General features: G+C 36.2%; 1 protein-coding gene across 1 annotated transcript; it reads left to right on the top strand.

Moving 5' to 3' along the window:
- Positions 1-45,009: 45,009 nt before the first annotated feature.
- On the top strand, positions 45,010-285,952 carry GPR158 (G protein-coupled receptor 158; the record flags this gene model as incomplete). Its single annotated transcript, XM_084254000.1, has 11 exons — positions 45,010-45,914; positions 67,793-67,898; positions 173,831-173,933; positions 185,835-186,058; positions 209,331-209,399; positions 254,205-254,314; positions 262,594-262,832; positions 274,901-275,039; positions 279,817-279,922; positions 283,599-283,745; positions 284,555-285,952. 11 exons carry the CDS (start codon positions 45,010-45,012, stop codon positions 285,950-285,952), a joined length of 3,546 nt encoding a protein of 1,181 aa, XP_084110126.1.
- Between the last annotated feature and the right edge of the window lie 2,406 nt (positions 285,953-288,358).

Raw genomic sequence — 288,358 nt, 5'->3', positions numbered from 1 at the left:
GTTTCGCCTATATTTCCTTCTATATATTTTATGGTTTCAGGTCTTATGTCTAGTTCTTTAATCCATTTTGAGTTGATTTTTGTGTATGGTGTGAGGTGGTGGTCAAGCTTCATTCTTTTGCATGTAGCGACCCAGTTTTCCCAGCACCATTTATTGAACAAACTTTCTTTGCTCCAATGCATAGTCTTTGCTCCTTTGTCAAAGATTAGTTGACCATAAACCTGTGGGTTTATTTCTGGATTTTCTATTCGATTCCATTGGTCTGTATGTCTGTTCTTGTTCCAATACCATGCAGTTTTGATGATTATGGCTTTGTAGTATAGTTTGAAGTCTGGGAGTCTGATGCCTCCATTCCCTTCTTTTTTTTTCAGGAGAGCTTTGGCTATTCGGGGTTTTTTGTGATTCCATATGAATTTCATCAATAATTGTTCTATTTCTTTGAAGAATGACATTGAAATTTTGATTGGAATAGCATTGAATCTGTATATTGCTTTTGGAAGGATGGCCATTTTAATAATGTTTATTCTTCCAATCCATGAGCAGGGGATGTCTCTCCATTTCTTTGTGTCTTCTTCTATTTCTTTTAACAGTGTTTTATAGTTTTCTTTGTATAGGTCCTTTACCTCTTTTGTTAGATTTATTCCCAAATATTTGATTTTTTTTGTTTCAATAACAAAAGGGATGGTCTTTTTGATTTCTTCTTCAGATTTATTGTTTGTGTATAGGAAGGCTACTGACTTTTGCGTGTTGATTTTGTATCCTGCCACTTTACTGAACTGATTGATGAGTTGAATTAGCTTTTCTGTGGAGTTTTTGGGGTTCTCTATGTATAATATCATATCGTCTGCAAATAGTGATAGTTTGACTTCTTCTTTTCCTATTTGGATTCCTTGGATGTCTTTCTCTTGTCTTATTGCCCTGGCTAGGACTTCCAGTATTATATTGAAAAGCAATGGTGAGAGTGGACATCCTTGTCTTGCTCCAGATCTTAATGGAATTGCTTTCAGCTTTTCACCATTGAGAATGATACTGGCTGTTGGCTTGTCATAGATGGCCTTTATGATGTTGAGGTATGTTCCTTGTATCCCAAGAATTTCAAGGGCTTTTATCATGAATGGGTGTTGCACTTTGTCGAAAGCTTTCTCAGCATCTATTGATATTATCATATGGTTTTTATATTTCTTTTTGTTGATGTGTTGGATAACGTTGATTGATTTTCGGATGTTAAACCATCCTTGTGCCCCTGGAATGAATCCAACTTGGTCGTGGTGAATTATCTTATGGATACATTGTTGGATTCTGATGGCTAAAATTTTATTGAGGATTTTTGCATCAGTGTTCATTAGGGAGATTGGCCTGTAGTTTTCCTTTTTTGTGTTGTCCTTGTTCGGTTTTGGTATTAGTGTAATGTTGGCTTCATAAAACGTGTTTGGTATTGTCCCTTCCTTCTCAATTTTTTGGAAGAGTTTGTGAAGGATAGGCACTAATTCGTCTCTGAATGTTTGGTAGAATTCATTTGTAAATCCATCAGGTCCTGGGCTTTTGTTTTTGGGGAGGTTTTTTATTACCATTTCAATTTCGCTAATTGTAATTGGTCTGTTTAGGTGTTCTATTTCTTCTTTATCTAGCTTTGGGTGATTGTAGAGTTGTAGGAATTTGTCCATCTCCTCTAGATTGTTAAACTTGTTTCCATATAACTGTTCATAGTAGTTACTGATTATTCTTTTGATTTCTGCTGTGTCCGTTGTGATTTCTCCTCTTTCATTGATGATCCTGTTTATAAATAAATCTTTAAACACACACACACACACACAAACAAACTAACAAAATTAGGGTTATTGCCAGAAATAACCTTTCTATTAGAAAATCCTATCTCTATGGCGCAGGGCAAATGTCTTGATACAGAGCATCTGTTCTTTGTCCATATAAATCACCATCTCTTCATCAAAGGTGTCCCCTTCCAGGTCCTCCCTTGTGGTGCAAGGGGTTAGGTCTCAGCACTATGAATCTATCTGCAGTCACATGGCACGAGTTTGATTCCTGGCCAGGGAGATTCCCACATGGTGCAACAGACCTCTCCTGTCTTGCCCGCTGCTCCATTCAGCAGTGTATTTCAGTACATCTGCCTGTTCTGATCCCCACTCTGTCTCTGGTGACACCTCTTACCCCCTGCATCTCTGGCCTACACTCCAGCTCTTGTATGCATAAATTAAATAAATCTTTAAAAAAGATAATCCCCCCAAATTTTTTTAAAAAAAATGTGTCCCCCTCCTCTCTCAATGAAGTCCCAGGTTCACACCCCTTCTGTCAGCTCAGGATCTATATGCCCATTTTGACCTGCTGCTTTGGACTCCTCATTTCTATGCAGATTCACCTTACATGTGTAATTACATTTGTTTTTATCCAGCAAGCTGCCTGAGGTTAATTTGATTACTTGACCAGTTGAGAAGAACCCAGAGAGGCCAGGGAAATTTCTTCACCTCCCCACTCTGATGAATAGATAGAAATTGCAAGGGTCGCCACATCAATGCTCTTCCTCCCAACCCCACATACCTGTTTACAGGAACAGCCCTCCTCTCCCCACCCCTGCAGTGCAGTCAGCATCATCTCACTAAGGGCTCCCTTGACTCACTCAATCTAGCCCAGGTCAAAAGACCCCACTGTAGGGAGTTCTGCTGAGTTTCACTGGGGCAGAACTAGGTACTGAAATGTCATACCCCAAAGTTGCTCCTCCCTCAGGGCATCTGCTTCATTCTGCTCTTTTTCCATAGCCCACGTTCTCTGCTGCCTGCCTACTAAGGTGCATGTGGTAGGAATGGCCATCCCAGACCCTTGTCTCTCATCTCTCAGCCACAGTGCCTGGGATTGCTGTCTTGGGGTTGTAATTTTAATTCTTTTTTTTTTTAAAGATTTATTTATTCATACAAGAACTGGGGTACAGACGAGATGCACAGGAGGGTGAGAAGACTCACCAGAGACAGAGCGGGGAACAGAACAGGCAGACTGACAAAATACACTGCTGAGGGGAGCAGCGGGCGAGACAGGAGAGGTCTGCCGTGCCATGGGGGACTCTCGCCGGCCAGCCGGGATCCAACCTGCAGCGCTGCAGAGGCCACAGACAACCCCACAGCACTGGGCTCAATGGCCTGCACCACCAGGGAGGCCCTGTGATTCTAACTCTTAAGACAAAGACTCTCTTACCTTTTCATGAGACCCTTATCTGGCTCAGTTCCCAGCTGGGACCAGAGAACATCCTGCCCCTCCCTCAAGAGCTGTGAGGAATGGCCTAGCTTTCAGAGAAAGGAGTGTGCACAGAGCCTTTCTCCAAGAAATCTCTACTCGCTTCCTACATCTCTCAGAGTGGGGCTTATTTTCTTGATGCTCATAGGCAGAGTAGTCTCCTTCTCTGTTAAACTTTGTTAATGGCTTGCTGAGGCCAAGAGCCAGGTCTATAGTTGTTTTCTATACCTCCAGAGCTTAGGATCAGGCCTGGAACACCAGATATAGGAATTGGAGCTTTTCAATAAACCTCTGTAGGCAAAAGCAGTCAATGAATAGTTAATATGTTAGTGCACGACCAGGGAGCACCCCAAACTTGCATATTCTACACAGGGTTCAACTATCAGTGCACACGAAGACAAAGGGTCTCAGAGTGAATGAATTTTAATGTTTTTTAAAGATTTATTTATTTATGCATAAAAGAGCTGGGGTACAGGCCAGAGATGCGGGGGGTGAGAGGATTTACTGGAGACAGAGCGGGGAACAGAACAGGCAGATTGACCGAAGTACACTGCTGAGGGGAGTCAGGAGAAGTCTGAGGCGCTATGTGGGCTGCTCGCTGGCCGGTTGGGGATGGAACTCGTGCTGCAGAGGCTGTGGATTACTTCATAGTGTGGTGCTTAACCCCTTGCGCCACCAGGGAGGCCCCAAATTTTAATGTTTAATAGTTACTATGCATAGGGAAGAAGAGAAAGGATATTAGCATCCCAATCAATAAAACACCCAAAGTTACCCTTGTGGGTAAATGTCTAGACAAACAGAGTTGGCCCAAAGTAGGGCTGCTGAGGCTTAAAAACTTGCCCCAAGTCTAAGGCACCTTCTGCAAGGGAACCATAGAAAAGTGGTGAAAGGGGCCAGGCAATGTGTCCAGGACAAAAGGAGCAAAATCAAAGTACAAATCAAGATGATGGCTGCCATCGTCAGCCTCCCGATAGGTCTCTCCTTCACTCCTCCAAGTTCCCCAGACTCCAGTGCAAGTCCAAAGATGAGAAGCAAGTGCTTCTCCTTGAGCCCACCTGCCTTCCCTGTACTGTAGCTTCACCTGGCCGCTCAGCTTTGCCCTCGTTAAGTGGGAGCAGGGAGCATGGTGCCTCCCCTAATAACTCCAGAGTCATCAACCGATGAAGAAGGCAGGATGCCAGCACAAGAGAGTGGTATGTGGGTCTGGACTTTATTCCTAATGCTCTGTTCCCCCACCCAGCCCTATGGAAAACCCGACTCTACTGGCTTTAGAGCAGAATGGCATTTGCTGTGTGATACTCATTTTCTTCACACATATTTCTTTTTAATTGACACAATTCTTCCTCACCACATAAATTAGTGAGGCTCTGCAGAATATGAGCACCTTGAATATCTGCCCAGCTGTCCATCTTGTGCCTACTTGGTGTGCTTGGCACGTGAGCTCTGGTCATCTGGCCCTTCTGCCAAAAAGATGAACTTGGCTTCTGCTTTGACAGGATTCTTTCTACTTTTGCTGTTCTTTCTGCATCATGGAGTTTACTGTTGGCTTTTCCCAAAGTTCAGGACCAGTTTGCTGTCATAAATGATTTAGTTATATGAGGAAGGGGTTATCTTTTGAAGCAGGGGCCTGTCACAACAGCTTCAGCATGGCAGTTGGGGAGGAAGGTTAACAGTTAGTTATTTAATAGTCACACTAAAGGTGGGGAGGTCCCCACCTTTGTTGTCTTTATAACAGACATTGAAATCACCACAGGCTAGCCTGGGTACCTTGTGCAGGGGTCCAGGAGAAACATTCCCTGACCCCTCTAGGTTCTTTTTGGGCTGGTCAAGTAATCAAAACAGTTGGTCAAAAAAATCACACAGGTTGGCTAGAGAAAAAGATCAATTTAAAAACATACATAAAGGGGAATTTATATAGATTATGAGGATTCCATTTTCAGTCAGGGAGAAGAGAGCTTATATGTTAAACTAAGGAATGTGGTAAAGGCCTAGGTTGTCAAGGAGACAGGAGGGGGCTTCACATGATCAGAAAAGGTGACTCATGTTTACCCTGCAATATAAGTGGGATTCTCAGACATAGAGGTCATTTCTGGAGTTAATCCTACATTTGGATGATACTCCCAGTTTTTATTCTTCTAGGTGACTAACAGAATAGAAATTGCTTCCCAAGAGGGGGAGGGACAAGGGCCTCCCGTTAATCTCCAGGGCCTCCAATGGTCTTAGCTCCCAGTGAGTGGCCTGCCAAAGAGGTTTGTTCTGAGCTGGCCAGTTCTGAGCACTTTCACTTGATTGTTCTCTTTTAGCCTTTCTGCGGAGTTGTTCTCAACAATTCTGTTACTTGAGAACTTGTTATCTTAAGCACAATGCTATAGTTTACGTGATTAAAGCTTGGGTAACATTTAGGGGCTGGGGCTTGATCCAAAGTTCTCCTTTTAAAAGTCAAACACTGTTTTCACTTTCATTTATTTTGAAATATAACATGCTGAGAAGCATTTACCCAGGACATACTGCTCATCCTGTACAAAGTTTTGGTCTGGGGAATTTAAGGGAGATGAGGTCATGGTCAAGGGCTGAGATTCACACAGGACGGCTAGCAGCAATATCCTGTGACTCTCAAGTATATTTCACTCTCACCGCAAATGCATTTTAAAACTTTTTAGAAAGCACAACTTTTCACACATATATTCAATCTCTCAAGATTACTAAATACAATAGTGCTATTTTGGATGTGTGTATTCTTTACAAATTGTCAGAATTCTCATCATTGACTGTAAAAATCTGCACAGACATGTGTTTTTTATTAGGACATAACCTCACACACCATCCATTCATAACACACTACTGGCCCCGTGTCCTCTATTAGCAGCTGGAAAAAAAGAAATGGAAAGTTGGACTGAGAATGAACTTATATGTTAACTTGGATAATTAGCTACTGAAACAATGTCCCCAATTCTTAATGGGTGCTCCACTGGATAGATATGGCAGATGCCTGAGATGAGGTGACAGCTCAAAAAAAGCACCTGGCTAGGCCTCCCCAGTGGCGCAGCGGTTGAGCGCTGGGTTGCGAAGCTGCCTGCAGCCTCTGCAGCGCTGGTTCAATCCTCAGCTGCTCCCTGGCCACTGGAGGAGGGTCCCACATGGTGCACAGACCTTTCCTGCCACCCGCTGCTCCCCTCAGCAGTGTACTTCGGTCCTTCTGCCTGCTCTGCTCCCTGCTCTGGCTCTGGTGAATTCTCTCACCCTCCCGTGCTTCTGACTGTACCCAGTGCTTGTATCAATAAGTAAAAATAAATCTTAAAAAAAAAAAAAGGCACCTGGCTTATGATAATGTTTGTCAAAAACGTGACAGGAAAAAGCAGGTTGGAATGTTCTCTCTGCCAACAAACTAGATGCTGCCAAGCCTAGAGGCAGTTGACTGACAGCCTGTTTAAACTGAGGCTGCTTACATAATACTAGGACCGTTTTGTATTCTTGATAATGCTAATATATGCAAATTTAACTGTAATCCATTCTCTCAGTCGGCCGTGGATTCCAGAGCTGACTGAAGCAGACAACCCTGGAAGGGATTCCAAAGCTGTCCAAGGGACTATGGGATACTCATGTCAGGGCTCAGGAGGAAGTTTTCCCACCCCATCTGGGTTCTTCTAAGGCTAACAGAGGAATAAATTAACATCAGACAGATTAGTAGGTGAAATAGCCAAAATTTTATAACATACATATGGTGAATTTACATGGTTGTAAATTCTAAAGAGTAATGAGTTAGACGAGGCGTGCTTCCCCTGTGCTTAGGGAACTGGGGTGGCAAGGAAGGACCGGGAGGGGTGTACATGACAGACAAGAGGGGATTACCTCATCCTTACTAGAGTAAAGATAAGATTCTCAGAGAGGACAGGTTCATTGATAAAACTACAACTGAAAGAGCCCGCCCAGAACTGAATGAGACCCCCAAACTCTATTCTTATGGGCATTAAAGGGCATAGGGTCAGGAATGGACACAGTGCAGGTTTTCTGATCCAGCAGACCGGGTAAAGGAGGAGTCAGAGTCCTCAGTGGCTTTGCAGGTTTTTTATTGGGGTTTACCCAGTACACAGCAGGCAGGGGTGCTGGGGGGCCAGGAGGCTGGCAGGCCTCCCAGCCCCCAGCAAATCCTCACTCTATCTGGGCTCTCCGGTGATCTCTGCTTCTGCTTCTTTGCTTCTCTCTCGGCTTCTCTTTCAGCTTCTCTTTGGTTTCTGCTGCTGCTGGCGTCCCCGTGACGCCGCCCTTGAAAGTCCAGTCTCTCAGCACAGGTGTACCCACTTCAGGTGCCCGCCATCAGGCATACATTCAGGATCACAGGGTTTCCTCATCTATCCTGATGGCGGGAGGGCAGAAAAGCCTGATACCTTTTACCTTACCCTACAAAGGGGGAGCTGTGACTCCTCTGATTAGGAAAAGGGCAGCGTAGGACTTGATTTCTAATTCAGTTGTGGAAAGGTTAAGGACTTCCACTGGAACAGAAGCTTCTCCTCAGCCTCATGGGATTTTGTAGCTAGCACCGGGCATTTTGAGGAGGTCAGGGACCCATGTTCTGCTTTCTGTTCCAGTCATCAGCATGACCACTAATAACTTTCTGAAGTTGCCTTTAGTTTGCAAAATTGAAGATCTCATTTAATGAGAATAGTTGTAGACATTTCTGGCCTCTTGAATTCTCTCTGAGGCTGATTCGGAGTGCCTTCATTTTCTCTTCTCAGATCCTCTGAAGTTCATTTTTCTAAGTAAGAATCATTTACCTTCCCAAGGAGGAGTATGTTGAAGGTAGATGTTGTTGGGGAGCAAATATATGTCATCCCAAAACATGTCTTTTTGGCAAAAGACTGATTTGATGGGAGGGGCTCTAAAGGCTGCACCCTAACTGACCTTCCTTTTTACCTCCTCCAAACCCTTTTGGTTTTAGCTATTTAAGATGGTGTCTGAAGCCACATGAGCTAGTTACTCAGTCACGCTGCAAGAGGCATGTGTCTTGTGACTTCTGAACGAAGACAGCTGGGGGAATCTTAATCAGGCCATGAATCCCATGAGTCTAGCTGCTCCATCCCCATGGCTTCCTGATTAAGGACAGATGGACCTGAGAGGTGGCTCAGGGCTGATGGGTGGACATTAAAAAATGGACTAGGTGAGCCAAGTGGGGATTTTATGCCAGATTCTGTGTGGGCCTCCCACGCTCCCCCTGGTGAGTGGGGATATCTCCTACATCTGCTGCCCTTTCTTTGGGGCAACTTGCTTGGCACTTCTGCCATTTGGGGGACTCCTTTGGCTGCTTCCCCCTGCTGCCTGCAGCTCTCTTTTGCAGCTTTGCTGGTTTGTCACACCAATTAAATACCACCTTTGAGCATATCATTGGTTATTTGGCATATATGTGCACAGATGTCACAGACCCTTAGAATAGGTAACTTGGGTTTTCCCCCTTATCAGTTTGGGGTCTCTGGGAATACCTTGGGTTTTGCTTGGAATCAATTTTTGTTTCTAACTGGGAATGAGTCTCCTGGTATCAATGGTGGTTCTCACCCTTGTTTATAGGAGGTGTTACAGGAAAACCCTAGAGGAAAAAGGTGACTTGGGATGTTAGTCCTCACCTATTTGCTTAAGATCATAGGACAAGACCCAAAAGCACATACACAGAGAGAAACAAAAAAATAGGTTTACAAGGGGAGTAAAAAGAAGTAAAGGAAGAGAGGGATTTTGGGGAGGAGGGACAGAGAGAGGAGTAGGAGAAGAAAAAGAAGCGTAATTGTTAATTGACTGGCATGTGGACAATGCCCTACCAGCCATGTCATTTGAGCTGAGACCAGGGTAGGAGCTGAAGCTGGAAAAGCAAGTGAGGCTTGTGTTCAGTCTTTTAAGGTCAACATGGTGGCCCCGCTTACCATTCACAGCAGTCTGTTCAGGAAGTCAGGGGGTGGAACCCAGAAAGCTTCACCTTTCACCATCAAACTGACTATGAGCGCCACCCACTGGCCTGAAGGTATAACACATGTTTATTTGTGTTACTGAACATTTTTTGGTGTTTTCTATTAACAATCTGATGCTTATTTGATTTGCCAACCTAGAGAGCCAGAGGGGGTACATTTTAATCCATTTGCACCTTGAAATTATTCCCATTTTGTAGAGGGAAACTGAGAGGATATAGAGAAGTTGTGACCTCCACCCAGTTGGTATTGCAACCATAGGTAGAATTTGTTTCAATACACATTTTATACACATTTTATAGTTAATACACATTTAGTTAATACACATTTTATAGCTCCATCTCTAGGTCATTACTTAGCAATGCCTGACAAGTGTCTAATTAGGCCAGAAGGATGCTGGGAATACAGGTGGATTCATGCCTTGAATAGAAAAGTGATATAGACATCTACTGCAGATGTGGCCAGCGAAGGGCTGACTTCAGCTCAAGAGCTACACCTTGCAGAGTTGTCTGCTCCTTTTCTTCTGATTTTTCCTTTGTCAATCACCAGACAACAGTATTTGCTAAATTCCTGATGAGAGCTTTATCCTTTCCAGCCTGTTGCTGCTCTTTGAACACAAAAGAGTGCTAGAGATGGCAGTTACCTCAGAGAACTGTCAGCTCAATTTTTTCAATTTGTGGAAACTTTATGAGGAATTAGACCCAGAGGGTTTAAACAATTAGCCCTGTCAGGCTGCAAGTCTCATATCTAAGTAGCAGCTACTACACACATCTTGATTGTTTGTCTTTCTTTGTTTTCTAGAGATAGTTACCATCAAGGCTGTTTTTGGTTGAGAACCAACAATTGTGTCAAGCACTACACGTGCATTTACTTCCTGCTGCAATCCTCAAATGGGTCACATTAGCCTCATTTTGCAAGTGAAAGAGCAAATCAGTGAGGTTAAGTAACTTGTTCCACACAGCTGGTAAAGGAAAGATGAGAGACTTCAGTTTACAGAGCTCTCGCTCAAAAGCCCTTGACTTTCCTACTTATTTTTTCTGTCACATTTCACTCCCATTCTGAAAGGAATTATATTGTCACTCACTATGAGGATGGCCTAGAAGTCTTATCAAGTATTTGCCATCAATTTATAGAGGAATATTTTTTAACAATCATTTCTTTGGGGAAAAAACCCCGAAGCTCAGGCCCCTCCTGGGAGGTTTTCAAAAGATCTCCAGGAAATTCTAATGCTCAGCTAGGGTTGAGAGCTATCAGAGGATATTAAAACGAGAAACCTCATCGTCAACAAAAACGGTGGAATATTAGCCGATCATGAATTCCTAAGCGTGGCTTCACCGTTACCATCCCATATGCTATCAATCATACTCATACCATGCATCACACACAGGTCAAGAAAGTGGTCAGCTCTTTCCTGGTGCTTCACACACTCACCACGATTGACCCTTTTACCTTTACGATGGAGTTTTGTAGAGTTGCGGGGGTCCTTGGTTTCACTCTGGGAAAGGTTTTGCCAGAGCTCCCGTTTTGGCGGCACACGGTGAGTTTCTCCACAAGGCAGAGATGGTAGTGATTTTTAAAGGGCAGGTTTATTAGAAAAGGGATAGGACAGTAAAAGACACTTGCATAGACACAAGCGGGCAGGAAGAGCTGCCCCTTAGTGGGGGCAGCGTGAGATTTTATCCTCTTCTTTTGGTGGGAAGGGGCTCATGTTTGCGAGTGGTCGGATTGTTAGATTTTTGCCAATTTTGGACAACTATGCAAAACCAGGAAGGGACCAGAGATTCCAGGATGGGGAGTGGAGATTTCCGGGTGGGCCATGGAGATTCCAGGGTGGGCCCAATCTCTCTATCTTTACCCTCAAGTCTATGCTCCACTCCCTATAGCAGTCTGATCCTTGGGCCTTGGGCCTTATGCCTTGTGATAAGGTGCTGGTGCCTAAGGGTCACGACCTCTAAGGTTAGGTTAATGGAGATGTTATTTTCCTCTACCCCCACCTCATTGTGAGTCAGGTTCTGGTCTTGGGGCACCTTCTTTCCAGTCTTTCTATTCTTGTCTTCCATCACTTATACTTACCTTTACTGTGAATTTTCACTTTGTGGAGAAATGTGATGATGCCTGAATCTGTCGCTTTCCCTGATCACTCAGAATGTGATGGGGTATGCTAACTCAGGCTGTGTAGATGACTAGTTTGCCCTATGCATCTCTGTGTTCCTGTGATTGCTTATACAAAGCTCCCAGTGCTGAATTCATGTTTAGCACAACTTGCAGTGTGAACTTTGACAAGATACTTGACATCTTTCTGCCTCAGTTTCCTCACATGTGAAATATAGATAACAGGATTGTGGAGGAGATTGAAGAAGGTTGTGCATGTAGTACTTGGTGGTAATAGATGATAATAATAATAATTTTCATGTAATTAGTGTAAGTAGTGTAATACAACAGTAGTGATATTTAATACACAGCTGTTATGTGTCAACTTCTACCCTAGGGGCTTTACATATGTTAACTTGTTTAACATTCTGGTTAACTCTACCGGGTAGTTAGAGAAGCACAGAGAAGTAAAGTAATTTTCCCAAGGTAAGTTATAAAGATATTTGTTTCTGATAGTGTGGTGCCAGAGCCCATGCATTGGGCCACCACGAACTTCCTCAAGTAATCAGTATAAATATGAGTAAAATCTATGATTTCATCTCAGCCCAGAAACCAAGGATCTATAGGTCAGTCCACATGGAAGCCTGCAAGGCTCAGCCTTAAAGATCTAAGTCAGTCCTGAATATTCCCTTTGCTCCCCTTACTAACATGGGGACCAGGAGAAAGGAAAAGGAAGCTTTATTGCACCTTCAGAGAGGTTCCAGATTGTTCTGAACAGGAAGAGGAAAGAAATAAGAACCTCAGCATCTGCTGAGATTATGTCTATTACCCTGACCGAGAAACTGCTTAAGGAGAAGGTGTGACAAAGGAGAAAGCAAGCAGAAGATTCTTTGTGGTCTGTTTTGCCTGGCAAACATCTCAGCCTTCCCCCACTTTGTCCAGCAAGAATGAGACAACATGGACTTTGCTACAGAAAGCTTTTGTCATACCCACTTGCACTGGGGTGGGGAGAAGGCACATTTCTGCAGCTTGTAGGCTCTCACCTCCCAGGTGGCTAGAATGCTCCCTTTACAGCCCTGGAAGAAACCACTAGGGGGTGCGAGACATTTCAGATAGCTCTCAGGCCATTGGCAGCATTGGCAGTATGAGCAGCATTGGCAGTATGAGCAGCATTCTTTGATAAAATGCATTTCTGGTCATAAACTTGAAGTTATGGTTATAGCTATTCTAAGCATAAACATGGGGAAAATGCATCTACAGAGATAAGTGAGGTCAGCTCTATCCATTAAAAGAGACTCCAGTAGCCAATGTTGCTTCCCTGCTGCCAACCTAGCAGTCACCTCCAATGCCAACCCCTCCAGACTCATTCTTACATGGACAGTTGTCTCATCAGGGCACAAAATAGGTGAATTGAGGGGTCCTCAACCCAGGCCCTACTTATGGACTGGATCACTGGTAGGGGTAGTAGTGTTGTGGGTGGGCATCTGTCTTGGGATGTCTTGCTACATGTAGTTTTGTAGAATGTTTGGTGAATAGCTAGTTGGCTAATAAATTTTCTTTATTTCTCTCACCTATTTGCCCATATCCTATCCTGCTCCATCAAAAATGATGATGGGTAAACCCAAGGGATTGGTGTCTTCTTAAAAGGAAACCAGTAGGAAAGTTAAGGAGAGCCAGGGGGAGGCAAGAGATGTAAATGGGTAGTATTGTGCTTGTATAGTGTCAGAGCAAAGCCTCCTTTCATTTTGTGACCCAAGTAACCCTCTTCCTTTCCCCAGAATTGTCAATGTGGGAGGTACCCAGGTGCCCTGAAAAAACAGCCAGCTGTTTGTTTCTGCTATTCTTTTAACCCTCACTCCACTTCTCTCTACCCCTACCCTCCTAAACCTAAACCTTTTCTTGCTCTTTCCTGCTAAAGTATTGATTGGCAAGGATTGATGGGGACTTCCTACTCAGGAGTCTCTAGAATGAAAGATGCTAAAATTGTTTAGTGCATACGATGCACCAGACCATTTTCTAGATGCTTAATGAATATTGGCTCACTAATTCTTTCAACAACATTGTGATGAAGGCATCTATTTTATTGGTAGGTAACTGAGGCACAGAGAAGTGAAGATACTTGCTCAAGGTTACACAGTTAGTGGATTGCAGAGCTCCAATTTGAATCCTGCTGGTTCTCACCCCAGCACCTGTCTGCTTAGACATTACACCTTGTTTGAGATACCAGAAAGTCTCAGAAATGCTCAAAACTACTGCACATGGGTTTTCAGGAAACAATGAAGAGCTATGGTTTAATGTTTTCATAATTAAGAAATCCCCAAATCACAAGTGATGGTTACTTGGCAGACTGGCTGTAGCTAAGAGTTGTTGCTTTTGATTTACATTTGAACAGATTCTGTTCTTTTAAATAGATGGTTTGGCATCCTTAATAATGGTTTATTACAGGGCCTCCCTGGTGGTGCAGGGGATTAAGCACCACACTATAAAGCAATCCACAGCCTCTGCAGCATGAGTTCGATCCCCAGCCGGCCAGGGAGAAACCCACATGGCAAGGCGGACCTTTCCTGTCTCACCTGCTGCTCCCCTCAGCAGTGTGTTTTAGTCAATCTGCCTGTTCTGTTCCCCACTCTGTTTCTGGTGGATCCTCTCACCCCCCACATCTCTGGCCTGTACCCCAGCTCTTGTATGCATAAAAATAAATCTTTGAAAAAAGTAATGGTTTATTACAATGCTAAAGACTGAATTTATTTATGTATTTTTCTTCTTCTGACTTGATTCCCACTAAATGGTTGTGAACTCCAGAAGGGAGGAGTTTTCATCTTTTTCACCTTTATAGTTCACAATCTATAGTCTTTCTTGGACCTAATAGGTACTCATTAAATTTTGGCCCATTGGGATTAATTGCCTTCAGTTTATATTAGCCACCTTGAGTTATGGGTCATGATAAAGCTGCCCTTCTGTGACAACCGTAAACCCTTTCTTGCCTGATATTAACATTTTCCTTCTCTTTTCTCCATCTGTGTACAGGGGTAGAATTTTTAATTTATGTAGATTTAATGTATGGGGATTTCTTATCTTTGCTCTATGTGCTATAAAACATGTCATGTATTATTTTATTATTTTACATCTTTGGATGTATGTGAACAAAGGATCAGAAAATCTACCCTTCATTCCTAATTGCTTGCTGTCAATTTAAAAAATAAACTAAATCCTATTACTCTATATCAATCTATTATATCTATCATTTCAGATGCTTCTCTCTGCCTTGTGCTTCCTGTCTTCTTCTGGTGTCCCTTTTATGGATATTGCAGACCATTCATTTTTATTCTTCAAACTCTGATCCCTAGCATTTTGACAAACCGAGTCCTTGTCCAATATGAATTTTCAGATGGAGTCTCATTGACCTAATGCTTTAATCCCAGGCATCCCAAAGAACAGTAGTTTCTTTTGAATGATTGTATCATTGAGAGACTTGGGGTTTCTAGAATAGGGTAGACTTTGCATCAAAAAGGAAGTTTGGTCTTACTCAGAACAATCTGAGACCTCTTATTCTAATTCAGAGCAGTTGAGGGTCTCAAAACTAGTACTGACTGAGCAGATCTGTTCCCTTACATCCCTGAGGATGAAATGCACTTGCTGCTACTTGCGGTCATTTCAGCCCAAGCTGGTAATAGACAGCCAGTGTCTTCTTCTCTCTCCACCAGTATGTTTCCAACACATTCAAAATAAAATTCCTAAAGTTATTCCCTCCACATAGCCATAACTGATCAACCCGAAAGATCTCTGAGTCTTTCTTTATTCTACATCTCATCATCATTTAAATCCCAAGATTGAATTAAGGACAAACCCAACCTCTTCTGAAGAACTGGAGTATTTTCCAAAATAAATGGTTTTCTGAAGATCTGGAAATCATATATAAGTTTTCCTACAGTTGTGGATTTAAAATGAAATTTTCAGGCACCCTGATATGGCGCAGTGTTTGAGTGCTGGGTTGCGAAGCTTCCTGCAGCCTCTGCAGCGCCGGTTCGATCCCCGGCTGCCGGGTGTGGGTCCCACATGGCACGCAGACCTTTCCTGCCGCCCGCTGCTCCCCTCAGAAGTATACTTCATCCATCTGCCTGTTCTGCTCCCTATTCTGGCTCTGGTGAATTCTTTCCCCCTCCCGCGCTTCTGACTGTAGCCAGTGCTTGTATAAATAAATAAATAAATCTAATAAAATAAAATAAAATAAAATTTTCTATTCTATTGATACCTGCCAATCTGTTGTTTAATAAAAGCCCAGGCCTCCTAGAATCCCCCATCTGCATAGCGCTATGCTCAGGTCAGCTGTGATGTTCAGCAACATGGTCAGGATGGGAATCTCTCCAAAATGTACCCCAGGAATTTATCGACATCTTAAAATTCTCCATTAGGATTCATATTTCCCTTATTGGATAAGGAGCTATTTCTGCTACTTAGTAAAGGCCTGTTTCCCAGTCTTAATTTTGGGGGTACAGAACCAGAAATTCTTTGTTTGCCATACTTATGTCATTTTGTTGTTGTTGTTGTGCACCTGCTTTGCAGCCTGTGCAACCTCCCTTTACCTGCACTGCAATATCAGAATTTTCCACTAAGTCCTTTTACAGGCCTTTTTCACTGGCTGGCAGATTATACAGGCCTAACTTTTTCACCCTGCTTCCCCTGTTTCCTAGAGGTTTTGCTTGTGGTGGTGCTCCACAAATGTTTCCACAGAGTGAATCGAATCTGGCTAACATGAATGTTGGAGGGATGATTAAATGCATGGAAGAATTTCATAAACACTGCAATAGAAAATAATAATTTTTCTGATCATCTCATGACAATGATTAACTTCTTTAAGTGCTTCTTTATGCCTGTGAATAGATTATCAAAATGAATTGTGTACTTTTTTTTAACATTAGTTTTTATTAATATTGGCAAAACAGCTACTTTTAGTTTGTAATAGAAATAATCCCAGGGCCTCCTCTGGTGGCGCAGGCAGTTGAGCACAGTGCTGTAAGCTGTCTGCAGCCTCTGCAGCACCGGTTCGATTCCGGCTGGCAGGCAAGGGTCCCACATGGTCCAGCAGACCTCTCCTGTCTCGCCCGCTGCTCCCCTCAGCAGTGTATTTCAGTCAGTCTGCCTGTTCTGTTCCCTGCTCTGTCTCTCGTGAATCCTCTCACCCTCCCGCGCATCTGGCCTGTATCCCCGTTCTTGTATAAATAAATAAATAAATAAATCTTAAAAAAAAAAAGAGAGATCCCAGTTGGGAAAGGTATCATTTAAACAAAGCAACAATCAAAACATAATCAATTGGAAAATAATTTTGATGAATGTTTTTACTTTTCTTCTGAGCTCTTAGAAACCAATTGGAAAGGGAATGTGAGAAGCCCACTCATTACCAAAAAAAAAAAAAAAAATCAAAGAACTTTGCTAGTTTCTATTTCAGGAAGGTTTACATGGACATGGTTAATACAGACAAATGAAGGAAAAGGAAACATAGCTCATGTTGGTATTTTTTTGGGGAGAGGTTGATTGACAATATTTTCATGAATTGAGATAATCAAGGGCAGAGCAATGTCACAGGCTATGACTTACTCCTCATGATGGTGGGGGATGCAGTTGACATATGGGTGTCTATTTTCTCTCTTTTGTGTAGCCCATCTGTGATGTCCTTCCCACACAATGTTCTTGATTTTTCTTCCTCTGACCCTTTCACATGACTTTGCCTCTTTGTTGGTAGGGCCAGGCCCTTTCCAACTTTCTTTTGCTGATATCTAGGGCTAGGACAGGGCTAGAGATAGGGCCTTTAGGGTATGACACAGCCTTCCTCCTTTGAAGGGGTAATGACCTTACTTAAGACAACTTTTATCACATTGTATTCTATACAATTCACCAATAATCTTCCTTTTACAGGGCAAAATTCTATGCCACTGAGCCCAGGTGGAAATATATTACATTTCACACAATAATGGAGGCATTAACTTGGATGGTGCTTCCTTGCTGCAGTCAACCTCATTTATGTGGATGAGATGAGGTAGGAAGTCAGGCAGTGAATTGTTGGATCCAGGAGCATTCATTATTTTATTTTGTTTTTTAAAAAATAGTTTTTTTCTAACTGTAAAAGTGGTGATTCTGACAGTAGAAAGTACATGTGAAACGTAAACCAAAAATTTAAAATTTCACAAAATACCACTGCTATTAAATTTTGGTGTCTCTCCCTCCATGTCTGATTTACTGAAAACAAAAAATATAAATACTTGGCTCACATATATTTATTTATGTATAGTTTCTGTTTTAAGAACAGAAATCATAATCTGCATGATCATATATATAATTTTGTGTCCTGCTTGCTTTCACTTAGCATCATAAAGTAACTGATGAATTTAAATATGTCTCAGAAGCATAATTTTAATTTGCTTTGTGACTGAATCAAGATTTAACTGGTTTCCTATTGATCAACATTTCAGTTGTTTTGGTAGTTTTTGCTATTATGAAACGGTGATAGTTTGAGAAATCCGATGTTCTCAGTTTTACTTCTAAGGGTAGATTACTTGAAGTGTAACCACTAGGTCAAGTGGTAGGAACACTTCTGGATAGATAGATCTTCCTAGACTTAAAAAGGGGTTATGTCCCAATAACCCATCATAAGTTGAACATACAGTAAGTAGAAAATACATGTAATAAACCTCACCTACTAAACATCATATCTTAGACTGGTTTACCTTAAATGTGCTCAGACTTTCATCAGCCAACAATTGGGCAAAATCATCTACCAACAAAGCCTACCTTATAATAAAGTGTTGAACATCTTATTTAATTTATTGAAAACTATTGAAAGTGAAAAACAGAATATCCTAATTCAAAATTCCAAGTACGGTTCCTATGGAATGCATAGTACTTTCACACCATTGTAAAGTTGAAAAATCGCAGTTGAACTGTGGTAAGCCAGGGTGTATATCTTACACAATTTCACTTGAGAAAGACTGTTTCAATTTAAACATCCTACTTGTGGCATATGAGAGGTTCAGCCCTGCTGCAACCTCATTAGTACTGCTTGTGTGTGTATACATCTGCATGCATGTAAATATACCTCCACAAATAGATAAGCAGAGATGGTATCAGATTTTTTAAAAATTAAGAAAAATTTCCTAGCTTTATTGAGATATACTGGATGGTGTTTGATTTTAATGATTCTAACTAGTGACATTCCGTACTTTTACATCAATATTTGGATAGATCAAATGATCAGCTATTGACTTGTATTAATTTTCACAGCAGATTTCTCAGGATGTTAAAAACAAGATTTGTATTTTTTGTTGTCTTCATGTTCCTTCTTATAGAAACAGCTGATATGAAACTAGCTTTGCTCATTCAGGAGTAGATACTTCGTATGTACATTGAGATGAAATGTAAATCACAGAATGATTGCGCTAAATAAGAATTAACTAATAAGACCTTATAAGCACATCTCATAGCAGCAGCAGGAGAATGGAAGGAGGAAGGGCCTGAAACTGGTTAGGAAGCAGTGGTATTGTTGGAGGACCTGAGCGTAAATGACAAATATGAGGAGTATAATACTTCCTTCCTCAATTTCATTCTTATTATCTTATTCCAAGGACTCCACATGCCATCAGGAGGTAAGCAGTTTCAAGACACAAAACCACTTGGGAAGTTTAGAGCACAGTGGTTATTAAAGCACCAGCTTTGAATCTAGGCCTGACGGTGGTCTAGGCATTTTCTACTTATTTCCCCAATGATCTTCACTAATGATTATTTTTTTAAAGATTTATTTATTATGTATCCCAAGAAACTGGGGTACAGGCCAGAGGTGTGGGGAGTGAGAGGATTCACCAGAGACAGAGTGGGAAACAGAACAGACAGAATGACTGAAATACATTGCTGAGGGGAGCAGCGGCCAAGACAGGAGAGGTCTGCTATGCCATGTGAGTTTCTCCTTGACCAAGGATCGAACTTTTGCTGCAGTGGCTGTGGATAGCTTCATAGGTTGTGTCTTAACCCCTTGCATTACCAGGGAGGCCCTTCACTAATGATTATTTAACCTCTCCTATTCTCCATTCCATCAATTGAAATATGGGGATAACAATACTTACTTCACTGTGTTGCCGCTAAGGATTACAAGGCAGAATCTATATAAGCCATTAACACTGAGCCTGATACACAATAGGAAACTGATAAACGATAGTTGTAACTATGAGCCCATAGGAGCATAAAATGTCAACTGCCAGCATTGTATAATAAAGTCACTGTGCTCTGTCTCTGTGTCATTCTTGCACAAAGATGGTAATATACCTCTAATTCCTTCTTATCATGCAAGTTTAGCCATGTGGCCTGTTAGCTGGTTTAATTCACCACCCACCCCAATCATGTTTCAAGTGATGTTTTTCTGAACCAGAAAGCAAATGACTCACCTAGAGGAAAATCAACACATAAAAAGAATTACACAAAGATAGTCCCATTCTCTTAATGGAGTGACTAAAATTGAAGAAGACTGACTTTACCAAGTGCTGGAGAGGATGTGGAGAGTGGAGCTGAATACACCTCTGATTGGAGTGTAAAATTGTACAGTCACTTTGAAAAACAATTTAACCATTTCTCAAAAAATGAATATGATCTGGCCATTCTGCTTCTAGATTTTACCAAAGAAATAAAGGAAATGTATATCCACACAAAGACTTGTACACAAGTGTTCATAGCAGCTTTGTTGGTAACAGACCCAAACTACAGACAGCCCAACTCTCTATTAACAGATGAGTGGATAAACCACAATGCATCCCTACAATAGGATGCACTCAGCAATAAAAAGGAATAAACTATTTGTATGCAGAACAACATAGATGAATGTCAAGATGATTATACTGAGTGAAAGAAACTAGACCAAAAAACAGTACATATTGTGTGATTACATTTACATAAAAATTTAGAAAATGTAAGTGGATCTGTACTCACAGGAAGCAAACCAGAGGTTGCTTATGTGTGAGAATCAGGAAAGAATGTGGGAGGTAATTTCACAGGAGTGTGAGGAGACTTGAGGATGATGGATCTATTCACTTGATTGCATAGATGGTTCTTATACATCTCTCATGCGAGGTGGTATACATCAGTCAAAACTTATCAAATGATATGCTTTAAATAAGCATTTATTGTATGTCAACTATATCTGAATAAAGCTACCTTTAAAAAAGACCAATGAATTATATACCAGGGTATCTTATTCATCCTTCACTCGTATTAGTTTCTGGAATTAACTAGTAGATATTGTAATGGACAGAGATGCAGACCCAGTGACTTCAAAGGATGTGCTTTAATTGAATCACATATTTCTTATTTGATGGACAATGTTGGGACTCTTCAACTCTGCCATTTTGACCTCTAGAACATTTCTATTTCTATTATCTTACATTTCCTTCATTTGTTAGACTAAAATTTAATCATAGAAATCACACACACTAGCATTACTTCAATATTAAAATCTGAGTGTCTTAGAACCTGTACGAGAGACTTTTCTCCTACAACTACTCCCAGCTCACCTTGCTACTCCTTTTGCCCCCAAGTGGCAAAACTCACCTATTTGAATAGTAGATATGTTACTATTACGTGATTTACCTTATGGAACTCAAGAACAAAGACAGTAATAAGAAAATGTATGTAGGACATGTGATAATTCAAATGCTTTCAATGACAGTCACAGTTGATATTGACAGCAACCATTCACTGGTTTTCTTTAACCGTTCCCTTTGCTGGAGAAGAGCTACTACCCAGTCGGTTTCTCCAGATAACACAGGAAGGGACTGAGCTCCCAAAGGTGCCTTGAAGCTCCCCACAGAACCCAGAGTGGGAGGCAGTGTGTCCTTGGCGATTTCTTTGCTGTGGTGGAGGAGGTGGGGAACCACTTCCTCCAGGGATCTCCCCCAGCACAAGGATGGCATAAATGCATAAATGGGCCCGGGAGCTGCGTTGCCATGGCAGCAATTCCTCTAGCTCTTCCATTTGAAGAAAGTCTGGCTCAAGGGATCTGCCTGAAGCTCCCGATGGCAAAGTCAGCAAGGAACTGCATTATCTTAATGGTTTCCATGAGGTTTTTCCAAGAGAGAAGTTGGCTTTTTGGAGTGGCTGCAGGGGGATGGGCTGAAGAGGTCTGTTCCCAGGGACTTCACTGCCATGGTAATATCGCTAGTGGCAAGGACTGGGCAGGTGTCTCGCCAGCAAAGCCCCAATGCTGCTTTCAAGTCTGTTCTTCTATACTCCCTTTTTTTCTTCTTTTTTTCAAAGCCTCAGGGATTCTACTGGCTTTCCACCTAACTCTTGAGAGCATTGTGATTTCACCTTTCCCCTACACAAAACTGCTTTTAAGGAATTATGCTGTCTCTGCGTATGCTCACCTTTCCAACTGTCCACCAGATTTCCACAAAAAATTTCCCCTTTGAGAAAAGGAAGATTTTGTACACGAGATAATGGGGACAGAAGGGAACTGCAAGAATCATCATCACAGGACAGTCCAACTAATTCTGCAAGCTGTGACTGTGTTCATCCATGTGAGGGCATCCCTTCCCTTCAGTGCTCAGACTGTCTTCCTATTTGGGACCTGGAATCCTTGGTGGGGAAAAAAGGAGAATTTGGTAGTTGAACACCTGGTTTGAATCTTGTTTCAATCTACTCCTAGTAGCGTAGAAATCACGGGTGAGTCATAAACTCTATCTTGGTGTCCATTTTCTAAATGAAAAGACATCAAAAGAGAAAATATGATATCTTCCTTGCATAATTGTGAAAATCAAGAGATATGTGAAAGTCAATATATATGCGTTTTACAAAGCTTAATGATTTTGGTAATAATCAGTCTCATGAAGTGACTGAATTATGGAGCTCATCCTAACACTTCCTTTCAGGTAGGTTACACAACCTCCAGGAGGCTCATTCTTACTTGTCCAGTTGAATAACCACAGTCTCTAAGTATGGTCTTGAAAAGTAAATGAGGTATTGACTATAAATGTATACAACAGTGCCATGTGGAGAACATGCTCACTTAACACGTAATTATTGTTATAAATTATCCACTCTATACTCTTTTTTTAAAGATTTATTTATTTAATCATACAAGAACAGGGGTACAGGCCAGAGGTGTGGGGGGGTGGTGAGAGGATTCACCAGAGACAGAGTGGGGAGCAGAACAGGCAGAGTGACTGAAATACATTGCAGAGGGGAGCAGCGGGTGAGACAGGAGAGGTCTGCTGTGCCATGTGGGTAACCTCCCTGGCTGGGGATCGAACTCATGCTGCAGTGGCTGTGGATAGCTTCATAGTGCTGCGCCTTAATCCCTTGAGCCACCGGGGAGGCCTCTACTCTATACTTTTGTAGGTTACTTCTTGGAAGTTTTGAGTTATGCGTCCATGTTTCAGATCTTCCTTATTAGCTTCTCTTGTGTTTTTAAATGCTGAAAATTAGTCAAGAGGATAGAGATCCTCAAATACCCCCCTGCAGATACAGACAGTGTCTGAGGCCCAGGGATTATTTGAAAGCACCAATGGGACATGAATACTTCTCTATCTCTTTTACACTCAATAGAGGGTCAGCATATTTGGCTTTGACTCTGTCACAGGCTCAGATGTCTTTGGGGTTGTGTCTTGATGGTTGTGCCTTCTTCCCTTCTTTGAGAGTCTCTGTCCACATCAACTAAGGGTAAATATCCTCTTGCTGACACCCCCAAGACTCTCACCCAGGCCTGCCCTTCCTTAAGTGGTACCACTGACTCTCTGACTTTCTCAGGGTCCTCCCTTCTTCCACGCTCACCTGACCTCACCATAGGCAATTTCTTTCAAGTACAACTCAGTGCTCAGCAGTCTAATCAATAATTTATAGGTAAGACATGAAAAAGTAATGAACACTTAAAACACTGGCCCTCTCAGAAAATATTTTTGCAGTTCAACTGGGGTTTTCAAAGGCTTCACACCTAACCCCTTTGTAAAAGCTTTCATTTCAACATTAGCCTGTGGTGACTGAGCCTTCCCCTCCCTGAACTACCACTAAACTTAGAGCATTTTAGATTTAATTGTGCTTTAATTATTTCCTGTGCTAGTCTGTTCTCCCCAGTGAGGCTGTAAATTTCTTGAGGGCAGGAATTTTTTTTATACTTCTTGATATTTCCTACCCTGATTAGCAGTGTTGGGCATAGAATAGATTCTCAGTAAATAAAATTGATAATCGATTTATAATAGCAAGAATTTTCTCTGCCAGATAAATATTGCCTGACATGGGGTTCCATTTGGAAAGCTAAATTCTCCTAAATGCCTGATTCTAAAAACACTTATTTTGAAGGTTCTGTTTCTATATCTTTTTCCTTGAACAAGCACACTAGGATGATTCTATTTCAATGAGGATGCCATTTAAAGTGGGGTAACTTTAAGAGAGCTCTTAAAATGGCTCTGTGTAAATGTATAGCCACAGAACCTGTAGTGGACCTACAAATATATTTCACTCAAACTGTCTAAGTATTTCTGATAAACCACTGGATATCTTAGTTCCAGGAAGTCCAAGTTTAAAATAGGACCCATTAAAGGAAGTGATGCTTAATGGAATTGCATCTTCCTTATTGATTAGTTATTTTTAAGATGTGCCTTTTGCTCAAAACCAAAGGACATATATATATAAAAGAAGCATACACTAAAATAGTCAAATCAGAAAAATAAGGGGTAAAGAAAAAAGTGTTAAAATTAATTATATTTCAATTTGTAAAGAATTTTTTTTCTCCCTCTCTGCAATGAAAGGAGGTAGTTCCTCATACATAGGACCCCCTCCAGGAAAAGCCTGCTGTGCTCTAGTTCTCCCAGGTGTGAATTAGGGAAATGTTAATAACCTCACACAAGGTAGTAACAGCTATCACAAAGATATAGAAGAGTAGAGCTGTTCTCAAAGGTAATATTCAGTGTGTCAAATTCTTTTTTTTCTGGAGGAGAAATTAAAATGCCCTTTAAAAGGCAGGTGTGTTAGCTCACAAGGATCAAAGTGGCAGCCTCTGTAATGGCAAGTAGCCTGGCTTTCCTCTAAACATTGTGTGCATAACTGAGTGTAGGGCTTCAGCTACAAGTTTGCCCAGAGGTTCCTCAGTTTTGATGGCGGCAGAGGAGAAAGCAGTTCACGAAGCCCATGTGTGGGGAGCAGGAACAGTCCTTTATTATGAGGCAGCAGGAGATATGCAGGTAGCACTAGCAGCAGCATCCAGCAGTGGCAGCCCCCTGGGCTTAGGCCATAGCAGGGACCCGTGCCTGGAAGGCAGGGGATGTGGAAATAGAACATGTAGTGGGGACCATGGTCTGCTACCCACATTCCTAAATCCCCATTAAGGACTGAGGCATTCAGTCCTTGGGTTCTGCCGTTGAAACTTTTCTACTAAGTTCTTCCCAGACAACTGTCAACAGCTTAAAAGAACTGCCCTGCTCAAGGGCAGACTTTCTCTGGGGGTTGCTGCATCCAATGCCATGTTGATAAAAAACCAGGCCCCTTGCCTCAATTCCAACTCGAGGCTGATCACAACTGAGGTCTGTATTAAGACCTTACTGTTGTAAGGTCAACTGCCCTTCTCCAGGTTCTAGCTCTTTCTCTCCCTCATGAGGAGTAATGCCAAGAGCACTTCCCAGAAAGTTCCCCACACAAATCTCCATCTCAGACTGTTTCCTGGGGAACTAAAACTAAAGTAGAATATCTTTTTAATTTTGAACTAGAATTGCAACTCTTTTACCAGGGAAGTTTACATTGGGTAATAAAAACTGAGGATCTTAAAGCGTGTGATGGTGATATGAGCTAATTTACAACCCAGAAGCTGAGACACATACAGATTGAAGGACTGAGGTCACACAGCAGACACCACAGCCTGGGTCCTGGCTGCAATGACTCCCAAACTGGGGCTCTTTCCACACATCATGTGGCTGCTCTGACGTCTCTATGGGAAGAGGCAGCAGCTGATCAGCAGGTGGCAACTGCCTTACTTCCTTCAGAGAAGGAAGCTATGAGAGCCACTGACCCAATGAAGGGTCTGCCCCACTCCTGGAACAGTGTTTCAATCCACGTTGAGAAGGGGCTATTAGGAGGTGTATTGGTTTCATAGCTGCGGACCTTCCTCCAGTTTTTTTTTTTAATCTTGGGGGGCTATGTTATGAAAAAGGTAATAACTGTCTCAGAGATGAATGAGCAGCCAAAGAATCCTCTAGGCTTCTGAAGCTCAGCTGGTCCCGTAATAACATTCTTGGCAAGGAAGGCTGCTACCAAAGTAACGGCAATAAAATAATCCTGAGCTCAGACAATCTACAGTGAGTATGTGTACAAAGCATTCCAATGATTACGCTCTTATTATTTAGTGAATCATCCTTATAAAATGCTTTGTAGGCACTGATTCATTTTCCCAGATATGATTATCATATTATTGCCTTCTTTTCATGGGTGAGTGTATCTTTCCAGTTTTGGAGGGTCTACCTGTGGTGTACATTGCTTCTTTCTTTTCTGGCAACCTCTTTCCACCCTGCTCTTCTTTGCTAGAACAGCATTTGTTGGAGGTCCTGACCTACACCAATCAGCATAATCTTATCCCTCTTGTCATGGGGACTAGCTTAGAAATTTCTAACTTGAAGATAGCCAGCCCCAATGCTGCCTTAGTCTCAGCAGTTACCAGTGGCATGAGAACTAAGTTGGATCAATTTGAAAGAATTTTAGTAGTTGGAGAAACAAAAGCTCCCTCTCTGAAATGGTATGATGTAGAAATTATAAGCAGGGACTGATGCATTCATCTATTCAGCTGGCTTTGAAGGAGTCTAGCCCGAGCATGAGCTAATACCTAAAGGAAGTTGGAGCTGACACAACTCAAGACTGTGCTAGCCTCTGACATGTTTTTGTTCTCTTGTCTTAACTTAGTCTATAAAGTCTTACCAACACAGAAACTATTCTATCTTCTCATGCCTCTTTCTGGAATCTTTCAAATACTCTTTTGAGTAAAATCAATTCTTCTTTTTTTTTTTTCATTTTAGAAAGTTTCTTGTTAGCTATTTCTCCTGACTGGCATTGTTTAAAAAGCTGGGACTAGACCATCTCTTAGTCCTGAAAAGACATAGGAGAGCTTGAGGGCCCAAGAGAACCAGATCTACTCTCTACTTATGACATTTTTTTTTTTTCCTTCTCCTGTTCAATGAAAGTTCCTAGTTGAAATTTTCCTGGGGAGTCTCTTTCTTTAATTTTCATATTTCTCCTAGCTTTTCTGGGATCATACATTACTTATGTATCCCCACCCCCACAACTCTGCATCTCTTTCTCCCTCATTTTGCTTCTGACCATCAGGGCTATGAGCAATGACTCACGTCATCCCCGGCCCCTCACGCCACCCTTGGCCTCTGATGCATCACTTCAATGACACTGCTGACACCTACACAGTTCCCCTAAAATTCCTCCATTAGTCATTCCTTTGGTCAAGGTTCTTAAGGTCCTTTTAAAATTCATAAATACTTTTAGGGAAGGAGGTACATCCAGTCACATTTCAGCTTAGTTTTCTTATCAACTAAATTCAGAGAATAGGGCCATGATGTTATTTTAAATAACTGGACTGGGGAAGCAGAAAGAAATGTCTTAGAAGAGATGTTTCAGCAAGGATCAAGCAGCCCTGCAGTGGTTCCAAAAGGAACTAAGAGACACTGATGAAAAGCACTGCCTAACATATTGATGGAGAAAGTGGGGGACAATCATTCTGTTGTGGCCCCTCTTCAGACTGACTTCTTTTGGCAAGGTGGTTTCTAGGAGACCACATATCTTACTGCCTAAACTAGGACACTTTGGATAATGAAACAGGAAAAGTCTTGAAAATTATACAATTTTGTTATTATGGAAAGCAATATGTAGATTCCTCAAAAGCTTAAATATAGAACCTTTGAAAGCTAGCTATAGAAATGAAGCATCCAAAGTGGGGGAGGGTGTGGGAAGGGGCAAGAACAAAGAGGGAAGGAGCACTATGGGTAATTTGGTGGTGGGTGCACTAAGGTGTCAGTTCCTGAGGGGAGGGTCCTATACATCCAAAATACCAGCAATAATGTAAGCCAATGTTACCTCAGTTAAAAATAGAAATTCTAAATAATACTAAGTAATGCAAAGTGATACATGCAACTCCATGTTCATTATATACAGTAACCAAAAAATATCAACAAGAAACCAGTAGATAAAGAAGACATCACACACACAATGGGATACCACTCATTTATATATAAAAAGACGATATCCTGGCATCTGCAGTAACATGGCTGGACCTCGAGAATGTTACGCTTAGCGAAATAACTCAGATTGAGAAAGACAGACACTATGATTTCATTCCTATGTAGCATATAAAGAAACCAAGCAAATGTATGAACTATAATAATAATAATGACAAAATTAACTTTTAGACTGAAGATCAACTGAAGATTATGAGAAGGAAAAGGAGATAAGGATGGGTAAATTGGATCAAAGGGGTCAATTATTTGGTGAAGGACAGAATTCAACTCTAGTGGTGAACTTAATGTAGTACATACCGATACTGAAACTTGAATAGTTATAATGCAATGTTACTTCAATAAAAAGTATTTAAAAATTTATACAACCTCAATCGCAGTGAGCAAGGATTTGTCCTGGGGAAATAAGGACACAGGATCCCTTTATTGCTGAGGTACTGGTGAGGAATTGCTGTGCAAGTCTGTAGAAAGAATTTTGCATTTTCCCCTGGAAGTCAAATTAAAAACAAACAAACCTGAATCTTCCTCCCAGGTATACACAGAATTATAAATAATTATTCATTTGAATGTTTACAATCATTGATTCATACGCCTATATTCTTTTTTTTTCCTACATTCTTTTTTTTAAAGATTTATTTATTTATGCATGCAAGAACTGGGGGTACAGGCCAGATGTATGTGTGTGTGGGGGAGTTGAGAGGATTCACCAGAGACAGAGTAGGGAACAGAAACAGGCAGATTGACTGAAATACACTGCTGAGGGGAGCAGCCAGTGATTCAGGAGAAGTCTGCTGTGCCATGTGGGCAGCTCCCTGGCCAGGATCGAACTCGTGCTGCAGAGGCTGCAGATAGCTTCATAGGTTGTGTCTTAACCCCTTGCACCACGAGGAAGGCCCCCATACTCCCATATTCTTGATTCAAAAACGAAAGATGAAATAGAAAGACAGACTTCAAACCAAGAGGTAGGTTGGGGGTAGGTTGTGAAAGGTCTTGAATGCAATGCAGAGGAATAGCAACTTAATCCCCTCCGTACAAAGCAACCACTAGGGGATGCAAAGTGACCTAGGTTTACAAACATGGTCCTGAGACTGCCGAGAGTGTGTGGGAGCAGAATACACTCTGGAGCTTTAGAGGTTAAAGCTGAGGTTTCAGTTCATAGAATGTTTTAATCTGTTGATAACTCAAAGAATGAAAGAATCCTGAAGAAACTGAAGTGTCAGGGGACACTCGAGATGAGACAAGCCTGCTCAGCAGAGAGCCAGATGTCAGAGCAGACTTAAAAGCACAGCAGGGTTCTAGAACTTGGCACAGAAACATAACTCTTGCAAAAAGATAGTCTTCAGTTTGGTCCCTGAACAGACACAGAAGACTGGGAGAGAATTATGTGTTTCAGACAACGAGCTTCTCTCTTTATCAGCTATAAAAATTAATAGGCATTTCGATGATTCTAATTTTTGGTTTTTATGAATAATACTGCTATGAACATTGATGTGCAAGGGTTTTTGTACACACACATACACGCACACACACACATTTCTGGTGTAGATATTCCTAAAAGGGACAACCATGTTTATGTTCAATTTTATTATGTTGACCAAATTTATGACAAACATGTTTATGATCAATTTTCATTATGTCAGCTGAGTTTCTGAAAACTGTGCTGAGAATTCCAGGTGACTTACATTCTCACCAACACGGGGTACTATCAATCTCTTGCTGTTCCATCGGCTGTAAGGTGACATTTTATTATGGTCTGCATTTCCCTAAGTACTACTAAGTCTGACTTCCCTTCTGTATGTTTACTGGCCATTTTGATATCTTCATTTCTGGGGGTGGGGGTGGAGTGTAGGGGAAATGCCTTTCATCTCTTGCCCTTTTTTTTTCTATTGGACTGTTTATGTTATTTTTTTGTCCTTTATATATTTATAGATGATAGGTATAGTGTATACCTACTCCAATTCTATGATTTACCTGCTTACTCTTAATGGTATCCCTGGTAAACAGGTGTTAATATGTTTATTATCAATCTTTTTCTATATAGTTAGTGCCTTCATGTCCTGTTTAAAAAATCTTTCTCAGCTCCAAAATAGTAGAGGCTTTGTGATGTTAGAAGCTCTCTTAGAAATTTTGTGTTTACCACTCACATTAAGATATATTTTCACCTGGAATTGATTGTGTGCAAGGAATGAGATAGGGTCAAAGTTAATTTTTTCCAATGTGTCCCAGGTCAAAATTTCTGAGAAACAGTATCTGTGGTGTTGACATTTGCATGGGGGAGTTTTATTGCAGTACAACTGTCAGGTACAACTTGAAAAGGAGTAGAGGAAGCAGAATTAGGTGGAGGGAGATAATAAGCTGTCCTTAATATAGTTTCATTCATGACCTAAGCTATTCCCAAAGGGAGCTCTTGAGGTGGAATCATCCTTTAAAGAACAATCAAAGCAATGGACAGGATTTGGGTCCATGCAAGGATGGGACCTAAATGTGGGATACCCTCAAGAAGAAAGTATAATCCTGGTCTAAAAATTTTCTTTGGATAAGGGAAATGCCCAGAGAGATGCAGCTGTGAGTCATTAGCAGCCAGCTTTCCCAGCAACTGAGTGTGAAAGTCCAGAAGGTGGATGTGAGTAAACCAGTTGACTCAGCAACATTTATTGACTCAGCAACAGCCTCACTGTTTGTCAGTACCATCTGTGTCATAGATCAAGTAGCTGTCTGTGTGGGTCTGACTTTGAACTCTATTCTATTCCATTGCTCTCTTGTCAACCCCTTAGCCAGTACCACAGGGTCTTAGTTATACTGCAGATTTAGCATTGATATCTGGATATTCTAGTTTTCAAGATTCAGTTGGCTAATCTCAACTGTTTGCATTTCTATTTAACTCCTAAAACAGTTTGTCAGTTATCCTACATACTAAATATCTGTGGGATTTTTGATGGGCTTACATTGAATATACACACTTATTGAGAGAAGTGACAAGTTTTAAAATATCAGCCTTGTAATTCTAAAATTGATGTATCTCTTCTTTTTGGTCTTTTTTTATTTTACTGAATAATATTCTACATCTTTCTCTCCTTTTCTTGATGTTGCTGTAGTTAAAAGATATATTTCATTTTCAAACTTTTTGAACTATTTGTATAAAATACAACTGGAAAACTTGTTAATATTATTAAGTCAAATAATGAGTCTATATGGTTTCTTTCAGATTTTTTTATGTGCATAATTATGTAGTCATTGAAAAAATGGTAGTTTTATATTTTCTTTTCCAGTCCTTATATCTTAATTTTCTTAGTTTGGGAATGTTGATATAAAGATGAATAAAATACCAGGTTTAATAGCTATAGTGGGTAATCTATTTATTCAAACTATTGGATTAAAGGATACCTAAACTAGTATTCTTTTCATAAATAAAGCTACAATGAGCATCTTTTAAAATATATATGACAAACAACTTTTTACATTGTGTGTATTCATCTCATTCATTCCTTTGAGTGTTTTTCTGTATTTTTTACAATAACCCAGTCAACCATAAGATTAAATACATACAAATTAAATTAAAAATGTTTTTGAAACAAGCATCTGTAGTTGTTAGAAGCAATGCATTTTCTTAGAAACTTCTCTTTTCATCTTTTCAGTAATGAAGAAATTGCACTTTTTTTAAAAAATTTTGTGCCACATCTTTTTTTTTTTTAAGATTTATTTATTTATTTATACAAGCACTGGGTACAGTCAGAAGCACGGGAGGGTGAGAGAATTCACCAGAGCCAGAGCGGGGAACAAAACAGGCAGACTGACAAGGTACACTGCTGAGGGGAGCAGCGGGCCGCAGGAAAGGTCTGCATGCCATGTGGGACCCTCGCCCGGCGGCCGGGGATCGAACCGGCGCTGCAAAGGCTGCGGGCAGCTTTGCAACCCAGCGCTCCACCGCTGCGCCACCGGGGAGGCCCAGAAATTGCACTGTTATGGAAAAGAGACTGGGATCTTGAATGTAAATCCACAAAAAAGATTTTTGTGAGATATTAAGTCATTTCTTTTGTATTTCTGCTCTGGGATTATTACATCCTTATTGTATTTTTATAAATCTCCTTCACAGGGTAAGAATCACCCAATCTCTTGACCTAAATAAAAATGCATTTCCCAACATTTTCTTTTTTCTTATTGCAATAAGACAGCAGAGAGAAAGGGAGAAGAGCTATTGGGAGAGAGAGAACCAAAGGGGAAAAGAAGTGTAGATAAACAATATGAGACCTTAATTTGCTCCTCTCTGGTTTCAAGGTAGTGGATTGCAATTTATTGCTTCAGGGCAGGTATGTTGTAGGTGGGAAGCAGGACCATCTACAGGATGTTCCCGGCTTTATTTCCAAAACTTTACTTTTATTTATTTTTTAAATAAACATTTGTGCTTTATTTATTTATTTGTTTGTTTGTTTATTTATTTATTTATTTATTTAAATTTATACAAGCACTGGGTACAGTCAGAAGCACGGGAGGGTGAGAGAATTCACCAGAGCCAGAGCGGGGAGCAGAGCAGGCAGAGTAACGAAGTACACTGCTGAGGGGAGCAGCGGGCGGCAGGAGAGGTCTGCGCGCCATGCGGGACCCTCCTCCGGTGGCCGGGGAGCAGCCGGGGATCGAACCGGTGCTGCAGAGGCTGCGGACAGCTTCGCAACCCAGCGCTCAACTAATGCGCCACCGGGAAGGCCCTATTTCCAAAACTTTAATCCCGATGAGAACAATAATTTCCCAGAGAAAAGTCCCCTGCTCTAGTCTTTAAAGTTCCTACTCCTGCAGCAGCAACGGTTCACGTCCTGTATTGGCAGCAACATCTCAGAGAAGAATATTGGCATAGGGATCACAGTAGAGTTGTCAGCTAAAATATGGGCTATCCAGGTAAATTTGAAATTCACATCAACATTGAATTTTTTTTTTTAGTATAAGCCCACCTACTTTCTGTATTATATAGTTTCACCTTGCTGCCCCGTTTTTCCCCCACCATTCCTGGTAGCCAGTGCAAGGCAGCAGCATGCAAGTGGGGTCAGGGATGTGACATCTCTCCTTAATGGAGGTGAGTCCACCTTAACCTCCTGGTGAGTTCAATGGACCATTAGTAGTTGCAAAGACTTTTTTTGTCTCCATGATGTGTATCCTGAAGGTAACCAAGTTCTCCTCTTGGCTCATACCCTAAACTTGATCTATAATGCCTTTACCACTCCTTTCATAAGGAAGGGAGGGAGGGGAGAGAAGAAAATACACCCCCGCACCGCCCAAATCAAACCCACTCAGGAAAAAATAGCTTACAAGAGATAGAAGGATCTGGAGTGACCAGGCTGACTTGCCTACATAATGCAGCCTTTCCCTCTGTGGATACCTGGTTTCCTCTCGTTCTTTGTTTGAAAGGTATTTTTATTGATTTACTTTGGTGAGGATGATGGCTAGAAAGAGTCGCTCTTCTCACTAAGAGGGAGATATGGGCCTCTTATTTTCACTTTGGGTGCTCAAGTGACAAGTTCAAATAAGGAAAAAGGATCCAAAAAAGGAATTCAGGTGGGTATATTACACAGAGACAAAAGGATTTTTTTATTTTTATCTTCGCACTCTTCATGTTTAAAAATCTACTCCCAAGCATCGTGGAGGTAAAAAACAACTATAATTTGCAGGAAGCTCTGTCTTGGTTTTTAGAAATTCACTGATTCAGAAGTCATTTGGCAATATAGACATCAATTCCTGGGCACTATCCCCCTGGTAATTATTCTTTCCCTGAGCCCAGGTCAATTTTAGAAATGAAGATATTGATGATCAAGTATCTGTTGTATGAAGTCTAAAATTCTTCAGCTGACCTACAAGAGGTATTCTGATCTTTCTCACTTGAATATCTAATTTACTTGGGATGAGTTAAGCCACAAAAAGTTTAGTAGTAACAAAACACGTAGACTAAATTTTATTGTTATTTTAATGATCTGAAAGTATGGTTATTTTTCCAGCTTGCTTACATCAGCTGTCCTCCACCCCCTCTCATAGAACAGCAACTTGCTTTTATAATTCTTGATGTTTAAAATTGTTTTCCACTGGGTCGCTACATGCAAAAGAATGAAGCTTGACCACTACCTCACACCATACACAAAAATCAACTCAAAATGGATTAAAGAACTAGACATAAGACCTGAAACCATAAAATATATAGAAGGAAATATAGGCGAAACACTACGTGATTTGCACATCAAAGACATCTTTACAGACACATCACCCAAAGCAGTGATAGTGAAGGCGAAGATAAACAGCTGGGACTACATCAAATTAAAGAGCTTCTGCACAGCAAAAGAGACAATAACAAAAACAAAGAGAAACCCCACCAACTGGGAGAACATTTTTGCATCCAACACTAATGATAAAGGACTGATCACAAAAATCTGCAAAGAGCTGATGAGACTCAACAACAACAAAGAAAATAATCCAGTCAAAAAATGGGCAGAAGAGCTAAAAAGAAACTTCTCTGAAGAGGAAATGCAAATGGCCAACAGGCATATGAAAAAATGTTCAACATCACTTGTCATCAGGGAAATGCAAATCAAAACTACCATGAGATACCATCTTACACCAGTGAGAATGGCACATATTAAAAAAACTAGCAACAACAAATGTTGGCGAGGTTGTGGAGAAAAAGGAACTCTTCTGCACTGTTGGTGGGAGTGCAAACTGGTTCAACCACTGTGGAAAGCTGTGTGGAGATTTCTGGACCTACTAAACATAGAGCTTCCATATGATCCAGCAATTCCACTCCTAGGTATTTACCCAAAGGACACAGAAACATCAATTCCAAAGAACACCTGCACCTCTATGTTTATAGCAGCACTGTTTACAATAGCTAAGCTTTGGAAACAACCCAAATGCCCAAAAATAGATGACTGGATCAAGAAGATGTGGTACATATATACCATGGAATATTACTCAGCATTCAAAAAAGATAAACACATGCAATTTGCAGCAACATGGATGGCGCTGGAAGGGATCATGCTCAGCGAAATAAGCCAAAAAGAAAAAGAAAAATACCGGATGGTCTCACTCATAGCAGGAATCTAGAAAACTTAAATAAGGGACCAGGAAAATGAATAACTATAAGAAAGTGAAAATCAAAATCAACAAAAAACTATGAACCAGAGACACTTTTAGGGGGGCAGGGGCGGGAGGGGAGGGATTGGGGTCAGAATGGGGGGGCTGCAATTGTATGGGGAATATAACAATAAAATTTATTATCTAATAAAAAAATTGTTTTCCAGGGGTCTGACCAGATACCATTGAGTTCTAGATGAACAATGAAATCAGCCTCCCTAGGGCCTCCCCAGTGGCGCAGCGGTTGAGCGCTGGGCTGCGAAGCTCTCCACAGCCTCTGCAGTGCCAGTTCGATCCTCAGCCACCAAGTGAGGGTCCCCACATGGCGCACAGAACTCTCCTGCCGCCCACTGCTCCCCTCAGCAGTGTACTTTGTCAGTCTGCCTGTTCTGCTCCCTGCTCTGGCTCTGGTGGATTCTCTCACCCTCCTGCGCTTCTGACTGTACCCAGTGCTTGTATAAATAAATAAATAAATCTTTAAAAAAAAAAAAAAGAAATGAGCCTTCCTGGAGTACCTAGCTATTTTCAATTTCTGAGGACTTATGGAAGTTACTCCCAGCCCAGGTACTGTGGGAGTCAGTCTTCCTCCCTACCTTACACCTTGAATCCTTCTGAGGGAAGAAGGACTGAACAGTGCTCTGTGCCCTTCTAGCAGGGGAGAAGCTAACAAACAGAATTTTTTCTCTTTCCCATCTTTTGTCTGAGGGAATCCCAGAAGTAGCTATTATTGTCAAATATGTGAATGGCTTACTATTTATATTATCTTCTTATTATCATAATACATAATATTTTATGTCAGATGAAATTTGTGGTATATCTTATCTCAATTCAATATTACTGTTTGTGTTTAAAAATCCAGGATAATTTCATCTGGAACCAGGCTGTTCTGTCATTGATCAAAACCAGCTTTCTAGAGAATTATGTTGTGCCTCTGTGATCTTGCTGGGTACCCCATGCTGGAAGCTTAGCTCCCCTCCCAGTGGGCACACAGCTTCTCATTTCCTCAGCCTTCTGCTCACGATACATAGATCAGATAGTGGATGATGTTGGCTCCATCTGGAAATTGGGCCAGCCAGTCTTTGAGGAGACACAGTGGAGGCCTAGAAATAGTGCTCTGAGATGTAGACACCATAAATTTAAAGACTTCATACATTTCGATAGGGAAGGGAAGAAAGACCTTGACCCTCAGGAAGTGAAATCTAATTGCAAAATGTAGTGAACTGCCATCAAAGATGAAGTCTCAGGGCCTCCCCTGGTGGTGCAGCGGTTGAGCGCTGGGCTGCGAGGCTGACTGAAGCCTCTGCAGTGCCGGGTTTGTTCTCCGGCCACCCGCGAGGGTCCCCGCCCCCCCAAAAAAAGTTGAAGGCTCACATGAGTGGCATATTGTGAAGAACAGCTGTTACTAACATGAAAACCTAGTGAAAACCCTTCCTGATCTCAAATACCTCTCCCAGAGGCCTCTCTGGGCATTGAAACTTTCCATGAGAAGATTGCTGGGCTAAGGTCAATCAGAAAAACTGACTGTTACACAGGAGGAACAATATGTTGGCATCTATTGGAACATTTATACCACTGGTTTGTAAGATTTGTCAGTCCAATGAACTGCAAAAGATGAGAGGGTTCTTATAGCCCATGAGGATCATTCATTTCAGGACAAGGCCATCGAAGCAATGACAATTGATAAAGATTTCTTTTCTTCCCTTTACTACCAGTCTCTATATTCCTTCCTATTCTACTTTATTTTTCCTCAGCGTACATATTACATCTTAAAATTATGTTCTTTTCATTTATTGTTCGTCTCCTCTGTCACGATGGCAGAAATTTGACTGTTTTACTGCTGTATTACTTTTATCTAGAATAGTATCTAGCACATAGTGAACTACCAATAGGTATTTATTTGCTAAATAAATTAAATTATAAATAATATTGATGAAGAAGTCATGCAAAACTTCTATGGTCTACATATGTTTACAGAGTATCAAATCATCAAAAGAAATCATATACACAAAATGTGTTCATAAGAACTTAAATGATTCTAGAAAAAGTCAAAGAATGATTCTAGAAAATTAAATGACCCGTGAAGAATACCTCCTTTGATAAACCCACAAACTTTATTGAAGTTTATTTTATATATCACTCATTTCAAGTGTACAATTCAATAATTTCAAGTTAATTTACTGGTGGATACAAATATCACCCTTGATTAGTTTTAGAACATTTTCACCTCGTTTCCAGCCCCAGGCAACCACAGGTCTATTTTCTGTCTCTATAAATTTACCTGTTCTGGAAATTTCATATAAATACAATATGTGGTTTCCCTATCTTTAACTTCTTTCATTTAGCATAACATATTTGAACTTTATCCACAATATAGTATGTGTCAATTGTTTATTTTTATGGCAGATAGTTTTGTGTTATATGGCTGTACCACATTGTGTGCGTGTGTGTGTGTGTGTGTGTATCCATTCACTAGTTGATGGCTGTGTAGGTTGTTTCTTCTTCTTATATTTATGAATAATGCTGCTATGAACATTCATGTGCATGTCTCTGTGTGGATACATATTTTCATTACTCTTTGGCGAAGAATGTAGGAATGAAATTGTTAGGTCATATGGTAATTTATGTTGAACTTTTAGGAGAAACTGCTAATCAGTTTTCTAAAGTGATGCTGTCACTTTATATTCCCACCAGCAGTGCACAAATGCTCATGTTTTTCCACATCCTCACCAACATTTGGTATTATCTGTCTTATTTATTAGAGCCTTTCCAGTGGGCATGTAATGTTATTTTGTGGTTTTAATTTTTTTTCCTTAAAGCTTACCAGTGTTGAGCATCTTTTCATGCACTTACTCACCATTTGTATATCTTTGGAGAAATGTCTATTTAGAAAGTAGTTTTTAAAGATTTTCAAGAAGGGGAAACATAGGAGTTTGTGGGAGTTTTCTCAATATACAGAATCAGTGTCAATAGAAGCAGACATAGGAGTGGAATATGCAATGGAAGAGTGAAAACAACCCAACTTTAATAGAATTGAAGCTCTCCAAAGGGTCATAGAGGGCTAATTAGGGTTAGTTAGTAAATGGTCTTGAATATCAGGTTGGGCTATGTAGCATGAAAGGCATAGTAGTAAAGGGAAATTGGATTTTGGTTGCCAAAATTAAATATTTGTGTTTAATATAATAATTTTCCTGTTTGTGTGGCCATAATGTAATACATCCCTCAGTCTATCTTAGAACTGTAGGAAAGGCATATCTGTTCCTTTGATGACCATGTGGTTCATCTCTCTATCCAGGCATAATTAAATAGAACTCATTTCTGACACATGGATATAGTTTCTGTTGGAGACCACAAATTATTCCTCTAGGAAAGAGATTTTCCTTATTTTTTGGTTTATCTCTTTCAACTACAAGCAAACAACATAGAGAAAAGTTATTACTCTTATCTTTCATTTAATTAATTTTTATTTAAAATATCTAATTTTAGCTATAAAAACAACCATTGAAAAAGTTACTTTTAGTCACATTTGGTACTCATGATACTGCAAAATTCTTGCAAATTATTTCTCTTTTTAGCCTTCTGTTCTTTAGCCTGCATTTTCTATGCAACATATAAGAACTTTTTCCAGAGTACTCATGAAGAACCTATTCTTATCCCAATATTGTGAGAAGTGACAGCCACATATACTTCAAGTTAACCCCATTATTGAGGAACATTCGTTGACACAGTGAACAACAGGAGCTGAAGACTTCTTGTGCCAAAACTGCTCTAAAATTCTCCTGTATCTGCATAGAGAGCTGTTGGTAAAGACCAGGCAAACATTTTCCCGGGAACTATGTATTCCAGAGGGTATACCAAAATGACAAGTAGAAATAGTTCATATATGCCACAGGATCCAGGCTTCTGCATCAGATTACTTAACTGCTAGAACTAAAAGCAATCAAAAGGAGACAGTTAATTAAGTAAACTTCAACAATTACCTCACGATATGGAAGTTCTCTCTTCCATTTCCTTGGGGAAAATTCAGACATAGAGCTGATTTGTCATCTAGCACTGATTTCTGTTGAAGTAGGAGGAGGAATAGGGAAAGAGACAAACTGACCAGTGCTGACATAAGAAATTAAAGTAAATTTCTTTGCCCTCATTTTTGGCCCTTTATGGATATCATTGTCTAGAGAAAACTTTCTAGAAACTAGGCATCATCATATTGCTGTCAAAATAGAATCACAGATCTGCAAAACTGTTATATACTTGAACTCAGATTTGTCATTTTATTAGCTTGAAGATATTTCCATCAGAACATGTGCAGTGATTTTCTTCTTTCATTACACTTGGTTGGAACATATTTTCACTTTTTTTGTTTTATTTTTCTATACAATCCTGTTTAGTGTATCTGTAATTACAATGATATCAATATTACTGGGTTAATGGCCCTCAAGTTTCTTAAAATAATAAAAATTTTCAAGCAAGTTAATTTTATTCTTAACTCGATCTTTATATGGTTGTCTGGATTTGCAAGTATCTGCTCTGCATCAATGAGGAATTGTTACTAATTAGTGTGTGCTATGGTGGTGAACCAAGTTCTAAATTGATCTTGAAGTAAATCCCCATGATGCCCACGGCAATATGCTGATGAAAATACCATTGTGAACCATAACAACATTTGGATCCATATGGCATGAGGAATTCTCTTCAGCAAGGAAAGCAGTCAAAATTGAACAAAGGCAAAATCATCTATTTCCCACCTCTTCCTATCAATATGGTCTTTTCCAATCAATTTTGTTTCAGTTTTTTTGGTTGTCCTTATTTCTTGAAAGGAAAGGGAACCAATCCTTGGATAGAGTTGGAGTTGAATTATTTGGTGTAATTTTTTTTTTTTTTTTTTTGGTAAATGCCATCCATGTTGGTCCTTTCTTGAACTGCTATCACATCTGAGTCATGGAAAGTCATTTAGGGAAATACTTTGCCTTAGCACACTCAGGATTTTCTTACATAAGCATAAGTGACCTTTTCTGGTATTTTCTTCCATCATTGTCCAGAAGTTCTTTGGGTTTGTAGAATCATTTTATGTATGTGGTGGTGGGAAGATGTTTAGATTAAACTAGCAATTTGGGTCAAAGCCCTAGTAACTATGTAGCTGATGCTTAGTATTTAGTAGTATTTAGTAGTACTTACAAAAACATTTTGTTAGGAATGAAAGAACAGCCTAAGTCATGACTGAAAGCAAAGGAGACAACTCTGGAAAGAGAAGGAGTGTTGTTAGAAGTGATGCTGACAGGGAGTAAAGTTTTAAGGGTAAACTGGAGGCAGATGAAATGAAACTGTTAAGTAAAGACATAAACATCTTGGGCAAGCTAAGTTGGAAATAGGAAACTAGATTTTTTTTTCTCAGCAGATTTTAGGCATCTTTTTATCCATTAAAACTGACTTTCTCCTTTTCCCAAGGAAATACACAGGAAAGTATAAGCATAGGGAGGTGACAGATTATAATGGTGAAAACGCAGCATAGAACAGTGCTTCTTAAAGTGTGGTCCTTGGACCAGTATCATCTGGGGATTTGTTACTAATGCAAATTCTCTAACCCAATTCCCAGACTTACTTAACTGGCAATTTTGGGGGTGGGGCCGCTACTTTGTGTTTTGAAATGCTCTCTGTGTGGATCTAATATAAATTGATGTTTGAGAACCACTGGTACAGTGATTAAGGGTGTAACATCTAAAGCTAGATACTTGCTTAGGGCAAACCTTCTTGTTTGTTTGCTTATTTTCCTTTGTAAAAGGGGAACAGGACCAAACTCAGAGTGTGGGAATGAAGACTTAAAGAACTAAAGTGTAAAATTCTTAGAACATATCTGGTCATTGTAAGTGCTATATAAATGTTTAGTTAACTAATAATAATACTAGGCTTTATAGGTGTTATTCTCATCTCTCCCATCTCCCCTCAGGCTACCTTTCACCATTTATAGCAAAGCTTTGTGTTTACCAGGAGATCTTTTCTCCTAATGTCTTAGAGTTATTTTCCATGGCTCAAGGCAGTATTTCTCAGCATGTGCTTCATGGATCATTTGCATCAAAATCACCTGTGGTGCTTATTAAAATGCAGATTCTCAACTTCCACCTGGACCCATAGTGATGATCAGAATTCTCTAATGATACTTCTGTATACTGAAATTTCAAAACACTGCTTTGGGATAACAAAGAATGTGATCTTCATTTTTCAAATGGGTACAAGAGGCACAGGGATAGCGTATGCTTAGGGAAATCCAGAATCTTAGTAACACCAGGAATGAGAACTGGATTTTTTATTTTGTGTCATATTGACAGACTATGTTCTTTCTTTGTAGTTTTATTGGCTTAATTGGAAATTCAATTTGTGTCCTGTCATTTGATTTACGGAGATCTAGCATTGTTTAATTTAAAATTACATTTACCTTTATAAATCTAGAATTATCAAGAATAATGAGTTACTGGAAAATATAACTGAACCATTATCCATCACTCAGTTGTCATTGTTCCATTGTGGATGTCAAGTACGTCACAATTATGTTACAGATAAAGTAATAATTATGATACTTACTCTCTACAAGAGTAAAGCTGGGTCTAATTTAGTATCCTCTCACCCTATCATACTGTCCTAATCCTTATGATTTATAAGATTTAAAGTAGCACTTAAATTTTTAAAATAAATTTTCCTGTATTAGTCTCAGTACTTTTTGACCTCCTTTAATTTCTTTTATAAAGATAAGCTATCATCAAATCTTTTTTTATAACAGTGACAAATCAATCACATAACAACAACGAATAACTCATAGCTTCATTGTATATTGCTTTTTCATAGTGCAAATCTGACTGTTCTAAAGCAATTAGATTGACTTTTCAGGCTTTGATGAAAGAGCCCTTAGCGTTTTCAAACAGGCCCTACAGGTCATGTATGCACTATTTATTACAGTCAAGCTCATATAAAGGATCAATGTGCATTTAGACCACTTAGTTGTTAATTTTGAGGCCACAGAGGGATACTGATCTACACCTATAAGTTCTGTTCAAATTTCATACCAATTATGTAGTGGTGTTAGAGGGTTCTATACATGTCAGGATCACTGAATCAATTTATAAAATGATTTGTCTCAATTATTTGTGCTTTTTATATTACAGATGAACTTCAGCTTACTACAGTTACCTTCCATTCCTCTTTCCCGCTAAGAATGAAATATTTGTTATATTAGTGCACTCATGTACTATTCCCTCTACCTAAAATAAATTTCTTTCCATCTTGTGTTTAGCTGGTTCACTGCTATCTACTATCTAGTTTACTGCTTCTCATTCTTTAGGTATCAGTTCAATAGTTACCTCCTTAAAGAAGTCTTCCTTTCTTTTATATCTTTACAAGAAGTTCCTTGAACCCTGTACCCTGCATCATTTATTCCTTTACAGTGTTTATTTCCTCAGGGCACTTATTGCAATGTATTATTTCATTTGTTTGTTTTTAATTATGTGTAAATAGTACAATATGTAATACACATTATATGTATACAAATACACACATACATTTCACGGTAAGGTTCAGGCATCTTTTGAGCAAAAGATGTGACTTCTTTTGCCCCAGTTCCAAGCACAATGCCTGCTATGTAGTTTTATGTATGTTGGAGTGGAATTTTATGGTCTTCCTAGAAGGATATGAGTATATATTAAATCTTATTTCCTTATAAAAACATCTCCAACATTTATGGACATGAACACAGACATAGGATTGTCTGCCTACTCAGTTACTTGACTCCAGACCTATTAAAAGGCCATGTGTTCTAAGTGTAAAATACAGATTGACTTTGGAAGATTTTTGGATATATTGGGTTAAATATATTATTTAAATTAATTTCACTTTTTTCTTTTTTAAAATGTGCTACCAGAACATTTAAGATTGTATATTGATCATACTTGTGCCTTACATTATATTTCTATTGGGCTGTGTTCTTATAGTCTTAACTAGTTCACCTCAAGTAGACTGAAGATGATCCATTGAAAGGATGCTAAAAATGCAAGTCTCTCATTGTTTGATCCTTCTTGTGGGTTATGCACTAGGGGGAGGAATGGCATCCTGGAGAGTAGCTTAGATGCCATTTCAGTGCTCCTTCAACATGGAATCATGAATCCCAGATACAGTTTGTGTCCTAAAAAACAGAAACTAGATGTCCTGCCACTGGTCACATATCTTGCTTAAAACAATGCTAGGACCAGAATCCAGGCCTTCCAATGATGCTGAATCACTGCACATGCACTATACTATACTATACTTCTGAGACCATGTACTGTAGTTTGGAAAACCAGTTTCTATGTCTTATCCAAAAACCCTCTTTACTGGCATATGAGGCCAACTTCTTTTCTTAGGTAAGGAAATGTATTTTTAAATAATTAATCATCATGATCTTCTAGTTCCTTCATTAATTTAGCAAATATTTAGTGAGAATCTACTATGTGCTAGGCATTTTTATGTGTTCTAGATTTTTAAGATACTGTAGTGACCAATGCAGACAAACTTTTGCTTTTTGGAACTTAGATTTTGGTGCTTTGGCATTTTCTCAATAGGGAGCGTGAAATGAAATGGTAAAGTAAACCTAAGCAGTATTATCTTAGAATGCCATGAATGACACTTTTTTAAAGTTGTAATTTACATGAATTTGGGGTTTTCTATTTGCATCTTTCTGGAGAATTTGAAAATGGAGGTGCATTAAACACCACATATATCCAGTACTAACTAATATTTTCAGAATATCAGAAGATACTTTTATACTTCATAATAAGCTTGATATAAAACAATTAAAATGTTAAAGGATTTTCCAATGATTTGGAAGGTGCCACGCACTTATTCAGTTCTCCTTTCTTCTACTGGAATATCCTGACCTATAGTTAACCAGGTATCTTAGTTCTAATATCCATCAATTCTAGGAACTTCTCACTCAACCCAGATTCATTCATTCTCATTCTCTTGCAGTCCCTGTCTGCCCCTTGCACATGTTTGCTACCTTCCATATAAAGGTTCCCTTTACCCAAGCAGAGGTTCTTTAAAATGGCATTTCCCCCACTTAAAGACCAGCCAGTAGATGTCTCTATTACTCCCTCATAACTAAGACCTCCAAAAGTAGGTTTTAATCATTTTTTTTAAACTGATGACAAGAAGGATGATTTGATAATTTGTCTAAAATGAGCAGATGCTGAAGAGGACACGTCTCCATCCTATGTCCCTCCCCTCCTGTTTAAGTAAAAAAATGAAAACTCCATTCTAGCTCCTTTCCAAGCAAAAGAAAATGCTTGATTTAACTAAGCATCTAAGACGCCAACACCCTCCTCAGTACGACCAAGTTTCCTTTGCTCTCAGTCATAAAAGCTGTTTCTCCCCCTCACTCCTACCCATCCTACTCCCATCCCCCAGGTTTCCGAGTCATCAGGGAACACGAGTGGGTGAAACGACTCTTCCCTTGCTGCATCCCGCGCCCGCCTCCTCCTGCGCCTCCTCCGTGTGCTGCCTCTGGTTCAGCACTGGACAGCTCCCGCCCCAGCCCAACAAATGGCAGGCGGTTGATTGACAGAGGAGCCGACCAAACACAGAACGAGACGACTCGAAGCCGCCCTATACCAGGGTTTGGTTGCGGCCAAGCTGTCTCTTTAAACCAGCTTTCCTTCTGATAGCACTGAGAGGCAGAAGTGTGGTTTGTGGTCAAACCTAAAAGCTCCAATTAACCAGCTGCCCGGTGCTCTCGACCCAGATAGGCAAATGCCTTGAAAGAAATCTTCGTTCTTTGGAACTTGCTATTGAGCTCGCTGTGGGTTCTGTATGCGCGCGCGCTCGGAGCCTCAGGGTGAAGCGAGCAAGGAGGAGCCAGAACCTGGAGGCGGGAACGACCTGCCACTGTTGAGATGATGGAGCAGCGTCTTCAGCGGTTGGGGCGGCAGCAGCAGCCACAGCAGCAGCAGCAGCCACAGCAGCAGCAGCCACAGCAGCAGCAGCAGCTCTTGAACACACCTCAATGAAACCAGCGGTGGAAGCGGCTGAGCAGAAAGACGTAAGCAGGCTAACTATAGTTGCAGGGAACCAGAGGGGATGTAAGCTGTTGGGCTCAAGGCATCGAGGTGCGTAATCCAGAGACGACCCATTGTGAAGCGGGTGCAGCCAGCATTGCCACAGGTGATCTGATTTCCTGCGCCGGTAGTTTAGCCAGCGGGCCAATTTCGAGGAATTCTCATTTTAAAGTCCTTTTGGACTGAGTGCCATCTGGAGAAGGGGGAAGGCCCCTAGTAAAAGTCATTCTGTTGATAAATCGACGACCAAAATTTAAAAAGTGACTCCTCCCGATACCTCCTCTCCTCACTGCGAGGCGGATGGGAGCCATGGCTTATCAGTTACTCGTTGGCCTCCTGCTCGTTCATCTGGGATTAGGAGCTGTTGGCGACAGCCGCGATCCTTCGGGAGGGCTGGATTCTCCTCGAGAGAAGACCCTAAAGGGGAAGCAGCACGCCCAGCAGTTGTCTCGAGCCTCTGCCTCGGACCCCTCAGCTCCCTGGAGCCGCTCCACAGACGGCACCATCTTGGCGCAGAAACTCGCCGAGGAGGTGCCCATGGACGTGGCCTCTTACCTGTACACTGGGGACTCCCACCAGCTGAAGCGAGCCAATTGCTCTGGCCGCTACGAGTTGGCGGGCTTGCCTGGGAAGTCGCCCGCTCTAGCCAGTTCCCACCCCTCTTTACACGGGGCGTTGGACACACTGACACACGCTACCAACTTCCTCAACATGATGCTGCAGAGCAATAAGTCGCGGGAGCAGAACTTGCAGGACGACCTGGAGTGGTACCAGGCTCTGGTGCGGAGCCTCTTGGAGGGCGAGCCCAGCATTTCCCGGGCGGCCATCACCTTCAGCACCGAGTCTCTGTCCGCGCCGACCCCGCAAGTCTTCCTCCAGGCCACGCGTGAGGAGAGTCGCATTCTGCTCCAGGACCTATCCTCAAGCGCACACCATCTAGCCAACGCTACGCTGGAGACGGAGTGGTTCCACGGCCTCCGGCGCAAGTGGAGGACCCACTTACACCGCCGCGGCTCCCATCAGGGACCCCGGGGCCTGGGCCATAATAGCTGGCGGCGCAGAGACGGGCTTGGCGGGGATAAGAGTCACGTCAAGTGGTCTCCGCCTTATCTGGAGTGCGAGAACGGGAGTTACAAGCCTGGGTGGCTGGTCACTCTCTCGGCTGCTTTCTATGGGTTGCAGCCTAACCTGGTACCGGAATTCAGGTAGGGAGGGGGGAAAAGGCGAAAGCAAAGCCTTCCTTCCGGTTTAGCCGATGGGTGATCGTGCAGGGAAGGAACGCTGAGTTGTGACACTCACCCCTCCTACCCTCACGGCGGAGACCCAGGCTGGGAGAAACCTCACCCAGCGCGTGTGCTTAGGGGCCAGGCGCGCCACGCGTCAGTGAGTTCCAGACCCTCAGCGAAAGCCTTTCCGTGGGATCAGTTCTCTGTAAGGGACTGGAGAACAGCTTGGTTGAGCTCTGATACTCGATGCTTCTTTCCTACCCTTGGGAGAACAGGGAGAGGAGTTCCTTTTCTTGGGGTGGTGGGAAGAAAACCTTGAGAACTCCAGGTGTGCCCCCAGGCGCAGAGTGGCAAGCAACGCCTGAGGCAGGAGAAAAGGGAGCAGGAGGAAAGAGTGTTCATTATTTCTGCCTCTTCGGTGTAGCCTCTGCTTGCTTCCTACGTGTGTAGTTTGCGCACCAGTCTGTTGTTAATCAGTTACCAGAGTGTATAATTAAAAGAGTGCAATCCCCTGGGCAGTTTTGTCCCTTAGGCAGTGAGTCAGTCTCAGCAGCATAGCTGTCTCCAGGATCCAAACTTTGCAATTTGGCCACTGCCCTCCTTCTACTGGTCTCATTGCTCCCCCTAATCCATCTCCTTCCTTGGTCCTCTCTCTCTCTCCTGTTCCACGTTAGGCAATACCTAATGTGGGCTTGCCAGGCTTCACACTTGATAAAATAAATCTGGTTTAAACTATCTTGGGGAGGGGGCATTAGTTCTGGCAGAATTCATTCAGGGAGCCTGGAGAAAACTTAAGAGCAGTTTTGTATTTCCTGTCTCAAGGTTTAGTATTTGTAGGAAGGTCAGAAGTTTCAAATTCGCAGTGGAACCTTTTGCCCTAGGAAGTGCCTGATCTTTCAGGTGAGGAACTTCTAGAAGTAACCCTTAAAAGTGGATGTGAGAAGGAACAGAAAGAGTAGGAACTTCAAAGAGAGACTGGGAGGGGACCACATACTGATTGGGATCTCCCCCCAATTCCCATGATGGGAAGCTCTAAAAAGAAGGCGTTGGGAGTTTGAGATGGCTTTTGTATCTTTTTTGGAAGCTGGACTAATGTGGCAAGTGTGTGCTTTGTGTATGTGTCTATGTCTTCATGCTGTTTGGCATAACAAGGGCCAGATGCTGACTGGTGAAAGAGATCAGAACTGAAGTCTGGGTTGACAAATGGGGCAGTCAGAAAGCTTGTTTGTCTTGGTACTGTCATTTATTGCTGAATACCTCAAGCAAGTTTCTTAACCTCCCTGGGCCTCAGCTACTTATCTATCAAGTGAGTGAGTTGAACTAGATGGTCTCTAGGGAGCTATCCAGTTATAAAATTCTGTAGCTTTTAATGCTGGCAATACTTCAAAAGGCATCAATGAAAAACAATCTCTTTCCTCTGATTCTGTATGACCGTATTAAATGTGTGTGTATGTATGTGTGTTTTTCTATCTCCTTTAAAGATCTTGTCTTAAAATAGAGTAACCCCACCTTTCAGGATAATCTCATTTCCTGCTGATTTCTGCAGGATCCTGTTAATAAAAGCTGAACCCAGCTTTGAGTCTTGGCTCTATTGTTTGTTCAGAAGAGGAAAGATCAGCAGATGCCATTCATTGCCAGCAAATTGTTTGTGGCCTTAGACAAGGCCTTTCAGGGAGTTCCAGATCTCAGGATCCATTGATTTGTTGATTGATTGATCAATCTGACATTTATGTTATATCAGGTTCTGAGTTGCCTGCTTTCCATGCATTATTTTAATTAATCCTCACAATAATGCTCTGAGTTAGTTTAATTAGTTCCCCTATTTTACAGAAATATAACACAGAGGAGTTAAAGCACAGAGGAGTTAAGCTTCTTCCCCGAGATCACACAACATCAGTAGAGCCAGTATACAAGCCTATTTCTTATCTTTTACCATATGTTAAACTCTCTTTTATGAAGTTGTCTTAAGAGTACAGTATATAATGTAACTGTTGCATAAAATGTATTTTCATGGCTCGGAAATGGGACTGGGGATGAAAACCATTTACTTTCAGAATTATTTGTTACTGTTCAGAGAGCACAGGTCATTTAAAGGAACGCTGTACATTCTACCAGTAAAGATGAAATATGAGGACTTGTGGGGTCTGAGGATATGAGGACTCACACACTATTTTTTGGATTACAGAAAATAGTTTATTTCTTCTGACTGACTATCTTTAAATGCTTTTCACAACCATTTAGCTAAGATACTAAGATAGGCCATTTAGTATCTAGTTTTCTACAGAAGTTGACTTATCCTGGCAGCATGCTGGAAGAGCAAAGTAAGTACTCTCCTGAAAATGTTTTTGTTCCATGTCCTGTGCCCCTCAAATGCTGTTTTAGGGATTTGCACAGATATTAATTATAGGAATTGAAAAAATCTTAAGGGGATCAGATGTTTCCTCCTGTTGTTTCATAAACTGGACAAGTGAAGTGACTTGTCAAAAAATCACATATGAAGTTTATAGCTACAACAGAAATAGGATCTGGGACTTCTGCTTCTAGTTTCACATTATGCTTGATTATATATACACCTGGTATATATTTCTGAGGCTCCCTGGACCTCTGCACACAACCTAGGTTGAGGACATACTTTTTTTCCCTATCATCTTTTAGGACAAAAAGTTAACCAATAGAATATACCTATTCATTTTTTTTAAAAAAGACTGTATTCAACACATTTGAGATAATATTCAAATGGGTCTTTTCTAGGTCTTCCTACTCATAAAAGCAAAGGTTTTGTTTGTTGTTAATGCTTTATTATCTAAAATCCTATACCATAGACAAATAACAGTGTACATGTACTTTAACATGGTAAGCCTCAAATGAATTTTTGGAAAACCATGACTTGGCTTCTATTCATGATTTAAAATATATTCATTTACCAAAAGTCTTAATTGTAATAAGAAGAAAATCCGGGGGGTTGGGGTCAAAATAAGGGGGTTGCAATTGTGTGGGGAATATAAAAATAAAATTAAAAAAAAAAGAAAATCCATTGATGACAGCTTCCCTACAGAAGAGAAAAGGAAGAAAAATGTTATAGCGAAAATTTTCATTTACATACAGAACAATACACTTCCATTATTTGATTTTTATCATGGTCCTGTATTATTCATAGAACATGAGTTAAATATATACTAATGGAAATGAGAACTCTATTTCAAAATAGGAAAAAGCATGATCTGAGTTTCCAGATCTTGAAAAATTCTCTGATATTTGCTTAATGTCATGAAGTTAGCTGTTTCACAGATTCCTTAAAGCAAGGATTTTGATATACTTGTGTAATTCCCCTCAAGATAATTAATGTTTAGGCATTCTGAAGCTTCTTACTTGCTCTTAAAAGCAACCTGTTTTCAATTTGCTTCTGCAGTTGACTTTCAAATTGCAAAAATGGCTATTTATTGTGGTGCAGCAGTGGCATAGCATTAACTTGCTATTTTCTAGAATATGCAGCTGGAAATAGATACATACAGGGTTCCCAAGACTGCTAAGCAAATTACAAGAGGATATGTCTACCCTCTGTTAGAGAGAACTGGTACCCTCACTAGCCTGATTTTAGAGCCCCAAAATGCAGGATAAGTCAAATTTTACTTTCATCTTCAGAAATGCAAGAGTTTGTGTTTTCCCGTTCAGGGTTTTAAGGCTACTGTTTTCTAACATGCACTGTTTTGTGATTATATTGTTATATTGGGATGCCAAGAACTATGTTGTTGATGTTATTTTGAACTTGCCTGGTAGAGAAGCATTAAGGCCCAACTTGTTTTCTTTCTTCAGTTATGGATTGGTATTCACAGGGTTATTGAAGCAGAATTACTCAAGTAGTACATCGGGATTTTGATAATTTTTGGTAGCTTGGTGGCCACTATTTGCAAACAGGCAATTCACTGGTACTGGGGCTATGCTTGAGAGATTTTGCAGTCAGTGGTATTATTAAACTCTTGTTCAGCAAAGCTATGGTATATGCATTGGTGGGGCTTGTTTTGCGGGTCTTTTAGCCTTATTTGCTTTTCAGCTTTGAGTGCAAAAACATTTCTATGTATGATTTCTACGTTGGTTGGGCATTTATTCACCCAACAAGTCTTTCTTGGAAAAAATGACCTACAAAAATATTTACGTGGGCAGGTTATTCTATGAAATACTTTTTTCAGTTTAGGAAAGGATTAATCCTCTTGGCTAAAAGTCAAGTCTCCCCTCCCCCATCCTTCCACAATGCCAAACTTAGTATAGGAATCATGACTGACTTTCTTACTGAATGAAAATTTAATAACTCAACTCAATCACAGGATACATCTAGCTTCATTAATTTCATTATAGATAGAATTTATAGGAAACAGATTAATTTGACTGTGATCTGACTCCAAGGTCATTTCCCCCCAAAATTCAGTTACCTGCCTTTTTGTCAAAGATGTCATTTTCTTTCTCTCTTTGAGTAGCTGATACTTCAAATTGAGATCCAGTTAACTTTTATTCACTATAATATCTGTTAAAAATTTCCTCTATTTAGAAACTATAAATAGAACAAGAGAGTATAAGTTTTCAAAATTTCCTGTCTAGTTAGCAAAGTATTTAGTGTACCTATAGCCTAAAAAGAAACTTAGAATTATATATGATTTTAGTTTATTCTTTTAACCTTGTTTTCTTACCATTTATGTTTTTTGTCCAATGTGTATGCTTTGTTACATTATCAAGGAATGACTTCTCTAGCACATGACATATGGTTTTCATCTGAGAAAGAAAAGGTATTATAGTATGGAATAATGTGTTTAATCAATTTTAAGATGTAGTTTTTCTACATTTTGATGCTCTTAAATAGAGATGTGTCTTATGATTGAGAGTATGTCATTTTTAATTGACATGCATTTTCTTTTAGTGGTACACAATATAATAGTGCATCTTATGATTAGTGACATCTTATAATTGATGAATTATGACATTAGGAAGTGGGAAAATAAATTCCAAGTTCTTTCCAACTATAAACTTGTATAGTCACCTAAATTTATCAAGATGTAGTAAAATAAGCATATATGGAGACATAAAATCTAGAAATTATCGCTACATATAAGATTTATATTTGTCTTATAACAATTTTATTAAAAAAGACAAGTTATACTAAAACATGTAATGACACTTTCTTGTAAATATATGTGAAAAACCCAAAATACTGGGTCAGAAGTGGCAGAAACTTTTCTTTTCAGAATAGCTAAGTTAGGGATTTTTAAAATCTTTCCCACACCATCTGGCAAGCACTTCCCTCACTCTGTGGGAAAATGCCTAGGACAGTAAGAATAAAAGACCACTATGGAATACATCTTTCTATCCTTTCTAAAATGCTTAGAAGTTTCAAGGTAGAAATAAAAACTTCGTATGGTATAGCCATGTATTTAATTAATGAGATCTAAATGGAATTGTGGTGTGACTGTTTCTTTTTTCTTTCTCTTCTCCAAGTTAGTGGCTTGAAATGGATCAAAATGTGATTTCTCCCTTATTTGATGTCTCAGATCACTGTGGAGAGTAGGGTTTCTCAACTTTGGCATTATTGCCATTTGGAATATGATAATCCTTTATTGTGGGGCTGTCTTGTTCATTGTAAGATGTTGAGTAGCTCCCCTAGCCTCAGTAGCAGTCTCCTGTCTAGTGCAACAGTAAAATGTCTGCAAACATTGTCAAATATCCCCTTGCAGGGTAAAAATGCCTCTGGTGGAAAGTCAGTGGTATTGGAGGAATATATATAAATATGCAATTCTGGTGCTATCCTTATTTCAAGGATTCTGTGTGTGCAGCTAAATGCTCTACCCCTGCGCAATACCCCTTCAAGGATTCTGTATCTGTATGTGTGCATGAGTTTGTTAGACCATGTTTCTAGTTATTTGTCTGTTGGTTGACTTGGGACATACATAGGTCATTACATGTAGAGACTCTGACATGAGTGAGACCAGAAAAAATTATTCGATCAATGGAACACTAATTAACTTTTGTAGGTGGTCATGGCTCAGAAAGAATATCCGAGCATGTTGCTAAGGATCTACTATTAAGTATGACTTTATTACTTAAAGGGTCAAATATTTCACATTTGCAATTTCCCATTAAAGTATACATTTTGAAAAGAAAATGTGCGTTTGTGTGTGTGTGCGTGTGTGTGTGTGTGTATCGGTGTGTCCATGACTCTCAGGAGGAACAGAGAGAGGAGAAAGGGAAAGTGGGAAGGAGAGAGGGAAGAGGTCAGGGGAGATGAACTAATGAAAAAGCAATTAGTTAGCTATGATGCTGTAGAACATGATTTAACTTTTTCCTGAGGCTCTGTTTACCATTGAGCACTTTTATAGTTCCCATGAAAGTAAATTATTGTTCCTTAGTAGGAAGTGAGGAATCAAGTTCCTGAAGATTTAATCACATGAAGATAGGCCATGCTTGCATTTCAGAACTTTGTTTCAGGACTTTGTATCAGCCTAATGCAGAGCTTATCCCATTAAAATAATATGAATACAATATATATTTTTAAGTGCTCTGTCACTTTATATTGATTCAACTATAATTTGTACAGAATTTAAACTTATTATAAATGAGATTTCCTAGAAGAAATAATTATGCAGCCATTAAAGGTTTTAATAAACGATGTTTAAAGATGAGTTTTTAATTACTATGTCTAGAATCCTGTTAAACCAGAAGAGTGCTTAAAAAATACCAATGACGGCATAATGGACAAGAATGTAAGTTGCATTAGCACAAGCTGATGCAGATTGCTACTTTCTGTGCTAGCCATAAACATGGAACATACATGAGTTGCAGTGACAAGAGAACTAGAAGCATTCTGTTGTATATTGTGTTAATTATAGAGAAATGAGAGGCAATATTGTGAATGTTAGGAAATGAATTCAAAGCTCATGAAAGACAAATGTGATTCTTCTGGATAAGGCAAATGTTTGAAAAAGCTGTTTCAGGTATTGACTTAATAAATAAATAATACAGTCCTCTGAAATTTATTTAGCAGTATATCTATCTTTCCACTTTTATGAGAAAGAGACAAATAATAACAGTTGGCATTCTTTAAAGAAGCAGTGTTTAAGTATATCCTGGGAAAGCTCTTTTTAGATGAATTAGAATTTTAAAGTAAACATCATTTTAGAGATAATGTGATCCAATTTATTTCTGCTTTTGTATATGAGGAAATTGAAGTGGTGACCATCATTTGTACTAGTGATGGCCATGGTCAACTTACAGTTTAATAAGAGGCACAAATAAAAAAATCCTGTGTCATCAAGTAAAGGTTAACTTATGTTCATTATTTACTGACCCCACACCTGGCTGGGCATAGGAGCATCTGAGCACCCTGATAATCAGTTGCCAGACCATCGCCAGACACTATGGGGATAATCTAAGAAAGGTTCAGAAATCTCTATTAAAAAAAAGTCATTGTCATTCAGAAGCAGCTGGTCCTTAAACACAAAGTTGGGGAAAAGTAAACAGTATCTGATAATATTGAAACACATATAATTCATTTTATAAGCTCTTAAGGATAAAAATTGTAAATGCTTAGCAACTTTAGCTTTAGTCATCCAAAAAAAATCTGTCGACAGGCTATTCTGGATATCTGAAGAACTGCAACACTGTGAATGATGCTATCAGTAGGGGTGGAATGATGAGCTGGTTCTTTATGAAGGCAGGTACTGAGGCTTGGGATGGTCGGCCACTGAGCTGCGTGCTGTTACTCCTTTTATTGGGGGGTTTTCTTTGTTTTCTCACCTTTAAAATAGAGATGATCATGAAAGCAGTTTTCCCCTGTTATTATTATTTGTCCCTTCATGGAAACATCCTATTTCCCTAGCCAGTTCTATAGCCCTTCACATAAAGGGTCATATTTTATAACATTTCACATTAGTGACTCTTTAAAATGCTATGTATATTTTAAGGGAAACCGTACAGAATACTTTCTGTGGAGAAGGAGTTTTGGGAATTCAAATCTAGATTTAAATTCATGAGCTTCCACTTCTGCTTACTGCATATCACTGGACAAGTTATTTAATAATATCTATGGCTCAATTTCCTCATCTGCAAAGGTTGTCAATCTATCTATCATTGCTGTAAAAAGTAAACAATCTTAAATAATTCTTAATAATTCTTAAATGCCATAAAGACATAAACAGGACAAAATGGTTAATAGCTGAGAGGTGGTAATAAATATGGTGGGAAAGGAAAGAGCTCAATTGAAGAGATTACTCTGAGTTAAGACTCCATAGGTCTTAAGACTCCATAGGTCTTACTCCATAGGTTAAGACTCCATAGGTCTCACTCTGGGAAGACTCCATAGGTGAAACAGAGGTAATTCTGTTCCAATAGGGGCCAGCAAGAACAAAGACATTGAGACAGAATGAGCTTCAAAGGCTCTAAAAACAGCAAGTCAGTGTTGCTATTATATAGTGAGAAGTGGGTAAAGAGAGATCATGAGAGTAAGGTATGCAGAAGGGGCCCAATAGATAGTTAAAATGTTAAATACTAAATATAGAAACATGTTAAATGATTTAAAAAATTCTACCTCTGCAGTGATATGTACATCATGGATGTATTTTTATTTTTTTCCTTTGGATGGTTTTACAGCGGTGTTCTTGTTTTAGTTTGGCTGCAGATTTCTTGTTCCTCCTTTCAGTCTTGGCCTTAGGGTTCATTGTCTCTCTTAATTCTGGGAGCTTGGGTTTTCCAGCTTTTATGATGAGATTTCAGTTAAAAAATCAGCTATTTCTAATTGCTCCACTCTGTCATGTAATGAATAAATTGGGATACTTGAGAGGCTAGGGAGAGGTAGAGATGGAAAAATCCAGATTTTTTTTTTTTTTTTTCAAAAACCAGCTGGATGCCTTCCTTGCTCTTTGGCTGAAACCTGTGAAGTGAAACTCTTTTTCCAGACACGGATGCAGGAGAATAACAGCTGGCAAGCTCATGGGCAAAGCACATTCCTTCCCCAGCATTCCTGGGAAGTCATTCCTGAGGTTCTTGATCTTCCTCAAGTAAGCAGCCGGCAGGTCTTGTCCTTTGCCATTTCCTGGGGAGTACTTTGTTACCTTTTACAGTGAGGTCTAAGATGGCAAAGTTGAGTGCCACCTGAAAAATTGCCAGTAAGAGGTACAAGACACAGATGTGAGATTGGGAGAAGCAGAAGAGAGACTACAAGGAACACTTGGGCATGGATCTGGAGGAGGCAGATCTTGCATGAAAGGGAGTGTAGGCAGAAATGTATAGCCAATGGAGAGTATTAATAATGGAAATTGAGATTACAGGTTTTAGGAGATAAAATCACTATTAAGACAAATGGGTAATTTGGTTTCTTTATATTTCATTTTTCCCCTTCTCTACTCTCTCCATTATTTAACTATTTTTAATTTTTCTAACAACTACCATAATTTTTGCATCTATAAATTTTAAGTCATATCTTCTTCACTTTTCTTTCTTCATCTTCCTATTCCTGTGGCATATGTCATTGTTTTCAGAAAATTAAAGATGGTAACACTTTAGTTGGCTCTGAGAATTGAAACTAGAATAATTGAATCTATACAATTTTCAGAATATTTCACAAGCTCCAATATCTTTTTAAAAATGTTTTAGATTAATTGCCAAAAACCACACTACCCTTAGTACCTTTGTTTGTGCATTTGTGCATCTAGATATTTCACATATTTTCTCCACTTGCCAACTGCCTTTGTTTTGCTTGTTAAAGATATAAAAAGGAATCATGTTTTACTTATCTCTAAGATCATCGAATTTCTTAACTAATTCTTATTGATTGAAGAAAGTGGACATTTTTTGTTGAAGACATTCTTCTTAGAGTTCATTTTGTACAGATTGCTTTAGATTTTCTGTAGAACTTTCATGGAAATCTCAGATTATTGAAATTTTGGATTCAATTGTGTTTGGACACAGATCTATTTCTAGAATACTTTTTTTTTTTTTTAAATTTTAACCCCTTGGAGCACAGTTTGAAATACCTTTTCAGAAAGGAGCTGTAGAATGAAATATGTTTAACTTTTTCCATGTCTGAAAACAACTTTGTGTTCATGAATGGTTGTTAGAAGATAGAATTCTAGGTTCAAAGTCATATTTTCTTTGGAACCTTAAGTACATTCTTATATTTTTTCAGTATTCATTGTTGCTGGTGAAAAATTTGATGTTAACCTGATTTATTATACTTTTGTAGATAGTCTTTTCTCCTAGTAGAAACTTTTAAAGTTATTTTGTTATTTCCTTGGAGTTCTGAATATATGATTGTCTTTTAATTAATTTCATTATTTAATTGGCCCTTTTAGACTTTTCCACTAAGAAAATTTCTTTTATGGTTAACGTAAAGTTATTTTCCCTATCCATTTTGGAATTCCTATAGTAAGATATTTAACTTTCTGGACTAATCTCTAGATTCCTTAATTTTCTTCTCATTTTCCATTTAATTTTCTTTTTACATTACCTTCTAGGAAATTTTCTTAATTTTTTTATTCCTTTTTAAAAATTAGTTTTCATTTGGCAATGTCTTTTAATTTCCTTGAACTCTTTCTTGCTTAGGATTCTTTTTTCTGAAATAATTTTGTGTTCCTTTCCTTAAATTTCTTTGAGAATACTGATGAAAATCCCTTAAAGTCTCTTATGTTCTCTGAATTTGTTTGTTCTAGGTTCAATTATTTTGCTTGTTCATACTGGGTCTTCTTTATGCTACCAGTTCTCCACTGTGATCCTTGGGCATAGATTTTGTGATTGAAAGGTTAGGTTTCTTTATATAGGGAGGTGGCATGAATTCTTGTGACAGATATGTAGTCCTGATTCCTGAGTTGCTCTCTCTCCATTGACTGCTAGGGTTCATTCACCCTCGGAAACTTAAGAAGGAAGTTGGCAGTCTCTGGTCCATCCGAGACATTTACTCTGGGAAAACTAATAACAATTTAGGAATTTTAGCTCTTTCCAGGCATTTCTTTCAGTTCCTTACAGAATAGTTCTTGGTTATTAGCTTGTAAATAAATACTGTCATTATATGCACGGGGGAGATGTGCCAACTAATGTAACTGTTTAAAAGGAAGTCCTTCAATCCAGTCCCTGGGTGTCTCATTTTCCACTTTCACTCTGGATATCTACTGACTTTGAACTTCAAATCTTTCTGGAAACTACTGGAAGAACAGTTTCTATCTTTGCTGCAGTCTTTTCCTGAGCATGTCCCAGGCTTGTCAACTATTACTCTGGCTTATCAACAGTATGATTCTAGAGAATTGTGTGGAATCTCTGGTCATCTGGTTTCTCATTCCCCCTTATATGTACCCACTGCCATTAAATACATACAAGATGTGGATGTGGATGTATGAGGCAGAAAAATATATGCTCAGTTGATCAACTTGAATGAAAACTTGAGCTTAGGTCTTCTGACCAGGCTTTTACTCTTATACATAAGACATAAATATCATATTCAGCTATTTTATGTATTAACTAAATTTCCTTTGCTAGCTATTTCACTTCTTTGTGTCCAAAGTTTCATAACTATTATTTAGGGGGAATAATATTGACCATAAATAGTTGTAATATGAATTAGGGAAAATAATATCCAAAACATAAAGTTTCAGTAAGGATATTTTAAGCATATTAGCATAATATCTGACACATATTGAGCACCCAATAAATAATTATTTAAAACACAAGGTTCAAATCCTACATTTAGTTTGCATTCTTGGCATCTAACCAAAGTTCCTTATTTTAAATTCCAGTGGAATCTTTTTTATTTATTTCATGGATTTATTTACTATTGTTATTTCTGTATTATAAGTATTCATTAATACAGTCTATATATCTTTTCCTGAAAATTACTATGAACAGCTGATTCATTTTTAATTGTATAAAATATTAGGATCTAGAAAAGTAATTTAGAATAAAAAACAACTATGCAGGCTATCAGCTGGGTATTTTGACCTAAAGAGCTGTAAGAATTAGAGTCAACATAATGAGAAATTTAGTAATTTAAGAAGTGATTAAAAAGATATATTTCCACATAAAAACTATAATCAAAACCTAAAATAAATGTCACATTTAATTAAATCACCAGGAGCTCAAAGAATGAAATCATTATTATACATTTTAAGATATTATGGTGTTCACATTAGACATTTGTTTTCTTTGACAGAATATATTTGTCTTATTATTTCTTCTGGGGTAATTTAAAAAGTATGATTTTGAATACATTATAGAACTTGTTTGAACCTCATTTCCTGATGTATAAATTGAGAAAAGTACTTCCTCTTTTAAGAATTATTATTAGAAAAAAATGAGTCAATATATATGATTTCTTTGTACTGGCTTCCCCTAACAACATACTGTCCCACTGCATTCAGAAATGCTCATATGCAAAGAGGTGATATAAGGAATGCTGTGGGTATTGTCTTTGATAAAATAGTCTTCTTGTTATACAAAATTGAAATAAAATGTAGCTCAAAATTATCCCAGTGAAGGCAAACCACAATCATCTATTATCTCAGTCTAAACCCTAGCAATTTTAAGAGATGTGCTACACCCAACTTTGATAAGTATCACCTTCAGAAGCCCCCAAATACTGATTGTGGATGGAGAATAGATATACCTTCTCAGTGATCTTACTTCATTTTATATTTCTCTCTTTTTGTCAAATTTGAGTTATTTTTTTTCCTGCAAAATGTGCAGATCTTCTCAAAGAAGGTGTGACCTGATTGCCAAAAAACCTTCCAAGGACAAGAAGCCAGACAGATGGAAGACATTTGTCACTATGCAAAGTTTTGGCAAACTAGTCTGCTGCAAAGTAGTGTGGGGGAGGAGAACATTTTCTTGTTTTAAGACCGACTGTTGTCAAATTCTTCTAGATGTTCTAGAGGGGATCAGACTGTGTTCTTGGTTTTCTCCTTGTAGTAACAGACTTGAGCAAAACTACAGAGATGCTGGGTGTTTTTGTGAGCAATGTTTGCCAGTGATGAAAGGCTGAGAGTGGGGAAGTTACCCAAAGACGTAAGTTTCTGAATGGTGAATTTAGAATCTTCCAGCATTAGACGTTAACAGAAAAGAAATTGCTGTTCTTCTCCTTAAAAAAAAAACAACAAAAAAAAACACCTCTTCCTTGGTTCCACCCTATATACAACTAACCTGTGTAGTGTATTCTTTTGCTCATGTTATTTGTGTGCAAAGAACTTTAATTAGTCGCTATGTGTCTCATTTTTCTTATTTTTTTATTCACACAACTCTGTTTTAAAAAATGTCTTTATGTTGCTACATTCACAACCAGCCCATTTCTCTATTGCTACATAGTATTCTACTGCCGCATAGTGTAGAGAATCTGACCAGTCACAGACCTGGGCGCCCAGACTGTCCTCAATTCCTTGCCAGTGCAATAACATGATGGTAAACTTAAATGCTTCTATCAACTTGAGTGGGAATTTCTTTGAAAGATAAATCTAAGAGCAGGTTTTCTAGGTCATAGGGAAAGGTAAATTTAATTTTACAAAAGACCAAAAGATGGTAGGATTGCTTTCTAGACAGACTACATCAGTCAACATACTCAATGGCAGGGTATAAAGGCTCCTTTACTCTCACATTCCTGCCAACACTTGGCACTATACAGCTTTCTAATTTTTTGCCAGTTTAATAAGTGTAAAGTGATATCTCACTATTTTTTTAATTTGTATTTCTTTGATTGTGATACTAATCAACATGGGTTACTTTTCATGTGCTTTCAGGCATTTTGAGTGTATTTTTCTGTAAACTGCTTATTTATATTATTTTCCCATTTCCTGTTATGATTTATACATTTTTGTTCAGCTGCAGGAGATCCTGGCATGTTCTAGACATTAATTCCTTGACAATTTTAGACATTGCAGTATCACCCAAACTGACATTTTTAAGTTAACGTTATCCAAATGTTTTCTCTTGAACAGAATTTTGAAATATTTCTGATATTATTTAATCAAAATTTTGCCTTATGCTTTATGCTTTTGGGTTTCATTTAAGAAGTCTTTCAATACCACATGACAAAAATATTCTAACTTAAAAGTTTTATCTTTCACAGTTTATTCTGTAACAGCTGGAACCCACCTTTCTACACTTATGAAGTAGGGATGTATTTGTTGTTTTATCCATTTAGCAATTGAGGTTGCCAATACTATCATTTTTTATCACACAGGTAAGTGTCTTTTATGCATATGTATGTCTCTGAGTCTCTAGTCTGTTCCATTGCTTCTGATGTATGTTTTCCTGTCAGTACTGTAGTGTTTTATTGCCATGATTGGTTACTATGTGTTACTATTGATTTGGACAAGGCCTACTTATTTTCCTTTCTCACAGTTGACTGTGAGTCTACTTTTAAGTGAACTATCAAGCGTCTTAAAAATCCATATAGAATTTTTATTTGTTCTACACTTGATGAGAATTGATGTTTCAAGTAATTCCCTTTCAGAGCATGGGCTGATTCTTCATTTATTCACATGATATATTTTGTCCTTCATTAGTTTTACAATTTCTCCATAGAGGTTTAGTGTATTTTTGACTAAGCTAACTACTAGAAAATTTGTAGGTTCTGTTGCTATTTTAAAATGGCTTCTTTTATGTGGTATATATACACAATGAAATACTACTCCGCTATTAAAAAGAAATGAAGTCTTGGCATTTATGAGTGTCCTCTTGAGAAGAAGTGTCAACCTTACTAGTACTTTTCCCTTCTAGCACTTTTAATTCTGTAATCATAGTTCCAGGGTTTGTTTTGGTTTAGTTTTGTCTGTTCCTTTGTTCTGTATCTTTATATTCCACATAGGAATGAAATCATCCTGTATTTGTCTTTCTTTTTCTGACTTATTTAACTTAGATAGTCCCCTTCAGTTCTATCCATGTTGTCACAAATGCCAAGATTTCATCTCTTTTTAATAGTGGAGTAGTATTATCTTTTTTTTTTCCAATTATATATTTTATTTTATTTTTATTTTTTTAAATAATAAATTTTATTTTTATATTCCCCATACAATTGCAGCCCCCCCATTCTGACCCCAATCCCTCCCCTCCCGCCCCTGCCCCCCTAAAAGTGTCTCTGGTTCATCGTTTTTTGTTGATTTTGATTTTCACTTTCTTATAGTTATTCATTTTCCTGGTCCCTTATTTAAGTTTTCTAGATTCCTGCTATGAGTGAGACCATCCGGTATTTTTCTTTTTCTTTTTGGCTTATTTCGCTGAGCATGATCCCTTCCAGCGCCATCCATGTTGCTGCAAATTGCATGTGTTTATCTTTTTTGAATGCTGAGTAATATTCCATGGTGTATATGTACCACATCTTCTTGATCCAGTCATCTATTTTTGGGCATTTGGGTTGTTTCCAAAGCTTAGCTATTGTAAACAGTGCTGCTATAAACATAGGGGTGCAGGTGCTCTTTGGAATTGATGTTTCTGTGTCCTTTGGGTAGATACCTAGGAGTGGAATTGCTGGATCATATGGGAGCTCTATGTTTAGTAGGTCCAGAAATCTCCACACAGCTCTCCACAGTGGTTGGACCAGTTTGCACTCCCACCAACAGTGCAGAAGAGTTCCTTTTTCTCCATACCCTCGCCAACATTTGTTGTTGCTAGTTTTTTTAATATGTGCCATTCTCACTGGTGTAAGATGGTATCTCATGGTAGTTTTGATTTGCATTTCCCTGATGACAAGTGATGTTGAACATTTTTTCATATGCCTGTTGGCCATTTGCATTTCCTCTTCAGAGAAGTTTCTTTTTAGCTCTTCTGCCCATTTTTTGACTGGATTATTTTCTTTGTTGTTGTTGAGTCTCATCAGCTCTTTGCAGATTTTTGTGATCAGTCCTTTATCATTAGTGTTGGGTGCAAAAATGTTCTCCCAGTTGGTGGGGTTTCTCTTTGTTTTATTTTGTATTATCTTAAAGACAGGGTTTAGCTACCTGAAATAAGTTCAGATTCAGCATAAGTCATGGTGTGTATGGTTCCTCAAGGAATAGGTAAGTGATTTGTAAATCAGACTTGGAGTTAAGGAAGGCTTTAGAAAGGAGTCAGGTGAGGTTATAACTGATAAACCATGATTTAAGCAAATGGTTAAATGGTTTTGTGAAATAGAAAATAGGTTTGTGAAATAGAAAAGACCTAAATTCTGAGTTGTTTGGCACTAAGAATGTATGCAGGAGAGTGGTTGGTGGTGTTGGCAGTTGGGAGGAACTTGAATTTAATGTTATACCAAAGAACTTTGGTTTTATTCTTTAGGAGAGTGGGAAATATTGATTTTGAGCAGGGAGTTATCAGGATCACATTTACATGTTTTAAAGATTACAGATAGCAGTGTGTGATGTTTAACTTCTAGGGCCCCTTGCTGGTGTAGGGACCTTTTTAAAGTCCTGGCATGGGCATCAGCAATCAGTTTGTGGTTGACTTTTTTTTTTTTTTTTGGTAAAATGATCAAAAGGAAAATATTTTTACTGTAATTATCTTTTTCTACTATAACTTGCTTCCATTACACTTTCCCCAGGCTGTGGACATTTTTGGAAGTTAGCCAAAGGGAAGTTCAGGATTATTTAGTCTTAGTTTAGTAATGTATATTTAAGTAGTTTGTAGTCACTTCTGTGCATAGCTAAATTATTGCCAGCCATCTGGTAATACTCTTACCCCACTCATCCAGCAGTAGGGCCAAAGGAAAAAGGTCATATTGCGACATACATGTGTATTCGTGACTTTGTATGTTTCCTAAAGAAGACCCTAACCATATAAACTTTAACACCAACAAACCAGGATCTTTACCACACTTTTTTGGCACTGACAGAGATAAAGGCCTAAACCAATGCAATGGTTTAGGAAACCATTTTGGTTTAGGAAACCAGAAATGGAAAAGAAGAATCAAGATACAAGAAACATTTAGGGAACTGTAGAGGCAGGACAGGACACAGTGCAGGTTTTCTGATCCAGCAGCCAGGGTAAAGAAGGAGTCCTAGAGAGTCCTTGGTGGGTTTTCAGGCTTTTATTGGGATTACCAGGTACAGAGCAGGCAGGGGTGCTGGGGGGCTGGGGGGCTGAGAGGCTGTCAGGCCTCACTCTATCTGACACTCTATCTGGGCTCACTGGTGTTCTCTTACTCTATCTGGGCTCTCTCTGCTTCTCTTCTTCTCTTGGCTTCCATTCATTCTTGGCTTCTGCTGGTGTCCCCATGACGCCACCCTTATAAACTCAGTCTCAGCCCAGGTGTACCCACTTCAGGTGCCTGCCCTCAGGCATGCATTCAGGACCACAAGATTCCCTCATCTATCCTAATGGCAGGAGGGCAGAAAAGCCTGATACTTTTACCTTACCCTACAGGAACTTAACAATTCTTTTGACTTGGGCAATAAGCTTCAAGACACACAGGTATTTGACTTAGAAGGATGGAGGTCCATTCTGGGAGCAAGGCTGATGCAAGTTTGGTGGGCGAAGTCCCACTTAGGTTTGATGCTTTTCAGGTGTCTGAGGCACAACTAGAGAGAAATGCTGGTCTGTGACTCAGTTAAGCTGCTGGTATTTGGGGGTGGGGGGGCTTCCTATTTACGATACTTCTCCCTCACGGGAGGCCACTTATCGGGCTTTTTTGGCCCTCATTTTCATCCTCAAGCCACGAAACCGCAGCCACTTCCGGGCCAGCAGCTTCTCAGTGGCGCCTGCTCACCGGATGTGGGAGCAGCACTTCCGCCCCAGAGGCTCGCGCTCTGGGGACCACGGCAGCAGGTGCTGTCTGGGGCCTGGCAAGTCCAGCCTGTGGCCGCCAGGTCTCGGGGAATGCTGGCGTTTCAGTCGCTGCTGCGTCCCTTTCGGCTGGTTACTCTTCCCGACCTGGAGAGCGTTTTCTTCTCACTACACCCTCACACATCCACATCCTTCGCAGGAAGTCTACGGTCCTTCCCGGAGGGTTTGCAGGTCTCCAGGCTCGGAGGCAGAGGCCCTAATGAAGATGAGTCAGCTCCTGTTTCCCAGCTGGTAAATGCGGGGCTCATTACCTTTAGTGGTTTTGCATAAAGCCCGGAGAGCTTTGTGAGCTGAGTGTAAAGAGTGTGGCGGCTTTTTGGTTTCTAAATGTGAACCTGGAATGGAGGGAAAACTCAGCGATCAAGATACTCACGTTTTGAATTGTGTTTTCTCCAGGAACGAGACCAGAGTTAATTGCCCCCTCCTGGAATTCCAGATTAGCCCAGGCCCACTATTGAGCGGGAAGATTGCGAGGTTTTTGTTCTCAGCAACTAAACTGTCAGTGTAACTGGATAGTTGAGGAATTTTTGACCTCACTGTTACTATCAATTGTGGAATAGAAATTATGTTTTCAGTAATTTACTACTTACAAATACATTCTAATTAAGACTCTTCAAGGAAGAATACCAAATGTATTGGGCAAAAGCTGTACAGTAGGAAATTTTATGTCACTTAAAATAACTGATAATTTAGAATGTGATTATTATTTAGTTGCAATTTGAATCGGAAGTTGAGTTAAACACCTCACTTCAGTGAGATTTATTCTTGCCTAGTCTGAAAAAATAAAGGGGGAACTGCGGCAGCCTCTGCCGCTGAACGCCAGTGAACTTACTAGAAAGAAGGAGGCTTTCACTCAGACACATCCGAGTGAGTAAGACCCCCTTCCCCTGTGTGCTGGACTGGACAGTCAATAACGGGTAAGATCGGGGACAGACTAAAGAAGGCACTGGCTAGCCTCATGTCTGTGACTCCTGACGACCTAAGACAGACACAGTCCCCAAGGGGCTTCATCATGATAAACTTTGGCGTTCAGATCAAATAAGACCTACAAGCCTATAAGCCTATTTTAGACAACAAGCCCATAGTAAATAACCCCTCCTTTGATGGAAACAAGGCTGCTAAGAAGGTCACTTACAAACAAGCCTGATAAAATTACCTACAAAGCAGTTTAACCATTAACCAAATAGTCATTGTTTCAAAAATAACAACAACTTAGCAACCTGCCTATAATCATACTACTTTTTCGCTTACTTTGCTTTTTCTTTATATGTATACAATCAGTTTCAGGAAATACATAATAAAGAAAATAGTGTGTGGCAATAATAGTTTTATAATAATCATAATACTTCTCACATAAGACAACACCATAAAAATCAAAATGCTTACGTAGAGAATATATTGCTCGTGATCACTAAAAGTAGAAGGTGCCAGTAGGTAAATATCATTGCTTTTTGATCATTGTAGTTTTGGAATACGAATCAAAAAAAGCTAGCTTAAAGAATACTGTTCTGTATAAACAAAACTGATTGTATAGATTCAATACCTTAAAATTGTTTGATGTGCCATGCCATAAAACATTGATCACATAAACATAAATAACAAAATAAATGTCTTATGCCTTACAAAATATTTTATGCTAAAAAAATTAAATTATATAAAATCATCTATTGTTAAAAAAGATATAAAAGTCTATAATGATTTTAAACACATTACATTCAGATCTTCACTCTTAAAGTGTATCTATCTGTCATTTATGCGCCGATTCCTTAAACATCCTCACAGTTCCTCAATCCTGAGACAGTCCTGCTAGTCTACCACTACACTAGTCCACAACATTTGTCCTATTCCCATCCTCTTTACCCAGTTGGTTCCACCCCTCCACTCCCATGGCACTTTTTACTTTGCAAAATGAAAAATAATTATTAATGTTGTCACATTACTTGTCTCACACTGGAGTTAAGCTCCATGAAGGTATAATTCCCCCCACTCCAATTAATGTATTTCAAAGCCAAAGAACAATTTTGGTCCCATAGTAGACATTCAATAAGTATTTTACTAAGTATTTATTGAATGAATGAATGAAAGAATAAATGTTTTCTACCCTCAAAGAACATAGAGGAGAGCTACAAGGGACTTGCATGACTGACATGGCATATGTGAACCGGAGTTCTATTGAAACATCTCATAGTGAAGCCAATCAAGTCAACAAATGTTTATAGAATCCCTACTATACCCCAAATGACAGCTCTCCAAAGTTCTCTCTTTTGTTAAGTATTCTGCTGATACTTTTAGAAACACACCTTTTGTGTTCCTTGGAGGCAGAGCCTATGTAGTTTACCCCCATAGCATCATTTACAGTGATATGCACATACAGTAATTATTTGCTGAAAGATCAAGTAAGTGGAATTGGGTTAAAATATTAGATTACCTGGAAATCTTGTTGTTTCTCACATGAACAACACTTGTTTTGTGCAGTTATGGCCTATGATAGTAATATTTCGCAAACAGGTCCATTTCTCTGAAAGATTTTCAAGTATTTTAAATAATATTTGGCTTTTCATTTTAGTGATTATCTGGAAGATTAATTTACACATATTCTAGGTTGTTTGGATTACCAGATACTGACAGGAAGTTTTTGTGTCCCTGTTTGTTTTGTAACTGTTTTGAATGCAATAGCACTATATAGTGTAGTACTTTGTCACAAGTTCCTAAGAACAGATGCAGCCTAAAAATGTCAGTGATTTATTCACCCCAAATGAATCCTTGATGATATCAAGCTGCTCTGTTGGGAGATTTCACAGTAGTTTAAAAGAAGAAAAGTGATGAGAGAAATGAGTCATAATGGGGTAAAATGGACTCGTTAAGCTAGTAGTCAGCACCATATTCTGTTCTGAGAGGTTATTTTGTTTTGCAAAGTACAATCATTTGTTTTTAAGTCAATATTTTTAACTTAAATTTTCCTGATGTTATAGTTTTAGTTGCATTTATTTTGTAATTTTTTTGTATTTATGAGAGCTATACTATAAGGAATTTGAGCCTACCTTTATGTGTTTGTATGTATTTAATAACATCATAATAAAGATAGTCTAAATTGGGAATGTGAGATCTTCAAAATGTGTTTTTACTTTTAGTACATTTTAGTGATGTGTTTAAATTTTACTTAAGTGAAACAACTCAAGTAAAAAAAATGACCACACAGCTTCAGACTTCTAGGCCCAGCACACAGAACAGTTATTTCAGTAAAGTCCAGGTGAAACAGTTGTGTGCAGGACAAATATTTCTGCTGCTTCTTTGGCTAGTGGTGCTGATGGCAGTGAAAAATAGAAAGGGAGGATCTTAGGAAAATGGTTGGAGATGGTTGGAGAAAATAGGAATTATAAAGTTGGAGCTTTCATTGCAATTTCGTTTTTGGCTCAGAATTTGTGAGTTCTCTTTCTTAGTGACTTTTTTCAAATGGCTAAGTGAAATGCAGTGTTTTGTTTCTAGATTAAAAAAAAATGCTTAGCAGCATTTCTGTAGGAGATGTAAAACTCTGTGGGGTGTGGAGCACTTGGGAGACCTAAAAAAAGCTATTTAAGGTCATTATGATGAGAGATCAGAGGAAAAAGAAACTTTCTGATGTAGTTTTCTCTCACTCTCCTTCCCTCCCTGGCCCTACTGTGGGAAATAGGAGTAGGAAGAAATGAGATGAGGTCTTAGTTTCAGTTTACTTTTAATAGAATGGGTCCTGGAATCAGCTGTTATTTCAGTCAACTTTGCTACCATGTCCAGAAAAATACTGTCTGGATTCAGTCAGTTAAATATTTATTGAGCACCTACTATATGCTAGTCATTACATGGGAAGATGAAGACAGTGAGCAATACAGAGGCCAGACTTTGGCACTTAATGTAAAACTAATATCTGTTGATTCTGTTCTATGTGTTATTATCTTCACTTAGTCCATTTTAGGTGAAAATAATTGGGCAACTTGAATTTTTAGTGTATTCTTTATGCTGATTTGTCTGATTTCCAGTATGAAACATAGTTTTAGAACTTGTAAAGGCTTAGATTAATTTGTTCTTTTTATCTTTCTCTCTTTTTAAAGGGGTGTTATGAAAGTTGACATAAATCTTCAGAAAGTGGACATAGACCAATGTTCAAGTGATGGCTGGTTTTCAGGAACTCACAAATGTCACCTTAATAATTCAGAGGTAAGAACATAAAAATAAAATCCTCTGATAGCAGCTCAGAAATGTGTTACTTTAGAATATATTGTATCTGTGTGGATAAGTGAATAAGAGTCATTTTACTGGGGTGGGGAAATCTTATGCATGTCTGAGTGTTGCCAAATGAAAGTACAAAATGAAAGTTGTATAGAATGATTGTTCATTGGGGTATTGAAAGAAGGCTGGAAATAAAATTATGTCTGCAGTTTGGTTTTAGTCAAAGATGACCCTATTCTTCAAAATGGGTTGGAAATTAAAATAATCCTAATGTGAGAATCCAGCCCCAGGAGGTCAGTAAGATTATACACATTTTTATGAAATATGATGCTTTTGAAACATTGACGGCATTTATTTAGACATACTGCCATCTGCTAGAAAAACAATAGAGAATGTATGGCAGGGAAACTTTGAAAGTAAGAGAACTGTATACAGGGATCTGGAAAAGAAATGTTTATATTTATGTATGTTTTTCCATTTTTCAGTTTCTATTTTATGGGACTGTTGTTGGTAAGACACAGATATATAACTAATACTTCTGGCATTAAGTCTGTCAGTTTCTGTGTTTCGTAGTTTGAGAAAAAAATGTTATGATAACCTGACTTAATTTCCATTACTATATCTCTGAGGTACCAAAATGCTATGAAGCAAATGTAAAATAAATACTTGGGCTACCCCAACATTGGGTCCATAAATTTGTGAGAAAGTCAGTTCTATTTAAAATAGAGGATATAGGGCCTTCCTGGGGGAATGGGTGTTAAAGACACAGGGCTATTAAGCTATCGGTAGCCATGACAACAAAAGTTCGATCCCTGGCCAGGGAGCTGACCCACATGGCACAGCAGACCTCTCCTGTCTCACCTGCTGCCCCCCTCAGCAGTGTATTTCAGTAGATACACTTGTTCTCCTCCCCACTGTGTATCTGTTCAATCCTCTCACCCCCCACAACTTTGGTGTACACCCCAGTTCTTGTATGCATAAATAAATAAATCTTAAAAAAAAGGATATATTACCATAAAGATGTAATCTAAACCTTTAATTTGAATTTTTGCCTTTTGTGAAAGATGTCATACAATAGAACAATTTTAAGGTAAGGGATTTTAAGTTAGAAGGAACTTTAACTGTAAGCATTTATTATGCCATTATGTGAACAGACAAGGACAGTGCCATAAGCATAGGTTTGCATTTATACATAGGCCCATTGCATGTTTCCTATGTGTGTTTCCATATAACATGTCACACGTAATCCCATATTTCATACCCCACCACTGCAAAAATAATCTTCCAGTTTCCCACCTCCTCCCTACCTTCTACATACACCTCCACTTGCTTTCCATCCTTTCTACCCAAGTATCTCTTAACTTTCTCAACTTCATCTACTATAGCCCCCCCATATTCATCCATATCTCTCTAAATTCATCATATATCTCCACCATATCCCTCACCCTCACTTCCTTAATACCCCACACATATTCCCACACAACTTCATACCCCCTCCCATATCTCCATATACCTCCATAAAGTCCTCACCTTTACTCCCCCACGAAGAGGAACTCAGTTATGTAAATGAAATTCTTCTGTTTTGTCAACTCATAAAAGTTAAGATCCTCTTTTCACCAGCTTCCCTTATATTCTCATGGTTTTGAACACTTCTGAATCTCTGATTCCCTTTGGATGATTCTGGCATGTCTAAAGATAAAATTTCAGTCACTGGTTTGGTGTATCTCTAGCCTAAATTATTATCTCCAGGCGAGTGGCAGTTAGAACTTAGCTTAGTCTTTAGCCAGAATATAATTTTTTCTGCATGGTTTTCATATTGTGGATATTTATCTGAATGTGCTCATTTCTATATAGCCTTGTTTCGTTTGTGTCTTGGATGGTTCAATAAGTAGTCTGTCTAGAAACAAGAAGATATTTACTTTTCAATTTGTTGCTGTTGCCTCTGGCTTCTAATAATCTCAGTGTAGATTTTCTTTTCTTATAATATCTCTGTTTATTTGACTAGATGCTTATGTGGGAAAAAATCTTTTTCCCTTTTGGAAGATTGATTTATTTTCATTATGTCAGGTTATTAATTCTGGGTTGTTGGTGTCTTTTTAAAGCATTTAAATAAGTAAATTATTTTAAGATAAAACATAATTCTCTATTCTGGTTAACAAAAATTGAAATGTGTAACTTGGGAATTATATGTGGGTGCACTGTATTTATTTGTGTACTGTAGAGATACCTGGTAAAACATATCCTGCAAGACAACCTACAGTTCAGTGAATTTCATTTGAAAATATACAAAGAGCCTCAATGATAAAAAAAAAATAGCAGTACAAAAAATAGCAGTACACTGAATCAACAAAATGCATATTTTGACTTCGATTCTGGATTCCTCCACTTCCTTTCCTTGTCAAAGTATAGGAGTTGGGAGTGTGAGGTCTTGCTGTCATGACTGGGCCTGTGAGGTCCTTGGTGGGTAGTATGATACAGGGCTGGCTCTCTAAGATTTTGCTGTTGGTGCTCTAGACACCTTCAGCAAATCCATATCACATCCTCAAGCCAATGACTAGCAATTATTGACTTTCATTTTCCTCCATATACAGGTGTGAATTGGAGATTAAGAACTAGTTTCTCTTGAAGTTTTTACTGCTTGAGAAAACAAAGAAAAATCCCTATTCAGGGCATTTTCATCTGTACTGGTTCCCTGTTGTTCTTTGTCACAAATTTTCTATTACAAATCTCCAGGTATTACCATAATTGACTTATTTTGAGAAGTACTTACATACTTCATATTTGTAGGGTGTAGTGGCCTGTCCTTGGGAATAGTTGCATCAGTGGAAACAGAGGCACTTACTGTTCTTATTGCAGGTTCTGTCTTTTAATGTTTATATAATATTAGAGGAAGTTACAAGTTTCAAACTTAAAATTGAAGTGAAATTTTCACTTTAAAAATTGTCTGGTTACATTGACTTTTCATTGTCTAAGATATCTTAAATCAGAATAGTGAGTCTGATGCTAGAAACAGAAAAGTGGTGTGTGGCCAAGAAAAGAGCCTCAGGGAAATTTTAGAAAGTCATAAAATGGTTTGTGAGGAGAATAATTTCTCAATGAATTTGGGTAGTTGCAGCATCTAGAAGGCCTCTAGGTGGTTTTTGAAGGTATTGAAAGGCAAGATATTAGTTGACATCCTGAAATAGATTGCAGCATTATTCTGGGTGTTTTCATAACTGATTGAGATCATGGCAACATGGGTGTTATCATGTTTTCTTGGATTTGATCATCTATCCACTTAAGCAATTCTCTCTCTTTTTTTTTTTTAAAGATTTATTTATTTATATAAGCACTGGGTACAGTTAGAAGCACAGGAAGGTGAGAGAATTCGCCAGAGTGGAGAGCAGAACAGGCAGACTGACAAGGTACACTGCTGAGGGGAGCAGCAGGCAGCAGGAGAGGTCTGCATGCCATGTGGGACCCTTGCCTGGTGGCTGGGGATCGAACCTGTGCTACAGAGGCTGCGGGCAGCTTCGCAACCCAGCGCTCAACCGCTGCACCACTGGGGAGGCCCCATCTAAGCAATTCTTGACCTATTTTCTTATCATTTTTTTGCCTTGAGTACACAACATTGTCTCCTAGTATAGTTTTTTCGAACACTAAAATTAATTAATATTCATTTTTGCTTTAAAGGTTTTCTTTGCATTTTCTGTTATAAGAATTTTTCATTATCATTTGAACTATAAAACATTAGGACAGTGGCCTTGAAATTTTTGATTACATTCATTTAATAAAAATGCTTTAAAGTATCCAACCATAGTTTATGCATATTTTTAACCTATAAAGTATATTTTTTGTAAAACTTATGTTTTCTACTGGGTCTCCCTGGTGGCGCAGGGGGTTGAGGTGCAACCTGGGGGGCTGTCCGCAGCCTCTGCAGCACGAGTTCGATCCCCTGGCTGGCCGGGGAGCAGCCTACATGGTGCAGTGGACCTCTCCTGGCTCGCCCACTGCTCCCCTCAGCAGTGTGCTTTGGTTGATCTGCCTGTTCTGTTCCCCACTCTGTCTCTGGCGGGTCCTCTCACCCCCTACATTTCTGGCCTGTACCCCAGCTCTTATATGCATAAATAAATAAATCTTAAAAAATATTTTTTTTCTGTTATAAGTGAGAAAACTTATTCCACTTGAAAGATGTAATAATATTTTAATGTCAATTGTATTTAAAACATACATATATCTTTAAAGGGAGCAATATAATGGGCTGATTTACAATTGTTGAAAAAAATTTAGTGTTATGATTGATTATGCTTAATCATTTAAAAATTTGGATAGTAATGTAGTGATTCAGAGTTCTCTCAGTTTAGTTTGTTTTTCTACTTAGTTTTAGTGTTTGCCATAGTTGAAAATATTACTCACATGTATGTCAGTCCAAATTGAAGAAATAAATTGTTGATTGTGTTTGCCATCTTATTCAATATTCAGTTCTATCTACCACTTTTGTAAAGGTTTTTGCTGAAATATAGCTGGCAAGTTTTCATCTTACTGATGTCAATTGGTCCCTGCAAACCAGTTGGAAAGCTGGGCATTTTAATATTTTAAAGGAATAGGTTAAAATCTACTCAACATTTCACAAGGGATATTTTCAAAAAGATTAGGGAATTTTATTTCCAACTTTAAACTGTATGGATATGTGAATATTTTTAGATTTTGGCAACAAAGACACTTAACACTGAATACATTTCCAAATATCCATTTTCAAAATGAGCTTTCTCATGGATTATTAAAATGTCACTTGTACTCTGAAGGAGCAGCTTGTATATATGTTTTTTGAAAATACCTGCTGTATAGACACTACTGACAACCACTTGTCATCACAGGACAGGTCAGCATATTTGGAACATTTGCCTTTTTTTTCTTTGTAAAATACAATGCATAACTTATCTTTGAGTTCAAATGCAAGTCATTTGCTTTAAGAGAACCAGAAAATCTCTGTGGGAAAAGACTATCCTCATCTCATGAGGAATTGTAAGTGTTTTACAATATAAAAGAATATACTCTATAAACCTACTTAGATGGTCAAATATAAATGGTAATAAATTGATATTTGAGGGCCTCCCCTGGTGGCACAGCGGTTGAGCGCTGGGCTGCAAAGCTGCCCGCAGCCTCTGCAGCGCCAGTTCGATCCCCAGTCACCGGCAAGGGTCCTACATGGCACGCAGACCTCTCCTGCTGCTCCCGCTGATCCCCTCAGTCAGTCTGTTCTGTTCCCTGCTCTGGCTCTGGTGAATTCTCTCACCCTCCCGCGCTTCTGACTGTACCCAGTGCTTGTATAAATAAATAAATAAATAAATCTTTAAAAAAAAATTAATATTTGAAAGTAATTCAAGGAACCAAGTAACCACTGTTGATATCTCTTTCTTGAAACCCCAGTATTCTTTTGGGGTACCTCCAGTGCCTTTTCAGCAGTGTGGTCTTATGATGTGTACTGAGGAAGACATTAATGTCAATCCAGGTCTTAAATATTACTAATGCTTGATTTATTAATTTTTTTAATTAAAAAATTAAATATAAATAGGTCTCTATATTTTCTTCCTCCATGCCCATTAACCTCTTATGTCCTCTGCTTTGGAGACCACTTACTGATGCTATCAGTTTCAGTGTTCTATCCATAATCACTAGAGATTGGCTGTGTTGTCAGCTCAGCCAAAGGTTTTATATAGGTCTAAGATAGTTTCCTAGTATCTCTTCTTTTCTATGGAATGTGCTGGATGAAAATATTTGTTACTCCTTACTTTTTTCTATGACAATAAATTAATGAATCTTTGTTTTTTTAAAGATTATTTATACATACAAGAACTGGGGTACGGTCCAGAGATGCGGGGGGTGGAGAGGATTCACAAGAGACAGAGTGGGGAACAGAATAGGCAGACTGACTGAGATACACTGCTAAGGGGAGCAGCGGGCGAGACAGGAGAGGTCTGCTGTGCCGTGTGGATTGGTCCCTGGCCGGCTGAGGATCAAATTTGTGCTTCAGAGGCTGCGCGGATTGCTTCATAGTGCGGTGCTTAACCCTTTGCGCCACCAGGGAGGTCCCTAATAAATCTTTAAAGATGTATTTTTAAAAAACTAAAAATGTAAGAAAGGATACCATTTAGTATACAAGAAATTTGATGCAAAAAAACTAAAAAAAAAAAAAAAAGAGGAGTTACTTCTTTTTTGAAATGCCTTTTATATAAAATATAGATTACTCATTTGGCTATAGCAGGGTTTAGTGTACCTTATTGAGGTCTATTCAATTTCTGATTGAATGACATTGCTTGTAGACAGCAATAGATTAGTTCCCATCTCATGGTTGCAATCTCTTCCTTGCTCTTCTTTTCTCTAGAAAGGTTCTACTTTACAAATAATATTGTTTGCCTGTCTCTGGAACCATGTTGTCCAATACAATAGTCACTAACCATGTCATTATTAAGATATAAACCACTTAAAATTAAACACAACTAAGAAGTTAGGTCACTGGCCTCATATACCTGATTCAGATGTTTAATAGCTACGTGTAACCAGTGGCAACCATATTGGACATTGTAGTTGACAGTTCTGCTCTAGAATGTAGTCAGGCATATGGTGTAGTTAAATCACACAGCTCATTGTAACCTTTTAAGTCTGTGAATTTTCTCCTATTATTGAATCAGTAATATTGCCTTTAAAGTCACTAAGGGAAATTTAAGGATAAATTTGAAATAAATTTAGGCTATGCATTCATTCTTATGATGTACTATATGAACACTATGGAAAATAAAAAGTGAGAAACTTGCAAATTATTTTTAATTTCATTATTTTACACTGAAAGCCATAAAAACCTTCTAGTAAGTGGAGAAAAAGAAATACTGGTAATATTCTAGATATTTACATTTTTCATTACATTTGTAGTAAAACTTTTTTCTGTTGTTACCAATAAAAATGTGGTTAACATAAAGTTACATTCTTTTACTACAATGCAAGGCAATGCCATGTGTTCATTGGTGTCTAGGACAGTTCTTGACACATTTGTTGAATTAATGAGGTAGCCAACTCTGTTGTTAGATGGCCTCCTTGTGACATGTAGCAATTATTTTTATTTCTCCCCCTGTCATTGCCCAAAATAAAGTCAAGCTTTTTCTTTATAATAACTATTCAGATATTTGAAGACTGTTGTTAGGTAGCTTATAAGTCTATCTTCGTCTAGGCTAAATATCCTCAGGTTCAGGCTCATATCCATGTCTTATTAGGCTTAGCCAAAAGAAGTCATATCACTACTATATGGATTCCTCAATTTGATTTTGAAGTTGTCAAGCCCTAATTGTTTGAGTTTGTCACATAGTTCCTTCTATAACTAATAAAAATTTATCATATTGTCAGTTTTTCACTATACTTTTGAGATTTATTTGGATGAGAGATTCCAGAATCGCTAATAAAACTAGGGTTAGAAATAATTATTCCAAAACATCTGTACTGGTATATCTCATACATGACTTAAAGGAAAGCTGGCTCTCCTGTTCAGAATAAGATGTTTCTATTAATTAAGGTAAACGTTCTCCAGTGGCTATCCTCATCTTGTGAGGGGAGAGGGGGAGGGGTAAGGGGAAGGAAGGAAAGAGAGGGGATCTTTGGTAGGAAAACTAAAATCCCTATGAGATATTAGAATACTATGTTTTTTTTCTTTTCTTTTTACTTTATATAATTCTTACATCATTTTTCATTTTTGCACAATGTGTGCATTTTCATTTGGTTATATTCTCTATACAATTGCACTCCCTTATTTTGACCCTAATTCTTCCTCTCCCTGCCCCCGTGCCCCATAGTGTGTCTCTGGTTTATAGTTGCTTGTTGATTTTGATTTTTTCTTTATTATAGTTGTCTTTTTCCTGGTCCCTTATTTAGGCTTTCTAAATTCCTGCTATGAGTGAGACCATCCAGTATTTTTCTTTTTCTTTCTGGCTTATTTCGCTGAGCATGATCCCTTCCAGCTCCATCGATGTTGCTGCAAATTGCATGAGTTTATCTTTTTTGATTGCTGAGTAATATTCCATTGTGTATATGTACCACATCTTCTTGATCCAGTCATCTGTTTTTGGGCATTTGGGCTGTTTCCATAGCTTAGCTATTGTAAATAGTGCTGCTATAAACATAGGGGTGCAGGTGCCCTTTTGAATTAATGTTTCTGTGTCATTTGGGTAAATACCTAGGAGTGGAATTGCTGGATCATATAGAAGCTCTATCTTTACTAGGTTGAGGAATCTCCATACAGCTCTCCATAGTGGTTGGACCAACTGTGTTTTTTTTCCTTATGTCAAATTGAAAGCTGGTTTGTGTGTTGGGGTTCTGGTTAAATTCTAGACCATTGTTCCTAATACCATCTTACCCAGTTCTGACTTTAGTCTACTCATCCCTAATTAGGTATACAAGGATTCTCTGTAAAAGGGCCACTTAAAGTTTGCTGAACTATTATTTTTATTAATTATTATTGTTATGTTAGCAAGATGTAGGCTTTCTTTTCCATGGAACACTTTCTAATAGATGAATTTCAATTCATTGTTTTTATTTATTCAGTGTTTATTTCTAGTACCTGTTATATGCCAAGTACTATTTTAGAGGCTTGAGATAGAATGCTGGGCATAGCTTAAAAGAAAGAATTTTATTCTAAAGAGAACCAGAGAACTTAAAAATATATCAACTGTATGGGGGAATATAAAAATAAAATTTATTATTTAAAAAAAAATAAAAAAAATATATCAACTGACTTTCAGCATATTTAAGTGCTAACTTTGTTGAGGAATTAAAATATAATGCATTAAATTTTGAGATATAGGAATAAATGACCCCTAGTACATTGTCTAGAAGTATAGGCATTTACTTATTGTATTGCCAGGTAGTAAAACAAAATTTGTAATGTTCAGTGTTGCTGAGGACTTTGTAAAATGGATAGTCTCATGCATTATTGGTAGAAGTGCATGCTTCTTTGTTCCATACATTCTTCTTTTCTATCCTGAATATTTAAGGAAATATTCAGAAATTGACACATGTATCTATTTACTAGACTGATCACCACAGTATTATGTAAAAATTTGAAAACAACCTAAAATGCAGTAGTAAAGACTTGGTTAAATTATGATGCAGCCAGAAATGATCATACTGTATTACTTTTTAAATTGATGATGTTGTTCTTCATTCATTGACATGGAATGATATATGTGGTATCTATTCAGGGATAGAAGCAGAGTCTCTAGTATAGTGTAAGGATTAGTGAGAAATTTGGATATAGAGAAAAGTGATTTCATATGAGAAAATCTTTTTGAATCCTTATAGTATATGAGTAGAAAATTGGTAAGCAGCAGCAAACTTTTTTTCCTTGAAAGGGATCTCTTTTAATTTTGAGAAGTGAAATTATAACTATAGGAATTATATGTATAAGCTTACTCATTATTTATATATGGTGGGTGGATTAAAAAGGAGTAGGTACTTCACATTTCTTTGTGATAATGATAAAGCAAACTATTATCAGTACAACCTTCACTGGCACCTTGCCAGTTACTCACTACACACTTTTTGTATGGTGGCATAAAACTAATAAATATTGATGGATGTGAAAGGGAAAAGACCAAAGATCTTTAGTTGGCATTCAGTTTTGAACTGGGGATAATCTGAAACAGAAAGAAGATGATATAAGGGAATATTATTAATATATGTTTTTAATTTGCTACATTGACCATGACAGCTCAAAAGAGAAACATGCTATATTCTTACTTGTATGGGAAATGAGATTTAAACCAAATAAGAAATTTGTGGTCCAAACAAATTTCCAAGAGGAGTTGGCAGGCTTACATACAAACTTTGATTAGGAACAATGTTATGAGGGTTTCTATCTTGTTACATATGTGAGTGTTAACCACGGAAATTTCTTGCCAGTGGTGGTACTATAAATCCAGGGACAGTGACTTGAGATGGTAGGGAAATTGCGTTTGAAGCAGGACCCAACTCATTTCCTTAGGTAGAGGTTGTTGAGGGCTGTACACTGTCTGGGTATCACCTAAGAGGGAAGGTATTAAAGGAATTCACTTCCAGTTTTGAATTAAAATACAGATTAGAATACAGAAATAAAGCAAAGGTGAATATGGAGTTTTGCAGCTCACTGAGTACAGAGTTGCCAGGGGGATTCAATATTTATATGATAAAATATAAACACATTTAAACACTACTGCTGATGTATATACTGTCAAACTTCCTGGTGGCGGAGGGTTAAAGTGGGACCAAGTTTAAAGATGGAATATTAGCATCCATAGCCAGGCTAGAGGAGGCTGGAGCAAGAGAACTGACTTGTATACACACCAATGGATGTGAACTCGAAGTACCAGACTTTCTTGATCTTTTCAATTCAGCGAGAGAACATCTGATGAATTATGAAGTTAATGAACAGATTTGGAATATGTAGCTAAATTTATAGGAGCCAATTGGGGGGAAATACCTCTTACCTATGAAACCTTTGCTTTTGTCATCTTCAGTAGCAGAAAAATTACTACTTGTCCAATTCTAGATATGAGAAGCAATCAGAATATACAGTGAGTGCATGAGGGTGACTTTTGGGGGGTTAAATATAATTTTGCATCATTAGCTTATGTGGGAAAATTCCCATTATGACAGCAAATCAGATCTAATCTGGCACTTTTTCTGTGACAATTATATAAAATATGGTGGAAACTTGTCAAAGCTTTCAGTGAGAAATGAGGCTACTGATTCTTGGCAGTCCCCCTTTTGAGCACAGTGAAGAATCATGTTGCTTAGCTACAGCCCTTGGCTGATTTAGAAAGCTTTAACTGATTGTTAAATTATATTATACAAGAGTTAAATCATATTCCTTGATGTCATTCTGTTTCTAAGAAGAAAGCTTTATTTACAACCTCTTGTGGGGGGTATCTTTTCCGAGTCATTTCTCTGTATTTATCCAGGACAGGTTTCGATTTATCATTTTCCTCCTTCCCAGGATTTATATACTGAGAGAGAGTAAGTAGGTGGTTGATGATACAAGCAAAATAAAGTTTTGAAATGAATGAAATGCTTTTGCCCTCAAAGCAATGTGCACATGTCCAATTCAATATTTTTTGTCATTTTAAGTTCTGGTTTTTAATCTGTTTTTTCCTCTTTCAGCTTGTTCATAGTTTAGTTGCCATTATCTTTATAATGCAGAAGCATGTGTAACATGGAATTATCTTTCTGTTTTTTAAAATATCAACTCTCATATAGGGCTGTGAAGACCTATAGAAAACCATGGATGGAATTGGTGAAACAGGAATAAGAGTAGGGGCTGGAATTGGAATCTAGTGACTGAAAACAGAAGGATTAATAGATAAACAAACTGTAAACAGAGAAGAATTACGGTAATTATTGTATGTGAAGTATAATGTGTAATGGGGATGGGGAAAATGTCAGTTGTTTCAGGGCCTGCTTCAATGGGATAGAAATACTCAAGGACTCAAAAGCCTAGAAATTATGAGGGTTTTTTTGTTCAGGCTCTGTTTCAGAAGGGAAGATCTTTATACACAAAAGTATGTGGATATCCACAAAAGTCTTATTGACTTAAATGGCATATTGTACCAGATGGACTTAACAGATATATGCAGAACATTTCATCCAAAAGCAACAGAATGCACATTCCTCTCAAGTGTACGTAGAACACTCTCCACAGGAGGTCCTGTGTTAAGCCACAAGACAAGTCTTAGTAATTTCAAAAGACTGAAATTATATCAAGTATCTTTTTTATCACAATGATATGAAAAAAGAAATCAGTTGCAGGAAGAAAACTGGAGAATTTATAAATATGTGGAGATTAAACAGTATGTGGAGATTTATAAATTTGTGGAGATTAAACAGATTTCAACAGTCAGTGGATGAACAAAGAAATGAAAAGAGGAATAAAAATCAATCTTGAAACAAATGAAAATGGAAATACAACATAACAGAATTTTTGGGCTATTGCAAAAGCAGATCTAAGGGGGACTTTATAGTGATAAGTGCCTACCTCAAAAAACAAGAAAAATCTCAAATAAACAATCTAATTCTACATGCCAATGAACTAGAAAACAAGAACAAATGAAGCCCAGAGTTGGTAGAAAGCAGGAAACAACAGAGATCAGAGTTGAAAATAGAGACTAAAAACTGTAAAAAATGATTAATGAAACTAAGAACTGGTTATTTGATAAGATAAGCATAATTGATAATCTTTAAGCTAGACTCAGAGAAAGAGAGAGAGAGAGAGAGAGAGGAAGAAAGAGAGAGAGAGATGGGGTAGAGAAAGGGAGGGAGGGGGGGTTGGTGGGAGGGATAGTGACAGGGAGAGGACTCAGATAAAACCAGAAATTAAATTGATACCACAGGAATACAAAGGATCATGAAACGGCTATGAACAATTAAATGCCAACAAATTGGACAATCTGGAAGAAATGAATACATTTGTAGGAGCATAGAACCTGCCAAGACTGAATCATGAAGTAGAAAATCTGAAAATACTGATTAATAGGAGATTGATCAGGAGTTGTATTACATTGCTAATGGAAATGTAAACCATTGCAACCATTATGGAAAGTGGTTTGGATTCATGTTGAAACATTAAAAATGGAAATACCTTTTGACCAGCTATCCCACACTTGGCATCCACCAAAAGAACTTGAAACCATCAATGTAAACACATACATGCACGCACACTCACGCACGCACGCACACACACGCACGCACAAAAGAAACAACCTTATATACTCTATGGTGTTTATTGCAGCACAGCATTACTTACAATAGTCAGGAGATGGGAGGAGCATAAATGCCCTTCAGCAGACAATTGGATTTAGAAAATGTGGTATATCCACACTATGGAATACTATTCAACTGTAAGGGAACATGAAATATAGCCATTTACAGCAAAATATAAGGAACTCAAAGGAATTATGTGTAGCATAGCAAGTCAGGGTGATAAAAACAAAAATGGACATTTACATAATGGATAATTTTGCAAAATAAAATAATTAAAAAATAAACAGATGTTGGTAAACATAGTGAGGTCTCAGGTTGCGGTGGGGGGAGGAGAAATGGACAAAGAGGTATAAGGGGATGAGGAAAAAACAAGGTTGCTAATAGAGTATATCTCAAAAATCCTCATTACAGTAGAAAAAAATGTAGCTGTGAGAATGGATGTTAACTAGACATATTGCAATGATCATTTCAGTGTTAACAAATATTGAATAATTGTGTTGTATACCTGAAACTAATGTGATGTTATATGTCAGTTACACTGCAATAGAAAATATGTGGAGATCATTTTATTTTTATAGTTCTTCAGAAAAGAGAGATGCCCCTCAGCAATGCTTTCTATTATCATAATTATTGTAATGAAATAAAGCCATAACCTAATGTAGATTCTGTAATTATTTCAATAAAATTATTATTGATTTGTCAATACAGTCTCTCTTTTATGCAAACAGAAGCAGTTTTTCCTGCTGGTGCTTACAATTCCATGATCACCTGGAGGAAATTCTGTAAAGCTGATTCTATGTTTACATCTGGAAATAACATAATGGGCTTGACCCATTAAGATACTAGTTCTGTTGAAGTCCAGAATTCACATACTTACAAGATGAGCCACTCTACTTATGGACTTTTAATGCTAGTCTGCAAAATGTACCTTTGCTATCTTTAAAAATAGATTTGTCTAATGCATCATTTTCAATGTGGTCAGGTTTCATTGTGGTCTTAGGTTTTCCATACCCTCTCATGGAAGTCTGTGAAGTTAAAACTCTTCATAATATTGGAAAGACATTATTTGCCTTTAGAACCTCCATTCCCTTATGGGTGTGCAGAGAGCTACAGAAGATGTGACGTAGAAGCAGAGTGAGTGGAGAAAGAGATATGAGAATTTAGTTGTCTACTCATGAGTCAGGCATTAAGAAGATACACAGAAATGTAAAACAAGGGTACTCTTCTTGCTGATTTTCATTTTGTTTTGAATGTTAGTGTCTTTTGGATTTATTATTTTAAACTGAATTAATAAATATTTTTGTAATTTCTCAGTTTTAATATCCAATATGGAAAATATCAATGGATATAACCAACATAAATAAAGCTCTTTAGTATTATTAATAGTTTTCAAGAGTTTAAAGGGGTCCCAAGACCAAAAAGTTTGAGAGGGCATCTCAAAGTTTGAGTGAGTTCATCGATTACCACATAATTGTGACTCCGACCTCACTTCTTGATTGATCTTTCTCACTCTTTCTCGCTTTGATGATACTATTGACAGATTTCTATACTTTACTTTGCTCTTCCACCATCCCTTCTCATAATTTTAGCCTCAGACTCCACTAAGCACTAAGCCCAATGTCAAAGTTGCAATTTTTTCATTGTGATGAGAACTTTTGAGATCTACTCTGTTAGCAACTTTCTTTCCTCCCCATCCTTTATACCTCTTTGTCATTCACACCTTTTCTCTCCCCTCCCCCCAAACTTCAGAGACCTCACTTGATGAATGGCACAAGCACAATAATTATGTTTGTTAAAATGGCAGTCTCTCTGGAGTAAAATTTCACATTTAAGTTTGATTGTATTTCTAGCTATAGTGATTGAATTACATGAAAAATCTGTACTTGCTATTTAATTAGATATTTTGAGTTAAAAAATTTCATTTTAAACAAATTTTACCAAAATGTCAAAGGATGAACTTTTTTAAATTGTATTTTATACTTCAAATTTTCATATTGGAATTTTGAGTGTAAACTGAAAATCATTTGTGTCTTAAAGCATGTAGAACTTTACAGAATTTTTCAGCCCTGAGTGTGTTAAGACTATGGGTCTGTTAGATAGTGCTGTTTACAATAGATGGAATATTCAGGTAACACCTGAAAATTTTTTTCTGGAAAATTTTTTTTGGTGTGAAATTTTATTCCTGTCATTTGCTAAACTGGTCAGCATGTAGTTTTTGTTTTTAATTCATGGATTTTGAATTCAGTAAACATCATTTTCTTGGGTTCAATCAAGTCATTCTTAAGATCAAATGAATGCCATTCATGTAAAATAAAATGTCATTTTACTATTTTATTTATTTTTTAAATAGCAACCCTAGAATCAAATTTTTTTAGTGAAAAAACTTTACAGAGATTTATTTAAACAGATGAAATATTTGATTGGCAGCTGTCCAATGATGTTTTGTTACCTTTGCAACAATGATGCATGTATTGTGGCTAAGGATGGGATAGTAAGTGAAGGTGAGTGGAAATGAAATCCTGTGCCTTTCTTCCTTGGTCTGTGTTGACTAGATTTTGAGTTCTAAAAGAACTTGATATCCATTTCTCTCTGGTGCAAGAGTTGAGCTTTTGCTTTTCCGTACTCTCACATCCATTCATTTGTGAGATCCTGTCAATTCTACCTTGGTATTTTCTCTATTCTCTTCTGTCTTGGTTTTAGTCCTTTACAATTCATCAGCTGTCCTGCTGCCACTGTGATTTTTTAAAAAAATTGATATGATTATGACATTCTCTATTTTTTTCTCAAAACATTATTGTATAATAATTAAAATAGTAATTCAAAGTACTGCATGTGTTTCTTAACTTTCCTATGACTTATAGTTCCATGAATTGGAATGATTCTGCAATATGTCTATAAAAGATTTGCACAGTAATTTTCTATAAGTAGTAGCTATTTTCCATAACACTTTATATCCTTGAATTGATTATTTATAATTATAATATCTATTTTCTATAAAAAAATTAAAATTCTTTGATTATTGTTAATTAGAATAACTACATTTATTGGGTGCTGACCTTTCACTGTGTCTTATGTGTGTATACTCATATGTATGTGTGAAATAAAATGCCATTTTACTGTGTATGTGTATATGCACATACATATGATATAAATTTATACAGGTTGTATTTAATCCTCAAAACTATTTTAGAAAATATCTATTAATTGTAATTTTACAGATGAGAAAACTGAAACTCAGATATTTTAAGAAATTAATATAGATTACATCTCAATTAAGAATTTGGATTGGCAATTCTGATGTATGAGTATTTGTGGTTTAAGCTTCTGCATAACACCCTACTCATGTACAAGAGTATCTGTAATGGTCACTGGCTTTCATTACTAGATCATACCCACAAGAAAGTTTTAGATGAATTTTACCACAACTTGCCAGGTATTGCATTTTCCTTCAAGAATGGAAAATTCCAGGTAGAGATTGGTTACTCAAGATACTTGTAGGTCTAATTTTAATTTGTTTTATATTTTACTTCATTTAAAATTTACTTCATTTACTGATCGCAAGCAGTTCTAATTAAAAATGAATAGAGGTTCAATTAAAATTGATGGTTTTAATTCTTATTAGAGAACTTCTATTGTCATAAATACTATATTCTACTATTATTTTTAGAATCAAATAAAAACTCTGTACATGCCATAATGACTTAGTTGTATGCTTTAGTCTCCATTGTTTTTGATTTGTGCTAGATGCATTTTGTAAAAAGGGAATAAAGAATTCAGAGTAGGTGGCTCTACAAATTGACTAGTGATTATTTTCAATTCACCATTGTGAGTATTTTTGTCACTTACCTAATTTGAAAGAATGAACAAACACATGATGCTTTTAAAAACTGCATTTCTGTTTCTTTTTGACATGTAAATAGAGAATTTTACAAATACAATTCAGCTAAATCCATGTAAATCCTCCTCCACAATCACATTACCAAATTAAACGTAATTTTTTTTGATTTCAGGTTTTATAGTGTTTATAAATATATAATTGAAAGAACTTACCTTCACTAGTTTTGACTTTTCTTCCTACTATCCCTCCTGCCATTCTTTCCTTCTTTGCCTTCATTGCCTTTGCCTTTATTTTCTGTTTTCTCATTTCCCCTTTGCTCTGTTCCCTTTTTTTTTTATATTCTTTTCTTTCTTTCCTTTAAAAAAAAAAAATCACTGGGCCTCCCCTGGTGGTGCAGCCTTTGAGCGCTGGGCTGTGAAGCTGCCTGCAGCCTCTGCAGCACCGGTTCGATCCCTGGCTGCAGGTGAGGGTCCCATATGGTGCAGCAGACCTGTCCTGCTGCACCTGTTGCTCCCCTCAGCAGTGTATTTCATCGGTCTGCCTGTTCTGTTCCCTGCTCTGGCTCTGGTGAATTCTCCTCTGACTGTACCTAGTGCTTGTATAAATAAAAATAAATCTTTAAAAAAGAAATCACTGCCTTCCAGAAAGAAAAATGAAAGCCAGAAACTCTTAATTGCTAAGTTATGTTGGGCTAAGAAATGGTATAATTTGGGCAAGGTTCTAGGAGTCCCAACCATTCCTAGAGTAGTGGTCACATATGTTTTAAAATGTGACTGTACTTTTAAAATATGATAGTATGAAAACAAATTATGTTAGTTGAGAAGACAAAATATTTATTAAAACAGCTTTTATATACATGTGAAAAAAAGGATATCACTGGTCAAGATATGTTTTTAAGTTAAACAAAAATGATTGTATGATGTAGTTTCTTGAGCTTTTTAAGTGTTTGTTTTTGCAGTCAAATGCAATTATTTATTTTTATTAAAAATTGTGTTATGTTCACTGATGCAAAAATCCTCAATAAAATTTTAGCTATCAGAATCCAACAATGTATCCATAAGATAATTCACCACGACCAAGTAGGATTCATTCCAGGGACACAAGGATGGTTTAACATCCAAAAATCAATCAACGTTATCCAACACATCAACAAAAAGAAATATAAAAACCATATGATAATATCAATAGATGCTGAGAAAGCTTTCGACAAAGTGCAACACCCATTCATGATAAAAGCCCTTGAAATTCTTGGGATAAAAGGAACATACCTCAACATCATAAAGGCCATCTATGACAAGCCAACAGCCAGTATCATTCTCAATGGTGAAAAGCTGAAAGCAATTCCATTAAGATCTGGAACAAGACAAGGATGTCCACTCTCACCACTGCTTTTCAATATAATACTGGAAGTCCTAGCCAGAACAATAAGACAAGAGAAAGACATCCAAGGAATCCAAATAGGAAAAGAAGTCAAACTATCACTATTTGCAGATGATATGATAATATACGTAGAGAACCCCAAAAACTCCACAGAAAAACTAATTCAACTCATCAATCAGTTCAGTAAAGTGGCAGGATACAAAATCAACATGCAAAAGTCAGTAGCCTTCCTATATACAAACAATAAATCTGAAGAAGAAGAAATAAAAAAACCATCCCTTTTATTATTGAAACAAAAAAAAATCAAATATTTGGGAATAAATCTAACAAAAGAGGTAAAGGACCTATACAAAGAAAACTATAAAACACTGTTAAAAGAAATAGAAGAAGACACAAAGAAATGGAAAGACATCCCCTGCTCATGGATTGGAAGAATAAACATTATTAAAATGGCCATCCTACCAAAAGCAATATACAGATTCAATGCTATTCCAATCAAAATTTCAATGTCATTCTTCAAAGAAATAGAACAATTATTGATGAAATTCATATGGAATCACAAAAAACCCCGAATAGCCAAAGCTCTCCTGAAAAAAAAAGAAGGGAATGGAGGCATCACACGCCCAGACTTCAAACTATACTACAAAGCCATAATCATCAAAACTGCATGGTATTGGAACAAGAACAGACATACAGACCAATGGAATCGAATAGAAAATCCAGAAATAAACCCACAGATTTATGGTCAACTAATCTTTGACAAAGGAGCAAAGACTATGCATTGGAGCAAAGAAAGTTTGTTCAATAAATGGTGCTGGGAAAACTGGGTCGCTACATGCAAAAGAATGAAGCTTGACCACTACCTCACACCATACACAAAAATCAACTCAAAATGGATTAAAGAACTAGACATAAGACCTGAAACCATAAAATATATAGAAGGAAATATAGGCGAAACACTACGTGATTTGCACATCAAAGACATCTTTACAGACACATCACCCAAAGCAGTGATAGTGAAGGCGAAGATAAACAGCTGGGACTACATCAAATTAAAGAGCTTCTGCACAGCAAAAGAGACAATAACAAAAACAAAGAGAAACCCCACCAACTGGGAGAACATTTTTGCACCCAACACTAATGATAAAGGACTGATCACAAAAATCTGCAAAGAACTGATGAGACTCAACAACAACAAAGAAAATAATCCAGTCAAAAAATGGGCAGAAGAGCTAAAAAGAAACTTCTCTGAAGAGGAAATGCAAATGGCCAACAGGCATATGAAACAAAGTTCAACATCACTTGTAATCAGGGAAATGCAAATCAAAACTACCATGAGATACCATCTCACACCAGTGAGAATGGCACATATTAAAAAAACTAGCAACAACAAATGTTGACGAGGGTGTGGAGAAAAAGGAACTCTTCTGCACTGTTGGTGGGAGTGCAAACTGGTCCAACCACTATGGAGAGCTGTGTGGAGATTTCTGGACCTACTAAACATAGAGCTTCCATATGATCCAGCAATTCCACTCCTAGGTATTTACCCAAAGGACACAGAAACATCCATTCCAAAGAACATCTGCACCCCTATGTTTATAGCAGCACTGTTTACAATAGCTAAGCTTTGGAAACAACCCAAATGCCCAAAAATAGATGACTGGATCAAGAAGATGTGGTACATATACACCATGGAATATTACTCAGCATTCAAAAAAGATAAACACATGCAATTTGCAGCAACATGGATGGTGCTGGAAGGGATCATGCTCAGCAAAATAAGCCAAAAAGAAAAAGAAAAATACCAGATGGTCTCACTCATAACAGGAATCTAGAAAACTTAAATAAGGGACCAGGAAAATGAATAACTATAAGAAAGTGAAAATCAGAATCAACAAAAAACTATGAAACAGAGACACTTTTGGGGGGGTGGGGGGCAGGAGGGGAGGGATTGGGATCAGAAAGGGGGGGTTGCAACTGTATGGGGAACATAAAAATAAAATTTATTATTAAAAAAAAATTGTGTTATGTTTCATTGAGGTAATAGTTTATAATACTTATGTTTTAGGGGTATTGGTTCACACCTCTTTAGATGTGTATTACCACATCCCACTTAGCATGAAATCTACCATAATCCTGAACTGTAGTCTTTTAGGCTTCTTCCCCCACTTACTCCCCACTCTCCCCCCACTTTCTGGTAGCCTTCAATTCTGCGTTAAGAGTTCTAGTTTGGAAACAGCCCAAATGCCCAAAAATAGATGACTGGATCAAGAAGATGTGGTACATATACACCATGGAATATTACTCAGCATTCAAAAAAGATAAACACATGCAATTTGCAGCAACATGGATGGTGCAGGAAGGAATCATGCTCAGCGAAATAAGCCAGAAAGAAAAAGAAAAATACCAGATGGTCTCACTCATAGCAGGAATGTAGAAAACTTAAATAAGGGACCAGGAAAATGAATAACTATAAGAAAGTGAAAATCAAAATCAACAAAAACTATGAACCAGAGACACTTTTTGGGGGGTGGGGGGCGGGAGGGGAGGGATTAGGGTCAAAATGGGGGGGTTGCAATTGTATGGGGAATATAAAAATAAAATTTATTATTTAAAAAAAAAAGAGAACATTGTGTTCATATTCTCAAAAAAAAAAAAAAAGAGTTCTAGTGTTTTTGTTTTTTTTTTTTAAAGATTTATTTATTTATGCATAGAAGACCTGGGGTATAGGCCAGAGATGCGGGGTGTGGTTGGGGGTGGGTGAGAAGATTCACCAGAGACAGAGTGGGGAACAGAACAGATGACTCTACTGAAATACACTGTTGAGGGGAGCAGCGGGTGAGACAGGAGAGGTCTGCCACACCATGTGGGTTTCTCTCTGGCTGGCCGGGGATTGAGCTCGTGCTGCAGACGCTGTGGATTACTTCATAGTGCGGTGTTCAACCCCTTGCGCTACCAAGGGAGGCCCTAGTGTTTGTTTTGATTTAGTTTTGTCTATTGTTTTTGTTTATAGTCTTCATACAGGCAAAATCACTGGTATTTGTCTTTTTCCTTCTGATTTAGTTTGCTTGGTATAATCCTCTCAGTTCTATCATGTCACAAATGGCAAGATTTTTTTTCTTAATGCCTGAGTAGTATTCCTTGTGTATATATCCATATCTTCTTTTATCATTGAGAATTTAGGTTGTTTCCATAACTTGGCTAATGTAAATAGTGCTGCAGTGAACATAGGAGTGTGAATTAGTGTTTTGCATTCTCTGGATAGATACCAAAGAGTTGTTGGTTCGTATGGTAAATCTCTTTTTAATAGTTTGAGAAATCTCCATACTATTTTCCATAGGGGCTGGACCATTCGACATTTCTACCAGTAGTGTAAGAAGGTTTGTTTTTTTCTACACATGGCCAACACTTTTTTCTGGTCTTTTTGATACAGGCCCTTTTCATTGATATGAATCTTACTTGGGATTCTACAAAAGTGGTAAGGGAAAGAAAAGTAAAAATAAATAAATGAAAGTATATAAAACAAAAATTTCAACAGCAAAAGAACTGTCATTAAAATGAAAAGCTACTCTAAGAAATAGAAAATATTTGCAAATCATACACAAGGGACTAAATATCTAAGGTGTTCAGAGAACTCATACAACTCAACAAAAATTAAGTAACCCTATTAAAAAATGGGCAGAAGAGCTAAATAGACATTTCTCTAAAAGAGACATTCAGGTGGCAAACAGGCATGTGAAAAAATGTTCATTGTCACTTGTCATTAGAGAAATGTAAATTAGAACCACACTGAGCACCCCCACGAGAAAGAATGGCCCATAGCAAAAAGACCAGAAGCAACAAGTGTTGGTTAGGGCATGAAATAAAAGGAACCCTAGTACACTGTTGGTGGGAATGCAGACTGCTTCAGCTATATGGAAAACAGAATGGAGAGTTCTCAAAATATTAAAACTACATCTATCATGTGAGCCAACATTTCTACTCCTTGGTATCTACTCAAAGAATGTAAAATTTGAAGGGATATATGCATGTCTGTATTCATTGCAGCACTATTTACAGCAGCCAAGTTATGGAAATAATCTAAATACTCAGTGACAGATGAGTGGATAAGATGTGTATATACACAATGGAACTTACTCAGTTGTTAAAAAAAGATGAACTTGTGCCATTTGTGACAATATGGGTAGAAATGAAGGGGATTATGCTAAGTAAAATAAGTCAGAAAGAAAAAGACAAATACCTTATGATGTTGCCTTATGTGGAATATAGAGATACAAAACAAAGGAACAGACAACACTAAACCAAAACAAACACTAGAACTTTTACTGCAGAATTGGAGCTGCCAGAGGAGGAGGGTGGGGGGTGGGACTCAATAAGGGAGGGGCAGACTGAACTATGGTGCAGGATTATGGGTGCTGTGGTTGCGAGTGTGATGTGGTGACACATATCTGAAGAGGTCAGAACCTTGAATCATATATAGTAGTGTAAACTAATGTTACCTCAATAAAAAAAATAGCATAATTAAAAAAAATTAGCCCCTACATTTCTTCTTTTCATCAGAATTGAATTTTGAATTTACCCTCTTTCTGCATTCTCTCCCATACTGGAGACTAATTATTTTTTGTGCTAACTTTATGGGCAAACATATATACTTAATTATTACTTCAATTTATATTTATTTGATAATTAATAAGGTTAATAGTGTGTGTTATGAATACTTATACATAAGCAATTCTGTGAACATAATGAAATATATATAATTTTATATGTTATATAATATCTGGGTCTGGGTAGTTTCAACTAGATAATACATATTTTACTAAGATTTCTTTGTTTTACTGTGTATAAGCCTAGAAACTAAAATCTGCATAAATAGAGGAATAGAAATGTAACACTTTACCGGCAAAATGTAAAGTGGGTTGGGTTCCTGTTCATTAGTGATATTTTCATTGTTCTTTTACCTGAAGCTAAAAAAGTTCTATTATAGAAGGGAGTGTATCTCCACATTATAAAGCTCACGTATGATAGTCTCACACCTAACATTGTACTTAACAGTGGCAAAATAAAAGTCCCCCAGAGATCAGGAACAAGATAAGGAGGCCTACTGTTACCACTTCTATTCAACATAGTACTAGAAGTTCTTGTCATGGAATTATGCAAGAAAACACCAGATAGGAGAGAAAGAAGTAAAATTCTCTTTTTCCAGTTGACATTATCTTATATGTATTTATTTTGTAAATACCCCACCAAAAAACTGTTATAACTAATATATGAATTCAGTAAGGTTGCAGGATACAAAGTCATTATACAAAAATCAGGTGCATTTCTATAAACCAGTAACGAACTATCTGAAAGAGAAATTAAGAAAGCCACCCTATTAACAATAGCATCAAAAACAATGAAATATTTAGGAATAAATCCAATCAAAGAGGTAAATGATGTGTATACTGAAAACTACAATATTGAAATTGAAGAATATACAAATAATTTGAAAAGTAGCCTATATTCTTGGATTGAAAGAATTAACATTGTCCAAAGTGATGTACCTATTTAGTGCAATCTGTCAAAATTCCAATGGCATATTTCACAAATACAGAAAAATTATCTCAAAATTTGTATGCAACTACAGGAGACTCTGGGTGATGTAGAAAGGGAATCAAGTTTCACTAATGTATAACATGCTGACTATAATTAACAATAATTCATCATATATTTGAAAACTGGTGAGAGTTGATTTTAAATATTCTAACACACACACACAAGATGCAACTGATTTTGAGCAACATTCTCAATGGTTTATTTACAAATCATTGTTTATAAAACATTTAACTAAACTTCTTTCTTAAATGTATTCCTTATTTTCAGTAAGAGGGTACGGAGAGTGATGGATTGTGAATTTATTTGGATTATGGCTATTTTTGGTTCTAAAGAAATTTCTGGAGTTTTCATTTCCCTGTATCACTTTTAAGTAACTTATTATACAGTCCTGAATTTTTACCTTTATTTTGGACTTTCATCTGTTTCCTTATTTTGTTTTATGGTTTGCTGTCATATAGCATGGATGTGTAACTAATTTTTGAATTCGGTACATTTGTATTCTTAAGATACCCAGATAATTACTGAACAATTCAAATTCTTTTTTCTGTCCTTTGGCCCGTTAAGTGAGACTTCTTATTGGACTCACTTTAAATTGCCTATACTTAATAAATCATTGAGCTCCAAGTATGTTCTTAACAAATATTGTCTGAATGAGTACATGAATAACTTAAATGAATGAAATATTTATATAAACCAAACATGGTATTTTTCCATAAAAATGACCAATTCAAGGGACCTCTCAGTTGCCATATGTGTTTTGGGACTCTGCAAGGTAACCCAAAAAAAGAGGCAGCAGCTGTTTATAGTATAAAACAATCTAGGCCACAATTAGTATAATTAATCCACAGATGTAGATAAAATATTGGTGGTGAATCTTCACTAAACAGTATTGGAAATATTGGTGGGAATCATCAGATTTTGAAATAAAATACATTTTTAAAAATCTGGCCAATGGAAAGGTGACTATTAATATCATGGAAATAGGTAACCATGACTTAAGTCACAAACTTTTTAAAAAATGTAAAAATGCAAATTAAACTACAAACAGCCAGGAATTACAGTATTTGCTGAGTGATTCAGTTCCTTGTGGTAAACTGAATTGAGAGCAAGAGTTTTTGTCTTCTGACAGAGAAGTGAATGAGTTATATGGGGAGAGTTAATGCTAGGAAAACAAACATCATTTATTAGAACTAAATGTTAGTTGTTTTGGGTAAGCTCTTATCCACTATATTTAGACAATGCTTTTGGATAAGCTCTCACCGACTATATTCAGATAATGCTTTTTTCCATTTGATTTTGTGTTTAACATGTAGACTGGATTTTCATTTCCTTGAGGTTAACACTACAGCAATTCACAGAAGAAAAATTGTTTCATTTTTTTAAAAAAATCAATAAATCTTGTTCTCTTTCTCTCTCTAACTTTCTATCAGTGAAATCCAAATTATCAAAGATTTGCTGTCATGTACAGGGGATCTCAGAAAATACATATTATGCAGGCAGTTTTAGCATCATCCAAATAGAAATAAATGTGGTGGAATAAAACATTGTACTTCATTATATCTTCCAGGATTTAGCCCAGCACTTTCCTTGTTCCTCCACTGGATGCCCAGTTCTTTTCCATACCTGTTCCCATACCAGGTCTGGAATTCACAGTCCTGGTAACATCACAGGTCTTAGGCATAGTTTACAAAGTTGAACCTGAGACAGAAGACAGAGCAACAGACAAGGCAAAGACCAAGTTAGTACCTTTGACTTTATTATCAATAGAAGCAAGCTATGTTTTGCTCTGAAATGGAAGTTTCCAATGTTTTGCCACTTAAGTCTTTAATTGTGCATTCTCCATGTCAGTTTCCTGATAGTTTCAAAGTCCATCTTAAATAGATGTTTTTTGGAAGGCCTCTCCCAAAATGCTTACCCCTTATGTAATGTTCTTTACCAAAAAGAGTCAATTGAACTTCATTGAGTACATATGGTCTTGTTTCATTCCATCATTGTTGTCTACTCATTTCTCAAAATTAGGTTAAATATCACCTGCCCTGGCATTAAAATTTTTTTGATCCTATAGGGAGATCCCTTTAACCAAGTTTTCTTTAATTATCTGGATTATACTTCTGTTATCACTTCTTTCTCAACCTTCATCTATTTATTAGCTAATGTATCTTTTTATATGTTCTTCAGTCATTTTCTGGGATCCTGTGCTCCATTTCTTAAGTAAAACCAGAGATATCCTAGGACTAGGCCTGCTGTTTTTTCTTCATATGCTCAGTTTCTGCCCCCCAAGATTTTCAAAAGGAATGTCACTTCAACAGAAGAGGAAGTAAATGATGACCCCAAAGAATGAGTGCAACTGTCTGTCAAACAACCTGTCCCAGGGACAAGCTGAAGAAGCCCACCCTTACTAAGGTCTTTAAGGGCATCCTCAGCTCAGCCTGTAGCTCCTGTCAGTGAATCCTTTTCATGAGTCATAGGCATGGGATTTGATGATTACTTTTTTATTAGCACATAAGGTAGACTGTTCAGAGAAGAGGCAGAAAGGATTTAAAAACATAAATAGGGCCTCCCTGGTGGCGCAGCGGTTGAGCGCTGGGTTGCGAAGCTGCCCGTGACCTCTGCGGCACCGGTTCGATCCCTGGCTGCTCCCCGGCCACCGGAGGAGGGTCCCACATGGCGCGCAGACCTCTCCTGCCGCCCGCTGCTCCCCTCAGCAGTGTACTTCGGTCCTTCTGCCTGCTCTGCTCCCCGCTCTGGCTCTGGTGAATTCTCTCACCCTCCCGCGCTTCTGACTGTACCCAGTGCATGTATAAACAAAACAAACAAAACAAAACAAATAAATAAATCATAAATAAAAATACATGCCTCTTTAAAAAAAAAAAACATAAATAGTAACTTAGAAACTGTTGATCTAATTTTGGAATATGACCTATTCTTTTAACACAAACCGAATTCTAGTTTCTTTGTGTGTGCATTGTGTGTGTGTGGGGTGGGTGGGTGTAAGACTGATTCTGAAACTTGGTTTGTGACAACTTTGACAATCACCAAGACTGGAAAAAATATGCTTTTAGGCAGCCCATAAATTTAAAATTTTTACTTAGCAAACCCGTGCCCTGGAACTTTTAAAAGAGTAGAGAAAGATGCATTTTAATCAATTTCAATGTATACTGTCCTCTCTCCAGAGATTTTGGAAATTAGATTTGCAATACAAACAGAAGGTTAAATTTGTATAATTCTTAGAGCAAGCTGAAAAGGGTAGGAAATGAGGCAGATTGTGAAAACAATTTTAAATCTAAAAAACTCAATTGTGCATTAAAGGACTATTTCAGATATTCATGAAAATTATGAAATATTTCACAGCAGTCATTTTGACATTAAATCAGCATTTATTTGTTAATATTGAAGATACACCAAAGTCAATTTGAATTTTTGTTTTAAAATAGTAGTTTGCTATTGTTTGCTTTAGTTTTGCCCGGTAGAAGCAAATATGGAAACTGTTGCTATATATCCTTGTCTTTCCTCATGACAAGTCTACTCTAAATTGAACACTCCTTTATTTAGAATGCTGAATTTGTCCTGTTAGCACCATTTAAAGCCTTTAACCAGCTGGTACTTCTAATACTATATCAAATAGTAGTGATGAAAATAGACAGCCTTGTCTTGTGCCTGATCTTAGAAGAAAAGCTTTCAGTTTTTCACTATTGAGTGTGTTAGCTGTGTATTTGTCAAGTAGAGCACCTATTATGTTGAAAGATACTCCTATCTGAATTTTTGAGATTTTTTAAATCATACTTGGATATTGAATTGTGTCAAATGATTTCCCTGCAGCAGTTGATATGAGCACAGGATTTTTTTCTTTCCCTTTGTTTTCATTTGTGGATGTTGAACCTCCTTGTGTTCCTGGAGTAAATTCACTTGGTATGATGTATGATCATATTAATGTATTGTTGAATTCAGTTTGCTAAACTTTTGTTGAGGATTTTTGCATCTGTGTTCATTGGGGACATTATTCTGTAATTTTCTGTTTTGGTGATGTCCTGTCTGTGTTTTGCTATTAGAGTAATGTTGGACTCAAATGTATTTGGAAGTATATCTTCTTCTTCAGTTTTTTGGGGCATGAGTTTGAGAAGAAATGCTGTTAGTTCCTCTTTGAAAGTTTAGTAGAACTCATTAGTGAGACTGTCTTTCCTGGGCTTTGTTTTTTGGGAGACTTTAGATGACTGTTTTTAGTTTTCCTTCTTGTAATTGGTGTGCTTGTGTTTTCTATTTCTTCATGGATCACTGTAGAGGGTTGTATGGTTCTAAGAATTTGTCCACATCTAGATTATTCAGTTTATTGGCATATAGATATTCATAATAGTTTCTTATGATCCTCTGTATTTCTAATATGTCTGTTTCAACTGCTGTTTCATTTCTGATTCTATTTACTTACATTTTTCCTCTCATTTTTCCTCATGAACCTAATAAAATGTTTGTTTTTTTAAGAAGCCATCTATTGGGTTCATAGATCTATTGGACTGTCATTTTGACCTCTGTTTTATTTCTGCTCTTATATTATCTCTTTCATTCTACTGGCTGTTGGTTTTGCTTGTTCTTCTTTTAGTTCTTTAAGATACAAGGTTAGAGTATTTATTTGATATTGTCCTTGTTTCTTGATGTAGCCTGTATCACTGTATACTTCCCGTTTAGTACTGCTTTTGCAGAGTTTCACAGGTTTTGATAGCCCATGTTTTCATTTTTGTCTCCAGGTATTTTTAATTTCTCCTTTGATTTCCTCATTAACCTAATCGTCCATTTAGTAGTATGCTTTTCAGTCTCACATATTAAAGTTTATCCTACTTTCTTAGTTGGTTTCTAGATTGGTATCAGTCTTCATGATTTTATTAATGTTTTTTTGTGACCCAGCGTGGTCTTTGAAAATTTTTCATGTGTCCTTTAGAAGTATATATATTCAACTTTTTTTGTGTGCAGAGCCTCATAAAAGTCTGTTAATCCCATCTGATATCATTCTTCATTTAAGAATTAGATATATCATTTTCTTATTGATTTTCTGGCTTTTAATCAGTCTATTGATAAAAAGAGTGATGTTAAAGTCTTCTACTTCTGTTATGTTGCTGCCAGTGTCTATGTTTAGATTTGGTAATAATTGCCTTATATATTGCCATACTTTTTTGTTTTGTGCATATACATTATGAATGTTATGTCCACCTGATGGATTGGTGCTTCATTAGTGACAATATAATGTCCAGTCCTAGCTTTTGTTACCTTTTTTGCTGGAAATTCATTTTATCTGATATAGGTATTGTTCTCTCTGAATATCTGAGGGTTCCATTTTGCTTGGAAGCATGATTTGTATTATTCTTTTGATGGGACAGGGTTTGTTCCATTCCTATTATTTCATGTCTGAGGATGTCATACTTCAAAGGTACCAGGTGTAAGAGAGCATCTCTAATCTGACCTTCTATGCTGAAAGGTCTTTTGGTTTAGTCTTCTGTTGTTCATAAACTTAGAATTTAGTTTAGCAAGAATTGCCATATACTCCACAGTAACTGTCAATTCTTATGCTATTTCTGAAAATTTGTGTTTTCTTTTCATTTTGGCCTCAGAGGAATTCTCTTAATTTCTTGTCAGATATACAGTACATTAGAACAAATGTATTAAAATATGTTATCTAACATTTTCAGTTGTGCTATACTAGTAGGGAATTCTGTGCACATCTGTTTTGTTATAGTGCTAAAACCAGTCCTTCCCCTTGACATACTCATGATGACAGCCTTCTGTCCTGAGTTGTATCTACCTGGCCATCACTAACCTTTAAGTCAGTGGTTCTCAGACTTGGCTTCACATTAAAATCACCTGGGAAGTTTTAAAAATTTATGATGCTCAGGCCACATTCAAAATGCATTAGTTTAGAATATCAGAGGCATTGGTAATTTTTAAAATTCCCACAGGAATCTCTTGGATAGCCAAAGTGAAGAACAACTCCTTAAAATTTGCTTGCCATATTGATTCTTTTTTTAAAAAGATTTATTTATTTATTTATACAAGCGCTGGGTACAGTCAGAAGCATGGGAGGGTGAGAGAATTCACCAGCGCAGGAGCAGGGAACAGAACAGGCAGACTGATGAAATACACTGCTGAGGGGAGCAGCGGGCGTGGCAGGAGAGGTCTGTCACGCTATGTGGGACTCTCGCCGGCAGCCGGGGATCAAACCGGTGCTGCAGAGGCTGCTGGCAGCTTTGCAGCCCAGTGCTCAACCACTGCACCAGCAGGGGAGGCCTTATTCTTGTCTGTTTCTGTTCACCTGCCTTTTCACTTTCCTCAGCCAAATACTTTACCTCAAAGCCAGGTGATTTCTTTCATTGAAAACACCAAGTTTATAATACTCAGCCCTCTTCTTCAAACCAGTATGCTCTCTATGTAACTAAATCTACTCTACCCATGGTTGACTGAATACGAAATTTTTTAGCTTGTTTTATTTTTTCTTCACATCTTTTTTTTTTTTTTTACATTTTTCACAGTATGCTGATGCAATTTTGTGTTCCTCTGCTAGGAAATTTTTAGTGCCATTTCTTAATTTGTTAATTAATTCTGATAGGCTAGTTTCATAGTCTCAGCAAATCAGCATGAGATATGCTTGGATTGTGAATAGCTTAGCATGGGAAATGATGTAATTTCAATAGAATAAATTAGCGTCAATTAACATGGCAATCAGTTATTTTTTTGAATAACACAGATTTGTTAAAAAACTTATTTGTAGGGCCTCCCCTGGTGGCGCAGCAGTTGAGTGCTGGGCTGCGAAGCTGTCTGTGGCCTCTGCAGCTCCGATTCGATCCCTGGCCGCTGGCGAGGGTCCCACATGGCGCGACAGACCTCTCCTGCCGCACCTGCTGCTCCCCTCAGCAGTGTATTTCGTCGGTCTGCCTGTTCTGTTCCCCGCTCTGGCTCTGGTGAATTCTCTCACCCTCCCGTGCTTCTGACTCTACCCAATGCTTGTATAAATAAATAAATAAATAAATCTTTAAAAAAAACTTATTTGTAAAATTATCCACTTTTAATCCTTTTGACTGCCATCACCCTTCCCTTTTGGAGCTAATAGAGAAGGAAAAATAAAGGACAGGAGCAGCCAGGCCAGAGGTGCAAAACAGAGGCATAGTTGTCACTAAACTTTGTTCTAGGTCAAAGTATGTTAATTGACCACAACATGTTATTAAAAATGCTTTGTTTTGTGGCTATCTTTAATGTAATGCTTTGATAATCTAAAAATGTGACACAATTATAAATTTATAATCATTTCTTCTAGGGAACAGTAATGATATTTCCTGCAAGTAAAGCAAGTTGTTTCACATTCTGGAGCCTTCTTATATGTCTTTGAGGCTTTGGAACCACCTAAAGTAAATAGAGATCTAGCTACAATATTAGTAAATGATTAGCTTAACACATTAATTTTAGTGTCTACAAGATAAAAGATATATTCCCCCAATGAACAGATGGCTTAATCAGCAATGGGAGACTTTTCATGATTTAATGGTACAAGTTGAGGTCTGGAAAGCTTTAAAGAGAAATCATATTCTTTGAGTATGTACTTTGGCAAGTTGGTCTTTAGAAGTCTGCTATTGCTTTCCATAATAATGGCTAATTATAATTATTTTGCTCAGGGGAACAGTGTGTGGAATAACTAATTAATGATTGCAGTGCACTTTGGAAGATATTCTGAGTATCTTCTTGGTACTTTGCATTGAGTATCAGGAGGAAATAGGTATGGATAAAGTAAACCTGGAAGAAAGTTTTCTTTCCAGAGTCTGTGAAATAAATTTTCTCCCATTTTATTTGTTAATAGGTTTTGTTTCTTTGCAAAGATTCTATTGCAGTTTTGTTTCATGTTTAAAGATGCTGCTTCTTATTATCTTTCAAAAATTCTTTTACTTTTTGATGATCTTGTGTGTCTAAATGTGGCTATAAGTCCAATATATGGCAGAATACATTTTATGTAAATGTCATGTGTTGGCTAACATCATCTTTTGGCATTTGGAGACTTGGATTTTCACATTATTGTATATAGAGCAAGATTGTTTTCTTTTTCTTTTTTTTAAAAAAAGATTTATTTATTTTTGCATACAAGAGCTGGGATACAGGCTAGAGATGCGGAGTGGGGGGCAGAGGGGTTTGAGAGGATTCACCAGAGATAGAGTGGGGAGCAGAACAGGCAGATCATACACTGCTGAGGGGAGCAGCGGGCGAGACAGGAGAGGTCTATTGCGCCATGTGGGTTGCTCCCTGGCTGGCTGGGTATCGAACTCGTGCTGCAGAAGCTACTGATTACTTCATAGTGCGGTACTTAACCCCTTGCACTACCAGGGAGGCCCAAGATTGTTAGTTTTCAAGGAAATCATTCATAATGGTCATATATCAAGTGTTTTTGAATACGGCTCATATCCCAAACCAGATGTGCAGTAACTAGTTTCCAAAGATTCCTCCTCTTAGTGAATCACATCTCCTTATAGTTATGCCTATGTCTAGTCTTTTACACAATGAATCTGGACTGACTCTGTGTAACCACATGAATGCTGCACATCCTCCAAAGTCAGGTCATAACATCTACCTTGTTTTCTGGGAAAAATAGCTGTAGGGGAAGCCAGCTGCCATGAAAGAAGTCCAGCTAACCTGATACTTCCATGCTGTAAGGAAGCTGAAGTGAGACATTGAAGAGGTCATTTGGAAAGAGGAAGACAGTAGAACTGATACTGTAATCTATTTTTAATATTTTAAGAAGTCTAACAAAATGGTACTTTATCCAAGATAAGGCTGCATACTTAGGATAACACATCTTTTTACTTTTGACTGGGTATTTATCAACTTCTCATTGTATTTCACAGAAATGAACTGTGTCTCAGGCAGTAGTTTTGTATTTTTTGTAGATAGAATGTCTTTAAATCTTTTGAGAAGACTAAAAGAACTCTTCTTAGTGTACTTTAGGCTTTATCAATAAACCTTACTGCACTTTAGCCATAAAACTCTCTTCTCTAGCCACAGTCAGCAAGAAAGTCATGTGTTCTAGATAGTGCAGTTTCAGCTGGAGAAATGTCATCCTAAGTATCTAAGTATAGAGTCTTCTGTAAACTTAAATTGGTGCATGTAAGTAATATAAAACAAAAAACAAAAATAAGTTTCTATTGTGTCAGTCCACTGGGGTTTTGTTATTTTTGTTGTTGTTTTTGCTTTTTTTAAAGATTTATTTATTTATACAAGAACTGGGGTACAGTTAGAGGCGTGTGAGGGTGAGAGAATTCACCAGAGACAGAGCGGGGAGCAGAACAGGCAGGCAGACCGAAGACACTGCTGAGGGGAGCAGTGGTCGAGGCAGGAGAGGTCTGCCACGCCATGTGGGATTCTCCCTGGCTGGCCAGGAATTGAACTGGCGCTGCAGAGGCTGCGGATAGCTCAGAGCGCGTCCCTCAACCCATTGTGCCACTGGGGAGGCCCTCCACTGGGGTTTTGGCACTCACTCTTAAAATGTAGTATAAGCCAAATGTATTAATACAGTAAGTTAAGGTATTCTTAAAATAATGAGTTATAGCAAGAATGGGCAAGATGACATATTTCACTAATCTATAAGCACCTATCTCTGATTAGTTAATTCTAGAAAGCACATCACAAGGCATTGAGAGAATGAAGTCTTTTTCTGTTGAACATAAAGGAGAAGGAAACAGGTAGTAAAACTGGGATTCTACAGAGGTTGATCTTAGATGGAATTTTTTGGCAGAATAGGATGGTAGTGTTCTCAACACAAAACTCTCCGTAGTTTTGTTTAGAACTGTTCCTGGTTTATTTTCTCAACATCATAGTCTTATCTTTGATGCCAGAGTGATATTTTCAAAATTAAAATCTGAAATCACACTCCTGCTTAAAACACTGTAATTGCTGCTCTGTTAATAAGGACCAATATTCTTGGATTGGTATGAGTAAACCACATTCCCAGTTTTCTGGTTCAGTCATAACTGGATCTCTGAGGGTGTGTTCTTTCTTTGTCTGAAATATTTCCTTCATTCCCTGTCCTTTAAGTTTCCACTTTTCCCCTAGTCATCCTATTCAGCCTTCAAATCTCAGATCCATTTTTACATTCAGGAATCTGCCTCTGACTATGCAGTTCTTTTTGTTAAAGGCACTAGTAGACTGCAGTTCTTTCCTTCAGAACAATCACCTCAACTTGTAATTTGCATTCTTAAAAATTATTTGATTAATAGTTGTCTCTTACTCCATGAAAGAAGGACATTATCTGTGTTTCTTTGCTATTTTATGCACAGTGTCCAAGAAATAACCAGTAATAGAAGGTCAAACTAATACTTCCAATGGCTTTGACTGAAGGGTGAAAGAAATCCAAGTGGATTTGAAGAGCAGGAGAGAAGGGTTGATTTATAGTAGTATACCCTTGGCCATACAGTAATCTATTTATTGGGATTGGATTCTTTTTTACTGGGATTGTATTCCTTTAATGCAATTAAACAAAGTAGGACCTATTCTTTTCACATGACTAGTGTGTGTCTCAATTGTCTTGTTTTAAGCTTTCTGAAAACCTTGTTTATTTTTCTTGCTATAGAGGTAAAAGATAAACTTAGCACATAGCCTTGCAAAGAAACTCTATAAATAGTGACTTCTTTCAATAAATGTATTGAATGACTAAATTATAATGTTTTCTAAAATGCTTGTTTGATATTTTTTGATGAGTGTGAGAATGATCCTAGAAAGTATCACATAAGGGATTCTTTTCTATCTTTGAAAATGCTAGTGAAAATTTTAATCTGGTAGCTATTTCAAAGTATTTAGTTCACATTCAGTGATGGTCTTATCTTGAATTTGACACCAAACTAACTTATTTACTCAGGTTAAATTGTAATTGGCATTATCTTTCATTTCATTAGTTAAGAAAATACACTTGAGAGATGGTTTTACTTATCTTCTATCCTTCATTTCTCTTTAAATTTCAATCCACTATGACTAAAATCCCTTTTCTAAAGCTCATTATTAGCATTATGCCGTGGAAGCAAAAGTGATTAAGCTAAAAATAGTCAGGGTTTAAAAACATTATGGGGGCCGCCTCTGGTGGCTCAGGCAGTTGAGCTCCGCACTGTGAAGCTGTCCGCGGCCTCTGCAGTGCGGGTTTGATCCCTGCTGGCCGGCGAGAATCCCACATGGCATTGCAGACCTCTCCTGCCTCACCTGCCCGCTGCTCTCCTCAGTGGTGTGTTTTGTTCTGTCTGCCTGTTCTGTTCCCTGGTCTGTCTCTGGTGAATCCTCTCACCCTCCTGCATATCTGGCCTGTACTTCGGTTCTTGTATGCATGAATAAATAAATCTTTAAAAATAAAATAAAAATATTATGAATAAAGGAAATTTATAATGTTTATGAAGGTTTTATATTATCATTTTTATGGAATTATTCTGAAACTGTGTAATAATGAAGTTTGCAGCCTCACCATAATTTCACTCTCTCACATGTGCATTTTCATCTGATAAGTTTCTTTCTGGTAAAACCTGTACTCATTTTGGATTTGTGGTTAGGTTCAACAGTGTTGTTTGAAATAAGAGACACAGTTATTTTTCTTATGTATAGTGCTAGAGTACAAATTAGTGGTTATAATTTTTAAAAGTATGTGAGTAAGGGAGGGGTGTGTGTGTGTATGTGTATCCTCTGCTATATCTAACATACTTTTCATGTAAGAACTGCTAAATAAATGTTATTTGAGTTAATTGAATTGCAGAACAAGTACCCAAAGGGGAAGGTTTTACACAAATTAGATATCCTTAACTTACTACTCTCGATTTCATTTGACCACCTGCCTTCCATGATAAATAAACATATTTACTAGAATAATTTAAAATTAACACAGATTAGAATTGTGGAGAATAGTGACTATTTTTCTACTAAAGCATACCACTGGAGATATTTTTTAGATTTTTTTTTTCCAGTTCTGCTCTTGTAGAATGCTACCAAAATAGTTTGATTTTGTGTGCATTTCTATAGTTTATATGGAAGTGGAGGCCGAGACTGGGATAGGATATAAAAGAGCACGTTAGTCATGTGTTAATCATGTTGTCAACCTGCTTAGTTTTTGATGTTATCACTACTTTTAGGATAAAGTCCAAAGTCAATGGGATGCAACTTCCTGCTCAGTCTGACCTAGATCACTGCTTCATCTTTACCTCATTGCTCTTAGGTATTCTTGCCCTCAGTGACAATGATTATTCTTTATTCTAACTCCTCTAAGAATTCATGCTCCTTCACACCTTTTAACATTTATTTGCTTAGTTAACTCTGCTTGGATATATCTTTCTCTTGTTTTTATCTACTTAGTTCATTTTCTCCTTCACAAAGCTGTTCAAACAGCATTTTTTGGAGAAGCTTCTGACTTCAGACTAAGTTTGGTTTCCCTGTTATTTACCCTCAAAGCAAATGTTTCTGCACAGTTTTATAATTTTTGATTTTATTTTTTATCCATGTGATATATCTATGTGTATCTCTTTCTTCTATTAAAACCCTAAGCTGCATTTGGATTTTAAAATTAAATTCTAGGGCCTCCCCGGTGGCGCAGTGGTTGAGCGCTGGGTTGCGAAACTGCCTGCAGCCTCTGCAGCGCCAGTTCGATCCCTGGCCGGCCACTGGGCGAGGGTCCCACATGGCGCGCAGACCTCTCCTGCCGCCCGCTGCTCCCCTCAGCAGTGTGCTTCGATCCTTCTGACTGTTCTGCTCCCCTTTCTGGCTCTGGTGAATTCTCTCACCCTCCTGCACTTCTGACTGTACCCAGTGCTTCTATAAATAAATAAATAAATAAATCTTTAAAAAAATAAAAAGAAAAAAATAAATGAAAAAAATTAAATTAAATTCTAGCATAAGTTTTAGTGTAACAATCACTAAGATAGTGAATGAGATATGACATTACAGGTAACCATCCTATATACATACTGCTTGATATTCAGAAAGTTGTCCGTTTTAAGTTGTGTTCCTTGAAGTGGTGCTAAATATACTTGTTCTATTTACTCTGGTCAAATTTTGTCATATGGCAGGTGAAATTAAGGATTTACAGTGTGGCTACAAAAACCAAGAAGTTTCGACTACTTTCTATACAAAGGTCTGTTCCAGGATGTGTAAGTTAGGGACTTGATGTCATATTATCACAATGTTTCTTTGTGACCAAATACAGTGTACTTCATTGGTTCTTTGGTTTTAATGAATATCTCACTGGTCTTCTTGATCCAGATTACCTACTTCTTACCCTTGACAATGCAGAGGGTAGTTATCTGAAATCCAGATCAGTAGTGGTAAGTGAGGGCATCTAAAACATTTCTGAATGGTAGTGTAACATGTTGCCAAACAGTAAATATCAGGTAGGTTTAAGTTTTCCAAATCCTTGCTAAACTTTAGAAGTGTTAGCTTTAGTAGTATATTGTGTGCTTATTTGCTTTTTTGATTCTCTTGTCATATTAACCAGGGAAATTTTTGATTTGCTTCTTATTTAGATAATAGAGATGGCATAATGTCTCACTGCTCAGGCAGATGATTTGTGTTCCCCGTATTTTCTATTTCCTTTCCTTCATTTTCCTCTCCTCCTTTATCCTCTTTTCTCTAGCCTTCTTCATTTATCCTGTCTCAAGACCACATCTCTTATTTACATACTTAAGTCAATCCAAAAATATAGATGAAAGACTCAACAAATGTCAACTTGCTATTTTGAGTGGAAATTACCTTCCCAGAATGTTTATAAAAAATGGATTTCTTCTCTCTGGAGATTCATTCATTAAGACAGAAGTTGGTCCTCCTATAAAGAAAGAGATGAAAATAGAAACAGTCAAAATATATTAGGATAAACACAGCAATCAGAGATTGGTTGGGGAGGGAAACCTAATTTGATGGAAAAATGTTGGCTGCTTGTGAGACATAGAGAACAGCAAATATTCCTTCAAATTGCAATGTGAAAGGAAAGTTATCTTACTCAAAGTCACACAACCTATCCTAACTGGGACTGATTATGATTGTCTGACTAGCAGGCTTCAGACATTCTGATTTCCAAGCAATTTTTTTTATGTCACTGCTTGTAAGGGCTGTAATTATTTCCTGGTTCCTAGAGATACACTCCCTGTGTCACCAGTATACTTGCTTAATTTCTCTAGTATGTTCTATGGGACGTGATCTTTAGGCACAAGTTAAGACATGCCTCCAGTACTGGCAATTTCATCATCAATAGCAGTATCTCCTAACTTAAAGGAGAATTACATCATAGATTATGCAGTCTTACTGGATGATCCCCACTTTCTCCCAGGGGGTTTAGTTGATAAATGGGATACAATAAAAAAATCTGTACTAAGAATATCAAGGACTTTCTTAGAATGGATATCAACTTTTTTGCACGGGTGTAGAAAGTAACAGTCTCCTTATTTTAAACTTATTTTGGAGATAAATATAAATATGCAGTCTTCTGCAAACCTGTTAAAACTAAAGTACTTCAGCAAGGTTGGGTAGGCAGATCTACAATGACTGTAACTTATTAGAGAGAGAGCGCGCGCGCTTATGTGCTTCCCAAGTGATACTACCTCTTCTGTACCTTCTTTATGCATTGAGGAAAATGGTTTTTGCTAAGTATGATTTTTCTCTGCTTAGCATGGTTTAGAAAAAAGAGGAAAGTCAGCAGTTCACTGACTTCTCTGTGATTGTGCATTTATAATTGGGATCTTTTTCTTTCCACCTAGCCCATTTATTCTGCCTTTGAGGTCAACATTTTTATTAAAAGTTATTTACACAACATGTAAGATTGTTTGGATTTTGCTCTGGAACATTTTCTAAACTTTTTAAAAGAAGATACTCAGTTTTCCTCATAGCTTCAGAAAATATATGTATATGCTCATCCTTCATGTGGTCATGCCATATCCTGTACAACTTGTGAATGATAAAATAGGCTTGCTTCTAAAATAAGCTGTTCAGTCTGTCTTCAAATAGTAACAGTATAAAAGGGAAATAAAAGCTTTATTGAAGACATAATTTTATGTTAAGATTAGTTATATGTACCCTTTAGTTGGTATGTATCAGTTACAACAGCAGTGATTTAATCTGGCTTGTAAAACTACTTGCTCATCAGTGTTTACTACATATAGACTAACAGGGAGATTGTTAACAGCTGAAAAACAAATTATTAAATTCTAAACTAGATAAAAATTTCCCTGACATGTCTAAAAATCCATTAATACCCTGTTGACATGTCTCAAAATCCATTAATACATATTAAAGAGCAAAACAATTTTGTTTGATGCCACCAAATCATGAAAGCCATATAATTACTAAATAACCCCTGAAGAGATATTATGAAGTATTTTAATTCTACCAAGTATTACTGTAACAAACTAAACTACCTTTATTATGCTCTTTGATGTATTAAATCAATTAATTATACCCCTCCAACTGTAAATCTAGATAATTAGTCATCAACTATATCTCAAACTCTGATTTTTGTGTCTACTGAGAAGTAAAGACTATAAAAACTGAGTTATGGTGACAAAGAAAAAAGAATTGAATTGCCAGGAATATATTACTGCTGGAAGTATGGAAAGTTACTGTTTGAAAATGTGTAACTGCTTTGTTAGGAAAACATTTTCTGTCATAGAATCCTGCTTATAGCATCTTGGTATTAAAAGGATTGTGTGTTTATACTAATGATAAAGGACTGATCACAAAAATCTACAAAGAGCTGATGAGACTCAACAATAACAAAGAAAATAATCCAGTCAAAAAATGGGCAGAAGAGCTAAAAAGAAACTTCTCTGAAGAGGAAATGCAAATGGCCAACAGGCATATGAAAAAATGTTCAACATCACTTGTAATCAGGGAAATGCAAATCAAAACTACCATGAGATACCATCTTACACCAGTGAGAATGGCACATATTGAAAAAACTAGCAACAACAAATGTTGGCAAGGGTGTGGAGAAAAAGGATCTCTTCTGCACTGTTGGTGGGAGTGCAAACTTGTCCAACCACTATGGAGAGCTGTGTGGAGATTTCTGGACCTACTAAACATAGAGCTTCCATATGATCCAGCAATTCCACTCCTAGGTATTTACCCAAAGGACACAGAAACATCAATTCCAAAGAACACCTGCACCCCTATGTTTATAGCAGCACTATTTACAATAGCTAAGCTTTGGAAACAGCCCAAATGCCCAAAAATAGATGACTGGATCAAGAAGATGTGGTACATATACAACATAGAATATTACTCAGCATCAAAAAAGATAAACACATGCAATTTGCAGCAACATGGATGGAGCTGGAAGGGATCATGCTCAGCGAAATAAGCCAGAAAGAAAAAGAAAAATACCGGATGGTCTCACTCATAGCAGGAATCTAGAAAACTTAAATAAGGGACCAGGAAAAAGAATAACTATAAGAAAGAAAATATCAAAATCAACAACTATGAACTAGAGATACTCTATGGGGGGTGGGGGGCGGGGAAAGGAGTGATTGGGTCAAAATAAGGGGATTGCAATTATATGGGGAATATAAAAATAAAATTAAAAAAAAGGATTGTGTGTTTGGGTTTATTTATTTATTTATTTGTATAATTTTTTTATTGAAGTAGCATTGCATTACATTATGTTTCATGAGTGCTTAATTATAAATCAAAATCTATATATGCTACATCAAGTTCACTCCTGAAAGTCCAATTCTATTCTTTACCATACAATTTTATTTAAATTATCTTAAAAAGTGTCCATTAATGTTCAGTTCCTTAAACACCATCACACAGCCCCACAGCACATTTTTTAACTTAAGCTTATTGACAGATATATTTCTAAAATGTAGTACAGAACTGCCTTATTAGAATCATTTGGGGTGCCTAGCAAAAACATGGATTTTGAGGCTTTTTCCAAACTTTCTGAATTGATGACTTAATCAGAATCACAGGTGATTTTAGTACATAGAAACACTGAGAACTTTTGCTATATATAGTAATGATCCTTTTTCTTTGATAGAGCTCTTCCCATGGACTATTGAAATACCCCCTTCTCTCTCTCTTATTCCTGCACTGACTACAGTAGCAGAAGAGATAAATGACTTTTACACCAAAAACTATCATTTCAACACCATTCCTTCACATGCTGCCAAGAAGAGAGGGACTGGGGAGATTTTCAGAGTGAAAATTGAGAAGTGAATTGAAAGGTGAAAATGATGCCTAGAGAGGTTATGTGATTTGTTCAAAATCATGCTCCTAATTGCTGGCAGAGTTAGAATAGGGACCCAGGTATTCTGACTGCCTGACCATTGATTATTTTAGGGAATTTTATTAGGAATACTGAATAATTTATTCAAAGAGCAAACAGTTTTGTACCTAGGCCTTTATGATTTGTTGTGTTCTTAATAGTCACACTGCTTTCCCAGGTCTGTTTCTATTAGGTTATGAAAAAACAGCTCAAAAACAAGTTCTTTTTTTTTTTGTTGAGTGAGCTTTTGTGAAAATTTTAGCTTTCAAAGGAACTAGATCCCTGTTGCTTGAGGTTGAATTTGGTAACACTTCATTTTAGGTGTCAAGGCATGGTACATTTAATTAGCATTCACTGTAATAACACTGATCATTGTGAATTCTGTTGATTAAAATGTGGATGGGAGTATTACTGTACTTTAAGCAGAATCCACCCACATGCTGTTATATTCACTGGACTCCTCTCTCTCTACTCAATTTTGATTTAGAGAAAAAAACCCCACAAAACAAAACAAAACAAAACAAAAACATACATATACACAAAAACAAAGACAAACAAAACAAAACAGCTCTGTTTCTTTCTTTAGAATATTTAATTGATGGTTGTTGGATATATTCATAGTAGCTAGTGGAGTGCATGCAATAATGAGGCCTTTTGCTCTTTCTGATTATGTGACAACTCAATCAAGTATTTATTTTAATTTGTATGTAGGCCATTTTGTATAAATACTGTGGTGATAAAATCATACTGCTCTAAAATTTTAGACAGAGAGTGAGGAAACACAGAGTATTAATCCAAACAGATCTGTCGATATCCTTGTAGTTGGATCTCATCTGGAAAGAGATAAGGCAAGAGAAATACTCTAACTTAAGAGAAGTGTCACATTCCGTGCATGAAAAATGATAGTCCTAGAGAACAGAATCTGCTGAGCACAGAGACCATTTTGAACCAGAAAAATGTTTTCTCTAAGCAAGAAACTCACTGAATTATTTCCAGAGATTTTGAAAAGCGAAGGCAAGTAGGATGATTTGGGAACAGATTTTTCACAGAGGCATTAAGTGCAATGAGGCGTATATCCTAAAGACTTTATCCCCCTCCCATCCAGAGTATTAGAAAGATATATTTATTATTTTGATTTTAATGTTAAAACTAAAGATTAGAAAACTGAAAGTAACAGGAGTTTTTGAGTAGAGTGATGATGAGTAGGATAGCACTGCCAGCTCCTATGTGGAAGAAAGCCCATAAAAAGACTTCTGTTTCTGACAGAATGCTAATGTGATAATCTGAATAGTTGGATAAAATAAACATTTTAAATTGACTAGCTGACACTGTAAAAGAGTAAGGGAAATCCCTAACTGCCAAAAACATAACAGAATGAAACCACAACAAAATTCTAATCTCAAGCAGTTATATAGAGTTGAAAACAGGAAGATAAGCCAGTCTGGGATATCAGGTTGCTGTGGGAACAAATGCTGATATTAAGAAACTTGTCTTGGGGATTAATAGCTTTCTGGTGGAGAATTTTGTGGTGACTAGACCTAAAGTCATCAAAAAGTGACTAAACCTGGACCCTCAAAGGGATAGCACTTGTCAGAAAATAGCCTAGAAAAAGTTCCACTTGGAAAAGGTCCACATAAGTAACCTATCTGACACCTTGGCAACTCCAGTTTGGGAGGACAGGGGGAGAAACTTTGCTTAGAATTTGAAACTACGGCCTCTGGTATCCTAATTTATATTTCAAGGTTGAATTAAAATTATTTGCTAGTAGGACAAAGTCAAGCCAAGGCATTATTTTAAAACAATTCTTACTTGGCAGCTCCTTATGGTGCCTACCAGAAACATTTCTAATTTTCCTTGAAGAATCACTTACTACCTAAGATGTCAAAACTTCTGGGCCTCCCTGGTGGCGCAATGGTTGAGCGCTGGGTTGCAAAGCTGCCTGCAGCCTCTGCAGTGCTGGTTCGATCCCTGGCTGCCAGCGAGGGTCCCACATGGTGTGCAGACCTCTCCTGCCGCGCCCGCTGCTCCCCTCAGCAGTATACTTCGTCAGTCTGCCTGTTCTGTTCCCTGCTCTGGCTCTGGTGAATTCTCTCACCCTCCCACGCTTCTGACTGTACCCAGTGCTTGTATAAATAAATAAATCTTTAAAAAAACAAAAACAAAAAAAACTTCTTAGATACTGTGCTTAGCCAAATAATATATAATTAAAAAAATAACCACATTAGGAAACCACGAGCAAATTAATAAAAATGACAACAGATTTAGATTTCTAAATTCTTTAGATATTGATATCACAAAAGTATACATATAATATACTTACTACCTAAAATATAAAGATAGAAAAAATGATAAACCCATGGGATTATCCAATATGTCATGCAGATCTAAAAACAAAAGAGAACACCTATAGAAATGAAAATATGGTTAATAAATTGGAAACTCAAACATATTAGACTCACAGGAAGATATAATTAGTGAACTAGAAGATTGATGTAAAGTTATTCATAATGTAAAACAGAAATAGATTGAAAACATGAGAGTTTACAACATATGGAAAATTCTATCAGAAGGACTAACATGTTACTACCCACATTAGTAACTTGTAGAAATAGAAATTGAGGGAAAGGTAACATCCGAAGAAGCAGCTTAAAATTTCCATACTAATGAAGGATAAAAATTTTTATATCCAGGTAAAAAATAAGTAACTCATACTAAGACACATCATGTAAAAACTGTTGAATAGTTAAAGAGGAAGAACATATTAAAAGTAGTCTGAGTCAGAAATGACTAGTACAAAGGAATAATAATTAGAAAACTAACATCTTTAAAGTGCTGAAAGGGGAAAAAAAAGCAAATTTCAAGAATGAAGAACAACTAAATAACAAGCTGAAAGCACGTCTCAGAAACTTCTAAAGAATGTACTTCAAAAAAAAAAAAAGATTCCAGAAAGTTTATCTAGGATTAAAAAATATAGAGTGGGAGGCCTTTTTGTGCCTTAATGGTAGGTGTGGTATGGTGACATACATTGAAGAGTATGACCCTATAATCTTTAAATCATGTGCATTGTTGTGACCAGTCCCTCAATTTTAAAATAAAGATCCATATAAAACATTAATAAAGTATAATTTATGATACTTGAAAAAATTACAAGATGTAATTAAAACCCTGGGAAAAAATGTAAGCTAGGTGAGACATGATCATTTCTGAGCTTGTATGGTTTTGAAGGAGGGTAAATTATAACAATATAATACTATTCTACTACTGGCTTACTGAATTTAGTGCTTTTGGTACAGATTGTTTTGATTTCTACTTATATGTAACAGGAGCTGAAAGTACCTATCCATTATGTTTTAATACATATAAATATAAAAATTTAGAATCTATATTCTTGGAATATAGTCACACATTACCAAGAGGTTGGGTCAGATTTGTTCAAGCAGAAAACCCACTATAATACAGTATAATTCAGTTTTTGTATTACTGTAACCTAGTTTTTCACTACTGGTGAAAGTTGGAGTGGAAAAAATAACTAAAATACAGTGCATACTATCTGCCAAACACTGTTTCAACATTTTTCACATATTAACTCATTTAATCCTCACAACAACTTTCATTTTGCTGATAAAAAAAAATTGAGGCAGGGTGAGGTTGAGCCACTTGCTAAAACTAACCTGACTTCCTAGTAGTAGATTTGGGGTTTGAGCCCAAGTGTTGCCAATCACTAAGCCTTATTGCTTCTTACAAAAATTATAAAAGTATGATGAATCAGGATAATTTAGAATCCTTTTTTTTTAATTATGAAGAACATCTTGCTTTGCTCTTTCATTTTACAGTCATGAAATCTGAAACAAATGAATCAAAGGACTCATCTGGGACTTAACTATAGTTTATCGCTAGTTCTCATTTCTATTGACATGATTTTCCTTCAGTTTATTTTCTTGGGGAAAAATGTGTGTCTCCTTTTCTTTATGCTGGTGGTAGGAAATGTACTCAAAATTTAGAAACTCAACTTTTCCAGGTTTTCTAGACTTAAACCTATTCCTCATTTAAACTAGAATTTAACAACAGGTGTTGGTGAGGTGCCGAATTAAGGGAATACTCATATACTGTTGGTGGGACTGTAGATCAGCCCTGTCCCTATGGAAGTTTCTTAAAATATTAAAAATAGATCTACCATATGATCCACCAATTCCACACCTATTAATCTCCTCAAAGAAAACAACAGCACTAATTGAAAGGGGCATATGCTTGCTTGTCTTCAATGCAACACCATTTACAACACCCAAATCCAGGGTCCAAAAATAATTCAGCAGATTCAGAAGATGTGGTTTATATATACAATGGTCTACTACTAAGCTATAAAACAATACAGCATCTTGCCATTTGTGACAACATGGATGGAACTGGAGGGGATTATGCTAGGTGCAATAATCCAGGAAAACAAAGACAAATGCAAGATGTTTTCACTCATTTGTGGAATATAAAGAAACAGACAAAAATAAAATGAAACAAATCCTTAAAATCTGATTACAAAATTGAGGCTACCAAAAGGGAAGGGTAGAAGGGTAGGAGGTGGAGAGGAAAGGGGTGTGAAGGGGGCTCAATGGACTCTGGTGGGAGAATTATTGGTGGGCATGGTGTGGTATCGTGCATCATAATAGGTGTAAACCTATACTCCTAAATCATATAAAGTGTTGTAAACCACTGTTACCTCACAAAAAAAATGATGAAATTAAAAAATAACAGCCCACCCTCCTCCCAGGATTTACTTATAGATTCAGCTCGAACAGTGGATATGAGGATAGTTTTCAGACTGTCATTTCATTATATCGCATCTTCTTGTTTATGTACAAGAACAAAACATACCCAAAGTTAAAATATCCATCTTTGTTCAGACGGGGAAAAACCCGTAACATTGAAAATTTCTATCAAAAAAGTTTTTTTTCCCTCTACATGTTGTTTCTCAGTATATTTGATTATAGAAGCCAGTTCTGCTCAGGCTTTTACTGCAATAACTAACTCTTGTTGGCACTCGGAATGAGTGATTCTGAAATATGTCATTCATTCATTGTCATAACCCTATTCTTAACTCTTTCCTTCAACTTAATACAGTAGTCATGGAAATGCACATACCATTTAAGGGCAGACTTTGCATCTTATATTCTTCCTCCCTCTTCATCAGTGTATATGATGGTTACATATACATTGGAGAGTGTAGTGGGGCAGGAATCTGAACACTTATTTATCATGTGGTGTGACTTGCTGGCAATATGGCCTGTGGTAAATAGTTTAATATGTTTGGGCCTCTGTTTTCCTTTCTCCCCTTCATGGTATTTGAGGATCAAATTAGGTGATTTTTCACCCATAAGCACTTATTGAATTTCTATTATATGCCAGACACAGTGGTGCACGCTGGGGACACAAAGACAAATAGAATATAGTGCTGTTTCCCAGTGAGTTCATCTTCTGGTGTAGGGATTGATTTTTAAATAATTGTGACATACAGTGACACATAAGAGTTTTATGTAAGACAGGCAAATCTGAGAAAGTCAAAGTATTCCTAGGGGGTGGATTGAAAATATGAATAAAATCTGCCAACCAGGTGAGGAAAAAGTACTCCTGGCAAAGAGAAGAACATTTAAATAGACCCCAGGTGTCCATGAAGCACTGTACATACCCACAAATGTGAGGGATTGTCATTATTTTTTTTTTTAAGATTTATTTATTTATTTATTTATTTATTTATTTATTTATACAAGCACTGGGTACAGTCAGAAGCGCGGGAGGGTGAGAGAATTCACCAGAGCCAGAGCGGGGAGCAGAGCAGGCAGAAGGACTGAAGTACACTGCTGAGGGGAGCAGCGGGCGGCAGGAGAGGTCTGTGCGCCATGTGGGACCCTCCTCCAGTGGCCAGGGAGCATCCGGGGATCGAACCGGCGCTGCAGAGGCCGTGGGCAGCTTCGCAACCCAGCGGTCAACTGCTGCGCCACTGGGGAGGCCCGGGATTGTCATTATTATTAAACTAGGTATCAAAGGATTTTGAAAAATATAATTTGAACTTTGAAAACTCTTGCCATTTGCAACAACATGGATGCAACTTGAGGGGATTATGCTAAGTAAATTGGAAGGAGAAAGACTTGGTACTGGATTCTGTCACTTATATGTGGAATGTAGAGAAACAAAACAAAGGGTCAGATAAAGCCAAACTAGTAACAAACACTGGAAATCTGATTGTAGGCCTGAGGCTACAGGAGGGGGAGACAGGAGGGACAAGAACTATGTGGGAAGGGAGCTTAGTAGACAGTGATGGAGGACTATGAATACTTTGGTGATGGGTGTGGTATGGTAACACCACTTGAAGAGGGAGTTCCTATGTCTCTAAAACACAATCTAAATTGTAAATCAGTGCTACCTTAATTAAAAAAAAAAGAATTGGACTAAAGAAAAGAAAAACAAAAAAGAAAACCATTTTATGACTGTTAATAATCTTTGAGAAAATGCTAGTGTTAAATTTATACACATAAAAATATGGAGATAGAATAATAAATCAAGATTGCAGTTAATTGTAAGAAATTATATTTTGTGGGTCTTCATCATCATGAGCCATATTAACATTTTCGTTAATTTGTTTGATGATAAAATAATCACACAATTAGTGACCCTAAATCACACAATTCATTACATAACAAAGTAATATTGCTTAGAATGTCAAGGTTAGTCAATTGAATGTGTAGGCTTTGCTGGCAGAATCCATACAGTACAGAAAGACCAAGAGATGGGAAACTTACTCAGATTCATAACTTTTTTAAAACCAGTGTGTCAAAGACATTTCATAACATTGATGTTTACAAAATAATTTCATATATTAACTGCTTTTCTAACATGAGTGAAGTCCTGTTATTACTGTCTTCTTGTATATTATCATTTGGAATATTCTGAGCAGATCTTGTCTTCAGAGATTAGAATTTAAGAAAAGTATAAGGCAAATTAGCTAATGTCATGTTAGCTCATTTTTTAAAAAGATGTAGTAAAAATGTACAGAATTCATTGATGATGCATAAAAGCAAAAGTGGACAAGTCATATGTTAAAACCTTAAAATAATTTATTAGTGCAGGGAAAACAGAAAACATTAATGCAGAAAATTATTAGTGCAGGGAAAACAGAAAAAAGAAAAGAGAATGGCAGTAGAAAGCATTCAGGGAAAATATAATCAATATTCAGGTGAAATAGTCAGAAATTGTAGTCTTTGTGTCATTAGCAATAAAAATATACTCCATAAGCAGGGGGCAAAGGACTTTGTATAAGGGAGGTGTTCATATGCATAACAAGAGGCATTTCAAAGGAATATTTTCTGGTATTTATCTGTCTTACTGTATAATCTCTCACTTGAACGTAAGTAGAATAATTTTTGGTTATTTCAAGGTCTTCTAGATAACTATAATGTTGTATAAATAAAACTGCCTTTTGAAATGTTCAGTTAAAACTCAATTTTAATTGAATGAAATGTACTATATTTCTTTGGTTGTATAAGAGCACCAGAGTAGTGTATATTAAAAACAAAATTCTAAAAAATAAAAAAAATCTACTGTAATAACAAGCTTAACAAAATATTTAAAAACTTAATGAAAAGAATTTGAACAATAAAAAATCAAAATGTTGTAAAGCTAACAACCTTATGCAATTAACATAATATTTGTGTGTTGTCTTTTGTAGGCTTATTTGAACATAATTGCAGTCATAATATAATCTTTACAATTTTGTATTGTGAACTGCCAGCTATCTCTGTCTTGTAATAAAAGATTTTTGTTCATTGAAATATGTACAATAGAACAAGACAAAATTAAATAAAAACCAATAGGCTTAAGAAATAATTCAAGAAAAGGAGAGGGAAGGGGATTTCTAAATAGAATTTAGAAATGCTATTTGGAATGAGCTGTTTGCTCCTTTTGTCTTAAAAAAAAAGTCTTTCAAGTTTAGTTTGAATGTGTGCTTCCCCCCCCTTTTGAATAATATTTTTCCATGATAATCAGACAATTTAAAGCATTTCATTGACCTTAGATGTAGTTATGCTTTTCTGTATCATCTTCCTGTACTCCCTTTATATCAGTAGCTTATTAGTTCATACAACAGAATCACTGAATGAGGGAGCAAAGTATTTGACAGCTAGAAATAGTTAAGTATAATCTAATGTGAGAAGAGCACAGATTTTGAGGCTAATAAATGAAAGAATGGATTTAAGAAATATTAACCTAAATTATACAAATGTGAGCCAAATGCCATATACATTTTCTCTCTCTCCACATATATATGTGTATTTGTGCATTCCCATACAGTTATGGAAAGAGGAAGACATTTATTTCCTGAATAAAATTTAATATTTTCCTTATTAGACTAATTTCTTTTCTCCAAGACTTGCTATGTTATTTGCTATAAGAGACACTATTCAGAACCACTATTTGGTGGCCCATTAAGAAAACAAACAATGATGGATGATGATAAAAATGAGTTAGAACCTGTTGAAAAGAGAAATCAGTCACAGTGAGTTGGATATGATTTTTTCCATTAGGAAATCAATATTTGATCAATTATAAAAATAATATACAAACACTATCTTTTGGTACAAATAAATTATCTGTTTTCTACTGTTCCTGACCAAGAATTTGAACTCATTGATTTCTAAATAACCCCTTCAGGTTTTGCAGTTTTTCCTTTGTGGATTAACTGTAAAAGATACATATTTCACACACAGCTGCCTCATGAGTGTTCCTTTTCTAATAGAGAACAGAGGAATTTGCAGTTATTTATTTTCCACTTTTATCTGTATGAAGTAAAGCATCTGTTCCAACATGGCTGCTGAGAGGTGTCCAGGGAGATGTCTGAACATGAACTGAGCCTGGTTTCTGATTCTCCCACTTACTAGTAGGTGTACTCTGCCTACGCTCAGTATCTTTTAAATAAATGGGGATAATTTTCACAATGAGTTTAATACTTGTTTAGAAGATAAAAGAAGATATTATTTAACACAATAAATAGTAAATTTTGGGCTCTCAGAGTTTGTAGCTACATTACTGCTGGTGGTATTAATTTCCTGCAAGTTTCTTGTAGGCACCATACTTTGTAAATAAGTGTTTAGGATCGAAGAGAGAGAATGTTTAATGTTATTTCTTCATAGCAAATTATGTTCTTGCTCCTGTGTTTCACCTTGACCCTGGTTTGGGGATTTTAATAAATTCTTTAAATTTATATCTTTTCATATTTTAAATGATGTGGGTTTACTTAAAAATATTAATTTTATTTTATCTTACCATTGTTGCACTGACTACATTTATATTGCTGTTGTACAATCAATCAACTAATAAAAGATGAATGAGATTCCAGTTATTTGAACCAAGGAAAGGACTGCTGACTACAGACAAGCAAACAAAAAATCATTAATGGAAGGAGAGTGGGAGAAACTCAGTGAGTCATCATCATTTAACAACACTTTTAATCAATATTAAAATCATGTCTTAATCTTAACACTCTTGTCATTAAAAAAGAGAAGGGGAAATCCCTCTTAAAGTTGACTTAATTTGTTCACCAAGATAATTTCAGTTCATAATGGCATCTTCTTGCTGAATCTTCTGAGTTGTGTTTGTGACTCACTAGGCTGTTTTGATGATGGTGAATCACTTCATATTTTCTGGGAATAAGACTACCTATCATTGCTTTATCTTTGGTTTGCAATGACTGGAAATGTGCATCATCGCAGGTGACAGACTGGATAACAAAAGGAATATGGAAAGAAAAGCTATGGAAAGAAAAAGCTATGGAAAAGCTATGGAAAGAAAAGCTATCCTCTATTGGATAAAAGGGCACTAAGGGAGATACTATAGTTGGTGTTCAAATATTGCCAAGAACTAAGACCATAGAAACTAAGTCCATAGAAATAAAATTTTCAAAGGCAATAAGTTTCTGTGCCTTCTTAAAACATAAGTTTACACTGAAATAATATGTTGGTTTTACCTGTGATTCATTTAACAGTCATTAGTCAGGATGTCTAGCTTGCCAAGTAAGCATTTTAGGTGTATAAATGCATAGAAGGTGAAAGTAAAAACAATAGTAATCATTAACATTAATAGTAATAGTAAAAACAATAGTAATATTCTAACATCTTTTGATTATTTTAAAAAGAGTAAGAGTATACCTTTGCCATCTATCTTGCACATGTTTCTCCCATTTTTCTGTTGCTTCTCCATTGCTGTGAGAGGCATATAGTACACGATACAGAGCTAGGCAGAGTACAGACACAGAGCTGGACTCCCTGGGGGCGTGGCAGCACAACTGGGAAATTATTCTTGATCTTTGTTCATCTCTTTCCTTGTCTATAAATTGGGTAATAGTGCTTTTTTCTGATATCTACAATACTTTTAACACTTCCTCTAGTATAATGTGCACTCAATTGATGTTAAGTAGTTTTATCAATTAGAAGTTTACTTTCCAAATATCTTGTGCTAATCTAATGACATATCTTTTTTGAGATGGGATGTAGAAAGTAGAAATTTGGAAATTTGGAAATTTTCCTTATCTGTCTCTTCCATCCTACTTCTTTTTTTTTTTAATGCATTTTTTTTTATAGAGGCATGTTTTTTTATTTATTTATTTGTTTGTTTGTTTGTTTGTTTTGTTTTATACATGCACTGGGTACAGTCAGAAGCGCGGGAGGGTGAGAGAATTCACCAGAGCCAGAGCGGGGAGCAGAGCAGGCAGAAGGACCAAAGTACACTGCTGAGGGGAGCAGCGGGCGGCAGGAGAGGTCTGCGCGCCATATGGGACCCTCCTCCGGTGGCCGGGGAGCAGCCAGGGATCGAACCGGCGCCGCAGAGGTCGCCGGCAGCTTCGCAACCCGGCACTCAACCGCTGCGCCTCCGGGGAGGCCCCATCCTACTTCTTTACTAGTCTTTTCATGTCACTACTTCCCGATGTCACCCACTTGCAGCCAGAATCCTAGGAATCATACTTAGCTCTTGTTTCTGATTCCCTTTATTAATTCTATTCTAAATCTACTCACCTAGCAGACAAGGTGATAAGCTTAAATAACAAAGTATATCATGTCTTCCAACTGCTCAAAAGCTCCCAATGGCTTCTGTTTTCTTTATCTTTCAAAAAAAAATTGGAAAAATCTTTTCATGTTCTACTGGGACCTTTAGTTATTCCCTGAATATGCTAAATTCTCTCCAGATTGAGTGTTCTCAGTCTGTGAAAAATATAGTGGTTACCAGAGAGGGAGGGGCATAGTCGTGGAAGGGAAGTGGAAAGATCCTAGACACTAGGATATGGCGCTAGAACTTTGGTGAAGTTAACCATACAGGTGAAGATCTACCCCTGAAATTTATATAGTTTTTTTTTAGAAATCAATGTTAAATCAATTAAAAATAAACAATAAAACACAATTTACTCAGCTGTCTTATTTGTTGAGCTATGGGGCAATTTCCAGGTTTTCATCCCCATAATTGTTCTGAAGGGGTCCATCTACTTCTATTTTTTTATTGCAAAAAAAAGAGAAAAGTGGTATTTCTAAAAAAAAAAATTGTTTCAATGGGCATCATTGTTCCACAAAAAAGTGGATTTTCAGGGCCTCCCCAGTGGCACAGTGGTTGAGTGCTAGGTTGCAAAGCTGCCCGCAGCCTCTGCAGCGCTGGTTTGATCGCTGGCGGCCGGGCAAGGGTCCCACATGGCTCGCAGACCTCTTCTGCCACCCGCTCCTCCCCTCAGCAGTGTACTTCGTCATTCTGCCTGCTCTGCTCTATCCTCTGGTTCTGGTGAATTCTCTCACCCTCCCATGCTTCTGACTGTACCCAGTGCTCATGTAAATAAATAAATAAATCTTAAAAAAATTTTTTAAAAAAGTGGATTTTCATTAACAAAAATGCCTTTTGTTGAAAAAGTTTGCTTTATTAGAAGAGAATTATTTCAAATTAACATATCAATATATACTGTAAATCCAAAATGGAGTTTCTAGTCCTCTTAAGGGTATAAGTTTGTTTTCTTAAGCAGCTTAAGGTCCATTTTTATCTTTCTCATTAATTTTTTATACATTCCTTTATCAGCTCAGCCAGAATCCTGGCTTTGTGTTAAAAGGTGAGTTGTCTAAATCTTTGGATGAATCACAGTCTTGACTATCCTGGCCTGTGTGCTTCACAGTACTTTTTCCTCAGTAGTTTTGCTTTTTAGAATTTCTTCTTTTTAAAAATAGTTGTTTTTTCCTGCCTATGTATTTGAGTAAATTAAAAAAAGAAGAAACAAAATACCTTTAGTTTGTTGTTTCTATTTCCTGAATCTTTGAGTCAGTAAGGCTGATCAGAAGATACAATCTCCATGTTTATTTCTTACCCCAATCAGAAGAAGGAGCTGTTCGTTTCACCTCTAAGTTTTATACTTCTACTTTGCTTCTTTACCTGGAGCTAAGTGTAATTTTAAGTACCTACAATACTTGTTTATTGTCTAAACTGCTATGTCAGCAATGATTTAAGGTTTTGGTTAGCATAATTTAAGAGGATTTGTTACCTATTCCCCTAAGTCATGCATAGTGTTATAAACCAATGTTACCTCAATAAAGAAAAAAATTAAAAAAGAGTTTCAAATTTCTATTGTAAAAGAGCTTTGTCCTTCACTTCAAATAATTTGAACATGTTTTCAGTACAAATTTTGAAGGAAAAGTTTATTACATGGGAGAAGCATTCTGCACCAATTTTCTATTACTTCTGTAACAAATTACCCACATTAGGTGGTCTAAAACAACACAATTTATCATCTAATACTTCTGTTAATTAGATGTCTGATACAGACCTCACTGGGTAAAAGTAAGTTATCCAGAGAGCTACATCCCTTTCTGGAACTACAGAGCAGATCCTTTTTACTTGCCTTTTTCAACTTCTGGAGTCTCCCATGTTCTTTGGCTAATGGCCTCCTGTTTTAATCTTCAGAAATGTGCATCTTTCTGATTATTCTTCCATTGCTGATTCTCTTTTTGGCTCTTTCTTCTGTCTCCCTCTTCACTTATAAGGACACTTGCAGTTATATTGTGTCCACTGAGATAATCAAGGTAATAGTATCTCTGTTCTTAGGGTAAGCAACCTTAGCTGAATAGCAACCTTAATTCTATCTTCAACCTAATTCTCTGTTGCTATGTGAAACAATCTAGGGATGAGGGCATGGCATCTTTCAGGTGGGACAGTATTTTGACTACTACCCATTCTTTTGTTTCATTTGAATATAAATAAGCTAAGGAAATTTTTGTCTGGTATAGCTTCTTATAAACTTGTTTTACTTAATAGATAGAATGATTTTAATTAGTCTAACAATGTGGATATACTGATGTACCCTTTGTCATGATTGAGGGTAAAAGATACCAGTTTATTCTCTTAAATTGTCTTAATCGACAGGTAACCCCCTTCTGCTCCAAAGAAATAGAAACATGGAAGTAAAGGAAACTTCATGGGAGAGGTTGAGACAGAGAGACAGGGACAGAGAGAGGAGAAATAGAAGAAGGGAGGGAGGAAAGGATGGAGGGGAGAGAGAGAGAGAGCGCTAGAGCGAGCAAGCGAGGGAGAGAGAGAGAGAGAGAATGAACATGCATGTAAGGCAAGCGAGCTTATTAGTCAGTAGTCTAATATCAAATAGCAAAAGTAAAACAAATTGAATTCATTTGGTTTTGTATAATTGAGGCCCATGAGACCCTATCAGGTAGGACACAGTACAAATGTTAGCATTTGATGTTATTTTTTTTTTCAGGTGGAGGCTAAGACAAATGTGATTTAGTGACCTTAAGGATTTTTCTCATTCCTGTGTGACTGAATTAGTTTTCCAAAAGATCTTTGAAGAGTAGTACCCCAAATTTCTAATTAGTTGGTATCTGTTTTGAAAAATCTCTTTCTTGGTCCCTCAAATTTTGTAACTAATCCTTTGTGAGTTGGTATTTCCTCATCTCACCTATTTGTTTGTATCAACATAGGTTATGTGATACCTACTTATGACTACACCTGCCATTCTTAATCTCCTCAAAGTATATTGTGACAATTTAGAAAAAGATAGAGGTGTCTGTGAGTAGGAGAGTTGGCAAAGGGAGGAACTACTCAGAAGTTGTGTTCCTCAAACATTTTTAATTAATAAAAGCTTTCCACTTATCTTAGTTTCTCTATCTCTAAAATGAGATCATCTGAGTGGATGACCTTTTGATATCCTGACTCCTATCTTTAAAAGTGTAATCCTCTAAGTTACTTCTCAACACTGCCTAGTCATTAGAGATGAAATGGAAAATGTCAATATCTGGGCCCCACTTCCAAAGATACTGATCTAATTCATCAGGTTCCTCAGATTTTATTTTGATGCAGTATTCTTTCCCAAAATGAAGATATTCAGGGTAAAAGTTAAAGTGAATGTTATTAAGAAAAAAATTCCCAGAATGAGTAAAGAGCTTATGAATGAACACTGTTTTTCTTTGAATTACTTCCTGTCCTAGATAAATGATAGCCTACCAGTTGAAATTTTGAGAAATTTGTGAGTAACTGGAAAAATATTGAAAGACTGGAAGGGCAAAATGTCCTTATTTTCAGAAAAGGAAAGTAATTAACCATTATATATTGTATATTGATGCCGTTAGCATTGATTTTAAAAATTCAATTCTAGGATAGATTTTTAGAATGAATTTTATTGAGGTATAATTTACGTATAAAAATACATTTTAAAGTCAACTACTTTTGACAAAGGTATATATACCTGTGTAACCATTAACCATTTTCATCTCTCAGGAAAGTTTTTAGTGTTTCTTTACAGTTACTCTCCACACTCTGTGCCAGGTAATTACTAGTCTGATTTTATAAATATTGATTTACTTGTTTTAGATTTAATATAAATGGAATCATACTGTGTGTACTCTTGTGACTTGCATATCACTTTCAGTTCTGTCCTATTAATCTGTTTATTACATCTATCATAGTTTGTTACTTTTTATAGCAAAACAGTATTCCATTGGAAAACCAAGATATTTCTTGTCATACTCTAATGTGGCAGGACTCCACTAAAAAAACAATCTCTCCCCTGTAGGTTTTGTTGGGGGCTTGGTTTTATGCCTTGCCAGATAAGGTCTAGAATATGTCTTACACTTGGACAGGGGTTGGCAAACTTTCCTTAAATGTGTAGGTAGCAAATATTTTGGGATTTGTGAGCCACATATAGTCTCCGTCACATATACTAATTTTATATACAATCCTTTAAATATATAAAAACAATCCCTAACTTGCCAGATATACAAAAATAAACTGTAGATAAGACGTGGCCTGCAGGCTGTAGTTTGCTAGACCCTGCTCTAAGTCAGTGTTGTTAAATAGAACTTTGATGATAACTGTATCTAAGCTATTTGTTATGGCAGCCATTATCCACTTGTGGTTATTGAGCAGATATATCTATAAGGGATTTGAAAACAGGAGGCTTGAAAACGTGAAGGGCTTGAAAACATCAACTAGGTGATACCAGAGTAAGTTCTAAAAAACTTCATAGGCTACTTTATTTCTTTGACTCAGTTCCTAATCTGGTAGATGAATAAATACAGTAATCATAGTATAGCAAAGACTTTCATAATAGCCTCATATTAAAATGAAGAAATTGCATTTGGAGACAGTTTAGGATTCTTAATTGGCAATTCATTGTAGCCAGCAGTTAAAGCTTTGGTACTGTGAATACCAATTCATGATATATTACTATTTGATATGCTATCTAATAAATAAGCACTAGCCACATGTAACTATATAAATATAAATGTAAATCAATTAAAATTAAATTCAAAATTGCTTCTCATTGCACTAATAACATTTCAAATGTTCAATAACTACATATGGTTTGTGGCCGTCATATTGGACAACAGAGTTAGAACATTTCTTTTATCACAGAAAGTGGATAGCGTTTCCAGAGAGGTTCCTGCTAAGGAGGCATGAAAAAGATGAAGAAAAGGCTTTTACATATTTAAAGGAACTTGTTCATTAACCTTGAGCTGTGACAACATTTTTACCTTTATTTAGGTAAAGATTAATCAGAACAGTTAAACCAAATGTGATTATATTTTATGGACAAAGCTGGGAAGGAAAATATGTTAAAATGACTGTCTTAGCTTTTCAAAAGTTCTTGATAGTATCTTTGGAATAATAGTATCCAAATTGTTAATTAGTTGATATATATCATATATGAAACAATCTCTATACCCCCAAATTTGGTAACTAATGTTTTTTGTGTGAGTCAAAGTGTATCTCAGCATATTAAATTCTCTGGGCGATCCTAGAGTAAGGTAATACTTTTTTTTTTAATTTTAATTTTATGTATTTTTTATGGCATTTTTCATTTTTGTACAATTATGCATTTTCATCTCAGTTACAGTCCCACTACCCATTCACTCATGAACTATCATGATGGTCTCATGTGCTCTTCCCACCTCTGTTTTGGTCCTACTCCCTTCTCCCCCACTGCAGAATGTCTCTGGTTTATAGTTGCCTGTTGATTTTGATTTTACTTTATTATAATTACTTTTTTTTCCCTGATCCCTTATTTGGAGCCTCTATATTCCTCCTATAAGTGAAACCATTTGATATTTTTCTTTTTCTTTCTGGCTTATTTCACTGAGCACACTTCTAGGTATCTATCCAAAGGACACAAAAACATTAATCCAAAAGGACACCTGCACCCCTATGTTTACTGCAGCACTATTTATAATAGGTAAGCTAAGGAAACAACACAAATGCCCAAAAATAGATGACTGGATCAAGAAGATGAGGTATATATACACAATGGACTATTACTCAACAATCAAAAAAATTATGTTTTGTTTATTAACATAGAGAGATGGATTGCATCTAACAAGATAAGATTTAGCAAGGATAAAAAGAAAACTCTGCCTTTTGGACCTCCACATTATTTGTACATCTATATTAATGAGGGAGTTCTGGCCTAGGAGTAGCATGTGTGTAAAAAGGGGTAGGAATTTTAGCCATTTGAAGATTCATCAGGGACAGTGTTGTAATTCCTTCGTCTTCTCTCTCAAGATGCCATGGAATTTAATTGGAAATATGGCTTTGGTTGTCTCAAGACTCCTTCTGTTGTTAATTTACTAGTCATGGAAGTGGAGACAAATTAATCATGTGGGAAAAGTGGCATTTTAGGAATTAAATCATTAGTCTTGGTTTAAGTTTGTGTCTTTGTCTCCAAAAAGTAAATTCAGGGCCTCCCTGGTTGCGCAGCAGTTGAGCGCTGGGTTGCAAAGCTGCCTGCAACCTCTGCAGTGCTGGTTGGGACGCCTGGCGAGGGTCCCACATGGTGCGCAGACCTCTCCTGCTGCCCACTGTTCCCCTCAGCAGTTTAGTTCATTAGTCTGCCTGTTCTGCTCTCCGCTCTGGCTCTGTTCTCTCACCCTCCCGCGCTTCTGACTGTACCCAGTGCTTGTATAAATAAATAAATAAATAAATCTTCTAAAAAAAGAAAAAGTAAATTCAGGTTATTATGGTTTATAAATGGCATTAATGTTGAATGTATTTTCATTTATTTGAAATGTCTCTGAATTTCTGTTTTCTCTATTCCCAGTAGTAGTAGTAGTAGTAGTAGTAGTAGTAGTAGTAGTAGTAGTAGTAGTAGTAGTGTAAGAGGGTGGTCCCCAGGAAAGGGGGAGGTTCCAGGTTCCCTGCCCCATCCAAGGGAGGGTGGAGCTGAGCAGGGAGGAGAAGAAGCTGCAGAGGAGACTGAGGAAGGAAGGAAGCAGAATGGAGCCAGAAGGAGACCTGGAGGAGGCACATGGAGCCTAGAGACTCGTGAAGAAACTGCGCTTGTCTTTTGGTCATGGACTGGGTGACACAGATGTGGTTGAGACCCATGGGGAGGTGACAATGGCAGCTTTTATCTTGATTCTGATTTTGCTCTTTTCCTTCTGGGCTTGGCTGGTTGTTTCTGACCCTTTTCTGTGGGTCCCCACTGGAAGATGCTTTAGACTTGTGGCAGGCTTTGAGGCCTTGCTTTGGGCCAATCCCATTTGGATGGAGTTTTACCCACGAGGGGACGGATAACTTTAGGTGCTTGATTTAGAAACTAGATTCTTTGCCTTTCCTGTATTGTTTCCTAGTTGTATTAAAGTTCCTTCCCATTAAAGTCTCATATATTTTGTGTTGATGCGGCGGATGGCAGAACCCATTTAGAATAGGCAGGTTTGCGGGGTTTGGGCTGCCCATCTCCCTGTCCTGTAACAGTAGTATTCAAATTATTGTGTATCCTTATTCAGAGAAATACCTCATGAAAATGGCAGGTATATAAGAGATTAACAAGAGGAGAGAAAAACAGGTAACAAGAAAATAAGTTGGAAAGAAGCAACTAGTCTAACAGTTGAGCTAGTTTTCTTTGTATAGGTCCTTCACCTACTTTGCTAAGTTTAGTCCTAGGTATTTAATTCTTTTTGATGTGATTATAATTGGGATTTTTTTGACTTATTTTCTAGTTTATTGTTTCATATATAAATAGAACTGATTTTTGTACATTGATTTTGTAGCCTTTTACTTCACTGCAGTGATTTATTGTTTCTAATTTTTTTAGTGCATTCTTCAAGAGTTTTCTCTATACATTTTCATATCATCTGCAAAACAGTGATAGTTCTGCTTCTTTTCTAATTTGGGTTCCATTTATATCTTTTTCTTAATTAGTTGCTCTAGCTAGGACTCCCAATACTATGTGGAATGGTAGTGGTGAATGCAGACAATCTTGTTGTGTACCTGATCTTAAAGAAAAAGCTTTTATTTCTCACCATTGAAGATGATGTTAAGCTGTGATTTGTCATATATAGCCTATATTATGTTGAAGTACATTCTCTTTATCCCTATTTTTTTGAGAGATGTTATAATAAATGTATGTTAAATCTTGTCAAATGCCTTGTCTGCATCTAATGATATGATCTTATGATTTTTATCTTTCCTTTTGTTGATGTGGTGAATTATGTGATTGATTTGTGAATGTTGGACCATCCTTGCATCCCTGGATTAATATCCCTCTAGTTTTGGTGTGCAATTATTTTAATGTATTGTTGAATTTGTTTTACTGAGATTTGTTTGGGTTTTGCATTTGTGTTCATCAAGAATAAAGGTTTGCAATTTTCTCTTTTTTTGGTGATGTCTTTGCTTTTGCTACCAAAGTAATGTTGGTCTTATAAACTGTGTTTAGAAAAATGTCCTCTTCCTTCATTATTTGGAAGAATTTGGGATAGATGGCTATTTGTCCTTGAAGGGTTGGTAGAACTTACAAATGAAGCCATCTGTTCTGGAATTTTGATTTTTTGGGAGACTTTTGATTACTATTTCAATTTCCTTATTTATAAATGGGCTGTTTAGAATTTTTCATTTCTCCCTAGTTTAATTTCAGAAATATGGTACGATTTAAAAATTAGTCTATTTCACATGGATTATACAATTAATTGGCATAAAGATGTTCATAATAGTCTCTTATGAGTCTCTGAATTTCTGAAATGCCTGTTGTAACTTTTCCTCTTTCATTACTATATATAAGAGTTTTCTTCCTTTTTCTTTGTGAGCCTGACTAGAGAGGCTTATCTATTTTGTGTATATTTTTAAAGTTCCAGCTTTTGCTTTCATTGCTCTTTTTTTACTGTCTTTTGCTTTCTATTTTGTTTATTTCTGTTCTAGTTTTACTTATCCCTTCCTTCTTCTGGTTTTTGGTTTTGTTTATTCTTTTTATAGTTCCTTAAGGTGAGAGATGAGATTGTTTATTTGAGCTCTTTCTTATTTCTTGATGTAAGCCTGTATTGTTGTATACTTTGCTTTTCACACCACCTTTGCTGTGTCCCATATGTTGTGGTAGTTCATGTCTTTATTTTTCATTTTTCCTCAGGTATTTTTAATTTCTCTTTTGATTTTCTTATTAACTCAATTGTCATTCAGTGGCATGTTATTTAAATTCCAAATATTTGAGTTATTTTTAGTTTCTTTCTTGGGATTTACTTCTATTTTGACATCATTGTGATCAGAGAATAGTCTTGATATAATTTCAATTTTCATGAATTTATTGACACTTGTTTTTTGAAACAGCCCATGATCTACCCATGAGAATGTTCTATGTGCACTTGATAGGCATGTGTACTCACCTTTTTTGGTGTGCAGAACATTATAAAAGTCTATAAAGCCCATCTTATCTAATACCTCATTTAAGGCTATTGTTTGATTGTTAATTTTTGTCACTGCTCTGTACATTGATTTAGGTGGAATTTTGAAGCTCTCTACTTCTGTTGTCCTGCTGTCCATGTCTTTCTAAGGTTTGTTAATAGTTGCTTTACATATTTTGATGCTCCTTTGTAGGTGCATATGTATTGATGCATGATATGTTTTCCTGATATATTGATCTCTCATTCATTATGTAATGTCCACCCCTGTTTTCTATTACCTTTTTTAGCTGAAAGTCTATTTTATCTATACAAGTATGACCATGTCTGCCTTTTGGGAGTTACCATTTGCTTGTGAGATTATTTTCCAATTTTCTACTTTTACTCTGTGTTTATATTTAAGGCTAAGATAGGTCTCTTGGAGAAAAAGAAACTGGGTTTTATTGGGTTGTTGGAAAAGTCATGATACATTTTTTTTTCTGTTTTTCAAACAAAAATGTGTCATGACTTTTCCGACAACCCAATATTTTCTCATCCAACTAGCCATGCTGATTGGTGATTTCAGTCCATTTCCTTTAATGGTGATTATTTTGACTTTAGTTTTCTGATTCTATTTTCTTGTTTCACTTTTTGTAGACTTTCTTTCTCTTCATTTTAAAGATTTATTTATTTATACAAGCACTGGGTATAGTCAGAAGCACGGGAGGGTGAGAGAATTCACCAGAGCCAGAGAGGGGAACAGAACAGTCAGACTGACGAAATACACTGCTGAGGGGAGCAGCGGGCGCGGCAGGAGAGGTCTAGTCACGCCATGTGGGACCCTCGCCGGCGGCTGGGGATCGAACTGGCACTGCAGAGGCTGCGGGCAGCTTCGCAGCCCAGCGCTAAACCGCTGCGCCACCAGGGGAGGCCCTCTTTCTCTTCATTTTAAGTAGGAGAGCGCCTCTCAACATTTCTTGTAAGGAAGGCCTAGTATTGGGGATCTCCCTCAGCTTTTCATTTTTATGGTTTTCTCTGGTTTTTCTTCTCTCTTTTTTTTTTTTTATTTCTCCCTCATATATGAATGAGAGTCTTGTTGGGTAAAATATTCCTTGCTGACAGATTTTGTCTTTGTGTATTTTGAATACACATGTCATTCCATTTTCTCCTTACTCAGCAGATTGTTTGCTGAGTAATCTAATGAAGCCTGTGGGAGTAACTTTATAAGGTATCTGCTTTTCCCTCTTAGCCACCTTCAGTAGTCTTTCTTTGGCTTCAACTCTTGGTAAGTTCACTATTATGTCTTTGTGTAGGTCTCCTTTTATTTAGATAACCAGGTGTTCTTTTAGCTTAATGGACTTGTATACTTTGTGCCTTCCCCAGGTGTGAGAATTTTTCCTCTATCATTTCTTTCAATAAGCTGTCTGTTACCATATTCTGTCCCCATTCTGGAATACACATTATCCTTATGTTGCCTTTCATAATGGAGTCAGTTGTCAAGTGCGTCATTTTTTAAAATACTATTCATTTCTTTCTCTTCTGTCGGGATCCTTTGTATATCACTATCTTCAAGGTCACTAATGTGAGCCTCCGTTCTGTCTATTCTGTTTCCATAACTTTCTCTCAACTTCTTAACCTCATTACTTTAGCCATTTACATCCTGAATTTATGTTGTTTATAATTTCTACCTTCTGTTCATAATTTTATTTCTGAGCTCATTTGTTTTCCTGGACTTTGTTGTAGCTCTTTGATTAGCTTTTCTGAGTTTTCTTATATCATTTTGGCTAATCTTTCTGATTTTTCTTCTATCTTTTAAATTTTCCTTATTATTTTTTTAAAGATTTATTTATTCATTTACACAAGAACTGGGGTATAGGCCAGATGTGTGGGAGGGTGACAGTATTCACCAGAGACAGAGCGGGGAACAGAACAGGCAGACTGATGAAATACACGCTGAGGGGAGCAGCGAGTATGACAGGAGATGTCTGCCGCGCCATTTGGGACCCTTGCCTGCTGGCTGGGATCGAACCGGCACTGCAGAGGCTGCGGACAGCTTCACAGTGCAGCGCTCGACTGCCTGCGCCACCAGGGGAGGCCCTAATTTTCCTTATTAATAGCAATTTCAAAACTCTACCTGACAGGGAGATATACTTTTCTATGTCTTAGTTTATGTATTCTGGAACATTGTGCTTTCTTTTTGATGTCATATTCCCTTAGGTCTTGAATTACTATGTATCATATATATATATATATATGTCATATATATATATGTCATATATATATATTTTTTTTTTGGTCTGCTCATTTTTTGCCTTACATTTCCCTATTAAAAAACACATATCTATAGTAGTAATCAAGAGAGTTGAACTTCTAGTTTTCCCACAATTGGAACTGTGATTTGACTGATTTTTTTTTGCTTTGAGGTCTTCTGTAATTTACAAGACTTATTTCATTTCCTATATCAGAAAGATAGGGAAGCATCTGGAGGGGCCTATCCATTAGTAGAAATGTATGCAGGATGAGGGGGTGCTGGCTGGATTTTATGGCACCCTTTATATTTGTCACTTCTGGAGTTACAGTTCTAATACTCTGTGCTCTGTCAGTGTGCTTCAGGAGGTCAGACAAGCCACAAGGGCTTTGAGAGAGGGAGTGTAGTCTATTCTTTCTATTACCAGGGACTGGGCCTTAATGAGTCATCCCAGTGCCTCTTTATTGCTTTTGTGTTTTGCAAGAATTTACATTTTCTCTTTTTTCTCTCTCTACTTCCCAAGACACATGTTTGAGTCACAACCCTGCCATGTCCCCTGTCCAGATAATAGTCTGTGGGCATCTCTTTTCACCTATATCCTGTTTAATAAAATGCGATTTTCCTGATTTTCAGTATCCACTAATGATGAAACCCTCAAAAAACAGGGGATACATGAATACTTCATTAAAATAAAGGTCATATATTACAAATGCACAGTTAATGTCATTTCAATGGTGAAAAACTAAAAGCTTTTCCACTAACATCTGGTATAAGGATGTTCACTCTAACCACTATTCTTCAGCATAGTATTGGAAGTTCTAAGTAGAGCAGTAACAAGAGAAGGATACAATAGGAATCCAAATTGAAAAAGAAGAGGTAAATTTATCATTATTTGCAGATGATATGATAATATATCTAAGTACCCTAAAGACTTCACTGAAAAACAATTGAAATGGCTAATCAGTTCAGCAATGTGGCAGGTTATATCAATACACAAAAATCAGTTGCTTTCCTATATGCAAACAAGAAGTTACAAGAGGGGAAATAAAGGAAATAATTCCATTTAAATTACATCAGAAAGAATTAAATATCCAGGAGTAAACTTAACAAAGGAAGTGAAGGACCTATACAAAGAAAACTGTAAGACATCGTTATGTAGATGGAAAACAGAAATTTTAGTAACATTTTCAGAGAATTGTAGATATTTCAAAACTTGATGTTGGGTAGATTATTAAATATTATTTGTAGTGTGGACTCTGAACCCATATCAAATATTTTTTGTATTATGTACATTGAAACTGATGACACTGTTACACATATTTTGGAGATAATGTTTCACCATTATGTAAATATTCCCAGTGTTGACACATCACATTTGAAAATAAACTAAAAAATTACATTTGTAAAAATTACCACTGATTTCATCAGAAAAGGCTTTAATTTGGGAGGAGTCATAAAAGCTCACGGTGGTAGATATAAAATTTCTAAAACTTGAAGTTTGTCATTTACAGCAATTTTTGTCAGTTGGTCTTCTTGAAGTTCACATTGTGCATTTTATAGAAAATGGCTCCAGATAAATAATCTGAATAACTATAATTTATCTGTCAATTTTTCTTTCAAGGAAAATGGTGTTCCATGCAATAAGTGCTTATTCAGCTTGCAATAGAAACAATTGTGCTAGTGATTTTCCTTGAGATAAACATTATAATTTGCTGTGCAGAAAAAGTTCTTTATGCACACTTCCCCCTTTATCACACTGAATATTAAAATGAAATATAGTAAGGGGTGGAGGTTTCATAATAAATTTTACTGCTTTATTAATAATTCTTAATGAAAATAGGATTTTTTTTTCCTTTTAGTATCTGACAGTGAAGAATACAATATCTACTGGTAAAACTTTTGCTGTTTTTTTTTTTTTAATTCATGCTAATATGTCTATAATTTTAACTTCCCTGTGATTTTTGCATGATCAATACCGTACAACAATGTCAATATTGCAGATCCCTTAATAAGCCAGAAAGAAAAAGAAAAATACCGGATGGTCTCACTCATAGCAGGAATCTAGAAAACTTAAATAAGGGACCAGGAAAATGAATAACTATAAGAAAGTGAAAATCAAAATCAACAAAAAACTATGAACCAGAGACACTCTTTGGGGGGTGGGGGGCTGGAGGGGAGAGATTGGGGTCAGAATGGGGGGGAAAAAAGTCTAAAAAGAGGTTGATGAGGGAAAAAAAAAAAAGAGTCCTGGGAAATCCCCTGGAATTTAGAGAGCACACTTTAAGAACTACTCATCTAACAGATTTTTCTTTTCTAAATCTATTATTGCTTCCAGTACAATGTTAAATGGCAATGGAGAAAGTAGGTATCTTTATCTCCTTTTAAGGGAAATATCTCTTGTGTTTTCCCATTAAGATAACTGGCTTTAAGACTAAGGAATATATTTTTATCAATTTAAAAATATATATCAATTACAGTTTTTCTATGTTCTCTTAAGTCAGAAATGGATGTTAAGTTTTGCCAAAGGGGTTTTCTTTTTTGGTATGTATAGCAATCATTTTTCTCTTTAGATGTTTTTGTTGTAATGTATCATTAGACACCCTAATCCATGAATACAGTTTCTGGATCAAATATCATTTGGTCATAATATGTGTCATGTTGGGTTGTAAGATTTAGCTTGTTAATATTTTAATTTTATAAAGTATTCCCAAGTGATAATAATCTGTAATTTTCTTTGTTGTACTACCTTTACAGATTTACACTTTAATGGTATAGTGGTTTTATACAAGGAATCTGGAAGACTGTTCATTTTAAATTGGAATCATTTATGTAGCACTGGAATGAATTGCTCTTTAAAGATTTGATAGAATTTTCTAGTGAAACTATCAGGGCCTAGAACTTTTTAGTTGTGAATTTTCTTTAAATTTGCAGATACAAATCAGTCTTTCAAACATTCTGTCATCAAATGGGTAAATTTTATAAACTTTTAAAAATTTATTCATGTAGGTTTTCAAATTTTTTGACATAAATATTTGTATCCATAACTTTTTTATTTTGAAATTTTCAATGGTTGTTCTCTCCTTATTTCTTATGTAGTATGTTTTCTTTCTCTTCCTCCCCCTTTAAAATAAGTATATTTTTACTTTTTAAGAAACCACAATTTTTGACTTATTAATTTGATCAATGTTTCTCTTTTTTCTACCTCACTGATTTTTGTGTTTATCTTTATTATTCATTCCCCTAACTTTGCTTCTTCTGATTTACTTCAATTTTTCCTTTAGTTTATGACTAAATTCTCTAGCACATTTATTTTCATTCTCTTGTTTTTACTGACAAAAATGTTTAAGACTATAAATTTTCCTCTGAATGTTTTAAATTTATTTTGTAATATTATGTAGTGTTTTTAATATCATTATCTTTATAAATTCTCAAATTGTTGATTAATTTTACCCTTTACCAAAATGTTGGTTAGGAGAAGGGGCTTTCCCCTTAACATATCCCTTTGCATTAAGGAAGAAGGGACTTTTGCATTTCATTTTATTATTGACTTATAGCTTTACTGAATTTTTTCAGTAAACATTGTTAATATTTCTGTTTTATCAAACCTTTACATACTTTTAGTAAGATTAATATATGGTTAACTTTTGTAAAAATTTCATATCTACTTAAGATAGTGTATATTCTTTAACTCAGTATGACAAGAAGTTTTATATAGATCCAAATGGTACAACTTATTGACTATCGTTTTGGACTGCTGTGTCTTTACTTAGTTTTTCTTCATTTATTCTGTCTTCTAGTCATCCTTACATATATAAGCTTAAGCAGCAGGGAAAGGGCAAAGAGGGAACAGATATGGGGAGGAAGTAAAAGGATTAGGGTATAAAAATTGTGATTGACATTTAATCTTTGTTTTGTTCATTCAAAAGTGTGAAATAAAAAGCCTCCTCAATTACTGGCACATTTTTAAATTTAAAGAAAATTTACTTTTTTTGTACTGAAATATTTAAAATAAACCTATATCCTGAAGCCTTGATTTTCAGTCACCAAGGCTGAAAATTGACTTCTCCAGTTTATCCATGGCCTTAAGTATTTGCTAACATGCCTCACAAATGTCTAATGCATTGTGCTATGCAACACTTTTGCTGTCAGCATACCACCAGTGAATGAAGTACCTCACAAGGGAACCATTGAATTAAATGGTGCACACAGGGCTGGCTATATCCTCTCCCATTTGGGAATGACTTACTGTCCCAGTTCCCAAGTGAAATAAAAACTCCATCTGTGCTAACCTTGCATTCTGAAAAGGTTTTAGAATTTATGATTCTTGGAGATGGAAGGCAGGAGCAATGAAGCACTAACCAAATTTAAATTGCTGCACTGCCTTTTATAACTGTTACATACTGATGGGAAAGTTAATTGCCTCTGCTTCATTTTTATCTATTGGACTCTACTAAAATTGAAAAATTGACAAAATTGGAAAAAGGTTAGAAGAGAAAAAAAGAGAAGATACTGAAATTCAGAATGATTTGACTGGGAATACCAAATTATTTTATTATTGGTACATTTGGTAAGATGACCAGGATCTTTTAAAAATTTCTGGTTTTATGAGTTTGAATATATTAAGTAATTATAATAAATCTGTTAGTAGGCATTTGTGTTAAATATACTCCACTGTATTAACAGTTTGGTTGCTTCTCTTGCTGAAGACAAAAATTTAAAGAATGACAGTGTTAATAGTGCATTATATCTTAGAGTTAACTCAATGAAATGTTCTCGACTTAATAAAGCACTAATTCCTGTCTTGCTAATGAAGGACAAGAAAGACATGCAGACTGGGCTTGGTATTAGACACTGAGGAATCCTTACAATTTTTTATGCTACAACCCTCCTGTGGCAATGTTTGGAATTATGATTGAAGTGGAGATCTTGGAGAGATTCAGAGAGACTGATGCCTGTTGATGAACTTTATTTTAGTAGTAAATTGTTTGTAATACGAATAGTAAGAATACCTAATTAAATATATGTTTCATTATGTATATTTGGAACTTAGTGTTTGTTTTGTTGGAATATTTCCTTATTCTCTGGAAACCTGAAGAACCCATCAATAGCATAATATAATCTTTAGTAATTCAGAAGCCAATGTATGCAGTAAATCAATAAAAAGCTATTATAAATATTTTTTATTCACATAAATGAAGCAATTAATATAGCATACTGAAAAAATTAAATTAAATTTTACGTATTATAATTTAGTAATAATTCAATATATGATTATTTTCCATTTGCCACCCCTAATTCACTGGAAATGTTCTTGGGTTATGTCAAAAGAGTTTTGATCGAAATGCTTAAAAAAATTTGTTTTGCTTTGTGGTAGTTAATATGCATACTAAGATGCATTTTATTATCATTACCTGGCCTGCTGTATACTCACTCAGTGGTTTTTGCATCTTATGATTTGGAATTGTTAATCCAGCTCTAAGATCTCACTGTATTTCTCCCAGGACGCAGTCCCAAAGGACAGGCAATTTACCTCTTACATAATCCCAGCCCTTTCTTTTCTTTTTTTTCTTTTCTCTTTTTTCTTTTCTATATTTGGTACAGAGTGATAATAGATATCTACTTTGCAAACTCATTTGAATATATTATATAGTGTTTTTTTATAATAAATTTTATTTTTATATTCCCCATACAATTTCAACCCCCCCATTTTGACCCCAATCCCTCCCCTCCCTCCACCCACCCCCCCAAAAGTGTCTCTGGTTCATAGATTTTTGTTGATTTTGATTTTCACTTTCTTATAGTTATTCATTTTCCTGGTCCCTTATTTAAGTTTTCTAGATTCCTGCTATGAGTGAGATCATCCGGTATTTTTCTTTTTCTTTCTGGCTTATTTCGCTGAGCATGATCCCTTCCAGCGCCATCCATGTTGCTGCAAATTGCATGTGTTTATCTTTTTTGAATGCTGAGTAATATTCCATGGTACATATGTACCACATCTTCTTGATCCAGTCATCTATTTTTGGGCATTTGGGCTGTTTCCAAAGCTTAGCTATTGTAAATAGTGCTGCTATAAACATAGGGGTGCAGGTGCTCTTTGGAATTGATGTTTCTGTGTCCTTTGGGTAAATACCTAGGAGTGGAATTGCTGGATCATATGGAAGCTCTATGTTTAGTAGGTCCAGAAATCTCCACACAGCTCTCCATAGTGGTTGGACCAGTTTGCACTCCCACCAACAGTGCAGAAGAGTTCCTTTTTCTCCACAACCTCGCCAACATTTGTTGTTGCTAGTTTTTTTAATATGTGCCATTCTCACTGGTGTAAGATGGTATCTCATGGTAGTTTTGATTTGCATTTCCCTGATGACAAGTGATGTTGAACATTTTTTCATATGCCTGTTGGCCATTTGCATTTCCTCTTCAGAGAAGTTTCTTTTTAGCTCTTCTGCCCATTTTTTGACTGGATTATTTTCTTTGTTGTTGTTGAGTCTCATCAGCTCTTTGCAGATTTTTGTGATCAATCCTTTATCATTAGTGTTGGGTGCAAAAATGTTCTCCCAGTTGGTGGGGTTTCTCTTTGTTTTTGTTATTGTCTCTTTTGCTGTGCAGAAGCTCTTTAATTTGATGTAGTCCCAGCTGTTTATCTTTGCCTTCACTATCACTGCTTTGGGTGATGTGTCTGTAAAGATGTCTTTGATGTGCAAATCACGTAGTGTTTCGCCTATATTTCCTTCTATGTATTTTATGGTTTCAGGTTTTATGTCTAGTTCTTTAATCCATTTTGAGTTGGTTTTTGTGTATGGTGTGAGGTAGTAGTCCAGCTTCATTCTTTTGCATGTAGTGACCCAGTTTTCCCAGCACCATTTATTGAACAGACTTTCTTTGCTCCAATGCATATTCTTTGCTCCTTTGTCAAATATTAGTTGACCATAAATCTGTGGGTTTATTTCTGGATTTTCTATTTGATTCCATTGGTCTGTGTGTCTGTTCTTGTTCCAATACCATGCAGTTTTGATGATTATGGCTTTGTAGTATAGCCTGAAATCTGGGAGTGTGATGCCTCCATTCCCTTCTTTTTTTTTTCAGGAGAGCTTTGGCTATTTGGGGTTTTTGGTGATTCCACATGAATTTCATCAATAATTGTTCTATTTCTTTGAAGAATAACATTGAAATTTTTATTGGAATAGCATTGAATAGGTATATTGCTTTTGGTAGGATGGCCATTTTAATAATGTTTATTCTTCCAATCCATGAGCAGGGGATGTCTTTCCATTTCTTTGTATCTTCTTCCAATCCATGAGCAGGGGATGTCTTTCCATTTCTTTGTATCTTCTTCTATTTCTTTTAACAGTGTTTTATAGTTTTCTTTGTAAAGGTCCTTTACCTCTTTTGTTAGATTTATTCCCAAGTATTTGATTTTTTTTGTTTCGATAATAAAGGGGATGTTTTTTTTCATTTCTTCTTCTTCAGATTTATTGTTAGTGTATAGGAAGGCTTCTGACTTTTGCATGTTGATTTTGTATCCTGCCACTTTGCTGAACTGATTGATGAGTTCAATAAGTTTTTCTATGGAGTTTTTGGGGTTCTCTATGTATATTATCATATCATCTGCAAATAGTGATAGCTTGACTTCTTCTTTTCCTATTTGGATTCCTTGTATGTCTTTCTCTTGTCTTATTGCTCTGGCTAGGACTTCCAGTATTATATTGAAAAGCAGTGGTGAGAGTGGACATCCTTGTCTTGTTCCAGATCTTAATGGAATTGCTTTCAGCTTTTCACCATTGAGAATGATACTGGCTGTTGGCTTGTCGTATATGGCCTTTATGATGTTGAGGTATGTTCCTTGTATCCCAAGAATTTCAAGGGCTTTTATCATGAATGGGTGTTGCACTTTGTCGAAAGCTTTCTCGACATCTATTGATATTATCATATGGTTTTTATATTTCTTTTTGTTGATGTGTTGGATAACGTTGATTGATTTTCGGATGTTGAACCATCCTTGTGTCCCTGGAATGAATCCTACTTGGTCGTGTTGAATTACCTTATGGATACACTGTTGGATTCTGATAGCTAAAATTTTATTGAGGATTTTTGCATCAGTGTTCATTAGGGAGATTGGCCTATAGTTTTCTTTTTTTGTGTTGTCCTTGTTCGGTTTTGGTATTAGTGTAATGTTGGCTTCATAAAACGTGTTTGGTATTGTCCCTTCCTTCTCAATTTTTTGGAAGAGTTTGTGAAGGATAGGCACCAATTCGTCTCTGAATGTTTGGTAGAATTCATTTGTAAATCCATCAGGTCCTGGGCTCTTGTTTTTGGGGAGGTTTTTGATTACCATTTCAATTTCGCTAATTGTAATTGGTCTGTTTAGGTGTTCTATTTCTTCTTTATCTAGCTTTGGGTGATTGTAGAGTTGTAGGAATTTGTCCATCTCCTCTAGATTGTTAAACTTGTTTCCATATAACTGTTCATAGTAGTTATTAATTATTCTTTTGATTTCTGCTGTGTCTGTTGTGATTTCTCCTCTTTCATTTATTATCCTATTTATTTGTGCTTTCTCCCTTTTTGCCCTTGTGAGCCTGGCTAGGGGTTTATCTATTTTATTTATTTTTTCGAAGAACCAGCTCTTGGTTTCATTGATCTTTTGGATTGTTTTTTTAGTTTCGATTTCATTTATTTCTGCTTTGGTTTTTATTATTTCTTTTCTTCTACTGGTTTTGGGTTTTTTTTGTTGTTCTTTTTCTAGATCTCTGAGCTTCGAGATTAGGTTGTTTCTTTGAGTTCTTTCTTGTTTCTTGATGTGAGCATCTATTGCTATATATTTTCCTCTTATTACTGCTTTTGCTGCATCCCATACATTTAGGAAATTGGTGTCCTCCTTGTCATTCAATTCAAAGAATTTTTTAATTTCTTCTTTTATCTCCTTGTTAGTCCAGTGGACTTCCAGTAGTGTAGGTTTCAATCTCCACGAGGTAGGAGAGTACCTTGCCTTCTTTTTATGGTTTATTTCTAGTTTGATGCCTTCATGGTCAGAAAAGATGGTTGGTATGATTTCAATCTTGGTGTATCTGTTGATGTTTGTCTTGTGCCCCAGTATATGATCGATCCTAGAGAATGATCCGTGTGCGCTTGAGAAAAATGTATACTCAGATTTTTTTGGGTTTAGTGTTCTATATATGTCTGTTAAGCCCAAGCACTCTAGATCCTTATTTAGAGCTTTAGTGTCTTTACTTATTTTTTGTCTTGTTGATCTATCCATTGTTGATAGTGGTGTGTTGAAGTCTCCCACTACGTATGTGTTTTCTCTGATGTCTGTTTTCAGAGATGCCAATAGTTGTCTGATATATTTTGGTGCTCCTTCGTTTGGTGAATATATGTTAATGAGTGTTATTTCTTCTTGAAGTATTGTCCCCTTGATCATAATGTAATGACCACTGGGGTCTCTTTTTATCTTTTTAAGTTTGAAATCTGTTTTATCTGATATGAGTATAGCTGTTCCTGCCTTCTTTTTTGGTCCATTTGCTTGTAGAATTGTTTTCCATCCTTTAACTTTGAGTCTATTTTTATCTTTTGCAGCTAAATGTGTTTCCTGGAGACAGCAAAAGGTTGGGTTTTGTTTTTTAATCCAGCCTGCAACTCTGTGTCTTTTTATTGGAGAGTTTAGTCCATTTACATTTAGAGTTAGTATTGATATGTTAGCATCTGTATTTGCCATTGTGTTTGTCTTTCCTTTGATTTTATTTATTTATTCTTTTAATAACTTTCTTTGGCCTTCTTTTGTTGTTATTCGTCCCTCTGAGGTTCTGGCTTTAGGACTCCTTGTAGTATTTTTTGGAGTGGGGGTTTAGTCGTAATAAAATTCCAGAGTTTCTGTTTGTCTGGGAAGGTCCTTATTCTTTCTTCAAAGAGGAAGGAGAGCTTTGCGGGATAGAGTATTCTTGGTTGGCATCTGTTTTCTTGGAGTCTGTTGACTATGTCCCTCCACTCTCTCCTTGCCCGTAGTGTTTCTTCAGAGAAGTCTGATGTCAGCTCTGATTGGTTTCCCTTTGAATGTTATCTGTTTCTTCCTTCTTGTTAGTTTCATTATTTTTTCCTTGTCTTGGATTCTTGGGAGCTTTACTATTATGTGTCTTGCTGTATTTTTCCTTTCGTCATGGAAGTTTGGTGTTCTTCTTGCTTCTTGTATGGAGTCAGATAGTTCCTCATGGAACTATCCTCATGGAGTCAGATAGTTCCCGAAGTCTTTCTTCGGTCTTTTTCCTTCGTACTTCTCCTTCCTTTTCTGTTTTAGTTCTTTTTATTTCTGTGTCTTCAAGAGTACTTATTCGTTCTTCCATTTCATCTATTCTGCTTTCATTGCTTTTTCCAGAGTTCTTATCGTCTCCATTAATTCTTTGATCTCCTGCATTTCTTTTACTTCCCTCTTTAGGGACTCAATTTCATTCTTCTGGTCATTAATTATTTTCCCCTTATCATTGTTTTCCTTTATGACTTCTGTCAGTTTTTTAATCACAGCAATTTTAAATTCTCTATCTGGAAGGCTCAGAAGTTCTTCCAAGTTACTGTCGTTGCAATCTGGTAGATGGTTTTCTTTTTTGCGGTGTGCTTTTTTGCTGAGGAGTTGCTGGGTTGCATGTGGTTTTTCTACTCCCTACTGTCTGTTTTCTAATTTGCCGTATTCCTTGTGACACTGTGTTGCTGGTACTGGCCAGCATCTTGGGCGACCTTCCCAGCTCACCACTGGCTCCTCTGGGGAACTTCTTCTGGGTTCACAAGTCTCCAGCAAAGAAAGGTCCCTGCTGCAAAATGGCGATGCGGGAACGCACTCCCCTGCACGCCCAATCTGCCCCAGCGGTGGGTGCTGCTCCCCTCTGGGCTGGAACTGCAGGCTAGAAGGCGCCCGGCATGGGCAAGCCTCCCAGCTTACCTCTGGCTCCTCGGTGAGCCTTCTGCTGGGTTCACACAGTCTCCAGCAAGAAAGGTCCCTGCTGCAAAATGCCAGTGCAGTGGATGCGTTCCCCTGCACGCCCGGTCTGCAGCCCTTTCTTTTCTAACAGATGTAGAATTGTGTAACATCTGTGTTAATTTCCTATAACTTTAAGAACTTTTCCTTCTAGTTAAGATATTCTTTTACTTCTCTTTTCTATTCCAAATTTGTCGCTCTTTTTATAATTTCCCCTCAGTAGTGACTCACATTTATTAAGACTAGTATTTTTATGTTGCTGGTAAAGCACAGAAGCAAAGTCATATACACTGACATTTAGCTTAAAGGTGCTCAGGGTACGGGAGGCATTTCAGAAGGTCTTTCTGTTCCTTGGACAGTTTAATATGGAGTTGTGTAAGACAGACCATCCAAAATCAAAGGACATTTGGCTACCTTCAGATTACCATATTGGATTTTTAACCTTGTAAGATTGATCCTGTTATATCTCTGAGGTGACAATGTTTAGAACTTAAAACCTGGGAAAGTTGTAGGTAGCAGTTTATTATCTGTGTTGTTGGCATTGAATTTTAATTTCTGACACTCTTCATTAAAAATATCTTTCCTAGCTGACCATAGATCTGTGAGGTCAGGGGGAGAGATGAGAACAGGGTTCTCATTATGTCACGAAACTAACTTTGCCAAAAAATATTTTGGTAGTGATAGAAAAAGGAAAGAAAGTGATGAAATTCACCAATGTGGTAAAATTAACATTGTTTATTTTGGTAGAATAATGGCACTTTTAAAAATAGTTTGTAGTCTATAGTGTTGGTTTTCTTGGAATGAAATCTATCAAGAATTCATAGAATATTAAAGATGAGATTTTACTTAAACATCCTTGTACAGTTCTCTTTATTTTATAGATTAAAAATTTGAGGCACAAAATTCAATAGCTATGTTTTGTAAATATTTATTGAAAACTTGCAAGGGGCCAGGGTATATACTTGAAACAGAGAGGTTACTAATAGCTACATGATTTCTGATCTGGAGAAATTTGGCCTTATTTTCTCTTTCATTTCAGTCATACGCCCTTTCATCTCAGTTTTCCTTTCAATACATCCATTTAACTTTAAAGGGAACATTTGAATTTAAAATTAATTTTCAACATTTAGGATTTTTAGTTATAATGTAAAATGTCTTTGAAATTAAGGATATTTGTTTTATCTTAGATTTATATTAGGATAAATGCTTATCCTAGAAATTATAGCTATTAGAAATATTGCTAAGGAAGGATAGTTACTCTCCATGTTAACAATGGCTCCAGTGCATTTCAGGTTTCCCAAGATCAGCAACTAAAGAAAAAAGATGAATAGCAGAGGAAAGATGGGATACCTGAGTAATTAAGCCTTGACTGACATTAATTAGACTCTTGAGGATAAACTAGGCATTTGAGAGCAAGTTTAGAGAAACATGACAAAAGGAAACTAATATTTTAGGACCCGTAGATCATATGGCCTTCAGCTAAAAAGGACACTCGAGGACAGCTGGAGTTCAGTTGATTTCATTTATTTATTTCAATTTTTTTGAATTAAATTAAAGCTACAGATGAAGTAATCTCCCACTAGCTAATGGTACAATTGCCTTTCTTTTTTTTCCTTGTGATTTGTCATGGTATTTTTCTTCTCCTCTTTCCCTGCCTTCCACGTCCCTCCTCAGACAAAAAACTCTTCATATTATTTGAAGTTGTAAAGGCCTAGTATCTAAAAAGACTTGAGTGAGCACTGTAGGCAATTAGGAGCATGTTAGAAATTTCTACCGATTGCCTTTTAGCTATGGGCTTATCCTAAATGCAGAATGGATTAAATGCCCACACTGAAGCATATGGTCTTTTTCTTGGTGGGTTGTTTTTTTTTTTTTGGTATCTCAGTCATTCTCAAGTTTAATATGTATGAAATTACTAAATAAAGTTGTTATATACATATCCATATACTAGATCTACAGGCATATTTAAGTAATTTCTTAATTTTAGTTACTTAATATTATTTAACATTTGACATCAGGTGACTTTAGAACTCGTCCCAAATACGAGATGTGAGTGCTGTCATAAAATACCTGTCTCAATGCAACTAAGTGACTGGACATGATACAATGGAGAAGGGAGGGTAAATGACTAAAAATGGATAAGAACAATAACTTACTAGTTTCTAAGTTCCCTTTGAAATTAGAAGCGGCCAAAGACATGTAAACTAAGCATTTAAACAAGCAGACATTATAAATCAAAGTCTTTACTCTCAAAGAACTTGGTAGTTCTTTTTTGCTAAGAGAAGATAGTACCAAACCACTAATTGTAGAGTGATTTCCTGGAATTTTGACAAAACATAAATGACTAGTTAGTTCTTATTCAGCATGATTTTGGCATAGTTTCAACTGTCCTGGACAAGTACAGGCAACCCATGTATAGCCTCCTTCCTCTACTCTTGGTAGCACTCCTAAAGTGATGCTTGATTATTTATTTAGTTATTTTCTTAAATTTTATTCATTTGTCAATCATTTACATAACTATATAATTTTGGGAATAAAACTTCATTCTCCACTGCGCTGTGCTACACTCACCCTGCACCAAAGCTCCAGTTCCAACACTTTGTCACATTACCTCCTATATTCTTTTCCTCCCACTCTCCCTTGGGATAATCACAATAGTTTTCAAAGTCTGAGTTACTTTTTATTGTGTGTTATGGCTTTATTTCTTAAACCCATACATTGTAGTTCAGATACAATATGGTTCCTAAAGAGGAAGTACTTTAGTTCTGTTTATAAAAACATTTAATAAAAGAGAGTGGTTTTCTAGTAGAAATCAACAGGAATGCTTTATTTATAAAAAGCTAAAGTAAAACTATTGAAAGGACAATATGCAGCTTGTATAAAATGACGAGTGGAAGTGAAAGTAGATTTATATCAAGTTTGGGCATTAATAAGTTTAAGTATTAAATGAGTCACTTTGTGATTAGTAAAATATTTTATGAATTTAAATAGGGAATGTATTCTAGGTTGGTTTATTAAAATAGATCCAAAATGAAATTTATTGTCAACTTATTCCATTGCAAGTCATTTACCCAAAATCTATAATTATTAATTTTGTCATACTGGAGAAATATTCTCCCCCACTATGATTAGTCTCCTATCATTATGAAGCTTTAATGCATTTGCCAACAGAAGTGACATCAGGAGTCTTGAGAAGTCCAGAACTGTTGTGTAGGTCAGTTTCACTTTAACTAAGCAATCCAATTTCTTACATGCCATGTAACCAGAGGTAAAAACTACAAAATCTGTATGTATATGTTTATTAAACCATTCATGCGTACCTGGGATAGCAAGATCTGAATGGGAAGAACTTTAGCCTTGGATCAGACCTGGGTTCCAGATATGATTGTTATTGAATATCTGAGTCATCTAGGAATTCATCTTTATATGACCCGGTTTTCCATATGAAGTAGTATTAATATTAGATTTTATTATTGCATGAAATTCTTGTGAAACTAAAAGGCAATCTAGAGTGATAAGAGAAGCACTAGACAAATAAAAAATGAGATTTTTGACTTACTGCTTTTTTCTAGTTGATTTCATAATCCTATTTTTTTTCTTTTTTTAGGTCAAAATCCTCTGAAGTATCCCTTATTTCTAATTGTACAAGTCAGGGAATAGGCAGGAATCAATGTGAGGTTAAGAAAAGGTTAGGATGAAAAGATCTATCTTATGGTAAACAGCTGGTTGAATATAAAAGATCAATATTTTTAAAATAAATTTTCCCCACATTATTTTTAGAGGTAATACTGTACAACTTCTAGGATACTGGTAGAACTCAAGTTACAAGTAATTTAGTTATCAGGATATCAGTAGTCTAGAGAATTTTGCAATGTAGTAATATCTTTAGAATAATCCAATACAAACTTTTACATTAGTAGTAAACGGAGAGAGTACAAATAAGCTATACTTGGATTTTTTGGCATAAATACATAGTTTACTAATGGTTTAAACTTGGTCAGATGCCAAAGATGCAACTGCATTCTTGCTATTAATATTTCATTGCTCACTAATAGCTTTTTGCATAGGAGTACAAATTCCTGGGTTTATGAGATGATGTAATAATAGTTCCTTTGTTGATGTTATAAATGATGGAATTTTTTAAAATAAATAACTTATTGACTTTTTTATTTTAGCCAGGAACCTGATCTATAATCTCTCATCATGGTAGCTGGGATATTTACTGCTTTCTATGTTATATAACTATTCCACTCTAGTTGCTTTAGGGTTCTGCGGAATTTTTCTAAACATCAAAGTTCAAACTTCTTGTTGGTGTTTTGTCTGGAAAATAAGACCTTCTTCTTCCTAAGTAATTACTTCCTCAAACTGTCTAGGGAGTTTCAGAATCCAAAGGAAGTTTATTCTAATAAGATCTTGTGTTCCTTTCTTGAAGCTTATAGAAAAATATTATCATTTTATTTACAGTTTATTGATAACCCAGTGCTCGATTGTAGCAATTTTTCTTCTCTGAAACTAAGTCATTGCATTGCCAAAAAAATCTTGATATTCTTCAGCAATTAATTTATTATAGATTGCTCTGTTACTAATATTTTTAAATGGCCAGTCACAAATATATCTCAAAGACCCACCATTTACTAGTTGTGTGATTTTCAGAAATTTAAAGAACTTTATGAATTTGCTTCATCTTTGGTAAAAATGTAGACTTAATGAGTTCTTTACATCTGAAATGCTGAACATAATGCCTATATACACATAGTACTTGATGAAAATGCTCTGTCATTGTTATTATTGAATCCGAAGATCAGTAATTGTCATAGTACTATTATTGTAAAAGATGTGGTGGATGGAGGCATTTGTGTATTTACTCAAATTGTTGAACTAGTTCTTAAAAAAAAGAATCCTTGTAGTTAGCTTATTTACCCATCTCATATAAATAAGACACCAAATCTCTTTAAATTTTTACAGTTGAATTTCTGTATAATCTTGAATGACAAAAAATATGTAGATAATAGAGCCAGAGAAAACACTTTAAAAAATAGCATTACAAATATTTTGAATGATACCAAAGAACCATTTATATAGTTTCTCTTTTATTATAATTCAGTCAGCTATTATAGTGCATGCTTTTGTACCTCAACAACCATCATCTCTACCTTAACAGAATTTTGAATTTTATTCAGGTATCTGTTTTCCTTCAGTGACTAAGATTTAGATCCTGATGAAGCTTTCCTGTTTGGTGTAATCTTCTATTCGCCTTGGTGATAATCATTTTAAGCAGTACATGTAATCAAGCTGTATAATGAGATAAGAGGGAAAGTTCGCTACAGGGATTCTAAGAACTGTTTTACTTGTTCTGAGATAGAAAAGGTCTCCTGTTTTTGCTTTGGATGCAATGACACTTAGAACGTTGCAGCCATTTTGTGATTGTGAGGTCACATGCTTCAAGGCAAAATTGACAAATAATATGGCAAAGTAGTAAGATGACTATTTGGATCCTTGAAGATGATATTAGGGCATTGAATTGACCAACCCTGGAATTGCCAGTCTCTTGGTTTCTTTCATAAGATGATAATTTCCTTACTTGTGTCATTCAGTTTTTTTTTTTTTTTTTTTTTGCTGGAACTTTTTTTTTTATTTTTATATTCCCCATATAATTACAACCCCGATTTTGTAATTGCAATCCCTCCTTCCCCCCACCCCCCCCCCCACCAAGAGAGTCTCTGGTTCATAGTTGTTTGTTGATTTTGATTTTTTTCTTTCTTATAGTTATTCTTTTTCCTGATCCATATTTAGGTTTTCTAGATTCCTATTATGAGTGAGACCATCCAGTATTTTTCTTTTTCTTTCTGGCTTATTTTGCTGAGCATGATCCCTTCCAGCTCCATCCATGTTGCTGCAAATTGCATGTGTTAGAGCTTCCATATGATCCAGCAATTCCACTCCTAGGTATTTACCCAAAGGACACAGAAACATTAATTCTAAAGAGCACCTGCACCCCTATGTTTATAGCAGCACAATTTACAATAGCTAAGCTTTGGAAACAACCCAAATGCCCAAAAATAGATGACTGGATTAAGAAGATGTGGTACATATACACAATGGAATATTACTCAGCAGTCATTCAGTTTTCTACAGCTAAAAGCATCTTAAATAATATTGGTTAAAAACATCTTAAATAATATTAATCATTGAACATTTTGTTTGTTGTAATAGCATATTGAAAATTATGTAGGGCCTCCCCTGGTGGCGCAGCGGTTGAGTACTGGGATGCGAAGCTGCCCACAACCTCTGCAGCGCTGGTTCCATTCCCGGCTGCCAGTGAGGGTCCCACATGGCGCATCAGACCTCTCCTGCCATGCCCACTGCTCTCACCCTCCCGCGCTTCTGACTGTACCCAGTGCTTGTATAAATAAATAAATAAATCTTTAAAAAGAAAAAGAAAATTAAAATACCGGATGGTCTCACTCATAGCAGGAATCTAGAAAACTTAAATAAGGGACCAGGAAAATGAATATAAGAAAGTGAAAATCAAAATCAACAAAAAACTATGAACCAGAGACACTTTTAGGGGGGCGGGGGCGGGAGGGGAGGGTTTGGGGTCAGAATGGGGGGGCTGCAATTGTATGGGGAATATAACAATAAAATTTATAAAAAAAAACAAACAAAAAAAAAGAAAAAGAAAATTATGTAAATGGAAAGTCTGAGTCATTTATAACTGGCATTCTGTAGATGCTAGAATATTTTCTGAAAGTATGGCAGCATTTGACATCTTTTTCTAAAAAAGAAAGAACCATTTCCTATAGTGTTACCTTAGCAATATTTTGACAATATTTTTTAGCTTTTGAAATTCAAGAACGCATATATATAGTGAAACAGACAAATCTTAGTTGACATGCAGTTTGAATTTTTACTGTTTTTTATAAATTGAACATACTCATGTAAACTACCATCCAGATCAAAATATAGAACTTACTAATATTATAAATAGTCCATGTGCTTTCTCTATTCTATACCATCCTCTTATTTCAAGGAAAATAATTTTCTAACATCATAGATGAATTTTCCTATTTATGTAATATATTTGAGTCATGTAATATGCACCCATTGGTGTTTGACTTTTGTTAAACGATTTGGAATGTGAAATTCATCCATGTCATGCTTAGCAATAGCAGATCATTTTAATTTTTTATTTGGTATTATGTGAATGTACTGTACAATTTATTCATTCGATTATGATGTATATTGGATGTTGACCACCTTGAATGATGCAGCTATGAATATTCTTTCATACATCTTTTGATATATACTTTTCTAGTAGTTGTGAATTAATGAATGACACGGTAGTCCAATGTCCCTATTAGTAGATACTGTCAAAGAGTTTTATAAAGTAATTATATCAGTACATGTTTCTGTCAGCCATATATGAATGTTAAACTAGCTTCACAATCTTGCCAATATGTATTATTACCAATTTTAATTTTAACCTATCTCATGTTTTATAGTGCTGCTTCACTGTAGTGTTAATTTTCACTTCCTGATAACTAATGAGGTTGAATGCCTTCTTATATGTTCACTGGACATATCTATATTTTCATTTTTAAGTTCATATTTAAGTCTTGTCTTTTTATTTTTAAAATGTGTTTTCTCGTTCTTTTCAATTTATAGGAATTCATTTTATATTCTGCATACATATCCTTTGTCAAATATAGGTATTGAAATATTTTTCCCAGCTATTTCTTGTTTTTCACTCTGTTAATATATCATTGTAGAAAAATAAGGTTTTGTATCTAATGAAGTCCAATTTATCAGCCTTTTCTATTTATCAACAAGTTACTATTTTAGTGTTGTGACTAAGAAGTCTTTTTCTACTCTAAGGTCATACTGATATTCTTCTCCATTATCTTTGAAAGGTTTATTATTTCTTTGATCCATCTGGAATTGATTTTTGTGTAGGTGTGAAATAGAGATAAAAGTACATTATTATTTAGTTGATCCCAGTGCTTTGCAGAGGGGTGGTTTTTGTAAACATCAAATTCCCATAACTCATAAATTTACTCTGTTTCATTAGTCTATTTTCTATTCTTTACCAGTACATCACAGTTTTAATAATATGTCCTGTCAACTCCCATTTATGATAAAGGCCCTTGAAATTCTCGGGATACAAGGAACATACCTCAATATCATAAAGGCCATATATGACAAGCCCATAGCCAGTATCATTCTCAATGGTGAAAAGCTGAAAGCATTTCCATTAAGATCTGGAACAAGACAAGGATGTTCACTCTCACCACTGCTTTTCAATATAGGACTTCTGGCTGGAAGTCCTAGCCAGAGCAATACGACAAGAGAAAGACATACAAGGACTCCAAATAGGGAAGGAAGAAGTCAAACTATCACTATTTGCAGATGATATGATAATATACATAGAGAACCCCAAAAACTGCACAGAAAAACTAAACTAATCAATCAGTTTAGTAAAGTGGCAGAATACAAAATCAACCCGCAAAAATCAGTAGCCTTCCTATACACAAACAATAAATCTGAAGAAGAAATAAAAAAAAATCCCTTTTATTATTGAAACAAAAAAAAAATCAAATACTTGGGAATAAACCTAACAAAAGAGGTAAAGGACCTATACAAAGAAAACTATAAAACACTGTTAAAAGAAATAGAAGAAGAGGGCCTCACCGGTGGCGCAGCAGTTGAGCGCTGGGCTGTGAAGCTGCCTGCAGCCTCTGCAGCGCTGGTTTGATCCCCAGCCACATGGCGGGCAGACCTCTCATGCTGCACCCGCTGCTCCCCTCAGCAGTGTATTTTGTTAGTCTGCCTGTTCTGTTCCCCACTCTGGCTCTGGTGAATTCTCTCACCCTCCCGCACTTCTGACTGTACCCAGTGTTGTATAAATAAATAAATAAATCTTTAAAAATAAATAGAAGACACAAAGAAATGGAAATTTTGAAATATGTTTGTCAATTAGCACCAAAAATCTGTTGGAATTTTGATTGGATTGAATCTATTGGTGAATCTGTATATTTGACTGAGGAATTTATAGACCAACATAGAGAGAATGCCATCTTCATATAAAATCTTCTAGCCCACTAAGATTTCTTTAGGTCTTTGTTTCTTTTCATGATGTGTTAAGAAAGGGTTCATATATATATACCCTTTTGTCATCTCTGAATGATAGGTTTATTTCTGCCTTTCTCTTTCTTACATCTTCAAATTGTTTTTCTTCCTAGTCACATTGGTTCGATATTCTAGAACAATACTGAATAAATGTCTTCATACAGAGATAATAGATATACCCTTGTTCCCATCTTGGTGGAAAAGCCTTCAATATTTCATCATTAAATATGAAGTTTGCTGAAGTGCTTATTAGTATATTGGTAGATAATTTTATCATTTTAAATTTATTATATTAATTCTCATTTGATCAGCTTTTGTCATGCAGGGGTTGAATTTTATCAAATAAATTTTCTGCCTTTGGTGCATTACTAGGATGTTCATATAATTTTTACACTATTGATATATTCTGTTAACATAGTGCACTATATTGAATTTTTTAATGTTAAACTGATCTTGTATTTATGTAATAAAACCAACTTTTTAATAATTATTATCCATATACATATATATTGCTGCATTCATTTTGCTTCACACTTGTGCAGCTTAGCAATCAAAAATACCTTTAGGTTAGGAAAACTGCTTACAGAATATTTACTTAATTTTAGTTCTTATGTACTTAGATCTTACTCCCAAGTTGTGCCTGCATCAGTGGCAAAGAATTCTTGCATTTGTCTCCCTAGGTCAGTAAGACCAATGTAGATTACACATTCATTTTTGTACTCTGTCTTTCCTGATACAAACTTATAAATGTCATGGAAGGAAAAAAAATATGTGGTAATAAGAGTGTTCAACTCACCGAGGTTTCTTTTTCTCAGATCTTGGCTCCTCAAGTTAGTTACTTTGGTAGCTCTCCAAAGGCTTCAAACAATTAGTGGTTTGTTTTGTGCTTTTTAAAATGTAGTTTTTAGAGTTGGTCTCAGAAAAAGGGTCAGTTTAAGACAGGTTACACTAGGAGTCATTAAATGTTATGTTAAACACTCAGTGTATTTTAAAAGCTACATAGGAAGCTATATATCTTCCATGAGGATACTTTGGGGGAAAAAGTATGGACTTTTAAACATTTATAAAAAACAGGGAAATTACAGCTGCAAAGATTTAAAACCTATGTCTAGTAAATTCTGGGAACTAAGTATTAAAAGTTTGACCAGTGAACTGAAAACTTGAAAAAGTTAGTCTTTAACAGAAAATGTCAATAACTGAATTAACTATCAAGAGCCCCTTATTTAGACCTAAGAGTAGATTAGACAACTGAAGGACAGCAGCTTTGTGGTTTGGAGTTATGTCACAAGAAGTTCTCCAGTATAAAGTATGGAGAGACAAAAGATGAACCTAGAAAAGAGCTTAAGAAACATAAAGAGGGAATAAATCTAACAAAAGAGGTAAAGGACCTATACAAAGAAAACTATAAAACACTGTTAAAAGAAATAAAAGAAGAAACAAAGAAATGGAGAGACATCCCCTGCTCGAGGATTGGAAGAATAAACATTATTAAAATGGCCATCCTTCCAAAAGCAATATACAGATTCAATGCTATTCCAATCAAAATTTCAATGTCATTCTTCAAAGAAATAGAACAATTATTGATGAAATTCATATGGAATCACAAAAAACCCCGAATAGCCAAAGCTCTCCTGAAAAAAAAAGAAGGGAATGGAGGCATTACACTCTCGGACTTCAAACTATACTACAAAGCCATAATTATCAAAACTGCATGGTATTGGAACAAGAACAGACATACAGACCAATGGAATCGAATAGAAAATCCAGAAATAAACCCACAGATTTATGGTCAACTAATCTTTGACAAAGGAGCAAAGACTATGCATTGGAGCAAAGAAAGTTTGTTCAATAAATGGTGCTGGAAAAACTGGGTCGCTACATGCAAAAGAATGAAGCTTGACCACTACCTCACACCATACACAAAAATCAACTCAAAATGGATTAAAGAACTAGACATAAGACCTGAAACCATAAAATATATAGAAGGAAATATAGGCGAAACACTACGTGATCTGCACATCAAAGACATCTTTACAGACACATCACCCAAAGCAGTGATAGTGAAGGCAAAGATAAACAGCTGGGACTACATCAAATCAAAGAGCTTCTGCACAGCAAAAGAGACAATAACAAAAACAAAGAGAAACCCCACCAACTGGGAGAACATTTTTGCACCCAACACTAATGATAAAGGACTGATCACAAAAATCTGCAAAGAGCTGATGAGACTCAACAACAACAAAGAAAATAATCCAGTCAAAAAATGGGCAGAAGAGCTAAAAAGAAACTTCTCTGAAGAGGAAATGCAAATGGCCAACAGGCATATGAAAAAATGTTCAACATCACTTGCCATCAGGGAAATGCAAATCAAAACTACCATGAGATACCATCTTACACCAGTGAGAATGGCACATATTAAAAAAACTAGCAACAACAAATGCTGGCGAGGGTGTGGAGAAAAAGGAACTCTTCTGCACTGTTGGTGGGAGTGCAAACTGGTCCAACCACTGTGGAGAGCTGTGTGGAGATTTCTGGACCTACTAAACATAGAGCTTCCATATGATCCAGCAATTCCACTCCTAGGTATTTACCCAAAGGACACAGAAACATCAATTCCAAAGAACACCTGCACCCCTATGTTTATAGCAGCACTGTTTACAATAGCTAAGCTTTGGAAACAACCCAAATGCCCAAAAATAGATGACTGGATCAAGAAGATGTGGTCCATATATACCATGGAATATTACTCAGCATTCAAAAAAGATAAACACATGCAATTTGCAGCAACATGGATGGCGCTGGAAGGGATCATGCTCAGCGAAATAAGCCATAAAGAAAAAGAAAAATACCAGATGGTCTCACTCATAGCAGGAATCTAGAAAACTTAAATAAGGGACCAGGAAAATGAATAACTATAAGAAAGTGAAAATCAAAATCAACAAAAAACTATGAACCAGAGACACTTTTAGGGGGGCGGGGGCGGGAGGGGAGGGATTGGGGTCAGAATGGGGGGGCTGCAATTGTATGGGGAATATAACAATATAATTTATAAAAAAAAAAAATCATAGAGAATACAGCAAGAACATAGGTACTGTGGAGTCCTAGAAGAAGGAAAAGAATGGACCAAAAACAATTTTTGAAGAAAGAATGACTAATACTGCTGATGAGAGACAGTGAGCCACAAATTTGGGAAGCACTGTCAACCCTAAGTAAGATGAGAATAAAGAAAATCACAACTCTCTGTGCGTGTGTGTGCATGTGTGTGTGTGTACTTGCACGTGTGTGTATGAAATAATGTAACAGTGAAAATCAATGCAAAGACAAAACTCTTAAAAGCTGCTGGAGAAAGATATTATTATCAGAGGAGCTATAGCAAGACTGAGACTTGACTTTATCTTGTAGGATGAAAGCCGGAAGGCAATATAGTGACATCTTCAAAATGGCAAAAGAAAGTAAACTTTCATTAATAAAGTTTAAATAAAACACTTTTCCTGACCAGCATAGAAATAAAATTCATTAGCATCAGGGTGACACTGAAAAATATCATTAACAGGTGTACAGGTAGAAGGAAAACTATTGCAAATGGAAATCTGGAGATACAGAAAAGAATAAAGAGTAGTAGAAAAGTTTAAGTTGTAGTAATTATACATGAATATTAACTGTACTTTAAAAAGCAGTAATAATACTGTGTTTAAATATGCTAGAATATAAATTGGTAGAGATGTTAACTGTATATTTTGATACTCATGTATTGTCTAGGAAGATAATTTATATTAGACTTTTATAAGTCAATGATGAATACTATGATCTGTAGGGAAACATCTGAAATACTAGTAAAAGGATGAATATGAAGTGGATAGATTAAAAAAAGAAACAAAAAAAATTGAATTCAAATGGAAGAATCAAGGAAAGAAGAAAGAGCAAAGGTGTATTTTATTGAGTATCTACTTGCAGTAAGGGTGTACATCAGAATATCTGGGCCACTCCATGGTGGAAATTCCTTTGTTCTCTTTTTTGGCATAAGCAAACCATTAGTTTACCCTTTTTCATAAATCATTAATTTTAGTAGTTTCTACCAAATATTATTTATTCTGGATTTTAGCCTGAAACCATTCTTACAGATCTTTGCCAGTCTTACGCAACATTTATCCACAGTTCAGTCTGTTTTTATTCTGTACTCTGAAAAATACACACACACAAAATGAAATAATAAAAGCAAGGGCCCGCTTTCTGACCTCTCCTTCTTAAATATTTCCACGTCTGTCTCCATAGCCAGTTGTGATTTAATTGACAGTTTCTGGTACTTACTGCTCTGCAATTATTTTCTCTCTGGCACCTTTGGTGATACAAAGATACCATACTTCCATATCTTCTTGAAATATGCTAAAATCTAGCATACACATCTAAGCATAACTTATTTTATTCCTTGGGTAATGGCCCTCTAAAATAGCATTCCAAATTAATTACTCATAAAATGCTTATTTCTTCCACTTAACTTTCATAATTAAACCCTGAAATGCACCGGGTCTCTAACCCTATAAATACTGAGGGGAGAAGTTAAAAGTCCACATGCCTGTGATACGCTTCTCACTATTTGCTATTAGTGCCCACTGACTTCCATCATTCCTGCTTCTGTTCATTATATTTGTTAACTCTGTAGTCTCTTGCTGTCTTTGGACCCAGATACTTACCTGATATATTTTTGCCTTAATAACTTAGAGAGATGGGTTTCTCTGAATATCTGACTATCTTTTCAACTCTTGACTATATTTTTAAATGAAAAAGTGTTTTAGCTTTGTGGATAAAATTTTATAAGACACAAAAAAATTACAACAAAAAATAAAAAGCACGTTAATCTTGGCATCTTAAGAGAATCGCTGTTAAAATTTTGGTGTGTATTCTTGGTGGAAAAAAAGGGAATCTTTTCTGTTTCAGAGAGTTCTCTGCAATCTATCTTGTTTTGATGATGGTTATATAGGAATGAGATTAGGACCTGCTCCCAGCTTTGTTGTGTAAACTGAAGTGTAAGAATGAGGGCTGAGTTCTTTAATTTTTCTTAGTAACTCATTTTATCTATCACAGGACTCCTTATTTTGCATATTTCTTAATTTTAATTCACTCTGAGACATCAATACTTCTGTTAAGAAAATTTCTGTTGCCAGCCTTAATCCCATGAAGTGTGTGCTCCCCATGGACTGAATCTCCATCATTCTTCACCTAAGGAAGGGGTTACATATTTTTAGGTCTTCTGATAGATGGACAAATGCCAATGAAATTAAGTAAAGCATCAGTGAAAGTCTCTGATTTGAGCAAAATGAAACTTTAATCAGATGAGGAGCAAACTTACTGTTTTCTAGGTGATACTATCTTGGTCATATACAAATGAGTGTACGGTGTGTTTTGCATCCCCTTTTAATCACGCAGGAATTAGAAATGAACATTGTTTGCCTTTTTAAGCAATTGCTAAATGTTCAGGATTTCTAAATTTTGCTATTCAGGGTAAAGTAAAACATGACTCTTGTTTCTAAATTTTGACTTAATTGAAAGGGGAAGAGAGTAAGTAGATGACTAAAATCTGATCAAGTTCCTGATTCATTTTGTTCAACCCACTTAAGATCAAATATAAAAGATTTGTCACTTTTTCTGCTACTTACTCTCTGTATATTCTCTTGAACATATTAAATTACCTAAATATTCTAGCATAATTCATTTATTTTGTTTACTAATTTGATAATATTTTACTTATTTCATGTATTGCTGTATTTCAAGTTTGGTCATAAAATCCTAGAGTTGGTGATCTTACAAGTCATCTTTGATTTATCATAATTTTGTTCATTAGTTTCTAAACTTCAGAATGCATAAAGATCATCTAAAATGTTTGAGAGTAGTTCAGACACCTGGACTTAGTCCCTTAAATATTTTGAATTAATAGCTCTAAATGGGTCTCAGAAAGCTTGGAATATTTTATCCGTTAATGAATCAATTCTGAGACAAGTATTCCATGGACCGTTTTTAAAAATTTTGTTTAATATATATTACTCGTATGAGGTGGTTACTTACCTGCTAGAAGATATACAAGCACTGTGGACTTTGGATCACTGAAAAATTTCAGCATCCCAAGAAATTAAAACAAGCAAAAAACATTTCACAGTCATTTAACAAAAGGGGTAGGTGCTATTAAATTAGGTGTTTTAGTTAAAATCATTTTGCATATCAAAGAAAATTAGTAATAGATACTAGAATATAACTCAGATCTCCTACACTAATTTGAAGCTACTGGTCACATTTGCTTTCATTAGTAACTGAATTTTGATTATTGCTCAGGGTGAGGCATTCCTCAGAACAGACATGTATCAGGATTCTTTGCTTTAAAGGTTCGACAAGCTGGAAACGCTGTTCATATTGTGTAGCATTAAAATAAAAATAGATCTCAAAATATAAAATAAGGAGAGTTCATGAGCAATATTGTTTGTGTTATTTTGTTTGGGGCTGAGGATAAAATTAAGAATGAATTATTTTGATTTTTAACACTGTATTTTTTTAATTAATTTTTTTTGAGGTAACATTAGAATCCCTCCATCAGGTTAATTTATTTTTGTTAAGAGATTGAAGGAGCTCAGATTCTACTTGCTTTATAGTTTGAGTCATTCACAGATAAAACAATCCAAATGTTTCATATTTTTTAAAAAAAAGTCTAAGCATGCATTTACACCATCATTAAATATAGGAACACTAGTTTATTTATAATTATATTCAAGTAATACAGCTGCACTATTTGAAATGATGCCATTTGCTATACTGGGCTCTGTTTTGAGCTGGAAACTAGTGTCCACTTGCCAGGTAACTAAGAACAAACTCCACCTGTCCTGTATTTCCACTGTTGAACATCTAACCTATCTCTCAGTGGGCCTGTCAGGCACCATTCTGCAAACAGAGACAAAAAGGACCCTCCTGCTGGCTGACCAGTGGGAGATATGCTAAGTTTTTCTCTGATGGAGGCCTTTCTCTTGCCCATCTTACTGTGTGGCAAGGCTTATGACAAGATTTTTGACTTCTTTTGTAGAACAAAAGTTAAATAAGCTGTGTTATTGTGATTTCTTGTGAAATCAGGCAGCAGGAATTCCCTCCAGGTGAATCCTAAAACTGTCTGGAAAATAGTCATGTTTTCAGTAATACTGAAAGATAGCCATTTGTGTTTTCATAAATTATAAATATAAATATGTCATTAAAATATTGGAAAACAAAGATGTGAAAGATTTGCTGATCAGATATGAAGGGATATCAGTTTTATGTTCATAATCTCCACTTTAATTCAGTGAGAATGATTTCAGAATGCAAACTTCCAGAATGGTAAGATGATGAATTTGTATGGTTTTAAGTCACTAAGTAGGAAGTAATTTGTTACAGCAGCAATAGAAAATGAATATACCTGTTCATAGGCAATTAAAATTGGGTTGTCAACAGTGAAATAGTGAAAAACATCAGGATTCAGACTGATTGGTTTTCATTGGGCTCCAAAATAGAATTTAACATTTTGAAAACTAAATGACTGCCTGGCTAGAGTGAATCTCCAAACCAAGTTTCAGATGACATGAAGAGATCTATAACTGAAATTCCCTTTTATAGAACACATCCTAGTCTCCCAATTATCTAACTTGAAATCTGGACACTCCTACCAATAGGAAGATGGCATGAATACTGGATTGAAGAAGACCTTTTGTGGGTATATACAGGCTCATTACTTGTGCATTCCAGTAACAATCTGCTTTGAAATTCACCAAAGAAGGTAAGTGCTCAGTTTCTATCCTTGGCTACATGGAATGTTAGGTAGAGCCAAAAGCATTATCCCCATTAACTTTGGACACCAATGTACTATTTGTGGCTCCAGTCATTAATATTGTAACCTGTATCTATAAAACTATAATACTTTATTGATAGGTACATAAACTTGTGTTTGTCCAGTATATGAACAAATATAATGTGATATAACTGATTTCCTTCCACCCCCCCTTCCTTCCTTCCATCCCCAGATAACATTTCTGGATAATATTTGTAGTAACAATATGAAGAGTCTTTATAAATTTTTCTCATCATCATGCATTTGTGTCTTTAACATAAACAGAATATTCAAAAAGACAATAGGTTTACCCAAGATTCTCAGGAGTCAGACTGTCTACTCCTTTTTTTTTTTAATCTTCATTTTTACATAGAAGATCTGGGGTGTAGGCCAGAGGTGCGGGGGCTGAGAGGATTCACCAGAGATAGAGTGGGAAGCAGATCAGACAGATTTATTGAAATACACTTTAAAGGGGAGCAGTGGGCGAGACAGGAGAGGTCTGCTGTGCCATATGTGGGTCATCTCCCTGGCCGGGGATCAAACTCAGGCCGTAGCAGTGCTAGTGCTGAGACTTAACCTCCAGGCCACCATTTATAACACTAAAATGATATCTACTCATTTATAACACTAAAATAAGGAGGCCTGTCTACTCATTTATAACACTAAAATGATACAACCTCGCCATTATATATCATAATCTTGAAGAATAATACCCGTAAGATAATAGAAAAAATCTGGGAGAATGATTTTTTAATAGAATAATTTAGGGAATAGAATAACAGAGTTCAACTACAACCATGAAGCACGGAAGAAGACAGCATGCAGATACTACAATAGGAGCCAATAAACATCAGTACAAAAGACTTTAGTCCAGTAGGCCCCACCAAAAAAGCTAGGTGTTGATAATGATAATAGTGGGGGCAACATGGAAGAGAGGATTAGGGGCTCTGCATTTCACAGGAACACTGCCTTTTGTCTCCTTACAAGGACTCTGTTGATTATATTCATTTGTATTATCTAGGATAAACTCCCCATCTCAAAATCATTAACTCAGTGATACCCACAAAATCTCCTTTATTATACCATCAGGGAATACATTTACAGATTTTGGTAACTCGGATGTGAATGTCTTTGAGGACATTGTTAGCCCACAGAAGGGACTCTGCTCCACTGTACAGTAAAGTCAAGCTGGTGATATTTTCTGGTAAGTCTAAAGGAAAATTGTACTTGCCAACCTCATTTGGAAATTTTCTAGTGGAATAGTACCAAGAAATCTGTCTTGCCTACTTTGTAGTAGTAGTATGACTCTTGTTACAAAGATGATCCTGGTAGCAGGTAACAGTAAAAACTGCAAATAAAGTTGAGCTGTGGAATAATAATATGGTGATAGGGGCTGAATTTCTACCTTTAGTTAGTAAACTACAGCCATACCTGCTTGACAAAATGATGAATTAAATTAGGTTTTCTCTTATGGACTGATCCTAAATTGCAAAAATCAGTAGAACACGGAAGAATGGTCTCGTCTATCGATGTTTATGTATTATGGACATCCAGAAATTGCTACTTTTTGATAAAATTCAGTATTTTTAAATAAAGGGGAATGATGTCATAAAGTGTTGACAGGGTAATAGTTGGAAACAGGTTATAGGGGAAATGTATTAAAATGACCCTTAGACCCTCTTCTCCAGTTAATATACATTAATAGCATTTCTTATCTAAATTGGTCAAAATTCCTCTAAATTGCAGTTTTTTCCCCTACTTCTCTCTAGCCTGCCCTTTACATGTGAACATGGTACTAAAGGCACTATTTGTAGAACTACAACATCTTTTTCTTCACCTGGCCCTTTGACAAACTTTGTATACCAATTTTAGAAGGATTAGGGCCAGAATTAGAAGTAAGGATGGTAGGGAACTTGAAGGAATAGAAGCTTTTCTTACTTCAGGTTGGAGTGTATTGACAGGGAAGCTTAAGATTCTTAATTTGTAAATGTTTCCTATGAATTAGTTGTCTTGGAGATAGACAATTGTTTTAGTATTAGATCTGAATGCTATTGAGTGGTGTCACTTGTTGACCTCTCCTATACCTTTGCTAGGATTTGTCTGCCTTTCTTTCCTCATCCCCCTGTTTAAACCAAGAATTAATGAGGGGAGGGGGTAGAGGGTGATAAGAACAAATCAGATAATACTGTAATTATGATGTAACGAAGGTGTAGGGATCTCAGTCTTCCTGATTTGTACCAAATGCGTGTGTGTGTGTGTGTGTGTGTGTGTGTGTGTAGCCTCTGGGTGATTTGGTGGTGGGTACTCTACTGTGGTACTATGGTATTACCTGATGGGAAGGCTCCTAATGTTACCTCAATTAAAAAGAATAAGTTAATAAAAATAAATAAAAATGTTTATAATATACATATACTCCTTATAGTATTTTTATTTCCTGGACTTGAATTTCCTTCATTCACTCAACTCATTCAACAGATACCTGGTTGCCAGATACTGGCAAATATGCTTTCATATTTAAATATGTCTATAGATAAAAAATTTTAAGTGAGTACTATAAGACTTACAATAGAAATGGAACCAAAACGCTAAGAGAAAATAGTCAACTCTGCAGGTGAGATTGGGAATTTTCACAGTAAAGGTGACACTATGCAGATTTGAGGAGACTAAACGGGTGTTTACTTACTGAGAAAGACTGGCGTCCTACCTGCGTTCTTCCTCTAAATCTTCCCAAGCACCAGAAATGTCTGTGAGGATAAACTATTCTTGGAATTCTGTTTAAAACTTTGTTTTTCATGTTTCAATTAGGGTATCTACATTTGAAATAAAAAAAAAACACGACCCCTTTACAAAGTTTCCAACTAAGACAGACAAGGAAGGGAGGTTAAGCCAATCTGTGTGACAGTTTCAGCAGAAGGCAGTGGGTGGCAGTGGTACCAAGTAAACAACTTTATTTTCATGTGAAACTGTCCTGAGGAGCTGTGTGTGTGTGTGTGTGTGTGTGTGTGTATGTGTGTAAAAGGGCAAGGGACAGAGTAGCTATTATCATTGCCTCTCTTCTGTACTTGCATTTCCTTTTTTTATTTGAATCAGATGGAAATAGTTTCAGTTTAGGGTGGCACCCTGCCCTTGCAGATCAAAGCTTCCATGCCAATGTTTATGTTTGTTTTGTTTGTAAATACTGGGTAAACAGCTCTTGCTCAGAACTAGTAATATACCTACTTCTTCCTCTCATCTCAGTACTGGCCCCTCCATCAAAAACCTCTGGACCTCTCCAACTAACAGAGGACTTCTCGATCTTCAGAAGGCCTCTAGGACCACTCTGTAGCACCATGGACAGCATTTGTTCTGATTGCTTAATATTCATTTCATACTGATCATTAAAAATTTTGACAATTATTCTATTGAAATATAGCAGTAAAGTTAGGCCATTAATTTAGTTTAAGAAAACTAACACTGCCAGGTTCACAGCAAGCTCACTGATGTCCTGCAACTAAGTAGGACAGTTCTTGAATTGTGTCAGGTTAAAAAAAGCAAATCTGTGGTAGCAATTAAAACTAAGCAGACAGAGGGCTTCCCTGGTGGTGCAGCAGTTGAGAGCTGGGTTGCGAAGCTGCCTGCAGCCTCTGCAGCGCTGGTTTGATCCCCGGCTGCTCCCCGGCCACTGGAGGAGGGTCCCACATGGCGCGCAGACCTCTCCTACCGTCCGCTGCTCCCTTCAGCAGTGTACTTTGGTCCTTCTGCCTGCTCTGCTCCCCGCTCTGGCTCTGGTGAATTCTCTCACCCTCCCGCGCTTCTGACTGTACCCAGTGCATGTATAAATAAATAAATAAATCTTTAAAAAAAAATAAATAAAATTAAGCAGACAGAAATATATGCAAAATTTAAATTCTAGGATATTTCTTTGTGGTCTTTCTTTCTTTAAAATAATATCTTTATTTCTTGAAAACTTTTCTGTGGAGTATATAGTTTTTAATGTTCATATTAATATAAGTTAGTAGTATCTAGTATTAAGAATTAAAAGCAGGGCCTCCCCGGTGGTGCAGCGGGTTGAGGGCAGCACTGTGAATCTGTCTGCAGCCTCTGCAGTGTGGGTTCAATACCAGCTGGCCGGCTGACTGGCCGGCGAGAATCCCACATGTCATGGCAGACCACTCCTGTCACGCCCGCTGCTCCCCTCAGCAGTGTATTTCTGTCGTCTGCCTCTTCTGTTCCCTGCTCTGCCTCTGGTGAATCCTCTCACCTTCCTGCGCCTCTGGCCTGTATCCCAGCTCTTGTATAAAAATAAATAAATAAATCTTAAAAAAAAAAAAAAGCAAATGTGTCTTTGCTGATTGGTTGCTTCTCTCTTTTGAATCATCAGAGCTTACCTGAATATCAAAAGCTCAAATTACACAACCTTATAAGCCTACTCTAGCATTAGCTATGCTTGTCCCATATTAAAGGCCCAGGTTCTGGAGATACGTTCCATTTCTAAGAGTGTAAAACTAACTAATGACATAATTTCACAGTGTGTTAACAAGCCATTGAATTTCATTTATTGGTATCTAATGCATCTGACCCATGTTTTAGGTATTTAAGGAAGTAGAATATACATCAATTCTATCTATTGTGTTCCTGATTCTTTCTGAAGTTTCTTAGTATGAACATGACCATTTTAAGAATATAACAGAATTAAATATGTGCTCAAAAATTGGTAGATATCAAATAGGTCAAATAAAACAATGATATATACAGTGCTGAAAAGATGAGGTAATATAAGTGGTTGTTTATAAGCTAATCTTGTATTTCTTCATGTCCTCATTATTATTGCTGTGATAATAACCATTATTTCTCCAGTTAAACAACCTTGTTAAATTTTGTAAGAGCAGTAATGATTACAGCTATCTACAATTTACAGAAAATAGACTTCTGCTGTGGAGTACTTTGTTCTCTGAGAAAATCCACTTTTTTATTAATAGTTAATTTTTGTAATACTTAAGCTTATTATTTAATATCTGTGTGGCAGTTGGTATTTAAAAACTGCTTTACAATGATGAATTATTTCCAACACCAGACTTTTTGTAAGGTGGCTTTAGCCTACCTATTGAATCTAGCACAAAACAGGCCAAGTTTTCTGTTTTTTAAAATCACTTAAGGTTTTCCATTACTGATATGTTTACAATAAAAGTTGGAAAGCAGAAACCTAAAAATAAAGTATAAACTTTGAATATCTACCTCCTTGCTCATGTTAAGGCTTGCTATATGATTGTGGAATTGGGAAAGGATCTTCTCCTTGCTACTGAGTCACAATTTTCCTCTGCAGGGACACTCAAAAGTGTTTCTGTGGTGATTTCCCAATGTTCTTAATCTTCTTGGGTCTATAAACAAATATTAATTTAATAGTAAAGTGCTTGTATTTGTGAAAAATCTCTGCACTTTCTTTAATTTCTAAGACCAAGGCTCTACCTAGAGTATTATCAGTAGTTATATATTTATATAAATAATTGAATTTTTTCATATTGTTATTCTCATGTTAAGATATATAGTAAGATATATAGGAAGTATTTAACAATTGTTTTACTAAAAAATAATCATCATGATCATTGTTGATCCCCCTTCCTAATCTCAAATTTTTAATTCACTCTCTTATATAAGAAAAAAAAATCAATTTAATTAATTAACATGTGGCTGATTTTACTTAATAGACTCACAAGATTTATTTAGACTTATAAGATGCAGTTAACCTATTTTACTGGAACTCCAATATCAATCTCGTGTTATCACCACTTCGTTTTTTTCCATGAAATTTAACTTTATAGCAACTTTTAAGAATAATTGAGGAGTTATGCTTCCTTTCTGTGACAAACATCAAGAAAAATAATAGTCATTTTCAGTTATTGGATCTTTCTCATTTTCCTATACGAAAACTACTTGTTGACTATATTTAAATTGAATTATTTGGATAAACTAGTGAAATTACCAGTCCAAACTAGCGAAAAATTTTGGCCATGGATTATTTCCTAGAATTTAAAAAGTAGGTTGGGTGCTATGTCAACATTTTTCTAGACCTATTAGTTTTTATTTATTTATTTTTGTTTTTATTTTATTTTTTATTATTTTTAAAGATTTTATTTATGTATACAAGAGCTGGGGTACAGGCCAGAGGCGCAGGGGTGAAGGGATTCACCAGAGACAGAGCGGGGAACAGAACAGGCAGACTGACTGAAATACACTGCTGAGGGGAGCAGGGACGAGCCAGGAGAGGTCTGCCGCACCATGTGGGTTTCTCCCTAGCCAGCCGATAATGGAACCTGTGCTACAGAGGCTGGAGACAGCTTCACAGTGCTGCACTCAACCTGCTGCACCACCGGGGAGGCCCAGTTTTTATTTATTTTTAAAACATCTTTGATAAGTGGTTAAAAATAAAAATACTTATAGAGAACTCAGCACTTTTTTGTGTTTGACCATCTTATTATTAGCTGTTCTTTCATAGTCAAAATAGGATTTCAATCAAAAAAAGTAACCCTTTTTTAGTGAACTACAGGGTTTTGGAAAATAAACATGACATTAGGTCGCAGGAACACGCAACTATTTTGGGGTGGCTCTTGGACTCTTAAAACAGATCATCCAGCATCATCAGGGCTTGATTTATCTCAAAATGGGATAAATCAAGAGAATTCCTAAGGGGAATTGGAGGAGGGCATATATGTCTATGTGATTTGCTTATCAGTAGGATGGGACCCTTTGGTTCAAATGTTGCCTTCCAAAAGGCAACATCAGCCAGGGATTTTTTTATAGCTCAAGGGTTTGTCTTAACTATGGCTAGTGTTGGATGCAGTTTTTGCAAGGTATGAAAAGTAGGAATGTTCTAAGTGACTAAAAGTATGTTTACTTAAACAATATTTATTGAGATTGATTGTAGGAAAATTTAAGTTTGACTCTGGTGAGCTTTGAATTAACAATGAACCCGATGTAAAGAAGTATAACTTAGGGCCAATATCCAAGAGCTGTTTTTGACTTATTTATGTAACACCCTTGATGATGATTAGAAAATATATTAATATTTCTGCATAACACAGATATTAATAGCTCTGTATAATTTTAAAGTGCTTTAGAGTGTTCATGTCTTCAGTGAATTTTTACTTTTATCTGACCTGAATATTTCTGGTTTCTCAAGTCTAACTTTTATAATGCCACCAGTTTATTCTTTTAATATTTCCTTCCTTTAAGGTTTACTTTTATTTTCTTAAAATGTGTAACCTAATGGTTTTTGTTATACTCATAGAGTTGTAAACCTATCATTACTATCTAATTCTGTAACATCTGTCACTATAAAAGAAAACCCTGTCACCCATTAGCAGTCACACCCCATTCACTGTTCTCCCCAACCTTTGGAACTACTAATTTTCTATCTTTGTGGATATGTCTATTTCATATTAATCATACCATATAATATGTGGCCTTTTATGTCTAGTTCCATTCCTTAGAAGTCACCTGTTGTATAGCATGTATTAGTGTTCTGTTCCTTTTTTATGACTGAATAGTATTCTACCGTGTGGCTATATATCCCATTTTTGTTTACCCATTCTTCAGGTGATGGACATCTGTATTATTTATATTTTTTAGCTATTATGAATAATACTGCTATGAACATTTGTGTACAAGTTTCTGTTTGAATATTTATTTTCAGTTATCTTGGGCATATACTTAGAAGTATAATTAATGGATGATATGTTTAAAATTTTGAGTAATCCCAAACAAACAAAATAGAAGTGAAAAGACAACTCACAGAATGGGATAAAATGTTTGCAAAGCATATGTTTGATAAGGAAATTTTATTCATACTATAGAAGAAATCTAGCAACTCAACAATAAAAAAAAATATCCCAATAGCCACTTTACCATTTTACATTTCCACTTTTTAGATATCAGTGTTCCAGTTTATCCACATCATCATTAACACTTACTATGTATGCCTTTTTGATTAAAGTTATCCTACTAGGTTTGAGGTGGTATCTCATTATGGGTTTGATTTGCATTTCTGCTAATGATGTTGATCATCTTTTCATTGTTTCTTGGCTCTTCATTTCATTAATCTGTATGCCTGTTTATATCCTGTACCACACTATCATGATTATTGCAACTTTGTAGTAAGTTTTGAAATCGTAAAGTATTGATTTTCTAATTTTGTTCATTTTTCAAGACTGTTCTGACTGTTCTGGGCCTATTGAATTTCCTTATGATTTTTAAGGTCAGCTTGTCAATTCTGCAAAAAAAAAATGCAATTGGGACTTTGATAGGGATTGCACTGACATGTAGATCAATTTGTATACTTTTGTTATCTTAAGGATAATAAGTGTTGCAAATAGTGATATGAGATATATTTCTGGTTAGTTAAGTCTTCCTTAATTTTTTTAAACAATGGTCTATGGTTTTATACTTTTACTAAATTTATTCCTAAGTATTTAATTTTTTGATGCCATTATAAATGGATTTTTTTTCCTCAGGGTTGTGGTTCTTGCTGAATTTATTAGTCCTAATAGTTTTTCAATTCCATGGGATTTGCTACATACAAAATGCTGCAGAGATAGTTTGACTGAAAATTTTCCTCTCTTCCCCCCCGCCCCATACAGTAAAGAAAGTAATGCCAAAAAGAGACTGTGGAATACACTAGAATAAATTTCCTTCTATTAATTAAAATCCTTTTTAAATACTTATTCAGTAACATCTTCACATCTTTCTTCCGTTTTTCCATGAATTAAAAAAAAATTTAATTTAAAAATCATATGAAATTCTTTGCTGAGGTTCCTATGTATGCCTTCTATGTTTAGTCCTGATTCTCCATTTGTAGATTTCTTTGAAAAGAAAATTAGGGTACTTAAAAATTTCAAATTCTTAGGACTAGTGTTTCTTACCGCTTGTGTTCCTTAAAGGGTTTTATTCCTAATTCTGTGGTCAAAATGGCACTTTTGAAAGCTTCTCATTGTCCCTGTCTTTCTTTCCTACTATGTATGTTTTATTGGTAATTTTTGTTGTAAAAAAAATATCTTCTTGAAGTCTAAGGTACATGTAAATTATAGTTGACTTCCCTCTCACAGATAACAGGAATGCAAAAATGTTGTAACTACATTCCCCTAAAATTTATGCTTCTTTCTAAATGTTTTTTGTTGGTCAGAATTAGGGTTAGAGTAATAAATAAGGCAAGGCATACTAAAGTTGTGTAACTTTAGTGAGTGTACGCAGGACTTGGAATGTTACACTTTAATGATAAAGAATTTTTAACCAATATTTTAAGGTCATATATAAAAGTTTATGCTCCTAAAATACTTTATATTCCTAAAGTACCTATATGTCATATATTTAATTAAACTTCTATTTTTTAATAATAAAATATTATGTGATTCAATAGTGAGCTAAGAACATTTCTACATCTTGAAATTTGTTTCTAGACTAAGATAAAATTGCTTTAAAATCTTGCATGCTTTTCAGCTGAGAATGATAGCAATTATACCAATTAAAGTGATTTTCTTTGTAAGTGATAAATAATATTTTATTTTTCTTCATAATAAAAGAAAAACTCAGTGCCTCTTGAGAATATAGCATTTAGTTTTGATTTAGCATTTAATAGGCAGTGTAGTTCTTGGCTTTTGGTTTAACCCTCTGCCCTTTATTCTTTAGCTGATTTGCTAATTACTATTGAAAACCCTCTCCAATTTCACTGGGGAAATGCAAATTCAGATTCTAAATACTTGAAAGGCAGCCAAGTGCTGAGTACATGCGAACACATTCTGAGTTTTACATAATTTTTTATATAATTACTTTTAATGTCCAGGGTTTCTGTCTTTAGTATCAGTGTATGTAGATTCCTCTCTCTGTCAGCAAAAATGGAATGAACAAAATGTTCTGATTCTTTCAGATAAATTAGAAACACAAATCAAATAGTATTTTGATGATTGGTGAAAGAGAAGATAACTAAAATATTTGGGATGAAGGAAGCAGGAGTTTGGAATTTTTATGTTTTTATTAAAAGAAAAATATTGCATAAATGTATAAAACCATAAATATATAGTATAATGACTTGTTCCTAAGAAAGCACACCTAATTACCAGCATTTTACAAAGCCTTCTTGAAGCTCTATCCAGTCATCTCCTCACTGTTTTTCCCAAATTCATACACTGTCATTTCTAATACTACATATCACATTGGACTGTTTTCAAGAATTATTCAAATAGAATAATAAGGTAATTGTGACTTATTTTGTTCAACATGATTTGTGAGATTGAGAAATTAATCCATGTTATTGTATATAGCTGTGCTTTGTTTACTCTCATTGCTATATATTACTTTGTTATATAGAGCATAATTTCTCTACTTTAGATGAATATTTGCCTTTTTAATAGTTTGGGCTTGTTGCAAACAGCGGAGCATTTTTTTAATGAATTATTTTATATCATTCTCACATCATTTTCATTTTTGCATTCATTTTTATATGCATTTTCATTTTGGTTATATTCCCCATACAATTACTACCCCCTTTTTCTGACCCTAATCCCTCTTCTCCTCCTCCCCCACCCCCTACAAACAGTGGAGCATTTTTGTATGTCTTTTGCGGGCATGTTTAGATATCTTTCAGTTGGTTATAAATCCAGGATTGAAATAGCTGGTTAATAGAATATGTTATTTTCAGATTTAATAAATAATGCCAAATTCATTTCTAAAGAGATTGTATCAATTTATACATCCCCTCATATGAGTATTTTACTTATTTCACATCGTCATTAACCCTTACATTGCCATTTAAAGCTTTAGCTCTTATTCTAAGGTGACTAATTCTAAGGTAAAGTCCCAGTTACAGAAAAGCAACTCTTTCAGTTGAAACATCATTTATTGTCTTCCTTTTCCTATTTCCTTACTCCTTTTCTCCAGTTACCTGGAATTACCTCCTCAATAAACAATTTGTATTCAAATCCTTGTTCTAGAATTTGCTTCTGGTAGATCCCCACATAAAATCCTGTGTTTCCTGTTCTTTTATCTAGAATATTTCTATGCCTTTTCATTCAAAATATATCTCTTGTTAGCAGTTTTTTTAGTTTGCTTAATCCATTCTGGCAATCTTGATGTTTTCTTTGAAGTATCTTTTTCAAGTGTATGTGTACATACACATATAATTATTGCTATAGTTAATTAAATCTAACACCTGTTTTATATTTTTTTTCTTATTTATTTGTATTTCTGGTCAATCAAATATTCCACTGTCTTCCTTTCTGAAAACTTTCTAGAGTAGTGACACAAGTATAGGATAGATACTTATTCTTATTTCAAAAGGGAGAAATTGGAAGGAAGAAAGAGGTGATAAGCCTCCAGCAAGTCGAAAGCTTAGAAAGGAAAGTTGTATTAGATCTTAAGCCTTGAAAACAAGTCTCTTTGGTTGGATGCTCTGCCTACTGGGTCCACAGGGTAGACCTTGACCAATCTCTTTATGACAATCTAGGCCTTTCCTTGTATGTACCTCAGAATTGTTCCATCTTCTATTCGTTAGTCAGTGCCAAAGCTGCATTTACAGTTGTAGATAATTTTTGCTCCCAGCACTGAAACAAGTGTTAGTTTGCTAGGGTTACAAAAACAAAAATTATTTCTCTTGGTTCTGTAAGCCAGAACTTCAACTCAAGGTGCCAGATTTATTTTCTATTGAGAATTCCCTTCCTGGTCTTTAGACAGCTGCCTTCTATGTCCTCACACGGTCTCTGCTCTAAATGTGCACATGGAAAGCAGGAGGTCAAGCTCTCTTATATCTCTTCTTATAAGGACACTAATCTTTATAAAGATGAGGGTCTCACCCTTATTTAACCTTAATTACTTCTTAAAGACCCTGTGTCCAAATAGAGCCAAACATGCATGAGGCCTTTTAGTTGTTAAACAGGGTACAGCACCATCTGCAACTCTGACTTCACTTTTGTGTTTGTGGGCTATAAACTCCCTGAGGTCTAGATCATGACTTTGTTCCTCTCATTGCTGTAGCCAGTAATGTACAATGGGACTCCTAAGCAAGGGCTAAATTAGGTCAAGAATGAAGGAAATGCTCAGAATTTATGAACTATCACCATAGGATGCACAGGGTACCAAACACAGAACATAGGCTCACCACAGTGAGTTTGTGGCTTGATGGAGGGAAGTGTTTCATTTTTTTAAAAGTTTTGAATATATTAAAAATTTAATTTGTCAGGTCTTTGGGTAAATTTATGTAGGATGGTCTACTCAATGAAATATAATCCTGAAATAATCCTGAAATACAATCCTGAAATATAATCCATTTCCCCACATCATTTTCTGTCCTCTCCTCCCCCCACCAAAAAGTATCTTGCCTTTGTAGACTTGTCATATGTCTATGCCACATGTGGTATTTGTATCATTTCACCCTCTTTTGTGAAATCTGACTCTACTGAATGTAGCAAGAACATTTCAAAAGTTAATAATGGAAAAATTCTTTTTTAACTGCAACTATATCATAAAAGAAAACATTCCCTCACTCCCCACTGTGCCATCCTGTCCGGTCCATCATGCTTTTAAAACCAGGTTGTAGCAGCTAATGAATAAAATAATAAAGACAAAATGTAGTTCTTTTCCTCCCTGGTGAAACACTGCATTATTTGTTATTCATGAATTCTTGTTTCCTTGAAGATTGATGAAATATGTGGGTGATGTGTACCCTATCATTGCCTGGAGGCCTTTTAGATTTTTCTCTGTTTAAGCATTTTCTTTTTGTTTTAATAAACTTGCAAATAGTTGTGGAGAAGAGCCACTAGATATTGGATATTAGTATAATTAACTTGTTTTAGTGCCAGGTCCTCCCGAACCACTCCCAAGTTAACAGATTCAACATTTTACAGTATTTCTTCACAATGTGACTAGAAGAGAGTAAAAGAAAAGTAAAAGCTGCTATCTCTTTGCAATAAGCTGGAAGACCTAATTTCTACTTCATCTCGCTAGTGTCAAACCTTTCAGTTTGTATGCCTCTGCAGTGTTGCCATCTGCTTTTTGAACAAGGTTCAGTAAATTCATTAAAGCTGGAGTCCTTTCTGGAGTGATAGAAGTCTTCTGTCAACCAGAGCAGAGCCATGCTTTTCCTCCAAAGAGAAAGAAGTGACAACCCAGACTGCCTGCTTTCCTTTGTTGTGCTTGCTAAATTTAGTTTGGGATTTAGGTTCTGTGAACTGGTCTCATGCTTCTCCTAGACCCAGAGAATGTTCTGTTTTGAGGACTTCAAATAGAAAAGATACACTCCATTTGCATACCCAAAAATGAAGATTTGTTTTTTAAAATCTGGATTAAGTTACTCTGAGTTGGGAAGGGAGAATATTTTTTTAATATGTAAATGATACAGGAATTAACTCCCTATCTTAAAAATACTTTTTTTACGTATTTTAAAATTAATGACCTTCACTTTTTTGAAGCTTAATAATCCAGCAAACTGATCTAGTTGGACTGTTGCCCAAAGCTGAGAAAAATGTAAAATGTAAAAATAAAGGTCTTGAAACAATAAGTATAGAGTTCAAAGTGACCAGGCAGTAGCATCTGTTTCTGTTCGTAAAATAATACTATGTATCCATGCTTTGGGGAGAATAGTCATTACTGTATGGAATCAGAACCCTGAGATGGAAGCCTGGCTCTGCCAGTTAGTTATTAATTGTGTAGTTTTGGATAAATTAAGTTAGCAATCTGTGCCTCTTTTTTTTTTTCATCTTTAAGATAAGAGATGATGATAGAATTGATATAGGATAAAGTATGTTAATACTTATACAGCCCTTAGAACAGTGTCTGACATGTAATAAACAGTAATTATTAACTATTTATTACCTTACATGCTAATAGTTTGCTGTCTATTATCTCATGTGCTCTAGCTCGTCAAACTCGGTAGTCTAGTTTCCAGGTATACAGGCAATTAAAACCATAATTTAGAAGGTTAAGACATTTCTAAAAGTAAGTCCATCTTTGCAATTAAAATATGACAACTGGTAACTCAAAATAAAAGAAATAGAAAAACTAAAACTAAGCATAAAAAACTCAAAACACTGTTCATTGATGTACTGTTTGTATTTTAATAGAAGTTATTATGTGCTTATGTAATTGGATATAGCAGACATGAAGTTTATTAAACTGAATTCTGCTGGGGTTGATATCCTTAAGATTAAGTTTTTGGGAGTTGTCTATGACATCTGTTGGTATGACATATTTGGGAAATTAATCATTGCTTTTTATGTACATGTAAAACATTTATGAAATAGATATTAAATAAAGTCTTGAGATCATTAATTAATTTTGTTCTTTTGCAATTTGCATTTTAAATTTTGTTTTGTTATTCCATCAATTTGTGTTATTTTGTTCCTGCAATGAATTTGATTCACAAAAGGTTGATTCATAAATGGGCCTCCTGTATTTGCTTTGATAGAAATACTTAGTATAGACTCACCTTTAAAATCTTCTTATAGGCTTTGGAAATATCTCTTAAAGCATTAAGATGATATGTGAGGCATTGCAAGAAAAAACTATTGTCTAGTAACTATTCCCTGTGATAATTGAATGAGTTAAAGAAGTCTGACAACTATAGCTGTAATAACATATATTTAGAGGGGAAACTTAATTTACTACTTCTCAAAAATGCTAAACCTAAAATAAAAATTGAAAAAAGAGGTATATATTATTTTCTGAAAAACCGTGTTCATTCTGTCACCATTTACAGTGATAGATATCTTTGGATCTATGTATTGTGAAGTGAACTATGATCTACTGTAATGCTGTCTTTTCTTTTTTGTAGTGTATGCCAATTAAAGGACTGGGATTTGTGCTTGGAGCCTATCAGTGCATTTGCAAAGCAGGATTCTATCATCCTCGAGTCTTCTCAGTGAACAACTTTCAGAGTAAGTTCCCTTTGCTTCTGTGCATATATCTGAGTGCACATAGTGTCTACCATCATTAGTTATTATATTTTCTTTTAATCTTGTTATGTGGTTTAAATCTCACTGTTTGGCATTCTCTCATCACTTAAGGAGTTTCTGCTTTGACTTGTCATCTACAATAATCTGGAGCACCACAAAAATTATGTTTATTTTAGGTATATTTTAGTTTTCAATACATTTTGAAAGCCTGAAAATATTGTAGCTACTCAGTGTGACCAGTTGGGATTTAGTTATGGAAGCTGTTCCTACAGAAAGTGTCTAAAACTAATTTGCTAGTTTACCTATATATTTTAGTTTAAATTTATTTAATATATTAATTTTCTAAGCTGCATAAAGAATTATCTGAGTAACAGTTGTTGTAAGCATAATCCCAAGATGACCTCCAAGATTCTGCTCCCACGTGTGCCGTACAGTCTCCTCATAAGTGTGAATGGGATTTGTGACTACAATGAGGTAGTCAGTTCCTTGCGTAGACTATGTTTTGGGGCAAAGATGATGGTACAGTCACTCATATGAATACATTAAATAAGAATTCCTTCACATAGTAGCAATCTGGAGAGAGATTCTAATTTCCAATACTGGCTTTGAAAAAGTACACTACCTTGGTCCTGAGAATGACCTCTAAGAGCAAAGAACTAACAGTGGCCGATACAAAAACAGGGACTTCAGTTCTACAACTGGAAGGAACTATATTCTTCCAACAGCCTAAATATACTTGGAAGAGGACCTTAAGCTCCATGTGAGAAAACAGCATGGCCAAAAGATTGATTTCAGTTGTGTGAGACCCTGAGAAGAGAACCTAGTTTCTTCTGATCAACAGAAACCTGAATATAATAAATAGGTGATTCCAGCTTCTAGTAATTTATTTTGCAGCAATAAAAAGCTGTTACAGTACCAATGATGATGACACATTTTTAGGATGCCAATGTTTTTCCTTGTGTGTATGTGTACCAAACCATGGGAATTACAGAACTAATTTGGCATTCTTCACTTTTATCGTCCAGACATAACATATGATTCAACTCTGAAGGATTAGGGAATAGGTTTTAGCTTATGTTTTTGAAGGTATTTTGTGTCTGGTTTACCCACATTTGTTCTCAGCTCCCACTCTGTGACTGAAATAAAATATCTAAATATTGTAGAACCAGAGAATGACTATGCCATTTGCTTATAACACCATCAGGAGAAACTAGTTAACCTTTAACAACTTATCTTTATTTAATTTGCACACTCCTACTTTCTTCCTTATTTTAAAAGCCAGTGTTTTTCACTGGACCTACTCTCTCTAAGAAAAGACCGCTTCTCTTCATAAAGTCTAACTTCTTATGTTGGTTACACACTGCAGCATGTTAAAGAGGCCACAGTTTCACAAAGATGATCTATATTTGGGCATAGCTGTGATACAGCTTTGACCTCAGTACATACTTAACCCAGTTGACCTTCATCAATGGTGGAGCAAAAAGCTAGCTACCTGTTATAAAGTCAGTAAAGTGCTCACGAAACAAAAATATCTTTCCTGATGGCCTTGTCAGAAAGCATGAAAATCCAACATTAGTCTTTCATTGTCTTAAAGAAGGGGTGCCACTATCTGACCAGTGACTAATCAAGCATTTATAGAACATTTTTGTTTATTACTAGAATGTATATTGCATGTCTCCATGTTTAAATATATTAAGAGTATTAATCATAATATCTAGGCCAGTGCTTCCATATGTTCTCCCATATGGCAGTTGCTTCCATATGTCCTTGAGGAGGTATTTATAAAGTAAGGAATCACCATATGTTGTCCTGGGGCTAAAGGTAAAGAGGCATTGAAGACCCCTGGATTGAGATGACATGTAAAACTGCTGGTACAGTTTATGGTCTGTAGTAATTATTCATATATTAGTTAAGTGAATGACTATGCCATCCATACCGCATGTACACAGCAAATGCAACAACATCAGTGATAAGGGGATAATCCTTAAACATCATTGGTCATTAACATTTTATCTCACATATTTCATTGTAGTAAGATAACTAGTTTTTTTTTTTAAATTAGAACTTTTGGAGAAAGAATTATACATGGATCAGAAGGAATATGGAATTGCAAAAGTCTGTATTAACTGGTGCTGTCATGAGAAAGTCAATAGGAAGAATACTTGAGAGCTAGAGGCAATAGGAGGAATTAGTTGCCTGATAGGGAGAATGGAATATAGAGAACTGAAAAGTATCACCTCAGAGATAAAATTCACTTATTTTATCATTGTAAATCTAGGTATGGTCTCAAATTCCTACCTCTATTATAGTTTTGAATCCCATTTGGTGAGAGGAGCTAAGGTAGTTCATATCTTAAAGAAAATATAAATGTGACTATTGAAGAGCCTGTTAAAATATAAAGTGTTTTAAAATCTTTATTTAGACATAGAACTAAAGTAAACAAAAGGCTTATGAAGACCAATGAGGATATGGTGAAATGACAGGATTTAAAAATGTGCTGACCACCCAGACATTGTGTTTCTGGTATCATTCCAGGCATTTCTCTCAAAATTGGTCATATGTGAGCTAAGTGGATCTGACAACTGCATAGTAGCAGGATTCAGAATAACCATATGCTTATGTATAACTGTCTCTCCAAATCTAGGTTGTCCGCTTCCAGGTTGTTGAAATAGAGGCTTATGACAAGCTCATCTTCCTCAAGCTCAGCCATGTTACTGTGAATTCTCTCCTCAGTGAAACGACTTTCCTCTTTATGTAGACTCATTATCTGCCATTCAGTCTTCTTGTCTTTGGAATTGACTTCAGATAATGTACATTTTCAACTTACAAATGACCCATACCTAAAAATGATACTCTTTGTTTTTCCAACTCTGTTGCTGATGGTAGGGGGAAAAAATCCCCCCAAACAAGATATTTTTAAAAGGTTATTTTGAAGAAAAAAGAGAAATCTGGTGAAAGCAGGTGTAATACTGCGATACTGATCTTGAAGAAAACTGTTAAGCAATACTTCCCTGTGTCTGGGATGAGTGTCCTTTCATTGTGCTTGGATTCATAATACCTACTCCTGTGTTTCATTGCTAAAGAGATTTCAATTTCTGTAGACTAAGTCCAGCATCAGTCTCTAGGACCAAACCCAAACTGGGAGCAGATTAAACAAACTTGAACATTACTTTCTAACAATCAGCATCACCACTTTTGCCATTGACCTGATGTCAGGCTTGTGGTCTGGTTTACTTTTGCTGTATTGTAGAAACTTTAGTCCTAACCAGTTTTATTTCCTTTATAATAGTGAAATTCTCTTTCTTCTCATGCTAATGTTTTTGCTTCATTCATTTGCCTAATTTTCAATTTTCCTATGTTCCTTCATTAATTTTATTTGTAGGGATTGGAGTCCAGTCTCTAAATGGATCTGGCAGATGGGGTGAGTTGCCAGTGGATGAGTTCCCAGTACTCCCAGTCTTCTCAGACTACGGAATATTGCATTTGCTTTGTTTTCTTTAATTATGTTCCTTTTTACTTTTGGGACACAGTCCGCACCATGTAGAATTTCCATGGTTTCTAAGTTTCTTCCAGAGTTGAATTTCTACCATAGTTTAGCACAGTATAAAAGGGTGGTCTTTGGAATAAGAATGTCTTGGCTCCACTACTTGTTTGCTAAATTATTTAACTTCCCTCACCTTCAGTTATGTCATATGTGAAATTGGGATAATATTACTAGGATTACAGAATTGTTATAAGGATTAAATGAGCTAATAGATACGAAGTTCTAATCATAGTAGTTGGAATATATTAAATGCACAAAAATGTTACTTTTATGGTTGCTATTTGGAAGTTTGTGTTTATTCCACTTACCTCAGTTATTTTGACTAGCAATCATCCATAAATTAGTTAATTATGGCAGACAGAATGAAGCCCCCCCCCCCCAAAATGTGCACATTGTAATTTCGCAACCTTTGAGTATGTTGCCTCATGGCAAAAAGGGACTTTGTAGATATGAACAAGTTAGGGACTTTGATATGGGGACATTATCCAGGATTATCTAGGTGGAGATCTAATTATAGGAGTCCTGAAAAGCAGAGACTCTCTCCTTGACTGTGGTCAGAGAGAGAAGTGAGTACCCGGGAAGGGTTGAAATGCTGCATTGCTAATGTTGAAGATAGAGGAATGGGTCAATGAGCCAAAAAATGTAGGTGTCTTCAAAAGCTAGAAAAGGCAAGGAAGTGGTATCTTTGCTGCATCCTCCAGAAAGGCACAGTCCTGTTGACACCTTGATTTTAGCCCAGCAAAACTTGTGTCAGATTTCTGAGCTATAGAAATATTGCAATGAATATAATTATATTATATTTCATCTCAGAAGCAATAAGAATTTGTGTTGTAATACATGACACTTGTGGTAATTTGCTATAGAAATAATGGGAAATTATTATACTCAGTTTCTTTCTCATTTAGTATTATTTCCTATATTTATAGTAGGCCAGAGTATTTTTGCCAGAAATTGTTCACAATTCCAAATAAATGACTTGGAACAATTTTTAAGGTAGTGGGCTCTCTCTATTAGGCTGGCCTTTTTAAAATTTTTATATCTTTTTTACATCATTTTTCATTTTTGCACAAATGCATTTTCATCTTGATTATAGTCTCCACACAATTCCCACCACCCTTGTTTTGATCCTACTCCCTTCCCCCCCCACCCCCATAGTGTGTCTCTGGTTTATAGTTGCTACACAATGGAATATTACTCAGCAATCAAAAAAGGTAAACTCATGCAATTTGCAGCAACATGACTGGAGCTGGGAGGGATCATGCTCAGTGAAATAAGCCAGAAAGAAAAAGAAAAATACCAGATGGTCTTACTCATAGCAGGAATTTAGAAAACCTAAATAAGGGACCAGGAAAAAGACTCATTATAATAAAGTAAAAATCAAAATCAATAGGCTGGCCTTTGAGTCAAACAAATGAGTTTGAATCTTGTCTCTGTCAAGCAAGATGCTTGGGCAAATCTCATATATTCTAAGACTCTCAACCCTTTTTCATGAGGCCAAACATAGTGAAATCTATCCCCCTTGGTAGTTATGAGGAATAAATGAGATCACATCTGATAGCACAAAAATGATACCAATTATTTTATTAATGTGAATGTGAGGGATTTAGTTTTATTCATAGTACATATGTATTGGGTATTGGAGGGACTAGGTAAATGAATTATGTTTAGGCTAAAAAAATCCATTTGATAATTTTAAAATTCATATCAGAATCTTTTCATGATATACCTAAGGTGGTATTTTTATCTAAAGAAAAATGATACTAAAGCCACTTGTAAGAAATAAAAATGTTGGAGGCAATATAAAAGTGAAAATAAGATGTATAGAGAAGCATATAGAACTATAGAACTACAGGCAGAACTCTGACTGTATTCGTAGACAAGGAATATTCTGGGCTTCATTATTCTGGGCTTCATTTTGTACTTCATTTTGCATTATCTTCACAGCTAACCATTTATGATCTAAGTATATGAAACTATATTAGCCAGTCCTGTGTTTAGGATATGCAAACATACATTATTGTCTTAATGATAACAATCCTTTGCACAATAGTCTACATATAATCAAAATTTAATTGTTCTCTCCTTGTGGGTATTATAAATATTGAACGAAATGTACATAGAAATCTGAATGTGTGGGAGCTGCTCATGGGCCAGTACCTTTCAACTTAATTTCAAATGTGATTTTATCGAGCTGAAGACATTACTTCATCACCCTAACAGATGAAATAACAAATAATGAATATGTCTTTTCATGGTTGGCTCATTGCATCATCTTAACTCCAGACACTGATGGAAGAATATGTACACTCCATTTCTAATGGAAAGGCAAATGTATGTGGAAAGGAAGGAGACATTTACCTTAATAAGGATTTTCAGATGAGCATGTACCTAGAGCTAATACTTAACTGGCAATGTCTGATTCGATTCTTTGTTACTTCCAGCCGAATTGTGTTCACTGTCTGTGACTCATCTTTTTCTTGAATGCCTGTGTAATAGAAGGGGAGGGGGGTATGGAATATGGCCACCTGAAGCCTGTCTTGCAAAGGTCAAAGCTTTATCTTTCTCTATCAGGACCAATTCCTATCACTGAGTCCCACAACACCTCCAAGAAGGGATTTCTGATAAATTAGTTGATTGATCTATATGTCTGAAAATGAATGTGACAAGAAAAAAATATCACTCAGTACTATGTACCTGACATTATTTTAGGAATTGGAGAAAAAGAAGTGGGTAAAAAAAGTGAGGTTTCTAAGTTTCCAGGAAAACCCCCCATCTTTCCAAATACAGCAGTAACTACAAACTACAAATGAGGGCAGTCTTGAGTAAAATACTGCTCAATATCAGCAAATTAGGACAAATGTAAGAGCTTTCCAACTTAACTGGCCTTAAAAGGTAAACATGATCCAGATAATTAGCTATCCAAATGTTATGTTTTTGCTCTTGTGGAAATACAGTTTAATACCACTGGCCCTTAAGAATCTAATCAGCAAATCCCTTAATAGTGATATTTCTAAATAATATTTGTACTATGCATACCTGAAATATATAGTTTCCTTTTCCTTTAACTCATTCTTTTCTAAATCAAAAACTCAGTATTTTTAAAAAGATGTATTTATTTATGCATACAAGAACTGGGATTTAGGCCAGAGGTGTGGAGGGAGAAGATTCACCAGAGACAGAATGGGGAGCAGAACAGGTGGATCTACTGAAATACACCTGCAGAAGGGAGCAGCGGACAAGCCAGGAGAGGTCTGCTGCACCATGTGGGTAGCTCCCTAGCCAGCGATTGAACTCATGCTGCAGAGGCTGTGGATAGTTTCACAGTGCTGTGCTCAACCCCTGTGCCACCAAGGAGGCCCAAAAACTCAGTAATTTTTGCCTATAAAACATAGAAAACTTTTTGGAGTGCATTTTGACTCCATTAAGTTGTAAAAATGGCCCACAAATTGTAAAAATGTGGATGTATTTGATCTTCCTTTGATACTTCCATAATTTATTCCAATCTAAGTGATTAAGAAAAGCTATGTTATTTATCGAAGAAAAGGAGGAGCAAAGTGCTCTTTAATATATCATTGGTTGAATCTTCAGAAAACAAAAAAAAGCTAATATTTTTAGAAAATTTCTGAAATGTTTTAGGGTTTCATTAGTAATAGATGAAATTGCCACCTGAGCTTTTATTGTAGATGACAAAATTTCTGAATGTCTACACAATGTAATTTTAATTCCAGGAGGCATAAAAATAGAATTTTGCCACATATATTTTTCAAATATTGCCTTTAAATTCTATTTGTAATTCCCTTCAAAGGAAAAATTAGAATACCTTTTTGAAGGAAAAATATTAAGATATTAATACTTTATTTTATTTATAAGCACAACTTTTGACTTGCCTGACATTTCAATGGATTTTTTAAAATTTCCAAAAGGGGTGAACACTTAAGAAAGGCATTCCTGGTAGTGTTTACTATTGTAATATTATTAGAACATCAATAAGCAGTACGGAGTTTAAAAGACAGCTTAAAATTTTCTCAGTAAGAAAACTTTTCCATTTCCTAGTTTAATGATGGCAGAGTAAAATATTGGATTTTATTATTCAAAGGTAGCCACCAGTAATGTATGTGTGTATGTGTGTGTATATATGCACACATGTATATATATATATAAAATGTGTAATACTTAATGCAATTTATGTGAGTTATCAATAGCTATATGTTTGGTATGTGATACAGTCTTAAAATTTTGCTGATTCATTTTTAAAACTATGTTGGTTTACATTGTTGTTTGTGTTTTGGAAGCCTAGGACCACCCCGTACAACCCTGCTTTCCAGGGATGTTGCCAAATGGTCTCATCACCAGAGCACCCATATCCACCACCATAGTTCAGCGTGCTCCCTACCCCCTTGTGCTCAGCCTTCTATCTTCCTCTTTTCTCTGAATTTCTCAGTTCTGTAGTCTGTATAGTAAAATTAAGGTAACATGCTGTTTACAGATTTTGTCGTTTATTTTGGCAGGCTTATGTTTATAGATTTTACATTCTTCAGATATCCTGCAAAGGCTATTTAACCTTCTCCCAATGTCCTTTTCTATATTTTTGCTCAAGGCAGCATGCTTGATCACCCATATAAATAACAGAAAAGCTACTGTTGTCAGAACTATTAGCTCACATGTTCAGTATTTGGCTTTAGGAAGTATTTGTTTTATCAGAAAGTCCCAAGTGTTGCCTTCACTTTCAAGCTTTAGCAAAGCAAATTGGCATTGTGTGCATAGAGGATGGTTCCAGTTGCTCAAAACTGAAATTTGGGGATTAAATTATCATCCAAGGTAATTTCTAAACAGTTTTTCCCATAGGTTCCCAAAAATACCTGTAATTTATATATATATTTTTTATATTTTAAAAGCAGGTTTATTAGGAAAATGGTTAGAAAAGTAAAGTACACTTGCATAGACACGAGAGGGCAGGAAGAGCTGCCCCAGAAGGGACAGGTCTACTAAGAGAGGCCTGCATGGTTGCAGGCAGGCAGCCTTGGCAGGTCACGGGCAGGCAGGAAGGCTACTGCCCTGCAAAGGAGAGTTGGTGAAAAGAGGCACCTGCATAGTCACAGGTGGGCATTGGGATTGCTTCCAATACCTGTAATTTATGTTCTTAATCTATTTCCTAATTTGTTTCTAGAATTCTATCTTAAATGTGTTTCTAAGATTTTAATTAATAATGCCTTTTTTCAATGTGTTGTAACAATTTGTTGCACACATCAGCAAACTATGAATATTTTCATTACTTCTAATCAATTTTCTAGAATTTTGAAATATACCATTTTGAAAAAAATGCTTTAGCATAAATGATTTGAGAGCATGAAGATTTACTGATTTGAATTTTATTTTCAACTATACATTTATATTATAGATCAGTTAATTTATTCCTTTGGGAGAACTCTTTCATCATTAGCAATTATTTCCTGAGTATCATATATATTATATGCTGAATTGAATACATGCGTGTGTGTGTGTGTGTGTGTGTGTGTATAAAACTATTTGGTGCTGAGTGTATTAAGAGGTATATAAATCATGGCCCCTGTCCTTGAGGAACTTAAACTTTTTGGCCAACATAAACTTAATGTATCCTTCAGTAGATTAACAAAAGCCCATTATTAATAGTAGTAATGTAATATTTACTAGATAGAGAATTTCAGCATAGAAACTATGCTGAACTAAAAAGTTTATTTAATCATGCTTTGAGTCCTAACACTGAATGTGGAAATTTCTATCCTTAATTTTACTTGACTCTCAGTTTTACCACTTTATGTCACTATATAGCCTCAAGATTTTTCATAATGAAATAAAGTTAAGGCAATTATTGAAGAGGAAGTATTTCATGATAACACTTAACTATTTGACATTTGTGAGTTGATCTTGTGATACTTTTGAGAACAAAGAATAAAAAGTGATCATAATTTATTTTCTAACATAGTGGCTTTTACTCATGAATATTGAAACATTCATCTAACATAATTTATTATTACCCATATCAGGAAATATAGAATATTTTGGAGTTATTTTATAACTTCATATTTAACTGTTTCTATTTCAGTAGACATAATACCTGTTAACTATTATTTCAGTCATACCTGAGGAAAATAATGGAATATTAAAGGCTTTGTCTATAGATAATATATAGTGAATTATTGATTCTAGTTTATGGCCCATGTACTGGGTCTTTTTCATTTTAATTTATGTTGGAAAATAAAGATATAAAATCATGGCCTTATGTTCAGACAGCTCACAGTTTATTTGATAGGTATGTGGAATCCTAACAGTAAATGAACACAGGAGAGTAAAGGTAGTTACAGGGGTTCAGAGCATTAGAAAAGAAGTGAGCAGAAATAGAATGTATTAGTCATGTGAAATTCTCTGTGTCATGTGGATCTTGGGGCAATAGGTTGATAAAGAGAATAATGAGCCAGGGGAGGTACATTTAAATCTTAACTTTGGACAGCAGAAGTAGATTGAAAGAGAATAATGAGCCAGGGGAGGTGCATTTAAATCTTAACTTTGGACAGCAGAAGTAGATTGAGTCTCGTGTTCTACCTCCTAGTCTCTGCTTCATTAGGTTGAATCTAGAAAGTAATTCAGTCTCCTCAGTAAATAAGAATTGGGAGACATTGTAACTGCTATGAAAGAACCTTGATTTACCTGAATATATCAATATAGGGGGGGTCATAATTAGGAAAGATAGATGAGCAACAAATGTAGGTCAGAGAAAAAAAAGTATATCTATCAAATGCAGAAATGATATCTAAATTTGATTTATGAATACAATTTTCTAGTAAGAGAAAAATAAAAAAAGATACTCTAGTTTTTTTTTAATGAATTGCATAGACTTGGTGCACACTAAATAAATCTCAGAAACCACCTTCTCTATTTTTAACTGCAGAATTTTTGTTTTCAGAAATAAGTATACTAACACCCAACATAATCAAGTAAATTACCACAGAGCTATCTAGTGATGGGAACCATGTCTACTTGATACTAAAAAAAAAAAATCGAGTACCTCCCCAGTGGTGCAGCGGTTGAGCGCTGGGCTACAAAGCTGCCTGCAGCCTCTGCAGCGCTGGTTCGATCCCCGGGCACCAGCGAAGGTCCCACATGGCATGCAGACCTCTCCTGCCGCCCGCTGCTCCCCTCAGCAGTGCGTTTCGTCAGTCTGTCTGTTCTGCTCCCTGCTCTGGCTCTGGTGAATTCTCTCACCCTCCATTGCTTCTGACTGTACCCAGTGCTTGTATAAATAAATAAATCTTTTAAAAAAATTGAAAATAATAAAGACTTTCTGCTAAACTTTGTTATTAAATTACTGTTAGCCAGAACGACCTCTATTCCAAATTCCTCAAAGATATATATATATATATATATATATATATATATATATATATATATACACTTTATATAGTGAACTCTATGTGTTATACACTAAACTGGGCACATACTCACTAATGACTTTCATAATGAATTCAGAGTTGGAAATAGTTTTTTTGTTGTTTTTTATAAGTACATGTGATTCATGAATATTTTTAATATTAAGCTCAACTCAACAATGAAGAGTTAAGATATGCCTGTTCAGCTTGCACTAAGTTTGACAGCTGAGCAGAAAAATCTAAAATTAAAGCAATGATCAATAGTAGTGGTTAGCTAATAGTATGGGAAACATCCTATGCAAAGGGGGAAATTGCATGATAACTTGTAAATACAGATTGTACTCTGGGCAAAGGACGCATCATCATTAGGCAATTGCCCAGCAAACAACTGTCTATTAAGTACCATTTTATCCAATTTAGACCTAATGAACTTGGTGGATAAGATCCCTGCCGAATTAAGGAGCAATCAAAGCCTCATTTTGTATTCTGTGTCATCTAGGTCAAGAAGTTCCTAATGTGTTAGGTATATTTACTTGGTGCAGGAAGACATAACTTTCTTAATCCTTTCTCCTGGTTAATTCTTTAACAAGTATTTATGAAATAGGATTTGTGCTGTCGGGAGTATCAGCTGGTGAGTAGGTAGAGAATGATGTGAAAGATTTAAAAAACTGTTCCCTACCTTTGAGGAGTTTCATTTCCATTTTTGCCAATTTTCCTCAATTACTCTGAATGACATTTGTTTTTAAAATCAAAGAGCTAAAAAGAATTTTGTTAGAATATAAGGCAAAGTAACTCCCTCCACTAGCAAGAAACTTGACAAAAGGTCGTTAGTGAATGAGAAGAGAAATGAAGAGGTTAGGATGTGTTTTGACTTTGCACTCAGTCTCAGCCACCTCAGAGGTACAATGACACTGTGGTTTTATTTGGAACTTTCAGGAAGGGGTCCGGATCACCATTTTGCAGGAAGTGCAAAAGATGTATCAGAAGAAGTCCACGTCTGCCTACCCTGCAGGGAGGGCTGCCCCTACTGTGCTGATGACAGCCCCTGCTTTGTCCAGGAGGATAAGTACTTGCGACTTGCTATCATCTCCTTCCAAGCCCTATGTATGCTGCTGGACTTCATTAGCATGCTGGTGGTCTATCACTTTCGCAAAGCCAAGGTAAACCCAGGTACCCTGGTTATGATCTTCCTTTTTTTTAAATGAAGTAACTTTTTCTCTTTTTAAGCAAATAGAGCTTTTCCAAATCCGAGGTACTTCTCTAGTAAGCAGAAGTCTTTCTATAATATCAGACTAGAATATGAAAGTTATATTCTTTAGCTTCCCAAGAGAAATAAGGATTGTAATAAAACATAAAATTTTATTACAACATTTTCTTCTCAGAATGTTTCCTCCATTTTATCTGGAGCTTGAGTGCCTCACTGCCTTAAAGGACTCTCCTTTACATCTCTTTGGCCTCTGGAGGAACTTACTCTGCCAGTACCCAATATATTGTTAATATTTTCATATCTAGAAAGTCCTGTGATGTTTATTATATTTCATTTTTATTTCTCTTAGCCATATTTGAAGATGGTAAATGGACTTGGCTATTTTGAGCACATTATACTTTGAAGAATGAATTTATTCATGACCTTATATTCGGTCTTGCTTTAGTGTCCCAGCATAATAGTGATCCTGCAGAAAGCTTACATAGCTTTTGAATGAGCCTGTCTTTGGTTCTATTCTGAGAAATTGAAGAGTGGTATAAGCATTTGTGGGCTTCTCAGCGGGTGGTAGATGGAGTGTTAAAATGTTCAAAGCTTACTGGGGAGCTGTCTTCAGATGGTGGCCCAATTAATTAAATGTAGCCAGTATTGGTCAAATTTGTGGTTCTCTTGCTAGAGGAAATGCAAATGGCCAACAGGCATATGAAAAAATGTTCAACATCACTTGTAATCAGGGAAATGCAAATCAAAACTACCATGAGATACCATCTTACACCAGTGAGAATGGCACATATTAAAAAAACTAGCAACAACAAATGTTGGCGAGGGTGTGGAGAAAAAGGAACTCTTCTGCACTGTTGGTGGGAGTGCAAACTGGTCCAACCACTGTGGAGAGCTGTGTGGAGATTTCTGGACATACTAAACATAGAGCTTCCATATGATCCAGCAATTCCACTCCTAGGTATTTACCCAAAGGACACAGAAACATCAATTCCAAAGAACACCTGCACCCCTATGTTTATAGCAGCACTATTTACAATAGCTAAGCTTTGGAAACAACCCAAATACCCAAAAATAGATGACTGGATCAAGAAAATGTGGTACATACACATCATGGAATATTACTCAGCATTCAAAAAAGATAAACACATGCAATTTGCAGCAACATGGATGGCGCTGGAAGGGATCATGCTCAGTGAAATAAGCCAGAAAGAAAAAGAAAAATACCGGATGGTCTCACTCATAGCAGGAATCTAGAAAACTTAAATAAGGGACCAGGAAAATGAATATAAGAAAGTGAAAATCAAAATCAACAAAAAACTATGAACCAGAGACACTTTTTGGGGGGTGGGGGGTGGGAGGGGAGGGATTGGGGTCAGAATGGGGGGTTTGCAATTGTATGGGGGAATATAAAAATAAAATTTATTATTTAAAATAAAAAAAAGAAACATACCTATGCCATTTGAAAGCAAAAACAAAGCCTAAATAAAGTATCCACCTTCTTAAATTTCAAGTCAGCTTGTAACTTTAGCTATTAGTAAAGTTGTACGTATTGGTCTAGATCATAGATCTCATTGAAAGTGTCAAGTGTTACCATTAGAACTTAAAGAAAACCTTCTCTATGAATTTGGCTTCCATTTGAAGCTTCAAGTTAACATTAAAAAAAAACCACACAAGAATCTTCTTTGAAATTCTAGGAGAATGTGTCCATTGTTATTGTTCCAGACCTTAATGGTTATTCTAAGTAGACAGTTTCATTAACAGGCATATACAATACAAATTAAAATCAACCTTTAAGTCAGTAAGACATATTACTAAAAGTGTAGACAGGCAAATTGCTCTTCATTTTACCAATACTTGTCTTTCTTTTGCAACAAAATATGTGCTAAATTGTATCTAAAATAAAGTAGCAAGGCATGGAGATGGGAAATATCTAATCCTCATTGTGTAGCTTTGGTTAATTGGTCTTTTTAAGTCTGTCACTGGTAGAGCAGGTAGAATTGAAAGATCTATTTAATAAATGGCTCATATGACAATAAGCATATGAAAAGATGTTCAACTACATTCATTTTAGGATCTCTTTATATTCTGTATTTACACTGTAGATAACACATAGTTCTTATATTTGGTCGTACATTGATTTTAGTCATTAATGATTACTAAATGAAGTTAGTGGTATATAATAGGTAGAATATTACATTGGATATTAAGAAAACTAGGATAGCTTTTTAGACCAATGTCTTAATTTATACTAGTGTTACTTAACATTGTCAAAATTATTAATTCAAATTTCTTTGGATTTTATGAAATGCTATTTTAAAGGGTTATGGGAATAAATATTTTTCTGTACCTGTCATTTGGTGAAATTTATAAAGGTACAAACTATCTAGTTGCAATAGATAAAGTAGACATTATCTTGTTTTCAGATGGTCACCTTTTGAAGAATTAGTTTTCACAGGCTGTGGCATAAGGAGGGCTATTTTAAAGAAATGATTTAAATTTATAAAAATCAGTGTACATAGATCTGATATATTGAGAAAAGGAAATGTTTGGTGAAATTGTCTCTTTTGACTTCAATTATACAAATTATGGATTCATTATTAAAACAATAAGTCATTTTTAGTTTATAGACTGCATATTTGTGACATGGAGACCTTGGCTTTGCTTTTTAGGTTTCATGTATCTTTGTACCATTTTTTGGATAAGGCAGAAACCTGATGATCCCTTTTGAGCAACACTGATGCCATCCTTAGGAGTTTCCCATTACATTCTCTGTCTACTAATAATTAAAAAGACAAAACACACTTGATCTATCAATTTGTATCTATTTTGACAAAAATAGATTGTAATGTAGAAGTAGTATAACAGTGTGGCTAAGTTTGCAGATTTTCAGCCAATTTGTTTTGATTTGAATCCTTTCTCAATCCCTTGTATACTATGGTACTTTGGGAATATTGCTTAGCCTCACTTTGCCAGTGTAGTCTTCTATAAAGTAATATTGATACATCATATAAAAATAAGTTAAAAATGAGTCGTATCCCTAAATAAAGGCTATAACTAAGAAATTTTTCATAGATGAAAGCATAGGCATAAATCTTCATGACATTGGGATAGACAGTGTTTTTTTAGATACAACATCAAAATATAAATGACAAAAGAAAAAATAAGTAAATTGGACTTCATCAAAATTAAAATTTCTGAGCATCAAACATCACCAAGAAAGACACCCATAGAATGACAAAAAGAATACTTGTAAATTATACTAGTATCAAGGATATATAAATAATTCCTATAACTAAATAATAAAAAGATAATCCTATTTGAAAAAACAGGCAAAGGGTCTGAATAGACATTTCTCCAAATAATATTTGCCAGTGGCCAATAAGTATATGAAAAGATGTTCAACTGTATTCATTTTTAGGAGAATACATATCAATTTTACAACAATGCTAGCATAGCTAAAAAATTAAAAATGGCTCATTTTGCAAAACAGGTCTCTTATTTATAGTGTACTTTTGTGAATTGACAGGAATAACAGTATTGACAAAAAAATGGAAAAATTATGGCAGCATTAAACCTAGCAGTGGATCCTGTATATCTAGATAAATATCTATAGTGTGTTTGCTGTAAGAGAAAGTTCTATATTTTAAAATGAAATATTAAGTGATCATATCAAAAGACATAAGAGGATACAGAAATTTTTATCTTTCAGTGGACTATTCTTCCAAGGAAGTCTAATTGTGAGTACATTTAGTTAAATGAAATTTATCTGACCTCAAGATAGCAACTCTGTAATTCACAGTCACCAAGAATCATTTATTGAAGATTGGCTTGTCATTTTATCATTTTGAATGACACAAACTGTATTCCATTATATTTTGGGGTGAGGCTTGTAGGGTGACACCAAAGAACAAACTAAATTTTACTCTATACATTTGGGAACTAATTCCATATATTTGTCCTTTGCCTTAGTTAAATATTAAATCTGTCATCAAATTGTGAATTTTAAAACCAGTGAATTCTTTTTAAAAGCAGCAATTTTAAAACAGTATTTAAAAGATTCAGAATATTAAATATTTTGAAGTTATTTTTACATTTTTACCAAACATTATAAGTAACATATTTTTCTATTAACTATTCAGAAGAGAATATAGTTTCTTGCGACTTAATAATGTCGTGTTAGTAAAATTTATTTCCAAATGAAATTTTTCTCAAAGAGAGAAGATGCACAAGAAGAAGCAATAGCAGCTATTTCCACTTCTGAAAATTATTTTGTTTGATTTATTCTTATTAAATTTTAACATGTTTTGTTTGAGCTTAATAGTTTGGAAAAGTGATAGCCACCTTGGCTTGTGTTTTCCCTCCCATTACTGTAATGTTACTTTTAAAAATTATTAATCAACAAGGGATTGTACAACTGCTAATTTTTGGTTTGGAAATGAAATGTTTTAATATAATGTGTTAAGTGATATTTTAATGATGATCTGTCAGGTTAATTATGATGTTCTAATGCCCATTTTTGGTAAATGCCTATTGTGGTTAAAAAAAATAACATAAAAGTGTACAATTCAGTGGCATTATGTATATTCACATTATTGTATAATCATTGCCACTGTCTACCTAGAATGTTTTCATCATTCTCAACTAAACTCTGTACCCATGAAACAACTTTCCACTCCCCCCTCCCCCCTAGCAAACTCTCTTCTATCTCTCAAGTTTGCCTTTTCTGGGTACATTATATAAGTGGAATGATACATTATCGGTCCTTTCATGTCTGATTTATTTTACTTACTATAATGTTTTAAAGCTTCATTAATGTTATATAGCATTATCCAAATTTCATTTCTTTTAATCGTTGAATGATTTTCCATTCTATGTATGTACCACATTTTATCAATTAATTCATTTCTTTGAAAGACATTTGGGCTTGGCTATTCTTAATAATGCTGCTATGAACATTGGTGTTCAGGTATCTGTTTGATTACCTGCTTTCAATTCTTTGGACATAAGCTGGGAGTGGAATTGTGGGAGCATAGGTTCATTCTATGTTTAACTTTTTAAGGAACCACCAAACTCTTTTTAGAGGCTACTCTACTTGGTATTTCCACTACCAATTCACAAGAATTCTAATTACTTCATATCCTAATACTAATGAAGTGGTAGCTCTTGATTTTGATTTGCATTTTTCCAATGATTGGTGATAGTTCAGCATTTTTTTTATGTGTTTATTAGTTATTTATATATCTTCTTTTTTAAAAAAAGTTTTCTTAATTTATGCATACAAGAATTAGGGTACAGGCCAGAGGTGTGGGGGTGTGAGGACTCACCAGAGACAGTGAAGAGCAGAACAGGCAGATCTACTGAAATACACTGCTGATGAGACCAGTGGGCAAGCCAGGAGACGTCTGCTGTACCATGTGCGTAGCTCCCAGGCTGGGGATCAAACTCATACTGCAGTGGCTGCGGATAGCTTCATAGGCTGCATCTTAACCCTTTGTGCCACCAGGGAGGCCCCTTTATATATCTTCTTTGCAGAAATGTTTGTTCAAATTTTTGCTCATTCTTAATCAAGTTGTTTGGTTTTTCATTGCTGAGTTGTAAGAATCCTTTCTATATTTTGAATGTAAATCACTTATTAGATACATGATTCACAATTTTTTTCTTCTGTTCTGTGAGCTTTCATGTTCTTGACAGTGTGCTTTGATGCCCCAAAGCTTTTAATTTCAATAAAGTCCAATTTATCTATGTTTTCTTTCAGAACCTGTTTTTGGTGTCATACCCAAGAAATAATTACCAAATCTAATGTCATGAAACCTTTCCCCTATGTTTTTTTCTAGGAGTTTTATAGTATTAGACTTTACATTTATATCTTCAATCCATTTTGTCTTAAATTTTATACGTGGGGTAAGGTAATGGTACAACTTCATTATTTTGGGTGTGGCTATCTAACTGTGTTGGTATCATTTGTTGAAGAGATTGTCTTTTCTCCGTTGTGTGATCATGACAACCTTATCAAAGATTTTTGACTATGTATATGGTTACAATGCAAATTTTATCTTAAATTCTGAAAAGTAGACTCAGCCAACTCCAGCCACATTGTAGTAATCCAGTTTCTGTGTCTGCATACATTCCTCCCCCCCATTCCCTTATGTCACATCAAAATTTACACATTCTCTGCTTCATTCTTGCTAAGTGCCTACTAGTTAACTGAATACATTAATTTCTACATGATATTTTAACGACTTTATGTGTTCCTTGTTCTGCCCATTGGTGTACTGCACAGCACATTTTAATGACATCCATTAATGCCTAACCCAAGAAAGAGCTCACATACAATGACTTAATGGTGTGTGAGAGTCTGTGTGTGTGAATGTAGATGAATGCCAGGGTGGTGATAGGGTAAATATGGGGAGAAGACAGAGCGTGGAGAAGAATAGTTTAGTTAAAGGGATTTTTTTTCTCTTCTTCTTAAAAAGTATCATTTAAATAACCTCTTACTCCATCTGGTGGCAGCAATACTAATTATAACGTATAAAGAACAACCAAAGTGTTTATAACATATTTATATCAATATATGCCCTTCAGAGACTTAAAATGCTTAATAATTACCAAAGCTCCATTCCCAGGTTCTTTTGAAACACTTATATTTACTTGTGCTTGTTTAAATGGCAAAAACCAGTTACATAATAAGTACTAAAATAACTTTAAAAATTAATGTTCTGAATTACATTATACTGAATTGCTTGCTTTTTGAGAAATATTGTGAGTGGTTAATAGTTTTTTCATTTTCCTTGGATCTTCATTTTTAAAGCCCATTCAAATATTATATAAGCAAAGGACTTTGCAGAGTTGTAATTGAATGTCTTCCTTAACTATTTATACATGGATATTTTACCTAGGGTTACAAAAATGCTTTTGATACTGGCTTGCTCATGATATATACAAGCATGTAGTACAGTGTGTTGAATGCTTGGCAGTTCAATAGGAAACAATAAATAATTCAGGTCAGAGACTTTAAAGTTGCTTTTTAGGGGCCGCTCCTGGTACCTAGCTCTTAAACAATTTCGATTTCGGTAAGTTACCAACCACTCTTGTTTTCTTCTTTAAGTTACCAAGTTTTCTTCCTTAATTTACCAAGAAGAAAGTTAACTTTCTTCGATAAGTTACCAACCCTCAGTTTTCTTCTTTATGAAGTGGCATAATAATAGATCTAATAACAGGCTTGATGTGAACATTAAAATGTGTAGAATGCTTATAAACTTATAATTAATGACTTGTGGAATGTACTCAATAAATGTAACAATTAGTAGAGGTGTGTACAGAACATAGTAGTAGTATAAAAATAAGAATGGTTAAGGGGTGGTCTGAGAAGACTTCAACAAAGAAATGACATATGAGAAGATTCTTGAGAAGCGAATTTCACTGGTCAGTGTAATAACAAATAAAAGAGACAGGTAAGTCAGAGAGACATAAATGCAGATATTGAAAGCATATAGAGTATTCAGGGAAATTCAAATATTTCAACTTGGATCCAGAAAAACCTGGCTAAGGGTTTTGAACTCTATCATATAGGCAGTTTAAAAAAATCATGAAGCTAATGATGTTAGACATGTGGCGCTGCCATCATAAAAATAAGTTTGTAACTTATTCAGTCACCCATTCAGTTTCTTTACATTTTTTCTTTAAGGTAACATTGGTTTACAACACTGTATATGATTAAGAAATATAATTTCTTGGGGGTGTACTAAGTTCTCAGGAATTGTTTATGGATAGTGAACAAAACAGGCATGATCTGTGATCCTATGAACGGAATTCATAGTCATGTGAGGTAAAGGCAAGTGAGAAAATAAATGCACATGTAATTTTTAAAATTCCTATAAGTGTTTTTAATGTAATTTTTAAAATTCCTATAAGTGTTCCTATACATCCAAGGTTGGGAACAATTGACATACAATCTTGACAATACATATTGTGTCTTCTTCTGTGGGAGGAGGCAAAACCTAAATAAATTCTTCTCATTTGGGAGAAGAATATAGAACAGGAATATAGAACAGAAGAGTATAGAACAGGAATGAGACTGTTCTATACTACTCTTGCACTTTTCACAGTCCCATAAACACTAAACCTTTTGGCAATCATAATTAATTTAACTTTTTGGCTTTCCTCTGCCAGGGAGTAATGAACCCAAAGAGAATCGTATCCCTTGAAGACAATGAATTTCAGAGACAATGGAGCATGGTGGGAATAGAAGGGACCTTTTGAACTGATCAGCATTCATTTGGTGAAATTTAATTCAACTGTTTCCCTCAGACCATGGAATAATTAAAAGGAGAATTTATTTTAAAACATCTGTAAAACACTTCCTTCTTTTCCTCTGAGGAATAACTAACAGTTAATTCAGGTACACTATAATCACAGAGTCAGTGGGTGGGGAATAATTGGAACGACTCTTGAACATCAGAGGTCAACACATACTGCACAAGTGAGACACATAGGAGAGTCACCCACCTTCACTGAACAGGAATTGGGTAGAGAGAAAGACCTGGAGACTATGGTCTGGGGCTGGGACATAGACAGTGGAGTTATCACCTCAGAAGGGCTCTAAGGAGGGCAGAGTGAAATGGTATGGAGGAAGATATTGTCAATGAAAAGGAAAATGTGTGGTGTAGGTACAGTGTTTCATAGCATCCAGGTCCCTAGTAAGGAGATCAGAGACTATGCTCTAAACCACAGACCCTCTATACCATCCCTTGAGACTGGTGCTGATTTCATTAAGTACACAGGCAGAGTGAAACAACAGAGTCTCAGATTTGGACAGACAGAGAAGAAGCATATCAATGGTACCACAAACGTGAACCATCTCTCCCCTTACCAAAAGTTGGTAAGAGGCCTCCAGGCCTCTCCCCCATCCTGCTGACTCAACTGCAAAAACAGGTCTCAATAACCATAGAAGTCTGACAGGGAAAAAAGAATCAAACCATATTTCCAATTGTTAGAAGAGTAAAAGTAGTTCAACTCCCGAAACTGCTGCAATAGATATTCTATGTTTTTTAAATAGGGCAATTTAAAGCAGCAAAATGGTCATACCATAAAATGTAACACATGGCACCTTGGGACCTTGGGAAATATGATATCACAAGAACAATTCTCTGTAATCCAATCACAAAGTCATGGAAGGTTTTATCTCCCTATGATATTGAGATAAAAATTACTGTAATAATAAAAACCAAGGAGTTGGAAAAAATGTAGAAAGGCATGTGTGACATAAGAGAACTCAGTAATGAAGAAGCACCAAAATGTGTAAAACAACTATTAACAAACCTAAAAACAGACAATGGCAGCAACTCAATAACAGTAGGGAACTCCAGCACCCCACTAACATCAGTGGACAGCTCAATCACACAGGAAATCCACACGGAAACAATAGCCCTAAATAAGGAACTAGAACAGATGTGCTTAATAGACATTTATTTGGCATTCCACCCCCAGATATATACCAGTATATATCTGATTGAGAGTGAGAGTGTGTGTGTGTGTGTGTGCGTGCGCGCGTGTGGTGTATACAGATATACATGCATGTACATATATATATACATATGAATGATAGAATGCTACTCAGCTATAAAAGAATTTTTAAAAAGATAAAATCTTGCTACTTGGAACAACAAGCTGAAACTGGAGGGAATTATGCTAAGTGAAATAAGTCAGTTAAAGACAAATATTGATCATTTCCTTGCAAAGGGAAAATAAAAAAAAAAAAAAGGAACAGACAAACTAAACCAAAACACACCCTAGATATCCGACTGTGGGATTAAGACTACTAGCAGAGGAGATAAGGAAAGGAGACCCAATGGACTACGGTGGAGGACTGTAGGGACATGTTGTTGGGTGTGGTATGGTAGTAGTAGTATAGACCCATACCCTTAAGTTATATACAGTGTTATAAACCAGTGTCACCTTCATAAAAAGAAATAAGAAATAAGGTTGACTGTGATTGTGGAGAGGTCACAAACTAAAAGATGATTCTAAAAGAAATCAAATATGAAGGAAAGTCCTTGATTAATCTATTCTGGGTGTTTAGCACCATGAAGTGACTGAGATAATAAAAGCTGCACAAACTGCAAGGAGGTTTTGATTTTGTTTTCTTTGAGACAAATATATAAACAGAAATGCTTGCCTGAAAGTAAATGAGCAGTTAGGCACAAGAACAAATGAACCAACAATCCAGAAGGCAAACACTAGTGGCTCACCAGTGAGATAAATATGGGAAATAAGCTAACGGACATGACTATATATGACAGATGTAACAAAAATAGACAGCAGATGCAAATCATATATAAATAATAGAGGCAGCTGGAGTTCAGTTCAGTCCAAGACCCTCTCTTCTAAATATTATCATTGCCTAGACAATCTTAGACATTTCCTCTGCTCTCTGGATCCAGAGCCTCAATTGTCTAATTGATATTTTTGCTTGTTTCTCAATGCATCAGTACATTTAAAACCAGTTTCTAGATCTTTTCTCTGTCAGACTTTATCCTGTTCTCTCTTTCCTGTCTCAGGGAATGCCACCACCATTGATTAGAGTAAGTTAAGAGTACAGTATAACTTTGACATGTCTCTATTCCTCATTTTATATGCCAGTCCATCATATATTCCTGTGAAGTGTGCACCTCAATTGGAGTCAATGTTCTCCATCTCCACTGCTATCAATGCCTTCTTTACATTGTTTTTGTATTCTCCTGTATTCATTTGACTTTTCTTTCAATATCTTCTCCATCCTGCAGTCAGAGATACTAAGTTCAGTTTTATCATTTTAAAAACAATCTTTTCCTTGATAGAAGGTAGAGATCAAGAAAAAAAAAATAACCCAAAAACCCAAACCCTAAATCATATTTACAAGTACGAGCATGAATGGCATGGGCTATTTTTACATCATCACTGTCTTCTTTCCCCTCTTTTTTGCACTGTAGCCATACCCTTCTGTCACTGATGAGACCTGGAACCCTGAAACTTAATACCCATGGCCCCTCTATTTGGAACACATCACTTTTATCCATCACCACCCCTGCAGGGATGAGAGAGAGGAGTGTAGGGTGTCTTTCTGTTTACTAAATTTGATTTTATGTATGCATTATAAAGCCATTAAGAAAACAGGAGATTTTGAAGTAATGGACTTGAATGGTCAAAAATCAGTTTGGTTTTGGATTTGCTGAAATTAAGTCATCCATGAACTTTTTTTAGTTGGAATAGTTAAGACTGGTGCTTAGAATAGAAGTCAGAACTAAAGATAGAATCAAGTTACCACAATGGAAAGGGGTGGTAACTTTGCTATGGGAATGAAAGAGGTACCCCAAGAACTGGTATGGAGAGGTAGACTTCTATTGTGTATCATCAAGGAAAGGTTTTCATTAAAAAAAATCTTATTTTATGTCTTTATCCAAAACTTGAATCACCTTAATGATTTATATTTTAAGATTCAGGAATAGGAAGTAATCAAATTATTTTCATGTCCATTTGCACTGATTTATTATTCTTTTGGTATCAGGAAACTGGTGTTGAAATGCCTTAAAATAAGTTTTATTTATAGCTCTCTCATTCAAGAAGTCAAAAAATCTTTATAAATTTTCTAAGTATTTGAAACAGCCTTCATGATATGTGCTTTCAGACCATAAGCATATGGTCAAAGAGTTCTTGGCTTCCAAAAGCACTCATTGAAAATAGGAAATTTTGAATATAATTTAGAAAATTTGAACCAATTTAGTATTAATGGGTCCATTTTGTTTTAGGACTACATTTTATTCTCTTGAGAGCATACTTTGTCCATAGATTTCCATATGTATCTATTTCAGAACTTTTTAATTTTTTTTATCTTGCATTCAATCCTTTAATGTTAATGATTGGAAATGTTATTACAGTCATCTTAATTTCATAAACCAAAAATATTCTGTTTATTTCATAATTAACATCCTCAAATCAAGTTCTAGCCTATTATTTATTAAAATATATTTGGTATATAACATTGTGTAAAATTTAAGGTATACAATATGTCAATTTGATACATTTATATATTGTAATATATTTTGATTGCCACTGTAGCAATAATTAGCCCCTAACTCATGTAACATTAATTAAAATTTCTTTTAATTGTAAAAAAATTAAGTTCTGGACTCTTAGCAAGTTTATTGTGATTGTAATATAATATCGTTGTCCATGGTATGACCTATTTTCTTGTTATGCTGTATTACTATAAAAATGGGTCTGCGGGCCTCCCCTGGTCGCGCACGGTTGAGCGCTGGGCTGCAAAGCTGCCAGCAGCCTCTGCAGCGCCAGTTCGATTCCCGGCCCCCAGCGAGGGTCCCACATGGCGCGCAGACCTCTCCTGCCCTGCCACGCCCACTGCTCCCCTCAGCAGTGTATTTCATCAATCTGCCTGTTCTGTTCCCTGCTCTGGCTCTGGTGAATTCTCTCACCCACCCGTGCTTCTGACTGTACCCAGTGCTTGTATGAATAAATAAATCTTTAAAAAAAAAATGGGTCTGACAAAACCAATTGTAAACCAGCTAGAAAATGTGAACAGATTCTGATATGAATTGATCAGAATGTTTACAAGCAAATGTACACATTTTTCTATATCAATATTAAGGCAAATTTTCACCTTTTTTGTATTCATAGTGACATAGTGGTAGATAAGATAGGAAAGGTAATAAACAAAATATAAGTTTCAATAATAGTTTTTGCTCTTTTAATTGTTTTTATGGTGCTCTTTAGAAATAAACGCAATATCTAACACCAGAAAAAAGTCACCTATTATAAACTGAAAGATCATAAAAATGTTATTTCAAATTTAAACATAATTGTAATGTATGAACAAAAGTTCGCTCAAATCGCAATTGAAGAACTCACTGAATTGAAAAAAAATATATACCTATGGAGAATAGAATCAGAATTAAATAATAGATGTTTAGACACTATTTTCAAAAGAATTTTTATGTGCACCAAGACTCTATGTGCACATAAAACTCTGTGTTTTATATAATAGGGCATATTTTACTATAAATAGTGTATTCATAAAGAATTAGATATAATTAAATTTTAATTGATTTTAAAATAAACTAATATGAATACTAATGTAATAAGTTTCCCCAAAAGATGGTGTCAGTATCAAAACACAGGGCATAGAGACTGCAGCACTTAAATATTTAATTACCCTATGTGTGGTGTGGTGTCTCCCTCTTTTATGGGGGCATAAAACGCTGAGCTACTTTGTGTTTCTTACTCCTGTCCTTCTTGTTCTTTCTTACATCTTTTCAAATTGACTATGCCAACTGACTATGCCAACACAGACTTCTTGGCCACTTACCTTCAATAGTACAGTTACATGGGTAGTCAGGCATTCCTCAGTTGATAGGAGAGGTATAAAGTACTAAGCTCCTTTCGGGGTGATTTTAGGGAGATATTTTACTGACAGAGCTTACTATGCCAAGTGTTCTGGGGGTATCCCAATATGTTTTCTTTTTGTCTGGCTTTTTTAATATGTATAGATTTTTTTTTTAAATAATAAATTTTATTTTTATATTCCCCCATACAATTGCAAACGCCCCATTCTGACCCCAATCCTTCCCCTCCCGCCCCCCACCCCCCAAAAACTGTCTCTGGTTCATAGTTTTCTGTTGATTTTGATTTTCACTTTCTTAAATTCATTTTCCTGGTCCCTTATTTAAGTTCTCTAGATTCCTGCTATGAGTGAGACCATCCGGTATTTTTCTTTTTCTTTTTGGCTTATTTCGCTGAGCATGATCCCTTCCAGCGCCATCCATGTTGCTGCAAATTGCATGTGTTTATCTTTTTTGAATGCTGAGTAATATTCCATGGTATATATGTACCACATCTTCTTGATCCAGTCATCTATTTTTGGGCATTTGGGTTGTTTCCAAAGCTTAGCTATTGTAAATAGTGCTGCTATAAACATAGGGGTGCAGATGTTCTTTGGAATTGATGTTTCTGTGTCCTTTGGGTAAATACCTAGGAGTGGAATTGCTGGATCATATGGAAGCTCTATGTTTAGTAGGTCCAGAAATCTCCACACAGCTCTCCATAGTGGTTGGACCAGTTTGCACTCCCACCAACAGTGCAGAAGAGTTCCTTTTTCTCCACACCCTCGCCAACATTTGTTGTTGCTAGTTTTTTTAATATGTGCCATTCTCACTGGTGTGAGATGGTATCTCATGGTAGTTTTGATTTGCATTTCCCTGATGACAAGTGATGTTGAACATTTTTTCATATGTCTGTTGGCCATTTGCATTTCCTCTTCAGAGAAGTTTCTTTTTAGCTCTTCTGCCCATTTTTTGACTGGATTATTTTCTTTGTTGTTGTTGAGTCTCATCAGCTCTTTGCAGATTTTTGTGATCAGTCCTTTATCATTAGTGTTGGGTGCAAAAATGTTCTCCCAGTCGGTGGGGTTTCTCTTTGTTTTTGTTATTGTCTCTTTTGCTGTGCAAAAGCTCTTTAATTTGATGTAGTCACAGCTGTTTATCTTTGTCTTCACGATCACTGCTTTGGGTGATGTGTCTGTAAAGATGTCTTTGATGTGCAAATCCCGTAGTGTTTCGCCTATATTTCCTTCTATGTATTTTATGGTTTCAGGTCTTATGTCTAGTTCTTTAATCCATTTTGAGTTGATTTTTGCGTATGGTGTGAGGTAGTGGTCAAGCTTCATTCTTTTGCATGTAGTGACCCAGTTTTCCCAGCACCATTTATTGAACAAACTTTCTTTGCTCCAATGCATAGTCTTTGCTCCTTTGTCAAAGATTAGTTGACCATAAATCTGTGGGTTTATTTCTGGATTTTCTATTCGATTCCATTGGTCTGTATGTCTGTTCTTGTTCCAATACCATGCAGTTTTGATGATTATGGCTTTGTAGTATAGTTTGAAGTCTGGGAGTGTGATGCCTCCATTTCCTTCTTTTTTTTTTCAGTAGAGCTTTGGCTATTCGGGGTTTTTGGTGATTCCATATGAATTTCATCAATAATTGTTCTATTTCTTTGAAGAATGCCATTGAGATTTTGATTGGAATAGCTTTGAATCTGTATATTGCTTTTGGTAGGATGGCCATTTTAATAACGTTTATTCTTCCAATCCATGAACAGGGGATGTCTTTCCATTTCTTTGTGTCTTCTTCTATTTCTTTTAACAGTGTTTTATAGTTTTCTTTTGTATAGGTCCTTTACCTCTTTTGTTAGATTTATTCCCAAATATTTGATTTTTTTGTTTCGATAATAAAAGGGATGGTTTTTTTGATTTCTTCTTCTTCAGATTTATTGTTTGTGTATAGGAAGGCTACTGACTTTTGCGTGTTGATTTTGTATCCTGCCACTTTACTGAATTGATTGATGAGTTGAATTAGTTTTTCTGTGGAGATTTTGGGGTTCTCTATGTATATTATCATATCATCTGCAAATAGTGATAGTTTGACTTCTTCTTTTCCTATTTGGATTCCTTGGATGTCTTTCTCTTGTCTTATTGCTCTGGCTAGGACTTCCAGTATTATATTGAAAAGCAGTGGTGAGAGTGGACATCCTTGTCTTGTTCCAGATCTTAATGGAATTGCTTTCAGCTTTTCACCATTGAGAATGATACTGGCTGTTGGTTTGTCATAGATGGCCTTTATGATGTTGAGGTATGTTCCTTGTATCCCAAGGATTTCAAGGGCTTTTATCATGAATGGGTGTTGCACTTTGTCGAAAGCTTTCTCAGCATCTATTGATATTATCATATGGTTTTTATATTTCTTTTTGTTGATGTGTTGGATAACGTTGATTGATTTTCGGATGTTAAACCATCCTTGTGTCCCTGGAATGAATCCTACTTGGTCGTGGTGAATTATCTTATGGATACATTGTTGGATTCTGATAGCTAAAATTTTATTGAGGATTTTTGCATCAGTGTTCGTTAGGGAGATTGGCCTATAGTTTTCCTTTTTTGTGTGGTCCTTATTCGGTTTTGGTATTAGTGTAATATTGGCTTTATAGAACGTGTTTGGTATTGTCCCTTCCTTCTCAATTTTTTGGAAGAGTTTGTGAAGCATAGGCACTAATTCGTCTCTGAATGTTTGGTAGAATTCATTTGTAAATCCATCAGGTCCTGGGCTTTTGTTTTTGGGGAGGTTTTTGATTACCATTTCAATTTCGCTGCTTGTAATTGGTCTGTTTAGGTGTTCTATTTCTTCTTTATCTAGCTTTGGGTGATTGTAGAGTTGTAGGAATTTGTCCATCTCCTCTAGATTGTTGAACTTGTTTCCATATAACTGTTCATAGTAGTTACTGATTATTCTTTTGATTTCTGCTGTGTCCGTTGTGATTTTTCCTCTTTCATTTATGATCCTGTGTATTTGTGCTTTCTCCCTTTTTTCCTTTGTGAGCCTGGCTAGGGGTTTGTCTATTTTATTGATTTTTTCAAAGAACCAGCTCTTGGTTTCATTGATCTTTTGGATTGCTTTTTTAGTTTCAATTTCATTTATTTCTGCTTTGGTTTTTATTATTTCTTTTCTTCTACTGGTTTTGGGGTTTTTTTGTTGTTCTTTTTCTAGATCTTTGAGCTTCGAGATTAGGTTGTTTCTTTGAGTTCTTTCTTGTTTTTTGATGTGAGCTTCTATTGCTATATATTTTCCTCTTATTACTGCTTTTGCTGCATACCATACATTTAGGATATTGGTGTCCTCCTTGTCGTTCAATTCAAAAAATTTTTTAATTTCTTCTTTGATCTCCTCATTAGTCCAATGGTCCTCCAGTAGTGTGGTTTTTAATCTCCATGAGGTAGGAAAGTTCCTTACCTTCTTTTTATGGTTTATTTCTAGTTTGATGCCTTCATGGTCAGAAAAGATGGTTGATATGATTTCAATCTTGGTGTATCTGTTGATGTTTGTCTTGTGACCCAGTATGTGATCGATCCTGGAGAATGATCCGTGTGCGCTTGAGAAAAATGTGTACTCCGTTTTTTTGGGGTTTAGTGTTCTATAGATGTCTGTTAAGCCTAATTGCTCTAGGTCCTTATTTAGAGCTTTGGTTTCTTTACTTATTTTTTGTCTTGTTGATCTATCCATTGTTGATAGTGGTGTGTTGAAGTCTCCCACTACGTATGTGTTTTCTCTGATGTCTGTTTTCAGAGAGGACAACAGTTGTCTGATATATTTTGGTGCTCCTTCGTTTGGTGAGTATATGTTAATGAGTGTTATTTCTTCTTGAAGTATTGTCCCCTTGATCATAATGTAGTGACCATTGGGGTCTCTTTTTATCTTTTTGAGTTTGAAATCTGTTTTATCTGCTATAAGTATAGCTGTTCCTGCTTTCTTTTTTGGTCCATTTGCTTGTAGGATTGTTTTCCATCCTTTAACTTTGAGCCTATTTTTATCTTTTGTAGCTAAATGTGTTTCCTGGAGACAGCAAAAGGTTGGGTTTTGTTTCTTAATCCAGGCTGCAACTCTGTGTCTTTTTATTGAAGAGTTTAGTCCATTTACATTTAGAGTTAATATTGATATGTTAACATCTGTATTTGCCATTGTGTTTGTCTTTCCTTTGATTTTATTTATTTATTCTTTTAATAACTTTTTTTTTTTTTTGGCCTTCTTTCATTGTTATTCGTCCCTCTGAGGTTCTGGCTTTAGGACTCCTTGTAGTATTTTTTGGAGTGGGGGTTTAGTTGCAATGAAATTCCGGAGTTTCTGTTTGTCTGGGAAGGTCCATATTCTTTCTTCAAAGAGGAAGGAGAGCTTTGCGGGATAGAGTATTCTTGGTTGGCATCTGTTTTCTTGGAGTCTGTTGACTATGTCCCTCCACTCTCTCCTTTCCCGTAGTGTTTCTTCGGAGAAGTCTGATGTCAGCCTGATTGGTTTTCCTTTGAATGTTATCTGTTTCTTCCCTCTTGTCAGCTTCATTATTTTTTCCTTGTCCTGGATTCTTGGGAGCTTTACTATTATGTGTCTTGCTGTGTTTTTCCTTTCGTCGTGGAAGTTTGGTGTTCTTCTTGCTTCTTGTATATCAATTTTCAGCTCCTTCTTCGCATTTGGGAAGTTCTCTTCAATTATATCCATGAATATTTTCTCTGTTCCTACATCTCTCTCCTCTCCTTCTGGAATTCCTATAACTCTTATATTTCCTTTCCTCATGGAGTCAGATAGTTCCCGAAGTCTTTCTTCATTCTTTTTCCTTCGTACTTCTCTTTCCTTTTCTGTTTTGGTTCTTTTTATTTCTGTGTCTTCAAGATTACTTATTCGTTCTTCCATTTCATCTATTCTGCTTTCATTGCTTTTCCCAGAGTTCTTTAGTTCCTCCATTAATTCTTTGATCTCCTGCATTTCTCTTACTTCCCTCTTTAGGGACTCAATTTCCTTCTTCTGATCTATCACTTTTTTAATCATGGCAATTTTAAATTCTCTTTCTGGAAGGCTCAGAAGTTCTTCCAAGTTGCTGTCGTTGCAATCTGGGGAGTGGTTTTCTTTTTGTGGTGTGCTTCTTTCCTGAGGAGTTGTTAGGTTGCGTGTGGTTCTTCTACTCCCTACTGTCTTTTTTCTAATTTGTCGTATGCGTTGGGACACTGTGTTGCTCGGACTGACTGGCATCTTGGGTGAACTTCTCCGCTCCCCTCTGGCTCTTCCAGGAGCCATCTCTGTCTTCTGGGGGAGCTTTCTGCTGGTTTTAGGCAGTTTTTACTGAAGAAATGTCCCTGTTCTCAAATGGCGAAGCGGGATGCAGTCCCTGCGCCTCCGGTTTCAGGCACACTCTTCTGCGCACCCGGTCTGCCCCGGACGTGGGTGCCTGCTCCCTCTGTGGGCTCAGACTGCTGGTAGGAAGGGGCCTGGCGTGAATAACTTCCCGGCTGGCCACTGGGTCCTCCAGAAGCCTTCTGCCCTTTTCAAGCAGTCTTAAGAAATTTCCTGTTCTATGGGGTGTTAGTGACTTTTTTTTCCTGGTCGCTAGGTGGCGCCAGAGATCTCTCCTATTGTCCTTGGGGGGCTGTTTTTCGCCTCCCCCCACCCCGTGGGACAGGGAACAGAGCGGGAATGGTAGGGTACACCTCAACAGCTTTGGGGTGCTGTGTCTGCCTTGTGCCCCACCGTCGTGGAGAACCCACACCCCGAATTTTCGTTCCCCGGGTCTCAGTTCAAAGCCCTCAGTTCCAGGACGCGGGCTGTAGCCCAGTTCAGTGGTGCGGGAATGGCACCTTTTGCACCGCTCCCGTGCCTGGGCGCCTGGTTCCTGCTTACTCAGGGAGGGACCTTCACCTCAGTGAGGACCTCCGCGCATCTCCCCGCAAGCCTAGGTCGTCTCCCCGCAAGCCTAGGTCGCAGGCGCGGGGACCTGGGCAGCCGCGATCCAGGTCTGCAATTGCTTTTCAAGCGCGCCGAGCGCAGCGCGCAGCTTTCCGCGCAAGCTTACCGGCAGCCCGGGCTGTGTTCACGTCTCCCGGGGTCTTTGTTCTTCTCTAATGGCGCCCAGAGCCGTTCGCTCACCGCAGCGGCGATTCCTGCAGGGTTCGCCTCAGCTCCCGTTCACGGGGTGTGGTGGCTGCAATAGTTCCTTTCCACTCACAGTCCCGCTTGCTGCGTCATTTGTTCTTTGTGGTGGCTGCAATAGTTCCTTTCCACTCACAGTCCCGCTTGCTGCGTCATTTGTTCTTGTTGGCCGTTTTGGTTTGTTGTTTCCCTCCTCTCTGCCGGTCGGAGAGTGCTGCCTCTGTGGGCGGGGGAGGGGAGCAGGGTTCTGCGCTTCCCTCCCTTCTAGTCCTCTTTTATGGCCACTTTCTTCTTTGGGTAGTTTGCTGGAGTCACCCATTTATCTTCCGTGTCCCAGTTCTCACTGGGACCTGCCGCTTTTCCTCCCTATTAACTTTTTTTAATGGGAGATCTTACTCGCAGCGTCTCCTCGCCGCCATGTTGCTCCGCCCCTTCCCCAGATATTATTTTAAATAACAACTTTTCAAAATTGGATTTTGAAAGTGATAGGTGGCGAAGTTGAGTGATACTACTATGTAATGTCTGTTCTGACAATTTACTTGGGCAAGTTTTCAGCCTCTCTAAACCTCAGACTCTTCTTTTATAAGGTGGCAAACATAATAGTACCTTCTCTTCCTTGTGAATATTAATAAAGTACTTATAAAATGGCTGGTATAAAATTTGACTCATTATTATGTTTTCATTGTTATTTACTTTTATTGTCATCATTTTGTTAAAGTCAGGAGGTGTCTTCAAATTGGGAAAAGTGCCTCTTCTTGCAAACCAACAATGCTCGATGTACTTCTAGGTCCCTGTTTTACCTAGTGCAGTTACCTCCCTTTACTCCAACCTGGACTTTTTATTCTCAACATTTAAATCTATTGTATTACGGATTTTCCCTAAGATTTTGTCTTTATCTGTGGGTTGAAATCCTCTGCTTCCTCATCCTGTTTGATGCTCTGTGATTATTTCTCTTTTTTTAATCTGTTTATTTTTTTTACATCTTCATTGATTTTGTATAGCATTTGGTTTCTCCCCTCAAGATTATTTCTATGAGTTCGACTAGACTGTTTTCCTTTGCAGTTCTGCTGTGATGGTCTTATGTTAGAATTACAGGTAGCAAGATATTGGCCTAAGTTTGTCTTGAACACTGTGGTTTTTGTTGCTGTGTTTATTGAAACCTCACCATCAATCATAATGACTTGAAGTCAGATCAGAGCATTGGTCCAAGAAACCAGACTACAGGTTGAGTCAGAGATGTTGGGCTGTGGAGGTTGCTGTAGTAGATTGTCAAGACAAAAGCCTCCCTCAGCTCTGTATCCATTTAACTGAGGGAGAGATCCACAATCACCAGCTGGTCAAGGTTAGTCAAGGCAGATCACTGGTGGTGCTTTCCATGAAGCACCAAACTGCAACTTACCCTTCAGCTCCAGCTTAGTTCTAATCTCAGAGGTTTTGCTGGCAGTGCCTTTCCCCTGTGTCTCAAGCATGAACAGAGAAACCAGGAAGCTATTGGATTGGGCTGCAGCTGCAGAAAGTACAATGATATAGTATTTAGGCTGTTCAGATGCCTACCAAGCCCAGATGGGGAACAGGCTGGTGCATCTTGGGACCACCAAGTTAGCTTCCAGCGGTCTCAGGTACCATCAACTCAGTGCTTAGCTAGCAATCTGTTATCTCTTCAGAGAGATGTTCTGATCCTACTGCAGTCGGCTAGCAGCCACTTGGGCTTGTGAGTGGGGGTAGGGCAAGTGCCTCTCAATACCACCAAGGTAACCACCACAAATCCTGAGAGTTTAGATCCATGCCTGTCCTACAATCAGTATTCTTTTGGAGAGATGGGACACATCAGACTCAGTAGCCTGGGAGGTGAGTTTGGGTAGGGATGGGGCTGGTGCTTTTAGATGAGCTAAAACAGCTGCCAGCAGTCCCAGGTATCAGCTCAGCACCTATCATCAGTGTTCCTGATGGTAGGCAGTTCTCACCCAGCTGTTTTCTAGATGTGGAAGCCCCAGGATTCTAGGTGAGGTAGGAGAGGGTAACTTTCAGCATCTCCATGCTAGCTCTTTGCAGCTCCAGGTGTGTCAGCTCAATTCTTGCCCAACAGTCATTGCTCTTTATGATATGCATCACTTGCCAGTTTTCAGTGGATTAGGAGTTGAGTGGAATCCCCTGAGACCATGTGGGAGAGGGATAGGTTTCTTTCCCAGGGTCCTGGTATTGCTGGAGGGACTGTTTCTTAGACTTTCCTACCCTTTCTGATGGACTGTGATTCATCTCCTTGTGGAAATGCACATCAAGTCCTCAGTTCTCTTCACAGTGCACTTGCTCCTTTGCTGATGACTGTCCACTAGTTCCCCAGAGGAAGACATGGCTCCATGTACATGTTAGTCTGCCATGTTAGAGCAAGGACCATATCATTTTTTCTTTTACAAAAACTATTGCATAGATTGTTTTAGGAGCAATCTTGTATATTTTGGACTCTCACTTTAACTTCGTGTCATTTGGGGGGAAATTTAAAAATAAACAGTATTCATAGTCAGGTATGCTATGTAAATGCAATTTGCCACTTTGGAAATTCTATTAGTCAAAACCAATTCAAAATTTTGCTGATAGAAATGTTCTTTTCACTAAAAGCATCTGCTAGTAAATATAATATCCAAAAGTGAAAAGTCATTTGAATCATCAACTCTGTTCACCGACTAAACTAGTTTGTTCATTCCCAAACTTTTATGTTAGTGAAAACCCTGAATTCTTTTGAAAAATTACCAAGTATTCCACTATGTCCAACAATATCCACCACTCTTTTGGAAGTTAGAGTTGAAATTTTCTTTCTTTATCTAGCTGTGCAGTTATCTAATACTTCTTTTTTACATGGCAGTCTCTTATCCAGCTTTTTGGCTTTCCAGCTTTTTGTTATTTAAAAATTGCTACTATTTTAAATTACTTTTCTGTAAGATATTTTTATACCAGGCGTAATTTTGTATACATTTTATGGATAAATTTAGTTAAAATGCAGGGAGTATAGAATGGCCTTTCCATATTTGTATTCTTAATTATATTTACTCTATATTGATAATGGAACTCATCAAAGTAAATTTATTTTTATAAGATAGATTGATCTTTATTTCATACCACAACTCTAAGCATTTTGCTTTGGTAAAATAATGCTATTTTGAATCCTAAAAAAAATTTTAAGATAATTAAATATATTTATCCCTAATAAACTTTACATAATCAGGAAAAGTATTTGGAAATCAACTTATTTTTTAAATTTTTAATTATGAACAACTAAATCATGTTAATAGGATGAGAGAGATTTGCTATGTAATATAACTGGGTTTCATATGTCTGTTTTAACCGCCAAAACCATCTTGTTGATGTTTGAGAAATGGTTTGAAAGTATGCAATATACATGTGTGACTGTTTCTGAAATACAGGCAATATCTTCTATGTTTGTGAATTTCTTGGATAGAAAGTATCTTCCAAATAGTGTTTTCAACTGCTCAGACTATTCATTGATTCAGATTTAGAGAACAAAATTGCATGAAGCCTCTGGCAATATCATTAAGTTTGCTACCACTTTCTAGTCAGTCTTTTTGCATGTTTCAGTTAAGCCCATTTGTCTGAAATATTAGCCAAATTTTACTTATTTTCCCCTAAAGAATTCTATTCTACTGGATGAGGCATTATCAAAATACATAATGTAAGTTAACAATGATACTTTCATTTTGTTTTTAGAGCATCAGAGCATCAGGCCTTATCCTGTTGGAAACAATCCTGTTTGGGTCTCTGCTTCTGTACTTTCCAGTAAGTAACATACTTATACTTCATAATTAGAAATTTGTTTTGCTTATAGTAACATTTATAAATATCAATGTATATATGTATATGTATTTATAACTGCTTATGTATTATATATGAAATATATTGATTATTTACATTTATATATACATTTATATATCTATAGTGATGCAATGGCTCTTATAGATGCATAAACAAGGATGTATATAAACCGTGGCTCTTACCTATTGGATCACCTTAGATAGTTACTTAACATTTCTAAACTTTGGTTTCTTTCTATAAAATGAACTTATTATGCTTTTTCCAAGAATGTGAGGAAAATTAAATACTTAATTGAACTAATGGAAGGCACACTTGTGCTTGGTATAGATATAGGTACATGCATCAGAGACACATCAACCAACTAATGTTTGGCATGTTGTATGTTGTAATATCTAATCTTCTCTATAGAACTATCAGAGGGGTATTTAATAAGAATCATAGTCACCCAATTAAGAAATCAAAAACAACCCCCAATGCTGCCCCAGATTCTGTGATGCCTAGATCCCATAGTAGACCTACCTCAGCGTGAACTCCCAGCACCATACCAAACCTCACAAGGCCCCAGCTGCCATGCCCACCAACCAATAAATGCCCAGAATGGTGGACAAGGAGGCCTGTCATACAACAGAGGCCCCAACTACAGCAGAACAAACCAAAAGCAAACCACTGGGGAAATATAAATGGCCACGCAAGTAACCAGGAGAACAATAAATAAGCTTTTTCTTCCTATCAAATACAGAATTCAAAACTTCCATAATTAAGAAAATAAAAAAATTGAACAATACAAAAGAAAACTGAGAACAGTTTATAGATATGCAAGAAAGGGCGTCCCTGGTAGCGCAGCAGGTTGAGTGCAGCACTGTGAGGCTGTCTGCAGCCTCCGTGTCACCAGTTCAACTCCCGGCTGGCCAGGGAGATTCCCACATGGCGGTGGCAGACCTCTCTTGTCTTGCACACTGTTCCCCTCAGCAGTGTGTTTTGGTCCTTCTGCCTGTTCTGCTCCCTGCTCTGTCTCTGGTGGATTTTCTAACCCTCCTGTGCCTCAGGCCTGAACCGCAGTGCTTGTATAAATATATAAATCTTTGGAAAAAAATATAGAATATGCAAGAAAACTCAGAAAAGCAAATGAGTGCTATGAGAAGCACAATCAGTTAACAGGAGATTGAAATTGAAAATCTGAATAATAAAATAATAGGCTTGTAAAATATATAAAGATCAATGGAAAAGATGAAAAATTCTGGAGAGAGCCAAGGAAGTAGAATAAATCAAATGGGAAAACAAATCAGTGAGCTCAAAGATGCAAATGGGGAAAGAGTCAAAATAGAAAAAGAGAGATACAAAAAGAAAAAATAAAACAATTCAAGAATTATCTGATACCATGAGGAAAGGAAATTTAAGAATCATAGGTATCCCAGAAAGAAGAGAAAGAGAATTGAAAAACTATTTAAGGAAATAATGGAAGAAAACTTTCCAAACGTGAAGAAGGAAAACAAGAAGTCCAAAGAACACCAAATTACCTAACAAAAAATAAAAATATAGTAAGATATAGTAGTAGCAAAGGGGCTGGTAGCAAAGAGGAGAGGGGTTCTTGAATGGAGGATTACAGGGGCTTTGGTGGTAGGTGTAGTAAAATAACATACATTTGTAGGGGTGTAAATCTATACTGCTAAGACATATACCCCAATAAATACAACTTGACAACAAAAAAAACCCTCAAAAACATAAAGTGAATTAAAGTAACCTGAACAATAATAAAGTAACATGAACAATAATCTTAATCATCTAAATATTTGTTGTTGCTGCCACCATCATGTTTTTCCTAAACCTCTGCTATTTTAAAATACATTTTCTATCCAATTTCAGGAGGGATATTTTATTTCAAAGATTTATTTATTTATGCATACAAGAGCTGGGGTACAGGCCAGAGATGCTGGTGGTGAGAAGATTCACCAGAGACAGAGTGGGGAGCAGAACAGGCAGACTGACTGAAATACACTGCTGAGGGGAGCAGCAGGCAAGACAGGAGAGGTCTGCCACGCCACGTGGGTATTCCTGGCCAGGGATCGAATTTGTGCTACAGAGACTGTGGATTGCTTCATAGTGTGGTGCTTAACGCCTTGCGCCACCAGGGAGGCCCTGGAGGAGAGATATTTTAAAATATCAAAACTAATCTGCAGCACCTCTGTAGTTTCCTAGTGTTCTCAATATTAAGATTAAACACTTAATATAGTTTAGTTTATGATGTTATATTCAGTATGGTCTTTGGTCACCCCTTCATCCTTGTTCAGTACTGTTTTCTGTAGCTGTCTATCCTGACCTTTCTGTTGCATTGGAAAACACCACACTGACAAACGGGAGTCGTGGAGCAGTATACATAATGCAGGATGCTGCTGAAGAGCAAGATCCTGGCCCTTTTATTGACACACATAATATGTTGTAAGGAGATTAAGGAGATTAAAGAAAGGGGAAGGGTGTAGAAGATTAGGGATTGTGAGTCTGCCCTCCAGGTGCTTCTTATCTACTTGATGACACACCTTAATCCCCAGCCCCCAGGGTTCTAATCTTTTCAACAAGGCACTCCACTGATCAATTTCTGGGGTCCCTTGTCATACATCGATCCTCAGCCCCCCAGGCATTCCCTGTCATACCTCGTGATATATAAGTAGGGAGTATGTGTTATGCATTGGTCCTCAGCCCCCTGGGCATTCTGGACATACCTCCTGATGCACATGTTATGCATCGGTCCTCAGCCCCTCCAGGCATTCCAGACATACCTTGTGATGCATAACCTCCCCAGTGTGATCCAGCTTTGTGCTCTTGTTTGATTTGAAGGGCTGAAGGGTTGGGTTCCTGTTCCTAACTGGCCGGAACACTTTGACCTTGTTTAGGTGACAAAATGGTGGCTGAATAGGCTGCTTAGGAGTAGCAGATCCACACCTTTCAGTTCCTAAATTAAACAAGAACTCTATTATTTATGGCATAATAATGGCTTCCCAAAATTGTCCGAAGTCCTAATCCTTAGAACCTGTGATCTGTTTATTTAGATGAAAAAAAGGGACTTTGCAGAATGATTAAATTAAGGAGTTTAGGAGATTAAGGAGATTATCTGGATGGACCCAAGATTACTAAGTGAAAAAGGAGAAGTTAGAGAATCAAAGAGATGACATCAGGAAAAAGACAGGACTTACTATTGCTACTTTGGGGATGGATAAAAGTGGCCATAAACTTGGGTATATGACCAACTTTTAGAAACTGTAAAAGAGAAAGGAACAGATTCTTTTCTAAAGACTCTAGAAGAAAATCTTACATTTTAGTGCCATAAGATCCATTTTCAGTTTCTGACTTATATTGGTATAAGATAATAAATTTGTGCCTTTTAAAGCCACTTAATTTGTGATAATGTTTTACAGCAGCAACTGGAAACTAATATGCCTCTAGTCATATGACCTTTTTACATGCTTTCCTTCCTCCCACCCCTTCTCATAAATCCTTTTCCCCAACTGACATCTAATCATCCTTTAGATTTTTACTAAGTACCACTTTTTTTTTAGGAAACCTTTTCTTGACACCTGCCCCCCCCATTTGGGTCAAAGTCCTTATAATGTCTTTTCCTGGAACCCTGTTTTCTTTCTTGACAACTCCTATCTCAGTTTATAGTTCTACATTCTAAAGTACAAGTTGTTTGTTATTCTCCTGCATAAACTCTAGTTTTGTGAGAGCAATGGCTTCTTTCTAGTTATCTCTCTCCAGTTTTCTACATCTGGGCATTTAGCCCAGTACCTGTCACCATAATTGAACTAAAGTAAATATACCATAAGTCAGTGAACGAGACTTTACTTGGACAAACTTAGAACTATTCTGTAAAACAATGTCTATTGTCCTCTTTAAATAGCCTTTGAAAGAATTGCTTGATTGTGGAAGACAATGAATGATGGTCACAATTTATATTACCTTATTTAGTGCCTACAGTTAGGCTAAATGCTTTTTCATGTTATTTTCTGTTGTAAGCAAAAGTTGGTTTATTTTTACCTATATGAGATTTATACTTATTTAAATAAAATGGTCTTATTAATGAGAATGGGCCCAAATTTATAGAAAAGTTTTAAAGTCTCTTAAATGGAAATGCTCTAGAAAAGAAAGACATTTGAAAGAATAATAAATGTTAGACCAGTAAATGTTCAAAGTAACTGGTAGAGGCCCTGTCATTGGCTGGAACCCAATTCTGAAAGACATCTGGTATACCTGTACCTGTTATAATATCAGATACAGAGAAAAAGGCAGAGAAATGGAAATTTTAAGGGAATTACAAGGCAGCACTTCTGCTTGATAGCTCCGATATGCCTAGGGAAAATAAAACAGAAAGGAAGACTTACAAAACAAATTTCAAAGGGCAGAAATATCAGGATACCTCACCATGTTGACATCATTCTTAACTAGCAGTCTATTTCAGTTTTCATAACAAATTCTCTCTATACAATAACTGCTTGTGGTTCTCAAGTTCCTGCTGTGTACATCAACTTTAGATGGTTAGTATTCAGCTTCTGAAGACATAAAAGGCCAAAGTAATGAAGTTTTTCATATAGTGTAAGATAGAGGGGAAGACACGAGATTAAAGTACATTGTTGATTGAGTTTGGAAAGAAGTTCAATTTTATTTTACATGGAAGAATGGAAGATGGTATCTCAGAAATTGATGGCAAAAGCTTTGGCTACCTTGGGGAGGCAGGGTACTGTATTTGCATGACTGTATGTTTATAAAGCATTCCTGACAAAAAGGGTAACTTGGTCATTGGACTAGGGTTCATTAACTTCCTTGGATTTTGCAGAAAGGAAGCTTATAAATTTTGGCTAGAGCTTTTCCTGCAAGTAGTATCTCTGTATATGTATACCTAAATGTGATAAAGTTGATTAAATATACCTAGTATATGCAAAAGTTCTAACCATTTGGTTGTGTAAATGTGACTTACGCTCCATTTCTTTATTAGATACAGCTATATTTCTCTGTTCCTAGTGTGGCCCATACTGGAATGACTCATGCATAAAAGTTGTGTCTGGGGTCACATATTTTTAAAAAAGTATACTTGAATAAAGTAGGATTGTTTTTAGGATTGGGTAACTCCATGGAAGGAGGCTCTAGGGATATTCATAGTTCTACTGAGTTATGCAATTGAGCCTTTTCTTCATTTTATGTTGCATATTGTTGTTCAGATTTGCAAGAATTAAGGTTATTTTTGCCTTTTCTAAGCAATCTTAGACTACAGACGATTTCATAACAATGCTTATATTGGAAAGTCCAAATTGGAGATTATCATCATTGTGCAGATGAGGACAAGCCAAAATCTGACTAAATTTAGCATTGTTATAATTGGAGAGCAGAGTTGAAGCATTTAAAACATTTTCTTACAGATTCTCAAAAGAGACTCATGATTTGAAGTCCATACATTTATGAACAAATGGTTATTCTTCATAATCACCTAAAAACTTTTATTCAACTTATAAATGAAAAAAGAACTTTAAAACATTGAATAAAGTATTTTTTTCAGATTAAATTACAAAAAAACACATTTTGTACATTAGTAAAGCATTAAACAATATGAAGACTAGAAGTTTGTTTTTGACTTCACTAAACCACCATTTCAGCTAGTAAAGTAAACTTTCCTTTCAATCTTAGTTATTTGCTTGGCTACATACACCTTTCTGCAAAAGACACAAATGCATGTACAAATATAATACTTATTTTAGATTATTCCCTCACCCCACCCCAAGTTCTCTTATAAAAGAGAATTACAAAATATTAGAACTTGGAAGGGCCATCAGATAGAACTTAGTCTTTATTTGACGTCTTTTTACAAATGAAAAAAGAAGGGTTAAGATAAGGTGAGACTCAAACAATTATTCTCAGTTAGGTATTGAAAAGTCAAGAATATAATCGGGTCTCTTGATGCTTGGTGAAGCATTCCCTCCACTTCATGACAATATTTTTGATAAAGGATATAAATATGATATTAAAATGGCATGAATAGGATAATCAAGGAGGTTAATTTTCTACCTCTTGTTCAGTCTCCCTTCCTCATTTGGCCTTCAAATAAATAAAAGGCATAAAAAATGAAATAGAGAACCAATTTACAATAGCTTGTGGTTTAGCTCTAAGATCCAATATAAAATTGCTGTGAACTCAAGTGGACCATGTTGTCAAATAATACAAAGTTTTCAACATTCACCAATTTTATCTACAAAAATGGCAAATTTGTATTTCAGTCTAAAAAATTATACCAGGTCATTTTCAGTGCCTTAGAATTAGAGGATTGCTTTTTCTATGATCACCCTAAAGCTTGAAACTAAAACTAAGATTCTTTTTTATTCTTGAGCCACACATATATCCAGAAGTAGAGGGAAAACAAGAACACATTACTCCCATGATTAGGATGGCAGGAAATAAAGGAGAGAATTGATAGGGGGTGGGGGTGGGGGTTGAGAATGAGACCACAAGATATAACTAAAGCATCAAGTTTTATTTATACTCTTATCCTTTCCTTTGATGCTCAAGTTAACTTATATTTGGAGAGTTCCTCCAAGCTGGCTCTTGCACCTTTTTAATATAACCGCAGTGTTCTTGGAACCTTTTCTACTTTCTAGTGCAGGAGATATTACTCAGCCCAGAGATTAGCCATTCCTCCAAGAGTTCTGGTTCTTTTTTTTTTTTTTTTTTTTGGGGGGGGGGATTGGGGGAGGACAGTATAATTCAGATTCACTTATATGTGACAAACATAGTGCAAAAAGTTCCCAATTTTACAACTAGGCCAACATTTTTCAATCCCAAGTTACCTAGGGACCTTTGTAGGGATATTTTGTCCCAACTCTAAAATTCATCCTTAAGATACAGTTTCAATCTTAATTATTTAAGATTCAGTTTTTTAATCTGATGGAGGCTGTATCTTACTTGGTGTCATTAGATCCATTGGGATTGATATAAGAACAAAAGAGAAAATGGAAATCAGAAAAAAGTTAAATATTTATGAGCATAATAGTAATATGGAGGATGTCAATCATAGGGGGATAGCTGTTTCTTGTCAGGATAGGTCAAAGAATATGGAAATAGAAGAGTCTTACTCCCCATACTTCCAGAGAATTTTAAGAACATTGACTAAAATATATAGGTCAAAACATCAGAGAACTAAATCACCTCCTTTAAGGGATTTTGAAGAGTATAATACTAAGATATTCTGTTCTATAGCATAAGTTAAAGGAATAGAGTAAATGGAATTTACTGGAATTCTGTGCCATTCCATTTGTCCACTCATACTTCTTTTCCTTGCTCAACCAACCAGAGAGAAGTCTGATCATTGGTGGGAATGGTTGTCTACCAGTCACAAGGTACAGAATCTATTGCATATGCATATTTTAGGGGATTTAATTAAAAGAATCTTAGATCAGTGATGAATCGGGAATTAACTAATAATCAGCCTTTAGTTTAAAGAGTTTTCATAAATTGAATTTTAGCAAATTGAAAGAGTTGAGAATTGAACAACTGACTTTAGTTTATCAGTGAAAAGCAACAGTGTTTTCAGTTTTGCTAAAATAAATACCACTTTGGCTATATGGCTATTAAAATACATTGTTGTTTTGTGAAATATAGTAATTACTCATTATTTACAAACTTGGACAAAATTGAAAAATGTGGAGGACAAGATAAAAGATCAACCAAAGTTGCTATATGCAGAATTAATCACTGTATACATTTGATCATTTAAAACGTCTATATATGTACATATATAGATAGAAAATGGATTGATGGTGAACATTGAAATATGTGGGGTTACTTTATGAATTTTTTAATTAGAAATGTCAATTATAATCTCTATTATTTTAACCAAAAAAAACCTAAAGTGGAAATTGAAGATATTTATGATTTTTGGATAACTGAATCTTTACAAACATTATCAGATCTAAAATACCTTATTTTAAAATAAACTCAATTCTTTTATTTTGATTTTAAGTTAATTACTTTTTGGCAACTTTGGGAGTGGTAAGAAATGACTTGCAGATGTACTTAATACTGAATTGACATCTAATTTGAGTGAAAGTTTCTTCAGGCAGCTCTCATTTTTGTCATTTACACCACTGAAACTCAAGGTCCTTAGACCTCTTATATTTACTAAGCCACAGAAGCTGCATCTGGGCTATATATTCATATCCAGAGAGATGAAAATGGTTAATCTCCATTTCTACTTTTCTGAAAACTTGGACTTAGAGAACTGAGCCCCAGAAAATAGAATTAGGATGCTAAATACAGTTGAATCAACATAAAGTGACCCCCATAAGAGAGGGATAGAACAAACATTTAAGTCAGAAAATGCTCGTGGTGAACTCAAATAAAATCCTGCCTTTTGATTTTTGTTAATTCTTGAATTGTTAACATTTGAAACAACTATATAGTATGTAATTTTGAAATTATAATTCACTTATCTGTTCAGCCTTATTTAAATAGATTTTGTGTTTTCCATTAATCTCTGTAATCTGGCTTCTTCATTCCTCAGTTCTGTACTTTGATGTGTCCCTTGGTTCTCATTAACAACATTTTTATGAAGGAATAATGAGTTTACAGTGCCTACATTCTTACATGCTTGAAAATCTCTACCAATTGTCCTTATACATGAAAAATAACCAAATCCCTCGGTATAAGATTTCAAAACACACTTTCTATCTCAAAACTTTTATCTGAATATTTCCAGCTCTTGAACATAGCTTGATTTTTCTCTCCTGTGGATGACTAACTTAGTATTTCCATCTACATGCCAGTAAGTCATTCTTTAGTCTTGTAAGTAAATATTTAAAGTAGGAATTACCTGGGAGTTTATCATTCTGTATCTCCTCACCCCCACCACCATTATTGTGTTCCCTTTCAGTATATAGATAGAAGTCCTCTTTTAGCCCTAGGGTGTTTTTAAATTACATCTTTAATTTTTTGTCTCTTCTTCAGCAGCACAAATTATGAGTACATTAGCATTTCTTTTTCTTCCATAAATATGATGTTTCTACTCATTTTTATTTCCATCCTTTTCTGTTTTGTCTTGTGTGTCTCCTTGACTCCATGACCCTTACACCTTTCTTAGTTACTGTTATTTTACTTGCTTTAATGTTCCTTTAACTTCTACAGCATTTTTGTTTTATCTTGATATTCCCCCCTTTTCTTCAACTATCTCGGTACATACACTGTTAGCTCTTTCTGTTTTCTGCCTCTTCTTTGATCTCTAGTCTCTTTTTTTGAGCATCTTTTGACAAGGAATGTATTTTCTTTAATTTTGTTGCGGCCTTGAGAATTGCTTAGTTGAACTTTTATCAGTAGTTTTCTTGGGTAAAATCTCTCTTGCTATATGTTCTTCATCAACCTTTTCCCTACTATGGTTTAAACAGAGTCTGTGCTGGTTCCTTTCTGATATTGATGTTTTAATTGTGATAATTCCTTTTATTGTGATAAAATACAAAGAACACAAACTTAACCATTTTTATAATTTTTAAATATTCAGTGGCATTAAGTGCATTCACAATGTTGTACAAATGTATAATTCATTTTCAGAACTAAACTAAACCAACCCAAACTAAAACTCTAAATAATAATATCCACTAAATAATAATTTCCCATTCCCCTATTGATAACTTCTGTTCTACTTTGTATCTCTGTGAATTTGTCCATCCCAAGTGCTTCATGTAGGTGGAATTATACAATATTTGTCCTTTTATGCCTGACTTATTTAACTTAGAATGTTTTCAGGGTTCACTCAGGCTACAACGTGTCAGAATTTAACTCCTCTTAATGACTGGATAATATTCCATTATATGTACATTGCACATTACTTTTATCATTCATCTGTTGAATAGATATTTCATTTACTTGTACCTTTTGGCTATTGTTAAGCAATGCTGCTATGAATGTTGGTGTATAAGTATCTGTTTGATTCCTTACTTTCAGTTTTTGGCATATACCTAGGTGTGAAATTCTGGATCATATGGTAATTTTATGTTTAACTTTAGAGAAAGTACCAAAGCGTTTTCTAAAATGACTGCACAGCAAAGCATAATTTTCTAGTTTTTCTGTCTCCTTATCAACACTGTTATTTTCTGTTTTTGATTTTTCTTAAAAGCATCATAATCTATGTGAAGTGGTATCTCATTGTGGTTTTGATTTGCTGCTTTTCATTTTTGAATGAGGCAGTTTTTTCAGGTAACTTTTATAAAGAAGTAATGTAGAAAGGAGAACAAAAGGAAGACTAGGTTGAGGCAGGCTACCTGTTCATTTTGAGGTCACCTGAAACCTCAAATTTCAGCTGTATTATAATTTGGAGGTTTGCATCCTCTTTCATTGTGCTTTAGCTCTGGCTATATTCCTTGGCTGGTGTACTTCTTGGATGTCATGTCTCCAAATTGCCCTTATATTTTAGGATGACACTGTATTTCTACAAGGAAATTCCTTCCCATGTTCTAAAATTCATTCCTTAATAAACAGATCACCCCCTCAGGAGTAAAACAATAGTTCCTACCTGAGCTCTGAAATGGGAATGTAACAATGCTCAGAGTCTTCCTTCATTTTGGTGCAATAATATCTTTTTATTTATTTTTTTTTTTTACATTTCTTCCTTTGGTTGGTTTATTTATTTGTTTATTTATTTATTTATTTTTAAATTTTAATTTTATTTTTATATTCCCCATACAATTACAACCCCTTTATTTTTACCCCAATAAATAATATCTTAATTCTAGGGTCTTGCCTCTTTTTCCTCTCAGTAATTACATTCATTCTCATAGTTTAATATATCCCTGGCGTGCCAACAGCAAACAAATATGTGTTTCCAATTCAAATCTGTTAGACATGTATGTGCATGTATTTATTTAACATCAATAATAAAGAGATGTGAACTTTAATCTACAAAGTCTAAGGCTTGGTCCCTCTTACTCTGTGCCTCTCTCACTCTCCTGTAGCAATTCTGGCCTCGTCTCTCTTCCTTGAGCAGGCTTGGCATGAGCCCACCCTGTAAGCCTTTGCATTGGATGTCTCTGAATCCACATTTCTCCATGGCTAACTCCCTCATCATCTTTAAATCTTTGCTCAAATGTCGACTTTTCAGTGAAAGAGAGTTAACAGATTCATTATTCTGGAATAAACATGGAGGGGGTTAATTTAAAAATTATGCTTTGAAATGAGAATAAACCACCACTGAATTGTAAAGATTTCCAATGGGACCAAATGGAGACAGATTCAGTGATAATGTGGAGGCAGAAATGTCACAATTTGGCAGTAGACTAAGAACATAATAAATTATCTTAAGACTGTCTTCACAGCAACAAATGAGACGCGGCTCTGGCAGCGATAGAGAATTTGACAGTCAGATGGCTTGTGTCAAAAGATAAGAAGTTTTACCTCTGCAACAATGTCACAGCTAGAATGTTTTATCTCTCTAGTAAAAAATTATGGAAAAAGTAAAGTATCAGTTCATTTCTAATTTTCTTGCTAGAGTTTGTGAGGTAATATCTTTGCCAGTGGGAAAAGCATAGCAGGAACTGTTTCTCAGTTACTTGTTCTCTCCTGACTACAAATTGCATTTTCTTGTGTAGGCCCAAAACACAAAATTAACCTTTTCTGAAATTTGATGTTATTTTTCACTTGATAAAAATGCTAAGCAATTTATACTTTAAATATTAGGTATATATGTGCACATGTGATTTTAGAGAACTTTAGTAGTCTCTATCATATTATTCTCAGAATTGTCAAACATTGATATTAGCCAGAATATGACAGACCACTGTGATGTCTAACTTTATCTCTGTGGTCTCCTATGTGAAATGTAATGTAAGAAGGTATAAAGATACTTAGAGATGTTTGAGAGAAAGAAAATAGCTAGAGGCAGAAAAGTATTTATTATGTTTAAAATTAGCAATGTGTCCTGAAAAATAGTTTCCTTTACAGACTGTTGAAAAAAATACATTGAGGTAGACTTAGAAATACTATTTAAAATGGAGGTAAGTGGGGCCTCCCCGGTGGCGCAGCGGTTGAGCGCTGGGTTGCGAAGCTGCCTGCAGCCTCTGCAGCCGGTTCTATCCCCGGCTGCTCCCCGGCCACCGGAGGAGGGTCCCACATGGTGCGCAGACCTCTCCTGCTGCCCGCTGCTCCCCTCAGCAGTGTACTTCGGTCCTTCTGCCTGCTCTGCTCCCCGCTCTGGCTCTGGTGAATTCTCTCACCCTCCCGCGCTTCTGACTGTACCCAGTGCATGTATAAACCAAACAAACAAACAAATAATAAATAAATAAATAAATAAATAAATAAATAAGACATGCCTCTAGAAAAATTGAAAAAAAAAAATAAAATGGAGGTAAGTATTCATTTAAAAATGACAAGATGATGATGTTTTGACAAGGCAAAACATGACTTTAAAAAAAGGGGTAGTCTCCTCTGACCACCTCATTTGGCTGTGAGGTTTTTCTAGAAACACTGAGATCAACTCTAAAGGTCCCTGAACTTGATATCATTTGGATTCTAATGATAAGCAATGAGACATTTCGGATTTGTTACTTATATTTTTGAACTGTAAAAGGTTACATTTAAGGATAAAAATAGAAAAGTACATTAAACATTTGTAAAATACTCTCAAAGATTGGACATTTTAAATATTGGAAAAGAAGTATTTTACATCACTAAAGCTGAAGGGTTTCAAAAGTTTATTTACTCTTCAATTAAAAATTTCTAATTTTCATGTGCAATTTCATGACAATTCTTTTTATTTTATTTATCCAGATACTGTAAGTAGCTCATAAAAAGAAATTATAAATTGGTCAAAAAATAAAATTAAAATAACAAGATGATGATATTTTGACAAGGCAAATCATAACTTAAATGTCAGAGGCGACAGAGTGTTGTCAGAGTCATAATTTGATAACGTCGATATATTATTTAAATAAAATTACAGAAGAGGAAATCTATAATAGCATAATATTTACATGAAATTGTACTAATTAAAATCCAACCTCAAAACATTCAGACCTTTGTATAAATGTGATTGAAGGAAGCTTTTGACCTATGAGCTAAATTAGAAATGTCATTATGGACTTTTAGAAAGAACAGGTTACTTTCCTAGACTACATAGGAGAAATATGTCAATTTATATGTTTATTTTGTTTATCAGATATGTTTATCTGAAATCTTATTATTTATGAATATCTTCATGATATAATTTCTCAGTTATGAGGAAAGTAGACTATATTTTGTGAAAATAAATTCGCTGTTGAAATAGTTAATATAAATTATTTAAAGGAAATGTTTTTTATGATAACATATATATAATCTCCATGATTTGTCTGTCCTTCACTATTGCAAATTGAGATATATTTTGAATGTCATCTCTAGTGTCAATGATAAATGTAAATGTGATTAATTCAGATATAGATATTTTCATATCTCATCCTCATTCAGATCCTACTTTAAATTCAGCTTTGACTTTTTTTGTTCTCCATGCTTTCCTTTATATAACCCATATGTACATTTTATCTTGCTTACAGAAATGTGGGGGTGAAGTACTTGCCCTGCTTGATGGTTTTATCCTTTTAAATACTGTTAGAGTCTAGATGTGAAGTTACTGGCATCCCTCATATGGTGCTTTGTTTTTTATGAGGAGGATATGAGAGGTTTTGCTGCTTCTATATATTTTTCTCAAATCAGTTGCACATTTTGCCTTTTGATATATGGTACAGCATCTCATCAGATCCTCTAAAATAAAATAAAAGATACCTTTAAAGAAGGAGAGGTCAGGTAGATATGGTAACTGCTCCAACTTGGGAAGTCACAGTGAACATTACTTATGTCCTTTACATCAGCAGCTAAAGAATGCCTTTTAAAACCAAGTATTTCCCATCTTGCTTGATTTCCCACATAATACCTATTAGTTATTTGTAAGTAATAATATAAATCCCATAGTGTTTGCCTTAAAGAATACATACTAAAACTCCCATAGTATTGCAGAAATATAATTCTATTTATAGAGTGAAATAGAGGAGAGATATGAACATGAGATAAACTATAAGAAAGCATAAAAATGGGGTATTTGTATAAAATCATTGTGAAACAATAATACATATAGATAGATAGATGTGGACGCAGATACCTGCTGAGACACTGTAATGGTTAGAAGGCCAGATGATGAAGAGCATCCAACAAAGGAGACTGGAAGTGAGTTCGCAGAGAAGTAGGGGAAGGACCAGCTGAATCTATATGTTGTTGGGGATGAAGGAGGGGAAAGAGAGAGAGAGAGGGAGAGAGAAAGAGAGATCAGTTCCCACAGATGTTGTGATTTATTCGTGTGGAATGGAAAATGAAAATTGCCTCTTGAATTTGGCAATGTTGTAGTGGTATCCACCCAGAACTACTGCTGGACTTGACAAGACCAGCTAGTTGTATTGCATTGGTGGGTGATGCAAGTCTAACTGTGATTCCAAAGAGGGAATGGAGTAAGTGAGAAGGGGACAGCAAGCAAACCCATTTTTCCACAGAATTTTTGCAGTTATGGGAGGTAGAAAGCTGGGATACTGGAGGAAAACGGATATTGATGAGAATAATTACTTGGCTATGAAAGACCCTACTCGATGGTAAATTATGGTACAGAGAAGTGATTTTGTCATTAGGTAAGCTCTTAAATAGACAAAAACACATGGAATCCAATGAGTGAGTAGAGGGGTTGAACTTAGATTGGAATACAGCCAGTTCAATCATTGTGATTGGAATGAAGGTGGTACCAGGATTTCTTTTCCATAACTATCTGGTAAAAACTGGAATCAGGGCCAAAATTATAAATTGGGACATCTGTGAGAATGTGATTTTTTTACTATTTCTTTCATTTTACTGTCAGGACTTCAGTCTAGAGTCAAGCAGTATCTCAGTGCAGTTGAGGTTGGGAGCAAGAATTTTAATAAAAAATAATTTAAGCTGCAAAAAATTGATTAAACACTTTATAACCCAGCCTTTTTGGCAGCTCTTGACAACAATGGGTAGTGCTGGAATGTTTTTTTCCTTCACTTGGTCAACCTTTTGACATTTTATTTTACCTTCTTATCCTACTCTGTATAAATAGAATGTTGAAAGTAAAAGTTGAATGTTAGCAAACTGTGCAAGTTTTAGGTAATGTTTAAATTGCATTATTTTCACCTTAGAAATCTTCACTTTGAGGAAATGGCACATTTATCTCTAGGTGTCTGCTCAGTTTTTCCTGAGGATAATATATTTTATTTCTCTTCCTTTTGTATTTGAGAGAAATGAATACATGATTTTGTTCTAGAAAAAGTCTTATAGTGAGATCCTAAACATTAAGAAATGGAATTCAGCATTCAGAATCCTGAGCTTGAGGGAGAAAGAGAAAGAAGGGATTAAGGAGGGAGGAAGATAATCTTTCTTGTTAAAATCATTAATGAATTTAGGGTAAAAGTATCAGCATTAAAGAATTATTATACATTTCATTCCTCTACTACACTATTACTACTGGGGTTTGGTGCATGTACTTCCTGGGTCCCTCTGAGAAAGATTTCAGCAGACATTCCCATTCAGCAGCACAGAGCAAGTTTATTAAGGAAGAGAAAAAGAGACACCTGCATGGTCACAGATGAGCAGTATTAAAGAATAAAATCAGTGTTGTGCCAGAGCAAGGAATGTTCTTAGTGCTTTTTGAGGAGTTTCATTCCTTTGTGCAATTCTATCATTTGACATCTGGTTGCATTGGTTCACTGTAACAGAGAATACTTTCTGACCCCACCTCAAATTCCTGGAAACTTCCAGGAAACCTAAAGCAGGTTGAATGACTTGTTAACCACCTCTTGTTTTTGACCTTGTGAAAATGTCCAGCCCCAATTTTTCTACTTTAAGCTGCCATCATTACTGTATGATGTTTGATTTTATAGTTGAGTTCCTGTGTTTCTTTCACCATTATATCCAACAACAGAAAGATCAGCTTAATGAAAATAATAGCTGACATTCATTGTGTGATTTTCCATCCCATAGGAACATTCTGTATCCTAAATGCGTTATACATTGTTTTACATGTGTTTGCATCCCCCAATGTGTAGCATAGTGCCTGACATATAGGAAGAATCTAATAAATGTTTTTTCAGTTACCTGTGAACAAGAAATTAGATGTGCCAACAATGCAGAGCTTTAACATGATAAAAAGGTTGCTGTCTTCTGATATAAAAGACTGACAGAACCATATGCTAAACATGTCTCTGTGGTTGACATATTAATAAAATTAGAATTTTTACTTAATTTTCTAGAGATGCATGATTAAATTATGTAAAAGCAGTTATCTCTGAAAAACTTAACATCCTAGCTCATAAACACCTTATTTCTTTTTTATTTATCCAAGCAACCTTAGGCCTTGTAGTGTAGTAGGTAAGAACACAGCTGTGGAGCCACTATAACTGCCACTTATCAGCTGTGTGGCCTCAGGTTAGTCTGAATCTCCATGTCAAAATGGTGTTAATAGAAGTATTGTGAGATGACTTTAAGCATGCAAAATGTTTAAAATAGTGCCTGATGCATATTATGAGTTGTGTTGTTAGTTAACAAAGTAGCTTATCCTTAAGCAGTGGTTCTCCAGCTTTACAAACATCAAAATCATTAGGACTTGTTAGACAATTCTGGGCCTCACCTCTGGGTTTCTGATTCAGTAAGTCTGGGCAGGGTCAGAGAATTTATACTTTGAATAAATTCCAGAGGGATGCTGCTGGTCCATTGTTCTTGAACCATTTTGAAAACCATTGTTCTGCAGCCATGTTTTTCAAACCATGTATGGGAAAGGACTAGTGTTTTACTTGTTTGTTTTGTTTTGTTCTGTTTATCCCAATTTGTCATTGACAAATTCATGGCTAAAATACAATAAATATGAATTACCAAGGAAGTGAAATAGAAAAAGATATTCTCTGAGTTTTCCAATTTCTTTGTTTCTCGATGAATGAGAATTTCCTGTTCATACATGAAAAGAGAAAATTCATAGAGTAAATAAAATGAATATGTGCACATATGTTTCATATTAAGCTAGTCCCTTGTGATATTTTAGCACTCTTGTTTACAACTCTTTTAAATGAAAATGAAAAAATAACATATGCACAGCTTTCTAGGATTAAGATAGTGATATTTTGGGCGTGCTATTGTTCTGCCTACAATGCTTTTACCATGTGGAGTAAGTTACTGCCCTGCATTTCAGGATAGTGTCTGATTATATTGTCCCTAAGATGGAAGGGAAAAGCATAAAGCACAGTGTTGCAATGAACATAGGAGTGTACATTTCCTTTGAATTAATAGTTTTGCAGTCTTTGGATAAATCCCAAGGAATAGAATTGCTGGAGCATATGGAATATGTATTTTTAATATTTTGAATTGAATACTCCAATTCAAAAGGACAAAACTATTTAAATTAATGAAGCCTCCCCTTATGCTCCATGCCTTCCCATCATAAATTAAAAATAAAAATGGACAGAAGTGGTGTATAATTGTGAATATTTTAAACCTCAAAAAGTAGGTAACAAAAAATACAGTAGCATTAGGATCAGATGGGTGTCAAACTATGGATTACAAGTACCAAGAACCATAAGAATAGAATCCCTTTAAAGATTGACTTTCTTTCTCCCATAAAAAGAAACTTGGGGGCCTGCCCTGGTGGCACAGGCAGTTAAGCGCCGCACTGTGCAGCTGTCCGCAGCCTCTGCAGCGCCATTTCCATCCCGGCCCACCGGCAAGGATCCCACATGGTGCAGCAGACCTCTTCTGTCACGCCCGCTGCTCCCCTCAGCAGTGTATTTTGTCAGTCTGCCTGTTCTGTTCCCAGCTCTGTCTCTGGTGAATCCTCTCACCCTCCCGCACATCTGGCCTGTTCCCTGGTTCTTATATAAATAAATACATAAATCTTAAAAAAAAGAAACTTGGAAGGGAATAGTTCAAAGCTAGGTAGTATTTCACAGTGACAGAGTTCCTGGATGATCTACTCCCTTTCTCCCCTCCAATCATTACATCTTTATCCAAGGCAGAAGGATGAAGAGGGAGATGATATACTTCTTCCTTTTAACCTCATTAGTCAGAATTTAATTACATCGTCACTCTTAGATCCAAGGGTGGCTAGAAAATAGTCTTTCATCTCGGTGGCCATGAGCCAGTCTGGAGAACTGCGATCCTTTTAATAAGAAAGAAGAGCTCTATATCTGTCATGAATATGATTTTTATATTGCTGATTAGTATTTTCCACATTTCTTCAATGCATGTATGTTCTCTTTATAAAAAGAAAAAGAAAAAAAGAAGTTCTCCCTCTGACTATTAAGCCATGACTTTTGAGGAGGGAACCAAGATTGCTGAGTGCTGCTTATGCAATTCATAATACAGGCTTCATATGGTGGAAAACTGTCTATCATTATTAATTGTAAGCTTTATATAGCTCTTCTTTCTTGTTTCTTTCTCTTGCTTGGAAAGAAAGTCATTATGTAATAGATGTGATTCAGACAGGAAAGAAAGTCCTTATTTAATCTGTGAAACTATTAGATAACTACTAAAGAGGGACTCATCTAAGATGGATTTTCTCATATGGGTTTTCCTGGTGACAGCTCAGTTCCTTTTAGGGTACACTAATTTAAGTGGTTCATAAACCTTTGGAATTTATTTTAAGCTCTAGTGTAGGCGCTCTTAGTGTGCTAAAGCTAGGAGGGAAAACTAAAGTTTTACTCTAAGCTTCATTTCCTTTTTTGTGATTTTTCTAAAAAAAGATAATATTGCTACAAATTTCTAATTTTAATGTATAAAAATACCTAGAATTTCTTTGAAGTTAGACAAGTATAGGAGACGGAAACTTTGTTGTGCCTGATCTCCTAGTTATAAGGGAAAATAATGAAACAAATAGATTGGCAATGAAATGTGCAGAATACTTTGTAAACTGTAAGAACTTTTGGGTGTCCTCATCTTTCTCTTCCTCTGCTATGGCAATTTTGGAGAACGTATTTCCTATTTGGGTTACTGCAAGACAGAAGAGAACTGCCATTTCCACACTGGGCTTTGTAAGACTGAGATACATAACCTTTGTTTAAGTCACTGAATTTCAAAGTTTGTTGCTACAGCTTAGCTTAGATGAACTTTGATAACTATCTTCAAATAAGTATGCATTTCTCAGCAATGAATTATCACTATTACTCACTTGTATTCTCCCTATGTCTCTGAAAGCACTCAATTTTTTCCGCTTTGTACAAAAATGAAGGATGATGTAATAAATATATATTTAATTAATTAATGGGACATTGATCCAATGGACTATTATGTGGACAACAAAAAGAATGAGGAAGATCAAAAAAACTAAAAACTGTAATTGTTACTTTTTATTGTAAAAATAATATTTTTTTAGAAAAGCTAAAAATAAAAGTATAAATGTTGTAAAAAGGTAATAATAATTACCCCTTGTTCTACTGCCTGCAAGGATAACTTGTTGACAATTTCATTATCTTATTTTCTTAAATTTATGCTTGTTCTTTGTATCACTGAAAAACATTTGCTTTAATAACTTTCGCTTAACATATGTGGATGGGTCAAAATGAATTTAATATATTCCCATTCGTTGGACATTTATGTGGTTTCTTATATTTATCCTTATAGTGTTATGAAAAAATCCTTGAATCAAAAGTGCTATTCAGATAGAAATGAGGTGAATTTTTCCTAAAAAAGTCTCTCCCAGACTTTTCTCTGCCATCTCCAGCTCTTCAGTGGCACAATTTTTTTTTCTATCACATTTTTAACACATATGACTGTTAAAATGAACTACTCACTATTTACTGTTAGTGTGTTGTAAGTAAGGAGTTATTCTTCATTCACTTCTTTTTCATCCTTTAATCTTAGATACTTCCTTGAAAAGAAAAAATATTTTCTTATTTGGGCTCTGAGCTTGTTACATTTTAAATGAAAACATTATGGGGCCTCCCCAGTGGCGCAGCGGTTGAGCGCTGGGTTGCGAAGCTGCCCGCAGCCTCTGCAGCGCCAGTTCGATCCCCAGCTGCTCCCCGGCCACCAGAGGAGGGTCCCACTCCTGCCGCCCGCTGCTCCCCTCAGCAGTATACTTCGGTCCTTCTGCCTGCTCTGCTCCCCACTCTGGCTCTGGTGAATTCTCTCACCCTCCCGCGCTTCTGACTGCACCCAGTGCTTGTATAAATAAATCTTTAAATTAAAAAAAAAATTATGGACATTTTGCCTATGCTTTATATGAATATGAAAAGACTGTCCACACAGAAGAAGTGACTAAAACAATAAAGACAATTGACATGAATGGGTGACAGTGAAAACATTCATCATAATGAGCTTATTTGACAGTCACTAATGATAGACAATTCAATCTATGAAAGATGAGCTTTTTCTTATTTTATACTAATGACATATATTATCCAATATGTTAAATTTAGGGATAAAAGACTCCTTTTCCAAAATTTCCCTTTCTGTTTCTATTATTTGAAAATGGCTTATAAGAATTGAGTAAAAAATCATTATTTCTAAAGAGTAAATTCACACCTACAGAAACTTTCATGTTTAGAATTGTCACTTAAAACCATATTTCTTAGTAGAATTGTTAAAAATTTATAAACATATAGCCCTTTTACAAAAAGAAAGGTTTGAGGTATGTTTATTGTTGAATCATAGATGCTTTTGTTCAAGCAGCACCTAAGACCTAGACTTTGAGTGGTCCCTAGCATGGGGCCAGCTTTAACACAATTGCAGTGAAAGCCCTATGCTCTGCCTTTGTACTCGCTGGTCTGACTTCAGCATTACTCACTCAATCCTTCTTCCTTTTCTGTAACCCAGTGCCATTCTATTCTAGCCAAGTTTATCTTTGCGGCACTCAGATAAGCCCCATGCTGCTCTTTGTAAATGTCACTCTTAGAAGAAGACTGTCTTTAGGTATTTTTTGAAAGAATTATTTTTTTAAAGGGCTTACTGACTGAATTCATTCTGAAGGGTAGTTTGGGTAGGGGGCTTTTTTCAACCTTTGGGGAGATTATTAGGAAACAGAGTAGGTACCCCATATTGACTCAGGAAATTACTAGACTCATTAGGTAGATTAACAGAATGAAAGATTGGGTCTGAGTCAATGCTTCTGTCTCGTGTGATGCAGGCAGTGAGGTTTCTTAGTTACCTCATCTGTCATAGCTTTTCAGTGTGTACAGTGGGAAGTTATGAAATTAATGTTAACCATGCAGACTGGTGAATTAAATGTCTATAATACAACTTTGAATCTCAAGATTGAGAAAAAATAGGTATTTTGTGACAGTTCAATCAGATTTAGATTGTTCACTCAGAATTGCTAATATAGATTACATTTGAAGGCTTTCATCTTTATTTACACAAAGATCTAGGAGGTGACCTTGTAGTTTATTTGTTCATTGTGCTGTTTTCCTTAGAGATTTATCAATGGCTGCCTTTGATGTTTGAACTGCCTTTAAGATTTAAGTCATTGAAAAATATAACACAAAAGCAGCGTGTCATTTAACTTGTGAAATGTTTTAAGGTCAAAACAAATTCAGTCATGATAAAGTTACAGAAGTGCTGCATGTTAGAAAGGAAGGCTGACTTCTCATGTGGTCCTCAACAGTCTGCATACTAATTTGAGGAAAGGGGAGAGAGAGAAGACTTTGAGGTAGAGAACTTTGAGAGGCCTTGCCTGTCATATGTCCACATACACTTAAATTACTCCTGAACATTAACTAAACTAAGGCACCTTTTGGAATGCCACTGCCTTGAACCAAGAGAAATGGAGAGACACCTTGCTAATAATGACCACACTTTCTACACTTTCCACCCTTTTCTACAGCATTCAAGTATTGATACTTATGACCCTTGGCTAGGTCTTACTCAAAACAAATGAAGCAAACTTAATTTTACTTCTGTATGTGAGCAGTTGTTTAACAAAGTTAAAACTAAAGTTGTCCAGGGAATTCTCAAGTTAGTGGAAATCATTGGTGCTTTTTCAATTTACTAGCAAGGAACCCTTGCAAGTACTAAGGAGGCATTTGTGAAGGACAGGATTTTAACAGCTGAAATAGCTAGCCTCATTATTTTTGGGTTAGGTAAGGATTCGTCTGCTAAAGGAGGCTATGAATATATCTTAGAAATAATCGTTAAGCCATGTTTAAACAGACACTGTGTCAGACCCTTTGTGGGAGAAATAATAGGAAAAGAGCACAGCCCTGGTCTATGTAGAGCTTGCAATCTTGGGGGAAATTGCACACTGGTATTTTTACAGTTGGGTAATATTATTATTAGTGAGAAAGTTATTTTATCAATTGTCAAATGAGTAATACAGACAGTAATAGTTGGAGTTTAGGTGAGAGAGAAAATTTTAAATGTGGGGTTGGAAAAACTGGAGTATAGGGAAAGGAGATGAGGAAAAGTATTCTATTTAAGGAACATAGCATTAAGAGAGCTCAAAACATTAGCTGTGTTATGTAGAGCTGATGAAAACAGCCAGGAGGAGAGGGTTTAAGCCAAATCCTTAAGGTTCTTGAATATATGGAAAAGGAATTGGAAGCTAATGTTTCCTAAACTGGGTTCTATGAAACAATAATCCCAGGAGATGCTTGTAAGAGCAGAAAGGACACTGAGCAGGTTTTCTGATCCAGCAGACCAGGTAAAAGAGGAGTCCTGGAGCCCTCAGTGGCTTTTCAGGCTTTTATTGGGATTACCAGGTACACAGTAGGCAGGAGTGCTGGGGGGCCGGGAGGCTGGCAGGCCCCCAGCAAGTCTTCACTCTATCTGGACTCTCCGGTGATCTCTGCTGCTTGGTTCTTCATGCTTCTCTGCTTCTCGTCTCAGCTTCTGCTGGCGTCCCCGTGACGCCGCCCTTAAAAGCCCAGTCTTAGCCCAGGTAAATCCCACCTACGCATGCCCACACCCTACTCCAGGTGCCGCCATCAGGCGTGCATTCAGGACCACAGGGTTCCGTCATCAATCCTGATGGTGGGAGGGCAGAAAAGCCTGATATTTTTACCTTACCCTATAAAGCCCTAAAGTGTTCTATGGTTAAATCAACTTGGGAAGTGTTCCTTGCTAAGTGTGTATGCCCTACTGGTAAATTAAATTGCATATTAGTATTTAAAAGCTTTGATTAACTCTTTTTAGACCAGATTTACAAATGTATTTGATCAAACCAGATACGGGGGAAGGTTATGAGTAATATGAAGAATATGAAAATAAAGTACCTGTAACAGTTAGTGGAACAATTTAGATTTGAAAAATAATAGGCAAGCTTTAGGCATAATTTTGAAATGAGAGATATTATCAAAGAAATATTTTAGTCCAGTGTCAGTGTATGGACAGATTGGGGGAAATATTCATAAGGTACTCAAAAGATAGGACCTTGTATGATAAGGAAAAATGTCAGGATTTTCTGCCCTCCCGCCATCAGGATAGATGATGGATCCTTGAGGTCCTGAATGCATGCCTGATGGCGGGCACCTGGAGTAGGGTGTGGGCATAGGCAGATGGGATTCACCTGGGCTAAGACTGGGCTTTTAAGGGCGGCGTCACGGGGACGCCAGCAGCAGCAGAAGCCGAAAGAAAAGCCGAGAGAGAAGCAGAGAAGAAGCAGAAGCAGAGAACGCCAGAGAGCCCAGATAGAGAGGATTTGCTAGGGGCTGGAAGGACTGCCAGCCTCCCAGCCCCCCAGCACCCCTGCCTGCCATATGCCTGGTGAACCCCAATAAAAGACCTGCAAAAAACCCACTAAGGACTCTGATTCCTCCTTTACCCGGTCTGCATGGGATCAGAAAACCTGTACTGTGCCCAGTCCTGCCTTACAGACCTTTAAGGAGAGATCTTCTGTTCCAGATAGTTGTTAATTTGATTTTTTAATTCTTTCATCCCTCCACAAATAATTAAGCAAATATTATATGATTTGTGCTAGGCAAGGTGAATAAAATGGTGAAAAAGGGAGAAATGGTCCCTGTCATTGTGGGGTTTAGGATATGAAGGAAGAAAACAAATTTTTATGAGTACTATTTAAAAAGAAGAAAGAAAAAAAAAAGAGTACCTGGGCCTCCCTGGTGGCGCAGCGGGTTGAGCACCGCCCTGTGAAGCTGTCTGCAGCCTCTGCAGCGTTGGTTCGATTCCTGCCCTGCCAGATATCCACATGGCATGGTAGACCTCTCCTGCCTTATCTGCTGCTCCCCTCAGCAGTGTCTTCTGCCTGTTCCACTCCCCACTCTGTCTCTGGTGAACCTCTCACCCTCCTGTGCCTCTGGCCTGTACCCCATTTCTTGCATACATAAATAAATCTTTAAAAGAAAGAGTACCTTTCTACTGTTTGTTGAATAATAATGTTGAAAGAGACCTTTTTATTTCCTCTGAAGTGTATCACCAAGAAATATCTATCTATCTATTTATCTATCTATTTATTTATTTGTTTGTTTATTTGTTTATTTATTTATACAAGCACTGGGTACAGTCAGAAGCACAGGAGGGTGAGAGAATTCACCAGAGCCAGAGCGGGGAGCAGAGCAGGCAGAAGGACCGAAGTACACTGCTGAGGGGAGCAGCGGGCGTGGCAGGAGAGGTCTGCGCGCCATGTGGGACCCTCCTCCAGTGGCCGGGGAGCAGCTGGGGATCGAACTGGCGCTGCAGAGGCTGCGGGCAGTTTTGCAATCCAGTGCTCAACCGCTGCACCACTGTGGAGGCCCAAGAAATATCTATTTTAATATTAACTATATGACTGAACTTAATTATTATAATTTAGTAATGTTGACTATATTGCTTAATTGTAGCTTTTTTTTAATATTGTACCAGTTTAGCATTTTAGGTATAACATTTTAAAGTAATGATTTGGAGAGAGGAAAGGATATAAGGAGGAGAGAGAGGGAGAGGAATTTTTATTTGATTTTATTTTACTTTTGTTTGATATCTTATATATGAAGAAAAGTATACATATCATAAATTGGTTTGTGATTGATTAATTTTCACAAACTTAACAGCCCTATGTAACCAAAACAGATGTTACCTGTTCCCAAAATACCTGTTAGTTCCATTCAAGTTACAACCTTCCATGTCTGCCAGACACTATCCCAACTTCTTTCAGCACCAATTCAGTTTGTCTCTGTATGTTTGTGTGTGTGTGTGTGTGTTGTGTATAAATCCAGTCATTCAGTTTTAAAGGAAGCCAAAAGTCTCATTTGTTTCTAAACATAGATCCTTCTATCATTCAGTGATTCTCAATATTGATCATATATAGAAGCACCTAGGAGTTTTAAAAAATTACCCACATATAAGTGCCATGCAGGAAATAGTTAATGTAATAGGTTATGAGGTGGGGTCTGGGCATCAGCATTTGAAAAGCTCCTAAAATGATTCTAATATGTGCACAACTTTGAGCATCATTACTGTAATGTGTTGAAGGTAAAGCCATTGATGTTTACATAATATTGAAGCTAGCTTTATGCCCAGTGTCTGACTCATATTTGTAAACCTGGGCTTTCTGTGTCTAGATTTTAGGTTGTAGTTGGCAGAAAAGTAGATATTATATGTGACTAATAACCCTCCCACGATCTGTCACCTGGGCAGCAAACCATTTTTGATTTGGGGACTGTGTGGGAGGTAAATAGAGTTGCCTTGCTTTAGCACAGCCTCCGCTTATAAGATGTTAATGCCATCAGCTACTGGATTGCAGAAATATTGGATTTGTGTCAAAAGGCATTATAGCCTCGGAGCTGAGGCTCCAGAGCAGTGAGTCATTTGCTTGAGGGTTTTAGGAACCCCTAGAAGCCTGCAGGGCTTCAATATAGCCCAAGGGACTGCCCATGGCTTTTTTTTTTCCTCAGGGCCTAAGGAAGGCTCCAGTGGTGACTAAGCTGTTTCAGAGTGGGAAGAATACAGGTATTGCACAGGGTTGAATTCTTAAGAATCCGGTTAAGTGGGAAGGGCAGAAGCATCTGAGTTCTATGAAATTCTTTTCCTTTTATCCTGAAGATGGACTCAGCAGCAAGCTGAAAAAGTAGATATATTTCACTTCATTTTCTTTATCTCTTCCAAGAAGTTTTCTGGTTTTAGTTTGAAAGAATTTTGTTTTGCAGATTGTAAATTACTAATTCAAGAATGTGGAGAAGTACAATTCAGTAAGAGGATAATTTACCTTCCCTGAAATGCAATAGGATCTGCAGGCTCCAGTCCACTTTGCAAAATCTCCTGATGATTGCTTCATCCCACTGTTCAAAAGAGCTGGTGCTGAGCCACCCTGGAATGTCTTTGCACCACAGCGATATGTTGTATCTCAGTCATTCAGGAGGCTGGCTGGTTGCTATTCATTCCTGTTCTCTGAAGATCCTGTGTTACTTGTTCCTTGCCTTTGTATAGTTGCTACTATTGGAACTATTTATCTATTTGAGGATATTTTTTGAGGATATACCAGATAATGAGACAGGACCTCTGATTCAAGGAGCTTATAGTCTAGAAGAGGAGAAGGGAAATAAAGTTATCTAAGAAACAAGGATTTCAGATAATGGTGGATGCTTGAAAACACAACACAGAATAGGCAAAGTTGGAAGATCACTGAGGAGCTAGACTGGGAGCTAAAAAGCAAATGAAGAGAAGGCGCCATGTAGTGAATACTGTAGCAACAGCATTTCTGGAAAAAGAATATCAGGTATAAAACCTTGAGGCTGGACTAGACCTTTACATGTTTGCCATCAGAAGGAAGCCCAGAGCGAACCAAATAAGACATCAGTGTAAAAAAAAATAATAACAATACAAAACACAACAAAACAAAAACACAATTAGAAACCAGAGACATCCTGCAGGGGAGGAGGAGGGAGAGGGATCAGAGGGAGGGAGGGAGGAGCACAGGGGACTGAGGTGATGGTGCACGGGTGCACTGGTGAGGGAGACTCTATGGGGACTACATCTGAGGGGGTGGGGGGAAACAAACATTGTTTAAAAATGAACAAAGATGTAAAAAATATATAAAAAATTAATTTTAAAAAAGCCCAGAAAAAGCCTGGGGCACAGTGAGCAAGGGGCAGAGGCAGGAGGTGAGCCCAGCCTAAGGGATGGTAGACTTTGGTTGTAAAAAGGAGTTTGGGTTTTAGTCTAAGTTCAGTTGAAAGAATTTGATCCCAACAGGTTGATTCCCTTGACATCAACAATTTTAACATATAATTATCTAGATTTTTAAAAATCGGACCAAATTTCTGTTTCTCAGAAGAGCAGCCATTTGTGACTTTTTTTCAGCTCTACATATTAACCTCAGGAGGATTAGTAGTATTACTTAAAGGGAAGATATGAGAGAAAGGTATCTTGGATACTTGCCCTACACCCTGATAATGACGGAGCATATGGTCTGTCGTAACCATTACTTTAATTGAATTTGATTTGCTGAGGGCTCAAGGTTTATTTGAGAAACTGTATTTTGTAAAATTACATTCTCTGTGTAATGCAGATAAATATGGAAGGGAGCTCTGGTGTGAGACCTTCATTGGATTTTAGAATGATATTTGCTTTTAATTTGATGGTCTACTTTAACTTTTTCCAAACACCTGGGGATCACTCCATGGCTTTTAGCAGACCAAAAAAAAGGGAGAAGAAGAAATGAAAGCATCGATCAGATTCCTGTCCCTTTTAATGCCTGAAAGAAAATCTGATAGGACCTTTATTAAGTCACTCTAAAACATGACACATATAAACTTTGCACAGTAATTTATTTGAGATCATCAATCAAAACTAAATGATCACATTTTTATTTGTTTGTTTGGAATTAAAGCATAAATGCTGGAGTTTTGTTTTTTTTTTTTAATGTTTCTTCTGCGGACACATCGAACTGGTTGACCTAATATTGGGACAGCTGTATGCATTTAAATATTGGAAAGTTATATAGTTTGAAGTGACTGAAAAATGAATAGGACTTCCAATTGCAAAGTTATTGCTCATGGTAGCTTATTGATATATAAATTAAACTGCTAAAAGGTGGAAGAATGGAAGAAAAAAATAGATTGTTAGATGAGACCAAATTAATTTTGGAATCATTTCGACATTTTATTCTTCTGCAAACAGTATGGAGTTCTCCAGCTGTGCTTGGCATCAGATCACATTCACATTGAAGGCAAACATTTAAGAATTGAAGTTATAGAGCATACAATGGTATCAGTCTATAGTGCATGTAAATAGATGGATGCTTTATAGAGATAATTTCTGGGAAGAGGCAGAAGCCTGTAAGGAGTAGCGGAAAGCAAGGACACAGACCTGCCTTGGAAAGTTAGGCAGAAGTCCCCAGGCCATGGCTTAGAACAGAGAACGTTAAGGGCTGCTTTGGGTAGAGGGTTGCAAGAGGTATGGGAGCAGAGAATAGCACCAGATGATATAGGGATCCCTCACAGGGAAGCCACATGCACAGTCCCACTCATAAGGGTTCTTCTTGTTCATCTTCCAAGTCCCAAATGACATAGCACTTCTTCAGAGGGACCTTTCCTAACAATTTTACCAAAAACCTCTCCTTTCCTTTTTTTCCTATCATTGAACCTAGATTTCTTTCTTCATGATCATCTGAAACTATGTGCTTATGATATGTTTACATATTTTCTCTCTCCCTTACAAAATTAACCACAATTTGTGCTAGGTCACAGTCATGTTTCTTTGTCAATGTAAACCTAAAACTTAATTCATCACTAAAACTTTGCCTGAAAGATAGTAGGCAGGTAAGAATAATTGTTGAACAAATGGACAGAGCCTAATGGACAACTGTCTGGAAACTGTTGTGGACTGGCTTGCAACCCACACACACAACCTCGGGAATGCCACTCTGCTCAGGGTTCACTCAGGCAGGTGGATATGAATATTTCACATTCAAGCAGTCTTTGGAGATCCGATTTGAACCTGCAGAGGTGGTCTTTCACTACCTGAAAAATCCCCTTAATAATCTGTGAAATAGACGGGTAAATCATTGTTCCCATTTTAATATTGAGAAAATCGTACCAAATGTGAAAGAAACTGCCCAACTTGCATTGCTAATAAATAGCAGAGCCAAGATTTGAACAAGACCAGGCCCTGTGCTCCCTTCACTGCCTCTCCTGATACTGCTCTCATTACACTGGGCACTCCCAGCTGGTGCAAAGTATTGTTTCCCCCTGCATATACCAAGTACCAGAAACTTTTCCCTGAGTTCTGAAAGGCTTCTGCTTCAAAAGCCAATCTGCTGACTGTCCTCGTGGGCACTGTTGTATTACACATCCTTTGCCTTGGAAGATGACCAGCTCTGATTGCTGCTTTTTGTAATGAGACAATCAAGCCCAGGGCTAGTCCCAAACCAGGAATGCCTAAGTCTGAGACTATTTTAAGCTTCTCCTGAGACAGAGATAGGCTTATACAACCTCACACCGGTCATGATTTTCAAAGCTAGTGGCAGAGCTGGGTGAGGTAGATATAACTTTGGTGGTTCCTCACTAAACTACACTTACTAGGGGAGAACACTCTCATATACTGCACACTTGCCAAGTGCCAAGCACTTGTCATAGCTTATCCCAGAGGAGGTGAACCAAAGAGAGTGTGAAATCAGCCAAAGATGTTCTAATTTGATGCTATGATTTAGCATTTAACCCTATTTAAGGGGTTGCCTTGTTATGAACTCTATGTCTGAGGGTCATGAGTGACCCCTTTGCAGTTTTCTAGTCCTCCAAACACTAAAAATAAACTGGTTTGTTTGTCCTGGCCTGTCAGGTGATGATGCCATAGACAGTTGGCAGATTTCAACCAATATTGGGGGACTACCCTACAAAAAGTACAATGCAATACACAAACTAAGAGACTAAGAGGTGGCAATTCCCAAGCACATAGCCAAAGTCAGGGCCTCCCTGCTGCTAGGAAATGGACTGTGAGTAAATCTCAAGCAAGTAAAGACTTGAGTTACACTTACATCTTTGTTAGTCACCTCGGCCTCGTTGTGCCCTTCACATGTAAAGGTGTTGATGTACATTCCTTCCTGTAAGGCATTGACATAGCAAAAATGATAAGCTCCGGTAGTAAGTTGAGTGGCCCCTTTATGAATAAGGGTACCCAATCCATAGACTTTCCCAACAATTCCAGAGGAATTTCCCAAGCCTCCTGTTTTATTTTTCAGCTATCAAGAATGCAAAGCTTTTGTTCTTTGACAAAAATGTTACAGGGACAGCAGTTGTAAAATACTTGATTTGGAAATATGTCTGTAACTGTAAAGTTGTGGAAAATCTAGGAATGCATTCAAAATCAAAATCTGATTCAGTCCTATTGAAATTAATAAAATATCCCAGCTTTCGCATAGATGTCTGCATATCTATGAGCATGAGTCTTTTTCTCCTTGTAACAGTCTACATTATCAGGAGTGGCGAAAACCAGTAGCAGCAGCAAGAACTTCGTTCTGTTACTTAAAGAAAACTTCCAATATGTAAGTATTAGGAGCAGACTGTGTCATATTTCTATACCTTTCCAGTTCCTGAGAACATACCAAATTCTGCCCAAATAAACATATTGAGATCATGACCTGTAGACATTGTCACATGCAGACCAACTTCCTGTTCTGACTTAAATGTCACGTCCTCAGAGAGGCCTACTTTAACCTTAGTAATGCACCTCCCTTCCTGTTGTTCCCTATTTTTCATGCTGTTTGTGTCTTCAGTCTCATTTACCATAATTTATAATTAATACTATTTTGCTTACTTATTTATGGGATCTCTCCTTCATGTGGTTTCAACTCTGTGAGTTCAGAGACACATTTTTAATTTACTAGTGTATTTTTTACTTAAGATAATTCCTGTCACAAAAACACAACTGTTCTTTAAATAAATGAGTGAGTGAATGACAAAATAAGCCAATTAGTGTGACAGTGGCTTACTAACTACTTCTGCCTTATTTCTAAATATGGTGAAGATAATTTCTATTGGTCCTTGTTAGCTCCAAAGAATTTAGTGCTTTAGTCCTGTGGCTCAAGAATAGACCCCAATCTCAATCTTACTTGATTCCTTACTTCTTAACCCATGGTTAAAGCCATCCTATAATTCATCATCTAGGAGATGTCTTTAAAAGTAATCACATCCACAGTCAAGACCAACAAAGGCAGATCTCAACTCTTCAGTTATCTAGGGCATTCCTGCTAAGTTTTGCTTCTGTGAGACAGTTCTTACCAGAGTGATCAATATTATTGAGGACCTAGTTCTTTAGGTGACATATCCTACATGCAAGAGTGTAGCTTTTCTCTACTAATCCAACTTTCATTTTTTTTTTTTTTATAAATTTTATTGTTATATTCCCCATACAATTGCAGCCCCCCATTCTGACCCCAATCCCTCCCCTCCCGCCCCCGCCCCCCTAAAAGTGTCTCTGGTTCATAGTTTTTTGTTGATTTTGATTTTCACTTTCTTATAGTTATTCATTTTCCTGGTCCCTTATTTAAGTTTTCTAGATTCCTGCTATGAGTGAGACCATCCGGTATTTTTCTTTTTCTTTTTGGCTTATTTCGCTGAGCATGATCCCTTCCAGCACCATCCATGTTGCAGCAAATTGCATGTGTTTATCTTTTTTGAATGCTGAGTAATATTCCATGGTATATATGTACCACATCTTCTTGATCCAGTCATCTATTTTTGGGCATTTGGGTTGTTTCCAAAGCTTAGCTATTGTAAACAGTGCTGCTATAAACATAGGGGTGCAGGTGTTCTTTGGAATTGATGTTTCTGTGTCCTTTGGGTAAATACCTAGGAGTGGAATTGCTGGATCATATGGAAGCTCTATGTTTAGTAGGTCCAGAAATCTCCACACAGCTTTCCACAGTGGTTGGACCAGTTTGCACTCCCACCAACAGTGCAGAAGAGTTCCTTTTTCTCCACATCCTCGCCAACATTTGTTGTTGCTAGTTTTTTTAATATGTGCCATTCTCACTGGTGTAAGATGGTATCTCATGGTAGTTTTGATTTGCATTTCCCTGATGACAAGTGATGTTGAACATTTTTTCATATGTCTGTTGGCCATTTGCATTTCCTCTTCAGAGAAGTTTCTTTTAAGCTCTTCTGCCCATTTTTTGACTGGATTATTTTCTTTGTTGTTGTTGAGTCTCATCAGCTCTTTGCAGATTTTTGTGATCAGTCCTTTATCATTAGTGTTGGGTGCAAAAATGTTCTCCCAGTTGGTGGGGTTTCTCTTTGTTTTTGTTATTGTCTCTTTTGCTGTGCAAAAGCTCTTTAATTTGATGTAGTCCCAGCTGTTTATCTTTGCCTTCACTATCACTGCTTTGGGTGATGTGTCTGTAAAGATGTCTTTGATGTGCAAATCACGTAGTGTTTCGCCTATATTTCCTTCTATATATTTTATGGTTTCAGGTCTTATGTCTAGTTCTTTAATCCATTTTGAGTTGATTTTTGTGTATGGTGTGAGGTGGTGGTCAAGCTTCATTCTTTTGCATGTAGCGACCCAGTTTTCCCAGCACCATTTATTGAACAAACTTTCTTTGCTCCAATGCATATTCTTTGCTCCTTTGTCAAAGATTAGTTGACCATAAATCTGTGGGTTTATTTCTGGATTTTCTATTCGATTCCATTGGTCTGTATGTCTGTTCTTGTTCCAATACCATGCAGTTTTGATGATTATGGCTTTGTAGTATAGTTTGAAGTCTGGGAGTCTGATGCCTCCATTCCCTTCTTTTTTTTTCAGGAGAGCTTTGGCTATTCGGGGTTTTTTGTGATTCCATATGAATTTCATCAATAATTGTTCTATTTCTTTGAAGAATGACATTGAAATTTTGATTGGAATAGCATTGAATCTGTATATTGCTTTTGGAAGGATGGCCATTTTTATAATGTTTATTCTTCCAATCCATGAGCAGGGGATGTCTCTCCATTTCTTTGTGTCTTCTTCTATTTCTTTTAACAGTGTTTTATAGTTTTCTTTGTATAGGTCCTTTACCTCTTTTGTTAGATTTATTCCCAAATATTTGATTTTTTTTGTTTCAATAACAAAAGGGATGATCTTTTTGATTTCTTCTTCTTCAGATTTATTGTTTGTGTATAGGAAGGCTACTGACTTTTGCGTGTTGATTTTGTATCCTGCCACTTTACTGAACTGATTGATGAGTTGAATTAGCTTTTCTGTGGAGTTTTTGGGGTTCTCTATGTATAATATCATATCGTCTGCAAATAGTGATAGTTTGACTTCTTCTTTTCCTATTTGGATTCCTTGGATGTCTTTCTCTTGTCTTATTGCCCTGGCTAGGACTTCCAGTATTATATTGAAAAGCAATGGTGAGAGTGGACATCCTTGTCTTGTTCCAGATCTTAATGGAATTGCTTTCAGCTTTTCACCATTGAGAATGATACTGGCTGTTGGCTTGTCATAGATGGCCTTTATGATGTTGAGGTATGTTCCTTGTATCCCAAGAATTTCAAGGGCTTTTATCATGAATGGGTGTTGCACTTTGTCGAAAGCTTTCTCAGCATCTATTGATATTATCATATGGTTTTTATATTTCTTTTTGTTGATGTGTTGGATAACGTTGATTGATTTTCTGATGTTAAACCATCCTTGTGCCCCTGGAATGAATCCAACTTGGTCGTGGTGAATTATCTTATGGGTACATTGTTGGATTCTGATAGCTAAAATTTTATTGAGGATTTTTGCATCAGTGTTCATTAGGGAGATTGGCCTATAGTTTTCCTTTTTTGTGTTGTCCTTGTTCGGTTTTGGTATTAGTGTAATGTTGGCTTCATAAAACGTGTTTGGTATTGTCCCTTCCTTCTCAATTTTTTGGAAGAGTTTGTGAAGGATAGGCACTAATTCGTCTCTGAATGTTTGGTGGAATTCATTTGTAAATCCATCAGGTCCTGGGCTTTTGTTTTTGGGGAGGTTTTTGATTACCATTTCAATTTCGCTGCTTGTAATTGGTCTGTTTAGGTGTTCTATTTCTTCTTTATCTAGCTTTGGGTGATTGTAGAGTTGTAGGAATTTGTCCATCTCCTCTAGATTGTTAAACTTGTTTCCATATAACTGTTCATAGTAGTTACTGATTATTCTTTTGATTTCTGCTGTGTCCGTTGTGATTTCTCCTCTTTCATTGATGATCCTGTTTATTTGTGCTTTCTCCCTTTTTTCCTTTGTGAGCCTGGCTAGGGGTTTGTCTATTTTATTGATTTTTTCAAAGAACCAGCTCTTGGTTTCATTGATCTTTTGGATTGTTTTTTTAGTTTCAATTTCATTTATTTCTGCTTTGGTTTTTATTATTTCTTTTCTTCTACTGGTTTTGGGGTTTTTTTGTTGTTCTTTTTCTAGATCTTTGAGCTTCGAGATTAGGTTGTTTCTTTGCGTTCTTTCTTGTTTCTTGATGTGAGCTTCTATTGCTATATATTTTCCTCTTATTACTGCTTTTGCTGCATCCCATATATTTAGGATATTGGTGTCCTCCTTGTCGTTCAATTCAAAAATTTTTTTAATTTCTTCTTTGATCTCCTCATTAGTCCAATGGTCTTCCAGTAGTGTGGTTTTTAATCTCCATGAGGTAGGAAAGTTCCTTGCCTTCTTTTTATGGTTTATTTCTAGTTTGATGCCTTCATGGTCAGAAAAGATGGTTGATATGATTTCAATCTTGGTGTATCTGCTGATGTTTGTCTTGTGCCCCAGTATGTGATCGATCCTGGAGAATGATCCGTGTGCGCTTGAGAAAAATGTGTACTCCGTTTTTTTGGGGTTTAGTGTTCTATAGATGTCTGTTAAGCCCAATTGCTCTAGGTCTTTATTTAGAGCTTTGGTTTCTTTACTTATTTTTTGTCTTGTTGATCTATCCATTGTTGATAGTGGTGTGTTGAAGTCTCCCACTATGTATGTGTTTTCTCTGATGTCTGTTTTCAGAGAGGACAACAGTTGTCTGATATATTTTGGTGCTCCTTCGTTTGGTGAGTATATGTTAATGAGTGTTATTTCTTCTTGAAGTATTGTCCCCTTGATCATAATGTAGTGACCATTGGGGTCTCTTTTTATCTTTTTGAGTTTGAAATCTGTTTTATCTGATATAAGTATAGCTGTTCCTGCTTTCTTTTTTGGTCCATTTGCTTGTAGGATTGTTTTCCATCTTTTAACTTTGAGCCTATTTTTATCTTTTGTAGCTAAATGTGTTTCCTGGAGACAGCAAAAGGTTGGGTTTTGTTTCTTAATCCAGGCTGCAACTCTGTGTCTTTTTATTGAAGAGTTTAGTCCATTTACATTTAGAGTTAATATTGATATGTTAACATCTGTATTTGCCATTGTGTTTGTCTTTCCTTTGATTTTATTTATTTATTCTTTTAATAACTTTTTTTTTTTTTTTTGGCCTTCTTTCATTGTTATTCGTCGCTCTGAGGTTCTGGCTTTAGGACTCCTTGTAGTATTTTTTGGAGTGGGGGTTTAGTTGCAATGAAATTCTGGAGTTTCTGTTTGTCTGGGAAGGTCCATATTCTTTCTTCAAAGAGGAAGGAGAGCTTTGCGGGATAGAGTATTCTTGGTTGGCATCTATTTTCTTGGAGTCTGTTGACTATGTCCCTCCACTCTCTCCTTGCCCATAGTGTTTCTTCGGAGAAGTCTGATGTCAGCCTTATTGGTTTTCCTTTGAATGTTATCTGTTTCTTCCCTCTTGCCAGCTTCATTATTTTTTCCTTGTCCTGGATTCTTGGGAGCTTTACTATTATGTGTCTTGCTGTATTTTTCCTTTCGTCGTGGAAGTTTGGTGTTCTTCTTGCTTCTTGTATATCAATTTTCAGCTCCTTCTTCACATTTGGGAAGTTCTCTTCAATTATCTCTTTGAATATTTTCTCTGTTCCTACATCTCTCTCCTCTCCTTCTGGTATTCCTATAACTCTTATATTTCCTTTCCTCATGGAGTCAGATAGTTCCCGAAGTCTTTCTTCGTTCTTTTTCCTTCATACTTCTCTTTCCTTTTCTGTTTTGGTTCTTTTTATTTCTGTGTCTTCAAGATTACTTATTCGTTCTTCCATTTCATCTATTCTGCTTTCATTGCTTTTCCCAGAATTCTTTAGTTCTTCCATTAATTCTTTGATCTCCTGCATTTCTTTTACTTCCCTCTTTAGGGACTCAATTTCTTTCTTCTGACCATTGTTTTCCCTCTCTAGGGACTCAATTGCATTCTTCTGATCGTTGATTATTTTTCCCTTATCATTGTTTTCCTTTATGACTTCTGTCAGTTTTTTAATCACGGCAATTTTAAATTCTCTTTCTGGAAGGCTCAGAAATTCTTCCAAGTTATTGTCGTTGCAATCTGGGGGCTAATCCAACTTTCATTTATCATGACTGAATATTCTAGCTACAAATCATACCCATTACCCTATGCCTTCATGTTTTTGTACTTGCCTCATGTAAACATTTCTCTTCAACTGGATAATTCCTGTTTGTACTTTAAGATTCATCAGATTTTTCTCATCAAAGATGTTATTCTTTGAATTAGGTCATTTTCTCTCTGCTCGCCCCTCAATTAAAATACCTTTGTGCTACTGAAATGATTCAGACATAGATTTATTCTGTCCTTTAGACCCTATATTCCTCCATGGAAATGCATATGTCAGTTTTATTTGTGTTCTAAACACAGTGCCTGATATATTTTAAGCAATCAGTGTTAAACTATTTTTTATGTCTGTGAAAATTTGAAGCCAGGTTCAGTACATATCACCTAGCTGTGATTTGTCTAAATACTATATTCCTACTATGGACAGTCACAGGACAATTTTTGCTAAGTGGTTTCTGTAATTCTAAAAGTAGCTATCAAAAAGGAAATGGAGAAAATGTTTAAGTCAATAACATTAAGAGAATAAGCTTTGCCTTTCATAAATGTTACATTGCAGGGTGTAGTCTATGACTCATTGGTTTATAGTCATAAAGAGATCATTTTGAAACTTTCTTTTAGAAAGTGTACCGTAACGCAGGCAAATCTTATGCTGATGGAACATCTATCCATGGGTATATTCCTTATTGGTGCATATATATGTATCTATGCTTTATATTATATACTTAAATATATACTTTATACTTTATATTATATACTTAAATATATACTTCATACTTAATACTTCATATTATATACTTAAATATACTTTATATTATATATTATATAATTATATGTTACATTGTGTTATTAAATATTTTATATTATAATATACAATATATACTTTATATTATATATTATATGTATTATATATACATATATAGATACATATGTACACACATCCCTTTTACTGTCTATTGCTATATACTCTTAAAATATAGGTGGAAGTATATCACTCAAAATATATGTATTAAATAACAATGGAAGAACCACACTGGTCACTGACTGACTTACTTTTCTAAGATTTCTTATTTTGTGATATACAGAAAACAAAGATTTGGAAATGGTTATATAAATCTCTCCAAAAAATAGCAAAATAACACAGAAACAAAACACATAAAAATGGATTTTTTAAAAAGTTCAAGGAGACAGCTATACAACAAATTAACAAAACAAGGTCATAAAATATAGAAATGAAAAGGAAAAGAAATTTTTGAGAGGAAAAAAAAGGGTTATAACTTATTACTACCCTAGATATATCCTAGAACATTTTCTAGTTTCATAACTTGACTAGAAATGGACCACAGATTGTCTTTGGAACTTGCTAACAGCTAGTACATGAGATTAAAAACCAAATCACTTGTAGCATACTGAGTCTCGGACACTTTCATAAAGAGAGAGCTCTTTTGTGTTTTCTTGTTCCTCGGACAATGCAACAGTGAGTTTCTTAGAGTTATTTTCTGAAACGGTCTTTCCTGAGACTGATTACCAATGACATCAAAATGCAGTTCAGCCAAATTTGTAAGGCCCCAACCAATGATATTTTACTTTAATTCATACACTTAAGAGTATCTAGGAAAGTAATTCTTATTTTTCTTGCAACTTCGCTGTGACTATATATTGGTTATCACAGAATTTAAGAGTTAGAACCTTGACCCTTAAAATATAGATGTTATTTTTTATTATTTGAGGATAAAATTATCACTAAGCATGTTTGACTAATGTCCATTTTATCGATGTGTATCACTATCAAACTGTAAGATAGACGAGGCTATGCAGTGATACTAAAAAATCCCAAAATCCAGATGTTTAAAGCAAAAGGATCTATTTTGGGTTCATACGCATCTGTTGTGGATCAGTCCAGGTCTCTGATCCATGTGCTTATTTGTTGTCCTCATTCTGGGACTCAGGCAACAATATGAAGCTTTTTTAGCCATCAGGATAGATGGTAAAGAGAATGTAGCAAAGCACACACTAACTCTTACAGATCCTAACCAAAGTCAGGTGCCACTGCAAGCTTTAAGAGGAAGTCGAAGGTTGGAAAGAGGGGAGGATGAGGGAGGGGTGGGTGGGGGGAGGGGAAGATGGGGGAGGGGAGGGTAACAAGCAATGATCACATGCACAAAGCTGAGGAGCCAAGTTAAAAAAGCTACCACCCTTACAATAGAGTCAGGTCGTATGCACACACAGAGCTAGTATTTCTGAAAGAGTTTGGGTTTTAATGCTATCTGTAAAACACAGGTGACTGACAGTCCAAATGCACATGCTCCAAAAGAGTGAATTTCATCTTGTATTTTGTATAATCAAGAAATCCATGCCATGCCTCACAGATTCTATACCCCCAAAAGAGAGCATAAGTCTCACTGTAAAATTATATTTACAATTCTTCAAGTCAAATTATATAATGTAAATGAGGAAAAGATACCCTTTGTCAGAGAAGATCTTTAAAAGTTGTAATATTTTGTAAGTTAAGAGAGTTGGAATAGGTGATCTCAGAAACCCTTCTCACTTCTGTAATGTCAATTTTAGGGAAACATCATAAAATATTCAAATGAGCATTTTTCAACTAATTTCTATTCTTCTTGCTCCCTTAGCGGGAGACTAGATCTTGGCATGGTCAGGGTATATGACTGATCCCCTACTTTTAAAGAGTTCTGAAAATCTATTTGAGTCCTGTTTTCAAGGAAATTATCAACTTTCTTTCTCATGAGAGATCTTCCAACAGAGGTGTGATCTCCTTGTTCTTTACTGCCTTGTTGAGATAATTCCAACTTTCATAAAATTCTCTTTGGCTTTAGTAATGAGGTATGGGAGTTGCTGGTGGGTGGGTGGGGCATGAATGATTCGAAAAGAGATCTGGATTTAACTTTACATTGATGGAAACTGGATCATTTTGACTTGATTCACTGTAAAGGCAGATGTGTGAGTTACAAAAGGCTAATACACAATTTACCACTTACATAAAAATTTAAGGACTCACAAAATAAGGATATCTATTATTTATGGATACATATAAATGGAACAAAGTAAAAAAACATGTCCTGGTGTGCATAGATCAAATTTACTTTAATGTTTGCCTCTGAAGAGGCTAGGAGACAAAGAACTCTGGAGAGAGGTTAGGAAGCTTCTACTTGATATGGATAAAGTTCTATTTTAAAATCCAAAGTAATAAAAATAAAATGGTACGTTCTTTAATTTGCATGGTGTGCAACATGCAAGGTTATGTTATTCTTAGTTTCTGAACTTATTTAACTGTCCACAAAAAGATAGCGTTGTATTAAAAAGTCCTGTCAAGAGCTGAGCTGTACTGGAGAGAACTGAGCTAGCAGGTTTCAGAATAGGTGAAAAAGCCCCTAAGACAAAGTGAAAATAACAAGCTTTTAAGCATTTGCTGCAATAGTATAAGCAAGAGGCTAAACCAGAAGAAGTGCTGCCTTCCCCACTGTTCCATTTTCCCCAATGGAATGGCACCAGACAAGAATCAGATGAATCTGCACACATGATGGTGAGTGGGGCCTCACTATCTTTTGAGCCTGGAACAGAAGGTTCCTACAGTTTTGTGGACACGGGGCCTAGGAAAAAGCTAAGAACAAAAGGACTGAGGACGGAGTCAGTGTGGAGAAAGATGTCTTCAGGGTACTCTAATTAGGAGACCTCAGAATGGAGGCCCCTATGCTAAGAGTGCAGGTATGCCTGAAAACATGGCCAGCCATAAGAACCAGAGCCCTTTCCAGAAACTTCCTTCAGAGCCTGCATACATTAACACTGTGCGTACATAGGATGTGGAAAGGGCAGATTTTCTCCATGAAACCTGTCAGGTAGCACTTTTGTAGTTATCTATAGTTGGAGGGTTTGTACAAGGAGCTAAACTCAAATTCTAATTAGTTTTTCCACTTTGAAAAGTCATATCAGTGAGAAATAGATAATTTAATAATAATGTATGGAAATGCCAATACCCTACTTTCAATAAACAATAGAAATAAGAGGCGATCAACAAGGAAACAGTATAAAATAACAGTATAAAATAACTGGACCTACCACTTCTATTTAACACTGTACTGGAGGCTCTAACCAGAGCAATTAGGCAAGAACATGAAATAAAAGTCACCCAGTTGGAAAAGCAGAAGTATGGCTCTCTGTATTTGCAGATGGCATGATCTTATGTAGAAAAGGTTTTAAGGAATCCACAAAAAAGCTATTACAACTAATAAACAAATTCAACAAGTTTTAGAATAAAAGATCAATATACAAAATCAACTCCTTTCCCATACTAGCAATGAAGAATTTAAAACGAAATTAATGAAACACTTTCATTTACTATAGTACCATCAAGGACAAACCCTTTTCCAACCTCAGTATCAGCTTTCTCTGGCTTCTTGGGAATGTCCTCACTGGGATCTCCCAATATGAGCAGTAGAACATGTTCTAAGGAAGTATCTCCCTTTGTACTTTCCATCAAAACTTACCTATTTTGTGCTTATTTCTTCAAAAAATTACTGTGCCCTATGTGGTTTTCAGCTTGTTATCACTCCAGACCTCTCAATAAATTGCTGTAGGGATCTTTTGAAAAATATAAAAAGTGATCATAAAGATAGATAAATATATGTAATAAAGAGTAAAAATCCCATTTTTTATTGTTTTTTTTTTTTTGTAATTGGTCATGATTGTGTGTTATACAGAGTACTCCAAAATAGGAAAGTAAATAGAAGGGGGATTAAATATATATAAGAAAAATCATTGTTATTGCTTATAATAAGAATTAAGAACTCTTTTGATAACCTATAGTTAAACTTAGTTTCAGCACCTTTATTGAGAACTGAGTAATAAGAATGTGTGCTCCCCAAAAGGGGCAAGCCAATGAATGACTCAGACTCAGTCTTGCTGGCAAAACAACTCCCTCACAATAGAAATTTAATATTATTTGTATGTATTTTTCTTTCTCTTTAAAATTGAAGTAACATTGGTTTACATAAGTGTATATAATTCACATATGTAGAATCACAACCTTTTGATGTATGTTACCACACCTACCACCAAGATACTAATAATCCTCCACCCTATTCTGTCGGGATCCCTCCAGACTTTGCTTCCCACCCTCCCTTTCCACTTTCGATAGGCTCAATTCTACACAGATTTCTAGGGTTTGTTACTGGTTTCGTTTTGTCTGACTCTTTGTTTTCTTTCTCTCTATTCCACATATAAGTGAAACCATCCAGTATTTGCCTTCATTCTTCTGACTTATTTCACTTAGAATTATCTCCTCCAGTTGATTCATGTTGTAGCAAATGACACGAGTTTATCATATTTTTATAGCTGAATGATTTCACTGTGTCTGTATACCACATCTTCAAATTCTTCAACAAATGGTGTTGGGAATCTGAATGGCCATATGCAAAAGAATGAAACTAGACTAGTATCTCAATGTATACAAAAATTAGCTCTAATTAAAGAATTGGATGTAACACCTGAAACCATAAAATACATAGAAGAAAATATAGACAAAACCGTCCATGACATTGGCTTCAGTGATGTTATTTATATTATTTGGCTGTTGAGAGGACTTACAAGAATCAGGTAGAATCAAGTAATGTCACTTTAAACAGAAAGAAAATGTTTTTTTCCATCAATATGTAAGGAATAAATATAGGAGAAATAATTATATTACTCTAGTCGACATAGTGTTTCACATACATTTATCTTATCCTATGGGGAAGGGAAATAAGAGATTATTAACTTGGCTTACAAACTACATCTATGTTTTATATATAGTTTCTCTCTCTGTATATACACATATGTATGTCTTTATATACATATACATCGTATAGATTTATCCCTGTTTTTATTTCTTTGAAGCAATAGGAGCCAAGCACAAAATATTAAGTACCAGATCACACTTGTAAAAAGACATACAGTCACAGCCCCTCCCTTGTGTGGTAAATGCATACATGTATATTTGTATAAGTGCTTTTTATGTTTTGAAGCTTGAATTCAAATTTAGATAATAAGTTAAGCATTTACAAAATATGTATTTTCATCCTAAATATTTCCTGTGTATGGAATCATATCTTTGGTCAAATATAGAAAAAGTAAGTTTAGAACATGCCCAAGGGTTTTGAATCTTCCTATTTTTAAAGCAAGTTTTATAAAACTGTTTTAATATACATAGCTCTGATTACATGACTCACTTCCAGTCTCCTATCAAAAGATAGCAAACCTAGATAGAGTAAGTGCTAGGTTTTAATAATAGGTATTAGGTATCAGTCCACCTTTGTGGACTATCATCTGCCAGTATAATCAGCATTATTTTTTACCTGTTCAGTAAATATTGTTGGGTACACAGCAGCATTGAGAGGGATGAGTTGGTCCCAGGAAATATTTAACTAGTGAGACTTTTATTAATAGAGAGCAGAAGGAAACCACATCTGGTGGAGCCTTGCAAGTCCTTATCAAAGGACAACTTTATCAACAAAAACCTCATCACCTGCAACTGTCACCATGCTCCCATTACTTGGGAATCTGTTTTTGTTTTTGTTTTTTTAATAAGCAAAACTGTTCATCTACAGCAACTCACAGAAATTCCAAAACATGTAACACTTCATTCACCAATAAAAGTAGTTTAATTCTCAACCAGTTTCACTGAACTGAAGCAAATAACACTTGACATGTCCATTAGGAAAGTAGAACTGCTGTGTCCAACACTATTAGAAAACTGTTGCTTAGATCCTTATACCTCTGGAACACAAACAGTGATATAAACCAATATTACCTCAAAAAAAAAAAAAAGAAATACCAGACCTAAAACAGAAGTTTCACACCTTTACTCTCAAAGCTTAGGAAGACATAAGACTATGCTGGTTTCTCATCATTTTGCCTTCTCTCTTCAGCAAAGATTCTTTAGTGAACAATAAATCGTACTTTGTAAACTAATAATTACTAATTACTGTTGGACTCTGGTAAAGTAACTATCTAAAATATATGAAATAAAACTTAGAATGCAAATTAATAGACTTATTTCTTGTTTTGTGGAAACAGTAAATAAAAGAATTTTAATATCATCTTTTGAATGAATTCAAATGAATTTCTGGTAGATTAAATTCTAAAATCAAATCTTTATATCTTCAGCATAGACCTAGAGAATTAGAAAATTAAGGACTAATGCTGTATATAACTAAAAGGATTAAGTTGAATTTTTTTTTTTTACTTCAAGAGCACACAAAACATTATCTCCTAGCCTCACCTACCTTTATCTTTCATTTGTCCTTGACACTATTATCCTGCCATTTCCCCACTCCTTAAGGCTTTAATCTCAATGGTATTGCAAATACTGTTTTTCGTACATTTCATGCTTTCATAAAGTAGAAGAAATACTTTATAGCAGCATAGAGATATAGGTAATGTCATTCTCAGTATTGTTGGAGAGTGGTGCCCCATTTTTAAGCTATAAGCAAGAAAATGTCAGCCCCTCACCTCATGTCCCCAGTCATACTTTATGTTTCCCATCACTCACATCATTGGGATGAAAAACCAAAACAACACCCCCGGTTTTAAAGTGTATGTTAATTTTTCTGTTATGATGACTTTGTTTTCAGCAGAATCAGTTCTTACTGTCCAGCAGAAGAGTCTGAATCTACATTTTTCAACAACATTAATCCTTTAGCTCTTTACAGTTTCTTCAGCAGAGCCAAGCTAATTGCTATTCTGTGAGGGTTTACTCAAAACTGCACAGTAACATATGAAAGATAGCACAGTGCCTTGCACAACCCCCCTGGAGTTGATCACTTATTCCTTTGTGTCTCACCAAACCTACACAGATGTTTATCACAGTATTTCTGCTACCTTAATACAATTTCTTGTTTACATATCTCTCTTTCTCTTATTGTATTTGTGGCATGGCATCTAGTATAATGCCTGGCTCATGGTAATTGCTTAATTAATATATCTTGAATGAAAACTCTAGTGTGAGAAGCAAGGAATTAGTGAGGTAATTAACCAAGTACTAAGTAAAGGAATAAATGTGGAGTGGCAGGTTGACTGGAGGACACAGTACAGAGTAATTCTGGCAGTGCTAGGGCAGGCATTGTGGAGGTAGAAATAAGCAAGTTTCCAAAGGAAAAGGGCAGTGGAAGCTAGCCTGTCTGGCCCATGTGGTGAAGTAAAGAGAGTTAAGTTTGGACAGACACAAATGACAGAAACTCCCAAAAGTTAAAATTAAGGAATTTGAATTTGAGTTGAAAGCAGTAAGGAGACTCTATAGTTTTTGATTTGGATAAGAAAATAATCAAAATATTTTAAAGTTTTGTTTAAAAGAGTGTATGCTTATATCAAAAATTTGTGTGTCTTGAACATCAGATTATGAAATATTTATTTTAGGCTGTGGGTCATCAGTTGATCCTGATGGTCTCTTTTTCTCTCTTCTCATCCCATAGGTGGTTATTTTGTATTTTGAGCCAAGCACATTTCGCTGTATTCTCCTGAGATGGGTCCGTCTTCTGGGTTTTGCTACTGTTTATGGAACTGTCACTCTCAAACTTCACAGGTATATTTTATTAGTTTTCCTTCCCATAGAGGATGAAAGTGTTTGGCTTAACATGTAATTGCAAGCTGGGTCAGTCACAGCTTGAATATATATAGTAAAGGAAATATCTATCTACTGGATTCTCTAGGAAAATCTTCTATATAGCTGAATTTGAACAACATGCTTTAATAAAACATGCCATTAGTTTCCATTAACCATGGAAAGATTAATTCTGAATACATTTAGAATGAATTCAAAGCAGCATATACCAGCTAGGAACAGGAAAGAGTATAGAGACAATTCAGCTGAAATAACAATCTAGGTTCAGAACTACCAAAGGACCCTATATATTAAAATTCTGCAGTATGCCTATTTGAGAAAAACTACTGTCTTCCATTCCCAATTCCCATGTCCCAGGGCAATCCTGCTCATATTCTAAGGGTGAAGTGGGAAAAAAAATGTGTTTCTGGCTTTCCTCCTTAACCATAGTGGTCCAGTCATTATTATTGACTTTGTATATTAAAGAAAACTATAAATTCTCTTAAATTTAGTTTCATAACCATCTACTTTTTAAAAAGTGTATAACAAATAAGTATGTACAATAAATATTATGAAGGAAGAGAAAATAAAATAAATCACTGATCCACAAAGGCTAGACATCACTGAAATGATTTCAGGACTTTTCCTTGCTGCCTCTTTCTACGTTTTCTCTAGGTAGTAGTGCCCAAGAACATTGGGGAGAAACACACAAATTTCATTTGTAGTATAAAAGTGTTGCTCTGTAGTGGAAACTCTTTCTACTGATCTGTTTTAAAGCTTTTTTGAAAACCACAGTAAGGCATTTATATTTCCATGCTAATTTGTCCATGTGTGTCTCAATAAAAGTATCTTAATGTGGCTCATAGAGCAATTTATCTTAGATGCCATAATAAATTGTAATATATTTGTCTTTAAGTGTATCCCCTTTCAACCCTTTTTAAAATGTGATGATTGTACTATCTACTATACAGAGGTGCTCCTTCTTCCCTTCTTCTCTTCCTGCTCCTCCTCCTTTTTACAGTAATGCTCTAGATTCACTTTTTGGAACAAATATAAATATCCTTAATTCTCAACCTACCTTTCTTGTATGTCACTTAATACAAGGAATATTGGAGTGAATTTTAGGATATCCAGTTCAAATCTCAGTTTAGTTCTAACTCAGAAACAATCATAGGCATCTATAAAAGTAAAGGATTGAACAATCCTTTGAAACAAAAGTAAAGGATTACTTTTACCTGTAAAAGTAAAGGATTGAACAATCTCTAGCATTCTTTCTGACTCACTTTATTCTTACCATATCACCACACACTTTGTCCTTTTATTCTTTGGGTACTATGCAGTTTTATTCCTTATATGATAGCTACTATTCACTAAAGAAAATGAGAAATTAACAGCTTAGCATTAACAATAAAGCTTCTAGGAATCCTAAAATAATGGGTGACCTCTGAAGACTTGAAAATTAACCTTCTCCTTATGTGTCTCCTCATGTGATTATTCGATCCTCTACTCTATAATACAGTTTGCTTATGTAATTATCTTCATTTTTACCTAATTTACCTTTTCCTTGATGTGAGGGTCTTACTATTGAGTCCGCAGCCCTTGGGACAATGTCTAACACATGGGAGGTGTGTAATATATGTGAGTTGATAAGTGAATAAATAAAATGTCTGATACAGACTTGGAAGCTGCTTCCCACAGTTCTCTCTACAGATAATACATTCTTATTTCCCTGCTTCATTGTGTGTCCTCAAATGTCTGGAACATGTAACACTGTAGTCTAAAGATAGGTGTTTGATGGGATGCAAACTGTATTAAATAACACTGAATCATATACTAAGGAAAGGACTTCCATTCAATTTATCTTTCCATTCTTCTGATTATTTCCAGGAGACTAAGTACTTTAAAACTGGCAGATCTTTAACACCTGCCCAACAGTGACTGTTCTTCCTTTGTAACAAAGAGCAATCAAGCATCAGGTTCAGAGCTTTCCAATACTATCTAGATAAAGCTAATTAATTTTGTTTATTTTTTTTTTGAGTTCTCTATCAGTTTTTCATTGAAAGTGGCAATATAAAGTTTCCTTTAAGATATGTTAAAGCAATACATAGAAATTGATTTAAAGAAAATATTAGCTAGTGCTCAGAGATAAGCAGAAATCTGAGGGTGGAATGCAAGTAATTGGAATTTGGGAAACTCAATTACTTTAACATTTTTGCTTATTTGAAAGATTGGAATTAAGAGTATTTTCTCTCTGAGAAGTCAATGCCTTGAAGAATTAACCTACCAAAGACTTAAATCAAGTGGAAACTATTTGTAATTTAATGAGCTGAATTATTCTTATCCAGTCAGAACCATATGGCTTTATATTATAATTTTGAGGTTTTTTTCTATATTACTCAAATTTAACTGATTGCGATACTGTTTATGTCTTAAACAGAATAATCAATGTCCCTAAAGAAATGTGAACAACTCAATGGGAGTTACTGGCTGATCCAGCTTTGTATGTTCCCATTCTTAGTGCTTCACCTTGCCAATATTAAACATTCAGATATTTCTTAATGAAAAATTAGTGGATGTTTATAGTAAATACAGTGACTAGGGGGGGTGTCTTTGGTTGGTGTCTCTGAAGTTATGCAAAATATGGCCATGAAGAAAGGATCAAGATTTTATGTTAATATGATAGAGAGGAAAGATGTAATCCTAACAAATACTAATTTTAATTTCTGTTCTGCCATTAACTTTGTATATAATCAGGAAAAAATTACTTTAACGTCTGAGAATCCGTTTTCTCACCTAACATGTAAAGTGGTTCTAAAGATTAAATGTGATTGGAGTATATGTAACTATATCAAGTAGGGATTTTTGGCTCCAAACCAGATTTATAACTTAATTAAGTAAAAAGGGAAGTCTTTGGAAGGATATAGTGAAAATCATAGAATTGAAAGGAAAGTCTACAGAACAGGCTTTCAAAGGCCTGACCCAGGGTAATTTGTGGGATCCCTATAGCATAGGCTAAGGCATAAAGTCCTTGAATGCTATAGTTTTATCATCATAGAGATTTTATTTTTTATTTCAGATAAAAAAATTAAATCCTACCTTGGCAGGCAGAAAATTCTAGGGAAATTATTATTACTTCTAAATAAAATAACTGTTTTTGTCCCTTAAGAATAGGACAGGCAAGAAAGACCAAAGTTTAATTTCAGTTATTTTCCTCAAGGTTTAGTAAAATTATTAAACCTTTCTTTCTCCATCCACTGGTCTCTCACTGATTGGTTGTTATGTTTGCAGAAATGCAGTAGTTCTGAAACCTAGATGCAAAAATGAAAAGGGAACATGATCTCACTGTCCATGGTAATGATTCTGGTAGGCTGGGATGGAAACTTAAAGGTTTTCTTCTTATTTACCAAATTTTCCACTTATTTTTGCAGTGGTTTCTCCCAGCATTTGAGAACTGTACAGCAAAAGGCTATTATACAGATGACCCAAAGGAAAATTGCAAAAGAATCCTTTGTTTATGAAATAGTGCAATACAGGAGTAAAATATGTTGGGGGAGGGAGTGTGAGTGGTCTTTCCCTTCAGGGAGTACTTTTACCACTGACATCATTTGGTATCACCAGCAACTGATGGAGATAAAAAGGCCAAGTTTTAGTTATTATTATTATTATTATCACGTCAAATACTCAAAAGCCAAAATGAACCCCACTGTTACTGGCACGTAGGGCAGACCAGTCCCACTACCTCACCTCATTAGCAGCCCAAATGCAATTTATTTAAACCTAAAACTGTTTGTTCCTTTTTGAAGAAAGAGAAAAAAAATGGCTCATAAGAAAAAAATAGATTTAAGGCAGGCAAAAATAAAGGAATTTCCTTCAGTAACCATAGATATCCATAGATAGGTTTGTCTAGTACATGAATGATGTAGGATGGATCTAAAAGAACATTTAGCACCTCTGTAGATGTGTGGGATCACAGAATATTTCCTAAGTTAGGTTTGTTCATATATTTTTTAAGAAACTTGGGAAGCGTGGTGAAGGATTATAAGTGCTTTGGTGGTGGGTGTGGTGTGTTAACATCGATCTGAAGAAGTGTGAATCTATTCCATTAAATCATGTACAGTGTTTTAAATCAATATTACCTCAGTAAAAGAAATTATATATTTTTAAAAGGTACAAACAACTTCTAGCTATAAAAAGCAGTCCCGTGGATGTAATGTGCAGCATGGTTAATAAAAATGATCTTATATTTGAAAGTTGCTAAGAAATTAGACTTTAAAAGGTCTCATCACCAGAAAAGATCATTAGCTATGTGAGCTTACAGATATAACTAAACCTGTTGTAGTAATCATTTTGCCATAAATACATATATCCAATCATTGTTTTATATCCTAAAATTATATAACATTATATGTAAATCATATTTCTTAAAAGTAAATGAAAAATTAATGTAAAAAAGAAATTTGGGGAGGCATGTATCTAGACTCAGGAAGGGGGAATATAGTTTCAGGAGGCGAGGGGGGAATGTTTTTAAGTGAAAAGTGGTAGAGAGAGATTGAGAAACTCCATACTAAAAGATTTTTTTTCTATTCTTGTTATACAGTTTTTGAAAACACATTGCTTTTTCCCTTTTCTAAAGCTAATCAAGAAAGACAAAAGACTTTTTTTTGTACTGTATTTAAAATGAATATTTAAACAAGCTGGGAAAAAACCTTCCTTGGCCATGAACTAGGGATTTTCATTTCATGCATTATTCAGTACTCCCTGGTCTGGATACAATACAATACATAGCAGGTTTCTCTCCTGTGCTCATTAGCTCCAAATATTTACAATTTGTGGGAAAGTTGGTTTTTTTAAATTTTTTTTAGTTTGTTTCCTAGCAAATTTGCAACAGTAACTGGAAGATATTTATTTTTATGTATTCTTTTGAAAATGCATAAAATACGATAACACATCTCAAATTTTAAAGGACCAAAGAAAAGCAAGTTCATAACTATATAGAAAAACTAAGAGCTAGGGATAAAATGGAGATTATCTCTTTTAGCTTGTGATAGAAAATCCAGAAATAAACCCACAGATTTATGGTCAACTAATCTTTGACAAAGGAGCAAAGAATATGCACTGGAGCAAAGAAAGTTTGTTCAATAAATGGTGCTGGGAAAACTGGGTCACTACATGCAAAAGAATGAAGCTGGACTACTACCTCACGCCATGCACAAAAACCAACTCAAAATGGATTAAAAAACTAGACATAAGACCTGAAACCATAAAATACATAGAAGGAAATATAGGTGAAATACTACATGATATGCACATCAAAGACATCTTTACAGACACATCACCCAAAGCAGTGAGAGTGAAGGCAAAGATAAACAGCTGGGACTACATCAAATTAAAGAGCTTCTGCACAGCAAAAGAGACAATAACAAAAACAAAGAGAAACCCCACCGACTGGGAGAACATTTTTGCACACAACACTAATGATAAAGGACTGATCACAAAAATCTGCAAAGAGCTGATAAGACTCAGCAACAACAAAGAAAATAACCCAGTCAAAAAATGGGCAGAAGAGCTTAAAAGAAACTTCTCTGAAGAGGAAATGCAAATGGCCAACAGGCATATGAAAAAATGTTCAACATCACTTGCCATCAGGGAAATGCAAATCAAAACTACAATGAGATATCATCTTACACCAGTGAGAATGGCACATATTAAAAAAACTAGCAACAACAAATGTTGGCGAGGATGTGGAGAAAAGGGAACTCTCCTGCACTGTTGGTGGGAGTGCGAAGTGTTCCAACCACTATGGAGAGCTGTCTGGAGATTTCTGGACCTACTAAACATAGAGCTTCCATATGATCCAGCAATTCCACTCCTAGGTATTTACCCAAAGGACACAGAAACATCAATTCCAAAGAGCACCTGCACCCCTATGTTTATAGCAGCACTGTTTACAATAGCTAAGCTTTGTAAACAACCCAAATGCCCAAAAATAGATGACTGGATCAAGAAGATGTGGTACATACACACCATGGAATATTACTCAGCATTCAAAAAAGATAAATTCATGCAATTTGCAGCAACATGGATGGAGCTGGAAGGGATCATGCTCAGTGAAATAAGCCAGAAAGAAAAAGAAAAATACCGGATGGTCTCACTCATAGCAGGAATCTAGAAAACTTAAATAAGGGACCAGGAAAAAAATAACTATAAGAAAGATAATATCAAAATCAACAAACAACTATGAACCAGAGACACTCTGTGGGGGTTGGGGGGTGGGGAAAGGAGGGATTGGGGTCAAAATAAGGGGGTTGTAATTCTATGGGGAATATAAAAATAAAATTTAAAAAATAAAATAAAAAGAAATAAGAGGTATCGAGATGGAGGGAAGAAGTGAAACTATTTGCAAATGACATAATCTTCCTTGAGAAAATCCTAAGGAATCCACCAAAAACCCATAAGAACTAAAAAGCAAGTTTGGCAGTGTTGCTGTATACAAGCTCAACATGCAAAAATCGATTGTATTTCAAATCTTTCTATGGAAAATCAGTGCATTGTCTATTGTTAAAATTGTTGATTCTTTATATACAAGTGAGAATCTAAAGAATATTTTTGATTAATCTGCACGTGGACTCTTTCTAAATTTTTATATTGGTGTTTATATAAACACCAAATTTATATATTGGTGTTTCTTGATAACACCAATATATTAAAATGTTCTCTTTCCCTTAAATTAACAGTCTATTTTAGTGACTCAACGGAGCCTTTCCAAAACACTTAAAATACGATTTTATGTAAATGTCTCATTTTGTGTTATAGTTGTGTATATTTTTAATATAATTTAATTAAATTATATAAAGTAATAGTGATGAGCACAATATGGTGACAAATACAAATGATTCTTAACAAGTACCAGTTCAACTGGTTGGAGCAAAAGTGTTTGAGGCGTAATGGAGAGAAGTAACACATTAACTGCCAGTGCTAACGTTTACCTGACAGGGACAGTCCTCAGTATGTCTACATAAGGAATGAAGAATGACTGGTGAATTAGTTAAATGGAGAGTAAAAAGACCTTCTGTTGTGCTTTTATACTAGTATCATTCTGATAGTGAAATAATTCATTTTTCTACTTTCATTGAATTTAGTACCTTGTCTCTTTAATTTCTACTAAATTTAAACCAACTAAAACCTACTTATGAAGAGTTCTGTTTTCTTTCTCTCTCCTCTCTCTTCTTCTCTCTGGAAAACAGTAGATAGAGAGGTGTTCTGGTTCCTGTTCTCAGTCTGCCCTCCTTAGATGCAGGTATAATTTATAATTTAGAGAAATTGAGTGAATAACTTCATCCTTTTCTTGCTGAAGGACAGTAGAGTTAACATAGGTGGAGAAAAGAATAAATAAAAATCTGCTTGAAAATAACTTTATTTACTGAGTATGTTGCATAATTTAGGGGAAGCCAACAAAGATCTATAGAGAGGGGGAAAACCAGCATAATACATGGAGGCTATTTCATGTGTATTGTTTTCATCTATGAATTTGAGATTTTTGTGAAGCATTCAGATGAATACTTCATTAAAACGTTGAAAGAATAAGATGAAGGAAAGAACAGAAAAGTTGGGAAAATGAATTTCTTTTTGCATTTTGGAAATTGATTACAGATAACCTCATAATGTCATAAAACATTCACGATGAGTGGGGCCTAAAGCTCCAAGCCTTGGGGTGTGCTCCTGGGTGGAAGCTGACAGTCGTTGTTGCTAGTGACAGCTGCACTAGGATGAAGTACAAGGAGCGTTCTGCTACCAGGAACATGGAAGAGAGACCAAATGTACAATGTGGACTTCTGCTCCAACTTCCCAGAAGGTGCCACATGCATAGGTTTCAGATTTGCCGCAGCGCACCTGAGAGAGCAGAGGTGATGACTGCAGGGGAGAATGGGGAGATGCAGTGGGGCTTCCAGGAAGTGTTCCTGTCCTCTCCTTCCCTTTGAGTTTCTTTCTAAGACCATAGCAGTAGCTAAATTATACCTGCATCTAAGGCAAGCAGACTGAGAACAGGAACCAGAACACTTCTCTGTCTGCTGTTTTCCAGAGAGAAGGAGAAAGAGGAGAGAGAAAACAGAACTCTTTATAAGTAGGTTTTGGTTGGTTTAAATGTAGTCAAAATTAAAGTGACAAGGCACTAAATTCAATGAAAGTAGAAAAATAAGTTATTTCAGCATTTTACTTCCTGACTTTCAGATTTGCGTTTACGTTTTGTTTTGCTCTTTCAGGGTTTTAAAGGTGTTTCTTTCACGAACAGCCCAACGAATTCCCTATATGACTGGTGGACGGGTCATGAGGATGCTGGCAGTAATACTCCTGGTAGTGTTTTGGTTTCTTGTTGGCTGGACTTCGTCTGTTTGCCAGAATTTGGAGAGGCAGATTTCACTTGTTGGCCAAGGGCAAACATCTGATCACCTCATCTTCAATATGTGCCTCATTGAGCGCTGGGATTACATGACAGCAGTTGGTATGTGGACACTTCTTTTGTGTGATTGTCTTGGCCTTTTACCAGTAGCATTAAAATGGACTTCTTTGGCAGCCTTGCCAAACCCATTCACAAAAGTTAAAGAAGTTTCTCCTAATGTGGTTTTAGTAAAACAAAATTATGAAAAGAACAATAATGACATGTGGAATGCAAACTTTTTCTGAAAGTTTGCATTCTTTTTCAAAGGTATTTAGCTTTGTTAAGAAAGTGTATTGAAGTGAATTGGGAAGGAAAGAAGCAGTAAATAAGAATACTTCTTTGTACAAAGATACTCTGCTTTCCATCTCATCACTGTGTCCCCATTTTATTAACAGTAGCTGTTCTCTTGACATTTCTGTAGTCAGAAGAGAAAGAAAACATGTTGGCATTTTTTAACAGTTTTGGTCCTGTGATATTTCAGACTTGTATCTAGGACACTCTTTGTATAGAGATTTTCTCTGCAGAATTTCTACTTAATCTGCTTTTCCTCTAAAGATAATGTATTAGGAATTCTCTGGAGAGCCCATATTACACAAAAACAAAACTATATTTTACATGGGTAGGAAAAGTTACGTGACTAAGAAACTGGAGAATTCAGAAGAACCAAGTGATGATGTAGGCTAAAGCACAGATTATCTTTCTAGCACCGCAGTTTTTTGAAAATTGAAGAGAAATCCATAGAATTTTTCTGTTTTTCACATTCGGCTATTTTAAGTTAAGCCTGCAAAGATACAGAAAAAAAGAATGAAAACAAGCCTTTATTATTTTGTTGTTATTTCCCTCAGTAAGCCACAGGAGGTAAAAATATTTGACAGAGGTTAAAGAAATAAACAACTGAGTTTATTATTTTCTGTTTCCCCCATATTTGGTAGTTGGTTGAATGTCACATTTAGTATTTTTTTAAGAAGTCTTTTAAAATGTGTACTAGTTTATGATTTAAATGGAATAACATTTTCCTGGTAAAGATATTTTAAGTATCTCATATGCCTCATAGTTGTGACGATAAAGCAATGTGGACATGTAAAGAGAATGATAATGGTAATATACAAATAAAATCACCACATTTTGATCAATGTTAATGAAGATATTAATAAAACCATAATAGTTGATATTAATATCAATATAAGAAGATAAAGCATAGAACTAAGTTAGGAAGCAATTCTGATTTTTCTGTTAGTCTGAATAGGAAAATAAAAACCAATAGGGTGGATAAAAAAATTCTACTCAATGGAAACCTCTAACATAATTTTATATTCTTCAGTTCAAGTAGGATTCAATACAAGAGTGGTGAAACTAGGAAAAACCATTTCCCTGTATTATTATGAAGTAATTTTTTTCTGTTTTACAAATAATATAATACTTAAAATACATGATATGACATCATTGGGTCAGGAATAAACAAGAAGAAAGCATGGTCTATTTACCTAATAGTTTTTTATATTTTGTATACCTCAGTTTTGCGATGTATTCACAGCCTTTTTAAACTTCATTTTCACTCTGAAAATCACATTTGTCATCTATACATAGAAATAAATAGAAATAGATAGTAACCTGGATTTTATAAGAACTCTTTAGAAAATAAGAATTTTATACAATAAACAAGATCCACTGTGTATCTGTAGTTTCCAGTACTGTGTTGAACACTTTGCAGGATATAGAAAATGTACAAAGGCCTGGCTATTGGTTCACATAGATTAAAGAGAATTGTTAAAAATTATTAAAAAACAAAATTAGGTGGCAAGCATTCTTGATACAATATTAATTCAGTAAAGCACCTGTGTAAACCAGAACCCAGTAATCTTTATTGAAGACAAGTTTTTTGAGCCATTGGTGATATTTAGATTATTATAAAGAGTTATAGAACATTCCCTTTGATAGGAATGTGGTAGTGGTGGATGGAGTAAGAATTGTATGAAACATGAAGGAAATGTCTAAAAGAGATTATGTTAGAATACATTGTGAATAACAATGATTTATTGTAAGTCTTGAAGACATGTTATAGGAATTTGGAGATCCAGGAAAGTGATGTGATGAATGAGTTTAATCAAAATTGCCTTTCAGACATGTATTTTTAAGGGAAATTTACCAAATTCTGGGAATTTGGACTTGGAATCATTAGAATGGAGAGAACAGTAGTTCTCAAAGTGAAGTCTCAAAACTAAGTGCAACATCAATGGAGAGTTGTTAGAAACGCAAATTCTAGGGTCTGGACTCAGACTTCCTCTGTCAGACACTATGGGATAGTGTCTGTCTTTAATAATCCCTGAAGATAAATTCTGGTGTTATTCTAAATGACAGAAATTCTGACTCAGAGAAGAAATCAGTTGAACTTGCTAGAACATAACGATCATTTATCTCAATTGTGCTCTGGATATTCCATGGTATTCTTATTGTTTACCTGATCAACTACTAGAAAATTCTTCACAATGGTAATTTCACTTCTTGTACTGTATCCTCTCTTCATACCTCCAAACTATCCAGGTTTCTTCTTTCTCTGACATGACTTCTACTTGAATAATTAAGTAGGAAATCTCAAGCATATCTTCTCACATATCTGTGAATTTTCCTATATTATATATATGTATGCACATACACTCTCCCTACTCACTCTTATTTTTTTTCCTTCATTTTATCTAAGCTAACCCCTACACTAGACTCATCTAACACTGACCACCTGGTCTCCAGTGACCTCTGTTAAATGACCTTTCTGTTATCTATATCCCCCCTACCTCCTATATCACTCTGAAAAATTCCATCCTAATGACAATTTTCTCTCCTAGCTTATTTGTTTAACTGCTCTCTTCATAATAGCTCTTGAATATCATAGGCTAATTTCATTGTACTTTGCTGCCACTGAATTCTACTTTCCTCTAGAGAAAACACTAACCGAATGACAAATTTGTCTTCTAGCAAAGAGGAGACTATTAAAAGAAAAAAGGAAAGAGAAAAGTGGGCTTTTAGTTCTGGATAATACCAGAGAAGGGGACAGAGAGCAAGGAGGACCCTGAGCTCACTGCCAACCCTGAGCTAAGTAGTACAAAATGGTAAAAGATTCAAGCATGAGAGGACTTCAGGGAATGCAGTTGCTTGGGCAATAACCAGGTCTCTCTTAAGGAAAAGAGGTAGAAAGAGACTAAGAGATTGATTATAGTGGTAAAATCTAGGTCACAGCTTTAGGAGATAGAAGTAGCAAGACTTGAGAGATGGGAGTTAATGGTGGTTATTGTTTTTGTCCTATAAACTATTATAACACTTTGGTTTCAATAATATACTTTTTCTGCAGTGACACAATTCTCTAAAGAAAAATCAGGACACATGATTAAACAACAAGAACAAATATTTGAAATTAGGACTTCTTGAGAAATTGGAGACATGTGGTTGCTGTAATTTTTCTTCACACTATCCTACAGCAATTTCATTTATTTATCTTACAGCATGTAGCATTAAGATGTTCTGTATTTAACCTCCCTTAATTTAATATTTTCTAATGTGTAGCATATGTCTCTTTTCTCTTTATATATTTCTATAAATAGTATGTGTAACATTAGATTTTTTTATATTCTTTTCTTCAAGAATAAATTCATATATCTTCAGTCAGCTAAAAAATGTACTGAAAGCTAAATTATTCCCTATATCCTAAATAAAAATCCTTCTATGTAGGGGAAGGGTGGTAGAGAGCCAGGAGTTGGACTTCACCATGAGATTAGGGGACATCTTTCTCAGGAAACTACATATACTTACATTAGTGTCAGAAAAGTTAATGTAGAAAGGAAAGAAAAATTGATGGTTAGTACATTAATAAACTTGCATTCTGGATCAACTTTATCTGTCAAAAATCTTTTTAATGCAAAATAAATTATTTGCAAGACTGTATTTTTTCCACTGAAGTAGAACACTGGCTAGAAATATGGTTCATAAATTTAAAGAATGGATTCATTCTGTTTGTGCTTACTACACAGGGGTGCTCCAGAAATGCTGAGATAGGTGATTTCTCTATAAGTGTTTCAGGAGGAGGAAACTAGTATAGAAAACACCTTGGAAAATATCTCCAAAACTCTGTGAGCCTCAGTTTTGGGTTTGGTTTTGTTTCTTTGAGGAAACATTTGAAAACATATAAAGGAAAGAAAAATGACTCTAGAATCCTTTGTGATATATGTCTGCTTATCTTTTTCTCTAATCACTCTCCTCTATAAATAATTGTGAGGCATATTTCATGGAAAGCAGACTAGGATATGAAAATTGCAACTATGGAAAACAGAAGAGCATTGCCTGTGGGGGAAGTGTTTTACAGACCCCATAGTAGAGGTCTTAAAGATGATTTTATCTGGTAGAAAGAGAATTTCAAAAGCTGGATGTTTCAGAATATTTCTCAAGCAGACTAAAATTCCCATAAAGACATGAACTGCCATGCCTCTTTGAAAATCATCTATAAAAAACTTCACACTTTACTACTTACACTATTTGCTGTTACATGACCAGCACTTTGAATTTTTTGAGTATGTTTAAATGTATCCTCTGTAGCCTACTGAAGACAAAATGGTGGTCAATTGTCCGTGTGTTAGTATGCTTAGTTTATTTGAAGTTAGTTTCTGCACACACTTAAGATAAAGATGCAATACTAATGGCCAAGTGCGAATAAGTGCACAGATTCTTTCCTTACCTACAAGAAACAAGGCTGCAGAAAAGTGATTGATAGATGTTAACATTAAAGAAATTTAGAACTTCCATTCCACACATGAGGAAAAAATCGAGAATAAAGCTACTTTGCTACCTTTTAGCACAAGAATATATACTAAAGCTCTATTCAGGCTTCGATTTTATCTTCTATTTTGTTCTGTTATTCTATATACCTTTCTATAATGGTCTGACTCTTCTCAACTACATTATATGATCTAATTACTTTTCCTTGACAAGGACTCTTATAAATTAACATCTCCCTTCATCTCGTCATATATGTGAAAAGTCCACTAGATGCATGAGCTATCTAGTTCTGAACACTCCTTACAACTTGACATCCTTTGTTCTATATTTTATTCACCAAGGCTGAAAATCTAAACCATAATTAAACATGAATGCTAAGCATGGATTCACATTCCATTTTGGGAATTTTAAATATGTGTGTTTTCATGGAATTCCACCATTGGTTACCAACTATTCAGAAGTACAGTTCATTTCCATTAACTCCACATGACATGTTTTCATTACAGAAAATATCATATTTACTTTTCTTTCATTTGACATGTTCTGCTTTTTTCTCTTCTTTCCTGGTGTAATATTTTAAACACACAAAACAGACAGTTGTTCAGTTGTCAAGAATATTTTGGTAGAGTTGTATTAAAAGAACTCTCAGAGTTTAAATAACAAACTGCTGTTTCATGTGTTTTCTCCAATTCTGATTTCTACCATAATTAAAAAGAGAAAAAAACCTGGTGCTATTATTTCCTCTGAGGTTAGTGTATTTAGGAATAGAAAGGTATGTGGGTTTTCCCTATTTCAGCTCACTGAGACCCATTCCAATAGCAGTCAAAACCCTGCCATAAATTAAGTAAGAAAGAGACTAACTGGTCCACAGAACAGCAGAAGATATAGAGTAACCACAGAAATAATTTTCTGTGGTCAAGCTATGTCCTGAGTCAAGCCTAACTCAGCAAAGCTGTCTCAACGATCTTATAAGCTGTAAATTTAATAGGGAAGTTAAAATTCCTTTAACGTCCAAAAGAAAAGAATGGCCCTATGAATATGTGGTTAATGTAGAAAACAATTTATTGTCTCTTACCATTATAAAAAGAGTAAAATTTTTTTTCACAGACATGGAATATAAATTAATTCAATATAAATTGTGCTAAAACTACTCAAGCTAGGCCTTCCAAAAGTATGTGTGAGTTTCTAGTGATATAGCCCAAGCAAAGGTAAATATCTGTAAAATTTAGCCTTTCATAAAGGATGATAAATTTTAAATACTTTTTTTTCAAAGTTAAGTGAGTTTATTAAAGAATCAAGAGTAAGGTTACAAACCCAGGAAGCAGTTGGACAAATTGTACTGTGTGAGAACTGTTCCAACAGAAACAAGATTGAATTTAGTTTTGTATAGATAGGAACAGTGAGTCATTGACATTAACATGTAATTATTCTTGGCAAGGGGCTTCTGGTTTTGTTTTGACCTAAGATGCATTGATGCTATCTATGTGCAGGTGCTGGGGTTTAATCACTTCCCTTTCTAAAGGCTATACTGTGAAGACAGGAATCCTAGGTACCCATTGTTAAAATCTTCTTTATATGGTTTCTTGGTCATCAGTGTAGGTTGAAAGGCTGGTATGCCCTAAGGCAGCAGATTCCTGCATAGGCTACTGAGTGGCACCTGTGAACCCTATTCTGACTTTAACTCCATGCAAATGGCATTCCACTCTTGCCTGCTAGACCAGAGGAGTAGGGGAGAAGGAGCCCCAAAAAGTTTTATTATGTGTCTTCAGTATCCTCCCTTTTGGTCATTTGTAACCTTTGTTGCATTCTTCACCAGTATTGCATTTTCTCTCCACCATAAGGGCACCTCTCATGTCTGTCACTTACACTGGTGTGTAAGTCTACCTTCCTCACTGTCTACCTTCCTCACTGTTATGACATTATGACGTGAGCCCTTAACCAGTTGCCCTCATTGATATCTAGTACCACATCTGGAAAATATAAACTTATATTTCACCTAAATAAATGCAGTGATCACATTTCCTATGGCAGGAGGGGAAGGTAGAAAGTTAAAGACAAACAGTGTAACCAAACCAGCACAAATACTATCTATTTCCTAACTAGCAGGATTATTCAGTTTCCTCTTTTGTCAATCAAGATTTGTACCTTATGGTAAGTTTCTGCTGTTCCATGGAAGAACATCTGTGAATTCATGTCCAAAGATGTAGTCTATCCTCAGACCATTGGGTTTCAATGGAAACCCTTTTCATCAGAAGGTTTAATTCAAACTTCCAGTCAGTTATAGTGATTTTTGTCCATTGTATCTATGTTAGATAGTTCAAAATCCAATAAAACAGCTGTATCCAATTCCTGGCTGGCAATTATAAGAGGCATTTCTATAGAAACAAAGGAAAAACCAAAGGTAAAGAATTGAAGCAAATCATAGGTCCAGGCACAAATACTGAGGGAAGCCAGTGATTTCTAAACATGGGGTGGGGGGGGGTGTCAAACATCCTCAAATAACTTGAAAGCAGGCAGTGGTTTATTCTCTGCAGTTCCCTTCTCTGTTCTCTGTCTTAACAGAAGATTTCCTGCCCACCCGTGGACAAATTCAGTTCCTTAAAAAACTCAAAGATCATCAACCAGGTGGGAAATCAGACACCCAGGAGTACTCACCAATACTCACTATCTCTGACTAAGCTCGAAATTTTAGCATTGACAATTTTTTTTCTTGCCTTTTCAAAGGAGTCACAAGCTCTACAATAAAATCTTCATAAATGTAGATAATATGCAAGATGCATTTAGCACATGCCTGGCACATATAACAAATGTTAGTTATGAAGTCAGACTCAAAGAGGGTATACAAAGTATTTCCAAGTGGAAATCCTTGAACTACCACTGACTAGTTTTAATCAGGATATTAGTTGTTTAAAATATAAACAATTTGAGAAATAAAATAAAAATATTTCCAAAAGTTATGTCTACACTTCTGTTGGTAATGCAGCAAAAGAAAACTTTGCTTGAGGTTTAGACAACACTAGTCAGGTACCATGATGGAGGCCTGGGTTCTAGTTCCTGTCTGTCTGCTGCCAGTGAGTGCAGCTGAGATAGAACAAGTATCTCCATAGCTACATTGTGCAGCCCGAAATTGCCCTTGCCTGTAGCTCACTACTCATAGCTAAGAGGGGAACAGACACTGCAGCCTCCAAAATTCTAGTTTGAAATACGTTGCAGTACCCTCCTTCTCCATGCATCTCTGTCCCAAATGAATAAACTGGCTTCACAGCAAGCAGAAAACAGCAGCTCACCAATCACCCCCCTTTGCAGCCACATACAAACTCAAAAATGTACCCCCTTACCACCTGGTAGTGAAGTCAGTTCTAGCTTTAAAATTCTATCTAAAGTATCCTTCTCATTGTTTTCATCGTTGTAATGGTTTCTTTCTTTCTTTCTTTCTTTTTTTTTTTTTACAAATGATGTGTTCAGAATACCAAGGTTTCTGTAAGCTGGTTGAACTCTAGACACCAGAATTTGAGCTGTGCTCAAGAATTATTGAACTTATTTGGTTTAATACTTAATAACCTCTGTGCTGCCCACCATGTTATTAGAGTAAAAGCATAATAAGTTTACTTTGATGGTGAATTTTCCAAGTGGGTAGGATGAGAGAAAAAAGATATTAAAGGAAACACTGAAAATGTCTTCATTTATGCATTTATTAATGCCATATAAAATAATTTTGAAGGGATTAAGATGGGTAAAATGGTATTTTGCAACATAGCAAAGTAGGCTCTCACAGCTTGAGAGACATTTGTACTTTGATGCTGTCTTTCTGGGTGGTCTGTTCAGAAATGGGGCATCGTAAGTGTCACAGAACCATGTTAATTTTTTTTTTTTTTTGGCTTGACCCAGTCCTCTGGAAAGAGAACTTGAAATTACTTTCATTATGGTGTATTAGTTTTTAAAAGACTGTGGTTTTAACTTTTAATCTGAGGATTATCTCATAGATTAAAAATAAAATACTTCAGTTTTCTGTGAGCCCTATTTGGATCTTTAAATATAAAAGCAATTCCCTTTTTAAGTATATTCATGCCTCCCATCAAAATCAGTCAACACCAGAAATTATTTTCTAAAGCTGAAGCACAACACATATTTCAACTCCCACGTAATAACATTGCAAAATTTAGTAACATCTGCATATTTTCTATACTAATTGCAATGTTAATCTGAAGTTAATTATATGAACTGATTTTTTTCCAAGCACAATTTTCATGTATAACATTTAGTTTAATTGGTACTTTGAATAATAAATTGTTTTTCAGCTAAAGCATATTGTTTGATATTGCTAATGAAATGATTTTAATGTTCAACATAGCTATTATGAGGAATCTTATTTTGTCTTTTGTTTTTAAATATAATTCTCCATTGTAGTGCACTAATTAACCTGATAACTACTTTCCTTTTTTAAAATCTTCCATATAACAGTATATAAAAACATTGCAACATAGTGGCAATGATAAAGAGATAATCTTTTTATAATTCAGCTACATGTAAACTCTTGTATTGCAGCATATTGTTGTGCTAGTGTTTTTTAGTAATATTTTTGCATTCACCATTACTGAGTGATGGTGAGCACAGTTCCACACACTTAGTGGTCTGTCAGTCAGCAAACAGGATTGCCAATATTACCTTTAGATCATGGGTGAACCCCATAATGTCAGAGGGAGTGGCACAGTAACAAAGTCTACATCTCTGATGATTTAGACACGAAACAAGTATCATTTATATTCATTCAATTTAATATATATTTCTATGTGTGCTCAGTATGGATGCTGTCATCATGCTGAAAAAAGTAGAAAAAATAATTGAAAGATTCAATTCTTGCCCTGAGAGAAAGAGGTCACACTACTTGAGGTCAGGGAGGGAACTAACAAGACCCCATGAACAATTTTCTCCCAATTGTGTATTATGTGGTTTAATTCTACGCACTGTATGGTATCAATAGTTAGAGACTCTCAGAGATTAGAAGGAAAATTCAATGTAAGTTAAAATTATTTCAGGTGACCTTGTGATGGAGATGTGGGAATTGGATATTGAGATTGGACATTGAGAAATTGGTTAAAATTTGGAAATGTGGGTGAGAGATTTCTTGTGTGAGCAATCACATGAGCAAAGGCTCAGAAGCAAGAGGATTCATTGGGATGTTCAGAGAAAAGTAAGATCTCTTAGTCAACTCAGAGTTTATGCTGGGGAGCACTGGAGATCATGTTAGAGCTAGAACAAGCAGTCATAGAGAAGCAGGACTGCCAGGTCAAAGGATTTATAAAATAATAGTGAGCTGCTGGAGAGTTCTGAATGAAAATGTATGAGACCTCCACTGAATCTTATGGATATCTCTGAGTAAAGTTTTTATTTTCCTTACAAAAGGCTGATGTGAGAATAAGAAACTAGATAAGAAGTCATGGCCAAAGAAATACACAAATGTACAAGGACAAAAATATAAGGCCAAGCATTGTGGACAACAGAAAGTCTTATAAATGAGGATACATCTACCCTGGAAGGAACCCCTTTAAAATCTTCCTCTGGGGGAAAGAATTATTTCCAGGGTGCTAAATGATTATGAGTGAATATTCTAATGGAAATGTATCACTTAACCCAAATGGAGTGGCAGGGATTTGGACAAATCCTTGATATGATTACAGGTGAGTTTCATAAAAACAAACCTGTCATTGTTAGGAAGAATAGTCTAACACAGGGTGAAACCAGTTCAGATGGACCAGTTGAAAAAATGATGTTTATAAATAAAGTATGAATTGTTAGGGACATAGGCAAAGGTTGGTTGTAATTTTGTAGGCATTGAGAGGAATGAAACATGTGGAAAATAACTCAAAAATTGAAACATGTCAATGAAAGTTGGCTCCAAGATTCCAGACCTGAATAAAGAAGCAGGACAGAATTACATGTGTTAAAGAAAAAAGTTATAAATGAGGAATTCAGCATTTCCTCATTTGCTTTTCCTGATCCAGTAGAGTTTGATTAGAAAGAAAATTCACAGCACCTGGCCAGTGACCAACATATTCAATGTATGGAACCTCCACTAAATCTTAGGGAGATCTTTGAGTGAGGTTTATTTTTAATTTTGGCTTCTGGCCACATCAGGATTTTAGAATAACTTCTGACAGATGTGTTTACTTAGGAGATTTTCAATAATTGGTTCTCTATTTAGGTTTAAATGTTTGTAGAAATATGCTGAAACTTTGGCAGGTAAAACACTTTGGCATATGGAGATGGAAATCAGTGTTTTGGTATACGAATAGATTGCTTGTTTGATGAAGTGTTTTCTCCAAATTAGAGCTTTCTTCTTGTTAATTACATATTATCTTCTAATAAGGTCATGTCACTAAGACATGGGTTGTGACACTTATTGGTCAGAACTAAAATAGCAACCTGCAGTTTGAAAATGGCATATGAGATGTTTAACAATAAGAACTATTTAACATCCATTTACTTATTCATTCATTCATCCATTTATTCATTCACTTATCTAACATTTACTTTGAGAGAAATTATGGTAAATGCTTTGTATCCATTATTTGATTTCATGAGCAGATAATTCCATGATATATGTACTTTCATTATCCTCATTTTCTATATAAGAAAACTGTGGCCAGAGAGGTTAAAGCAACACAGATTATATAACGTTAATTAGGAATTAAGCAAAGGTTCCCTTGATTCTGAAACCCTTATTCTTAACTGCTACACTATGCTTGTCTCTTCTGGCTTCAGCAAGCAAACAAGGTGATTATAAATTTTATTGTCTTCAGTATTCTACCTACTGTCAGGTGAAGAAATAATGGTTCACCTATAAACTATGCCACTGAATATGAGAAACCTATTTTTCTCACATTTCTGACAATGGATGTCCTTACTTTTTGAGACAGACCCAATGAAGTAAGAAGTTAAATTTCTAGACGTTGCATATGATCAAAGCACAAATCTCTGATTACCTTGGTGAACTCATTGTAACTCAGATTCTCTATGAACACCTTAAACTTAAGTTGGGGATGTGGAAAATTATTTTGCAGTTGTTTTTGGAAAAAGGTATTAGCAAACAAAAAATCTGAGATGCCAAACAATATTAAAAAAATAATAAAACAGAAAAAACAAAATATACCTTTGAAAAATCTTCTATACAGTAAACAAAATTTAAAATAAATTTGACATATATATTCATGTGTGAATGACATTTGTGTATGCACCTATTTCTAACTGAGCTTGTTTCAATAATAGAAACAAAATGCATGCTAAAGAACTTAAATTTTACTTTTTCTTCACCTATAAAACTAATGGAAAATTGTTGTTTTTTTTGTTGTTGTTTTTTGTTCTTCTCACAGCTGAATTTTTATTCCTCTTGTGGGGTGTTTATCTCTGCTATGCAGTACGGACAGTCCCATCAGCATTTCATGAGCCACGCTATATGGCTGTTGCAGTTCACAATGAGCTCATTATCTCTGCTATATTCCATACAATTAGGCAAGTGATCTGTAGAGCTAGTAAATGTTTGATTTTTCTTATGTGTTGCTGTTTAATTTAAATAGCAAATTGGATAAGATGCATAATGGAAAGATTTAGGAAGAATTGTGTTTTATAAGTTGACTCATTTCTCTATCACAGAAATAACAAATTAATATTAAAAAATAACTACTGTTCTTAGTTCCTACTATTGTGTTGTTTATTACTTTCATTTATTTCGAAGGTTAGCTCAGTGTTAATAGAATACTTACGGGCATGTCATTGAATATTATTTATGATATGTAATACTTTTTGTTCTAAGTATATAAAGCAATACATGCATACATTACTGAGTACATGCATACATTACTGATATAGATAACTTGTCTGTGTGTTCATTCATGTTTAATAAACCCCTCCTGGAAGATGACTGGACTTTTTGTGCAATGGGGTTTTATGATCATCACATTTTAGCAATGACTTTCTGTAGTCAGAATGTTTTTTGATATCCCGCGTCTCTCTCGAGTTAATGAGTCCAAAAGAGAAAGGAAGTTGCTTATAATAATTAAACAAAATGAAATGTGCTCGACTTCTGAGAATTTTTATCTGACATATTTGAAAAAAATGAGAATGAAAAAAATGCTATAATTTGAAAAGCCACAAAAGATTCCACTCAATTGCTCAACATATATTAAAAGCCAGACCACTTTTAAGAATATAATTAGAAATTTAGACTTTTTATCTTTGCCCTTAGTGGAAAGATAGAGGTTTAATAATAGTGGGAATTAGGGCAGGAGGGTGTAGCTCTATGGATGTTTTACAGGACATTCTAATTTCACTTAGTAATAATATAAAATGACATCTTACACTTTTAGGAATAGAATGATGCCAGAGAGCAGTTGGGCCTTAGGTACGACCAACACTTTTTTAACTTGTAAGTAAGAAAAGGAGGTATTTATGGTCTGGAAACTCTATCAAGTAACAGGAATCAAATGATTTGGCTTCCTATGTTTGTTTGCACCTCTCCCAAGAGAGAAAGAAGAGAGTTGAAGAAGGAGGAAAGATGAGAAAGGAAACAGGAAATCATAAATAAGCAAAGAGAAAAATGCTGTCTCAATTCTACTCGAAGTTCCACGATCGCCTGCCCTGGGTCCAAAATGTGGTAGAGAGCGCTGATCACTGAGCCAGGGACTTTACATTTTCCCAGAGGCTCCTCCAAGAAAAGCTGCTTTTTCATTTGTTTCTGGATTATCAAATACATGTGTTTCCAGATCTAACAAGCATACTTCTCTAGAACATTTTTTAAGTTGTTATATTAACAAACCAACCAGAGAGTTATAAGCATATGAGAAGGCTTATTGGTTTAAATGTCTCCTCTTTGTCAAATGTGGCTATGTCCTATAAAGGATTTTCTACTTTGCCTTACAATTTGCTGCTAGATTTCTTAAAACCAAATTAATTTCTCAAGAACTTAAATCTCTTCAAAACAGTTGTCTAAATTTATCTGTCTTATTTTTGCCTTAAGATTTTCTCTGTTCCAATGTTATCATTAAATATGTTTTTTCAATGGATTCCTCTCAGCTGACCGAAGTCCTTTCAGAAGTAGATTAGGTAAATTATTTTCAATTAACTTTTAAAAGAGCTTACTAGTAAGACAATAAATAGTCATAAAATGATGAGGAAAACACTCCCTAATCCAACCACCCAAAGATAAGCACTGTCAACATATTAGTAATTTTACTTTTTGTTGTTTTTCTATGTATCTGCATACATAGGACACATTGCATTTGGTAGCACCTCTTAGGAATCTTACACTCTACCAAAATGTCATGCTGCAAGGAAGTCTATTTAACATTGTCTCACCTGCATTTTTCAAACTTAATTGACTCCAGAGTTCCCCTAATCCTTTATTGACATCTGATAACACCAGCCACACTCCAAAAATTAGTTTTAATACTGAACAGAGGTGACAGAAAACATGTTAAATAGTAGTTGAAAATAGCTTTCTTACTTTGCTCAATTCTCTCCTGCAGAGTCCCAAACAACCCATCATCCCTGTCAGAAGAACCATATAAATTATGAGCTGGAATTTATGTAGATACACGCTTTGATGGAATTGTTCATGGTGAACCTACTAAATTTAGTGTTGAATAGCATCCTCCAAAGATTGATTTTTTTCTAGACAACTGTGGTCCCCCACCAGTTTTGAAAGGAAAGGACTTTCAGTGGGAGCAGAGTGACCTGCCTTGACAGGCTTTGGCATTGTCTTAGACAAGCCTAAACAAACCAAACTTGACTTATATTTCTACATAGAACAGACTGGATTAGATTGTAGTATATTGACTTCAAAGAACCATATTATATATTAGATACTCTCCCATAGAAAATTAATTTGTATGACTATGAGTAAGGACTGAAGACAGTGTTACAGTTTAACACATTAAATCTACAAAGCACTGGTTGTAGAAGGATGAATAGGGAGCAGGTAATAGGCAGAAATAATTGAAGAAATAGAGTGTACACAATTTCTTATTTACACTAGGGCTGAATTCATATCTCTGGTTCCAACAGTGATAAAGTTCATGGATAATAAGCAATAATATAGCAACTTAAACAGCTAGATTCATTGGTAATCTTTTCCTGGAATGATATAATAGTGAGATTTCTAGCACTGACTATTCTCTGTCAGTAGGCCATATGTGTTCTTTTTGGTATGCTTAAATATAATTATAAATGCATATGTTTATATGTACATATGTAAAATATGATTACATATTATATACAGGATTAATTGTCATTCTTATCAAATTGTCAGACTGGTCAAAAATAAACTGAAAAGACTAAGTCCAAAAGGTAAATAATGCAGGAGGCATTTTGCCCAGTCTGTTCTAATCCTTTACTTATTTTTAGTACTAAGCATAAAGAAATCCTTTGGGGAAGTACAAAACTTTTAAACAGTTTGCTTTTATTCTTTACTTCAATTTTCAAATATTTCCATGCTCCTGACTTTTAGACCTATTTTTTTACAAGTTTAAACAACCTTTAAAAAATAAAACCTTTAAATCTGCTGTAAAATCCAGTTTTTCTTATGCTATTTCTAGTCAGAACTGCAAACTAAAAAAATCTGAACGTAATTAAAAGTTGATTAATTTAAGAATAATTGATGTCAGTATACTTCAAAATTATTTTGGGGGAAATTCACTGTTTTAACTTTAAAATATATGTAAAACAAATGTATAAATAGTCTTCTTTACAGATATTATCAGACAAATTTAAAGTTCATTTGTGTTGACATTTGAATAGGAATTCCCAGTACATGAGGATGTTTTTAAACTGTAAATCCCTCTCCTCTTCCAGTAACTGTCTGTTCCAGTACTGGCAATGACCCCAGCAGACTGGGATTATATTATTTTCCAAAGCACATTTTATATTGCTTCTATACCTCAATAGTATTCCTCAGAGACTGTAACTTGTTACTGAGTATAACGATCCTGTTTCAGAGCTGAAAAAAAAAAAAAAAAAAAACTCACCTGACCCATCATAGACCTTGCCAAAAGTATCTCATCCCTGAGCAAAGTGAATATTTGGTCATACTCAAGGCAGGTAGGTGTAAGGTCACTTTTCTCGCAAAACAGAAAAACTCATAATCCGCATAATTTCAGTTAAACTGATAATTTCAGTTATCTGTGAACTATCATAAGGAATTGCACTTCTGTGTATGTTTTAAGTCTGTTTTGTTTATGCTGCAGACATAATGGAAAATATTTCTACCATTTTGGGTAAATCCTAAACTTCCATTTTAGCTTGATGTTTTTTTTTCCAGGGGGAGGAGAAAGGAGTGGGCAAGATTGATGTAAAAATGGGAAAGAAACCCCTTAGATAGGTTTGTTTTAATGTTAATACTAATTTACTTAGTATATTTGTTATGAATATGATACAGATATAAAAATTAGTTTCACTTACCTTTATGTGTGTATATGTTTATTTCATGATTATTACGAGCACTTTCTCAGGAAATTGACTTTTCAAATTTGATTATGCAGAGACATCCTGCAGGGGAGGAGGAGGGAGAGGGAGCAAAGGGGGGGAGGGGGGAGCACAGGGGACTGAGGTGATGGTGCACAGGTGCATTGGTGAAGGAAACTCTTTGGGGACTACACCTGAGGGGGTGGGAGGAAGCAAATATTGTTTAAAAATGAACAATTATGTTAAAAAATTAATGTAGAAAAACCAAATTTGATTATGTATATTATTGAAACAAACTGCTAATTACCTAATTCTGAAAGCAGTAAAATCCCCTAATTAGTTTTCATGGATAAACAATGGGGAAAAATTAAAAGAAGGATGTGATTGCAGAGTGACCTTAATAAAAGCAGTACTTAGGTTTTAAGGATTCAATCTTACGAAGAAACTAAGTTTTAATTTGTACACATACCTGTTGATTTATGAAAATATTCAAAAACTGCTGCTACAGATCGCAGTACTGAATTCCACAGAGCTGTTTAGAACACAAATTTATAAATTCCTCACTAAGATAATATTTTAAATAGTATACATTCAATTATGTTGTTTTAAATAATTTGATGCTTTGTAACAACTAAAAATTTATTTTAAAAAATCCATTTTACAAACCGTTATTATATCATTGTTAATCAGTGAAACCTAGGAAAATGTCTTAGAAACAATAATACAGTTTCTTTAAAAAAAATAAATAAAACTGAGGAAAAGACTTTCCAAGTGTCATGGTATTTTAAGTAGAATTCTTTTTGGATCACTAACCAGTGAACTCTCATTGCAGATTTGTGCTTGCCTCAAGACTTCAGTCTGATTGGATGTTGATGCTGTATTTTGCACATACTCATTTGACTGTGACAGTCACCATAGGGTTGCTTTTGATTCCAAAGGTACTTCTCTTACATTACTTTTCCTCTTTCAAGGGAATTAATTTTTGAGAATAGAGTTGTTCCTCTTAAGAAAATAGCCAATAATAAAAGCAAAGGGAAGTTTAAAATTTACTTGACACTCAAAGATGTTTCTTAAACTCCCTCCTCAGTAAAGCAGATATCAGGTTCTGGGGGGATTTATTAAATTATATAATTTTAGATGCCTAAATTTGTACAAAACTCTTTATCAATTCCAGTCCTTTATCCAATCCAAAATATTTTGATGTCTAATTATCTTGGACTCAAGGAGGCCTTCATTGTAGTTATAACATCAAGATCCTTTTTTTTGTAAGATTTATTTATTTATACAAGAACTGTGATACAGTCAGAGGCACGGGAGGGTGAGAAAATTCACCAGAGACAGCGGGGAACAGAACAGGCAGACGGACCGAAGAAGACACTGCTGAGGGGAGCAGTGGGTGAGGCAGGAGGGGTCTGCCCCTCCACGTGGGTTTCTCCCTGGCTGGCTGGGAATCAAACCTGTGCTGCAGGGGTTTCAGACAGCTTCACAGTGCAGCGCTCAACCTGCTGCGCCACCGGGCAGGCCCCAGCAAGATCATTTTTAAAAAGAACAATCCTACTCTAAGAATCCTCTTGTTTGAAATCATATTTAGGGAAATATTGTGTTTTAAATATTCAGACGTTTTCTTATGTAAATAGAAATAATTATAGTATTGTACCTAGAAAATCTGGCTTAATAATGATAGATGCTGACAGAGACATACCTAGCAGCATCATGAAGTGGGAGAAGGGAATGGACAGGACTCAGAACACAAGAATTCTCAACATGTGCTGCACCCCAAACTGGCTATATAACATTAGCCAAGGTTTTGCGCCTCTGTGAGTTTCAATTTCCTCAACTATGACATGATAGCAATAAGAATGCTTGGAGTGAAATAAAATGATTTATTAAATTATAGCATTGTTGTTATTATTTTCTTATTTTCCTCTTTTGCACATCGGGAAAAAAGAATATATCTTTATCAATGTCACATATTCTAAAAGTAGCACACGTGAAACCAGAATTGTGATTTTTTGTATTTTATTCTAGGCTTTACCTCAACTCTCACAATTTACCAAAAACATTGAAACTCACCCAGATTGAAAAGGCCAAACTGTGGTAAACAGAGGAAAAATGTCTAATTTATTCCTTACTTGAATTATACCAAATAGAGTTTTCGTGGGTTAACCTGTTACTGCAACTATTTTCAACCACTTTTATACTTTACATAATTTGATAACACTCTTGTTAGATGGATACATACTCATTGTTCATTCATTCAGTAGTTGTTGTGCTCCAAATAAAAGTAAAATCATAAGGTTATAGACAGCTTTACATGGATGCTCATAGCATCATTATTTATAATAGCCACAAAGTGGAACAACCCAAATGCCTATCAGCTGTTAAATGTATAAACAAAATAAGGTCAGTCCATAGACTGGAATATTATTCATCAATAAAAAGAAATGAAGCAGAGCCTCCCTAATGGTGTAGGGGTTAAGTCTTAGCACTTTTACCACTATAACCTGAGTTCCATCTCTGGCCAGGAAACTAACCCACACATGGCGCAGCAGACCTCTCCTGTCTTACCTGCTGCTCCGATCAGCAGTGTATTTCAGTAGATCTGCCTGGTCTGCTCCTCACTTTTCTCTGGTGAATACTCTCACCCTCTGCCCCCCACACCTCTAGCTTACATCCCAGTTCCTCTACACAAAAATAAATTAAAAAAAAAAAATGAAGCACCGGTGCATGCTACAACTTGCACAAGCATTGGAAACATTGTGCAAGTCAAAGAATCCAGACACAGAAGGCTGCATATCACATGATTCCATACATGTGGAATGTCCAGAATAGGCCATCTATAGAGACAGAAAGTAGATGAGAGGCTGCTACCAGCGGCTGGGGCGAAGGGAAATGAAAGTGGCTGTTTGCTGGGTTCAGGGATTCTTCTTGGGATGATGAAAATATTCTAGAATTAGGTAGTGATGATAGTTCTACAACCTTGTGAATATACTAAAAAGCATTGAGTTCTACCATTTAAAGTTGAGAGTTTTGCTATGTATGAATTATATTTCAAAAAATAATTTGAAAAATGATTGCCCTCAGTAATTTGAACTTTGCTAAGCACTGTTCTTTATCCTGGAATAAGAATAATGAACTGTTAAAAAAAAATCTGTGTTTTCATAGTATTTATATTGTGGAGAAGGGGAGAGCGGAACAAAAGAGGTAAAGGAGAAAAATGTTCAAATAGTTTACTAGGAAGATACACTAAGAAAAATATTAGGCAGGAAGTAGACAATACCTGAGAAATAACTGCTTCTTCAACTGGTTATCATGTCCAACATGTTGCTTAAGAAAAGAAATTCCATTATTATAGTAACCTGCAGGTAGCTTAACCAGTAGCGTGTGAGGTTTTGAAAGATAGGTCTCAATCTTATTCATCTTTAAATTCGTGGCATAGGAGGGTCCCACAGACATAAGTAGGGAGTGAAAGGAAGATCCGTGAGTTTCTATGGTCTCTCACCCAGTAGCAATTTCAAAACACTCATTCTTACTTAGAGAATTGCTGTTTCACATTTTTCTCATAGTTTTTTCACCTGCCTTGCTGAGTATTACAATAGTTGATATTAAAATATCTCTATCTCTAGGGTGATTTTGAAAGGAATATCTAATCTAATGGCAACTGGGAGAAGAGAAACCAAGTTCTCTGAACTGTTCTCTCAGTTTTCGAAGGATAATCACTTGGTTTATAGGTTGAGTAAAGTTTGGCTGTATTGTTTTAAATTTCCCTGCTTTCCATCACTTATCTAATTCACTCTTCCTTACTTTTCCATTTAAAGAATAGAGATAGCAAGACTACATGAAACTGAAAAATATCAAAAGACCACATGAAGATAACCAAATATGTCAACATGTGAAGAAGGGGGAACTTGAGAATATTGATGAGCATGAAAAGAAATTATTTAATTGCAGTGAATTTGAACTTTAACATACTGTGTAGCCCAGCACTCTTTAGGATAAGGGGAACTGGGCTCCAGAAAGCTTCCAGGTCCTTTTTATGATCTCACTATCCACACAGTTGAGTCTGGAACTCAGAATTCTTTCTCCCTGAGTTTTGAAAATAGTTATTTTGAAGTGATGTGTAGTCGACTGAAAGCTCATGTTCCTGTGGTCAGGGTAGTTGTGCCCATAGGTAAAGTACAGACTTCCCCTATGTGAAGCAAAACAATAAACATGAGATAGGCAGCTGCTCAAAAGTCACTGCCATCCAGAAGCCAATGGATCTTAATTGCTGTTCTTAAAGAACATTTGTCTGGATTCTTCTAATTTTCATCTTCAAAATACAAATGCATCATGCTGGAAATGTGATATAAGTTCCCACTGGAAGCCTTGAAAAAAGACAGATGAAAACAGGAGTCATAGAGGAGGCCAAGTACTAATACTGCTCCGCTGAGAGCTCTGGCATATAAATGCAAAAACAGGAAGAAAAACAGTGATACAGCAGCACAACTTTTATAAAGAGCAGTGAATAAATTTCATCTAAGCTGAAATGATATTAACAGAGCATTTAGAAAATTATTGTGCTCTGTCTTACAGTGGATTAGTGTCTAGAACTCATATTTCTGTCTGTTGCAGTTTTCACATTCAAGCAATAACCCACGAGATGACATTGCTACTGAAGTATATGAAGATGAGCTCGACCTAGGCAGATCTGGATCCTACCTGAACAGCAGTATCAATTCAGCCTGGAGTGAGCACAGTTTGGATCCAGAGGACATACGGGTAATGCCAGTATTTCTTACCAATTTCAGAAAAGGCCCATTTGTACAGGCTAGCATATACATGTATTTATATGTGCACACTGTGCATAAGTGTTTTAGAGAGAGAAAGAGATAATGTGTGTGTGTGTGTGTATATAAACTAAAGAATCAAACGCAGCGTTACCCCAGTTCTAAGTCATATACTCACATTATAAATTAGAATGCAGTGGTATTTCAACTCTCTAGTAGTGTGGCCAACCTTGATAGTCTCCACTGACTCACTGGCCCTCATAATAATGAACTAGTTAGACATGTTCCGTAATATGGTCCATGACATGCTGCTATTGGAAAGGTAGGATAGATCCATGACAAGAAAGCCTGGATTTTTTAGTGTCATTTATGGCAGTATCTCAGCCTGTGGAGGATGGTGATGATTTCAGTAATTGATGATCTGTTGTTCCCTAACCCTAACCTAACATTAAGTATAACTTTGTCAGTGATTGTATGATGCTTCCTTTACTGTTCAGAGAGATGGTTCATCATATGTGTGTTTTGGTCTCCAGGCTCAGTTTGGTCTGCACAACTCACAAGTCAAAGTGCTTGCTCTGGGAAGCAAGGGTGGAATTTATGTGTTTAAACTCTCTGTGGAACAGAATGCAAAGTAACTGGAAAGGGAGAATGAATAGAAAGTTGATGCATACAGATGTCAAGAGGAGCTTAGAACAACTTCCCTAAAGAGCTCTAGCTTAATGGCATCCAGTTACATTTAGTTCTATTGTCAAGTGAATAAACTAAACTGCGTACCTCTTTGAATTTGCTCTTTTCTGGCAGGATGAGTTGAAGAAACTCTATGCCCAGTTGGAAATATATAAAAGGAAGAAGATGATCACAAATAACCCCCACCTCCAGAAAAAGCGGTGCTCAAAGAAGGGCTTGGGCCGTTCAATCATGAGGCGCATAACTGAGATTCCAGAGACAGTCAGCAGGCAGTGTTCCAAAGAGGACAAGGAAGTCACAGACCACAGTACTGCCAAAAGTACCGCGCTTGCCAGGAAGAATCCGCAAGAATCTTCAGGTAATACAGGGAAACCCAAGGAAGAGTCCCTGAAAAACCGAGTCTTCTCACTAAAGAAATCCCACAGCACTTATGATCATGTGATGGAGCAAACAGAAGAATCCAACAGCTTACCAACGGAGAGCCAAGAGGAGGAGGCTACGGAAAATTCCACATTGGAGTCTCTGTCTAGTAAAAAACTAACACAAAAACTGAAAGAAAATAGCGAGGCTGAGTCCACAGAGTCTGTGCCTTTGGTGTGTAAGTCAGCCAGTGCTCACAACCTCAGCTCGGAGAAGAAGCCTGTGCACCCACGAACATCCATGTTACAGAAGTCTCTCAGTGTGATAGCAAGTGCCAAGGAGAAGACTCTGGGATTAGCTGGGAAAACCCAAACCTCAGGAGTGGAAGAATGTGCTAAGTCCCAGAAACCTCTGCCAAGAGATAAAGAGACAAACAGAAAGTACTCATATTCAGATAACACAGAGACTAAAGATTCTGCCCCCCCAAACTCCAGTCATTTGGAGGAGCCAAGAAAACCTCAGAAATCTGGGATTATGAAGCAACAAAGGGTCAATCCCTCCACTGCCAACGCTGATATGAGCCCAGGCACCACCCAGAGGAAGGACAACTTTGACATAGAGGAAGTGTGCCCTTGGGAGGTTTATGACCTCACCGCTGGTCCTGTGCCTTCAGAATCCAAAGTTCAAAAACATGTCTCTATTGCGGCTTCTGAAATGGAGAAAAACCCAACTTTTTCCTTAAAGGAGAAATCTCATCACAAGCCTAAGGCAGCTGAACTATATCAGCAATCCAATCAGAAGAACATAGACAAGGCTGAGGTTTGCCCTTGGGAGAGCCAAGGTCAGTCCCTTTTTGAAGATGAGAAGCATTTGATTGCTAAGACTCAGGTTCCCCCAGGGAGAGCTAAAAATGAGAATGGCGCTCAACATTATGCAGCCAGTGTGTGTGCTGGGAAATATGAAGAACTGTCCCCCAAAGTTGTAGCATCAAAAGTAGAGAATGAAAATCTCAACCAAATAGGAGACCAGGAAAAAAAGACATCCTCCTCCGAGGAAAATGTGCCTGGCTCCTACAGCACGAGTAATAACTTTCAGCAACCGTTAATATCACGAGCTGAGGTATGTCCTTGGGAGTTTGAGACCCCAGATTAACCAAATGCTGAAACAAGTGTGACTTTACCTGCCTCTTCTATTTTAAGTGCAAATAAGGTAGTGAGACCTTGGAAAGAAAGGGTCTGGGATATTTTTAAAGTGTTGCATCCCCAGAAAGAAGAGGGGGCGGAAACCCAGAATTTGATATATGACACATGTGTTAGGATCAAAAATTCCCCAGGAGTATTTGTCAGTCATGGAAAATGTGAAAGGCATGGGCCAAATAGGGTAGGAGGGCAGAGCAGCTTCATCACAGAGAAGATTAGACTGGTCCGGAAGTCTTACTCCTGCTAATAATAGGAAAATCTACATTTTGTCATGTTTTGTGGGGAGTAGCTCTCAATGTCTGTTCCTGATCAACATTTGCCCCCCGGGACTTTGAAGATCCTAAGCAAGGCAAACCAGAAGACGCAGAAGAGGTATGAGATTGTGCAAAGAAGCAGGTGTAGATGTATATGACCGAAATTCTAAGTAGCTGACTGAAAGAACTTACTTTACCTATATAACCTTGATAGCACTGCTAACTTAATGCATCCAAAAAAATACCTTTTATATTAATGGTTGCTCTCATTTTCTTATAAATGTATGTTTCTGTACATTGTTGTGTCTCATATTCAAGCATTCCAGATTGTATAATTTTTGCAAATAACTTTGATATTATGTGACACAACTCATTTATGCAATCTGCAGCTACTCAATTGTTATTGCAGCTTTCAGAATACCTGCTATCTATCAACTTTAGTTGATTCTTGAAGTACAGTAATCTTTCTCTGGCTTGGGAAGCCATAACTGTTATGATAAAAACTTTTAGTTTGGGCTGTGGTTTATATATTGTGAATTTGGGTTTGACCATTATTTCACTCATGGTTTGTCATACTGTCTTATTCAGGGTTTTTATACAAGTTGGGTTATTTGTTTGCACTTCCCATTAGGACTCAGAAGCTTTATTAATATTGGAGAATAAGTGGTCCTACTTAGTCATATGTCTCAATAAGTTAAGGACAACTTATCTACTGTTTGTTTGAAGCAGAGACAGATAATATCTTTGTTCCAAATATTGTCCCTTTTAACTCTTTCAGTATTTCATAGTTGACAGCATCTCCTATGAAACTAACAGAAGAATGTACTGTGCATTACTATTCCCATTAGAAAGGGAAGACTCTAGAAATGACATGAGAATTATAGCAGTACTGCAGAGCCAGGGAATTTGCCTTTTGAAACAAAAAAGAAAGAAGGCTCATGAGAGCACTTTTAAGGGATTATTTTTTTAAAGAGAAAAATTACAATAGTGTCAAGATCATTATAATGGATATATTTTTATTACACATACTGAACATAGAATATTTACATTACCTTTAACTGTTTATTCCCATAAACTCTTCTTCATTGCTCCAGCATGGGCTAGAATTTGCTGGGCTCCAATCCCAAAGAGCTTTATAACCTGATTTATTCAAAGCCTATAAGTTGGTGTGAACACTCCATTCTCCCAGCATTGGGAAACTTACAATTCCTTTAAATTACCATTGTGAGCCACCTCACTTGAAATTTAAAACTTGAGGTTTATGTGCAATGTGAAACAGTCCCCAAAGCATATTTTATAAAACGGATTGCATTCCACATTGATCACTTGGCATGAAAATCCTAAGCTGCTGACTTTGCACTATTAATGTGCTCATGCAAAGAGATTCCATTTCAAAGCTTAGTCTCATTTCAAGATGAATGACTTGAAAATAGAACTCAGAATTTTCTTTCTCTCACACTAAATACTGAAGTATTAGTTGTTTATTTGGTCAGGACATTTCCAGCCTACGTAACTGTTTTTCATTTTATGAGCAGCAAGGAGAGTATGCTAGGAGGATAAAAGACAAGAAAAGGGGATCAGAAGGTGGCTAAAGGGCTGTTCTTAGAGAATAATCTCAGTGGAAAGAAAAATAAGAATTCTGCTTATTAGTCAATAAAATTTTCTCGACGATTTTTATTCAGGAGTAAATGAGCATGTCACCATTTTGAAAGCTGTGCATAAATCTTCCTCACCCATTTGCTTGCTTTGTGCATTACTCAGGTTGGTGGGGTAGGTTTGAAGAGATACAGAAGTATATATCTATACATATATATTTATAAACTTGGTTTGGAGTTTCTAGACCCACTTCCTTCTTTCATTTATGTGTGAGCTCTGATAGCACTTTATTCACCGTTTGAGAAATAAGAAGTCAAGCATCCGTGACTTTTTATTGCACTTCTAGATGACCCTGCTAGAGATGTGGCTTAAAGACAACTTGCCAAATTATACCTAATGACATTATTTAGTCCATAGATTTTTCTCCACCAGCATAAATCAGTGAGAGTGCCTAGGGTTGATCCTAAAGTTCCATTGCCATTAATGATCACCAAGTGAAGTTTAAATCT

This window comes from Talpa europaea (assembly GCF_964194135.1).
Source record: "Talpa europaea genome assembly, chromosome: 14".
Lineage (NCBI taxonomy): Eukaryota > Metazoa > Chordata > Mammalia > Eulipotyphla > Talpidae > Talpa > Talpa europaea.
This window is presented reverse-complemented; position numbering and strand designations above follow the sequence as displayed.